This window comes from Phoenix dactylifera, chromosome 17, assembly GCF_009389715.1.
Source record: "Phoenix dactylifera cultivar Barhee BC4 chromosome 17, palm_55x_up_171113_PBpolish2nd_filt_p, whole genome shotgun sequence".
Taxonomy (NCBI): domain Eukaryota; kingdom Viridiplantae; phylum Streptophyta; class Magnoliopsida; order Arecales; family Arecaceae; genus Phoenix; species Phoenix dactylifera.
The window spans coordinates 14,641,038-14,905,041 of NC_052408.1; the positions used below are offsets into that span (position 1 = coordinate 14,641,038).

The 264,004-nt window shown below is 39.4% G+C and overlaps 21 protein-coding genes and 5 long non-coding RNA genes across 54 annotated transcripts; 12 read left to right on the forward strand and 14 right to left on the reverse strand.

The window, feature by feature from the left end:
* The first annotated feature begins 212 nt into the window (after positions 1 to 212).
* On the forward strand, positions 213 to 1,466 carry LOC120104265. The gene is made up of 2 exons (XR_005506722.1): positions 213 to 557; positions 1,254 to 1,466. It is a non-coding gene; the product is annotated as an uncharacterized LOC120104265 (long non-coding RNA).
* Positions 1,467 to 4,522: 3,056 nt separating this feature from the next.
* LOC103708650 lies at positions 4,523 to 23,852 on the reverse strand. The gene is made up of 8 exons (XM_008793681.3): positions 23,467 to 23,852; positions 21,015 to 21,143; positions 20,805 to 20,906; positions 15,821 to 15,952; positions 15,610 to 15,708; positions 8,238 to 8,384; positions 6,504 to 6,663; positions 4,523 to 6,238 (listed from the first exon to the last, which is right to left on the reverse strand). The coding sequence occupies exons 1-8, from the start codon at positions 23,692 to 23,694 to the stop codon at positions 5,016 to 5,018; spliced, it is 2,220 nt and encodes a 739-aa protein (XP_008791903.2). The 5' UTR covers positions 23,695 to 23,852; the 3' UTR covers positions 4,523 to 5,015.
* An 8,899-nt stretch (positions 23,853 to 32,751) lies between these two features.
* LOC103708651 (methionine adenosyltransferase 2 subunit beta) lies at positions 32,752 to 38,071 on the reverse strand. 3 transcript variants are annotated; one of them, XM_017843210.3, is made up of 6 exons: positions 37,781 to 38,071; positions 37,508 to 37,667; positions 36,575 to 36,762; positions 35,900 to 36,023; positions 34,925 to 35,055; positions 32,752 to 33,540 (listed from the first exon to the last, which is right to left on the reverse strand). In XM_017843210.3, exons 1-6 carry the CDS (start codon positions 38,012 to 38,014, stop codon positions 33,466 to 33,468), a joined length of 912 nt encoding a protein of 303 aa, XP_017698699.1. In that variant the 5' UTR covers positions 38,015 to 38,071; the 3' UTR covers positions 32,752 to 33,465. The 3 variants fall into 3 exon arrangements, with proteins under 3 accessions (XP_017698699.1, XP_038971104.1, XP_008791907.1); XM_039115176.1 differs by having other exon boundaries at positions 32,904 to 34,661; positions 37,781 to 38,065; XM_008793685.4 differs by lacking the exon at positions 32,752 to 33,540 and adding an exon at positions 34,541 to 34,682 and having other exon boundaries at positions 37,781 to 38,068.
* A 1,670-nt stretch (positions 38,072 to 39,741) lies between these two features.
* LOC103708652 (probable DEAD-box ATP-dependent RNA helicase 48) lies at positions 39,742 to 48,460 on the forward strand. Of its 2 annotated transcripts, none has more exons than XM_008793687.4 (11): positions 39,742 to 40,917; positions 41,976 to 42,082; positions 44,044 to 44,099; positions 44,186 to 44,410; positions 44,664 to 44,870; positions 45,004 to 45,090; positions 45,745 to 45,840; positions 45,911 to 46,126; positions 46,397 to 46,579; positions 47,388 to 47,737; positions 48,218 to 48,460. In XM_008793687.4, the coding sequence occupies exons 1-10, from the start codon at positions 39,953 to 39,955 to the stop codon at positions 47,616 to 47,618; spliced, it is 2,373 nt and encodes a 790-aa protein (XP_008791909.2). In that variant the 5' UTR covers positions 39,742 to 39,952; the 3' UTR covers positions 47,619 to 47,737; positions 48,218 to 48,460. The 2 variants fall into 2 exon arrangements, with proteins under 2 accessions (XP_008791909.2, XP_008791908.2); XM_008793686.4 differs by having other exon boundaries at positions 39,744 to 40,917; positions 48,221 to 48,460.
* Positions 48,461 to 49,330: 870 nt separating this feature from the next.
* LOC103719400 (phosphomannomutase) lies at positions 49,331 to 56,448 on the forward strand. The gene is made up of 12 exons (XM_008808618.4): positions 49,331 to 50,181; positions 50,339 to 50,424; positions 50,640 to 50,684; positions 50,766 to 50,832; positions 51,750 to 51,826; positions 53,934 to 53,969; positions 54,043 to 54,098; positions 54,169 to 54,268; positions 54,365 to 54,460; positions 54,539 to 54,628; positions 55,369 to 55,420; positions 56,174 to 56,448. Exons 2-12 carry the CDS (start codon positions 50,356 to 50,358, stop codon positions 56,242 to 56,244), a joined length of 759 nt encoding a protein of 252 aa, XP_008806840.1. The 5' UTR covers positions 49,331 to 50,181; positions 50,339 to 50,355; the 3' UTR covers positions 56,245 to 56,448.
* Positions 56,449 to 57,843: 1,395 nt separating this feature from the next.
* Positions 57,844 to 61,461, reverse strand: LOC103719402 (splicing factor-like protein 1). The gene is made up of 2 exons (XM_008808619.3): positions 61,264 to 61,461; positions 57,844 to 60,219 (listed from the first exon to the last, which is right to left on the reverse strand). The coding sequence occupies exon 2, from the start codon at positions 60,210 to 60,212 to the stop codon at positions 57,972 to 57,974; it is 2,241 nt and encodes a 746-aa protein (XP_008806841.1). The 5' UTR covers positions 60,213 to 60,219; positions 61,264 to 61,461; the 3' UTR covers positions 57,844 to 57,971.
* Positions 61,462 to 62,697: 1,236 nt separating this feature from the next.
* LOC113463551 lies at positions 62,698 to 68,325 on the forward strand. 2 transcript variants are annotated; one of them, XR_005506724.1, is made up of 4 exons: positions 62,698 to 62,908; positions 63,608 to 63,751; positions 65,537 to 65,676; positions 67,709 to 68,325. It is a non-coding gene; the product is annotated as an uncharacterized LOC113463551 (long non-coding RNA). The 2 variants fall into 2 exon arrangements; XR_003387950.2 differs by having other exon boundaries at positions 62,700 to 62,908; positions 63,619 to 63,751.
* Positions 63,753 to 70,554, reverse strand: LOC103719403 (MLO-like protein 6). Its single transcript, XM_008808620.4, has 15 exons — positions 70,241 to 70,554; positions 69,698 to 69,755; positions 69,368 to 69,621; positions 68,064 to 68,180; positions 67,924 to 67,984; positions 67,732 to 67,820; positions 67,165 to 67,239; positions 66,988 to 67,082; positions 66,278 to 66,327; positions 66,143 to 66,183; positions 65,558 to 65,731; positions 65,397 to 65,432; positions 65,181 to 65,248; positions 64,638 to 64,698; positions 63,753 to 64,563 (listed from the first exon to the last, which is right to left on the reverse strand). Exons 1-15 carry the CDS (start codon positions 70,361 to 70,363, stop codon positions 64,030 to 64,032), a joined length of 1,836 nt encoding a protein of 611 aa, XP_008806842.2. The 5' UTR covers positions 70,364 to 70,554; the 3' UTR covers positions 63,753 to 64,029.
* A 1,476-nt stretch (positions 70,555 to 72,030) lies between these two features.
* Positions 72,031 to 72,785, reverse strand: LOC120104266. Its single transcript, XR_005506725.1, has 2 exons — positions 72,672 to 72,785; positions 72,031 to 72,564 (listed from the first exon to the last, which is right to left on the reverse strand). It is a non-coding gene; the product is annotated as an uncharacterized LOC120104266 (long non-coding RNA).
* Positions 72,786 to 72,995: 210 nt separating this feature from the next.
* On the forward strand, positions 72,996 to 76,842 carry LOC120104267. The gene is made up of 2 exons (XR_005506726.1): positions 72,996 to 73,087; positions 75,715 to 76,842. It is a non-coding gene; the product is annotated as an uncharacterized LOC120104267 (long non-coding RNA).
* LOC103719423 lies at positions 75,350 to 86,729 on the reverse strand. 4 transcript variants are annotated; one of them, XR_005506723.1, is made up of 15 exons: positions 86,235 to 86,613; positions 84,724 to 85,450; positions 84,464 to 84,596; positions 83,768 to 83,879; positions 83,481 to 83,579; positions 83,092 to 83,373; positions 82,875 to 82,982; positions 81,954 to 82,025; positions 81,764 to 81,850; positions 80,869 to 80,940; positions 80,687 to 80,776; positions 77,887 to 77,961; positions 77,664 to 77,771; positions 77,251 to 77,319; positions 75,356 to 75,539 (listed from the first exon to the last, which is right to left on the reverse strand). XR_005506723.1 is itself a non-coding variant. In XM_039115179.1 (14 exons), the coding sequence occupies exons 1-14, from the start codon at positions 86,454 to 86,456 to the stop codon at positions 75,465 to 75,467; spliced, it is 1,599 nt and encodes a 532-aa protein (XP_038971107.1). In that variant the 5' UTR covers positions 86,457 to 86,729; the 3' UTR covers positions 75,350 to 75,464. The 4 variants fall into 4 exon arrangements, 3 of the variants coding, with proteins under 3 accessions (XP_038971107.1, XP_038971106.1, XP_038971105.1); XM_039115179.1 differs by lacking the exon at positions 77,887 to 77,961 and having other exon boundaries at positions 75,350 to 75,539; positions 85,375 to 85,444; positions 86,235 to 86,729; XM_039115178.1 differs by lacking the exon at positions 77,887 to 77,961 and having other exon boundaries at positions 75,350 to 75,539; positions 84,724 to 85,444; positions 86,235 to 86,729.
* Positions 86,730 to 89,982: 3,253 nt separating this feature from the next.
* On the reverse strand, positions 89,983 to 107,114 carry LOC103719405 (K(+) efflux antiporter 2, chloroplastic-like). Of its 6 annotated transcripts, XM_017845797.3 has the most exons (22): positions 106,841 to 107,106; positions 105,855 to 106,066; positions 104,387 to 105,824; positions 104,006 to 104,174; positions 103,699 to 103,789; positions 103,035 to 103,171; positions 102,864 to 102,923; positions 102,655 to 102,774; positions 102,047 to 102,115; positions 101,627 to 101,692; positions 101,337 to 101,426; positions 100,249 to 100,353; positions 100,046 to 100,174; positions 99,587 to 99,796; positions 99,216 to 99,365; positions 96,854 to 96,907; positions 96,689 to 96,747; positions 93,174 to 93,240; positions 92,913 to 93,089; positions 92,675 to 92,731; positions 92,492 to 92,566; positions 89,983 to 90,291 (listed from the first exon to the last, which is right to left on the reverse strand). In XM_017845797.3, exons 2-22 carry the CDS (start codon positions 106,012 to 106,014, stop codon positions 90,163 to 90,165), a joined length of 3,612 nt encoding a protein of 1,203 aa, XP_017701286.2. In that variant the 5' UTR covers positions 106,015 to 106,066; positions 106,841 to 107,106; the 3' UTR covers positions 89,983 to 90,162. The 6 variants fall into 6 exon arrangements, 4 of the variants coding, with proteins under 4 accessions (XP_017701286.2, XP_008806844.2, XP_026665165.2 ...); XM_008808622.3 differs by having other exon boundaries at positions 104,387 to 106,066; XR_605964.3 differs by lacking the exon at positions 89,983 to 90,291 and having other exon boundaries at positions 96,854 to 96,936; positions 104,387 to 106,066; positions 106,841 to 107,114.
* A 2,988-nt stretch (positions 107,115 to 110,102) lies between these two features.
* Positions 110,103 to 115,138, reverse strand: LOC103719406 (proliferating cell nuclear antigen-like). 2 transcript variants are annotated; one of them, XM_008808625.4, is made up of 4 exons: positions 114,536 to 115,138; positions 112,819 to 112,971; positions 111,441 to 111,538; positions 110,103 to 111,312 (listed from the first exon to the last, which is right to left on the reverse strand). In XM_008808625.4, the coding sequence occupies exons 1-4, from the start codon at positions 114,852 to 114,854 to the stop codon at positions 111,298 to 111,300; spliced, it is 585 nt and encodes a 194-aa protein (XP_008806847.1). In that variant the 5' UTR covers positions 114,855 to 115,138; the 3' UTR covers positions 110,103 to 111,297. The 2 variants fall into 2 exon arrangements, with proteins under 2 accessions (XP_008806847.1, XP_008806846.1); XM_008808624.4 differs by having other exon boundaries at positions 110,103 to 110,601; positions 114,536 to 115,135.
* A 902-nt stretch (positions 115,139 to 116,040) lies between these two features.
* LOC103719407 (V-type proton ATPase subunit F) lies at positions 116,041 to 121,310 on the reverse strand. 2 transcript variants are annotated; one of them, XM_008808627.4, is made up of 5 exons: positions 121,068 to 121,310; positions 120,353 to 120,431; positions 119,225 to 119,306; positions 117,269 to 117,351; positions 116,041 to 116,384 (listed from the first exon to the last, which is right to left on the reverse strand). In XM_008808627.4, the coding sequence occupies exons 2-5, from the start codon at positions 120,413 to 120,415 to the stop codon at positions 116,220 to 116,222; spliced, it is 393 nt and encodes a 130-aa protein (XP_008806849.2). In that variant the 5' UTR covers positions 120,416 to 120,431; positions 121,068 to 121,310; the 3' UTR covers positions 116,041 to 116,219. The 2 variants fall into 2 exon arrangements, with proteins under 2 accessions (XP_008806849.2, XP_008806848.2); XM_008808626.4 differs by lacking the exon at positions 120,353 to 120,431 and having other exon boundaries at positions 121,068 to 121,304.
* A 1,262-nt stretch (positions 121,311 to 122,572) lies between these two features.
* LOC103719424 (DNA mismatch repair protein MSH3) lies at positions 122,573 to 135,825 on the reverse strand. Its single transcript, XM_026809367.2, is given in 13 exon segments — positions 122,573 to 123,365; positions 124,603 to 125,097; positions 125,572 to 125,721; positions 127,474 to 127,545; positions 127,638 to 127,898; positions 128,486 to 128,617; positions 128,697 to 128,930; positions 131,550 to 131,801; positions 132,071 to 132,169; positions 133,398 to 133,562; positions 133,729 to 133,923; positions 134,749 to 135,500; positions 135,503 to 135,825. Coding segments are annotated over 13 exon segments (3,318 nt in total). The 5' UTR covers positions 135,708 to 135,825; the 3' UTR covers positions 122,573 to 123,059.
* A 6,370-nt stretch (positions 135,826 to 142,195) lies between these two features.
* On the forward strand, positions 142,196 to 144,004 carry LOC103719425 (WD repeat-containing protein RUP2). Its single transcript, XM_008808662.4, has one exon. It carries the CDS (start codon positions 142,611 to 142,613, stop codon positions 143,736 to 143,738), a length of 1,128 nt encoding a protein of 375 aa, XP_008806884.2. The 5' UTR covers positions 142,196 to 142,610; the 3' UTR covers positions 143,739 to 144,004.
* Positions 144,005 to 146,091: 2,087 nt separating this feature from the next.
* LOC103719408 (pre-mRNA cleavage factor Im 25 kDa subunit 2) lies at positions 146,092 to 155,365 on the reverse strand. 3 transcript variants are annotated; one of them, XM_008808630.3, is made up of 8 exons: positions 154,924 to 155,086; positions 154,749 to 154,836; positions 151,984 to 152,029; positions 148,925 to 149,018; positions 148,729 to 148,802; positions 147,298 to 147,384; positions 147,090 to 147,200; positions 146,092 to 146,613 (listed from the first exon to the last, which is right to left on the reverse strand). In XM_008808630.3, the coding sequence occupies exons 1-8, from the start codon at positions 154,994 to 154,996 to the stop codon at positions 146,542 to 146,544; spliced, it is 645 nt and encodes a 214-aa protein (XP_008806852.1). In that variant the 5' UTR covers positions 154,997 to 155,086; the 3' UTR covers positions 146,092 to 146,541. The 3 variants fall into 3 exon arrangements, with proteins under 3 accessions (XP_008806852.1, XP_008806851.1, XP_008806853.1); XM_008808629.3 differs by having other exon boundaries at positions 154,915 to 155,086; XM_008808631.3 differs by lacking the exons at positions 154,749 to 154,836; positions 154,924 to 155,086 and adding an exon at positions 155,102 to 155,365.
* LOC103719409 (pentatricopeptide repeat-containing protein At3g29230-like) lies at positions 155,182 to 158,566 on the reverse strand. Of its 2 annotated transcripts, none has more exons than XM_039115180.1 (2): positions 156,364 to 158,566; positions 155,182 to 155,499 (listed from the first exon to the last, which is right to left on the reverse strand). In XM_039115180.1, exon 1 carries the CDS (start codon positions 158,300 to 158,302, stop codon positions 156,626 to 156,628), a length of 1,677 nt encoding a protein of 558 aa, XP_038971108.1. In that variant the 5' UTR covers positions 158,303 to 158,566; the 3' UTR covers positions 155,182 to 155,499; positions 156,364 to 156,625. The 2 variants fall into 2 exon arrangements, with proteins under 2 accessions (XP_038971108.1, XP_008806854.2); XM_008808632.3 differs by having other exon boundaries at positions 155,182 to 155,522.
* Positions 158,567 to 163,398: 4,832 nt separating this feature from the next.
* Positions 163,399 to 166,675, forward strand: LOC103719426 (MYB-like transcription factor EOBI). The gene is made up of 3 exons (XM_008808664.4): positions 163,399 to 163,802; positions 164,390 to 164,519; positions 165,726 to 166,675. The coding sequence occupies exons 1-3, from the start codon at positions 163,667 to 163,669 to the stop codon at positions 166,330 to 166,332; spliced, it is 873 nt and encodes a 290-aa protein (XP_008806886.3). The 5' UTR covers positions 163,399 to 163,666; the 3' UTR covers positions 166,333 to 166,675.
* Positions 166,676 to 169,202: 2,527 nt separating this feature from the next.
* LOC113463550 lies at positions 169,203 to 171,031 on the forward strand. The gene is made up of 3 exons (XR_003387949.2): positions 169,203 to 169,653; positions 169,766 to 170,209; positions 170,308 to 171,031. It is a non-coding gene; the product is annotated as an uncharacterized LOC113463550 (long non-coding RNA).
* A 22,912-nt stretch (positions 171,032 to 193,943) lies between these two features.
* On the forward strand, positions 193,944 to 205,690 carry LOC103719410 (acetyl-coenzyme A carboxylase carboxyl transferase subunit alpha, chloroplastic-like). Of its 2 annotated transcripts, none has more exons than XM_008808633.4 (11): positions 193,944 to 194,200; positions 194,530 to 195,083; positions 197,179 to 197,253; positions 199,981 to 200,088; positions 200,183 to 200,343; positions 200,680 to 200,794; positions 200,921 to 201,075; positions 201,674 to 201,725; positions 201,813 to 201,881; positions 204,260 to 204,337; positions 204,437 to 205,690. In XM_008808633.4, the coding sequence occupies exons 2-11, from the start codon at positions 194,712 to 194,714 to the stop codon at positions 205,430 to 205,432; spliced, it is 2,181 nt and encodes a 726-aa protein (XP_008806855.1). In that variant the 5' UTR covers positions 193,944 to 194,200; positions 194,530 to 194,711; the 3' UTR covers positions 205,433 to 205,690. The 2 variants fall into 2 exon arrangements, with proteins under 2 accessions (XP_008806855.1, XP_008806856.1); XM_008808634.3 differs by having other exon boundaries at positions 194,007 to 194,200; positions 194,635 to 195,083.
* Positions 205,691 to 208,049: 2,359 nt separating this feature from the next.
* LOC120104268 (remorin-like) lies at positions 208,050 to 213,673 on the reverse strand. Its single transcript, XM_039115181.1, has 5 exons — positions 213,333 to 213,673; positions 211,885 to 211,938; positions 211,703 to 211,790; positions 209,860 to 209,941; positions 208,050 to 208,601 (listed from the first exon to the last, which is right to left on the reverse strand). Exons 1-5 carry the CDS (start codon positions 213,463 to 213,465, stop codon positions 208,401 to 208,403), a joined length of 558 nt encoding a protein of 185 aa, XP_038971109.1. The 5' UTR covers positions 213,466 to 213,673; the 3' UTR covers positions 208,050 to 208,400.
* Positions 213,674 to 225,183: 11,510 nt separating this feature from the next.
* On the reverse strand, positions 225,184 to 225,834 carry LOC120104325 (nuclear transcription factor Y subunit C-2-like). Its single transcript, XM_039115247.1, has one exon. The coding sequence runs from the start codon at positions 225,672 to 225,674 to the stop codon at positions 225,309 to 225,311; it is 366 nt and encodes a 121-aa protein (XP_038971175.1). The 5' UTR covers positions 225,675 to 225,834; the 3' UTR covers positions 225,184 to 225,308.
* Positions 225,835 to 229,905: 4,071 nt separating this feature from the next.
* LOC103719428 (polyamine-modulated factor 1-binding protein 1) lies at positions 229,906 to 236,896 on the forward strand. 3 transcript variants are annotated; one of them, XM_039115182.1, is made up of 11 exons: positions 229,906 to 230,191; positions 230,291 to 230,330; positions 230,420 to 230,557; positions 230,763 to 230,966; positions 231,060 to 231,182; positions 231,505 to 231,542; positions 231,641 to 231,773; positions 232,486 to 232,612; positions 232,747 to 234,722; positions 235,812 to 235,914; positions 236,512 to 236,896. In XM_039115182.1, the coding sequence occupies exons 3-11, from the start codon at positions 230,480 to 230,482 to the stop codon at positions 236,517 to 236,519; spliced, it is 2,790 nt and encodes a 929-aa protein (XP_038971110.1). In that variant the 5' UTR covers positions 229,906 to 230,191; positions 230,291 to 230,330; positions 230,420 to 230,479; the 3' UTR covers positions 236,520 to 236,896. The 3 variants fall into 3 exon arrangements, with proteins under 3 accessions (XP_038971110.1, XP_038971111.1, XP_026665163.2); XM_039115183.1 differs by having other exon boundaries at positions 232,489 to 232,612; XM_026809362.2 differs by lacking the exon at positions 235,812 to 235,914 and having other exon boundaries at positions 229,908 to 230,191.
* A 1,153-nt stretch (positions 236,897 to 238,049) lies between these two features.
* LOC103719412 (tRNA-specific adenosine deaminase TAD1) lies at positions 238,050 to 252,592 on the forward strand. 9 transcript variants are annotated; one of them, XR_005506727.1, is made up of 11 exons: positions 238,050 to 238,268; positions 238,363 to 238,483; positions 238,555 to 238,715; positions 238,859 to 238,957; positions 240,101 to 240,283; positions 243,113 to 243,285; positions 243,371 to 243,447; positions 243,576 to 243,695; positions 243,952 to 244,039; positions 246,850 to 246,994; positions 247,841 to 251,618. XR_005506727.1 is itself a non-coding variant. In XM_008808642.4 (10 exons), the coding sequence occupies exons 1-10, from the start codon at positions 238,100 to 238,102 to the stop codon at positions 252,468 to 252,470; spliced, it is 1,206 nt and encodes a 401-aa protein (XP_008806864.1). In that variant the 5' UTR covers positions 238,050 to 238,099; the 3' UTR covers positions 252,471 to 252,592. The 9 variants fall into 9 exon arrangements, 6 of the variants coding, with proteins under 6 accessions (XP_008806864.1, XP_008806862.1, XP_008806860.1 ...); XR_605967.4 differs by lacking the exons at positions 246,850 to 246,994; positions 247,841 to 251,618 and adding exons at positions 245,738 to 246,038; positions 246,116 to 246,680; XR_001880105.3 differs by lacking the exons at positions 246,850 to 246,994; positions 247,841 to 251,618 and adding exons at positions 245,738 to 246,026; positions 246,116 to 246,680.
* A 31-nt stretch (positions 252,593 to 252,623) lies between these two features.
* LOC103719411 (protein O-glucosyltransferase 1) lies at positions 252,624 to 258,707 on the forward strand. Its single transcript, XM_008808635.4, has 6 exons — positions 252,624 to 253,210; positions 255,091 to 255,689; positions 255,777 to 255,969; positions 256,091 to 256,155; positions 256,263 to 256,473; positions 258,097 to 258,707. Exons 1-6 carry the CDS (start codon positions 253,034 to 253,036, stop codon positions 258,466 to 258,468), a joined length of 1,617 nt encoding a protein of 538 aa, XP_008806857.2. The 5' UTR covers positions 252,624 to 253,033; the 3' UTR covers positions 258,469 to 258,707.
* Positions 258,708 to 264,004: the final 5,297 nt, after the last annotated feature.

Genomic DNA, 264,004 nt, shown 5'->3' on the forward strand with positions numbered 1-264,004 from the left:
GATTTAGAAATTTTATTTGCAATGCCACATCCGTACAAGTTATACACCATCATGCTCCAAACATTTGGCGAGCCACATTACACCCTGATCCATCTCTGTCCAGCGCGACTTGGCTTGACACAGGATGATACGAACACGACGCTTGAAGTCCTACGTGTCTAAATGAAGTTTCCGCCGGCGTCACCGCTTTTGTCGGGTTTAATGATTAGTGATGGCCTTCCCCATGAAACGACTCCTCCAGCCTCAGCGGAAACCAAGAACGAATGGGGGAGTCCATGGAAGGCGAACGCTGCCGTCATTTAATGCCCGACGACGACCGGAGCGGAGCTCCACCGGAACCGCCGGTGCCGCCGGTCGAAACCGCTCCATTTGTTCTCTCCCCGTTCATTTAGTACCATGTACTCCGCCCACCTCGCCCTCGTCGTCGCATATAAAGAGACGAGAGGATAGAAAATGGGGCAATGAAGATCGAGAAAGAAGGAGAGGAAGGATGGTCTAAGGGAAGCTGGAGGTGCTTCTTGTGGGGGCGAAGGGCCTCGAGAACACCGATTTCTTCGGTAAGTCACTCTTCCTTCTCAGATATTTTTCCCTCCTCTAATCTTGCTTCTTGTCAGAAGCTGTTCGACCGTTTAAGATCTCCATGATTTTTTTCCTTTTTTTTTTGATGATATTTAGGGTTGACGATGTTAATCTTTTTCCATGAATTATAGTTTTAAGGTTTTTGGTGGTGTTTTGATCGAAGTTTGACAGTCTTAAGGATTTCGATAACAAGAGATTCTTGACTTTTGGCGCGATTAGGGACGAGGATTTAATTTTGTTTGGAGATTCTTGTTTCGTGGATTCTTGGTAATTTTTAATGGAGGGTGAAAAGATTTTGGGGTCATGGAAATTCTTTAATCGGTTCTAGAGAATTTTTTTCCCCCTCTTTTGCTCTTAAGGCGGAGGATTTGAGTTTCTTCATGAGTTCTTGATGCTTGGGTTTTTGGTGTGTTCCACAAAAGTTTGGAAGTTTTTGAAAAGATATTGATTTTATTTCTTGTTTCGCTTCGATTTGTTATATGATCTTTTATTGTTGGGATCGGTTTCTGCAACGTGGTTTATTGGCCCTGCCCGCTGGAAAAAGGCACGGGTACTTGAAACTGACACAAACTAGGAGTTTTGTTCTTGTAACCCAGCAGCAACCTAAAAATCTTGGGCTAGAATGAGAATAGAGTGAGAACGTAGACATAAATGTAACAAAGATTATGTTGCAGACTATGCCTGGAGCAGTTTCACATAAGAAAATCGTGCATTTACCATCGAAACGTTTGTGGATGCAATCATGCAATATATACTTGTTTTGATTTTCTTTCTATTGACCATCGACCTTGCAACATGTTAAAGGTCAAGAATGTTAATGCCCGAATGTTGTGTTGTATGTGATTTGAACGTACATTTATGAAGTCAACATGGATTCGCTTGTTATACCCAGTGGTATTTATGAACTGATAGCTTGATAATTTGGAAACCTAATTACCTTTTCTTGTATTGATGATAATTCTTATCTAGCTAACCAAACCACCTTTTTTCTTGGGGAACTTATTTCCCTGTGATTCTTTGATGGTTGATGATATATAAATTATCACTTTGACTTATTGGAATCTCATGAATGTTCGGTCATTTTAGACATCATTAAGCATATTGTGTTATTGTGTAAAGTTAGAGATATGGGACTGAATTCAGCTGGAGGAGTGGGTGACAGTGGGTGACACCTGTATTTTGATAATGGTGGCAGCACTAGGATCTCTCTCTCTCAAAAAAAAAAGGAAAAAGAAGAAAAGAAAAACTTCAAACTTATGAAATCATATCTCAACACTATGTGCTGCAATTTTGTTCAAGATTTTGTTTAAATTGATTTTTAGAGCCTATATTTAGATGAACCACAGATGATAAAGAGCATTGACTTTAGTAGATCAAGATGATACAGGTGGAGTTGTGGTAGCTGTAACTAATAGTATGAGCTTTCATGGACAGAGGTCTGAATGTATCTCTGAAGAGGTAGTGGGATATATGAAACAGGAGTGACATCCTCTTAGTACAATCAGAGATGAACAGAAGTACAATGGATCATATCTTAGTAGGATGAATCTTAAATAGTTCCACTTAAGTGTCACATTCGTGCTAGAACCACAATTCTCATTGTCAAGAAACAATCACAGTCATTATGACGGTATAACTTTGCTTCATTCACCTCAAAGAAGCTTCAAGTGACCTCTCCCTTTTTTGAGTTGTATTATATATCTTAAAACTAGGCCATCTCATGGCCATTCATCTGTGTTGCAGCTTGCATAAATGTGCATTTTTTATAAGTTCTGATTCCGTGACGTTTGATTTGACCTCTACCTGTGGAATCTTAACTTTTGAATCTGCATTTCCAAATATTTGTTTCAGTCATTCATTTGATGTCTTTATATTCAACAATACTGCATCTTCAAACAATTTATATTGGTGCTCCTCCCTTATATCAGTGATCTAATGCAAGCATAAGATTGAGTTTCCATTGCTTTTGCAATTCCCATTTCACCATAACTTCTTGAATTTATCATTCTTTTCCATGCCTTTTCTTAACTCGCCTTAATAACCATTTATTTATACTTAATTATCCAAAGCAATAGCAACCATAATTCTGGGAATGAAACTTATAGGCAAGGAAGGCGGAATTATCCCGAACTGTCCGGTTCGGAGTGTACCGAGTGGTACTGATAGTAGATCAGGACAGTTCCAGCAATGAAATAAAGAAACCAACAAGGGAGGGTAAGAGTGAGAAGGAAAGAGAGAAAGAGAGGGAGAGAGGGAAAGGGTGGCAATGAGCGACGGCCGTTGGAATAGGGCCGAGGGAGGGGGAGAGAGGGCTTCGAAAGCCCTCTCCTCCGTGCGCCAGAATAGGGGCAGAGCCTTTATTTGAAAGAAAACATGGGCTTCGATTCCTTTTCTTATTTTTTTCTGATTTTTTAAAGTGAAGCCGATAACCCCTAATTTTCTTCTTTGAAATTTTTTAAATGAAGTTGGTAGTGTGAGAAAAGGACCAAAGCTCTTGTTTGCTTTCAAAATAGGGGCTCCGCTCATGTTCCGACGCACGGAGCAGAGAGGGCTTCGAAAGCTCTCTCTCAAGCCCTCTCTTCCCCCTCCCTTGGCCCTGTTCCGACGGTTGTCGCTCACCGCGGCCCTCTCCCTCCCTTCCTCTCTCTCTCCCCTCTCTCTTCCTCTCTTTTCTTCTTCCTCTTCCCCTCCCTCCGTTTTTCTCTCTACCATGCTCTCCTGCTCTCTCTCTCTCCCTCCCTCTCCCTCACTCCCTCTCTCTCCCTTTTCCTCTCTCTCCTTTTTCCACTCCCCCTCTTTTACCATTTTTTCTGTCGGTTCACACCAAAACGGCATGGCATGGGGGTATACAATACCATACTACCGGCCTATCAGCACAGATGCCGGTTCCAGTACTGCAGACCTTACTTATAGAATTTTGATTTTTCTGCAAATTAGTAGTTGAAGTCACTAAAGTGAGCCTTAGGCACGTCAACTGCAGAATAATAGATTCTGTAGTCATGCATCAAACACACCCGCATGTATATTTTGGGAGCGTTGCTAAAAGCCTGCAACAGCCTCTTGTATGCCTACTTGTCTTTTAGACTGAGGAATTGTATTAGAGAAACCTTGGCCACTTTGAGAGAAGACATAGTTCATACTATCCTTTTCCCCTTAGTTTGAAAAGCAGCAGATTATGTGTAAGAGAATAAGGTTTGGCCGTAGAATAACTTTATGTTTTTATGTTATGTATAATAGAAACATCAAATACAAAACCCCTAATATTTTGTGCAGGGGTGAGTCGGATATATTAGGTGCTCGTGTCCTTTGCTCACTGCCTTGTATGCCTTTTCAAACTGAACTGGCTCTGCTTACCTCTATAAATATGGATATTGTTGAAACCCTTTGCACAGTTACCTGAAAAATGTAATTATGATGTTTCTAAGACCAGGAAGCCATAAGCTTCAATATGAACCCTCTACGGATGAAGATAGCTGGTGACCTTTTGATTTACCCAGCCTCATTTAGAATTTTGATTGGACAATCCTTGTGCAGTTAGTGATCATGCCAAAGTTGTCCGAAACCAAAGCTAGGACTTTTCTATTGTGGATAAGAATTATTGGACATGGGATAATTTGCATAAAGAAGATTGCTCGTTTAGAGAAAATTGGGGCAAGTTGTGGTTAACGGCAGATCTCTATGATTTCATTGATTCTTTTCTTGAATCTCAATTGTCAGGTTTCGTTTTCCGTAGTGCGACCGCTCATATGGCTGCACCATGTTGCAGCTGCCTGCGCCAATGTCCTCTTGTGCTGGTTTTATATTTTAGATTCAATGGGATATTAGCCTCTTGAACTATAGCAACCTGTTCCTCCTCTTTCCTCATTTTTTTTCTTTTCCTCAGCCTCCCCCATAGCACATGCACACGGTTTCCTCTCTAGTTTAGCCTCATGCAATATCAAACTTTCTAGCATTGAGCCCTTTTGCATCCCCTTTTAAGTGTATAAAGTATACCTCAAAAACTAGAACAGAGTTATAAATAACTCAGATGCATGACACCATTCAGATTTTGAAGCGAAGAGCCGAACCCCACCTGGTTTTGTTGCATCAGCATCCGGCTGACTAAAGGAGCCCGTAATGAGATCAGATCGGGCGTTGTTGCCAAACCATGCCCTGCCCACGTCCAGCTGAAAGTGAAAGTTGGGCACCCCAAGAGAAAAGCCGAGCAGTAGCTTTAGCGCCAATACATGATGAGAAGACCTTCTTGCAAAAAGTAATCCTAGCGCATCATACTGATATCCCATCTCCAGAGTCCAGGGCAAGTTTACTAATTAGGTCATATCATCGCTAGTCTGCTAAAAGGATGTTATTGGCTCATTCTAAGTCTCCGAGGCAGTGTGTTCTACAAAGTAGCCTTGCATGGCACCAAATTTAGGGATCACAAATTTATACACCAATTACTGGTTTAATTTTGTGCCCCGACGATATTGTCGAATCACCTTCCCACTGGACTGCAGCCTGTTCTTGGTAGGGGATGGGCTCTCCTCTTCCCTGGAAGACGAGCAAATCTTGTCCGGCGACCCAGGTTTGACGGGTAGCTCAGCCTGGCTGGAGCTTTCCGGACTAGCAGCAAAAGCTGATGAAGCCAGGACACTCTTGTTCGAGTTCTGAACTGAACTGAGCTGCCGATCTAAGAAGTTTTGGATCTCGAGACTTTCCTCTAACACTGGGATATCACCTGCAAGAGTCTTGAATGCAAATTCGAGGCAAGGGTCAGGCCAAGAATCACCAAACGATAACGTCAGTGGGGATCCCACCACCTTATCATCGGTCGGTTCGCCCGCCTCCCCAGCCTGCTCTCCCAAGGCAGCTTCTCCATTCTGCTCCTCGGTTTCCTGGTCTTCCAGCACCACTATGTCTTTTGTCTGATCAGTTCTGAGCTTAGACATCGCCCACCGGAACCGGTAACAAATCCTCAAGTCATCTGCAGGAGGACCAGCTTCAAGCCCCGCCAACCGTTTTGATGCCCGGCGAGGCTGCTGCGCGGCTGCCTTCCTAGTTTTGGCTTTGCTGCTCCCACCATTTATAGCCCCTCCATCGGGCTTTGCTTGCTTTTTCTCTGAGGGCGATGACTTCTTCACATCTTCTGGTTCTAGCAGCAGCTTCTGCTCTGGTCCTTGGATCATATTTTTCCCCAGCAACTCACCTTCCGGAAGTACCCCATTTTCCTGCTCCAAGCTCTCGGCATCTTCCCATTGAGTTGGGTATTCTATCAGCAGCTGCTCTGGTGCCATATCTGCTGGCTCATTTGGCTCCTTGTCAGACATTTCCGATGGCTTCACTGGTTGTATCTCATCGCCCAGGTCAAGCTGCTCCCACTCCAGCGAATCCAAAGCCCTGTTTGCTGGCTCCGATGGTTTCTTAATAAATCTCTCCCGCTTCAACACTCTTGGTCTACCCTTCTTAGCCTTCTTTTTGAAGCGCTGGATAGAATCCGATTTTCCGAATGCTGGCATCAGAACCTCATTCCTTTCCTTGTTTTCCATGCCCCTTGAGTGCTCGGCAGGTTCTGACAAGTCACCAGTTACTGGTCCAGACATCCTTTCACTCTTCGTTGTATTTTCTTCTACTGCATGATTGATGTTTGGAACAGAGCCCACAGACGAAGAACCATGAAAGTCTGCAATACAAGAAGCTTGCATCAGGGGAGCGACTGAACTGCAAAAATTGAAACTTGATGGGCGACCATCTTTCTTCAGTTCAGATACCCACACACATACATATGTATGCATGCATACATGCATCTACATATACATATGTGCGTGCCTATATTATATGAACTCGATGGGCAACCATCATTCTCACAAAAAGAGAGAGTTTTTGGTAGCAAAATAAATCTCTACTGAGTACTGAATGTTCCATTCTGATGAAGTTCGGAAATTTACATGGCAAAGAAGCATGATCCAAAGATGACAGGTTTGGTTTTTCATCCAGTTCATCAGTGTCGATCACCGCCTCTCCATTTGAATTTTGCATCTGTCCTGAAAAAAGGCATCGCCTCACAGCTATTCCAGGTGACTCCAGTTTGTTGGCTGAACTTGGGAGCTGCGGTGGGAAATAGGCATCCATGAGAAAAACAGGAAAGAACATCTAAAAATATATCTAGACAATATTTAAGTTGGAGGTATAGGGAATTTTAAACATTGAATTATTTAATGAAAATGAAGTCCTTCTCTGGCATCTCTACCAGTAACTGGCACAAAATTGAATGAGTCTGTGTCATATAAATGGTTGTAAGATTTCATGTTAAAGGGAAAACAGTGGCATATTTGCAACAGAACTGAAGGCAATAAAGATGAATTACCTATAAATTGAATGTAAAAAATAAGTTTAAAAGTGCCATGGAAATAGAGTTCTTAGAATCAATTTAGTCACAATCTTAGCCAAAATCTGTGTGTTAAGACCCAAAAAAATTCAGATACAATTATAGACTAAAAGACACTAAACTTACATAGAACAGAGCTGGACAAACCAAAGAAGGATCTATTAATGCATCAAAAGGATGCTGAAAATTATTCCAGAAACATCGCAATTTATTTTAATATTCTTGTTATCCTCCAAACTAAGTCATGTTATGAAGAACAGCAAGTAAGAGATGAATTCTTTTTATCAATTCCACTAATACCTTTTAAGCTGAAACTTAATCCAATATTTCCATCAAAAAGTATTGCATTCAAGTAGTTAGGTTTCAGACAAGAAACTACAGGTGGAAGCGCAAGATGCCACTAATTACTTATCAACAAATACTCTTAGAAAAACTGCGACAGAAAAGACTAGCAAAACAGGGCAAACGTCCATCTTCATTTCAAAGGATCGCAGGCTCAAGATGTATTTCGCATCATCATGTAACTTCTATGTAATAAATTAGAATGTAAACATCTTGTTTTAGATGAATACATTTCAAATCCAAGATATACCTGTAATAGTTACAGGCAAGGTCCGCCGTACCGGTACCAGTCGGCGTACCGGTGGCCGGCCGGACCGGTACGGTACCGGTACCGGTCCGGTACGTACCGGCTGGTACCGGTCCCGTACCGGCCGGTACGCGGTGGTTTCAAAAATCTTTCTAAAAAAAAAAAAAATCGTACCGGTGCGAACCGGCCGGTTCGCACCGGTACGAGGCCGGTACCGGCCGGTACGGGCTCCGAACCGGCCGGTACGCACCCGTACCGGCCGGTTCGGATAAAAAACCGAAAAATACCGATTTTTTATCCGTTCCGGTACCGGTCCACGGCCGGACCGGTACGTACCGGTCCGTACCGGCCGGTACGGGCCGGTACGGCATTCCATGGTTACAGGCTCTCAGACCAAGTTATACCCAATTCAGGAAAAGTTATGCACCATGTTGGAACTTAAATGCAGAAGGCTGAAAATATTTCACTATTGTGATATCTTGTAAGATTCATGATCATTTTGAATCTAATATTATCCTTTGCAATTACCATCTGCTTATGTTTCTGATAGGCATGCTTCTCCCTTTCCACTCCATAGCTGATATTGATGAGATTAATAGGTAAACCAGCAATACATTGTGTAAGATGTAGATATGCTTTGATATAGCGAGCTGAACAAAAATAGGTAGAAAGAAACCACAAGAAACAACAGTTCTGTAGACTTACAGGATCTTCCTCTTCGAAGGAATATTTGTCATACAGGCTTCTTTTCCTCGGTCTAAATGCATGTTTACTAATTTCTCCAGTTTCAGTATAACGCTGAACATCCTTTAGTGTTCGAAATACATATCCAGATTCTGGATCGGCATAATACTGTAGCAATCAGGTCATTTATTATCAATATAAAGTCTTTGTTTAACATAAGCAACAAGTGTAAAACATAAAGAAGAAAAATGATGAAAATAAGATGTACTCCAGAAAAGCAAGCAGACAAATTAATTAATCGAATTCTGCATTGCACCCAGTCAGATATAAGAAGTGATAAAGAAAAAGCAAAGGAATCTTGAAAGAAAACACTTTTAACAGTGTCACTAGTAGCTAACAACAGCAGATGTGCAAGAAGAGTATGACAGCAAGAGTTGTCATGAAGAGTTTAGGAGACAATACTTTCGATATTAACCATAACAAAATTAATTCAAGCATGGAATACAACAATGGTACTAAAAAGTTGAACTGCTAAAACCTCAAAGGACATGAAATTGATGCGGTCAACACATATAGATGTTGGATAGTAAGAATCCAATGTCACTGCCAACCTAAAGTCAGCTTGCCACAATATCTTACTTTGCCTAAAAGCTATAGATTGATACGTATCCTACTTGCTACCTGTTCCAAGAGAATGGAATTATTGCACTTATTCACAGCCTACTTTGTTTACTACAGCAGGGAAGTCTAAATATGAATACTTAAATACTAAGGAGGCCAAGACTGTGGAACAGGGCCATCCTGGTTCTTCCATGGAACAGAATGCCCCACGTCCCAACACTTAGTATGGTGGATGTCCTATCTCGTCCCAATCCATTTCTTGACCCATCCTATCTCAAAATTTGGGTTGGTGCCCCATCCCAACAACTGATATTTAAAATCTTGAAGGAGACCATTTTATTATAGATAAGCTTGACCTAAAAGACATAAGTTCTTATACGCAGAAAATTGGCTTTCTATCTTCCCTTTTGTTGGTAATCTGGATTCTGGAGTAGCATGCTCCAGAATATGAAATGAATCCAGAGACAAATGAATAAAGTCGTAGTTGAACATTAGGCGGCATGTGAAAACCCTGCCTATACATGGGAGATGCAAGATCACTCATGCCATCAAATGCATGATATGTCCCAATGGTTCAAGTACAGTATGCCGAATTATTTGGTTTGGGGTGTATTGAACCGAACTGGGATGGAACCAGGATGGTTCGCCCCTATTTTTCAAAAATCAAGAGAAATGCTTGGTTCACACCGATACATGCTGGTATGGTCGCCTCCTCCCTTCTAATAATAGAGAGAGACCTGAGAAGGTCTTCGAAGCCTTCTTAAGCCTTCTCCTCTTTTTTTTTTTTCAAAGACCTTCCAATTTTGCAAAAAATGTGGATTTCAACAATTAAAGTCTAGATCCAACCTAAAACAAGGTATGGTAGCTCTCTCCCATCTAATGTCGGAAAATGGCAAAAAAAAGAAAAAGAAGTGGCTTGCCAAAATTTTTAATTTTGGTATAATTTTATGATATGTTGTAAATCTATAGATAATCTACACAATAAGACCAAAATCTTTAATTTAGCGTCTATTTATTCAAAGTTTCAACATGATCATAAATATAGTGATCTAAATCCAGATTTGAATAAAATTGAAAAATAAGTAATCTTTGATGTACCCTACGGGCTGAGAAAAATATATATAGCATCCATAGTAGGGTGCTATATAGATCTGAGCTCAAATTAATTTTTTAAAATTTTTATATTTAAATTTATTTTTAATTTAAAAATTATTAAAAATATATATGAAAAATTAATATTACATATTAGATGATTCAAGAGTATTTTCTAAGTAGAAGATATATTTTTCATCATAACAAAATTTTAATATTTTTAAATAATTAATAAACTGATATGTGCTTAATAGACCTACAGGAATAAAAAAAGACGGATCCAGAGCATGATATTGGTTGGAATCATGGGCAGATGCTCTCGGATCAGCATCTATAGAGGTGCAACTTATGCAATACAGATTTTAAGAAGGGAGCTAACCAGGTTGAAGCAACATCTAGCTGGTGATTCCGACGTATCTATATGCCGAAAATGTATACAGAAGGTCCCACAATTGATGAAAAAGCACTTCGTTGATTATAGAGCAGCGAAGGAGAGGGCTATCCAAAAAAAAATGGAGGTGGATCAATTAGCAGTAGAGTCACTTTTCTATCACTTTAGAGAGTCAAAGGAGGCTTCTATTCCAAATGACAAGGAGGCGCACATCCAGACTGTCATTCAAACCAGCTTGGATAATTAGTGGTGGCAAGATGAAGTGGCTATGCACAGGGCTCAACTGGACCCTCATACTACGAGTTGGGCTCTGGTTCTAAGGCCGACAGAAAAAATACAGAGTTCAGGAGGCCTTCCTCAGTCACGAAGGTCGTCAGTAGAGGCAGTGGCCATATTGCATTTATGTTAAAAACTTTTAGTAGTAGGAAGAAATCCTCCAAAAAGATTCCACTAGAGGCCGCCATATATAATCTAAATTCACATGCTTTTCCTAGCAGGGTTTGATATCATGCTAGGAAGAACAAGAAGAAGGATATGTGGCGAGCTATTGCATCCTAGTTTTACTTCAGCCATATCCCGGTGAATGCAGCAAGCAACATATATTATAGGTCTGTCATTTTCTCCATCCAAGCTGCCGGTTCGGGTGTGGATCCTCTAGGATCAAAGGATATCTATGGTGAGCTTCTTGCCAATAACAAAAAGCAGTTACAAAAGTGGATTACCTTATATCAGAGCAAGTGGCCCATATATAGATTAACGGTGATATATATTGGTCAGATTGGTCCTACCAAGAGGAGCATCAACGACTTTTTGATATACTATGATACGAAGATTTTCTTCCAGAAGTCTATTGATGCTTTCGATTAGGTACACGACGCCATGTACATCCTCAAATTGATGGAAGAGGTGATTGATCAGTTATTAGTGCAGATGATCACTAATAATAGACCGCAATATAAGGCCATCGGAAAGATCTTAATGAAGTGGCAACCACATAATTTCTAGATCTGCATATTTATGGACCTCATGTTGATGGAGATTGAAAAGATTCGTAAGGTATAATAGATAGTCGAGACGGCCTAGTCCATCATCAGATTTATTTATAACCACATATGGGTCTTATTGCTGATGAGGAGATACACAAGGAGGGAGATCTTGAGACCAGCTATGACACGGTTTGCTACTAACCATATTTCATTTGATAGCCTCCTTGAGAGAAAAGCAAACCTGTGTCAGATGTTTATCAGTGTCGAGTGGCAAAAAAGTAGATTGCCAAGGGTCGGCACTAAGGGGAGCCATGTGGAGAGATTAGTGACAAGACAGACGTTCCAGCAGCAAGTCGAGAAGATAGTGAAGACTATCAAACCATCATTGAAGTGCATCGGACCGTGAATAGTAAGAGGTAACCCCCGATGGCCTTTCTATATCATATGATGGAGAAGGCAAAAAATAAGATCAGGAAAGCAGATCCAAAGCATGCCTAGGAATACATCAATATCATTGAGCAGCGGTGGATTACCAGATAGGCAGAAACTTGCATCTAGCAGGTAAGCAAGAACATTGAAAATTTGATTGCTTCTGTACTCGTAAAATTTTACTAAAACAATTACAAACTCTATTAGCAGCTTACTATATGAATCCAAGGTTTTAGTACACTAGGGATCGATATAGACAAAGCACTTATAACTGCCCTGCTCAATGTGATTTACAAGATAGAGCCTGATCTAAAAGTCTCGGCCTTATGTCCACAAGAGATAAGTTAATTTAAGTGGCATGCATAAGTTAACTTGTATCTTCAATCATTAACATATTATAACACGTATCTTTTATGCAGAAAAAAAATATTTAGAGAGGGCACTGATAACTTTGGAGTCTTAGCAATTGTCATAAGTAAGAAATCTATGAATTCAGGTATATTAAGTATCAACAATAACCATTACTTGATGTTTTATAGTTACTAATATGATATTATCTTATATGTAATTTTTTTCAATAATTTTGTAATTGAATGGTGGATTCATTGGGTCTGTCGGCGAGATATCTTAAATGGCTAGTCATCTAGATCCTCTTTTAAATGGTCTCCTTAATTTACTGCGAGTGCAACTAGTCCACCTTAACCCTCATCTGCAGCAAGTAGAGGAACTATTTGATACAGAGGCACCTCAACAACCTCATATATAGCCACTACAATCTGAAATTGAGGCTGAAGTGTATTCAGAAGGCAGTGGAACTGAAGTACATAGATCCAATCCATAATGCTTTTGTTCAGGATGAGAATGATACTATGATCAGATGGCTTTGGACTAGCAGCAAGAGCCAGAGCTTGATGAGCCAAGATTGCCTCCACGATCAGCTAGTTTCATAGCCAGCAAGTTTAGGGTGGATGTAAAGCAATGGGCAGATCATAATATTTTATGTATGTGCCTAGCTGATCACCACAACCATAGGGGCCAGTGGAGAGCAGATCATCGTATGACTCCATGTCAGAGACATTCTTCCAGAGATATGACCGAGAGTTCTTTAGATGAGACCATCATGCTATCCGGTCGACTCAATCAGGCAAGCGACATCTATCCTTCTAGTATAGCCAGGCAGAGGGGGCACGAAGGAAAAGCAGGCAACTACCTAGCGTAGTTGGAAAGAAAAAAAAGACAATTGCAGCCCCAATGGAGAGAGTGGAGTCCATTCACTCAAAGACTACGGAAAACAATGATGATAGTTCTGATAATCATAGAATTGGTGGCCAGAGAGGGAGTGGAGGGTATGACATCACTGTTTATGAAACAGTCGTAGGATGGTCTTCGATTCATTGGTGTTCCAATTTACATATACTACACAGGATAGAAAACACGGTGCATGAGCTAGTAGAACTTGTGAGGATAATGACAGCATACAGGAGATGGGCGCTTCAAGATCGCACAAGACACAATATAATTGATGTAACTGCAAATGACCTCGCACATTGAGTAGAATCAATAGATGTATAAAATTCCAAGGCGCATGCTGGATTCTATTACCCGCAATCATAGGCAGCTTATGACCTATATAGATATATATGGTGCATCTAAGGCACCATTTTTTAGTGGCTACTATCATATGCAGTCTAGAGCATCTTACGGGTCAGATTTTGCTGCCGGCACATTCAGATGGGCTCCTCCATTACCATATTATCAACTAGAAGACACCTCCCAGAGCTAAAACTTCAGTGAGAGATCCAAGACTAGTTATAACTCAAAGTCCGCACCTTGTGGGATGTGTATAGGACTACAACGTCATTTGGCTAGAAGGATGGGCTAACGTGCCTTCTAATTATGCTAATGATCCCAATATCTATGAAAATAATTGACACTCCACCAGATTTTAAATGTCGGAATGTATGTTATACTTTAATATCTCTAATTGATTGTATCATTGCATGTTTTGTATTGTACTAATTAATTTTAGATATTCTACATTGCTTATTACATCCAAACTTCAACTAAGGGTCAAAAAGCATCATTTAAGGCAAGGTCCGCAATCTCAGTACCAGGTACTATATTGAAACCTTACCGGTTTGATTCGGTATGGTACGGTACACCTCTATGCCAAAATAGCTCTCTTACCCATTTTCTCAATTTTTATCTTGGTACGTCTCGGTACGGACCGGTACGCATCTCGGTACGGACCGGTACATGCCTCGTATGAGCCGGCACGCATCGGTACAAAAAGGTACAGAGCTTGTACCGACTCGAAGGAGTGTTTCATACCGGTTTTCTCCTAGTATAGTATGGTACGCCCCATATTAGACGGTATGGGATGGTATGACAAATCTTGATTTAAGGTATATCGGATGATAAAAATATCAAATCAGAATTTTAACCCTAATAAAAATATCAAAAGACATCAAGAAACATCAAATTAGAGTTAAAATCATTCAAAACACCAAGAAATTTGATTACTTTTCATTAAATGTTAAAAAAATTAAACAATAAAAAAAAATGGTGTGCTGGTTCGGAATTGGCATGCCGCATCATACCATGTGTTAGTATGGTACTGAACCAGTATCGTACTGAACCGGTATCTGACCGGTACGGGTACAATACCGGTTCAACTTACCTTGGGTTCAAGAGATAACAACCTAGGTTTTCTTCTTCTACCTCTCCTTCAAAAAGGTAGCAAGAAGATAATATAACATTGATTATGAAAGGCTCAGAAATAGGTTATGTAAGGCTCATAGATAACGATGAATAAAAGGATAGAACACATTTCTAATGTCCAATTCATCTACTTTGCAAGGTTAAACATGTCCGAGGTTGTTAGATTTTTTTTCTTTTCTATTTCCCCATTGTTTGTGTTCTCTTCCTTTTTATGTGAGGCAGAAAGTTTAGATATCAAGTTATCCCTAATATAAACTTTCCATAATACTACCATTTGATGAACTTTTGTAGTACCAGCAGCATCTGACAGGTAATAGTGTTGTTAATTGTAAACATAAGTATATCCTCCTTTTCATTCATATCAAGAACTCCTTTTAGCTTATTTGTGCTGGCAAGATGTGTGGCTTTTGCATAATGTAAATATATGACTAATCACTTGTAAATGTGCTGCGAACATATTAGAGCACGGTCAACATAGATATTCAGGATGCTTGATAATTAAAACATGTCCAAGCACTAGTATAAAGTTATTAAAAGTAGCTTATGCTTCAACAAATGATAAAGTAGCCTATCTTAACATGCTAGTTTCAAATCATTTTACAGACATGCTAATCCTTTCGTGCCAGTGTGTGCTACTTGATCGGCAGGAGGAAGGTAGGTGGCACTGAAATCCTTGATGCAGACAATTATGTGGGCACTGAACGATTGCACATAGCTGCTAAAATTTTCCCACTATGTCAGCAAAAAGAAGAGCCATATGTAGAAACATGCAATACTCATTGGACCTCATGCCAGAAGTATATGCATAAAAAGGATGTTGTTGCAAATCATGCAATACTCATTAGACCTCATGTCCAAAGTGTATGCATAAAAAGAATGTTGTTGCAAAAGGCGATTACCACAAAAAATAACTTGCACAGCCTTTATAAAATGTCACATTGCAAGTTGATACTTAGCAAAGAATAAATATATGAAAGTTGCCAGATAGCTGAATGGCTATAATATGCAACAAAGCACAGTACATGTCCTCAAGCACAGAATTGGTACTAATAGAACAAGTTAGTATTTATGGCATGCATACAATGAAGATGATTGATTTTACCGAACAGCTGGAATAATGTGTTAGAAAATAAAGCTAGAGTTGCACTGGTACCGGGTCTCTTCTGAATCCGCTTCTGTTTTTTTTTATCCTAATTTCTTTGTACCATCCGTGAGGCAACCCATCTGGATAAAACTCAATTTGAGCTATAACCTAGGCAGAATATGAAAATTCAGAAATTATACATGATGAGTGTAAAGTGGATAGTGGATAGAGAATAAATACAGGGTGCAACAAACAAGAAATCTTTTGGCAGAGTACAAACATTCTCAAGAGATTCTGCTTCACAATGTCTTGTTTGATCAGATGTGGGACCGTAAATCTTCCCAGACTTAACAAACTGAAGCACATCTCCCTTGGAATAGAATCTGGATCCAGTGGAAGGTTCAAAGTAGGACTACAAAAAATATAAATGCACATGAGTAATCGGAGCCTACTTCATCAAACATTTATTTGTGCCAAATTGGTTATTGCTTCAACCATGTATTTTCCATCTTTTCTCAATTTGTAATGCACTTCCGATGCAAATTACTAAAATTTCCAGGAATAATATAAAGTAGCTAATCTGATCTATGCTGATATGATATCAAGAAAGCATAGGGAAAATGCAATTTGTGTTATTGAAGCTTTCAGCCCGTAAGACTAATGTCCAGCTTGTTGGAGAGGAAAACAACAGCAATTCTGGAATAAGAAGTCCATCTTGATTATTATCTTATTTGTATCCAGAAATAGCACATAAGAACCAAATGTTTCAAAAGTTTGCAGCAGGTATGTTTATGTAGAAAGAAAAAAAATATGTACATGTAAATCAGAAGAGGTTAAAAATTTAGTTCTTTGTTTAATCAGCTAAAATACTATTCTTGAAAACAGAACATCAACCACAACTTCACTTGATTATAAATAAATTAAAAGGAAAACAGAGTTGGGATCGCTGATCCAATATTTGTTTATTCATACAATAAAGATTATTTTTATCTGCTAAAGCCAAATCCACAATGGGAAGAAGTTCAACTTCAAATGTTCATATTTTAAATCATAGGTGAAGTGTATTGACGTGAACAACCAACTTTTGTGACCCAAACGAGAGTGAAAGAACTTCCTCAAACCTATGATAACAAATACATGTTTGGATCTGCTACAATGGTATGTCTTTTTATCAAGGGTAGTTTTCTGTGATCTATTAAACAACCACATATATTGCAATATAACAGAACCATGGCCAACTAACTCGGAATGTCATTCAGCAGCTTCAGCCTCCTTGTCATCTTTCAGATTTCTGGTTGGGGCATGGGAGGCCTTTAATCTGTTGGAATATATGATTTATTTTCTAGAAACTATAAGAACAATATAGACCAACAAAATAATTATAAAAAGGAGAAAGAAGGTGGGCTATGTTGTTGTCATCCTTTCTAACATAAGCACCCTTTTTTCTTCCCTAAAATATTGCCTAGAAAGAGATGGAGGTGGTAAATGAGTTTATATAGAGGGGATTGCATGTGTCCGTATGCATGTGAATCATAAAACACCTATCACTACAGATGATCAAACCACCTGGTGGGTAACTGGTGCACGTACGCCATGCTTCCTCCTAAATTTATATGAGCAAAATTACTAACTTAGATGCTAATTGACATCGCTCACTAAGCAGTTCAAGGAAACCTGCTCCACTTCTTTCATCACTGCAAGGACCAGAAAGCTTTCCCCACCAGAAAAGATCAACTTTGATCTCCAACCCAGCATCACCATTAGATTAGCAGCCATGCACTAATAGTTATCAAGAAAAGCCAATACCTTAATGTCTTCTTCACATAGATATGGTGGAAAAACTGAACATCTGTTTGGCAACTGTACTTACATTGAAATAACCTTTCCTATGCACTAGAAAGTGACATCCTACTTAGTTTAAAGGTTCAGCTGTGGTACGTAGTACATGCATGACTACAAGCAAATGATAGAGAACCTTGAACTTTTCTTCCATCCAGTCTTATTGTCATGCTGCTTACTTACAATCACCTCAGTGTTGTAGTTGCCCATGGCACTTGATTACAGTTTGACGCCACTTCTAGAAACCATACTTAACAGTTAATACTTAACACACTTTTAGACACCAGCAATTGTAGAGGAAATAACTTCCTTATATAGTAGCGGTAAACCCTAGTCCATCCGACCAAAATCTCAGCCATCCAACCCAAACATTAGCCTATCCAACCCAAACCTTAGCTCATTTGACCTGTAATTTTTTCCATCTGACCCAGTCCTTTAGCCCATCTGACCTGAACCCTAGTGCATCTAACCCAAACCCTAGCCCATCCAGTCCAACCTGAAGAAAGCCTCAATTGACCAAATCAACACTACTGTATCCTAATCTAGCCAAATCAACCCATATGATTACATCCAATTACACCTGATCAAGCATGAGCACACCAAAACATGCTCAATCAAATTCTTTCGCAACTAATCCAACCCTTCCTTATGACTTTATCATCCTCCCTAACCTAATTTATCCCGATTTGAAGACCAAACATGCCACGAGCCTAATTAGCCCCTAAATCCTGCACATGGTTGAACCCTTAATGAACCAAATATAGGTTTGTATTAGCCAAGACGTCATTGAATCCCTTGATATCCTCATGAACCCATACCCTCTTATGGGGGTGTACTATGATAAAACCACTCCTATCTTAACCCTCCATTTCCCTCTCTCCTTGGGACCACTTGCCAAGTAGCATACCAAGAGGCCTCCAACTCATCATTTCTCCTAACTTGATACCTCCTTTGCTCTTCTCTTTCCATCTGTCTGCCCTCACACAATTCTCATATATTCCATCCCTTACATCTAACCCCAGCTCCACTTAATGGCAACCTAAGATTTTCTCCCATAATCAATCTCATCCATTTGGATGCTAAATTCTTAACATGCATTAGCCTAATCTTGGTGTCCTATGTTTGGCGTTCATGTCCTTCCTAAAAGACTTAAGTAACCCTAAACCATCCCCCTAGATCTAATAATATTCACATTAATGCCACCATTAGCATACATTGTTGGATCACTATCCCCCTCTATTACAACCTCCTAACCATTCGTATATCCTCCACATCATCTATCATTTTGCGAAGGGAAAGTTCCAATAAATTCCTCCATTTAACTCCCCTCGTCACCTTCAAATTCAACTCTCTCCCCTAATCCCAACCCTCCACTCTCTCCTTTAATCCTAGCTTTCCAAAGAAATGCAATCACACAAATACACCTTTCTTACATCTCCACCATCCACCTCTTCGTTCCTATCTTCATACCCTTTAGCCAATAAGATCTTGCCACATCAAATTCATCATAACTCTTATATCCTTTTAGATTGAACCATAGGCCTCAAACCAAACCCCATCCTCTCTACAAAATCCAAAGAGACATGTCTTCCATAATTCTCCAACAACCACCTTTATAATCTTAGTTTCATACCCTTAAGTCAGTAAAGCCTTGCTACCAGACATGCTCAATGAGCATGCTAGGCCGGGATCCATCTAAGGTACCACTTAATTTAGTCAAGCTTGGGCCTGGCCTTTGGGCCTACTTCCCAAATCCGAGCCCACTACTTATTCAGCTTCAAGCTTTCGGGCTAACACGGGCTTCTAGGACCACCTTTTGCTAAAGAATTTCACTCTCCTAAAAAAAGATGCACACAATCGCCCATGGAAGGGTTTTGAAGGAAACCCTAGAAGAATGCCACTCTTATTCACCCCGATCCGATCTCCCCAGTCCCTTCTTCGAGCTCCGTATCTTTTCCATTGCCATCAAACTCGCAATCGCTAGATTTCCAGCTCCAATTGATTCGATGGTGGAGTAAGAGCAACACTGACATGAGACATGAGTCTACCGGCAGGATTCGACACTTGGATCGAACCAAGACCATCAATGTAGCAGTGATTGAAAGCCAGCTGATTTGATAAGATGTGGGAGGGGGCCAATCGAATGGTGGGGAGTGGCTCATCGGACAAAAAAGGGTGATGGAGGAGGGTGGAGTAGCAAGGAGGATGGATCTCATGCCAGGGAGTTGGATGGGGCTAACTTTAGTCCGGCCTTTGGATGGCTATCAGCATCCCATTGTACGGCCTTGCTGCGCCAGCATTGCTACCCCTCCCCTTAATCAAAGACATGATGATGGAGCTCAACATGACCCTCTACCTAACTCCACTACAAACAAGGCTCAGGCATGGGTCACCAAAGCATGGGTTGGCCATATTATATATTATATAAATTCAGGGCTTGGGCTAGGCCGATGTAAATCTGGGGTTGGCACGTTTAGTAGCTGGGTTCAAATGCCAAGCTCAGCTTGGCTTGCTAGGCTTAATTTCCAGGCCTAAGCCTGTCCGAAATTCTTCAAACTTAAGCAAGTTGGCCAGGCCGGCCGGGATTTGAATAGGTCTGCTTGCCACCTCAAATCCATCATAACCCTTAGATCCCCTAGGATTGAATGACAACCCTCAAACCAATCCCTCCCCTCTCCACATAATCCTAACCCTCCAAAAAAAACAACCTAAGGAAACACACACTCCCATCATCTCAATTCTCCATCGGTATCACCTTACTAATCTCCCCTCAATAAGCTCCTTCAATGTAACTCATCTAGACCTTCTTATCAAATATGCAGACTTTGAGATTTCACAGAACAAGCTACATTAAAATGTGTTTCTTTATACCGGATCCACCAGTCAAACCTATTCTTAGTTCATGATGTGTCAAAGAAGCACATATTACGATCCGCCAACATTGTTACAATTTCAGAAAATCAGTGATGAGCAGGAGATATCAAGTGGAAATATGACTACAACATAATGAAATGAAAGGTGAAAATGAAAGTCATTCCTTGGTTAGAGGCCCAAATAAGAAGATTGAAATGGAACAGTAAGATAAACGAACAACAGAACAGAAGCTTCATAAGGATGGATGTATTGTCTGCCCTATTTTACATAAAGCACTATAAGCAATTAGAACTAACATAGGAGTTAGTCCAATATATAGATGTCTGTGTGTGTGCCTGCTGCATGTATTATAAGATCATTTTCTTTCTTGGCAAGCCATGCAGTAACATTCACCACATAGTAATGCTCACTGTATGGCTCCAATGAAATAAGCATGGAAGTGGCAATTTACTAGTGATAACTTAAGGCAAAATATCTGGTGATAAAATGGAAAGATAGTAGGGCTGTTATGAATAACCAAGTATGCATTCAGTTGACAGTTTTCACAATACCATGTATATTTGTTGTGCTTTTGAGCCACGTCTTTGAGTTCTGATCTCCAAAAGCCATCCAGGAGGCAACCATTTGAATGAATTTTTTACTTGTCGCACAGGCTAATTATCAAATAAATTTAGTAAAGTATAACGATGAAAAACCAACAATATCCAATGACATCAAAAAGTCTCTGAAGCTGTAATTAATATTATAAAAAAAAAACTTACTCGTGGACTTTCGTCTCCAGAACATGCTGATATTTCAGATTCATGACCATCAACCTTTACAACATTGAGATAACGCATAACTGCCTCTTTTGAGCAGAAAGTATAACTAGATACTGGCGATGTGTAATACTGTGCAATTCAAAAATGGATGAAATAGTCTTAGTGATGCCATGCCATAACCTCTAGCTTCACCATTTTCTTAATATTTTTAAGCATGAATAGGTTATCTAGATCTATCAGTGATATAGACTCAACCATAGTTCCAAAGGGAAAATTCAACTAATCAAAAAAACAAAAGAACTGCAGTTCCTTGCCCCAATACAACCTATGTAAAAGTCTCAGCTGATGTAAACTGATGAAATCCAACATATCGGCCATACAATATTGTACATATCAACCTATATTTTTCAATCACTTCTTTACTACATTAAATAGATTTTCTGAACTAACAAGTTTCAAAATTGACACTTAAGTATGGTTGACAGTCTTGGATTTACCATATCTGCCGAGATATCTCAGTCCTAAAATATCAGCTGAAATCTCAGAAGTCTTGATTTCCTCCAGATTTCCCACTTACAAGATAAACTGAGATCTTGCTTCATCTCAATCTCAGTCACTCGCTGAGATGATATGCTGGGATTTAAAAACCTTGCTTCATACTGCGTTTACCATTTTGCTTGTTAAAGGCCTTTTTTCCATTAAAGCTTACTGACACCAACATTCATAACTATCACATGATGTTGTGAAAGCTTCTTACAACATAAACCTATGTAACATACATAGATACATACATACATACATACATTTACTTTCATATATACATACATATATAGATAGATAGATAGATATAGATGCCATGTCTGCATGCCTAGGTTGGAGGCTGCCGTGTCCGATACTTAGGGTACTTGGACACTTGGGACCCATGCCAAGTCTGTAGGTAACACTATGATGAATTGCCAAAAATTCTATTTGAACATTTATTTACAAACACACATATAATTATAATCTTGGGGAGTATGCTCTGTAAATATGACTTTAAATAAATTTACAAGTAAAGAAATATTTCAAAATATCAAATTCACAAATAAATCTACCAGTTCTAGATGAGACACTGTTTGATAATCATTTCAATATCAAATTGTTTTCCATGTTTTGCAGGTGATATATGTTTGATTCATTTAATGATCATGAATACATCGATATATATACACACATAAACATATATCAATAATAAATAAACAAATAATAGTTGCAAGAGTGCTAACGAGTTCACTACAACAGGCAATGATTAGGATCATAGTTGCAAGCACAAGTTGCCAGAAAGCAAATGGTCCCAGTGAATGAATTTAGTGATTGTTGGCATCCATGTAATTGTCAACAATCATTATGATTATATCGTCATGCCCACTTCATTCAGTCTTTAGCTGTTCTAACCAGGTTACAATTTTTTGGGGCTAAATCAAATAACTGACTCGAGCAGCTAATACGTGGCTAGTTCGTTTTGTCTTTAGATGACCTAACCAGGTCACAATAGTTTTGGGCTAAATCAAACATAATTGATTTGAGCAGCTCATACATGCACAGCCATTGTTTTCCCAAGAACTGATTTTGGAAAGACATCAAATTGTACCAAAAAAAGACATCAAATTGGCAACTTGAAAGTTCCCAAGAACCCTAATTCTTATGGACTTTTCTAGAATGCTGCAGACCTGCAACTCACAACATATTCATTTCTAAAAAGTAGATATACAAAGAGATATGTGCATAATCAAATATATACAAGCATACTATAGTTAAGTAAACAAATTCCAGGATGATGTCCAAAAGTCCCCTTTTTCTTCTGAATTTTCTATGCTAATCATCATCTCAAATCCTTCAAGATATTTCAAATGCTTAGACATTTACATGAGTATGGGATAAAGGATAAACTGACTTTGTAAAGACATCAACTTAGCAACTTGAAAATTCCCGAGAACCCTAATTCTTAAGGACTTTCCTAGAATGCTGCAGACCTGCAACTCACAACATCTTCATTTCTAAAAAGTTAGCAAATTTTATCCAGCTATCTCATTCAAACGCATTAATGTTTCAAAATCTGCTGCTACCGAGGATTTTCACCAACATCAGCCGCCAAAATCTTCCAAAACTCGGACGCAAGGCCCTTGCTCCCGTTTTTACCAAATCGAGCTACCGATCAATGGCATGTGAATCCAATCAACCAGTCGAAATCGCTTACCGCCTCTACAGAACGGCGCATTTCCCTCAACAGGAACCAAAATCGCCGAACTCTTGATAGATTACGTTCAAAAAAAGAAAGAAACGATCAGGAAAAACAAAAAATCTCCAAGATCGTCCATTTTTACCATCTCAGAAACAAAGAAACCAAACTCTTTCAAGAAAAGATCAAAAAATCTCAAAGGAAAGATAAGGCGAAGGGGGAAAGGAAAGATACCCTGTAGATGTTACCGTTCTTCCCTCTCCTGACCTCCATGGTCCACCCATCCGGCAGCCATTCCGGCGGCTCCTCGACCGACATTCCGAAAACGGCAACCTCCTCCGCCTTCTCCGGCGTCGACAGCTCCTCTTCCCTTCCTCCCTTCGCCGGCCACCTCCCCACCCCCAACGCCGCCACTCTCTCTCTCTCTCTCTCTGGCGTTTTTCTTGCAGCAAGATACAGCATTATAGAAGTGAGAGATGTCCGCAATGCACGTGTTGGAGGGGATCGGGTTCTGTCGGAGGCCCACCGGAGATCGGATGGCTAGAAATTTTTGTTTCCTGCATTGTTTCTCTTTTTTTCTCGTTGGTCGGGTTTCTCGTGGGTCGGCGGTGGAGAGAATTTTGTCGTCGAGCGGCCGTACCCTTATTGTTGTTACAATGACGGTATTCGTTAGCGGCGGCCGGGCTCCGACTGCGACCGACATGGTTGAGGAAATCTAGGCACCCATTCTGTCATCGTGTACGGACAACCCGCATGCAGACGCCCATCCTTGGCCGTCCGTTTTCAAACTCTCGATCGTTCGCCCAAAACATTTGATTTGATTTTAAAATAATATTTTATTTTATTTTCAGAGAAAACTAATAAAATGTAGCACGAGTAGATTTAATGATCACGTGAATGGAATTTTATTGCTGTCGCAATTTCAATTTTCAACCCGTATTTGCTGCCTTAGGATTTTGGGGGCAAAGGTTGATATGTGGACCGGGCTATTGAGTTGACAGACTCCAGGCCCAAGCTTGGCCCAGTTTAAGTCAGGTTGGAAGGAGAGATGGACATCGGGCCGGGCCAGGCACCTGTTACTAAACGGGCCATGCCAGGCACGGCCCGCTTAATCTAAAGGCTAAGTCCGGCACGGCCCTAGGCCCGTGGGGTGGCGAGCCATGTCGGGCCCGGCACGGGCCGTGCTAGGCACGAGACGAGCTGTTCAAAAAAAAATCGCCGTTATGGGTGGCCCATAACGGCTATTTTTTTTGTCCATAACGGCTATTTGTGGCTTTTTAACCATTTTGCCCCTCCCAACAGCCATAAAACGGCTAATTTGAGGGATATTTTGGGGCAAAAATTGAAGTCATATAAATTTGTGCTTGGCTCACAAATCGTGCCAGCCCAGGCCCTTATGGGCCGTGCCGGGCTCGGCCCATAAGGGCCAGAAATCCTTAACCCAGCCCGGCTCCCTTTTATGAGCCGTGCTCAGCACGGCCCATTACTGTAGCAAGCGGGCCGTGCCGGGCCATGGGCGGCCCGGCCCAATGCCCACCTCTAGCTGGAAGTCCAAGCCGAAAACACCCGTTTCTTAATTGGCCCAACCTATGTAGCATGTAGGCTGAGATGTGGCCCATTTACCGGCCCAAATCAATCCCCGCATGACTGGTATAGTTATACTTCAAAACGTGCACCCCCTCTCGTTCTCTCTCACACATACAAAAAATATTAGATGGACCAGATTCACCGTGGATCTGAAATTTAATCACTCCATTTTTCCTCGATCTTTGTTTTTTGTTTTATGGATGATAGTAATACGACCTAGAATAATTTCATCCTCAGTCCATGGTAGAACTTAGTCCACCTAATAGTTTCTGCATGCACATACACATTGCTTGCATATATGGTTTTGATATGTATATGCTGCATGAGGTACAGCAGCATTATTCTAAGAAAGATGTCTGCATTTTGTGCATATATGACCACTCTTAAGCACACTTATGCTGGATTTCTGAATATATTTGATGATATAACTGATCTATCAACCTCTGCTTCCATGACTATTAGCTAATGCTATTTGCTAGAAAATTTCCTCAAAAATGTGTGTATATATATGTACACACTCACATGTACCCATATGCTGGGCTTCTGCATTCATGCAACAAATAATTGATTCATCTACCTCAGCTTTCACCTAATTAATTACGCACGATTGACGATTTATGTGGAAATCTTGGTACACAGCTATTGGACATTAGCCACTTAATAATCTCTTGGTATTTCATATTGCTGACGACTGCAGATCATGTACTTATGGTAAAAAAACATGAACAGAAAAGTCTGATTACGTTATTCTTATTTGCTAACTCAGCAATCCAAGAAAGCTTTCCGTCACCTCATCATCCTTCTAAAAGAAACTAATCAGGAAGCCGATAGATTTAATCTGATGTAAGAAGAAGGAAGCAGTCACGAGTCTGAGGTACTTGGATTCTGTGCCAATTATTTCAATCAATCTTATCATCATATGCATAATTAAACAAAAATGTTAAAATTCAATTCCTTCTATGGACTTTTTGGAAGGGGGGGGGGAGATGAAGTAGAAGCAACTCTTATCTCAGTTCCCACCTCGCAATCAAAGCTCATACAAGAAAAATTATAGTTAGTTCCATAGCTTAGGTATTATTAGACCTTTATCTTTTCTTCGTTTGTTAATTCTCTGAATCAAGCATGACTTCATTTTTTTTTTCAGTTCCACACAGAGGATGAAAAGAAAATATACATCTTCTATGGCCAAAAGTAGAAGAAACACTGCAATCAAGTACAGTTGCGGAAACTCTTAACAGAAGGCTTCTATGAATCTTAATCATCAGTTGTGAAGGCTTCTATGAATCTTAATCATCAGTTGTGAAGCGGGTTTGGACCTTGCGGTACCGCTCTATCAGACGCTCCATGGATGGGACTAAAGTCATCGCCATCGTAATTGATCGCCCGCGAAGGAGAAATCCTGGAGAAATAGCCAGTGGATGATGAGTGCTCACCTTGCCAACTCTTGTCCGCCTCCTTTTGCGTAATTCTGATGCCATGGCTGAAATTAGATACTTGGCCCGCCACAAGTAATATAAGGAGGAAGAGAGACATGGATGGCAGATGGAACTTCTTAAGCTTCATGGTGTTGGAGAAAGAGAAGTATAAGAAAGAGAATGAAGATTGAGAAGAGAGAGAAAGTAAGGTTGGATTGAGAGTTAATTAGTAGAAATGTAGGACGGTAGGGATTGTATTGACATGGGACCATCTCTAAATGGTGAGAAAGAGACATAAGTTTTCTATCAATCTACCCTTTCGGAGTTCTTAAATTGCCCTCTCTTTCTCTCTCTCATGCGTTACAACGGTTGGTTTTGTGACTTTTGTCATTAGGAAATCTTGCAGGGGCAGTTTGCAAGGGAAGATAAGCTGAAAGATCTCTTCATAACAAGATGATTGTTGACTTTCTTGCCTAGTTGGCAACACGCAAGTTACTGGTTATTATAAATTATAATTTTTACGAGTATGGATAATTAGGCAGCTCTGGAAAATGATCTCAACATGGAAGATTGATCGTCCATGCCCTTTTTTGTCGCTGAGAGGGATGCTTCATACACATCTAGTACGTATGTATCCAAAAAAGTTAAAATACAGCATATCTCAGAGCGCACTAGGCAGTTCACTTTTTCCAACCCAAAAAATATCTCCGGAGTGGTTAGCCACATACGAGGCCACCCAGTCCGCAACCCTGTTAGCCTCTCTGTAGACATACATAGTCCAAAAGACCACCTCGCCACATACCATAGCTCGGATGCTCTTTATCGAGTTCTTTTTTTTTTTTGCTAAAATGGAAGTATCATACAAAGTGTGTATGGATACAACCAAGAAAGTCAAAAGGCAGTACATCCCGGAGCACACGAGGAAGCTCCGCCTCACCCACCCAAAGGTGATCTCCTGAATGGCTGGCGACAAACGACGTCACCCAATTGGTTGCCCCATTGGCCTTTCGAAATACATGCTGCGCCTGAACACCCATCCTACCACAAATCATAACCCGGATATCCTTCAGCAGCGGGTGGTAGTCGCCGACCCTCCCGGCGGCCTGCTGGATCCAACCGATGATCGTATGATGTCTCTGGTGATTTGTTTTGAACTGCAGGTCAGGTCTTTAGCACCTTTGCAAACTTGGTTCATTGGGCAAATGATCTATCTACCTATGGTGTGCTCATTTACTTTATATCGCTGCATGTATAGTTGGACATGAACGTGGGGTTGATCCACACACCAAGAGTCAGTTTAGGAGGCAAACTGTAAACATTTTCAATAACAAGGCAGTCCAATTAATGTACTGAGCTTCACCAAGAAAAGGTGGTGGTTTGTAGAGAGGTCTTCTTCAAGAATTAGACCACTCGCAAGCTGCCTTGTGTGATTTGAATAGTTGTCATGTTGAAAGGGTAGCATTGAGTTGACCTCACAAATTTGGTTGATTGAGAGGTCATAACTCATAAGCAATCATGGATGGTGGATGGCTATCACAATCCCAAATCAAGAAATATCTAAGCTTAATTTTTGGTGTTTTGGTTTGGACTGGAAGGGCAATGTGGTTGGCTCAGGAACGTCAGTATAGGGAATCATTAAATTGGTCATCACTTTGTGGGACAAGGCTAATTACGGATTGCTTAATTGCTTGTGTGCTGTCATCCCATAGGCAATGAAAGCAACTATAGTAATAAATACAGGTAGATCGGATGGTAGAAAGCAAAGGTAGCAAATCTGGTACTCAAGTAAAAGCTTTGATCTAGGCTACTAGTATTTCTCTTTTATGGGCTTGGTGTACATATTAATCAATATGATATATATGCTCAGTGATGAACCTCTTCAAGTATTGTTTACATTTTATTTTTTTTTTTTGATAAAAATGACAAATTATATAGCTCTAAAGTGAGTATATTCTGTCAGATCATGAGAAAGTAAAGAGTACAAAGAGGAGGGAATATCTTCTATAAATGTCCAAAAAAACTCTTTGGAGTGCCAGGCGATGAAGGAGGATATTGTTTACATTGTTAGTACCAGGAAATGTACATAGTACCATGTGACTCGTATTCAAGTTTTGCCACATGTGAGACTAGCTAAAAAATAGCTATGGTTCTACATATTTGACATGGGAGAGAGATACATATTTTAATGGAAAAAAGAATGAAGATTTTGTGAGATATGTCAGTAAGAGAGACATATGAAATAACTTTTTTTTTTTTTTTGGAAAAAAATGAATGAGAAATAATCCAAAAGGATCTCCAGGCAAATGTGTACCAATTTGGCCATTACGAGTAGGACTAGATAAAGTTTGAAAAGAAGATCTACCACATCGAAATACTGGGTCGTAGGCTAAATTTTTGAAGCTCATAACTTGGCCACACAATGTCTGATTGGAATTAAAAAAATTTAAATCGGACAATTTTTTGAGATTTTTAGAGGTGGTGCTTCTAGCGATCGAGCCCAAATTCCATCGAAGCCCAAAACAGACCGGTCAAACCGAAAATTTTTCCGAAAATTTTCTTTTCGAATAAGAATTTGATTGAGCATAACTCTCTATTCAAAAAGAATTGGGTGGAGCAACAATAGAAAAAGTTGATATAAAAGTAAATATCTAGCTTTTCAAAATTTTTAGCTTTTTTTAGAAAATTTATAATAGTAATATCTATTTTAGGAAAGAGAGTCATACTAAATTTAGGAAGAAGAATCCGATCCAAATTATGTCAGGTCAAACCTCACATTATAAATAGAGGCTACGTATCTCGATTTTTTAATCATTAATGAAAGAAAATGGAGACTTAAAGCCCTACTTTCAAAATTTTTCTTTCTTTTAGTTATCTTTCGAGAAATTCGAGTTGAGATGGTTGAAGGAAATCTTCCTTCTCGCCGATCGGATTTAGAAATCATTATTTGAAATATTCAATTCAAAGTTAGACTCTTCCAATTCTCTACGCCTAAATTCATGCTCCCCATGCACTCCTAAATCATGTCAAAAGAGAGATTATGTGATATATTTTTGTGCATGAGAATTTTTTAAATATTTATAACAATCTCTCTTTCATGATTTCTCCTCGCATGATTTCACTCGACATCATGGAATATCCGACACTCGAGAGTCCCCTAAATATATAATACACAGAAAGTAACCTACATTTGTCTCCAAAACCATTGCCTTAAACCAACTTTGAATGGTGAAGGTAACAACAATGCACACTGAAACTTGCATTCAAAAACTAATGCATGTATTAAAGGCCACCAAATCAATTAATGGAGGCTGCAAGATATCTTAGGTTGGCCATCAGGCTAGGAAGCAAGCAGTAGATCAGAAACTATGAACTGCCGGCAGTGGAATTTGGGTACAGGAGCTAGCCAAACGTAAGCATTACGAAACAATAGCTTTGATAGGTTAATTGGAACCCATCATAAGAAGGTAATTTTTATAAGATTAAAGAAACAAAAAAAGAGCTATCAAAGTGACTTCAAGCCCTCTCGACCTATCAAGTCAAGGGTGTGGAAGGTAACTCCTTGACTTACGAATCCTTGGCGTGCATAGCCATTACATCTAACCTCAGCTTGTAAAACAATGTCTATTAATTAAATGGTATTAGGTGAACCCCGTTCACTTTGTCATACGCTATAAGCTATCCTATCGCTCATTTAATAGATGCATGCACCACGTACGCAATATTCTATTGAAGCAATTACAAATTGCAATTAAGGCATCGACTGTACTGCATAGTGTGAGTTGATTATTGAGTAGGTTTCATGTTATGTCCCCTATAGCCTTTAACATTTTTTCATGGAAGTCGGGACCTAATCGATGTGCACTTTTCAACGGAAAAATCTGCATCACATTCAATAATGTCACACTCGTTTACCAGTTCTCGTACGCACAACCTAGAGAGCTAGAAGGCGCTGTAATTTGGAATCATCAGTGGCTAAGCTACCTGATCTTAGATGGAATACAACATTTTAGATTGATATGTTAACTATGAACATAAATTATATATCAAATTAGATGAGGAAATATACTTCCAGCCAATGTCTAAGCTCGTACAAACATGGCTTCAAGAACCTATGCAGTGGATTAGTTAAAAAAATAAATAAATAAACCGATATTTTAATTTTTGAGAGATATAATTGGACTCCTATCGTCAAGCTTCAAATTCTAGATACTTTTCTCCTAGGGGAAGGAGCGGCAGCCAACTACCTAAGGCCTTTTGGCGTAAAATAAACAAATTTCTATACAACTGATGTGAAGCATGGTTAGCATGTTATCATGCAATGCTTAAAGGATTGATGTGAAGCATGGTTAGCATGTTATCATGTAATGCTTAAAGGTCCATAGCTTGGGTTCGATCTCGGCACAAGCAGTCGTTGCTCTATGATACTTTAAGACTAGCAAGAGAAGGTGGCTCTTTTTCGAGCTTTACCGAATGACGAACAGTGCAGTTGACTGGGTAGTCTTTTTTGTAGCTCATCATTCTGGATGTTTTTTTTGGAAGAACCAAGCGATTGTCCCTTCTTTTCTCCGCTGGCTTTTTTTTCTAATTTTGTTGGCTGCACTCATGCACGTTTTATATGAGACACCATTGTTAAATAATAATAATAATAATAATAATAATAATAAGCCATGGCTTGGTTAATGGGTCTCCTATTAGCAAAAATTTTGAGCTAGCTAAATCCTATTTTATAAGAATTTCTGTGTGGATTGTTTACTAGTTTAGCATTGCTAGCTCCAAGAAGAAGTTGACGGGTCATCTTTAATGTCGTCTATTGTCGGACATGACATGGTTGGCATGCAATCAAGAAGGATACAAAGAAATTATGGACAACGTTACCTGTTGAGCAATGTTCACGAGTCACATTTTTCTGAGCTACTTACCAAAGAATAAAATAACATAAAATAAAACAAACAAAAATTAAGCTGAGCAAATAAAATGACATCGTTTCGACAGATCTCTCGGGATGAAGATGAAGGTTGATTAAAATGCCCAAACCAGGAAAGGTCCAAAAGTTTGTGCGGTCCCCCGGAAAGCTACCAAATGTCGTGTACCGAGCCATCAATTAATGAAACATCTATCAAGCTGAGGCCCATCGGTGCCATTGGATCTCAATTGTTCCATAATAGGTCGTCTATCTTTTTTTCGGGAAGTCGAAGGATTTGACCTAATGCTTTATTTCTGTCCTGGTTGATCCTGATTCGGCATTAGAAATATATTAATTAGTCTCCAATAATCGAATACTTTTTTCTATAAATACTGCATATTTGATTTCATCAATACATCCATTTTTTTTCCTTACGAGTTCTAATATCGATACTCCACGCTTAAGATCGGGTTGGCCATTCATCAAAGCTTTGAGATTTATATGATTAAAAAAGTAGTATTAAGAAAAGAACAATATCTAACCTGTGGACAAAATGCTTTTCGCCGAGGGCTTTAGGATTCGGGCACAGAAGATGTAGCGACTTCCAAGCGTGTCTTGCGTGGATGGATCCGCCCCTGAGCAGAATACAGATGAGGAGGCTTTTGTTGAGAATAATGATGCACCAAGAGAAAGGAGAACAATATGTAAAAGAGAGCTACTATCTTTGATCTTCCCTTAGGATCTCCTTCCAAATCCTAGACATCAAGCACCATTCCAAAGGCATTTCATTTGCCCATAAATGGCGACATATACAAGGGCATTGTTTTTCCTTGGATGCAGCATCATGTAGGAATGGATAAGATGGCTGAGCAAGGACAATGTTGATGCCAGATTAAAGTGACACTGTAGAAATTTGGATCTGAAAATTTGATAGGCTCTACAAGAATCTAAAGTAAAAATGGGCTATATTAAAATAGTCATATTGTTTGCTAAGTAAAAAAGGCCAACAAAATAATTAAAAAAAAATACAGATAATAATAACTTTAGCATGTCAAATTCTAAACAAGAAATGGCTGTTAGATAGTATTTATATGGATAAGGTACCACCTCCCCCCTTTCTGTTGGTGTGAAGGTTGTTGGCAATGGAGAAAGACGACTCAAGGTCTGCAAATTGTGCTGATGGTGTGGAACAGTGGAAGGCAATCAAGTTCATGGAATGCACGGACTTTCGACCAAAAATTGGATCCGTTTATCAAATTAAATTGTGTTATTATGCTACTATAATGTTCAATTCTGTGTTTCGTCAGAAGTTTAATTCCTAATGTCCGAATCCATGATCAAGTTCTTTGTCACTCAAGTGTCAGTCTCAGATGGAAAACTGATTGCTATTATGAACTGTGAGCTGGTGGCGAGCTAGAAGACAATTTCCAGGCAAAGGAACAGTAATATTTACACACAACTTGCTACACCACGTAATGTCATTGCATGGTTTATTCATCGAAAACCTCCTATTAATGAAGGGATGTCTTTGGTTTTTATTACCAGCCTTCTCAAGAAGGAACACCTTATTCATATAATAACCTTCTGCTGGAGAAGGAAGTCAGGCCTAACTACATGAAAATTATACTTGAAATCTTTTGCTGGCGCAATGTCCATCAAACAAGTTTCCATAATACACCAAATCACAAACACTCACCTCATCTTGCCTCCAGAACCAATCATCGCACCGTTATCTCATGATGCCAACATGATCGATCATCCGTGTGTGATTCTAGTGTGGATGGCAGACATATATTTCTTGATTTTAATAGGACTCCTTACAAGAGTTGTTTCTATCTAGTATAGTTTAAAAATAATCAAGTTATTAATGACCGGACGAAAACAAGAAATGACCCCTTACGTGCGAAATTATAAAAGATCTCCTCTCATGCAGTGCATGTATCCTAGTCCGGGCAGTGAAAGAAAGCTTGCAACCGTGAAACCTTCTCAAGGATCGTCGGGTCTAGCTTTCTGATAATCTGTGCCAGTAGACATGCTGAAACTTGAGGTTCGGGTCCGTCCATGATTAGGCAGTGCGCTATGTTCAGCGCCTCAAGATGTGCCATGTCATCTAAGATTAACAGCAGAGCTTCCTTTGTCACCATACAGCACTGCAGACTTAAAAACTTCTTGAGTTTGGGCACACCTGCAATCTTTGAGGCAAATCTCATATCAATGGAACCCATGACTTTTAGTTGAGAGAAGTTATTGCACTTATTACTTATTTCCTCCAAGATATCAGGATCTTCAATGCTAGGCATAGTTAAGGATTCCTGCTTGCTCCATCTTTCAATAGCCTGGCACAGTGCATCTTTCGTAAGGCAGTTCCAAGCAGGCAGCACTAGTCATTTGAGGTTTGGACACCTGCTCCGGAGCAAAAGAGTGAAGCAAATGCAACTACAGTGCAATTAGTGGCAAAACAAAAACATGAGCATATGAACTAGCATCAGAAATTGGATATCAAGATACAGTTAATAAGTATTGCACAATCAGATGCCACTTTCAAGTATATAAAATGAATACTTTACATGCTTCTGTTACCATCAGCTTAGGCTGTTTGCTAACAAAATCACACCCCGTTTTCTTAGAAGCAATAAGCAGGGTACGGAATTCCATAAAGCAGAATAATTGGAATGAAAAGGCATTATTATTTTCTCAAAAATGATGTATACGTTCTCCCTGGAATTCGGATTATATGATTCTTTGAATTTAATATAAAGATGCAAATAGTTCATATAATGTATGGAGGCATTAAAAATGTTGGCTCATCTTATTGAATCAAAAAAAGAAAAAAGAAAAATGAGGGCTTTCTGTTACCACAAGTGGGCAGCATTTAGTAGAAACAATTCCACATATGCAGTCTAAATCCACTAAAAAATTTAGATAACTTCTAATTCTTTGATGAATTTTCTGATGACTCTGGTCTGTCGATCAAATAGAAGACAGCATATTAGCATCTTCCAGGAATAATTTGTCAGACTACCATCATTAATAAAAAACTTCACATTTGACCAACTAGTGTGTTTACTTTTCTGCTCTAAGAAGAAGGAAGTTAAAAAATAACCGTTGATGCAATATGTCATCCACTGTATTCTGATATTCATTAGATAACTCATCAGCTCCAAACAAAGATCCAAGAAATAAACAATTGATGCTCATTTTCAGTTCTGTTCATAATAAATGTACAGTTCGAAATACTCCATCAATCTGTTCTGAATTCCATATTATTTTCTCTAAATCTTGCTTCCAAGTTCCAAAAAAAAAAGAACGTCAATGAAGAGGAGAAAAAGGAATAAGCATACATGGCATCTAGTACAACATACAAAAATAAGAGAAAAGGAAACCATGTTAATTTATCAAAATTGTCAAGAACCAAGTGTTAATCTGACTCCATCATGGAATGAAATAGGTGTAATGCCAAGCACTTGAATCAATTTGCTGATGTCCATGGATATGTCTGCTGGGGAGACAACTCCACGGTTTGCCTACAGAGACAAAGATGCTGTCTGTAAAAGAAGAACATAATACATAAACACAAACATGGTACATATTGAATGATATAAAAGAACATTGATAAGCATTGGTGCAAAGAGAAAATATAAGATCAAAGAAACTCCTAATTGTCATCTGTACATTTATCTAGACAAGAACTTATAACTCCAAGAGAGAAAACTTTGCAATATCATGGTAGCCGTAATTGCCTGATAACCAAAACTTATCTAGCGCTTCAAGAGTTGAAAAGACATACCAATGATGCAGATACTGATTTGATAAGCAAGTGATCATATCCTCTGATGGTTGCAACTGTCTCAGCCATTTGAACCCTTGAAACCCTATCCCGCCCACCAACATTTAGAAGTAACTGCATTTGCTTACCCTCTGACATGAGGTATGTACAGACGCAATTATCAGTATTCACTCAGATGTTAAATTAACCTTTTGGAAAAGGTTTTTTTATTATCAAGAAACAACTAATTATTAGAATAAAACAATTGCACAGGAAAAACACAAAAAGAAAGAAAAGAAAAACTTAGATAAAATATAATGGTATTCTGAGACAGGACAAAGAAGCTTGATCAAAGATGTGGCAAGCAAGCAGGTCAGAGAGATTTGCAGACTCAGGAGATACAGTATGAAGTATAAGTGTGGTTTGATCTAGGCTGTGTTTTCTAAGCTTTAAAGGCTGGGTTATTATTTATTTGTTTCTTCTTTGGTTGTATTTTTTTCCTCTTATAAGTCAATTCTTTCTGTTGGGCATCATTTGTCCGGCCCTTATCTTGGTCACTGGCTTTTGGAGCAGCACGTCAGCTGAGGTTGGGAACAAAATGGTGGATGCCCACCCATGTCCATGCAATGAAGAACTTGGATTTTTGTAGAACAACAAAAAACATGCCATATTGTCCAAAAAAAAGATTATAGGCAATATTAATGTTTTAAGTGGAAAATCAATTGCCATATGTAATAACTATCACATCTATGATTATATATATTACATTATTCAGCTTGTTACATACATTTCTCAAAGAGCATGCTTGAAACTACTGCATTAATAGATTTGGCATCTGGAGATAACAAGGAGGTTTTCTTTTCTCAATTAATCCCTTGAGAGATCATTTCCCTAATTAGTAGAGAAAAGGAAAATTTTAGATAGGTGCAGAAGTAAACTATACAATAGTATAGATATACACATAGATGGATAAGATTTCTAGATCAAGGCATGTACCTGATATCCACTTTTTAATCAGAGTTAATATAACATTCACCATATCTTTAACATATACAGGGCAACGAAACTCATCGTGAAAAAATTCAACTTCCTGCCCAGGTGAAAGAACGCTATCAATCCACTGCATCCAAAGTCAGAGATGATTGCTTAGAAAATAACCATAGAGCAATTTAATATCATTTATTATTACATAACATTTCCAATGAACTTTGAAGATGTACAGGAATAACTGTCAAAAGGTTTCAAAAATAAATGATTGCATAAGTAATTCACCAGCAGGCAAGCTTAAGCTAGTAAATAGTAAAAGAGTGTGTTAAACAAATAAATTAATTAAATCCCATATAAGTGCTTGAAAGTATCAAGCAGATCGGAAGACAGATACAAGCTTAGATTTGAGAGATCAAACAGTAAGCCCACAATATGTCAACATTCCAAAGATGTTGGTCAAGTCAACTGCTTGTGCTCATGTTCAAACATTGTACTAGAATGATAATTTTGAATCTTATCCAGTTATCATTACACGAAAGTTGGAATTACAAATCGAAGAGTAGAATATGATTATTGAATCTCTAACAAGTAGACAGCAACGACCTTAATAAACAAGTTAATTTGACCATGTATAGGAGAAAGTTAACGGGTCACAAGGAAATTTGGGGCTCATCTCTGGCTTACCTGGATTGGAAGAGACTTTGCAACAGGTGAAATTGTCTGCGGCCCATAGATTATACTACTTCGCAGGATCGTATAGTTTGGATACTTTGCCATGATAAACTGCTCTGCAGCTACTTTGGATGACCCATACATATTTACAGGATTTGTTGCATCTTCTTCTTTGTAAAATGATTTCGTCCCATCATAAACTGTTAGTTTAGTAAAGTCATGTTAGATTCAAGTATGGTGACCCTTCATGACATAAAGAAAGACATCAAAAGGAACAGTGGAAAAGGAATAAAACAGAATAAAGAGAGAAAGGCAAGGTTTCATCTTCAAATTCTATTGTGAATTTTAAATGAAATAACAACCATACCAGAGATTCAGAGAACAGTGAGCCAATGATTAATGAATAATAGCAATCAAATGTGACCAAAGAGTTTCCCTTTAGCATGGAATTTCATGTCATTCTCAATTCGATCCATGCTAGTCACAAGTCCGCAATATATTTAACTAAAGAAAAAGGTGATACATTAAAAGTTCATAGGTAACCTGCAAAAGAAGCAAGCCTTGTAGATGAACTTATTCCATCGATGAAATTAAAAAAAAATGTAAAACATGTCAAAAATCATCTGTCTCCAACTATGTTGTTCGGTTGCTAATGTACCTTTACAGTTTTCATTTTATCGGCATATGAAAAAGTAACAAGAGAATAAACGATGATCGCAGATTCTCTGAAATTTGATCTATAGAATTGTAAAATTCATCCTTATAAATTGATATCCCTACTCGTTTAAGAGAATTCATAAAATTAGGACAAGGATGGGCGTCAACATGTCTTGAAGACCCATTCCTTAACCAAAAAGAAGAATCCACGCACGCAGTAGTATTTATAATACCAGTAAACGAGAATCTAGTGGATCTTCCATAAAAGTTGGCAGAGAATAGGCTTACCTTGATCAGTTGAAAGATGAATCAAAAGAGTTTTCTGGTTACTGAAGCTTGATAACCAGTTTACAAGGGAAGAAGGCAGGTTAGTAGCCATAGCAGCTACAGGATCCGTCTCACAAACACGGGGAACAGAGAGTGCAGCACAGTTAACAACAGTATGTGGCTGAAAACAAAATCGCTATCACTGTCCACTGGTTTCTATGAATGTAATCGTGGGGAAAAATATAAATAGAAGAAGAAGATCCCAAACATAAAGGATCTGAATGGTATTCGGACCTGGCCAAATTTGGCGGTGATGGCGTCGAAGCCGTCGCCGGTGATGAGATCGACGCGGAAGGGAAGCACCGGGGAGACGGCATCGATGAGCTCCTGGGGTGGGATCGGACGGTGGTGGGTGAAGGCCAGGTCGCAGCGGGATTCTCCGTTTGCCCCGGCGAGCCCTTCTAGGAGGTGCTGCCCTAGATAGCCTGTTCCTCCCACCACCAGCACTCGCTTCCTCTCCTCCCCCATTTCCCTCCTCCTCCTCCTCCTCCTCTCCTCTCTCCAGGACAAGAAGAAGATGAGATCTACTTCACAGAACTGAATCGGGATTTCCCCTCACGAGTTTCCGGCCCGAAGGGGTGGCTCGACCCTTCCCCGAGCCGTCCGGTCCGACCATTGGATCGTGGTAATTTTGATCACTCTTTTGAGGTTCTGCGTACTCTACTTCTTCTTCTTCCATTACTGAAAACAAAAGTATCATTACGTATGGATACAATTTAAAAAATCAAAAAATAGTACATCACGAATACTGGGTAACTCCGCCTCTCCTACTCAGAGGTGGTCCTTCGAGTGGTCGGCAACAAAAAAGGCCACCCAATATCCAGCACCATTGGTCTCTCTAAACACGTGCTTCGCCTGGAGCACCATCTTACCATAGACCATAGCTCGGATATCTCGCAGCAACGGATGGTAATCACTTACCCCCCCCAGACTCCTACAGGATCCATCCAATGACCATCGCAAAATCACCCTCCAGAAGAACCTCTCTTCCCTGCAGAGCATGCTGAACAAAGCACAATCCCGCTCAGGCCGCTCTCAGCTCCGCCCCTGGCACCGAGGTATCAAACAAATGGTAATCCCCAACAACAATCATCCTGGAGTCTGAGCTCCTGATAATAAAGCCTGCCCCACTCGCCCTACCTCCCTCTAGGATTTGTGTACTTGAATTGGATTTGGCTTCCGGTGTTTGTTGGATACAATGAGGACTGAACCTGAATCGAAGCAAACATGTCTGTCACGATTCAAATATTTTATATATTCTGTAATATAATTTTAATCCTGCCAGATAAAAGATTGTGCACAGGTATCGTATATTGATGAGGCCTTGTCCAACAAAGATTCGTTCAATGAAAATATTACAAACCTTCCACCTGCGTGAGAATTTTGTGTTCAACCTAATCAAATTCCGCTATATGGTCCAATTCAGTTGAGGACATGGCCCAAATTTAATTTGAGATGATATTGGCTTGGTTGGATTGGGTTTATGTTGGAAAAACTTCTACTATACGTTGGGTTAGGTTGGAATGGTTAGGAGATATGAAGATTGTGCTAGATTAGAAATAGCTCTCGGCATGCTTCAATCACCTGAAGTTGCAACTCTTCTTGTACCAATTGCTAGGCTGATGAAGTTGAGTGGAATCAAGGGTGTTAGGACCAATCACTAGGCTAATGAAATTGTGTGAAATTAAAGGTATGACAACAAGTTTGATCTAGGTATTTCTTAGCTAAGATACAAACTCACCGATGTAAAATACATTTGATTTAGTCTAAAATCGAAAAGTAAAAGTCGGACACTCAATTATTATATTTTAGTTTATAAAATTTTATGTTTATTATCAAATATTATGTTTGAGTTATAAAAAAATTAGAGAGGATAAAAAAATTGTTAGAGAGGAACTGCAAATCCGAATTTATCCGGCCTCGATCTAAACCTGAATATTTCAGGTTTAGCCAGGTCATACTTCACTCTGATGCAACCTAAATGATCCTCTGGATCTAAAATTTTTTTTGCTAACCCAATCTGATCAACTAATGGATAGAATCTGGATCCAAAATTATGATCTAAATATAAAATCTGATTGGATTAAAATTAAGTATGCTCCGATTCGACTCAACCCGTTGGCAGCTCTTCATCCAGGAACCGGCAGCAATATTATGCGATTTTATAATTGCGAGCTGGGGAATTTTATGCTAGCTCGGGAAATCACATGAAGTTTTCCGAATCGCGTCATTCATTTAGGCGGACGCTTGCACCATGCCAATTCGGGAGCAATTCAGTTCCTGCGTTCCCCACGGCCCGACTTGATGACCCAGCGTCGCTGAGGGATCCCGCGCTCTCACCTTTCCAAAACCCAAAACCCTAGACTCTAAACCCCCTCGTTTCCGCCCGCATCCACCGACGCGGTCATGGCGTCCTCCTCCCTGCTCCGAGAGCGCTCCAGAGCCCTCCCGAAGCTCCTCTCCCGCCTCTCCCTCCTCCGACCGATGGGCGGCGGCCCCCGGACATTCCCCGGGGGCCTCAACAAGTGGCAGTACAAGCGGATGCACGAGAAGATGGCGCGTCAGAAGGAGCGCCGCCTCCTCCAGCAGGAGAAGCAGCTTTACCAGGCTCGCCTCCGCTCGGAGATTCGCGCCAAGCTCGCCGGAAAAGCATCCAGCGAGGCCGCCGACGATTCCTCCTCCTCCATTGGTGGCTACGGTCCCATGTCCTCCAAGGACCACATCAAGGCCCTCGCCAACCGGTTCATGAAAGAAGGGGCCGAGGACCTCTGGAACGAGGACGACGGACCCATCCGATCTGCCCCCCGGAAACGTCCCACCGATCCGGCACCACCCCTCGATCTGAGGAAGCTTGTGACAGACCGCCGTAATCTGATGGAAGACCATGTCGGCGAGTCGAGATCGTCTCTGGCTTCCTTTGATCAGAGGAGGCGGTACTCCATTGCCGCTGGGAGGGGATTGAGGCCTGGATCGAAGCCCAGGTGGAGGCGGAATTCGTCGAGCGAAGAGGATTCTGACTCAGAATCCGGTTTTAATTTGGAAGGGGACACGACCAAGATGTATCGAGAAACCAAATTGGGGGTGAAAAAGGACTCAAGATTTCCAAGGTTTAGCATTGGAAGCGAGGAGAAATTGGAGGAAGAATTGGACGAGGGAGGTGGAAGGATTGCGAGGAAGAAGATGATGAGTGGGGCTGCCTTGGGGAATTATGATGTGAAGACAGAGAGGAGGGTGCCTAGGCCTGTTGAAGAAAGGAGTAATTTTGCCAATGAAATCAAAGAAATTCGCCGCGAGCTGAGGAAGAGGGATCTGTTTAGGAATGATGCGAGACAGCACAGGGCACAGGAAGAAACACTTCTCACTAAAAGGAGGTAATTTGATGAAGCGATTTGTTGAATGTATGGAAATGATTTTGGTTCTATAACGTCCCTTTCTTTTTTTTAGAAAAATAATTTTAAAGCTATGATTTGTACGACAATCATTTAAGCTTCATCTAGAACAGAACACCAAGGTAATGATTATACATTACTAAAACATCATAGTGGGGTTTCGTGGAGATATACCTATTTTGAGGTGGATCTTGCAAACAAAGTAGGCAGTTTAACAATAACCCACAGCTTGGGTCGATAAGCATGATCAACAGGCATTATCTCAACCAATTTTGATATGTTTTAGTATTTCTTTCTTTAAAATTCATTTCTCATGACAGCCGTGTCTATTGCTGACATAGGCTTCTTCAATCCTTAATCACAACTCTCATAAAGGCTGTTCCTTGCTTTGCATCTCCCTCAAGATTTTCTTATTTTTGCACAAGCCATCTTGTCATCTTGTAAACATTCATCATGTTGACATCTTAGTATCTTACTTGATAGAGTTATCATGATATCTTGCTGCGGACAGGGTGAGGCATCATTGTTTTTACCTGCATTGATCTTAATTCTTTGAAGAAGCGAATCTGAGGATCACCAATTTATCACCATGCCTTGTGGACAATAGTCCGGGATCTGTTGTCCTTGTTATGCTTCTCGCTGTAGGACTCCCTAATTACTGGACATTGTTCATTGCCACCAATATGCTTACCTTAACTGTTCATGTGAATCATTTAAAATTACTGGGTAACATCGGAATTAAGCACTTCTCCCTGGTGCAGTTGATTTATTTTCTCAGCTTCCTTGAAAAAAAAAATGAAAATGTCATCAATCATATTTATCTTTGGTGTGACAAAATATTCTGGAACTAATATCCTCTGTCTCCAACAGTATTTGACTAATGCCAGCTCCCTTTTTTTTCCCGATTCATTGTCTCTGTTCCTTGGAACAAATTTCAAAATATTGTAATCATATTATTATTAGTTTAAAAAAATATTCTGGAACTTGTAGACTCTATCTCTAACAGCATTTGTCTAATGTCCACTCTCTTACTCTTCCAGATTTGATGAGTGCAGCATATCTCCACTGACAATCAAGGCACTTGCAGATGCTAGATACGTACAGATGACTGTTGTACAAGAGGCTGCACTTCCAGTCTGCCTTGAGGGTGCGTGTTTCCTAAATTCTTCAATTATATAAGTTTTCATTCTCTAACCTGAATGAGCTGCTTCCATGTATTTACTGTTGCTTGGTATCTAAAGTTTCTATTTTTTCTGTAAAAAAATATTCCTGTAGGGACGCTTTTCTAGCATTATACTCATATTTTAGTTGTTGGACAATCTTGTTGATTTAATTCTGACATCTTACTTAGATGAACATGGTCTTGCTTGGTAGTAATCTCTAGAAGCTTGCTTTATTTCTCAAATGCGGATAGAAACTAATAATAACTATTTTTTCTTTTAGGAAGGACACAGGTGAGAGTTGATTACATCAACTATGTATGGTGGACCAAATAGTCAACCATGACTTCTCTGTCCTATATATCTTAGTTATCCGTGTATTTCACTAATGGGTCTTCTTTGTTGATCTAGAAAAGCCCATTTTAGGAAATGCCAAATTTAACAAATTGCTCCCAGACCTGTTTTTCAGTAAAAAAGAAAAATCAGGGTTTTCGGGAACATTTCTTGTTCGAGTATGTATAATGTTTGATATAGGCTCTGAGAGCTACCTAAATCATTAGTTTATGGGGCAAACCCAGTGACTTTCTATCTTCATTACCAGCTAGAACTGCAGCTGTGAATGGTACTGCACCTAAGTGAAAACCACCCTGCATTTGAGTCTCACTACCAAGTACCACTCCACCATGATCTTCAAAGGACTATAACATGTAACCATGGTGATCACTGATATCCACAATAACCAATGATGCTATGATCAGCATGAGGTTGCTAATGCTAATATGCGGATGCTGTGCTTTGAAGAACATATGGTGAAGTTCTAAAGCTCTACTTTAAAACTCAGTGAACATATTGTCGCTAGCTGAAAATCAGCCAGTATTGTATGAAAAAGAAGGAAACTGTCAATTGCCAGGCATTCAAGAAGATTGGTTTCAAAGAACCTATGCCTTGTAAACATCTGTGTAGTTAATCTGGCCTATCAAAAGTTCAAAGTATAACTACTTAACACAGAAGAGTATTACGCTCTAGGGTTTACAAATGGATTAAGGAGGCATAAGCAGACAAATTTTGCAGAAAAGGATATGAAAGATGAATATTGATTAATTATATTAACTTAGTCACCGGTAGGAAAAATAAAGGTACATATACACATATGTTGTGGAGAGAGATTAACATGGAAATAAATAAGGCTATATGGGAGAACGAACAAGACTTATGAGAAGGCGGAGGCTGTCCTTTCCCACTTAGATACATTGGAATCCAAGCTAGGGTACATAGCCTCGCTATCAAGTTCTTCATTGAATCCTTTGCCATCTTTCTGAATGTATTTTTCTGCTGAAATCAAGAGACAATTACTTTGGTCTTGGAATCTGCATTCCTGAGATTGCATGAAGACATTTATCGCATAAAATATCATCCAACACTTAAGAGTGTATTGTGGGCAGTTTGATACTATAGTCATACTAGTGTTCTTAATGTCTGCTACGAGGAAATAAAGCAAAGAAATTGAAGTTGCACCAGTCTGGAGCCATGGAGTTGCTGGGCGGCTAGAGGTGCCTTTGAGAATGTAGTTCGTGATTTTTTTGGGAAGAATGTGTGGATTTTTTTGGTTTTGTTTTTAAGCGTAATTGCTTGGTGTTGGAGTGTAGTACCCCCCGCATTTGCATTATAACTCTTGATGGATATATTAGTACTAAGAACAGCCTATTTGGTTGATGTGCGTTGATTTATCAATGAGTAGCGAGCACAATAAATTGCACATGTACTTGCATAGTTTTCTATTATTATAAACACAATAAATTACACATGGATTCTTATCTTCTTAAAATTATTAGCTGTTTCCTGATTTGCTGTGAAGATTTTTTTTAAAAGTTAACCATCCATTGTTTTGGTAACATTGGTAATATATGGAACTTTTAATAATGACCACTGCTTGTCATAATTGGAGCAGGCAAGGATGCTCTAGTGAAAGCCAAAACAGGCACCGGCAAGAGTGTAGCTTTTCTGGTACATCAGCTCTAGTTTACTATACAAATTTAATTATTTTTAAAGATCTATTGGCCCCCTTCAAATTCATTATTAAAGATAAACAGCTTCCTGCAATTGAAGCAGTCCTCAAGGCGACAAGTAACAATATGAATCAAAGAGTTCTGCCAATAAATGTTCTTATTCTTTGCCCAACAAGGGAGCTTGCCATTCAAATCGCTGCCGAGACAAATGTTTTATTAAAGTACCATGATGGTAGTGGTGTTCAAACATTAATTGGGGGCACAAGATTCAAGCTTGATCAGAAACGTCTAGATTCTGATCCTTGCCAGGTTTGCTTTTTTACTATCTTCTGGGCTCAGTTCTAGTTCCTTGGTTCTTTTTACCTAAGATGCACTTCAATGTATTTAGAATATTTCGGTGAAGACACATAAAATTTTTCTCTTCACTTAACTACAATAGCTTGACTTCTGTTTGGTGTGGCATTCTCTAACTTCCTAGTGTTTAAATCCCTAGTTGACTACTCTCAAATTGCATGATTCAAAGATATGAATATCCTCGGTTTATGTAATCTAAAATTTGCAGATTATAGTTGCAACCCCTGGTAGGCTATTGGATCACATTGAGAATAAATCTGGATTTTCAGCGAGGCTAATGGGTTTGAAATTGCTTATACTTGATGAAGCTGATCACTTACTGGACTTGGGTTTTCGAAAAGATATAGAGAAGATTGTTGATAGTGTGCCACGACAGAGGCAGTCATTGTTGTTTTCAGCTACAATTCCTAAAGAGGTAATGCTGTTCTTTGTGGCCATGTATATGTACTTAGGTTGCATTCTTCTTCATCCCCCTCCCCCACCCCCCCTCTCCTGCATTATTTACCAGTGCAATTTAAATATATATGTATAAAAAAATGACTATACAGGTGCGCCGGATTTCACAGCTTGTCTTGAAAAAGGATCATGTTTTTGTTGATACAGTGGGCTTGGCAGGTGTGGACACTCCTATTAAGGTATAAAGTTCTACATAACCCATGATTTCATCATTACAATTCCGGAATATTTTTCTGTGCATGATCTATGCCCATTATAATTCCAGTCAAGGAAAACTGAAAGTTATGCATGTCCAATATAATATCTGGAACTATGGCAAATATAGATGTCTGTGGAGCTTGTGTATTCGAACAGTCTATGATCATTTCTGTGTGGAAGTAGCATGGTTGTGGCTCCTTTTAGTCTTCGTAGGTCAGTGCAATACATGCACTCAAATTTAGGATGAAAGTTACTTCAGCATTTTTATAACACAGAAAGGTTGATTTATACCCGGTCCACTGCATACCATACTTCTAGTAATGCATGTATATAATGTGCAAATACGCATACCTCCACTTGAGTGCATACACACTCACAACCAGGCACACACCCATACATATGTACATATTTATGTTTGGGAGGATTAAACTGTTGCTTTATATCATTGTTCTGATCTGTTACTTGATGTGGTTGCATTAGCTTATATGCTTAAATAGTTAGCTCTTAAATACAAACATCTCTACTTGAAATTGCACAGGGAGGAAAAGCACAATGACTTGCATTATATTGCAATTTGCTTCTCTAGAAAGAATTTGAGCTTTCCACTGCTCTCACTTCTAGTCTATTAAATGCAGGTGCTGCAGTCATGCCTTGTTGCGCCACATGAACTGCATTTTCATCTGGTTTATCAGCTTCTGAAGGAACACATCATGCATGAACCAGATTATAAGGTGAATTCTGTTTTTCCCCAAACTTCAAACACTTTGTTGAGTTGCAGTCTCTAATATCTCCTGTCTTCAGGTTATTGTATTCTGCACAACTGCTATGGTAACAGCATTTATGTATGTACTTCTTCGAGACTTGAAGATGAATGTGAGGGAAATGCATTCGAGAAAGCCTCAACTTTATCGAAGTCGTATATCTGAAGAATTTCGGGAATCCAAGAATATAATTCTTGTAACCTCAGATGTTTCAGCTCGTGGAATGAATTATCCTGATGTTACTCTCGTGATTCAGGTAACACAACATTACTTGCTTTAATCCGATCATATCTCATAGGAGTCATTGAAATTTTTATATCTGTTTTGTTTTACGTATATTACCAACTGGTATCTTTTTGCAATAAAATCAGTAATCCTTCTAGTGGTAATATAGATAAGAGACCTACAGATTATCTGAACATAGATTTGCTTTGAAGATGTGTTTTCGGTGCAGTGTTACTGTTAATGTATTTGCTATTCTATACATATGTTTCATGGGCAATTGTGCATAATCAATGATACTCAGGTTGGCATTCCTTCTGACCGTGAACAATACATACATCGGCTCGGAAGGACAGGACGTGAAGGCAAAGATGGTAAAGGGATTTTGTTGCTTGCACCATGGGAAGAATATTTCATGGATGATGTAAATGATCTACCCATAGAGAAGTCCCAACTACCGGAGCCAGATTCAGATATGAAGCGGAAGGTTAAGATCAGGCTCTTCTTTTATTTGATGCGATACCATTTTGCATGGGAAATCCTTTTCCATTTCTAATTTGGTTAGCTTACATTGATTGATGTCAACATTGGTAATTGATAGCTGTATTAGTAGTTTTAGGTATAATGTGGTGCCAGATTCCTTTGTTGCAATTACCTGAAGAATAAATTCTTTAGATACATGAAACTTGGTAAATTTCTTCTCTTTCTCCTGGTAAGCTGAAACTCCCTATCAAGAACTTTCGGGGAGCTGGAGCCTATATAGCCTAAATCAGTGATCTATCACTTGTTCCCCATGTCTTTCTTGTTTAATTGGGTTGTACTATAAACAAAAGAAATAATTTATTTTGTTAATCGGCTAAAATACAAAACTAGGGTTGTCTAATATATTTTTAAAGGATGTACTAAGATGTCCTTTGCTCTGCATAAATGCCCAAGTGATTAGGATCTGGCCAATATTTTGAGCATCCAAGATGTGTAAACATTACTGTCAACAACCTCATGGCATCAGTTTCTTGTACCAAGTCTTGTATGATAACTGATAATCTTGTATAGCATCCAATGATCTCTTTCAGAATATAGATACATGTTTGAAACTCCAACTAAATGCCTACTTAATCAGCCTATTCTGAGTCTGATTGTTGGAACTTATTTAATTAAGCTTAAGTAATGTAGAAGCATGCATTAGTTGTTGCATTCTGAAGTTCCCAGTGCCACTTGTTTGGCACCATTGTCCATGCAATCATTAAATTGGAACTTTTTAATTTTGTTTTCTTTCTTCCTTTTTTTTTAAACAGGTTGAAGATTCCATTGAAAAAATTGACCCGAGCATTAAGGAAGCAGCTTATCATGCTTGGCTTGGTTATTACAATTCAATCCATGAAATAGGAAGAGATAAAACCATGCTCGCTGACCTGGCAAACCGGTTTTGTCATTCAATTGGCATAGACAAGCCCCCAGCACTTTTCAGGAAAACAGCTTTGAAGATGGGACTGAAGGGCATACCTGGCATTAGAATCAGGAAGTGAAACTCATAAACCCTCAGCCTGGCCGATTGCTAATATTTTCTTAAATTAATGCTGCTTCAAACTGGAGAACAAGGATGGCCTTGACAAACGTAGAGGGAATATGTAAATGACATGAACAGGTATTAACGAACACTATCGTGTACATGATGCGTTGTTTACCTGGTTTTCACAGGTCCACTGATGCATGCATGCATGCTCACGCTCCACACATCTGCATGCTCTTCATCTCTCTCTCTCTCTTATTTGAATGGGTCTTTGATATAATTTGAAGTGAATTGAGTCAAAATTTTATCTCTTGGATTTCTTTACCTTTTATGCATCTTTAATTTCTTCAACTTCACAATTGTTATATACTCCATCGTTTTCCTAATGCCTACGCATTTACCCTTGTTATTTTCATTTTTTTAATTCCTTTCCCTTTTTTGGGGGGGTTTCTCTCTGTTTCAATTGAATTATAATCTTGAACTGCCAATTTAGACTCTTTTTCACCCAAAATCTACTCTGCATAGGCATCAGGTTAACATGCGTATATGAGAAGTTGTTCTGTGTTTCCTTATTTGCATTTATGTTTTTTTAATGATTAACATGGTCTCTTTCAGCAGGCATCTGCAGGTGATTTCGTTGTTACCTTCCAAGTTTTGGCGTTCTGAACCAGGTCTCTTTATGTTTTGAGGCCCGCTTGTCCAATCCATTAATTCCGTACAGCTTGTAGATACCAAAACTGCTGGGATTGGGTTGATGTTTTATCTTGTTGAGGAACTGCTATTTATGTTTATTTCGACAATGTATACACATGATTTAGGATATAATTAATGATTCAGAAATCATCTTAAAAGTTATCATGTCGCTCCATGTATTATTCACGTTGATGTATTTATCTTCTGTTGAGTTGTATGGTAACAAGAACACCTCTAACCATAGAAGGGCTCTTAGCCAAGTTATTGTTATGTGCATCCACTGAAGGTGTAAGCATGGCATCAAGATGGCTAGCTTCCTTCTTAAAGAAATACAAAATTACGATGAATGGGGAAAGTTTTGTTTGGTGATGCAATCTGTCTTCAATCTACTGATTGGTGCTTGGTAGGCGTGAAGTGCCGAGTATAGAGACTTTGCATGCTTGCATGCCATGGTTTTTTTGGCTAGTGGTGCATTATTTAGACGATGAGCTTTTCCCCTAGATGCTTGTAGATGGTTTATCTCAAGGATTTACCACCGCCAGCAGCTGTTTAAAGCTTCTCGCGATGGGGTTTCATCCCTATGATCACAAAATTGTAGACTTTAATAAGCCTTTAAAAAAGAAAAGGAAAAAGAGAAATCACTTGTATCCCAAGCATCCATTTAGGACGGCGCAATGCAAGAGAGTTTTTTTTTCAAAAAATAATATTTTTTTAATAAATATTTTAAAATTTTATTTAAAAATAATTTTTCCAGCTTTTTAGATGTAGGATTACTAATCAAGTTTTTATACTTAAAATTTATTAAAATATTATTTTTAATCGATAATATAGTTAATCTATTTAATTTTTTTTACGTAGTTGTAATAAAATTTTATTAATTTTAATTTTTTTTAAAAAAAATTCAACAAAAACAACTGTTGCAAGGTATGCTTAACAATATTTCGTAGGCGATGCATTTTTTCTGTCTTTTTTTTTTGAAATAATTAAAAAATAAGTATAAAATTATAATAGTTAATAAATAATAGGTAGGAAAAGGCCAAAAAGAGCTCGGCGGCTGGAAGAGGACCTCTTCTCCGAAGGAAGAGAGAGGCGCCTCCCGTCTCCTCCGCGTGCCGTGCCTGCGGCCCGCCACCACCGGCGCGGGCGAGGATCGCCCGCCAGATTTCGAGGCGGGGCCTCTGGACGAGGCCCTCGGCCGCTCCTGCTGCTACGTCCGCTCCGCCAGCCCCGCCCACTCCGGCTCCTCCTCCGTCTCCTCCTCTGCCGCCGCCGAGACCGCCTTCAAGTCCATCTTCGGCGTCTCCGTCTCCGCCAACTCCTCCGCCCCGCTCCCCGTCTACGACGCCCCTACCGCGGCTGGAAGGCCCTGAGGCGGGGGGAGAGGGATTCAGGCCGGGGCCTTTAAAAAAGAAAAAGAAAAAGAGAAATCACTTGTATCCCAAGCATCCGAACAAGATCCAGAGGCCGTCGAGTGTGGAAGACGGGGGGCATCCTCCGTCGCCTCCTACACGCCAAAATCGTACAGCTCAGCGCTCTGACCTCTCCTCGTTCTCAAAGGACACGTCGCCTCAGCTTTCCATCGGATTCCTCCGCGACACCGCATCATCCGCTTGGGGCGGACGGTGTTACGTTGCGAACGGTGGGCGCGTTGGGCTTGCTTCCACTAGCCGTACCCCGGAAACTCCTTTCACGTGGACCCATCTCCGCCGTCCAATCCCATCTATAAGAGACCCGCGCTCGGCCTTGTAGTTCTATAAATCCAATCCCTTCTCACCGCAGGAAGTGGACCTCTAGATCCGCGCCGGCCCCCTCCTCGTCTCTATAGATCTGCAACTAGGAACCTTCCGCTGAGCCGAGACGTCCTTCTCCTCTGTGCGCCCTAAGAGGTATATTTCCTGACCAGTATTCTTTCCATCTTTCTTTGAGTTTAGGATCCTGAATGGTTGATCTCATTATCGTGGGATTCTCTAAATGAAAATTTAGTCTGATTGCTTGTCTGTATGACTGCATTAACTATGGCTCGCTTTTGTCGCGTCATGGCAGAGAGATCTTTAAGAAAGATGGCGGGGAGGAAGCCCGGCGTTATTGCTTTGTTTGATGTTGATGGCACGCTCACAGCTCCAAGGAAGGTATTGGAAAACCTCCATCAAGCATGTATCAAGGATTTTTTTTTTTTTTTTGGGGGGGGGGGGGGGGGGGGGGGGCGGTGGTTTTATTTACGGAGATCGCAATCATTCCTCTGGTGATTGAAATTTTATTTGTGGAACTATTCACTGGATCACTTGTTTCCGAAATGGATCCGGTACTTCTAACTCTTGACTTTTGCTTGAATTTTTAAATTTAGGTGATAACGCCAAAGATGCTTGAGTTCATGGGAGAGCTCCGGGAGGTAATCAACTCTTGCATTTTAATGTCAACTTGAAAAGGTCTTGCCTCGACCTCAAATTTTAATGTCTTTGGTGGATGGCAGGCTGTCACGGTAGGCGTTGTTGGAGGATCTGATCTTGTCAAGATATCGGAACAGCTTGGGAAATCAGGTTTGCACTCCCATCTGATTTCACATCCGTATTAAAGATATTGAGAAGATTTAAGAATCTAGGAGGCGTCAGTTGGTTACATTTCCATTTGTCAATGCATCATCAGCATAGAGTATTAATCTGAAAAAAACGTAACATGTTGATATGTTTTTCTTCTTGTGATAGGTTATTTAGGTCTAAATCTTGATATCGATTTCCCTTCCCAGCGTCAAGGCTTACAATTTTTGGACTATGCGGAGAGACATGAAAAGACGACAATCTGAATATAGAAATACTCTTCTGCTCTATAAACTTGTTTTCTTGAGAAAAGATTGGAGTACATTAGTGAGATTGGAAAAAGAAAAAAAAGTTTGGTTTCATGGAAATCAATAACATTAACATACTAATGCTCTTTGGCCTGCAAAATTTGGCCCTTTTTCTTGGTTTTGTAAAGATGTGACCTGTGACCTTTTCAAATGCTAGACCTTTTAAAATGACAAGTGGATCACAGAAGGATTCCCTCTAGACTTTCATAGATAAACATATCCTTACTTTTCGTTCCCAAAGGATTTCTATGCATGGTTTACCTTTCCTCATCATCTGAAGGACTAAAAAGTTGGGGCACAGTAAAGTGATGGAAGAATAAGTGTTTCACTAACCTTGTTTTGCCTTCCAATCATTTCCTTCTTCTTCTTCTTAGCTTTCTTTTTCCACTTCATCCATCGGTCTAGCTTACTTTTCACCTTTGTGTTCTATGTAAATCAAGGAATTTGCAAATAATGATAATTTTACCTATAAAGAGAAAGACTTGTAGTGCGCACCTAGTTCCTAGCAGATAGGATTGTTATAATTGCCATTATCAGTCTCTGAATTTTGCTGTGCATCTTCTAGGTTTCGTCTTTTAGTTATGTAACATGGTAATATTGTTTGCCGTGCAGTTATAAATGACTATGATTATGTATTTGCGGAAAATGGTCTTGTTGCGTACAAAAATGGAGAACTCATTGCTAGCCAGGTATGTGTCATGTGTTGTAATGTAATAAGCTTTTATTGGATAAGTTTCTCATATAGTGCTTATGTTATTAAGTTGTGTTGAATTATTAATTAATAATTCAAGTACAAAAAATGATTGCTGGGAATAGTGATTATTTTTAAATTTCCTTTTCGATTTGGTCAGATACACCTAAACTTTAATTGGGTGATTTGTCTTTCATACTGGCCTACATGGTTTGCTACTTAGTATTTAATCCCTTCACTTGAGTCAACTTAATATTAGAAAAAAATTATGCAAGAGATGTACCTGAGTTATCTGGCTATATGGAAAATGGAGTTAATGTGTTCAAGCATGAAGGCTTCTCTCATTGTCATTCCAATTAGCAATCTTATTCATATATGTAGTTATGGATGCTGGCCGACCAAAGAGAATCCTGTTCTACATTTTCTCACAACAAATAATATATTATTTTTCAAAAAAAGTCATGATTTTTAATATTCAAATTTATTATGCTTCATAACTTAGTTCTCTCATGCCAAATAGGTCGAACCTGAAGTCCATTTTTATCTTTAAGGCAACAAAGTATCATATTCCACTTTTGAGTTGAGTTGGAAATGTATCTGATGCAAACAACTAGTTAAGGACATGAAAATGCATAGCCTTCACGAGGTTTGGTGCTTGCCAGATTAAATATTTGGTGATATAGATTTTGGAGCCAATTTTCAGCATGACAGTTTTGGGAAAATGGCTGTTAAGCCATCCCTTCAATCATGTTTGGGAAACAAATTAATTTGTACATCTTTAGATGGAGATATAAGCCTCAAATTTCTTGTGGATTGGTATACATTAAAATATATACTGGATTCACTCTGAAGCTTACATCTTAGTACCCATGGAGAAATTTTTTCAAGCATTGTTTAGGTAATAGTTGGACTGATATATTACTTCGGAAAATCTTATGTGGAATTATTAAAGCTGCCCAGCATTTCATAGGGCACGCATATTTGGTTGAACCTTAGCTTAGATGATATTTGCAATTCTTTTGAGCCTTCCCAGGCATGAGTTTGAGACTTAAAAAAAGTGACGCTATAAAGTTATCTGGCCAACAAGCTTCTGATTGCTCTTTTTTTTTTCTTTACCTTTTCTTTTTCTCCTAGTTAGCATTTTTTCCCCATGCAAGCACACGTTTAATTATACTTAAAAGAGAACCTTTGTGCAGAATCTTTGGTTTCTTCTGCTCCTTTCACATGCTGTCATGGAATTGCTGATTAGTATGTTCTGATCTTTTGATCTGTAGGCAATTTGAGATACCAATACATTACAAATCTGTGAGGACACCATTTTTTCACATAAATTGGCATTATCTAATGAAATCATGCAAATGAATGACCATTTTATGAGGCGAACTTATAACTACTTTGCTCAATGCTGATGGCCATGATTAGCTGCAAGACAGGGAAAGGCGAACTATTCTTCTTGATTGGAAAGGTCATTCAAAAATGACCAATTTCGTAGGAGCTCTAAGCCTATCCGCTGTTGAATAACCGGTGTGCAGATGAATAACCGCCGGTGCACAATCAAGCTGTTCCAACAAAGTAGATACCCTAGTATTGATTTTGGGGTCTGTATATTTTGTGGTAATTGTGTCGAGTATTGATTCGCCTTTGTGATAGCTAGGAAGGGAAAGCCTAGCAAGGAGATAATGTCTTTCCTGCATTCTGGCACATAAAATAGGGATCGAAGAGATTGCCACGGGGGATTCTTACTCCACTGCAGATACTGGTTCGATTCCCGTAAGGGATAGGTACTTATTCCCGGCCGGCGGTATCATTGCTGAGTGATCGCTTGCTTTGTTTAGCTGCAGTGGTTGCTGTTGAAACTGGGGTAGTGACTGTTTATTAAAAACACAGGACTCTGCTACTAATAATAATTTGCTTCCATCACCCATTTTTGTGGAAAGGTGATAGAACTGCTGCTATGACCAATGTTGTTGGTGCTGCTATGTTGGCTTTATCAATCAGAAACAAATATTAATAGTTCATTACTAATTATTTCTGCTAGTTTTTTATGTTCATCTCTCTCTTTCTGTGATCCTAATAAATACAAGTTACTATTTCTCATTCTTCAGAGTTTGAAATCATTCCTTGGTGAAGAAAAACTCAGGGTAAGATAATTTTTATATCTCCAGTTTATAAAGCATTCTTGAAAGATTTTCTCAAACTAGAACATTTTTGCAGGAATTTATTAATTTCACACTCCATTATCTTGCTGACTTGGATATCCCTATAAAAAGGTAAAGTTAAAACTTTTTTCCAGAAAATTCAAACTCTGTTGGGCTTAAATCTCTTGTATTGTTCTCCCAGGGGAACATTCATAGAATTCCGCAATGGAATGCTTAATGTCTCACCAATAGGGAGAAACTGTAGCCAGGAAGAGCGAGATGAGTTTGAAAAGTATGATAAGGTATAAAACATTCCCCGAAAAACCAACGCCACTTTTTTGTACTCAGCTAATTAATATACTTTCAGATGCTTGAAAATTGAAAACATTATATTTTAGGTTCACAACATACGACCAAAGATGGTCTCTGTGCTTCGTGAAAAATTTGCACATTTCAACCTGACATTTTCCATTGGAGGGCAGATAAGTTTTGATGTAAGTCCAGGACATTGTATTTTACCTTTAGAATAAAATTTGTAGTTGATTCTCATCTCTACTTGGTTCCTATAACAGGTTTTTCCACAAGGTTGGGACAAGACCTTCTGTTTAAGATACCTTGATGAATTCCCAGAAGTCCACTTTTTTGGGGACAAAACATACAAGGTAAATTCTCAAATATTCTCACTTTTTCTTTGTGCATTTTCTGCACTAAAAGCTTAAAGGAAAGATTGTACATAATGAATAATGAAATTCTAGGTGATAAAATATCATCATTGCTACACATGCAAGCTTGTTTTCTTATCAAACCTCCACTTAACCGAATCTTCTTAGTGGAAGATACACCATCATAACCATACAACCAACTTATAATCTTTCATGATTTTGATCCAACACTTCAGTTGACTGGCCCAGAAACCCTGATTTTCAATCAGGAGGGATGGATTTGAAACCATTGTAGGGAGTGGAGTTGTCTTTGTTTTAACTTGGATAAAACAAGCAGGAGTGGAGCTGTCTTTGTTTTAACTTGGATAAAACAGGCAGTAGCTGTACCACCAGTCCATGCAAAAAGCATGTTCTTGTCATTTGCCTCACTGGCTGTCTATTCTATATGCATGCATCCATGCTGGTGAATGCAAGGTGATTTTGAGGTTTGGGTCTATTGATTTTATTATACAAAAAATGCCCAAAGAATTACATTTTTGTTTGCTTATTAAATTTTGTTATAGCTTTTCACCTTGCATTTCAATGAAGACCTTGTCAAAAGAATGATTTGAAATCTGATTACTGTTTTTTGTGCTTAATTTTGGGCTTACTGTTTTGACTTGAATGGTTTCCAAGTTTGTAATATACTTGTGAGATCGTTTGGCTTTCACTGGTCTAATGAGCTTCATTTCTTTGTACAGGGAGGAAATGACTATGAGATTTATGTATCTGAACATACAGTGGGTCATTCAGGTAGGCTCTATCACTAGCTTGTAGGAGCATGTGTATGCGTTAGGATTACGTCTCTATCTAAGGTGCGGTATCTGGTTAGAGGTGATTCGTTCTTTGTATAATGCAAAACAGAACCACTCATGAAACTTTTCTTAGTTTTTTTTTTTTCCCTTTTTTTTAAACTTGGATAATTTCTTCTCTGTGGTATTAAGAATATGGGGCAGACTGATCTAGAAAAATAACTCATATTTTGTTAATTTTGACGCTTATCAGTTCAATCAATTAAGTCTTTCAGACAAACTTCAGCATATTGTTTGAGCATTGCTTGTGTCTTTGATGGGACAACTCTTCTCAGCTATCTTAAAACTATTGCAGTTCAGTTTTTTTTTTTTTTTGAAGATTCAATTGAAAATCAGTCAAAAAAAATGCTTCACTTACCAAGTATATACAGTACAATAGTTGGAGGTTTTGTGTAAACAAAAAGGGGAGCATCTTATTTCTTTGACTGGAAAGCACTTAAGTGCTTACTTGATAATTCCTTCCAATTTGATCCATACTTGAAGATTTATAGAATAAGTAATATCTAAATATTAGAGTGTATAATCTAAGTATCCTCTTTCCTTGCTTAAGTTGTTGTCCTTACGTTGGTTTGGTAGTTTCATCTTGTCGCTTCACCTTCACACATCTTAATTCAGCTCTCTCTGCTTTTTTCTTTGTTACATACAGTCCATGTATTTCTTTTGCTGATTCGATTTCACATAATTCCTTGTACAGTGACCAGCCCAGAGGATACAGCAGAGAAATGCAGATCACTTTTCCTGACAAAACAAAACGGGGATGCTTGAGCTTCTGTTGGCATACTGGATCATTTTAATTTATTTCTTTCTTCTGTCAATTTAGCAGAAAATAGAATGTGTTACAGTTCCTGGTTCATAAATTTGGTTTCTCTCTGGCTTTTACAATGTCTTATCTTTGCAATCAACAGCTTAGATGCCTATGTTATTTAATAAAGACAATAAAATAATGTTGGCGAATGCCTTTTCATTAACTCCTCCTCCTCCTCTTTCTTCTGTGGGATGTGGATGGATTTTTGGTCCAGTGTGTAGATGTGCTAGATTGTTGTATTGCTAAACACTACCATTCATCGAGCTTCTTTTGTTTTTTTTTTAAACTTTTAGTGAAATTGATATCTAATGAATTGCATAGAAATATTAAAACCTGTATTAATAGGGTTGGAATGTCATTCCAAAAGGCATGATATTCTCAGCTAATTCAATTTCAAGTATGTTAGCATGACTCTTTTTTTTCTTTTTGTCTGGTCGAGGCACTGATACCTGATTCCCTTGAGGAAATGGTCTGTCTTCAGGGCTCTATGGAGTTAGCCCAGCTGAAGTTATTCTATATTTTGTAAGTTGTTCCTGTTAAGTTCTGAGAACAATTACAAGGAGTAATTTTTTAGGTCTTTATAAGATTCTGCAGATAATTCGTTTTTTACCAGAATTAGTAGTAACAAAACGTTATTAGGAAGTCCATCACATCATGGCATTTTCTCTACAGCTACCATGAACCTTAACAAGAATTCTCCTGAAATTATCTCTACCATCATATACCCTCATTGGCCAGTCATTCATATGCATATAATAACAGCATTCTTCGGAGCTGGGTGGAGCTACCGGATGCCATGTTTTCTCAGAGGGATAGCTTTGCTGAAAAGAATTAACAGACTCCAAAGAAAACGAAATGAAGTGAAATAAAGTTCAACAACTTTTTCTCGCCCCAGCAAATTGTGCTGGATTCCTCCTTTCTGTTATTCTATTTCATTAGCCCACAATTCACGGTCCGTTCTCCATTGGCAAAAATCTGTCAAAAATATAATTGTCTATTCAACCAGTTGAAAGAGCTGCTTTAGGTTCAGCAGCACATTTGCATGATCTCGAGCTATTTGCCAATTCCAATAACATGACACCCATGGGTAGGTGAGACAGCATACAAACTACAAGAGCCTACGAATTTCAGTAAATAATTAAGAAAAGCTTGCATGGAAGATAAACATGGTAGTAAGAAAGGGGACAGCAAATCACTATAAAGCTCTGGAAGGTTTAGTGAAAATTCAATTAAGAAAGAGAAAATTACATTCTGTGTACACTTGGGTGGCACCAGCCACCTCTCAGCCCTTGCAGCATTCAGGAAATAGAATCTTAGAAGAAAACGCAAATGATGGCATTGTTCCTGAAGGATTCTTGCTAACAAACATCTTAATTGTCCTTTCATGTCAAAGCGAGTGAGACCTGTCCTTGCAGAGAAATCTAGATTGCTAGGGGCAAGTTCCGCAGGTCTTACTATCCAACTTATGAATCAATGTTCTTACAAACTATGACAACATAGTACTGGTAATGCAGGATATTAAATTCCTTTAATGTCAGAGCTTCTTCAGATATCTCCTGCACCATAAAGCTCACAAGCTGATTTTTGTATTGATTATCTTACAACTCAGATGGGTCACAAGCTTTCTATAACACCTGGACTCAAGCTTCTAGAGCTTTGAGACTTCACATGGAAGTGCAAAGAGACCTTAATGTGGTATTACAGGAAGGAAAGGCCTGTGGTGGCTGCCAAAAGACCTAGTAAAATGAACCTGTGGGGAAGGCAGAACTTCAAAAGGAAATGACTGATACAGATAATCCTGAGAATTAAAACCTCTCACGTAACTGAGAAATTGCTCAAATTCCCTGGATGCTGTCATAGGAGCAGAAATGACAGAAGTCAGGACTGGAATTTGGCCAGAAGCACCATAGGATACAGGGGACTTTTCACTCACAGGACCAATATGTGAAACAAAGCTGCTGTTCTTAGGAAAAGAATCAAAAGCTTCAGGTTGCATAGCTCCTCGAGGACCTGGCCAATCCAGCACATGAGGGTTCCTTTGAGCAATGGCTGCAGAACTTGGATAAGTCGGCAAACGGATAATGCTTGGAGGCTGCCCTGGCTCTAAGTTGGTATTGACAGTAGGTGGAGGGCATCCTGCTACTCGAACAGCAAGCATCTTCCCCTCAATCCTGTATCCATGCATATTTCTCACTGCCTCAGCAGCAAAGGTAGGATCAGTATACCTAACAAAACCATATCCTTTACTTAAACCTGCTTTTTTGTCCTTGATTACCACTGCTTCACTGATGCGTCCGAAAGGTGAAAAAAGCTCTATTAGCTTATTAGTATTCACAGACCGGGGAAGATAACCCACGAATAGTTTAGATTCATCAATCTCTTTGAAGGGCTTGCCGCTAGATGCTGGTACAGAATGCGAAGCTGGGTTTGGCGTCCAGGGTACCGTGGAACTACTAACTGGTAGGCCATTAGAGAAGGAGATTCCATCACCTCCGAGCTCTGCAAGAAAGCTAACCTGATGCTCATTTGTCCGTGCCCCTGGGGCTGATCCTGTCAAAGGGCAAGCAGCAGTAAGATGTGCCACATCGCTACAGATATTGCACGACACATTGGTTTGGAATGCTGCCTTTTCATTTCTACTCGAACTGTCCTCTCTGACTTTTCCTTTCAACTCAGCAAGCTCTCTTAGCTGAGCATGCTTGTGCTCATTCATTTCTTCTTCCACAGGAACCAGTAGCTTCTCCACCAACTGCACTGCAGCATCCAAAGACTGCTGGGTGTCGGCCTCAATGTAGACATGCAGGTCTTCATTCTCAGATGGGTCATATTTTGCATCCGTATGCTGCTGGACCTTTCTTCCCTTGGCTGAACCTTTACCTCGTACAAGAATCCTAGCTCCAGTCTCCTTCTCCATTCTCTTTTGTGTATGCCCGCGGGGACCGATTATAAGGCCAAGAAAGTTGTAGCCAGGGTATTCTTCTACTGGTATATACAGCTTCCTGTAGAGCTTCGCAGGCTTGTAATCCATAGGAGGTTTAAAAGTAGGATTCCTCTGAATTAACTCTGAAATGATCTTCTGCCTCTTCTCTATGAGCTTTGTAATCAACTTTTGATCATCAACAAGTTCTCGTGCCTTCAACTTCTGGTTTATTTCAAGAAGCTGAGCATTCAACTTCTGGATTTCCGGATCAATTAGAGTTTCAGTTAGAGGCCAATTGACAAAATCAGGAAGCTTTAGAGGACCCAGCATCTTTAACTGGCTGTCATCGATGACCCATCTTTTTTTCCTCTTCTTAGTAGCCATAACACCACCATCAAATGCTGCCCCATCAGCTTCTGACTTTGTATCCCATCTACGTGGTCTTTTCTTACCAGAGCTCCCTGAATTTTCCTGTTCTTTTGAACTGATTACCTCATCAATCAAGTTACTGGGCTTGTCCTGGGGATCAGTGCCACTAGGACTGGCATAAAACTCTGGCTTTGAGTCATGGTCCTGTTTCTGCCTCTTTTCTACTTGCTTTTCCAATCTATCTGCTGATCTTCTTTTCTTCTCAGAACTGGAGTGAGAAGAATTTAGCTGGTGTTTTTCATTATTGCTGCAATCATTAGGTGATGAATGTTCCTCACCAGGTTCATTGTATAATGCCTCACTTGGTTCTGATTCAGTGGGCTTGCCATCACAGGTTTCCCTCTCAGTATATTCTTCTTCACCAGGTTCCTCCTCCTGGTTAAGTTCTTCTTCACAAGGTTTCTCTTCTTCATTTGGTTCTTCCTTATGTGGCTCTTCATCTGGTTCTTCTTCACAAAATTCTTCTTCAGACAGGTTGTCTTCCTCGCCAGGCTCCTGATTCTCAACATCAGCATGTTCATCATCACAGCCAATTTCGATGGGAGAGTTCTGATCAACTGAAACTCTCTGCTTCCCCATATTTTTGCTGTTTGCAAAATTAGCAGCAGTCATTAGCACGCGAGTAGATTACAACATGCACAACTATTTTGTTATCAAATGCAAAATAAATCATCAACCATGACAAGTTGTTAAACACACACACACAAAGAGAGAGCGAGAGAGAGATGATGGACTTAAAACACAGGCACAAAAGATATAAACAAATAATAGATTATATTAATTATGTTATCATAGGGCTTTTCATGAATGCTTTGATCCACCGATTTTTCCAGAGATAAACGTTGTCAATTCTAAAGCCTTCAGCCAGCCATTATATGCTATTCTTCCAAATGCTACATTGCCAATTTTTCTTTCTATATTAGCTATTTTTGGACCAATCTCATCTTCAAAAGGGAATTCGAGGTTACAAGTGACACCACTTTGTCACAGTTATTGGGAAAAAGAAAACTCAGAAGATTAATGGCTCTCTTTTAAGAGGAGGGGGAAAATATATATAACCATCAAAAACTCAATCCCGAGGCATCAATGTAATCTAAGATACCAATAGATAAAGACGGCTTTCAAGAATAGTTGATGAAACTTTAGCATTTCTTGATTCATCGGTATTTGCAAAATTTCTCTATCTATCGATGTCAAACCTTGAGGTGGACGAGAATAATGAGGACCAAACCCCCATAACTAAGCTAAACCGGGAGTTGCTCGAATAAAAAATTTAGCCGATAAAGAAAAGATAAATCTGTAGCACACACACACAAAAAAAAGAAAAGATAAATCGAAAAAAACCCCGCTACATTGTGGTATTCTTAGAACAATTGAAATCTTTCCGAGAAATTTCGAGGCTTTATCTCCCAAACTCCGTTTATTTAAGGAGAAGTAAGATCCACATATGACTACAATCCAAGAACCCTAAGTTGAGAAATTTATATTCGGGGAAAGATGGATTCAAGAAGATAGACTCAAAACCCTAAAAGGAGAGCTGTACCTGGAATCTTTCCCATTAACCCTAGAGGCCAAGAAATAAACAGAGGAAAAACGAAAGAAAGAACTCAGGGTTCCGAAGGAATCCAACCTGTTCGAGTTCCAGGAGAGAATGGAGAACGAAGCCCTGATGGCGTGTCAATGGAGGTGTCTCTCCGGAGAAATGGAGCGGGTCGTCGTCGTCGTCGTCGTCGCCGTCGCCGTCGTCGTCGTCGTCGTCGTCGTCGAAGCTCTCAGGAGAATAAAGCCAAGATGAACAGAATTACGACAAAGTCCTCAGATCTCGAAATCATTTGCAAGAAGTACCGCGCGAGCAACGGAAGAAAAAGCACAAGTAACTGCCACACAACGGCAGAGAAACGGCACGGGAAATTTGGGGCGTTAATACAAGACTTAGCTATAGCATTTTGGGTTTTACAAAATACATAAATCAAGTTAAAATTGATTAATCTAATTCTTAAGTCAAGAATTATCGTATCAAGTCCATCAAGTTTATAAAAATTCTTTATTATAAAAGTAATTATATTATTATAATAAAGGCTTTTAGTTATTATAATTCTTAAATCAAGTTTGAACTTTTCCACAAAGATGTGCTTGGCCTTAGTTCAAATTAATGCAATAAATATATTTATAAATTCAACTTTTTGCAAGGATTATACATAATAAATAAGTTTCTACTATGCAATAATCTTAAATGGAACAATTTTGACAAATCATTTGTGTGTGATAGGTTAGTACAAGAAATATTTTAGTAATATTAACTTTAGTCTAGAGTGTTATAAAAAAATATCAACAAAATCTTTACATTCAATGGTTCACCAATTTTATTTTGGATGTAAAAAATTATTCACACAATGATCACAAATCTCATCTACGGTCACTAATATGGATCTTTCGATATAAAATTTTTTCAATAATTGAAATTATATTTAATAATTTATAAATATTTTTTCATTATAAAAATTCTATATAGTAACTACAATATTTTTTTTTGGCTAAAGTAGGTATTTTATATATTACATGTACGAATACACCTAATAAAGTCAGAAAACAAAATATCGCGAAGTGCTCAAGGCAACTCAAAATAAAACCTGGTGTCATCATGAAAACTTTGCAATTAAAAAAAAAGATATTTCAACTTTTTCTAAAGATATTTATCTAATTCTCCATTTTAACTCTAGGTGCATAGGACCTCAAAATCATTTTACGATGACCATATAAATCTTATAAATTAGAAAACTTAGAAAATTTTAATATTAATTTAGGGAAGTTCATCTAATTTTCCATTTAACTTCCGTTATGGGGCCCATGACCGCATAACCATTTCATGGTCGCCGAATGGATTAACATAAAAACATTTATGAAATAAAATTTTCACTAAGGGACGTGTTAATAAGTATCCATTCAGTTTCATCCTCTCACCTGTGGAGAGGCAGATGCAAGCAATATTAACTTCTGCAGTTAAAAGAAATAATTTGTACATCAAGTTTGCATTAAAGTCGACGAAATGTTTGCCGAATTCCAGTTCGGAATTAATACAGATATTATGGCTTCTTGGCTCTCCCTCCCCTCGTTCCGGTCCCGAGTCCAACGCGGGTTCTTAAACCCTAATCGCCCCTACCGAGTCTTCGCTCGCCGGAGTACCTTCCGTTTTCCGCCCGCCCTATAGCTTCTCTTCTCAATAGAAGGACGAGAGGGGGTTGAGAAAGAAAACAAGGGCCTTCTCAGATTCAAAGGTTCCAAAGTCTTTGTTTTTTTTTTCGAGTAATGTATGTTTTCTTTCTTTTTTCGAAGAAAATTGAGAAATATGTTAGTTATTGAGGGATTAGGTCTTCTGGGTTAAAAATGCAGCGCCAGCATTAGTTTTGTGCTTGTGGAAGTTTTCATGATTAGTGAAAGATCTCAAAAGTTGACCACTATGTTCGTTATAGTTTACTTATTGACTGTAGGATAATATTTGTATTTATAATTTTTCTTCTTAAACTACAGTTCATAAATTTCTGGCTGAAACTTGCAGAAGAATTCACTCAAACAAGTAAATAACTGAAATATGTTATTCAGATGTTTTATTCAATCATTTTATGCTTCATTAAATTGTTATAGAGCAGATTCCTTTTCCTATAGTTGTGGTTGCTGGCAAGTTTTTCAAACATATTAAACGCAGATTCTAAAGACCTCCCAATCAAGCTTGCATAAAAAAATTTAGACTTCCGAGGACCTTTGATAAGTCAATTTCCTACACATGTATTTGAAGTCATATGCCATGATTCATTGGCATTATTATGTCTAAGTTATTCTTCGTTTTTGATCATCGATTTTGCTATATATTTTAAATTAATTGCAGAATATCTCAAAGTAGAATGTTTGTTAGTTGATGATTTATAGCAAACCAAAATTCCATTCACTAGACATATCTGAATCTTTACTCCATTTAGAAAAATTACAGCATCAGGCTATCAAGGAGACTTCCTTGGTTCACGAATAAGTGGTTTGCAAAATTTCTCGAGGGGCATCCACCTTGTAACAAGCCACAAGCCAGAGAATTCCTCATAACAACACCAGTTATCAGATCCCATCAGGTGTTTTTCTTCTCTTCATAATTTCTTTCTTATATGACAATGTAACATTTGTGCTTCAAATTGATAGCTAACATAGTATGCGACAATCATGATAAATTTGGTTATCTAGAAAGCTTTATAAAGAAACGAAACTGCAAACTGGCAGAACTGTTTAATGTCATCAGCTGGGCTTTGGCCGAACTTGTAGGATTGGCACTGCTAACTTGGTTTCTCAAGGCTTCAAGAACCTGCTAATGGAGGAAGTGACACTATAGTGAAAACAGTTTGGAGCCTCCAACTCATTGTTCCTCTCTTCTATCAAAGATGAAATTAGTGGAAATTGCAACTATATGTTGATGATTCCTGTCCTCTAGGGGTGGCAATGGTACAGAACCACCCGACTCTTGCATTTCTCTTTCCCCTCGAGCGACTTCATGTTGTTGCACGATCTCTTGTTGTTGAGAAGATAAACCATTGATTGTGTGGTTGGATGGCAAGGGTACTTCTCGTTGTGGCCTGATCTTTTGTCGTTGAGGAGATAAACCATGGACTTTGCGGTTGGATGGCGACGGGGACCTTTCAATGTTAAAATGTTCTTTATTAAAACTGCAGCGATTTGAAGAATCTTGGAAACTATCTAGATTCTGAAGGTGCCGCAGCAGGTTTGTCTGAGATGATCCACTGGTTGGGGTAGCAGGCATACTTGTGGACAATGGGGTTAGGCTTCCAGACTGCCTATTCTCTTTCAAGTGCTTCCTGGCTGTATGATGCCATTTTCTTAGGGCAGTTGCAACTCTCTCACTGAATATCGTAGGCCTCATGTTGGAACCCATCTGTTAATGACCATCATGTCTGATCAATAATTTGTATTTATTGATGGAATCTGCATTTTGCTATTCGAGTTTACCTGTGTTACCAATGCATAGAGAGGAAGTGTAACATAGCTGCATAGAACCTGTATAAGGACACTGATCAAAGTAAAAAACATATTAGATATACTGCAAGAAGAAAAATCACAGAACATTCTTTTACATGCCTGTGTAAGATCAACTAGTTAATATAACTCCCATGTTGGCTTCATCTTCTTATTTTCATTTTTATTTACTTAAATGTCTGTTATGATCTTAGCTTACTTTCTTGTAATTCTGATTGATTTTAATAATCTCAAATTGTTTCATGAGTTGTTTGAAGAGAAAGACAAAGCAAAAAAAATGTAATCTGGTATAGAAGTTTCAAAGAACAACTAACGTATCTTTGAGGATTCCATAAACTTTTGTCCATGATGGATATTAATAGGATATTATAGTTCCCCTTCACTGAGTAATTGAAATGCACACTCAAATATAACTGAAATTGGCCATTACATTACAGGGTTATTGTGTTGATTATGTCAAATATTGTTTAATGCATAAACCAATAAAGTGCAATAAACAAAGAGTAGGAAGCTAACCCCGTGGAAAATCTGACGACGATGTCTTCTACACGCTGGTGGAAGCATGAAGGAAACCCGAATTCATACTGTGAAAATAACATATAAAAAGTCATATTAAAACATGATCAGTTTCTTTCTTCTTCCATCTATGATTTCCTGGCCAGTCAACCCCCCACCCCCTTGGTTGTGCAATCTGTTGCAATTACAAAAGATCAGTAGATTTCAGAGCCTTACCCAGCTCCACGCAAAAAAGGCAAGCTGAAAGGCGTTCTGCAAGACAATTAAGTATATAAAGGGTTAATCTAATGATGGCGTGTCTATATCTGGAAGAGATTATTGTTCTTGCAACCTCTTACAGGTTTTGTGTACCCTAGGAATCATGAATGGGACAGTACCTGGAAGAGGACAAAGTGGATGAGGTACAGCATAAGCCGAGGACATTTGAACCAGAAGAGATCATCTGTGGGATGAACGACCGGCACTCCCTTAACAACATCTCCTCGCTCCATGATTTGTAAGGCCATCCTTATTATTATCGCCTGAAGCTTTGTCCCTACAAGTAGTATAGTCTGCAAAAAATCTTCCTTGCATTAAATAACTCTCATGAAGTAATCACAATGATGATCATTACATTTGACAATGATGTGCTTCTTCTTTTTTAGAAAAAAGAAAATGAGGGTCCAAGGTGGAAAAATTGAGTAAATTGCTGTATTTAATCTGTGAGGTATCATTGCAATAGGATTAGATAATCAGGTCAGGGAAAGATAAATATGCTAAACTTCTCTAAAGAAAGAAAAATATGCTACTTAACAAGGTGAAAACATTGATCGATTTTGTATTAGTCTATCATTGCAGTGTGATGTAAAAGCAATTACTTTAAATCAATATCTGATAAATACAAAGTTTCTTGAACTGTATTCACGTTAAAATAAAAAAAAGACGCTGAAAACTTTGAAACTAAGCTGGCATTCTCAACTTACAATTAAAGGGATAAATGGATGCCATTGATAGGAGTGCCAGCCTGCCAATAAGGATCGTATAAGTACTTAACTGATATACATACAAGTTCTGCTATTATGTGATGGTATAATAAAGATAGAGTTGCATAGCATTACCACGAGTGTTAAATAGCAGGAAGAGTACTGCAAAGGCCCATAGTGGGGGGCTGCAAGTATTCAAAACACAAACAAGAAAGGAACCATTAGCCTAGTTAACATATTAGATGGCTCATACATATTATTATACAATCTTGTAAAAATGAACAAACACAAGCTGAGCTCTAAATACTGCTCATGGAATGGGTAGGTTATGTAATGAAATTTATATGGAAAGATATTCTAACAAGCATGAATGTTTCAGACTGTCCAATCTTTCAACCAGGTGCATTATTAATTCATTCTCTTATAGGCAATCGATCAATATGAGAAAAAATCTATTAAAATAACTTTCAGTAGTGTTTCTCAAAACTTTTTATTCAGAAACCGGCAACAATGATAATGTTAGAATCTTATGATAAAGTTGTCTTTTGGTAGTGGCAGAAGGAACCATGCAGTGTAAAATTCTCAATTCCCACAAGAATTACGCCAGAACCTTTCTTTCTGTTGGTAAGCATAGCCATCTTAGTTATGAAAGCCATTTTTTTGTTATATTTGGTAGTGATGTATTATACAGATATCTGCTGATTAATTTGGCAATCTAGAGCATCTTTCAGCTTAATTAGGTTATGGTTCATCTCCATCTGTGGTTGGAGGTACCTTCATCTTACTAGCTACACTTGCCAACAGTCTTAAGAAATTAGATGGACGTCAAAAACATCTCAGCATACCTGATCCCTACCACGACCTTCAAATCCTCCTCCAGTGATCTCTTTATGTAATTTCGAAAGTCAAACTTGCTTGAGCTTTGCGGGGCTAAATGTGCCTGAAGTTATCAAGTTAGAATGCCTCTCTTTGCAGTTTGCCAAATGCTCTTACATAACTCTGTTTTGCTATTAATGGCGTACCATGATAAACCCATGTCGTAGTGTCAGATAATCAACTTTTGGAACTGATCTCACAAACTGTCTAAAGAAACACACCTGTCAAAAAGGATTAGACTTTTAAGTATAAGGCAGAAGTTTAAGAAATAATCGTCTGCAATTTGGCTGTTCTATAGCAAATTGTTTTCAGAAATGCATTGTTGCATTTCTTGTTGTATTATAGAGTATATCTACCAATCTGTATGCACAACCCTTCCTATGGTATTGAATCAGAGTTTCGGTATTTTACTGTATATATTGGGTTTTATGATGTGCTATTGAGATATTTCATTCTCTCGGCACTTATCCTTGAAATTTCTTTAAGAAATCAAATAACAGAAAGCAGATTATTGGCTAGCTTGGAAGTAAGTAATTCCTTTTCTCTGTTAGTGTTCGAATGGCCTATTGTTTAATAGATTAAAATAATTTGAGCCTGTGTTTAGCTGATTAAGCATAATGGCTCTTTTCCTCTTTGTAGTGGTGATTAACGAATTGTCATTATCCCCCCCCTCCCCAAAAAAAAAAACAGGAACTTAGGGTGATGGCCCTTACAATCCAGGTGAGAATCGGCGACTTGCTCCAGAAGTTCAGGTGACGATGACCGAATGAAGTTTCTCTCGCCAATCGAAATCTGTCAGGATCTAAGGGTACCATTTCCGCAACACTGCAGCTATAAGTATATTGAGAAACAAATGAATGAATTCCTTTTGTGAGTACTTCTGACCATTTCCTTTATTAACATACCATGCGAGAACTGGTATTCTGCTGTCCTCGTCTCAAGCTCCCATGATTTCCAGTGTCTCATCTGCATCAGATGTTTTCCTTCAACATAGATCAATGAAGGGACCTATTTCTGTGATGGGTATTCAATGAGTTCGCCATACCTTTAAACTGCCCAAGGCCATAGTGGATATGCAGTAGAGCACGTGGAAGACGGCTAGAACGAAGATAAATATGTGGAGCTGGTGGAGACCATCGGCAGAAATGAATGAAACCTTGTTCTGCAAGTTCATAGACCAGTCACTGCTAAGCTAATATAGATAAGAATTCAAAAGGACGCATTGCAGTAAAATGTTAAGCTAAGATGAAAAACAGGTGGCACTCTGTTGTGGTTTTATTTATACCAAATAAATAGAGTATTTGGGTCAGAGCTTTGCATTCCCAAATCTATTTGGAAATCTAAAGACACCTCAAAGAACAACAAAGGAAAATGCCTATATCATGATATGACAATGATGAGGAACACAGCGTAGAGTGTTAGCGTAATTTTAGGGATCATGTAACAACTTGTATCGTCTATAATATTTTTTTTTATTTTTTTAGAATAATTTTAGGAATTACATAACAACTTGTATTAGCCAGTAATATTTTTTATTATTAGCCTGATCTTATATCAGGTTATATTATCTTTTTTTGTATGGAGTTTATATACGAGTATATAACTCTTGAGATATACCGAATATGATGGAACAGAAAAATAAAATCACTTATTCTGCAAATATTTTAACACAGAGGAGTTGAGCGTCAATGGGCTTGGCTTTGGTCCAGATTTTTGAAAATCTTGAGAGGGCCTGTGCTGCAGCAGTTAAGTTTGGCCTGCAAGATCCTGGATCATACCTGGCCACCCAGATTGAGACTTGAGAGGTCAATCAAGATGAAATCATCTGGTTGATTTTTGTTTTTATGTGCTATCATCTTCCACCAAAAGTCGGTCAAACAATTTGTGGAACCAACGGATTCCAAACATTCAAAGATTCCAGTTTGACAAAGGTGGGCGAATGACATAAACGGTTAGGGAGGAAACAAAGAGGGACGGCAAATGACAAGCCTGACGTTATGCCATGCTGTCATTTAACATGACAAAAAGCCTGCAGTAGCTTCAGCCTATGACTATTTGTCATTTGAACTAGTCAGATCAATAAAGTTCACATTGGATGAATTACTGCAGGTCTTCTAGGTTGGGCCCTTCGGCTAGAATTTCCATCATGTAGCTGGACTACTAAAAGGCAGCTTAGAAGCACGAGCAGGGAAGGTACTGAGAAGCCAGCCAGTGAGAGGGTGGATGTGGGCCTCTCCATGACATTTCCATCATTAATAGCAGATGGGAAGGTTAAGTTTAACCTACTATATCAATGGTAAGGACATTCATGCCACGAGTTGTTGACCAGGGAATAAAGAGCTAACTTGCCTTGGCCGCGCATTTGTCCGGCTCCGCTCCACCGCTCAAGACTCGTCGGAAACTGGCCATGGATTCTGAGTGGTGGAGAAGCCTCCGGCCGGGATTGCTTTCGCTGGATTCATGGCTCCCGGAGCCAGCAGCATCAGGGGCTTCCATCTTGCAAGGGTGCCATGAATGGGCAACACTCTTCGGCACGCATAAATCAGTGATGGTGCCTTGCCCAACCGTCAGGAGCAGCGATACGAAGCCGAGCAGCATCAGCTCTGTCGCAGAAGCGGCAGCATCAGCCGTATGTCTGTGTGAGAAAATTATGTTGATGGAAATCTTGGAGAAGCATACCAGATTTGACCTTTTCCAAGGCTTCATGGAGCGCCTTTTTGTGATGCTTTTTTAACCACTGCAGACAACCACGAGACTTACTGTTAAAATCATTGGAGAATTGAATAAGAGGATGAAATTAGCCGGATAGCTTTTTTTTTTTTTTTTTTCGCTAAAATGAATGATTCATATAATACATTAAAAAAAGATCGGAAAACAATAAATAATTAAGCGCTCTAGGCAACTCCATCTCTTCAATCTATAGGATACTTCTGGAGTGACTAGCGGCCTCGTTAGCCTCTGAATATGTGTTTGGCCATAATAGCTCGGATATTCCAAAACAAAAGGTGGCACTCTTCCATACCGCCGGTACCATTCTGAATTTAGCTAATTATCGTCACCGAATCACCCTCAAGTATAACTTCTCTAGCCTACAATATGCACGGAGCATGACCTAAGCCGGCCCATGCCACCCTCAGCTCGGCCCTATAAAGTAAAACTTCTCGTGCGATGTTCGTAGGACAGTTGATAATTAGCTACTTTTAGCTCGAGTGCTCAACCTACCTTAGATGCGAGGTGGATGCCATGTTCAATGGCAATGGAGATGACGACGAGAACAGCGCATATCATCGCAACTGCCCATGTTGATGTTTCCTCTAGATTTCGTCCGCTTTCTCCTGTGCCCATCCTCGTAGTACACCTCCTTCAGGGGATACGAGGAAGAAGGCGAGCAAGAGGCTTCTGAAATGGAACCAAAGGAAGCCCAGCTATAAGTAGGACACTCTCACCATGAGAGTGAGAGTGGGAACGGTATTATTTGATGATTGACCGTGGAATTTTCTTTACTTGGACTCTCGTTCATCTTACACACGTCGCGTCTCCAATCATCAAGTCTACCGAAACAAGTCGGAAGGAGATCAATTCGTGACCGAAATCGCACTCTCGTCGCAACTTATATCTGCAAGTCGTGGGGGTCGTGCTTCCACAATGCATTCCGCTTGTGGTTGCATTCGCCGTCACCAAATTTGTAAGGGCTCTTGTGGGGTCCATTGAGGCCAATATCTCTCCACAAGAATGGAACGGCCCCACCAGCTTCCAAGAAGCCTTCTACACCATTGGATGGTCATGGTAAGAGGAAAAAAAGTTTTTGCGACCCCCTGTGGTACGCTAGTTCTGCTGCACTTCTCTGACCGCGAAAAAGATATCACGAGCACTAGCAAAAAATCAAAAAAAAAAAATCAAAAAAAATCACGAATAAGTTTGAACGAGGATCAGCTGACCAACACACTCACTACATAGAGACAAGCTCGGATCCTCTATTTCAGGAGCGGCCCGATATATTTGGAGATCTAAGATAAACTCAAGTAGGCCTTTTTTTTTTTTCTCTTTTTGTCTGATGCTTTTTTGCGGTGGGACTTCTTTGAGTCGCCTAAGAATTGGACCGGCTTTGCTCTATTTTCTTCTCTATAATGTTGCCAACATGGCTGGGACGTCTCCCCCAAGATGGCGCCATATTGCAGAAAAGTATGTTTGACGGAGGGATCATCTTTGTTCTAGGAGCTAAATTGATCCTTAGGACCATCTGCAACATAATCAAGTTTTTTTTTTTTTTTTTTTGACCAGTAGGATTCTGAAATTGCATGTGTACTGATAAAATTTATTCAAAAATATGCATCGCGCAACGATTCCAAATAGCATCCTCGAGAGAGAATTTCTCATTTCATAGCCTGAAGGTTCGCCCAGCTGAGCTGACCCAACCCAAAGGCCAGGGCCAGATGGGATAAAGTTCAGTACTTACACCCAGTCCTTACTACTGTTCCAAGAGATATAAATTTCAAATTAAAAAACAACAAAAAAAAATAGATTAACATTCTTAACAGCATATGCTACTTTGTATCCAGACTCACAAGAAGGTTTGAATCATGGTTGGGCAGCTCTTATTCATAGAGTAAAAAATAATGATCGTGGTGGTGTCTTACTGTTACCGTTCCATCTTTTCATAAAAAGGAAGACGTAACCCATAGATCAAATAAAATAGAGGTATCTGATGGATGGTTAACTAACATGTACTTAAGTTAATTTTCATTTCATACATATGCAGCACCAGGTGATTAGATCTTATAAAGAAGAGCAATTTTGGCCACAATTAAACGATCCAATTATTTAAACACAAGAAAAGGTTTAGTCCGTCATAACGTGGAACCACAGGAACAATCTCAGTCTGTGAAGTGCGTATAAAATGTACCATATTGTCATAGCCTACCTAGAAGACCATAAGTATCCACAGAAAACAATGTTGACTGAAATTTTCCAATCCAGTCCAAAAATATCACGGTTTCACTTCAGATGACACGTTCAGGATGAAACATTTTGCATTTATGGAATCTGACCTTAAGCATGGGGGACCAGAATAGGTGATAAACAAGTTTCACCATCTTTCCCGCTGCAACGAAAAATAAACCAACACCATCACCTCCATTACATGAACCAGAAAACAAAGAATCTCCAAATTAAGTTCTGAGTTCTGAGTTTCCCAAATTAAGAAAGAACTTGCCCAATAAAATTTGTTAGTTGAATGTAAATTTTTATTTTCTGTGCTTCAAATCTATCCATTATGTGATCCCGTAATAAAGAAACGACCATTTAAATTGGTATTCGGTAGGTTGACACGAAAAAAAAATCATAGATTTGAAGGGAGAAAACACTCAATACTCCATTCATGAGACATCTCCCAAGAAGACATGCCTTAATTGCTCCAAGAAACCTACGACTTAAAGCTTTAGCACACGTCTAAGACCGACTCTAAGTACAACGGCAAATGTGATAAATGGTCAAACTCCAACCTGAATACCTTTTCCAAAACAGAGGAAGGGCGAACTTCCACAAATCTATAAAAAAAAAAAAAATGACAACGAGCGATCAGAACAATAAAAAAGCAGTTATGATTAGACGAAAAGAAGGAAGCTAATCTAAATTTGCAACTTTGAAATCTTACCTCATTGTGCATGTGGTGTGAACGCCTGATCTATAGTCAAGGCCCGGTCCACTTACCACTGTGAACCGGGCTTGGCCCGTCGCTGGCCCCGGAAGTCTTCTTCTCCCTCTCCGGAAAGTCCGAAACTAGAGCTGCCGGAACATAGGCTCCTCTAAAGATAATGTTGAAATTACCACTTATCCTAAACGGTGAGCCTGATATTTGAAATTTCTAGTATTAGAGTTAAAAGTGCGGGGCGGGGTTCAAAAAAAACTTAAACTTAGACAGATTTATTTATATATTTTATATTTTCTCACAGATAACCACCCGCTCTCCACCGGCAACAACCCTCGTTCTTCCTCTTTTCTTCCTTCGAGTCCACGGCTTCTCATCACCGTGCTGACTGAAAATCGGGGCCGCGACGCTCGTCGGAGCCGGTAAGAGCCTGATCCCCCTTCTGTCGGTGGCGTGTCTTGATACCTGAAGGAAAAATATCCAGATTGGCTTGCTAACATACTCCTCACCTTCCCTTGTGATTAGGCTTGTCGCCAGCCAAAAATCAACCAAGAAAAGGATCTATTCTACACCCCTAGTTTCCGGCCTTTCTTCTCCATTTTTCCGGCCATCGGCGCCGTCCCCGCTGGACACCGAACCATTGGCCGAATTCCTTGTCCTCCTCATGACCCTCCATGGCAGAAATCATGGCCGCCGGTATATGGCTAATGCCCAGAATGAAGCCACAAGAAAATCCCCTAATATTTGGCCCCTTCCTTTGTTTTTCTCGCTAGCTAGTCGCCGCCGCCGACCGCTCTCCGCTATCCACCACCGCCGTCTACTGTCACCTTGCCGGACCACCACCAGCCCCCTTCCTTTCTCCTCTTCCTCTTCTTCTTCCTTGGGATCGGCAATACGAGGTCCTCCTCCATGTTATGAAAGAAAGAAAGAAAAGAAAGAAAAAATTCCAACCCTATTTCTCCCTCCACCTGGTCCACGGACCCAATGAAGGATCTTGGCCTCCTCTATGGACCGTTAGTCGATTCTTGGAAGGGGGATCCTGAATTGGCCTAGTCGGCCCCCACCATCATTAATCATTATTTTATTCTATATTTCCTAGCCCAACTCTTGTTTCGTGGTTGTGATGAGATGGATTATCTAGATCGGTCTGACTTAAGATGTTGGAATCCGCTGCCTGGTTAGCCATGTCTTTCACTCTTTCCTCCACCGCAACCTTCATTAAACAACCTTAAAACCCACTATTAATATCTCTATTGAACAATTTTGGTCTCAATCAAGTCTCTGCTTCATGATTTATTGATTGAATTGCTTGAACTGGACCCACACGGAGCTGCTGCGTACCATCACCGACCCAACCATCCCCCCCCCCCCCCCCCCCCCCCCCCCCCCCCCCCCCCCCCCCCCCCCCCCCCCCCCCCCTCCTTTTTTTTTTGTTATTTTACTACTATTAAAGTTATCAAATATGAATTAATTTAGCTTCTAGTGTTTTTAAATAGATTTAGCAATTTCATCTATTAATTTTTGAGGATTCAAAGCGAAAAGAAATAAATAACCTTAATACTTCTTATTAATTTTCAAATGTTCACAAATCTTTCGTGATTATGATTTATATAAAATATAAAAATAATATTAAATATTGATGTTATTATATTATTTTAAAATTAAAAATCAAGCATATAATATTATGAAACTTGTGATTTATCGCAAAACAATGGTTTCATGAATATTTCAATATTAATGACTTGTTTATAAAATATGAACTTCATATTTATAAAATTTATATTTTTATTATAAAAAATAATTTAATGATTGTTCTACTATTAAAAGCTTATTTATGGACTATAAACTCTATAAATCATTTAGTGTTCTATTTATGTATGACTTAAAAAACTATAATTAAAAAAAACATGACTTAAGAAATTTATTTTTAAAAAAATATGGCTAAAGACTCTCAAATAGCTATGTATAGCTCCTAAAAGCGAGATAGATCGTTATTAGTTTTATATGACCCTGCCAGATAATAGTTGGTGCACGACGTTGCCGACAAATAATAGTAGTTGATATTTTATTAATTACAACTCTATCACGAATATAATAAAAACTTTAACATTTAGTCGTAGAGATTTATGAATTATGATATTGTAAGATGACAAATAATCTTTAATTTTATCTATAAAGCTAACATGATCTATGATTTTGTTTATGTTATGTACTTGAATCCATATTTATGAAATATACATAATTTATACATACACGAGCATGGTTTATGACTTGTTTTATTATATTATTATTATTATTATTAAATATTTCTATTTTGTAATGATAGTTATTTTTTTTAAATGATATATTACTTGGGTGAAAACTTATACTTGAACCCACCCATAAAATAATGTAAAATTTATTTACCGAGCTATGTAGCTCATATTTTTTTTTATTTTTTATTTTTTCCCAAATAAATAGGATAAGAAATAGCCAAGGCTTGAAGTTCATGCTAATAAAAATGATAATTTTGTAGCTAAATTTTAGTTCTTTAATTGGTTATGAATTTATAACTGGTCAAGTTCTGAATTTTGAGATTATGAATTTTGACAGAATTTAATCGCTCTGAACTAACACTTGTTCAATTATTTAATGGAGGACTGATTTGGACCTTTTATTTTATTTGAGATTATGCTTGTTGGCCTATTGTATCCCTCGTGGCATGATCATGTTATATTCCAAATTTTGGGGTAACATATGGTAAAAGATTCCCTTGAAATTTACAACCACCAAATTCAGTAGTCAACAAGAATATACAGATCAACCCACCCTATTTGTACATGTTAATATTGCAGCCTTCATCTGTTCTTTGTCCAAAGATGATTGAACAACCACCTGCAAAAACATCATGAGTCATATTTATTTATTTAATGTCACAAATAAATAAAGCACCTGCAAGAACATGATTCATATTTATTTCTTCAACGTCACAAATAAATAAAAGCTAAACCTACACTTTAAACCAAAAGTCCAGATTTTGCATTTCATTTCCCTTCTGCATTTCTTTCAGATTACGTTCAGAAATCAGATGTAAGAACAGATTTTACATGCAGCATCTCAATGAATGATGATAAGGTTGGCTTCCACGAAATTAATGCCACATGCCAAAAGTTGCAAGACATTGTTCATGAAGGAAATATGAACACGAGGGGAAAAATCAAACTTTTCTACCATGAACTAAGTTGTACTATTTTGGATCTGATTTACGTCCAACAGAGGGCAAGAATGCTGTGTGCTTTCTCGGAAGAATGAGAGTTTGCAAGAAATTTCATCATTCATGTGGCAGTCTCGTTGTCTCGTGGTTAAGAATGTCTTATATGTACATGACCTAATCAGAAGATGCAATTCTGAGGGAACAAAAAAACCAAGAAGGCATAAAGCAATACAAGCTGAGAAACAATGTGAAATACATTTACAAAGCACCAGCCAAAGTGGCTCTCGGCAATCGTAGTTGAAGCTTTAGGCTTCAATATTAAATGGAAGTTGAAATTTTAACATTGAATATTACTATATTTTAAAAGGTTATTGATCTAACTGTTGGAAAAAATTTCAGGGTAGCTATGTTCTCACATCACTTACTGATCAAGACAGTTGAAACTTTTCTGACGTTCTTGAAAGTAAGAAAACCTTTTACTTGATGTAACAGGAGGGCTAATAGAATAACTCACTGTTAATCTGTTTCATTATTAATGAAATAGGTAATATTTAGAATGCACAGTGGTAGAAGGCTGTTTGACTTGGAGAAGTTGACAAGCACATTTGCATTGGAACAACAAAATATGTGGAATAAGTATTTCTACTAGCTTAGGCAGATACCGCACATAGGGGTGATTCAAGGTAGTGCAATGCTTCTGGGCCAAATGCAAATCCAGAGGATTTAACATTCTTTTTCATATATTCAATTCTCTTTCTTTCAGTTTTGCTGTGACTGACAAGAGTTGGAGTTGGAGAGCGATTATTGGAAGATAAAGAGACTAAGGGCACATCATAATGAAAGTAATGAAGTAATTTTAGGATTAACGCATAAATAACAAAAAAATTCTTACAGTTGAGCAGAACTAAATTGAAATAAGCGTGAGAAAGAACTTGCATAAGGTTACAAATTCCAAATTTATCTAACAACAGATTACAAAGTAAAGACACCAAAAAAAGTTACCTCTGGCTTTCAAAGTAAAGCAGATCAGCATATGGTTGTAATGCTTTTCCATAATAAGTTCTAGATTAAAATTTGTGATTGAATTGGTTGAACAGATTAGGTTTTTATTTCAGTTTATTTTATTTTTTTAAATGTTGAAAAGGTTCAGTATCATTGCTTTTCAGTTGTCAAAAAATTGATATTGCAGTAAGATATTGGACTTAAATTCATTATAAAAAGTGAATTACCTATTTTTGATAGTACCAGAGAATTACCTAGTATAAAAATTGATATTGCACATCTAATTTAAATTAATTACATTTCTAAAATGCAATTCATTATAACAGTTTTATATTATTTGTGAAATTTCTATAGTAATGTACATCCAAGCATTTAGAACTAACTTCATACCTCTTGGACTTTGTTTTCATAACGAGCAAGTAATTTATACTCATCATCAAATGTAGAAGCCATATAAACCTGAAAAACATAAAATTTCATACACAAAAATCAGAATATACATTATAGAAAAATGAAGAATTAAAGTAAATTGAGGACGATAGTAATTAGAAAACCTGACGGCCACAGGATGGAACGACAAGCAGACTTTCTAGTAATTATATTTACAGAAATTCAAACTATTCAATAAAATCAATACTACATGACACGGCTTTGTCAGGCTTTAATAAAATGCAGGCAGAATAAACTATATATATGCATAAATATGGATGCATGCATTTTTTTAGGCATGCACACACATACGCTTGCATGCGCATGCGCACACACATAGAGAGAGAGATTCTGTTCTTTTTTCCCCATCGCACCTGAAAGGTTGGAGTCAAACCAGGGCTTAAAAAGAAACGTCCTTTGGAAACACTACTGACTCCGTCAATCTTCTGCAATTCTTTAATAAGTGACTCCACATCAGCCCACTGCTTGCATAAGTTCAAAAAATATGATTAGAGAACGTATCATGACTGTCCAAAGCATAAACAGTGAAAAATTATGGATGCATGACATGCAAGCAATGGTACAAGGAACTAGCACCAGGAACCCTTCTTTTCCTAAGTTCAACTAGCTCACTTTCTTTTGGATACTCTCCAATTTTAATTGATAAGCATGCTGCATTCGAAAAATATAATACATCATTAGAAAATAATACACATATCAAAAGAACAAAACATTTAGACACAAGCAGACCTTTCTCCAGAATTTTGGAGGCAGTTATAGACTCTGAGTGCTTGATGCAACACATCAGTGTCACATAACTTATAAGATAAACACATGTTGAATATCTATTAGGATCATTATTGTGGACAATCCAATCATAAATAATCAAATTATTTTAAATAATATTGTCAAGGATAACCCTGCACACAATAACAATACATGTACGCTGACAACATTGAAGATCTACTTAGACAAAACTGATTAAGCAACATATGGCTTACCATACCTAGTAATGAATCTATTTGCCATGGTCCAACGAAAGGTCATCAATTTTGTGGAATTATTTGAGAATTTTTGCTTCATAGCGATAACTAAGATGATTATCACATTATGTCAGATTAGATTTGGAGAGTTTTAGTTCTTATACTATTCATTCTTGTAATGTATAGGGGCATTCGGTATGGGGTGATCATCCCAAGATTACGGGTGATATAGGTGAAGGTGATAAGGTTACCGCATTTAGTTGCACCACAGTGATTCTACGTGGCAGTGATCTCAAATCACCCCCACTCCTTAAATCACCACCCAACCCAGTGATAGGGTACCCATCCTTGAGGTCAGAAATCCAAGATCACCCTAGGACAGTGATCTTAGGCTAAAATTTGAGAACAAAAATATTCCTCGATCTAACAAAAAAAAAAAGTAAATTAATATAATTTCAATATATTATATCAAACACATGAAAATCTTTAATCACTAAAATATAGTATACCAAACACGGTGATCTTAGATCATCGGGATCAAATTACCCCGGGATAAGGATCACCGGAGAGATCTAAAATCACCTTGGTGATCCCATTTGGGCCACCAAACGCCAACTATATGTGATTCTAAGTTCTCTCTCAACACTCTAAATCTAGGACTGCCTTGATCGCACTCTTTCTTCCCTCCGGACCCTTTTCAATTTGCCATATAGCTTTACTGCAACTGGTGAGGTTATTTATACAGATTTTGGACCATGAGAAAGATTGCTCTCTCTCTCTCTCTCTCTCTCTCTCTCTCTCTCTCTCTCTCTCTCTTTGTGACTCTTTGTTGTTTCATGAGATCCGCATCTTCCTACTAGATTCTATACTTTCATGCTCTAGCCTTATTTGACATGCTCATTTGTAGCTTCTCTGGATAAATCATATGCGACTCTAGTTAATTGCATCTTGATCGCAAGCCAAAGAACGACATGGTTTCCATGCACCAGCTAGGGGCTCCTTGTTCAGTTCTAACAAATTTGTAGATACTCAAAGATGATTGTCCATGAATCAACAAGACTATGGTATTGGATCAGAATCCTAGAAAGACACATATTTGTCCAGAGTCCAGGATGTGGAAACAGATGCATGCATCTCATAAAACATATTAATGACCTAATGTATAACACACAATTTAATAATATTGGAAATCTATCAGCACTAAATTAAATTTATTTCATAGTGCAAAATTCACATACAAAGGATTGCCTAATATACAAAGGTCATACAGAGATACCATTCACCATTAAGAATCTTTACGATAACCAACAAGACTTATCCCAATTATCTGGGGTCATAAGTATGAATTTTTTGCCATTCATGATAGCCAATGGCTACTATATTGTCACTATCAACTTATCAAAATCCTGCGTCACAACTTTCATACGTGCTGTCTTATGTTTTTCCCCTCTTCGCTAGCCTTTCAAACAAGAATTCAAGTTGCTTGGCCATTGAACTGAACCTAATCGATCAGGATGGAGAGAGATTCACAAATTAGTGGAATTGCATATGAAACTAAAATTTTAACAGTTAGGCATAATGCTGTAGAGGTATCAAAGCATCATAGATGCTTATAGAGGAATCTTCAAGAAGCATCATAGACTAATTAATAACTGTGATCTGTTAAATAAGATGAAGTTGAAGGCCACATTCAAATAATCATCAGTAAATAACTTACTGACCAAGAACCAGACGATACTTCTATTCTCTTAGAAAATTATTGGAAATGCAAGTTATCAAGTAAATTTTCATGGAGTGAGTTATATATGTTTTGTACAAAAATCCTCAAAAACTGATTAAATGATTTACATAGCAAAAGTTTTCATTGCAGTCCATTCAGATCTATTTATTCTCATAGGATGTATATATGCTCGCAAAAGTACACAGCTAACAGTTAAACGACTTACATAGCAAAAGCACTAATAACCTTGAAAAAATGACTAACTCACTTCTTCAGAAAATTCAGACAGGTTATCAGGATAAGCTTAAACTCACCAAGATAACTTCAAAAACTGAAAAGATTCACATGAAGCATTCATTGCAGTAGTACGTTAACAATCATTTACTTAATGATTTTGCAACTTAATCATCAGCAACAGCAGTACACGCAGAAAACAGTATCACAACAAAGAAAATTAGTTTTACATAGTTTTAAATAATGAAAACCCTCAATTCTTGGTGCGAGACTTATATTGTTTTAACTCTGAAGGATTCATAATGCAAGCTCAAACATTTCAGATAGGAAACTGGCACTGCCTTACTCACCCATGATGGAAGAAACTTAAAATCATAAATAATTCCGCAGCTACTAAAATCCAGAACCAATGCAAACCATTAAGGTAATGACACAAAAAAATTGTTAACAAGAGCAAGACCTCGATATCTGGTTGCCCTGCTTCGAGACTCTCACCCACAGATCTACGCTCACCAACAACAGATTCTAAGGCCTCCATTAATGGGTTTGGCTGCAAGAAAGCAAATAGCCAAAAGTTTAAGCACCGTATCTGACTGCTTTTATGCTACACAGAACAAAACAGAGATGATATGCTGTGAATACCATTATTTCTTTAAGAGATAAGGTGATGCGTTCCAGAGCATAATCCAATTGATGAACTTTTGCCTCCACAATCTGAAAGTAGAAGGACTGGTTTTAGAATTTCTAAAAGATATATTATGCAATAAGATCGATAAAACCATACAAAAACGTAATCAACGTGCTCAACTGCCAAGCGTAACAACAGCATGATTTCCATTAATTATAGGTAAAAGAAATTTGCATTTATAGCATACTCCTATAGAGCACCATATATCAATTACCAGTAAGTATAAATCCTTATATGAGTCAGCACTGGACTCTGACGAAGACATTAACTTAAGCATAAAAAAATGAAGAATAACATCCTACTTTGTACATTTTAAATTATACAAAAAACCTTCCTATGCTTATTGCTTAAGAAAAAAATGGCAGAAAACAGAAGCATAAACAGTTCATAGGCATGTTTAAAAGTATTGATTCATTATGCAATATTTTTGAGATATAACAATCGAGAGGTACAGCAAAGATATGGTGGCTTGCTTCAGGTGATTTTGCATGTATTAATTATCCTCCGCCTTCATTTTCTACCACAATCATTTAGGTTGTACATTTCTTCGCTTTCCTGGAGTTAGAAAAATCTCACTATCCATAAAACAAAAATTTTGACCAAAGATCTGATCATATGAATTCTATGTCAATTTTTCTGGGTTAATGTGAAAACTTCCACTTAAATAAGTATGTACCTCACTTTTCAATAAGCCTGTCCAATCATGTAGTTTTTTTCTGACTTCCAAGTCAATTAAGTGCTTAAAAAACATAGCAGAGTAGCATCCTAGTGTGGTCAGGGGCCAAGGACGAACAGATTGTTCCCGCATATTACAAGGAAAGAAAGTAATGAAATAATTACTACCCCTACCTGACCAATTTTATAAAATGATGATGAGTCCAGAGTTGCATCCCATGACACCTCTGACTGGTGGATTAATGCAGGTACCCCTTCTACCTTTCAAACAATGATCAGTTTTATAAATATCCTAGCAGAAACATTTAAAATATGATCAAAAATAACTCAATATATATATATATATATATATATATATATATACCTCAACAAATATGCCAAAGAAAGTTATTTTCTTGATGCGGCATTTTATGACATCGCCAATACTAAGTCTAGCCTGCATGAAACCCAACATAAAATAAGTTGCTGTACTGAAAGCTTAAAGCACCTTATAGAATATGAGCATAAGTATTCCACAAAAAAATGATCTCAACATAACTAAGTTCATGATTCCAAACAAAGGCATAAACACTTCATGGAAATCCATCTGAGATGAAATACACACTTCATGTAATTACACCTAGAAATTAAAAGCCTCCCTAGAGTATTCACAAGAATAAGGAAATCAGTCGAACATCTAAATCACATGCATGACAGTCATAAGCAAATATAGGAATTCAAAATTAAATCATGAGGGGAATAAATAACAATTTTGACCATAAAGTTAAGAATTATCTCGTCCAAAGTTAGATTAATACATCCTTCTAAGACTTGTTAGCGGAGCCCATGGATTAGGCTCCACTAAAAATTGGTAAGTTTATCATTATTCATAATAAATGAGTAAAAAATCCCGGTAAACTCATTGCTTCAACAAGTTATGACTTGTTTAAGCATTATTCAAACTTAGAACAGTCACTTTTCAGGCTTTGGAATTGCAAGTAAAACAATGTTTGCAGCAAACATTGTTTACATCATAGGAGCTGAGCTGTCAAGGTATAAGCTGTGGAAAAATACAAGAGCCAACTGGAGACCGAGTCTAAGAAAAACGAAATGTATCTTCAAGTCAGTGAGGCAAAGTTTCACTGAACTTGGCTCATTGATACTCTATAATTCAATAAAACTCTACCAATGCTGGACACGTCCAGTGTATGTAACATGATGCCAACTAAGCCAGCCAAACCTACTGAAACCTCAACACAATGATTAAAAAGTGATTTATATTCCATTTTATTATATTGCAGCATACCATGAGACTTCTCTTTTTCTGAACCAACTCTTCCTTTTCTTTTGGCCTTCCAGAAAACATTAACTTTCTAGAATTTCTATCAACCAGTATAACAGATACTCTAATTCTCTGGAAAGAAGAAGAAGAATAAGAAGATATAAGGTCAGTACAACAGAAAGATCAAGAGAGCAGTAGAACAAGAATGTAAAAATTTGAATAATAAGCAAGTTCTTCAAACCTGACCAATAAAGGATGACAAGAACTTCGTCTTCTCTTGGTCATACGCCTCAAGAAGATATTCAAATTTCATATCTGGTGGAAACACTTCATCTTTCTGACTTGTCTCTTGACTTTTACGATTCTTAACATTCACACCATGAGTCCCCAGAATGCTCAAATGCTGCCTGTATAAAGAGGGGTCCAAACCCTTTTTCCTTAACCATGATTCAAAGGCTAAAAACTTCCATTTGGCACCAAGATTTCTGTATGGTAAGAAACCTATGAACGATCCAAATGATACCTGGGAGTAATGAAAAGTTTTTTTATAATAAGAATACCATTGTGAGAAAAGACTATTAACTTCCGAAAGCAAAATAAAGACATACAATTCCAAGACAAGTAACTCACAACAAAACCTCTGCTACTACAACTAATCAGTTCTACTTCAACTTTTTCTCCAGTTTGGAGCAAGTCTTGTGCCTTCTTCCACTCACCATCTTCAATTCCCTGCAATTGCATAACTTCCTCAAAATTAATTTGCAGGTTCAACAAAAGGTTAATTGGAAGGAACGAATCTTAAATCACCTTAGAAGATCCACATTCTCATTAGGAAAAGTAGTCTTTCTTGTTCTATCATAGTTAAATCTATACAATGATTTGTGTAAGTTCAAGAAAATCGAGTGATGCATCTTTACCTCTTGCTCTGCTGTTATCACATGCCTAGTTTCATAATCATGATCCCCATAATTGAAAACAACTTTCTCCGCTGTAGCTGGATGTGATGCTTCTTTAACAGATGAATCCAGCCTACAATTTTACAACTTCATTAATGAGGAAGAATTTGAAACGAGCTCACATGGCCATATAGCAGGCAATTGTTCTTATGAAAAAGATTTTTAAAGTGGTGGAGCACATGAAGTAACTGCTGAAATACAATTGTATATCATGACTCATGCATAGTGAAGTCTTGACACGTATATATATATATTTAGAACCAATGATATAAAGAACAGTTCATTTTCTCAGTTAAGTTCGACTTTGTTTGCAATCTTGTACAGAATGTTGGCATAGACAAAGATGCTGTGGTAATACATTCCGGCTTTCTTAAATAGGATGAGTTATTGTCCAGAACAGATCACTACCAAGAAGCACATATTTTGTCCAAACAAGGCCACAAACATTTCTAGGCACATTAAAGATGTCAAACACACCAACCTGCCATGCAATCAAGTAAAAATACGAGCTGCTAAAAATTTCCAGATAGTGTATCATCAGTTAAGAAATATGTGACATTTACATATACTCGTAATTACAATAAAAAAAGAGAATATAGAAGTCTGGCATGCGCGAAATACTAAAGCTGTAAAGCACAAAAGAAATAGTGGAAATACCTCTGAGGTTTTCCTAGTAGGGAAGCTTGCTTGGAGGTATCATCACTTGACTTCACTGAGTTATGATTCAAAGCTGTTGTGGAAGCTTCAACATCATGAGTCTCAACACCATTTTGCTTAGGTGGCTGTAACCCTTAAAAAAGAAGAGCAATATTAGCATTTAAACTCCGCATAATAATATGTTACCAGGCAAGTTAGTGCATTATCTACATCAAAACCACCACCTAGCGAACATGACCTGGGAAAGCAATCGGTATTACCATCTAAAGGTTTAGTGACATCATTCTCCACGGCCATCATGCCAATAGTTGAAGACATGTCCAAATTATTCTGTTGACAACCTTCTGAGGTTTCTACATCTTTAGTCACTGTCATCTTATCATTAGGTATCATAATTGGTTTCAAGAGCTTCACATCATTATCTGGAGCCCCTATCTCACTCGAATTTGACTGAATGGAAGCATCAAAAGAAACATTCTCTTGATCACTGTTCAAAGGCATTTTCATCACCTCAGGCTTATTTAGAAGGGTTATATTACTAGAATACTCACTAGAACCTTTCTTCATTTTCAAGAACAGATTCGGTTTAATTTTCATCTTTGAATTGATTTCAATGTCATCATCTTGAAAAACAGTGGGTTTCCGCAAGGCAATATCTGAAATGCCACTCTTCTGGACACTGTTTCCTGGAATATGATTTGGCTGCTTCTCAGTTACTGCAGGCTTTTCATCTGGCCTTGTGGCTTTGATTACCCTGTTCATGAGTGGGCGTGACAACTTCAAAGTTCCCTCCTGCGGCATGCTTTCGGCCCCCTTCTGGCTCGAGAGATATGTTCTATTTGGTGAGCCAGAATGCTGTCCTTCCACAGTCATATCCAATGGAACATTAATCATGCAATCATCTAGTTTACCTTTATTCTTTTTAAATGATTTCTCGACGTCAAGATACGAGACATCTGGGTTCGCCTTTCTTGCCATTATCTGCAGCTGGGAGCTCAAACATTAGATATATCGGCAAAAATGACAAAACAAAAGAATTAAGTAATATACCTCAGAAAGTAACACTTAATTAGTACAATAGTCAACTCACTTGATGTAAACTCAACAACGCGCATAATGTTCAGCTGGATTATCTAGATTAGGAATGATTTTACACAGTGCTCTATTGATTATATCAGGCTTTTTTTTTTTCATCTGAACTAAAGGATGTTTGAAGGTTTAAATCCGTGATTTACTAATTGGTTTGCTATATCCACTCATCAAATTTATGTTTAAGCTCCAAGCGACCTACAAGGCAATATTTTTCTTTGCATGTCAATCAGTAAACTAATAAATTTAAGAGAAAATAAATGCAAAAAAAAATAATTTAAGAGGTGACCCCTAAAAAAATAAAATAAACAAATGCAAAATGACTCAAAATTCTTGAAAAAGAAATTCTTCATTCCAGCATATGTTGGAATACAACATAGAACACTGCCCTAAAACATCTTGATATTTATAAGCACATAATTCTTGTTTTATTTTGCATAGCACCCGGTCCAAATTTACAGCTTCGTATAACAAAACAGAATGCACACAAAATTTACAAAGCACAGAGGAAGATAGAAATAAAGGACCGCCGAACCGCCATATGTATATATGCAACACCCGGAATTCTTTCAAGCATATTATCGCCTCTGAGAGGAATAAATATAACAAACCGAGACTGCTAGTCTCCCAATTCGTGTACCGATCCAATGTATATGGTCAGAAGTCAAGAGTTGGGTCGCACCTTGGCTAGGGTTAGCTTGGGGTCCTCGCCAAGGAGCCGTCCGAACTTGAGCTCCATCTGGTCCCACTTGTCGAGCTCCGGGCCGTCGCCTCCTCGAGACGCACGAACCGCCGGGTAGAAGCCGGGCCGGCCATGATGAGGGAGGGAGCGACGCCTGCTCCCAGCAGAAGGGAAGCGGAGGAGGGAGCGGCCGCCGACGCTGCAGCCGGCGAGGCCTTCCATCCCGAGAGCGGGTTTCTTGAAACGCCGGTGGCCGGGGACGGACTAAAGCTCATGCGACTGAGAGCAGCGGGCAATGAAAAAAGGGCAGTTTGCACGAAGGGAGAAGAAAGAACGAAGGGTGTTCGGCGACGCGATGGGATAGATTGGGTTTTGTCGCCAACGGCCAACGGGCCGATTGGCCGGTCCTTCGGATAGAACTCACCATCCCGGTGAGGTTATTCGCCGTCCCTAGAATGAAAGCTGTTCGCCACCCGCCAAGGCACGGAGGGCGGCTATTACCCTGCCGTGGTGTATGCAATCACATGTCGAGGAATGGAGAAAGAGGAACTCGGCAATCGAGTTACCGGCAACATGAGAAGCTACCCAATCAAATATGCTGCTAATTTCTTTATAGATATGGCTTCAAAGCAAAGGATGAGATGAGTCTTCAGAAATGCAAGAGCAATGATGAGAGGCGTCACTCTTGGTATTCCGTATTTAATATTCAGGAGATTCATAGTTTCAGAGTCATGTTCCAAGATTATACTATTTGCTCTAAGCACAAAGATGGCGTGGGTTAGTCCGTCCCATGCTGTGCTCAGCTCAACCTCAGTATCAAATAGATGTCATCCACCAGCAACCACAAAGGATGAGCAGAAGTTTTGGATTAAAACCCCGACACCACCATATAAACCATCCTTCCTAAAAGTACCATTAAAATTAATCTTGAGGAAACTGAGGATGGGTGCTCCATGCGAATAATGTTACTTGAGGAGACATAGTGACTGATGAGTGAGAGTCCCGGACTTCCCGAGCTGCCAAAATACTTTGGGAGTGTTGGAGAGAATAAATTTTGATGGCTGGAGCGATGCCTTCGCGAAAGAGGACTTTGATCTATGTATCATTAAACAATCTACCGTTTCTGGCCAATGATAGGCAGTGAGAACTACCATGTTCTCACATTTACCTCTTCATGTTCCTTTCTTATGCAATGATGGCTTTTGCATGTGAAGAAGCTAGCCTCCAAACATGACACCCTTGGGCGCTCAATTAAGATATGATCGATAAAAGCCTCCTCAATCTCTGGGCAAAGATCACAATTATCATGCAACAAGCTACGACAAGGGAGACAGTTATATACTACTTTCGATAAAAAGAGAGCCATTCTTGGATGAGCACCAACCTACCCAAACTGTGTCGTTCCCATCTGAAGAATTTATGTAACTCACAGGCTCTGATGCATGATGATGTGGTGCCTTCCCATCTGAGTTTATCAGGTGAGTCACAACCGCCAAAAGAACCTTAATGTCCAAGGCCTTCCCAAAGAATTGGCTTACAACAAAGCATCGTTCCACTTCCTCTCACATTGAGGTTGCATGCGGATGCGGCCAACAAAATTCGAAAATAACAAAACAAATAAAGAACCCAGCACTATATCACGCTCCCTTCAAAGTTCAAACAAAGCCTTCAAAATGCCATCAAATTCTTTAAGGCTGCACCATCCACGGTGGAGGAGGAATTGGTAAAATCCAGGGATCATTGAGTATATTGATAGACCTATCATCACCAATTGTCCATTGAGTTTTAGTGGGAAAAAATAGGAGCATGTGAACACATTGATTTCCAAATGAATGGGCTAAACTAGGATCAATCGATATGTTAGGCTCTCTGTCCATGAATTATATGACCATGCCAACGCCGGACAGCACCGGATCCTCTAGGATTCAAATGGGAGGAAGATACTGAGTGAATGGGTTCTCTTCTCAATCTCAACCAATGGTGGTGGTGAATTGGATGCTAGCTGGACTTTGCACCGCTATTAAAAATTTTGTCTCATACCGTGAATTGAGATTGCCATTCATCCCTACCCAGGAAGAAATACATCAAGAACTTGGTTCAGTTTGCAGGTCTACTTGTTCAGGTGGCTAACCATAAAAAATTTTAACAATTTATAACTCAGTTAAAGCTTCGGCCAGACATGAGAACCCTTCCATATAATTCAGACATGCCGAAGTACAAAAAAATGAACCTAAACTGCCTAACACGCAGCTTAGCTCGTTCGCTTAAATCCATAGTCAAGAAGAGAAGGACAAGGTGCTGGATGAAGTTTCATTGATGCACTTGGGATATAGAACATTCAACTAGCGAGTTGTCTAAGTTCCCTCATTGATGATAGCATCACTAAAGCCCCCTTACTTTGTATACTTTCATGTATTTATCGAGAACTTTACAAGGATTATTGACAGTCAACTCTAGATTGTTTATCCATAATACAAAAAAGTTGGGAATGGATCTTCATATCAATCAACATTTTAAGGACTGAATCAGGTTCCGCTTCTCCAGCTACTTCATAAAACCATTTTTTATCATACTTCAGTTCTCTCGGTTTCAAAATCTATCTTCAAGGCTATTGTTGTTTAAAAGTTTTTACATACAAAACATAAGAGTAAACATTAAACAACCCATTAACCTTCGAAGTTATCATCCGCAAAAGCTTCCCAGTAGAAAGCGCAGATGAACAGAAGCATGAACAGCCCAAGTTGCAACCTGGTTCAGAACATTAGCATGTTCTACCAACTCGGCAAGTACCTTTATCCAACACACTAATCTAATAACAATATTTACAAAACGTATCATTTTAATTTAATAAAAGACCAAGTCCTTAATTTCAATTCAAAGTCCCTGAAGGTTCAGGTGAAATCAGCAGTATTGTTTAGTGCTAATGTAACTGCCATCATTAATTTTTAACTTGTTCCATCATTCTGAAAGGAAAATCAAGAATGGGAATCCCCTGATATAATTAATAGCATTGCATGGATAGCAAGCACATGTAATTGGTTATCAGGGTGAATTCAAGCCTAGCTGCAATTTAACATCTCACTTGCTGGTGATGGATATTCTTTACAACATCCACTACTGCAACCTGGAAAATATAAACTTGTTTAATTAAAATTAGTTTAAGCATAATATTAAATCTGTTAAATAAAATAAGTGTTATTATATAATATATTAAACTAGCACGTCACTTCTATTAAATTAGTAACTTTTTAGCAACAGCTCATACAAAGTAATTCATCTTCCTTGTATAGCTCATCAACTTCTGACTATCCTCTCACTTCCAAATACTACAAAATACAATAATCTACATAAGCAAGTATTTAGCTAATGCTCAGTATTCAGAATATACGATAAACCTTCTACAAATTATGCTTTGCACAAAAACCTTCTATGACCTAAAAATTTTGTTTGCCAAATATACCCTAGCATATTTTTCAAAAAAAAAAATCAAAAAAAGAGAGCATGCAATGCAATTCCTCCCAATCCTTAATGAAGATCAGGTAAATGCCAGGGCCGCTTAGCACGCATTGTTAGCACTATCAGCTGCAACTGGGACAACAATAGAAACTAATACCAACAGACGCCAATGAACAGCCAGTTATTGATTAACTGTCTATAAACTTCTGCCATTTTTCTGTAGTATTTGGTGATATTAAGTAAAAGTTTTGGATTTTTCTGCACTAAAGGCAGAAGATACTGAAACAATACCTGAAGTACAAGCTCAATGTTACACTAAATTATAGCAATCATTAGAAAACTAGCACAATTTTTTTTTTCATTAATGGAAGGCACTTACAACTTTCCCCATTTTTTCTATACAATTTTAGCTTTTGAAATGAATTATCAGCTGTACAGATTTCAAAAATTTTGTTATCACCCAGTTCCAGTGTTAGATCGCCAATGTTCCTTCAACAACTTCATTCTCATCAGGATCAGAAGTCTGAGGCTTTGGTTTGGAGTCTTTGGACATAACCTGTGAAAATCCATAACCAAGCGAGCTTCCACTTGTCTCACATAACTGCAGAAAAAAAAGTCATTACTGAATGGTAGGAACTCATTGCAACACTTCACTAATAAAATCTGAAGTTGCAGATCGCTATTTAATTATCACTTTAATGTGATTGCCAGCCTATTGATCAAGTGTTATACTTAGAAAGGTTGCCACGTTTACCTGTGACTCTGCCAAGTCACAAAGTCTCGTGTCACTATTAAATTGACCAAGTAATGTTTTTCTATTGTCTTTTCAAACAAGATTTAGCTGAATTTTAACTAAATTCAATGATATTCATGGTTCAGCTAACCTAAAACTCAAATCTTACAGGCTTTTTGATTGTCAAATATTGGATTTCCATCAAATGATTTTATGATATGTGGCACTCTAAACATGATTTTCTTTAAAACAATTTTTTGATTGTTTCAGTGTGAACGTTGAGAAACGATAAATCAAAGGCCTCCAACAATATATAGTGTATGTTAAGATGATGAGTACTTGGTCTCATGACTCGGTTAGGGTGTTGGTCTTATAAGCCAAAGTTGCAAGTTCGAGCCCTGCAGAGGGACCATTTTATTTTAAATTTTCTATATTAATTTTGATAGTGAGCCTTAGCATGATGGTAAAGTTGCTCTATTGTGACCTAAAAGTCATAGGTTCGAAAGCATGCAGAGGGAAGGCTATGTACATCTAACCCTCCCTAGACCCCGCAATGATGGGAGCCTCGTGTACTAGGCCGCCCTTCTTATATTAAGATGATGTCTAGTTTGTTTTGTTGACTTTTTTTTTTGGTTATTTTCTATTTTCACTTTTAGTTTATACACTTTATTGTTTATAATTTAATCAAAATTGTTGAAACTGACAGTCACTTCATTCATGCAAAACTAAAAATCAAACCAAAGTTTTTGAATGGTGGTGACTTGAGATTTTGATGACTCATCAGTAGGTTGCTCAAAAGGGAGAGCTTAATAATATACACTTTTTTGTATAATACACTGCCTCGTGTTTCTTTCTCTAAACTGTTGCAAGAAAGATGGGAATAGATAGAGAATACCATCCAAAAGGTACGACAACATCACTATCATTCAAGATACAGGTGTTTAAAATATCAAGTCAAAAAAGGACTCATTGGTCCCTGCGCTTCTACCATCCTAGATATTCAGAATTCCCAATTCAATACTTAGATGAAAAATTCAATGGAGAGTTATAGTTGTTTGATAATGGTTTGTTTACCAACTCAAACTGCATGCAAATAAGATAGTTTATCTACTTGTCTATTGGATTTTCAGATTTCATGGCAAGTCCGTCTCTTTATATAAGTTGCTCAGGCCAAGCTTACATCAGTTCATATAGAGTTAACACCAAGGAGCCAATTAAAGAACATTCTCAAACCTCTTGATTCATCATAGTTTAAACCATAAACACACAGACAAAGATGAAGCTTATAAAATATTATGTTCCTAATTACATCTAACATAATTATAAGAAGACCATTATTTGCAGTTAACAACCTTGCATCCCAAAAGTTTTGAATTGATATAACAGTTATACAGGGTGAATATTAAGCAAAATGTCTTAAACATAACCTTTTTTTATCGACAATGGATTTTATTAGCCATTATGACATATGACAATTCATAGCATTGATAATATCATTATTTTTATTACTATTTTTAGCATAACAATCTTTTCTGTCTAAACAATATAAATACATTCTTTTAAAGGACCAATATGTGGAATATTATTAAAATCCTGAAACGCTAACAGTCTAAAATAATAGCTATCATCATCATTTTGACTCTGTATTTGCATATTGTAATAAGGGTGGATTTAATTACAGGAATTGGAAGCGAAGCTTTGGATGCCGGTGCAGGAAAAAGGTACCTAAACATTTTTATAATAAAAAAACACTACTGAAGTGGTTGCTGGAGGGAAATTCTAAAGAGCTTCCAAAGTGGATGCAGCACCCTGAATTGGCATATCCTGATAGTTAGAGGCCGAAACAGTTTAAATGGCTATTATAGATATAATGCTACCATAGTGAACTACTCTGTCCATCCATGCCTATTCTGTCACAAGAAAAAAATGCAATAGCCAAATATCTTAATTTTGAAAAGGACCAGAAGAAAAGAGCAATTCAGAAATTGAAGCCGTAAAAATTAAGGAAAAATAGAAGGCTCGTGACTGATAAATTATATGGGGACACAAATGGTAATGCTTGTGTTACCTCTGTAAGCTCAGAGAGATGGCGGGTTCGGAACTCATTGATTGTTGCTGCAATATCTGCCATGGGCAACTTGGTCTGCACAAGTAGCAATCGGAAGATAAAGACAAATGAAAGCAATATTCTGTCACTTAGAAACTGGGGAGCCATGTCAAACCAATAACAGCAATATTTGTTCTTCTTTACCTGTGCAAGGACAGCAGCTGCTAACTGGAGACTTGGTTCCAAGGTCTCTGGGACAACCTTGAGAGTTTTGAATATTCAATTTGGTTAGAATAATATACAAATTCTTGTTGATAGTTAAATATTAGATGGATTCTTGGAGTATATTCTATTTCTGATTCAGGTTAAGATTTAGTTAAGCTGGTCTTGGTTTTTTTTAATTTAGCCTTGGCATGGAATTGTTACTGTATGTATCACTTACCGCAGTCGCACCTGCCTTCTCCAAATTAATGCCATGATCAACGTCATGGGCCCACACGAATGTCTTTACATTTGGAAAATACTTGCTCAGTGCCCAAACAGTTCTATAATTTGCACCAGGAGTATCTAAAGTTATAGCAGCAGCACAAGCTCTCTCAGCCCCAACTTTATGAAGAATCTGTCAATAATTATTTTCATAAAGATGTCATGCAAAGTAATCAACATAGTCATTATGTTCTAAAATTTGAGAAATTTTTCTTGCCTCCCGGCTCCCTGCATCCCCAAAATAAACGGGAAGATCAAGTGCGCGTCCAACAGCCACCCGGTCACTGGTAACAACAATGTAACATGGGAAAAGTTTTAGAATTTTTCCAAATGTAAAAAAAATAACTCAACAACTAAAATTTAAGCCAAAAGGAAGAAAGATCTTTTTGTTTGTGGAACAGATGAACCATTTTATTTTAGGAACCAGTAAAAAAAAAAATCCTTGTCAAATATATCAATTAATTGAGCAAGCGATAAAAAGTTTTGCTCCTCTTTTACCCAGTTACCCTGTTAGGATGTAGTGTGGTTGCATTATCAACATCTTAATTCTCCTAGCTGCAAAAGTGAGACCTATTGCAGACATTTTACCTATAAAATAATTGTCACAGATTGTTAAAAACACTATGCAGTGCTATAGTGAAAACAGTTGAAGTGATATTATGGGGAGCATAAGGATGCATTATATTGGAATACCCTTTTATTCGATTTGGGATTAATATATTTATTTTAACTTATTTTTGCAATTTATAGTTTTTTGGGCCTTTTTAATTCCCTGGTATTGCTACTCTTATACTTGATAGGCAGAATAATTTTATCCTGTGGGTGACCGATCTTAAAAGATTTGTTGTTAAAGACTTGTTGCCTGGCCTTGCATGGGGAAAGACAAGAAAAAACAACCATAATGCAATGTGATATTTTATAACAAGAAATGTGTACACAACAGTCTACTTAGATATGAACTCCTTTTTGATCTTGTTAACAATACCAGAACATTGAAAAGATTTATTAATGAAGTTATAAATGATGAATTACCAAGTGCTGCCCTCGAGAGAGTTGCACCAAACACAACAGTTTGATACATCTAGAGAAAGTGAAAACACATTTTCAGCAGGACTCCTAAGATGGTAGATGGCTTATGTTACTACCATATATCTAACCATTGCTAGAGAATGACCAAGGGTTGATGACAGCTGCAGTTTTCAATGAAGAGGCATTGTGCCTGATAAGATCTTTGAGAGGTCCAAGACCATATAATGTTCAAGGCACCGACTTTTGAGCAGGCCAAATGATAAAAGGTCTCAAAGTGATAGAGCAAGCAAAATTCTGATGTTTGCTAAGTAGAAGAGGATGGAAAATAACAGTAGTTTGTGAAGGTTCAAAATGGGAAGGCGATACAAGCCTATTATTGCTGGAGGAGCACTTAATCCATCTAAAAATTGAAAATGAAACTTCTAGGAGCATAGGTTCAATATCAAGGTTTGTTGCGCCAGGCCAAACTGGAGGTACGAGGCATATTGTACCGTACCAGTTCAGTATTGATATACAGTACAGGAGGCGCATGCCGCGCATCGATACTCCGTACGCTGGAAAAATTTTTGTACCGTAGCGTACCGACACAGTAATAATGTGGCACCGATACGGGGTCCGATACCGAGACGGCGAACCTTGATCCAATTAGCTGTAACTATGCTAAAGAAAACCATGGGCAGATAGTGGGTGGAGTCAATGGCTCATGGAAAGGGGTTCTTGGTGACCTATGATGTTTTCACACAGATATTTGATGGCTTACAGAAGAAAGAAGAGTGACACATAACTCATGCTATACACAAGATGCCAAGTTGCCAGCCTCATAGCTAAACTTCTCAAGAGGGATGGGAAAATAACCTTTTTTCTCTACACCACCTTTCCTTTGATTTAGAACTTATTTTTGGAAACTAAGATAAGTGCTTGAACTCTGAACTTGGAATATACTGATTGATTTGTTCTTTGTTATACCAGCAACAATTTCTGAGCAACATCCTTTCCGTAAATCTCCTCTTAAAAACCCAGGAAAGCCGTTCGAAAGCTTAAGCCAGTATTATTTTGTTCGTACACAATCAACGGAGGCCTCCCCGACATATGTTGCAACGTCTTCAATAGCATGCTCTTACTTCGTCTTTCCCTTAATAAGTTATCAAATTTAGTGCACTCTTATGTCTGGGGTCCTGCCTGATAGCGGAACCGTTATGTGACATGGTCGAATATAAGGAAGTCTTGGATGCTCCCCGTTTGTACTGGGATGCCAATTGGGATTGGTGGATCAGGATTTCCTCCATCAGATCAGGCATAATCAACAGACCTGAAACCGATCGATCTAGCCATGAGCAGGTTGAAGAGAGCTCTAACACTCACAGGTATCTGAGCAATTCTTCCTGTTGCTTTTACAGAACTTCCTTCTTGTATCATCAAACCATCACCCATTAATACAACGCCAACATTATTTGATTCCAAATTCATTCACGGCTTTCCGCTTTTTTCTAGCGACAACAAAGATGTTCATCCCTTGGACTTACGTAGATCAGCTGCTTGTGTAGGGTGTATCATATATTCTGAATATAAAGAAACTGGGGAGGTCCATGTCAAATCCAGCTTGTCAGACAGAGAGATACAGACAAGACAAAGACACACACACACACACACACACACACACACACACAAAGGGAGCTCTATTATCTAGCTATATATCTATGTATGATAAACTATCTCATGCATGTTTTGTTAGTAAAAGAAAAATCTATAAGAAGGCTACTCTGAACAAGAAGATATCATTACAGGTACTAGATCCTATTTGAGAGTGCATTGAGATGACAAGAGATGGACAGTGGCTTTTAAAGACAAACAGGAGCATGAGATTTCTGGATATTTGAGGATGAATATCATATGAATGATATATTTTGTTGGTGCACTTATGATCACAGCCGGCACCCAAGAACAATATTCATCACCTTTTATGACTGGTTAAAAATTATCTTAGATGATGTGTCCTAAATTTCAACATAAGAACAATTGAAGTATCATGTGCCAGTTGTGTGCTGGCCTGGCACCAGTACAATATGTATGTTGCTGCATCCTGCCAGCGCTTGGCATGCACTAGCACAGCAGCATGCCCAGTACTGACATATGGCTGGTACTGTGCTAGTGCAGCATGCTGGTCAGCCACTCATCAGGTACGAATCTGCCCTATCATGCCATGCTGACCGAAATATAAATCCAAGAACATAATACACATTTAATATATACATATACATATACATAAAATGGATAAAAAAAATAATTAATTAACAACCAATAATACAGAGAATTGTATTCATTGGTGACAATCAACAAAAATACTGGGCTCTAATCAATACAACGCATAGATACTTAATTTTCTTTCAAAGCATGTATATTGTGTACAAGCTTAAAATGGGATTTTAAAATGTACCACCCATTCAGTGACCATTTCAGGTTCTAAAGGCCAAAGAAGGAAAAAGGAACGTTTCAGAACAGAAGTTCATTTCAGAAAAAAATATCAAATCACGAGGCATTCTCTTTTAAACATTTTCATTGAACATTACTGGTGTATACAAACCAATCTCCTTATCTGTGCATGTGAATGCATGTGGATCGTATACATTCATGTCATGAATAGCATGATTGACAGACATCACATTCCAATTTTACCCGCATATTCTACGGGAAGGTGAATGATACCTTCTAACATCGAGAGCAACAAATGGAATTAATCTCTCTGAAAGAAGTTGTGCTATGATCTGACAAAAATCAGTAAAAACAAATTACACATAAAAGTAAATAGATTGGGACTGATTTACTTAAAAAATGATAGCAAAATGTCAAAAAGGAGAATAGCGAAAACACCTGCCCAGCACGTCCAAATCCACATATGATAATATGGTCTTGCAGGTCGTCAGTCTATACATACAACCACATCCACAATATATCTTAAAGATGTAGGATGAGAAAGCAACCACATTATAATAAGAAAAATGATATCAAATGTTAAATATATCCAAGAAATTTAGACATAAGTAACAAATATCTAAACTTATTCAGATATCAAACAAACTTCTGGGAGTAATATAAATGCAAAACATACAATCCTGAGCATTAGCCAACAATCAGAACTGGATTATTGGCTAGAATCATACATGCTAATAAATGTCATCTTTCCATATTGGAGCTCAACGATAATTTAACAAAATCCCCATTAAAGAATCCACATCTCTACAAAGAAAACAATGTGATGAAAAATTTACTCACATTTAGCCCACAATACTCATATCTCATAGCAAACAAGTTAAGAATTTAAATAACATAAACCCAACATTATGCACCTACTAATATTCTAAGTATACACAAAAAAAAGGGGAAAGACTACCTGAATGAGACCTTCTACCTTTGATAACAATTTAGCAAACCAAGCTCAATCAATGTAATTACAGTACCTATCGGGTAAGATGCAACAAATTTTTATCCAGCATATGATTAGAAAAGCCATACAATCAACTTATTAAATAAGTTAGAACACCACATCGATCGATAGTAAGTTCAATGTGCAAACCAAGATCTATACTATTTTTACGATAAATATTTCCTTCTCATCCCTCCTTTTAGCATACAAATCCCAAAGTTCTAAAATATTTGTCCCTTTAGACATGCACATGCATATGAAGTATGGTCAACTGTGCTGATACCGGGCACCGGACCGGTTGTCCGGCGGCACGGGTTGGTACGACCCCATGTCGTGCCGTGCCGGGCCTGTACCGACATAGTAGAAGAGGCGAGGGAGAGGGCAAATGGAAGAGACTGAGAGAGGAAAAGAGAGAGAGGAAGAGAGAGGGAGGGAGGTCGGCGGAGGCTGGAACCCAGGCAGTAAGCAGAGGCCACGGCCGTTCCCCTGTTTCGTTCGAAACAGCGGCTAACCGCTAAAAAATTTGCAATTTTTAAGTGAAATCGGCAAACGATTTACCGACTTTAATTAAAAATCGCGAAATTTTTTAGCGGTCGGGCTCGGGTGCCGGCCTCCCTCCCTCTCCCGCTCGCTCTCTTTTCCTCTCTTTCCTTCTCCTTCTCCCCCTCCGGCAATAGATTTCATTTCCGTTGCCGGAACCCTATGACCGGAACCACCTAGTTCGGGACGGTTCCGCCGACCCTGATATGAAGCATGTATGCATCTGTATGCTTGGCTATATCTTTGCCAAATTATTAATGCATCAGAAGTTATGTTTATCTCTTCTTTGACTGAGAAGAGGCCTTCAATATAACACTTATTTTTCTGTTTGACACTACAAGAACACAAGATTTGGCATTTTAAAACCTGGTATGTGAATATCTGAATGTTCATATGGAAATTATATTGTAGCAAATACCTTGCATTTAAATACACTTAATCTTTTGGACTGTTTTGATCAAAATATTGTACTTAATGCTTAATAAGGACTGCACTGAATACTGAGAATTTCCTCCTCAACGAAGTAAAATATTTAAATTCTTCTAACCTCTAAGCCCTTCAACTGGATAGTTAAGGTAGGAAAAAGATTGCTTATCTTTTTAATTTTGTTCCAACATCTGTTTTGAGCTTAAAGGAAAATGACTCGTTTAACATCATGACCATCATGATGCAGATGTATTAATTATTAAAGCTATAGTCCACATAAACAGTCCACAGCAAATCATTGTAAATATTTTCAGCTTGATTTTGCATTTCCATAGAAATTTAGTTATGTAATATAGCACAATCTGTCCTTTTTTCTAATATAACTACAAAAATTGATTCTTTGTACTTATGTACTCTGCCTTACCAAGTCCTATCTTCTTCTTCAAGCTTAATGGTACATAATCTCCAAGAACTCCATATTTATCACTGAGTATCCATACCTTGATCAACATTGCTCTTAAGCTTAAATCAATTCACAGAAACTTGATTCACAAACATCATCTGTCTTTGTTTCTTATAAATAAAGTCCATGTCCATAAAACCTAACATCAGCAATTTTCCTTCCCAGATATATTGAGGTCAATGAAGCATTTATACAAGCATATTAAGCTAGACCAGTGTTTTTTCGCAACATATATTTCTCATTTCCAAATAGATTAACAAGTAATTAACCATAAGAAAAGCAGTGACCAGCCTGAATCTTGTGAAATATAACAAAATGATGGAACTTAAAATACCAATCTGCCAACTTAAGAATATAACAAATCAAAACAGGTGTTATACCTCACTTTCTACTGGCAACAAACTTCTGACATCATTCTGCTCGAATCTAGATGCAAGAAACTGACCTCCAGCTGCTAACCATGGCGTAAGAGCCATTGAGATACCAACAACCAGGAACAACAAAGATGAAAGTTGAGAAGATAGTATACCCTACACAAATGGGAAAAACAAGAAGTTAAGCTTTCACTATGTCCCCCCACCCCCCTCAAAAAAAAAAAAAGTTCTCTAACTGGGCATCTTTCCTTTTCTTGCCTCAATATCGTATTTTTAGTTCTTGCAAGTGCAACATGTTGACTCTTAATGGAGATGCTGACACATGCAAGAATACCTAAAAATACAAGAAACATTGTGTTCAGTTTAAAAACACCAACCTGATTTACAGCTTCCCCAAAAGCAACAAAGGCAAATTCTCCACCAGGTGCAAGCAGAAGACCAACTCTTATTGCAGCTATACTTGAAATGCCAAATACTCTGCCAACTAAGACAACCAGTATAGCCTTTCCAGCAATCAAGAGACTTAATGTCCCAAAAATGACCAAGAAATTTGAAATTAGTAGTTTTGCATCGATAGACATTCCAACCTGAAAAGATAAATGGCCGAGCAGGAGGGTGATGTGTTAAATCTTAAGTGAATGGATGCCAATATTGTCAATGGTATCATTAGAAAATTATAGAAGGTGATCTGATTAGGTCAGTGTAAATAAAGATTACAACATATAAAAGGCAGTAAAATTAGCAAACAAAGAAAGTACAGTGCAAAACTGCAATTACTGTAAATACATATATGACAAACTATAACATCTTATCAGGTGTCAACAAAGAGAACTTACTGTCATGAAAAAGAGACCTAGCAAGAGGCCACGATAGGGGGCGATATCTGACTCAACCTGTAAGGAAAATTCTGTCTCTGCTAACAGGAGACCAGCCAAGAATGCTCCCAGAGCCATAGAGAGTCCAGCCTGTCAGGAGAAGAGAAATGCAAATTATTAGTTGGAGGAATTGCTGGAAGAACAAATGCTATGGCTGCACTTACTCGTGCTGTAAGAAGACTAGTTCCCAGAATAACGAGGAGGGTATTTGCAGAAAAAATCTCCGCATTCTGGTTTTCTGCAATTTGCTTATATATTGGCCTAAGGAACTGTTAGAATGCAATATTAGATAATTGTCAGGTTAATGCATCTTGTAATTGAACAGATAAATGAATGGAAATTCTGAATTTCTACAAAGCTGAATCATTGTCATGTGCAATTTTGAGCAAAATCGACAAGCATGTTCAATAGCTTGTTCTGACAGTTCAGTAGCTAAATCACTGTCAAGTCAAGGTTACATTTATCATGTTCTTTTTCATGGAAATAGCTTGTTCAATACATTCAGATGTAGTAAATATTTAACTCAATCAGCTAATTATAGCCTTTGCAAGGTCCAATCCTTGTGTGATAGCATTTAAATTGTCAGAGAACTATGGAGATGAAGAAGTCCAGCAATTTAAACTGGTGATGGTGCAATCCTTACGAGCACATATCATGTTGTGCCATGCCAACGAACATGCCATTCCACGACAAAAAGGGAAAAAAGAATTTGAAAAGCCCTTTTAAATTTAAAATATTAAAAAAATTGATAAGTATCATTCTGATCTACACCAGCTTCCAGTATTGGTCTTGCATGGGCCAGCACTTGATGTCTATGTGACTACCACAGAAGAAAGACTGGCAAAATTCAGCTTATCACCAAAAAATACTATGCATAGAAGCACAGGTAATTATATTAGCACAGGCAAGTCTAAACTTCCAAGAATCAACAACGGCAGTATAATACAGAGGACACATAGTGTTGTGCTGAAAATTGGAAACCCATTAATCTGAGGTACCAAAAATCAAGATTTCAAGCAAAACAAAGTTCCTAGACACACATACATACATACATATGCATGGATGCATGTGTCCATATGTGCATGTATGTATCATGTATACACACATTTTTCACCAACCAATAGACACCCCTTTGACACAGACAAATATGCCGATCAAGAGATTGGAATCGATGAATCATGGACAATATTAACTTTCATATTCAAGTCTGCCATTTCAAATGCAATTTTAGATTTCAAGGGACTAGCCTTACCAAGCGCCCTCCAGCAATTATAGCAATGATAGCAACTATTGCCTTTACAGCAGCTACTCCAAGCGCTTCTGCTAGTGCTTGGAAACCAACCTGAGAGAAGTAAAAAAGGTTTGCTCACGTATAAATAACAAAAAAGAAGTACAAGGAGCAATGCATGACTGCTATTTTTAAGATATCAATCTAACCAACCAGCATAATTAGAACAGCAAAAACATGTGTGCATATAGAAACATAGTAGGATACTGACAAGCGGAAAATCTCCAAGTAGAAGAATGAGATGAGAAGGTTACCCCTCCTTTGGAAGAATTTGGTGAAATAAGAGGTATGAGTATCAACAAAACCACGACTGCCAAGTCCTGGGGGAGAACAATGAAAAAGACTGTCATCAAAACCACTGAGCCATTTTAACTATACTCCAAAGATGCAACCAACTTAGAATTTTTTCAAACAGATGCGATAGTCAAGGCCAGGAAGCATAATATCTTAACATAGCATTTTTCGTTCATCATAATCTCATAAGAAAAACTGGAGGCAAACAAGCAGCAGTAGGATGGAATGTGAATTAGCATCCTATCTAGGAACAGACAGTCAAATATAGCTAGGAAAAAAGATGTGTCACAATTTAAGAACAGTTTCACTGTCACATTAGCATTCAATGGCAGATAACCAACTCAGTGAAGGAAAGTTTGGTCTTGCCAAGAAGCGGATACCTGAAAGAGTAATACAGAAAAGGTAGCACGACCATGGCGTGATGTGCTCTCCCCTCGTTCTTGCAGTACCTGAAGAGGTACAAATGGATACAAAGATAGTTACTAGAACTTCTACATAATAGGAACATTTTATTATGCAATTGAGCGGTGTATATACATATATAAATATACACACATATACATATACGTATGCATACATACATGTACATACATACACAAATGGAATATCAAGTATGCACTAGATTAACAGAGGATTCACAAATGAAACAAAATCAGTAGCACAAACAAAAATGGAATATCAAGTATGCACAGTACCAGATGAATAACAAAAATAAGCAATACTATTTGGTTGAAATGATAAACTCTAGGTCAAGAAATAATAACAACACAAATTTACTCCTTTACTATAAATAGCGAAGCCAACTTTCAGGATGCAATATTGCAACAATAAACAGGATAAAAGAAACAGTAAGGCCAACTAACGAACTGGCAAAAAACCAACCAAAACATAGAACACAATGACTCATTAAATTGTTCAAAGCAAAGAAGAAGACTTGCAAGCATAAGCTAATACACAAAGAAAGTGAAGACAAATCATACATTGATACCTGCAAGACAACTGCTGTAGATGACAAAGCTAGACCATTACCAACGATAATAGATGCTGGGCCTGGTAGCCCAAAAACAAAGCGAGCAATTAAGCCAACTGCTACTGCAGTCACCAGCACCTGCAATTTGTCAATAACAACTAAGTGTAGAGAAAGAAATGCTTGCGCAGAATGACAGCTATATGAAGGTCACCAAACAATGATATTACCTGAGCCGAGCCCAGTCCAAAAACATATTTCTTCATCGAGCTGAGTCTTTCCACAGAAAGCTACAAATTGTGAATCAAGTATTTCAGAACTCAATTGACAAGTGGACCGTCAAGAAATGAACATCTAACAAGCAGCCTATATTAATTTGGTGAGAAATTTCAAGATAATACCTCGAGCCCAATATTGAATAGCAAAAATACAACTCCAAACTCAGCAATTGCCTTGGTTCCATGAACATGACGGATGATAGACAGCCCATAAGGACCAATTAGGATGCCAGCAGCAAGATATCCAAGTACAGGACTACCTAGAACAAGCCATAAGATACAACAGACATAACAAATGAAAAAAACACGCTTCAAATATGCATTTGAAATTATCATAATTTAAGTTCCCAGTGAGAGTTTCCAGTGTACATATATTCATTGAAAAATGGCACTATAATCGAAGGTTTTTATAGCATCATTCTATCAAAGGTCTGCCGTACCGTACTGATCGGCGTACCGGTGGCGGCCGGGATCGGCATGTACCGGTCCCATACCGGTCTCGTACCGGTCCGTACCAGTTTCATACCGATTCTCCAACGATCAACTATCAGTACCGGATTCCACGCTGATCCGGTACCGGTCCCAGGCCGGACCAGTACGTACCGGCCCATACCGGCCGGTACGGGCCGGTACGGCAGGCCAACCAAACTTGGGTTGCAAGAGTTAGAATACATTATCACAAAGATGTAGATGTCAAAATGAAATATTCACACAGATAACAACATCAATAAACACAAAATAGCAGCAGTATCTTATAACAGAATTTAACAAGGACAATGTTAGCTACCTCCAGGTATCTTCTGGAATATTGGTACAAATACAACACTGGCTAGTAGTAACCATAGTACGTCAAAAAGGGAAGCTTCTTCTTCTTTTATCTGGAAAGAAATTACAACAATCATTCAACATATTTATTAACATAAATGCAACATTTGTGTTACAGTTTCAGTATAGAAGTATCGAATGGCTATCCTGAAATTTGTAACAATAACTATAGATTAAAAATTGCAAGATATAGTTCACCAAGGAAATAATAGTTAAGCTGCTATAATCTGAGGGCTGATGCAAAATTAAGTACAAAAAAAGATATATACCTCTTCCTGAGGTAAGAGCTCCATAAGTTTTCTTATTCTTTTTGGAATCCATTTTATTGCTCTAACAACAGGCTTTGCAGTTGAAGTTACTTCTTCGATACCAGTAATTATATCCGGCTGATAAAGGATCTGAGATTTCCTCTCTGCTCGTTTATTGAGAAAAAAAACCCTGAGACACCAATCAAAAAGAAAGATTGCAATGTGAGAAGTTAATGACATACTGATTTTACACATGGTTCTTTGTGGTAGTACAGCCACTAGCATGTACAGCATATTGAAGTTTTGCAGAATAGCATGCCATATAGTCATAATAACAAAAGAGAAAAGAAACAACTTATAATGCAAAAATGATAAAAGTTAATGCTTTACCATAAAACTCACCCCATCCCAAGAAACAGTATGCCAACAACCAGCTTTGGTGCATGATTCCTTGCAGAGGTAATTAGCCTATGGAACACTAAGGCAGGTGTGACCTCTTTTCCTTCTCCCTTAAAAGAAAAAAATGATGCAGAAAAGAAACGAGATGATTTATTTAATAATGCTTTGGGAGCATTTAGAGGTGAAGAACTGCCCTTGGTCAGGTCCTTCTGTTGCATGTCCTGCTTCTTTGCCTGTGAGACATTCTTTGACTTTTCCATCTCAACCTCTGCTTCCTTCTGAGAATCCAAACTCAACTTCCCATTCCGTTGACCATCGATGTCATCAGATGATTTGAGTTCTTCAATGCTTTTAACAGCTATATCACCAGCCAACGAGTTATCATCAATCAACTTTTCATCTCCCTCTGTAGTACTATCACCTGCAGCATCCTTGCTCACCTCCTCCACAAAAGGAGGTTCTTCATGGTTTAGCTGCTCTTCGAAAGATGACGTTTGCTGCTCTGCAGCATCAGCAGAAACAATGGCCTTCTCGGCTCTCTGTAGTGCAAGCTCCGCATCATTCACGCGCTGAGTGGCCTCCAGTTCATAAGCCACCGCCTGTTCAGCCAGATGCATTATGATAGCCACATCCTCCTCAGCCTTCCAAACATCTAACTGAGCCTTCTCAGCAACCTCACTCAATCTGTCCACCTCCTTCTGCAATGCTGCTTTCTTGGCTTGAATTCTTCTCAATTCTGCCTCACAGTTTGCCAAGCATGCCCGACAATCCTCAGCCTCTTCCTGAGCAGATAAAAATGCTTCTTCCTCATTGCTCATAGAAGTTTCAGGTGATTCTGCTTGTTCTGTTTTGAAACTCAAAGCTCCGATTGCTAGCTGCAGCCTCGCTTCAGCCATGGAAAGAGCCATGGTGGCTTTCTGCACAGCTTCTTTAGCAATATACTCTTCATCGACAATCTCCTGAATGGTAGAAACAGCAGACATAACATCCCTCCGAGCACTTTCTGCTTCATCTTTTAAGGCAATTGCCATTTCGGATATCCTTTGTGCCTTTTCCTCAGACATTGTACTGTTAAGTTGAGCAGCTTCCAATTCCTTGAGAGCTTCTTGTAGCAATTCACTCAAATCCTCCGGTTGGTAGGTCTCCTTTTCCTCCTCTCCCAAACCATTTGGCTCTTCAACAGATGTGGATCCTGCACTCAGATGGTCATGTAGATGCTTTTGCTCATCTCCAGAAGAGCTTTCTGTTTTATCAACATCTTGAGTGTTACCATCAACACATGCCAAAGAATCATTTGTCTGGCACTTGAATAAAGCAGATGTGTTTGATAGTTTTTGAGGGTTGAAGAAATTAAAATCTAAAGATCTCTTCTGCTGAGAGAGATGAAAGAAATCACCAAAGTATCCTGCACGAGCTGAATTCCATGTCACACAACCACCAACAGATCCACACTTTCCCATCCTCCTCAAAGAACATGACTTATGGTAAACCCCAGTTTCTCCAAGAAAATTATAACAGCTTCGTCTACATCTAAACCAAGAACTCGCTGTCCTAGAGCTCGAACCAACACCACTAGTAAAGGCATCCAATTGCAGAAGACCACAGGCCAAATCCATCTTTCCACTCTCCATGAAGGTAAACAAAAACTCCACTTCCGATCCCAAGAAACCCGAATCAAGAGCCCTGGATTCCATCAGATGCAAGCAAATGGCACTCAAGAATTCCAACGTAACAGAAAATATACATCAGAAGAAAACAATAGGACAACAAAATCTAAATCAAAGGTGTTACATTATTTTGAATAATTTCACGAAGACATCAGATTTCTAATTCAACTTTCACCAGCCATCTAAAGAAACCCAAACCATATTCTTGATTGATCAGAAGCATTTAGAGTCAATAGTTTAAAAATCGTACAAAAATTCCATCAAAAAGTAAGTACGCAGAAGCCAAATTGAAGCATTAGCATCATTTGAAACAATTTATTGAACACATCAAATTTTAATTAAAATTCCGCCACCTATCCAAATAAAAGCCCAAATCGGAAACCTTAGATATCATCGGGCATAAGGAAACTCAAAATGGCAAACGATATATTATTCAAAGAAACAAGAACATGGAACCCAACTCAAAGCCGTTTTGACAATTTTCTCACCAATATCAAATTTTCAATTCAACACTCGACACCTATCCAAAAGAAACCCACGAATCAAGAACCCTCGATTCCATCAGACACAAAGAAATGAAAGCACATGCAAAGTCTCCATCGGAGAAAAACAAGAACACAAGAACCAAACCAAAATCCTCCACATCGTTTCGACTATTTTTCTTGAAACCATCGAACTTCAAATTCCAGGAAATAGCCGGAGGATCGATTCAGGAACCGTGAAATTGAACTCTAGAGAAAAGATTTAAGAGCAAGAGAAAGGAGAGAGGACGGGGGAGAGCGGGACTCACCGATAGAACGAAGCTGGAGGTGGCGAGATCGACGCCCCGGAGTCGGGGATTTATAGCGAGGAGGAGAGCGACCTTGAAAACATCGCGCAGGCTTCCCGTTGCTTCGCGTCGCGGTCGGCGATTTAGAGGACGGAGGGGAGTGGTCGCTGGTCAGCGAAAAACCCACGGGGAAAAACTGAGCGGGGCTCCAGAAGAAAGGTTTCCCTCATTGGTACTGAGCCTCGTCACCAAGCACCCGGGCAGCGATGCAGCTCTTCTTTCACCTATTTACCTTCATGTCCTCCTTTCCGGGCGGACGCCCCGTTTGAGCGGCTGCAAGTTGGTTTCTATCCATCCATCCGCATACATACATGCATGCATGCATACATATTTATGCCTATACATACATACATACATACATACATATATAATATATGTATATATATATATATGTATACACATATATACATACATACATATGTATGTATATATATAGAGATATATATTGCATTGGCTGCTCATATTAATCTTGCATGAGTATAATCAGCTAAATTAATAAAAAAATAATAAAATGATGGAGGAACCGAAGCATGCCAAATCCAGGCAAAAAAAATGAAGTCCATTCATTTTCTACATGTAACACGTGCCTACTACAAACGTGCAAACCTCTAAACTTCTGGTATGCACAAAAGTTGGTTAGCTGGCCGTTCTTTGATTCTCATAAATTTGAGATTCTAAGATGTATGTTGGGCATGGATCATCCTGTACAACTAGGTATTCTTTGAGATTTGTGAATTATCATGTTGATCGGTATTTGATGGGACCTGACTTGGGAGGGCAAGTTGGGTTGTAATCATATATTAATTGCAATTTGCGAGTGCTTGCTCGTTGTAGTTATTCTAATTTGATGCTAAGTGAGAATGGACTAAATTATCTTGCACTCACCTCAAATAATTAACTGATACCGAAGATGACCGATAGTTTGCCAACTCTACATCATTGCAATCTTCCTTTTTTGATGAAATTATAGAAGTGTTTTATCTTACATGGATTGCACATCTTATGACACTATCCTGGTTTAATTAATTAGTGTATGACGTACGAATGGGTCATGAAAACAGAATCTAACTAGAAGGAATAAACTAGCAAAAGAGGGAAAGACAGTAGCTACTTGATTTGTGCAGCTTTTGGTGTTTGTCCGCAGCTTAATTGAACAGCACCCTTAGGTGTTTTCAATCTACCATCCGAGTTCTAATTACGGGTGCAAATGGGTTTGATCTGACTAGCTCATAAGTGACTCTGACCGGTTTTTTGTTAGCATCTTAATGTTGGATCCAAACCCAACCCAATAGAAGATCGGATTAGTTTGGATCGGATCCACGGCTAAAATTCTAACCCAACGGGCCATTCTGGTCGAATCGGGTTGATGTATAACCTGGTTCGAACCCAAAAAATTCAGATCCGGATAGAATTCGAATTAAGAATTGATGTCATTACAAACTAATTTAAAATATGATGTAAAATTGGTTAATATATGAATGTCATCTAATTGGACCTGATGCAATTGAATCCAAATAAACCAAATCCTATTTAAAGAAAGAAAACCAAACGAAGCTTCTCTAAAAGTCATCTGTTGCCAAAGTATCAATTTCCAAGGTTTTTTTTTCTTGTTTTGCAACTTACTACAAATCTATCTTCATTGTAATCATATAAAAGCAGCATGTAATATCATGCAATATCCAATTACATACATCATGAGAAATTGAAATCAAGCTCATGTTGAACTAAAATGAACGGGAAGCTAACCAATCTCCTTCGTAAAGCCATCTCCAGCTTGGTAAAAGCAGACCCTATGCATCAAGTCTCCGTAGCTAATCACACACTTTGTATTGCACAAGTCCTTTTTTACAAACAATATTAACTTGAAGGGAAACATAATTATTGCAATCAAGCATCAGATGCATCCATAGAGATAAGTTATGATGCGACACGAGAACTAAGCATGCCCCTATCATGACTTGTTAGGTGAGCGAGATGGCCTTTTCCCCATGCACAGTTGGACGAGAGTGAGTACTGATGAAGATTAGATGACAGTAGAGGAAAGCTATAGTTGTCTGATGTTGTGAGGAGATCGATTGTCCGTTTCAGACTGATTAAGTGCAAGATCAATACGAATATGGGTAAGACATGGGATGCAAAGGGATGAGTCTGCTGGTCTGATTTGCTCCATTAATTCCAGCAAATCTTAAGCACTCCTATGGGACCTAATAGTTTACCGGGTTTGATTCAGGTCAGATTAGATCAGGTCAAAATCTAGTAAACCAGACGATTCGAAAAATAGAATGGGTCCAATTTTAGAACCTGACCCAGCCTCATTTGTTCTTTAATATATATTAGATCGGATCTAAACGAGTCAGGTTGAATCCGAAAAATAGAATGTGTCCAATTTTAGAAACCGACCCAACTCCATAGTCTTTCAAAACAGATTGGATAAGATCTAAGCGGGTCGGGCCACAAATCAACCCGACCCCTTTGCAGCCTTAGTTCCCATTTATTGGAATCACCAAGCAGTTATAAGGCTTTTAAAAGCTAGCAGTTTTATGTACCAAAAAAAAAATGTACCAAAAAAGAAAAAGCTAGCAGTTTGTGGTCAAAAACTTTCCAAGAAAGCCATGGTGTTAGGGCAAAGGAGCAAGGAATGCAAAGCTAGCCTAATTTGCGAACCCTCCAACTTTGTTTGGAGCACAAACCTGGATCCCAACCCACATTCCGGAGGATCGGACATGACACTCTGCCCAATTTGACAATATGTTGATTTGCATGCAAAATATTATGACTAATTTTTCTTAAGACTTTTTTTAAAAAAAATTTGCCACCGTTAAAAATATAGTACACCATACCGGCTTAAATCAAATAGTACAAAATGTACCATACTGATTTGATACTCCAATAGGGGTAGCATATCAATATTCATTATTTTTTTTAAAAAAAAAACTGTACCATATTGATACTTATTTTAGTGTCAGCGATATGAAGTTCAATATCAAAACCAGCAAAAGCTACGTTGGCCGGTTTCTTTATTTGCGTACTGCATCCCGGCATAGAGGTTAAAGCTGTTATCCGATTTGGATTTTGGTCCATTGGTGCAAGAGGTCGCGAGATCGATTCTCGCAGCGCCCCGCTGCCGCATCGTGCATAAAATGGTTTTCGCATGAGCAACAGCGTAAGAATATCTGATTGCCGTTCAACGAATCAATAACACCAGGAAAACAAAATTTATCCGTACTGGAAAAATTGATTTTTTTTACACAATATCTAAACTTTTTGTGTTCTCATTGGGTAAACCGATCTTTCCCACATAGCAACAGTTACAATATATCTAATCAAACAACCAATTATCACTTGATGAATGTTTCCTCCTATGACAGTTACTTACAACAGCTCCAATGTCATTTACAAATCATGCGATTCCATACAAACTTTGAAGATGAAAAAAAGAACAACATTGACACAAAAAAAAAGAAGGACAAGAAAAGAAAAGCCAAGAGGGCATGGGGATGCTACGACCGATCTTAATCATCATCTTCAACTTTGGGGGCCAAATAAAATCTGATGTAACCCATTTCTGCAATCTTGTACTCCACAACAACAGGCATATCTGAGGACATGCTAATGGTTACCGTGTTTGACAGAGGTGTTGCCTTTGTAAATGAGTTCATATACCGCAAAGCAAATGTCAGAGAAACTGGTTCCTTCATTTCTATGGTGGTAGAATTCTCAGGCTGCAAAGTGGAAGGATACTTGCAGTCAGTTTTGGCAGTATGTCCAACAAAACCAAGACTCCCTGCAATAAATATTCTTTTCTTGCAACAAGCTAAAAAGAAGGAACCTTTCAAGGGGGTGTGTCCTATGATGATCTCAGCAATTTGAAATTTTATGATGTTATTCTATAAAGAGAGCAAAAAAAATAAAAATCCTGAATACTTCTAATCCTGATCCTACCAAGCAAATGACAAACTCTGAAAATCCTGAATACTTCTAATCCTGATCCTACCAAGCAAATGACAAACTCTGATTACTATTGAGAGCGCTAGAAAACTACAAACCTTGAATAGTTCTAGTCTTAACCCTATCGAGCAAAAATATAAATTGGTACCTGAATCAGAGGTTCAACAACTTATGCGAGCGCAAGTACTTCTCGTACATATGCAGCTCAGTTCAATATCTAGTGAGGAGTTCACAAAAACCGGAAAGGTAAATATTTCTCAGATTTGCTTCAGCAGACATACGAGTGTTCTAGTTCATTGGCAACATGATAGACAGAAGTTGGCTTTGAACAACAAAGATTGAGTGCATGCAATTTAATTCTAACAGGCTGTCCATTATAGATAACAATATGGCAAATAATAAATAATATATAAAACAGCTAGCTAGCTAGCTAGCTTCCTTCTGACAAACAAATGTTATCATCAGGTGGATCAGCCACTCAGCCCCTGAAAATAAGCAATGCAAGAAAAAATATACCTTCACACAATGGGGAAAGATTTTTTTTTTTTAAAAAAAATATCCAAGTGCATAAACAGCAAAAATTGTCTTTCCTGATCCAAAAATGGTAATGTACCTTATCCACAGTAGTGTTCTGCCGGCAAACAATATTTGCACTGCCAATGCCACCTCTGGTCGAGAACTTAATTCCTTCCTTTGTCACAGATATTACAACTAACAGAAAAGATATTTCCTTAGTCCTACCATAGAGTCAGAATGGAGATAGGAGATAGCATCATAAGAATAGGATTGCCAACATTTTATGGAAGCAACCATTTACAATATAATAGTCTACAATCCATACAAGCAACAGGATGCTTCAACAACTTTCAAAGAATGATAGAGGAACCACACCAAATTATGCTGTTTCAACAATTGAAGAGAAGTTCATCACTGGAGCATGGAACAGCACCAACCATTAGGAACATTTTAAAGATGTGCGTTACAATCTACCCAAAAAAAAAGTTGTTTGTTACAGGGGTGCATCATGGTAGCATGATATTCACTTGATGGCTAAAGAAAAGAAAAATATTAATCCAACTATGGCAGCTGCAAATACATTCGTCCAGCAACAGAATATCTGGTCATACATTGTTTAAACGGAACTAGGATTTCTCTCGTGTAGAGGCACATATATCCTAGGCCTGGGGTCCAAGCTATCAACTCACAGCTCGATATCTTCAGAGAACTAAGGCAATGACGCAGCCCTTGCTCACATGAGACAACCATGCGAATTGAAAAGCATAGCATACAGGCCAAAATATACAAATAGCTTTTTCTCGTGGCTTGGTGTAACAAAATTTTCTTTGAAAGAAAAAGTTCAAGAAACACAAGAAGGAATAAAAACTCATTTTACAAGGAAGAGGAACTGGCTTAATAAGAAGGCTAAACAGATAAAGGATGCTAGCAAAAGAATTAAGTAGAAAAGCATGCTAGATGAGACATAAACAACTAAAGCACTGAAGACACATATCAGGATCACCTACCATACTCAAGGAGTCACAAAGAAATATCCACGATAAAAAAGAAAACAAATTCTGTCAAACCCCTTATTAGAGTCATATCTAAGATGCAAACACAAATTCGTACTGATGATGATGTCCAGACAGAAAACAAATGAAAAAAAAATAATTAAATACAATTGATTTATCCCAAACGTGGTAGAATCCTTTTACGAGGCATAAGCATGATTTGGCCGACATTTTGGTTTGGCATGCATCCAGGAAGGACAACATACAAGCAAACCTATTATTCGTGACATATTTACAGATGATGCTATTTACTAGATGAAATGTTAAGCTTTAGATAATCAAGAATGATGACATGATGATCTACATTTCTAGATACGTGGAAGGTATGTTTCAGTGACCAAACATATGATAGGATTAGACATTTATGTTTCACACTTCCTTCAAAGCATGTGAGACACAAAATCAGCAATAGCCAGAACCTACCAGTGTCCCCAATACTGCTTAGATCCTTGCAGATTCGTGCAAACTCTAGAGAACGCATCTTGACAATGGCCTGATACTCTGCTTCAGGAATACCTAAATGATCATTCTGGATATCCATCAATTTCATTGCAAAGTCTGCCAACTTATCTTGTTCTGAAATAGAGAGCATTTAAAATAGAGTTTAGCATAAACCAAAAGCATATATAATAAATAATGATTTTAAAACAAAACTCAACATGATGAGTTAATGATAAAGATTATGCAGCAACATTCAACTTTCTAAAAGACAGTAAAGCAGAATGCCTGAGCTAAGTCATCCAGATGAGCAACTTACAGATACTACATATTCCACTACTGATAAAGCCGAAAGATATTGAATGACTTTTCAAGGACCACTCAGTTATTTTGACAGTGGAATGCCACTCTTAACTAGTGATGATCTAAAACACCCTCCATGACAGATATCAAGTCCTCTCCACAGTGAGGATCAATCAAAATGTTTGGTAACAGGAGGAATGTAAAGTAAAAGGTAGTAAAAAGTTACAAAAATTGATGCATAATAAGGAATAAACTAATCTAACAATAATCTGACAGCAAAGTTTAGCAACCTAACAACTTCATCCCAAATATAGCAGGTGAAGGCCAAAGATAAAGCTAAAATAAGCAACAAGAAAAAATTACAGTCAAACTGCCAAAAGACATGTGCGGAATGTTATTGGGTCTGTCCTGCATTCATGAATATTTCCCCAAAGCTTCATAAACTATTGAAGTTTATATACTATTATAATTACTTTTGATTAAAAGAAAGACCTCATCTCAAAAATTTAACAGGCATGCCTTCAGCAATTAAGCTCTACTGCATGATTTATTATAAACCACAGTTGTCATCTTTTTTAGAAGACTGAAAGCCCGACGTGTTTATGAATATTCTATCAAATTTAATCAGACACCCATAAGACTATTATTCTACGTTTTATTTGAACAATGTCCCAGAAGTACCCAAGAATCATAGCCGTTATGCAAATCCTGCAACCCATCAATCACAAAAATCCAAAAAAAAATGTGCGTATCACAAGCTAACTAAACCGGGTTATCTGAAATCATCTAAATATAATTTCTTCAATTCGAGGGCAATTTAAAAAGAAGAAAACACTTAATGTGCAATTTAACCCATCACTGCTCCGAGGACCCCAAACACACAGAGAGAGGCCCTAGAAAAAAAAGAAAGAACTATAGAAACAAGTTCACAACGAATCAATAAATTAGTATAAATATCACCGCTCCAAGATCCCCAATCCACGAAGGCCTACTTAAGATAAAATTTCTTTTAATAAAAAATCCCTAGGATCTCAAACCCTAAATCCAAGTCCTACACAGCTAACCAATCACCCAGTTATCAAAGACAAGAAACGATAAACAAGCAACTTGATTAACTTTTATTTTCTCGACAACCACAGTCAAACCCTAGTAACTTCCGCAGTCCAACAGATATTAAAAAAAAACAACGACGACAAAAGAGGACCACATAGAAACAATTCCATTCCGAATCAAGAAGCTATCAAAGATCCATCCAACGTTCTTGCCATGAAGAACCCTTATAATCGAAGAGAAGCATTTTAAACCCTCAAAACCGTCACCGATTGACCCCTGCAAAATGAAGGAGAAGGAAGAAGACATGCGACATGCCAATTCAAGAAGCGAGAAGGAGACTACTCACTGGGGCTCTCGAAGATGAAGGTGATGGTGTCGGAGTCGTCGTCGGCATTGAGGATGATGATGTCGTCGTTGGCGGCGCAGCGGAGGAGCTTGGAGACGTTGTTGATGTTCATGCCCATGGAGTGGTTGCGGTCACAGCGGAAGTGGTCGAAGCCTTCGGAGCGGAGAAGGAGGGCGACCAGGGCGACGTGGCTCGAGTCCATGGCCTGGAGGGACACCCCCGACGACGAGAAGTCGAAGTTGGCGTCCGTCACCAGCTCCTTCATCGCCTCCACCACCATCTTCAGAAGTCTCCCCTGAACCAGACGCAGCTCCAGCATCCTTGAAGAAGAAGACGCAGAGTTCGAGAAAGAGAGAGAAAAAATTGCGGGAATTGGATTACGGGTTCGCTTTGTATAGAGATTGGAGAGAGGAGAAGGAAAGATGGACGGAAGAAGGGGTTAGCTTGCGGAGGAAGATGCAAGCCATTGGTATCAGAAATCACGTCAACAATGACGGACAGCAACGTCCGTCGGCATGATAGGTTTTTAACGGAAGTGGGTTTTTTTTTTCAATTTTTTTATAAATATTTTTCTAAATATTAAAGTTTACATAAATATTTTTTTTAAAATTAATATTTATATGTGCCTATATATATACAACGGTATTTAAAAATTAACAATTTTAAATTAAAATAATTAAATTATTTATAATGGATAGATATAAAAAAGTATTTATAAAATAATCGTGATGAAAAATAAAAAATTATTTCAATTTTTTATTTTATTTTTAATTAAAATAAATATAAATTTTAAGAAAATATTTATGTAAATTTAAATTTTTTAAAAAATATTCATAAAAAAAATTTAGTACAACGTGCATAGGTGCGATCAACCAAATTAGAAAAAAAAAAAAAAAAAAAAAAAAAGCTAACACGACTTTGCATGACTTGTGGTTGCACCAATTTGATTGATGATGTTCCAATCCAGAATACCCTAGTGTTAGAATCTGACGCCATTGGACGGGTTGCTATTGTTCCCTAAAGCTATTTTTTCTAATAAAATATAGTAAATAAATATTGTTTGGATATTATACATATATACACACATATAAACAGTTGTCTGGTGTTTAAAATCGAAATCATATGTCTCAATAACGATAGCAATCTGATCATCGCATTGTTGTTTATACAGGTTAAAAAACCAATAGTAGGATGATACCACCTCTTGCTATTTGGGTTTGATCTGTCAAGGATCGGATGGAAATTAAGGTAAAAGAGACGGATTAGCCCATCCTAATTTATCAAACAAAGGCGTAGTCTGAAGGCACATTATGCTTGGAAGCAATGGACTTATATATCAGCTCAAGCAGCAAGAAATTGATGAGATCTCAACGTAGTCTGAAAGCGTTAGCCTGCAGATGTAAGATCTCAGTCTCGGCAAATATATAGACTGCATCAAATTCTGGATTTATCAGCTCAACCAGTAAGGAATCGATGAATCATGGCAGCCACAAAAACAACCATGATTTAGGAAAATCAAACATCACCTTCGTTTTTGCGTCTCCATTAACATTTTCTTCATAGCTAAAGTTCGAGAGAAATCAGTCATTCTTCATCAATACATATGGAAGCTAAAATACACATAAATACAATGCAACTGGTGGAGCACACTACCATCAGTTGCACTCAGCGAAGAACCAATTTTTCAGTACCTTGATGATGCTATTGATTCTGCAGAGAACAAGTATCTCACTCGAGAAAGAACTGAATCCTGAGTAGGGTCATATGGATGGTCCTTGGATGGAATCTCCAGAATAGCAGGCACGGGTTGGTTGTAGCTATCAACTCGATACCTTATCATATTCGCAATCTGAATAAGAGAGCAAAAAATGTCAAACTCCGGCAATCAACCTCGGCAAGAGAGAAAAATTGGATAAGAGGCAATAAAAGTTGCAATGCATCAAAAATTGGATAAGAGGTAATCTCGGGTAAACATTGATAACTCAGCATCCAACAAGCAACTCATTCCTTCTAACAGATAAACAGATTAACACAATAATGTTGATTATGAATACTCACACTTGTGTTTCAAGCTTTCGAAAAGACCTTGAATGAAATACGAATTTAACCATTAAATGACATGATATTTTGCATAACACAAGGGATGTGTCGAAATAGCCTAGCTAGGTAATGCCATGGATTCTATCGAATGATTACGCATATATTGACCAAGACAATAAAGGTAATGCTCTTTATTGTACAAACATCGAACAGAATCACAGATTAATGTCAAGCATGTTCTTCAGGAACATAGTAGATCATATTCTCGACGAACACAACTCCAGTGAATCTCATTCAGTCACTCCATCAAGATGAGAGAAGAGGCAGCTATTCTCCCGGTTGATGAGTCAAAAATTGTTTTGATAATGAAACTATCCACTGTATGTTTCACTTAATGTCTAAATTTTCTTATAGACTAAGCATGGCAGTTCCACTATCATCCATGAAAAGTTGCCAGTTTGGGATATGACACTCTAAAGTGTGTATTCTGATACAACTAACATATTCATATAACATACTGGTATGTTTACTTAAGTATGATACCGTATACAATGTAAATATATAAAACAAATGTAAATATATACAACGTAAATATATAACGTAGAAGTCAGAGATAGGCTAATAAAACAAATGAATAATTATATGCAAAAACTGGTGCAAGAGATAACAATCAGCACAGTCCAGCTTACTTACATATTGGTTAATCAGCACAATCGCAATATCCTCTCTTGTGGTGAAGTCTTTAAATGCATCTTCAATTGCTTTCACCGTAGTTTCTAAGATGGAAGCATTTATTTATAGTTGAAGAAATGTAAGATCAACTATTCAAAATTCTCATGAGAAGGTAAGGGACATGCACCAAGATATTCAACGTAAACCAAATATACATACATGCAACCCCCCCCCCCAAAAAAAAAACCAAAAAAAAAAAAAAGGAAAAAAGAAGGCCCACAAATTTCATTATTATTTTTTTTTTAGAATGCAAGAACAAATAAGCATGTAGACGAAACTATAAACTAACAAAATCGACATAAGTAAATCAGGCAAAGAGTTTTAAGAATAACTGACATATGTAGTACTTTGCAAATATTGGCTTATTTAAGAGTTCAAACAAATTATATTGGAAACCAAAACAAAGACAAAATTTCACCAAACGATACTTAAGAACCTATGATGAGCTCAGCAACTATATGCGTCACCCATCTGACGCTCAAGTTTGACACATTTCTCAATGATCATGCATGACACCCTTCTCCATGTTCATAGCAACCTATTGCATATAAGGAATCCACAACTAAAAATCACAAACTTTAAGAGTTAGAAAGCAATCACTAAAACAAGTTTTGAGTTTTGCTATTGACCTGAAGAAAGGAATAGGCTCAACTAAGAAGCTTCATCCTGCTTCATTGAATTGGTTTTGTGGATTCACCCAACTAACCATCAATTTCAAAACAGGATTCACCTGAGCTCATGCTATTGTGGTCAAATATCCACCAGTCCTTAAATGGTAGAACCCTATGCCCTTTCCAGTACATTCAAAGTTCAAATCCTAACCATCTTTACCATTAACTCAATCAAACGCTTCGTAATTGCTTATTGACAGATGTCCTTAAAATTTTTATATGTTCTTTAAACAAAAATCTCTCCTTAATGCCTCAACAAATCACTCTATCACACCCCCTCTCCAGCTCAATCAAGGCAATGTGTAGGTCAAATCCTGACTCTAAACCTTTCAATAATTCGCCTAAACTAGAATAGAATTTCCACTGGTTAAGTCTTTTGACATGAGCTTATGTTGTTTCTAAGAGATTAATGTTGTTCATGAACGTTTGTCTAATCACCCTCATATAACTTTAGCGTCGATCATACATAATTCTATAACAGTTGGTACAATATTGTACACAAAAGATACTCACTCCTACCATTAAGCTTTTTCCTCAATTCATTGACTTAGTTAACTGGCCAAGTTAATTGAAGTTATTTACTGTTTTCCTGTACATGTGATATTCCATCTTACTCAAATCCATTGGCCTTTTACATTGTATTCTACAAAAGTTTCTTTCTTTTCTAATTAGGTATTAATGCATAGGCATTCACAGCTCATTTATGGTTCCTCCAAATATGCTTTCCCATTAAAAACAATTACACTTTTAAAAAGAATGACATGGAGCAGGGGTGTTGCCAGAAATTCCAAAAGTTTTTAATAAAGGTGACATTGTTCAACATTCCAGAAGGCTTGTTCTCATGTGTGTGTGTGTGTGTGTGTGTATCTCATATTGGTGGCCTATGTTTACAGTTGTATCTTTTCTGAGGTGCAAACTTTTGATTTTAATCTCTAATTAGATTTTTGATATACTCTCTCTTGTATAACATCTTCATATCCAAACTTCTCAACACTGATCAAATTTCTTTTTTTCCTGTTTTCCAAGGATCAGAAATTATGCATAAAATAGTGGTTCAGATTTTGTCTTATGATATATAAGAGCAAGTAATATGCCATTAACAAAATGTTATTGCCAGATAAATTAAAGTATAAGAATAATACTTCATAATGGACTTACTAAAACTACATAAATTCAAATATTATATTGGAGAATGTTATATGTCAATGACATATAAGTTCCTTATTTGAAGAGTTTAAGAATGTACTTGAGTCCACAATAAGGTAATTTCTCTTCCTCCGCAAATCAACATTACCAACCCCAGCTAACAAAAATCCAACCACAGTGTCCTGAAACAATAATGCACGACCAATAGTCCATCAGATTATCTTTGAAGTCTGCAGATAAAAACAAGAATAAGATAGCACATAAACAGTTCAATATGATGTTTCTTGATGCATCAATACTTTAAACACTGTCTCAACATTGTGATAAGTGTTTAGGATGCACATAGGCTACATTGTTTGAGTTCTTCTAGTAGCTTGATTTGCTCATGATGGACACATGCAGCACCTAAATTTTCTTAAGACTGGATAAATCCTCATGTCTAAGACCATCCAAACCAAAAATTGAAAACTCCAAACAAAAAGGCTTCCTGCTTTTATTTATAATGTTAAAACATATAGAACATAAGAGTAGTAATTGTGCACACACTAAATAACTTTGCTGCACATCAGCTATGTTGTGGGATTCGAGATTCCAATACCTAGATAACCTAATAGAATTTATTAAACTGAGTAATGCTAATCTTCTAAAATTGTAAGCATAATGAGCTATGAAATCTAAGAGATACTATAACTATGCAAAAGTTTAAGGACATGAAAATAACAGGAAAAGCATATTCCGACATACCATCAGAAAACTACTATATAACAACGGGGTTGCATCAGACGTTATAATTTCCCAATGCATCTATTAGCAGTTATGAAAAGACCATCCTTTAGTCATCCACTTTTTTTATGATTACGTGCTAATGTTCTAAACATCCTGATTTTCAACAATTTATGGCTAGAAACCCCTAAATCACAAAATCATAATTAGTGGAGAAGTTTTATAAGCCCATGACCCAACAATATTTTTAAAAAAATGATCTTGCACTTATTTTCCATGTCAACCAAAAACTAAAAATGCTCAGAAATGATGTACAACTAAAACTTCTTTAAGCAATTTGTGATATTAGTGAATTCTAAATTTACTCAATCAAAAAGTTTAGTCATCAACTTTTCTGAGCTTCCAACTCTATCCTTTTACTTTTTCATTCGGGACCTACAAGGCAATTCAGCTAATAGCAGACACCAGCAAAGTTTACATTTCCCAAGCAACAAGCATATTGTACCTCATCAGCAATCATAGCAATAAGAGCTGAATTACTTGTTGGGATCTGAGCTCTTCCAGCCATTGTAAGCCGTTCTCACCTGCCCAACAGAGAAAAACAGAAAACAAAAAAGGAGGCACACAGCATCTTAACATACAATCCACAAGCATTAAACATAATTGGCAAATAAAGCAGTACAGTCATAGCCTCAGCAATCTTCAAAAATTTGACTGCTGAACAAAATAGAGTCTTTGCTGTTATATAATATAAAAATCAAAACTAATCACTAATACTCGATCTTGGAAGCTAAATAAAACTCCCTGATATTAAATCAACGCAAACAGAAGTCTCAAGCCCCAAATTTTGAAGACCTGAACTTATCCATTCGTACTAATCCAATAAGAACAACTTCCGATTCGATATGATCCATTCGATAAACTAATGGATCTTGGAAGTCGTTCTTAACATCGAACACCTGAACAACAATAATTAGACCCACTATACAGTGTTGGCGAGTAATCCTAAAGACAATTCCGTCAAGACTTTATCTATAGGAATTCAATTACAAGGCCTTTGCAATCGCTAGTAATTCTCTATATCTCAAGAAATCTCGCTTGGACCAAAACCCTGAACTAATAGGGCTGGAAATTTGTGATATTTTTTTCTCTACTGCATATATTAGAAAGAGAGGGGAAAAAACGAAAAAGAAGTTCAGAGAGGAGCCGAGATGGATCACCTCCTTATTATCCGGAGTGTACCCGAAAGCAAGGGGAGCAGCCACAACTCGAGATCCGGGGTAGGGAAAAGGGCAGGGTCCTCCGAGAAGCCGCCTGAGCCAGGCCCCGCTTCGACCATTGGCCATTGTCCGATTACATTATACGATCTCTGAAACTCAGGCGATCTGACGCTATCGATTTTTGGATTTCAGAAGCATCTAGAAAACGCTTACGTGGCTACCCATTGATCCCGACCTTGGCTTGTCGGCGTCAAAAAATTATATATATATATATGTGGGTTGGATCGGTTTAAGCAGACTTGGATCCGTAACCAATAAAGTTCGAGTCCGCTAATTAAATACTGGGATGGGCAGTCGGCATTGTTTTTTTAAAAAAAACAAAATCATGTGACCGTTTCACGTGCCACGCAGCTGGCGGGATTTTGCGTGCGACCAAGTTAAAAAAAAAAGAGTCGCGGTTGTATGCTTCGCGCGACAGAAGGATGCGCCTCCCTTCTAGCCCCTCGAGCGTTGGATCATCCACTGCACGTCTGAAAACACTCCTAACTCCGTGGTTTATCCCCTGTACAGATCGCAAAAAGAAATGGCGATGATCCGACGGTTGACCTTCTCTCGTGCGGAGGATGCAACCAGGCTCATTTAAAAAGGTTAGGACAGATATTTCTGAGGGTGATGCAGAGGAGTAGGTGGAGATCATGACTTCAGACTCGTCGCAGCCGGAGAACGTCGTATATTCGACATGACCATCATAGGAACAGAACTAAGAGCTGCATAAAAGAACATCACCTATATAAAGCTAATTCTAGATGCAGATAGTATTTATCTTAAATAGAACCCGATTACGGTGATCGAGTAGATTCAAGACCAAAACAAGTATGACGATGGGCAACCGCTGCTTCGGGATATACATACACTTTCAAAAAGGTATAGATTCTTGCCATTCATGTCTATCAAAAGGTAAACAATATAAACGATTTGATTGCCTCCCATGCTGCCCAATACTCGAAAGAGATTCTTTGAAAGAACAAGTTTGTTTCATTTTGTCTCCATCAACTTTTTTCTGAACTTTGGGGATCATCTAGGGTAGTCACCACAAGTCCATTCAGATCGGAACGATTTTTAAGTTTGTAAAACAAATTGATTGGAGCCACCAAAGCCCTCATCCAAGTCATTCGAAAACAAAAATCTTTCGGGAATTCAGGTCTCGAAGTTATGGATCCAAGTTTCAGGTTGGGTCCAAATCAGATCATGGCTTGCCGCCGCCTGTGAACAACCAATCATGCTATTGGTTTTGGTGGATAATTCCACAAGACCACAACATTGGGTCAGGCCAGGAAAAAAGAGAAAAAGGCTGCTCTACCCAGTAGCAGCCATGCTATCCCCAAGCCAGGCGAGGCCCCCTTGAGTGCGAACTGGGAATAGGACAGTAAACCATGACGAGCCAGTAGCTCTCGGCAAGTTCAAACCACATAATATTAACCAGTAAATGCATCGACATACATGCATATATGCAATGCGGTACATTCCACATAAATGCATTCTTCTATTGTGTGATCAAGGGCCTTCTCAAAATGATGACAAAGCCAAAACATTTCATTAGATACAGCCACAGGTCTCCTCACAGTTACAGCTACACCAGCCTCTATTTTTCCTGCGTTGTCAAGTCCGCAAGACCAGCAGCTCTTCCATTCCGGAACATGAAATTATCTTCGCTGTCCAGGAGGATTTGGGAGTCTGAAAAATAAATACCCTTCCCTTCCCTCTCTCTTCAATTAACAGCAGGAACAAGAGCAAGCATAAATCTTGCTAGACCCTCTCAGATCAAAATATACGAAACTGGTAACAGCTGAAGGATTACACAAAGGATGAACTATCAAAACTTAATTATTTTTTCCGAAAAAAAAAGGCTCTCCATTTTTGTAGCACCAGTATAGCAGCCAGAGCATATTTAAGTTCTATAACTCCTTTAGCTTCCATAGCGTCCCTGGACGCTTACCCGCTTATCATCTTCAATGCAAGCTCTCTTGCATCTTTTAAAGTGTGTAAGATGTTCGTTGGCTCAGCATCATCCAATGCAGATTTTATACAGGACAACAGATTGTGGCATACTTCTCCTAATTTTTCATAGCGATCATGTTCTCTAAATGAAAAACCAGTTGAATTAGAATAGTTTCTCCCTACTTCATTTTGGGTTGGCGTTTCTTTAGGGTTCCGTGCTCCATTTCCCACCCATTCGCTTACCTCTGCTTCTAATTTTGCAGCCATGATAGCAGCTCGTGCAATACATGAAGATGGTAGCTGGCAAAGTGACAGCAATATATCACACACATGATCGCAAAGGAAACAGAAAATGCAAGAGCAAAGGTGCAAAATCAATCATACATTTAAAAAAGTCATGCAATCACAATCTTATACCAATGCAGTGCAGACTCAGGCTCAGGCTCATGAAGGGGCACAGTCACACCATCTACAAAAATTTATTCTGCTGCATATGTAAAAGAATATAATCCTAATTGGAATTATTTCTCAGGCCTTTTCCTCGGAAAGAAAAACACAAGAACCAACGTAGACCCTTAAAAAATCCCTTGTAAATTTGTACCTTGCAGGGTAGATAGCTAAAACCATCCCAGCGTTAAAATGCTAACACAACGAAGATGGAAGGAACGAATTAAATGCAAACCAAGCTAGAAGAAGAAAGATACATGTCAATGTAGAAAACTACGAAAAGTCTGAGGTGCCTATCTGCTTGAGAAAAAAGGAAGAAAGAAAGACATGCTTAGAAGCATTTCTATGTTTTAAAGAAACTAAACTAGGAAGATAAATTTGAGAAAGTTTAAATCAAGAAACAATAAACACGTCATTGTAATACAATTTATGAAGCATTTGACTACATGATACCTCATTGGAGTAGCTAACATGAAGAACTAACATTCTGAAGTGAAATTTAGTAAATTTTTCTGGTTTAGTAAATTCCAAGTTTTAGGGTCAAGTCTTTGAGTCCGATTATATGTAGAGGAAAGTAACAATACATGGTTAGTCTAAATCTGTTAGATGATTTATTCAAACACTACATTGATTACAGCTCGGAATAGAGTTGAAGCAGACAAAAGTGTATCAAATGGTATAAAGATAAATTTTGGTCAGTCCTATCTCCTTTTCAGTAACGTTGGCCTCAACTCGAACTACTGTGGTGGATAGAGTTTTGGAACATGGCTTTTAGAACAACAATGATGCACATGAATAATGCGGAAGAACTAGATTTATATGAACTTGCACCAAGAAAAGTATCGAACATAAAGCACTATCACAAACATCCAAAGAGTCAAAAGAAGGGGCAACGAATATCAAGTGCCATCACCACTGTCCCTGCATAAAGATTATTCATGGTGGAGAACATCTTTGATAATTAGGGATCTAATGCTACATTCGCCACAATGTTGCATGAAGCAACAAAGCAAACGATGCTTTAGTAGATAGGTTGGCATTTGCATATAATAAACCAGAGATAACTGAAATTAGGTGTACAAGAACTTACCTGTGCAAGTCTGGCAACATTAAGACCAAAGCTCTTATCTGATGCACCAAGAACAACTTTATAAAGGAAAGTAACCTCTCCTTGGTCTGATTCCCCGACACTAAATTTGGATTTTGAATCAGTAAGTTTGAAAGGTTTCTGTGAAGTCAGATAGGAAACATGGTATGCCCCAACAGACCCTTCAAATTCTTTCTGGATATCCAAAATCTTGGGATAGTGGGTGACAAAAAGAACCATGCATTTCTTCTGCTTAAGAAGGTAATGTAGTGTTGCATAAGCAATTGCAACACCATCATGTGTGCTTGTGCCCCGGCCAAGCTCATCAATGATGACCAGTGAACGTGATGAGCAGTTATGTACTATATGAGAAGCTTCACTCAATTCTTCCAAGAAGGTGCTTGTTCCTTGCTGGATGCTATCTGACGCACCCATACGGGTATATATGCCATCCAATACATGCAACTTTGCTGATGATGCTGGTACAAAGGAACCGACCTAAAGGGATCAGAGGTACATTTTAATGAAACAATTGTCATTCTAAAAGTGCCTTTAGCCACTGATTAAACCATTATAAAGGTCAGGCAACCAGCATCCTATTTGTTTCCTTCTATTGTTCATACTGAACTAAAACTACAAGATATATCAAAAGTACAGTATTGACACCACAATGAGTGGTCAACCATTTTTTTGCAGACGAATGTTACCCTTAATCTAATCAGCAAACAAGGATAATGCCAGCAATAAACTAGTCTGCAATTGTACTTCAGAATAAAAAAATTAAAATATATATATATATAGACCTGGAATTGCTGGGTCTTACGATTTTGTGTAAGTGGCACCCGAATAACAAAAAGTCAAAATTTTGGTAACTCTTCATGGTAGTAAAACTAAACTGGTCCAAGGTACAACTAATGTACATGATAGCCAATAGGTGTATATAGGTGATACCAATCAAAGACCTAATTATACCTGAGCCATAATAGCTATGAGGGCAACTTGGCGAATGTAGCAACTCTTTCCGCCCATGTTTGGTCCTGTAACAATCTGACAGTACTCACCATCCTCATGTAAGTTGGTGTCATTTGGAACAAAGTTATCTCCCAATATTGACTCTAGAACCTGCAGAGGAAATATCAACGCTTGAAGAAAATGTGTTATTTATTTGATGAACATGCCCAAATGAAAATTAACTGCTTAGATATAGAGTCGCAAAAATTCAGGCATGGGAAAAGGAATTTGATATGGCAGAGAGTCTGATTCAGCAACAACAAGAAATCAAAATCAAGAGATTTGTCAAGGTAATAATATTGTATATGCTATATAGAATATATAAAAAATTAGTACAAGGTACTTTTTTTGGTTATTTTCAAAGTTAGCAGCTGACCAAACTGGTAAAGTCTCGCTTTCACCAGGGTCTGGGGCGTTAGGGTATATAGGGAGGGCTACTCCCCATTACGCAACCCGTTGCCTACGGGCCTGTTCTTGAGGAGGAGGAAGAGCACAGAAGCAGCAGCAGCAGAACAAGAAGAAGTTATATGGGGAGGGCTACTCCCCTTATGCAACCCATTTCCTATGGGCCTGTTCTGAAGGAGGAGGTGGTGGAGGAGAGGAGCAGCAGCAGCATGAACAAGGAGGAGGAGGAGGAGGAGGAGGAGGAGAGCAGCAGCAACAGCAGCAAGAAGAAGAAGAAGAAGGCACCCACGGTGAGGGTTTCTTGTTTTTGGTAAGGCAGATACATTATACAACTTTGAAGCTGAAGAGGAGAGAGAGTCCCAGATGAAACTCCTGACAAAATTCCTGGTGTGATTAGCAACATGAGTAGATGCTATCCTCACTGTAAATGTGGCACCTCAAAGGAGCTTAGAGCAGATGCTATCCTCCAGAGCAGTGAGGATTTCCAAGAGTCAAACACGCAAAACACAAAGCAACCAGGGGTCTGTCTTATTTTGAATAGATGTAGTTGTCAAAAAGTTTGGAATAGTGTTTGACGGGAGAATTCTTGCCATCTCTGAACTGCTACTTTTCCGCTCTACTCTTACCCTTCAGAAATCAAAAACAAGAAAAAGTCATAACCCTCCATTTGTCAATATTGCATGGACACGGACATGAGAATCAAATTCAGACAAGTATCCAAGTGTCTGACTCAGCAAGAGGGAAAAAAAGAGATACAAGAATATGTAGGATAACATCTAAATTTAACTTGATTACATATTTATACCTTGAAGCATTATATATTTAAACATTAAAAAAAATGTTAATAAGATATTACTTGTTAAGATCAAGGTTCCCCATACAGATTCCTATTGTACCATAGCAAGCATACCGTACGATACCGAGACCGAACTGGTATGCAGTCTTGTACCATACCGACACTCGGTATGTCTTGTCGTCTCAGACCATACCGCATACTGACACAATAATAGGATGGCACCGATACAGGTCTGATACCGAGATGGCAAACCTTAGTTAAAATCTTTCAAAATATTCTCTCTCAAACTTTCAAATTAACATACAAATATTAGCAAAATATTATTTTGCAAAATTGTGTCAATGCCTACATCCTTAACAAATGTCAACAAAGAACAACTACTCATAATATCAAATTAGAGGATCAAACTCATTGCTAGAGCCTAGAAGAGTACAACTCTCTTTTGATTTTTAAAAATGGCTACAAAAGAACTTCATAGGTATCCAAGTATCCAATCAGATACATATCAGACATAAATTTTTGGAGCTGGACGCAAGTGTCCAGGTAACACTACCACTTGTACTCGTATAACATAAGTCTGTATTTGCAACCATAGAAAATCCAGCATAGTTTTGATAGACCCAAAGAGCCTTCAATATCATATGATATTAAGTTTCACTCACCGGGTGACGACCTGAAGTGATACGAATTTGACTTGGTTCATCACTGTTAAAAAAAATTGGCTGCACATAATTCTGCAAATGCGCAAAGTATATAATGAAGTGACCGAATAAATGTGGATACTATGAGATGCAGATGGTAATAAAACAACCTCACTTGCAGTTACCTGATTTCTTGAAAGAATGGCAAGTGAATGCAGACAGTCCAATGCAGCTAATGCTTGAACAGCTGCTCGAAATTGGGTATAGTATTTAGAAAAGCCCATTAAAAAATTATCCCAGGTAGTCCTGCAGGCAACAGCAAGTTCTTCCTTGGCAAGCAACAATTTGTCTAAGGCTGTCAAGACTTCTGGGGGGTGATATCGGATAGTTTTCTTGGTACTACTAACTCTGACCCAGTTTGATGGAACCCTTGCCTCTGAGGACAGCTGCAGCACGAGCATAAACGTCATTACATCCCTAGTGAAAAAGGAAAACTTACAATTGGAAAGAGAAAGAATTCAACAGCCTAGCCTTGAATTTACATGTGGTCAAAGACTTCAACAGCTTGCATTTGCATGTGGCCATGTCATGATGTTCCCATTATTATATACAAAGTGAAAAAGAAAAAATATTCTGATCATGTCCAAAACAAAAAACTTCAAGGAAAATTCTTGATCATATCTTGTCTGAGGCTATATCTATGCAACATAAGATTTATTGCTCATTGGCATGACCAACTACTAGAAACAACTTAAGATTTGTATAAATTGTTGGGGTGGTACAACAACTTTCATGTGAATTGCTGGTAAACCCAGTGCAAAGCAGGTAAAACAAATACATGACAAACCATAAGATAAACAAAATACAGAATAATCGATTTGTAGTGTAAAATAAAAAATAAAAAATCTATTGCTTGTGGAAAAATGGATGTAAATGAATGCCAGCTAAAGGCATAGATTATGACTGGAGAACCCTGCTTTTGCATTTTAACATATGAAGAAAAGGTTCAATCAGAATTAATTAACAAAATTACTTCTATCAAGTGTGTCGTTCCAGATACACTCATGAATTCCAAGTTGCGCATTCCAAGTTGCTTTCGGTACTGAGAAATTAATGAATCCAGCTTCTCTTCTGCCATCTGAACAGCTAGACGGCCTCTAGCAACCTGTGGATGAGAAAAAAAACAAATATTATAAAATATAAATCTGTACAGGGCAATCATTTGACCTAGCTGTATTTTTTACCTCTGGAAACTGATCACCATAAGCAATAAATAAATTTAACACATCACGCTGTTCAGCTGCTTCCTTGTTTAGGCAAGATAAAAGTTTTGCAGCATGAGTGATGATAGTAGATGATGAAGCAGTACAAATTAGCCTTCTGAGTAAAGCAGATTTAACAATTTCCTCGTTATCCTCAACACGAAGGTTTTGTAATTGCTTCGCAGAGGTTAGGACAGCCTCAATGACTCCAATGACCTGTAACATCAAATATAAAATAGTGAGCAAACTGGGGGCAGTAACCACCATATCTACCAATTGCTAAGTTGAAAAAGATTAATTATCAGGACTATCATTAAACAGAACAATAAATCCATCTACCAACGTTTGAATCAAGATTACCACCCAACATCAACAAATCCCAACTTGAACCACTGTCAACCACCAAAACATATTAAGTGATTCTCAGGTCATTCTGGTACAATGTCACGTTGATTTAGAAAACTTGGAATCTAGAATGATTCAAACCAACTAGCACAGTAGAATGGTTCCCACATAACTGTGGTTAACACGTAGACGAGATTATCTTTTGTCATTGGAAATTTATTAAGACAATTAGTTAAATTATTCTGACCTTGGAATTTATAACCTTAGTTTGGGTTGCCCGACAGCCCAGCTTTGCATAAGATATATAAAATAGGGGAAGTAACTGCAGAACACATGTAATGAATTTTTTGGTAGTCGTCATTTTTATGCCTCGAGAAAATATTTTTTTCTTTACTGGTGAAAATTCTAGGTGAGAAGATCGAAAAAATAACATTGTAGTGTAGTTGATCAATTTGTCCAAAGAAGCCTATGCATAACAAACATTTGGAAATATGATTGCTATAGTGCATTTGGAAGTATATCTGGACCTATCAGGATAACTTCAAAGAAGCAAAGGTTCCTGCCATAAGGAAGGACACGGTCATGCCAGAGATTCCAATCCAACCTCATAGCAGAAGGTGGTTCTAAGAACACTGAATGAGCTATTTGAAGGGAAGTGTCTTGGTTCCTTAGATTTAGTTCTATGCCTTTGATATGGCACATTCATTGACCAAGGAGGGATCGTCAAAATTGGATTGTCTATAGCTTCATCACTTTCCCTCCTCTATTTAGATCACGGCAGCATTTCTGTTGATCTGTTTACTTGCTAGTGTTAATGAAAGTGACATTTTAGAGTTATAGCACTTGCATTCAGTTCCTCTACATCTTTTGATTAGAGTAAATGCTGGGTACATTTTCGAGTACACACTGCATCATATCGATTATAGCATCACTCTGAAGGGAAGCATTGTCCTTTTTCTTTTCTTGTTGTGGTTGTTTTCTTTTTTCCTTTTTTTTTGTGTGTGTGTGGAGGGGGAGGGGGGAGAGCAGATTATGAAAGATTATGAAAACAGAGATATGAAGTTGATTTTTAGGATCAAAGAGCACATTGGATAAGAAGCCCATTAGACCTAGTTTTTACCCAATAAACTTCTGCCAGCGACAATAAAAGGAAGAGCTTTGCAAAACAGCTTAAAGAGGGGCTTTTGTTCCATGCAGGACCAAGCCACGACTTTTTTTTCTAGAGGTAGCAAGAGCGTGTTCCTTATTCTTCTCACATGTTATGTTACATTGCATCAAGAAAAGGAGGCACACTAGCATTCGTGAAGAAACGGTTTCTGGGAATCTCCTACTCAGTAACCAGTTAATTTCAGTCATCTTCATCTATTTACTTGAGATGCATTTATTTAGGGCCTGTTTGCTATGGTTTCTGTTTTTGTGTTTTTGTTTCATACAAACAAGTGAAATATTGCCTGGAAACTGATGTTGGAGTTTGCATTTGCCCAGAACTTCTAACAACTACCGTTCTTTGCTTTTATTTTCATTTTTTCCGAAATCAATACATCTGTTTGTGAAAAGCTCTAAAGGTTATGCAAACAATTAAAAAAACAAAAGGGTTTCATTATAGATATATGTTCATTCAAGTTGAATTTTCTCCTTGGACTTCTGAAAACTTGTTAAACTTGTTGTCTACTGTGATTGAAGAAAGAGCCCCACTTTAAGTTTCCTAGCAAAATTAGAGCTTGCCCTGATTCCCGCCATGTGGACGATTCATATATAAGAATTCGATTTTTGTAAACAGGCCCTTAGTGACAGTTTATTTTTGTAAAACTTGTTGTCTACTTTGATTGAAGAAAGAGCCCCACTTTAAGGCTCCTAGCAATATTAGAGCTTGCCCTGATTCCCGCCATGTGGACAATTCATATATAAGAATTCAATTTTTAATACTATTAAAAAAGTCATCTTCATTGCTTTCACAACATTCATTAGTGAGATGCAATCAGATTGTAGAGATCCAGATTTTTGTTCTAAAATGGTGAGTACGGAGGTGAGAAATATCAAATTATCTCGATAGAAAGAGAAAAATGTAATTTTCAAATGCAATCACAAGATTCAGCAATGATACTTTTACCTTCAGAAAGTTCTCCAAGACTCATGGAAAGCAAAGGAGAAGCTTTACTACCTTGTTGCAACATAAACAAGTGTTGGGAAGAAGCTTAATATTGATTGATCCATAAATGCGGACAAGTGATCAAAATAAGAACATGTATGATAGTGAATAAGCAAGTAAAAGATACACCACAACCACAACACAAGAAAAGAATGACAATTAGTAGTGTTTGTAGTAAAACTACTATATGGTTGTCACAGCACCAAGGCATTTTATAGGATGCACTTACAACTAGCGTAAAGACAAGTTTAGGTCTTTCAAATGTCTTTACAACAGATCATGAGGGTTGTCTGACTTCTTATTGTGATCATGGATCTTTGGCACAAAGATAAATATAATACCTCAGATGCTGTGGCTGTGCGGTGAAAAATTCTTGTTATTCCTCGTTGAATATCAGGTGACTTCCCCAACATCATCAAAACTGAAGAAAGAATATTATCAAGTTCAGGTTGCACAAGTGCATTGCGGAGATTCTCCCGTTCAAGCTCAATTTCATTTTGTGAACCTCTACATGACCCCATTGATTCAGCAATCTCAGAAACTGCATCGAGACGAGCAACTATCGAGTTTCTATCACATAAAGGATGAGTCACCTGCAAAAAGATCAAAAGTCTAACAGAGAATAAATAATCAGACAGGAAGACAAACATATCCTTCAGTATGATTGGGCTAGATGAGCATTTGTATGTGAGACTACTGCAAGAAACATCTGATACTGGATTCCACCCCCTCCACCCCCCACCCCTCCCCCTTTTTTCCATTTGTAGGCATTTTAATGAATGTACAATTTCACTTGATACCTATACACATATATATAGACACGAATCTGATGTGCACATTTATGTGTCTAGCCAAGCCTTACCCAATGTTTGAAAAGCCTTGAACCAAATGCAGTACAGGTATGGTTCATAGCTTGGAGTAATGATCCTTCCATAGAACCATCTGAGTTGTTCTTCAAGACCTGAAAAAGCTCACATCAATTTAAGGAATTCTGCTAAATTAAAAGGTTACAAGTATGGCTAAAGTTGCAACACTTATAGAGTTACACAATAAAATTCAATTGTGCTACAGTGGTTCTTACTTTCGTTCTAAGATGACAAAATGTGGAAATTTACAAGCTAATGGAGCAATATAAAATAAACATCATTCTAATCACATAGGATATTTTCACGTTTTTATCCCCCACCAACCTTCTCCACTTTATTCCCTCTAGAAAAGTAGACATCTTCACTTTCTTTCATAGCTCCTTTTTCTTTTTTTTTCTGTTTTTCTTTTTCTTTTAGAACATGGTGGTTATTGGCCACCACTCAAGTTTGAACTTGAGACCTCTCATTTACAGAAAAAGGGTGCCAATGGCCTATAGCTGTTGGTGTTTTTAGCTGTTTCTTACATGACCATTTTGATAGTTCCCATTGATGTCAATTCCCCCTTCATCGCCATCAATAATGTATGCTTTTAGTTGCCAGACTTAAAATAAATTTAACCCCAAACTGAGAAAAGAAATTTCTAGCCTGTTATGTACAGCCAATGAAAAGAACAGATATTTGATCATCGAGTCATGCAACAACTACAGCAATCCATCCAACAGCTGATTGTATCACTAGCAGGCAGCAGCAGACAAGACTTACAGATTGTATCACCATCAACTATCCAAAGCATGAAAAATATTAGGAGAGAAACCTTGATATCTTGTTAACATTAGATAAACCCCTAACACGTTCATTTTCATCTTTCTAGAGAAAAAAATGAAGCATCGCTTTATCAAGCACCCATCATATGGATTACTAAATTAGAAGCATATGAAGTCAATACCTTAATCGATAGGATGTGTTCTTTAACTTCTTTAATCACATTGATGCACCTGTTTCTCGCAGAAGCATATGATCTTATACATGCAAGACATGTAATAAGGATTATGGCAAGTATTTAAAGAAGCTAAATAGCCAAGTTGAGAAACAACATGGTTATATGGACCACTCCAGGCAATCACATGAATATTAACATAACACTAAAGGAGGAGCAGAGCAAATCTTAAAATGAAGAAAGACAGTACTCTTGTACAACTTATCTTTCAGGATAAGAATGGTTTTCTCGCTCAGACCAAAATACCAAATCTTAGCCAATAATTTTACAAACCAAACAAGTAAATAATATTTCAACATAATTTATAGTTCAGTGCTAAAAATTACCTCGAGTTGATGAAGTGTATTTGCTGATAAAGTCATTTCAAAGGTGCTAGAAAAAGGTCGCAATGAAGCACCCAAAGACAATATCCTTTCCAAACCAAACTGCTTAAGGTAACGGATGGTCAACGCCAATGCTTGCACGGCTAATTCAGGCATAGACATGATTCCCTGCAGCAAGCAAGAGCGGAAAAGGACAATATTTTGAACTAACGCCAACCACTGGTGTCTAATCTGAAGACCGACAATAGAATCCTTGGCAACAAAGAGCTCAATTGCTAGTACAAGTAATTTAATATCAACCATGATGTTGGATATATTAAATGAAAAAGCATACCTCAATTCCAAGGTGATGGTTTTCCTCCTTGCTCATGTCCAAAACTTGGGTTTCATGTTCAGCAATCAGAGTATCATCACCTACGCTCTCATATAAAGACATCACTTCAGCAAGTGCACCCCCATCATTAAAACAATCACACGATGTATGCTCGACTCGGACATTAGATGAGGGTCCAGCATATGCCAATAGTAGCTAAAAATAATTAGCAAAAACGTTTCAACTAGCCAACAATAAAGAGTTCTGAAAAGAAAATCAGAAAGAACCCAATGTATAAATTGTATGAGTGATGATGGAAATTGAATGCTGCGACAAAATGAGGGTGAGACTTGAAGAGATTAATGGCAGGAGGGAGTAGCACTTATTTAACCAAAAAATATCACCATTCTGCCAAAACATTACACTTATATAATCTAAAAAATGTACAATTTCTATTATAATATACTTGCAAAATAAAATAAATTGATGGTCACTCATGGTTAAAGCGATATTCTACCATTTATGACATGTGTCAAGAAGTAGACCCATTTGGCATAGTACAATATGGCATTATAGTTAATCATCAGTTAAGTCATATAAAGTATGCGGAATAGTGGGCAAAAAGATTTAATGTATATGAAGAGATAAACTATAAGAACATACCACGAGATGCTGTGCAGAGTAATTGCAATAAGCAACATGCAACATGATCTATATGTTTGCTTCAAGTTCATAAAAATATACCAAATACAGGAAACCAATAAGGCAACGATGAACTTCATTAAATTATTGGTTAAAAAACCCAGTCTTGAAAGTAATGAATAGTAGTCTGATAGCCCTCTTGAAATCTCTCACTTAAATTTCTTTCCGAACGGGGGAAGTCATGAGGGCTACTATAGCATTGCTCTTTTCAAAAAAATTATATCATTACTATTCAAAAGACGCAAGTGCAACCTTTTTCCAGATCAAATACAAACAATTATACAGTCAGTTCAAATAACTAAGGAAAACATTAATGGAAACATTTTAAAAAGCTATTACCTTCTCTGTCGCCATCGACAGGGGTTCGCCAAGAAGAATCTCAGCAGGAGATAAGCTCAGAATCGCCGCCTCAAGCCCCGACCTCATCCCATTATCATTAAACTCCCCATGAATAACCTCTCCAGTTGAAATCTCCACCGCCAGCACCCCAATCTTCACCTCGAAACTCCCCTCGATCCCACAACTCTTATTCCCCACCGAGGCCTCCTTCTCCACAACACAAACAAGATAATTACTACTCTCCGCCCCCGGTCCCTCCTCGCCACCACCCCCCATATCCTCCGCCGCCTCGATCGTGGACCTCGTGTACAAGGCCGACAACCCCCGACTGAACGGCCCGAGCCGGTTCGAACCGTGGGCCTTGATCGCTGCCGTCTCCGTCTGCTTGACGACGCCAACCTTGTAGCCGGCCCCGACGAGCCGGCGAACATGGAAATTCAGCCGGAAGGTCGGGATGCTGGCGGTAAGAAAATTATGGTCCACATGGGCGAAAATTCCAAGAACCCGGGAAGCGATCTCGGCGTCGTCGCCGAAGAAGCGGTACTTGTAGCCGACCTCGATCATGAGGAGGACGTCGGGGTGATTGGATTTGAGCTCGAGGACTTGCTGCTCGAGAGGGGTGTACTTAGGGTTCGGAGGGAGGGATTGGGGGGTGGAAGAGGGGGAGGGGGAGGAGGAAGGGGGGTCGAGGAGCTTGGAGAGGAATTTTTGGTGGAGGGAGGGGTTGTAGGGGGAGAGGGGATGGCGAGGGTTTTGGTTTTCTTGGAGGAAGGGGAGGAGGAGGGGGGGGTTAGGGTTGCGGGGCGCTTGGACGGGGAGAAGGAGACGGTGGCGGAGATCTTGTGGGGAAGTTTGGGGAGGAGGGGAGGAGAGGAGGAGGAGGAGGAGGGAGGTGGATTTTGAGAGGAGGATTTGGGGGCGAAGAAGCGGGAAATCACCTGCTGCTTTGGCTTCCCCATGAGAGCGGGGTCGAGAGCGCGGGAATGCACGACTGAGCGAATGAATGATGACGGCCAAAGTTTTCTTTTTGCTGCACCCTCACTGCTACTTGGTAGTTTCTGCGTTCTACCTCCGCAGACTGCCGCTCGACTAAAATGAGAACGAGGACGGAGGTGCTATCGGATCGGGTCGGGTTTAAGCCCAAGCCTGCGTCCATTAAGGCTTGGGTTTAACTTCCAATCCATACCGGGTCCACTTAAGGATCGGATCAGGACTAGGTTTGGTTAAGAAAAATAGAGTTTTCTTTTTTCATACATTCCCTCCTCAATATCAAAATTTATGTAAATATCATTCTAAATTAATATTTACATATACATTCTAATCAAATATTTATTATATATATATATATATATATATATATATATATATATATATATATATATATATATATATATATATATATTATGCATATATGCCCATAAGAAACTAGCAGTTTGAAATTAAAATAACGAAAATATTCTTAATGAGTAAATATACAAAAAGAAATATTTACAAGGATATATATATATATATATATATATATATATATATATATATATATATATATATATATATATTATGCATATATACCCATAAGAAACTAGCAGTTTGAAATTAAAATAACGAAAATATTCTTAATGAGTAAATATACAAAAAGAAATATTTATAAGGATATATATATATATATGTATGTATGTATGTATGTATGTATGTATGTATGTATGTATGTAAATAGCAATTTTAGAGACTATTTATACAATTTTATTTATTTATAAAAGTATACATGCAAACAAATCTTTGGATTTTTGCATAAATACTCTTCTAAAAATTGGTATTTGCATGAATGCCCTCCATATTGATATTTTGGTGCATGCTCTCACAAACACTATTTTTGTGTAAATACATTTGACATAGCGATTCAATATATATAATTAGCCAAAATCATAATTATTTAAATTAAAAATTAATTAAAATTATGAAAGTATCTTTTTATTTCTGAAGTAAGTAATAAATTAGCAAGTCTTATTAAAAACTCATATCTCTATCTTTTTTAAGAAATTTTTTGCTCTCTCTCGACCTTCTCTTTCATGTCTCTGTCCAGAATTAAAACTAATATTTCCTCGACCCTCTTCTTTACCATAGGCAAACTTTCATTGTATCTTTTTTATATGAAGATGATCAAGTCTTGCCTTTAACTTTATGAATTATTTAAAAAAAGTATTGTGATAGATTTGTAATATTTATCTTTTAATGTATGAGATTTGCAATGTTTATCTTTTAGAATTGAAAAATTTCTTATGTAACAAAATGAGCCCCATACACTAGATCTTTTCTTTTTCTAAAAAATTGATGGTCCAAAGAAAAGTAGCTTAAAGTACACAATATAAGGGATGACCGTCTACCACATGGCCGTAGAGATTGTTAATAAGTTTGAAGAGTTCGAAGTTCTTCAATTATTGTGCTTTTGGATGATTGTTATTGTTCTTCCACCCATAAGTATAGCAGTAGCAAGAAAACTTAATCACTATAATTTATCGTGTAACTTTAAGATATTCTAATCCTTTTCAATATTCTAATGCATGCCTTCATATATGCATTTATAACAATAAATATTATAAGCTATATTTTGATGAAATAAGATATAGTGGTTGTTATAAATGAAGAGAATAAAGTATAATACTTTCATGATTAGTGAAAGAACTTCTATAACTCTTTTTGTTATCTAATTATTGAATCAATATATCTCTTAAACAATATTTTTATGAAAAACATTAAGGAGCAGGTACTAGACAAATCCGAGCATTAAACCAGGTTCAAATAAAAAAAAGAAAATTAGAAGTTTTTGCACGCAAGCTCTCTTAAATATGTAAACTTGTATGAATACTCATGGAAAGTGTTAATTGCATATATATCTTTATAAATGTTTCTTTTTGTATGTCTACCCATTAAGAATACTTTGGTTATTTTTAATTTAAACTGCTAATTTCTTGACAACGTTAAATGGTATAGGCACATATCCAAAAAAGAAAAAGAAAATGAAGGGTATACATGCAAAATAAGTATTTTATAAGAGTATATGTGCAAATATCAATTTTGGGATGATATTCATACAAATTTCAATATTTAAGATGATATTGATGCAAAAAATCCATAAAAATATGTTTTAGGTTTGAGTCCAATAACAATAGGATCAGGATATCAAATATTATATCTTGAAATGTTAATTAAGCTAAACAAGCAATTCCTATTTGAAAAAATTATCAATGGAACATCTAACACATGTTACAAAAATTAAGTGATAAACGGTAATAATGGATCAACAATTGAAAAGATAAGCTCAACTTTCAAGTGTAAATAACTAAATGAGATGGGCCTGAGAGACATATTAATCGGCCTGGCATCCACGTATGATATAATGGGCTTGTAATGTGCGGCCTCTGCATATTCTAGGAGGTGGCAGAGTAGACTCAAATGTTTATATATATATATATATATATATATATATTTTAAGAAGAATGGATGTTGATTAACGGATGTTGATTAACAGATGTGTCTTTTGTCCCACATTAGCTATTCGTCGAAAAAATTTTAGATACTTATATATGACTGAAAAATTTAAAGAATACATTCCGACTAGCTTTTTGAATGAGGTCATGAGTTGTAACAAATGGTATCAGAGCGAACTCGACTCATAATCTATGTAGACTAAGAAATATTGCAGTATAAATTCATAAAAACTGACCACGGGCCGATCTTGTTGCTTGTGATTAGATTTGAATAGATTTTAAACTCTTGGGTTGACGAGGATGTCATGACTTGAATAAAGAAAGTATGTGAAGATTCTTGTAGACTTATACAAAAATAAGAAATCCAAAAAAATACCTTCCGGCTAGTCTTTTTTAGGTGGACTTTTGAGTTGTGACAATATCTAACCAAAATCTTATCCATTCAAACTTAATTCTTTAGCTGGGCCCAACACATAGAAAACACAAAGTATTCAAATGCAATGTTTGGTTTACGAAGTGTAAACTTGATTTGTAGTAATCAGTGTGATATTATTATGATTGAGTAAATAATTTGATGTCTCTTAGCAAAGCAATATAGAACAACCACTATTTACAAATTATACATGTTTGTTGCGTAATGGAGGTGCCTACAGCCTACTACATATTGAGATGCCCAATATATTTTGGGCCTAAGACCGTTTTGTCTTTGAGACCTTTTCTACAATGAGCTAGCCTAAGGCAAACTCATAAGAGGGTCTTTTTCCTTTTCATTTTATCTTTAAGGCCTTTTCTACAGTGGGCCTTCTTTGAGTCGAGGCCTTAGACGACCGTCTCAGTTACCTAAGGATTGGGCCGGCCCTCCTGATAATATATACTACTATTCTCTAAGCGTATGACCACCAATAGTTATTATTTCATGGATGGCCACGATCCAAGCGTATCGATAAGTTTCTAAAAGAGATGTCGACATGGTTCCACCAGGACCAGACAATCCAAGCACACAACCTATATATATATATATATATATATATATATATATATATATATGAATAGCCGGCAGGCGCAACTCGGGAATAAAGCGAACAATTTGTACTTATAAATACTTCCAACCAACCAAAGTTTCGCTATCTGATAAGCATGGTAGATTGATTGGGGTCCATTAATTTCTTATCGCATTAATTATAAAATTGCGTCTTGGCACAACTCGCCATGTGAGCCACAAACTGAATGCAGACTCTGCTTTTCCTGCCGAAATTAGCATATATCTTCTGGTGGGGAACAAGAGGCTGCCCTCTGCAAGCAAGGCTTTTAAGAAAGCAACTTTGTAACAACCCGGATTTGGATTGCAGGCTTTGCTTACCCTCCTAGATGGAGACTGATATTCTATATATATATATATATTGAATTGGTTATTTGACGAAGGATATCTGTATCTTCTCGAAAAAAAAGGGCAACCATGATAACACGACAAGTTGCATATAATGACTAAGTTTTGTTACGGTAATCTTGATCTTTGATAGCAAATCTACTTGCATGCTGCAGTATTAGGATCATGATACAGACATGCAACCAAAGATATCGTCAAAATTTCGGATGGTAAAATCCGACCTACCTTTCTTAGTCTAGATTGATCTCACTAGTATATTTGCTTTTATTTAAGAAGTATGATAATTTTTGCTTCTTTTTTTTAATAATTAAATAGCAATTATAGTTGAGTGGTATGAACCATTAGGGGCAAGATTTATAATTCCTTTCTTCGGATTATCCCATTAACGATGCCCATTTCTCTCTTTCTTTCAAGATCATGGTCGCTAAACTCTATCTGAATTGTCAAATATGAAGGTGAAGCGAACAAACCCTAGATTCTTTAGTATTTTTTGACATCATTCATCTAAGTATGATTAGGAGCAAAATAATTTGAGTGGATCGAACTGGTTCAAGGTACTTGTCAAGGAGGCCATGATTGGATCATGTGGACCAACATAAGGATAAAATCTGTTAAGCAAGCCGAATCGGATCCAATCAAAATTTCCACTCAACTCATTTCTCCGATGCTTGCTGCAGCCACATCATCTTGGTGAAATCTGGGCCATATGTTTCCTAATTTGGAATCCTGGACTAGTAGGTCAAAGTCTCACCAAATTAATAAATTAGTCCCCTAACTCTAAGTTGACAATATTTGCATGTAACAAGTGCAAGAAACGCTCAACCGTGAGCATTATACGTTGAGGCTGTGAATGCCGTCATCTCAGCTTTAATTTTATTCAAACTGTTATGTGTGCTCGAGGTTTTATTCAAAGAGATACCAAAATTATTTACAATAGAAAAGGAAGCCAAAAAGGGAAGTATATATCCTGTGATGGCGTCCATAAGAACGGGACATGTGATAGGCGTGCGTTGTCCCACGTTACGGCTGATCTGCCACCAGAATTCTTTTGGTCTCTGGACGTCTCAAACAAGGCTCAAATGTGGCCACCCTCTCCAACAAATTAAATAGAATGGTCTCCATTGGATTTATGAGCACTACAGTTGAAAATATGCCATTTTATATTTTTCCCTGAGGGTAATAATCCATTTTATTTCAAACAAAAACATGTTCGATCTACCTTGTTAGGTTTCATTTTTTTCTCCGTATAAATACAGTAAACAATCGGCCTTTTTGGTACTAAATTATCGGTAATTGTTAATGTTAGCGGCGAAAATAGCCTTGTTGATGACCTAGTTACTACTTAGGATGAACCTGAATGTGAAGCACTAGTAGTTGAATGTCTACATTAATTAAGATGTGAAGCATTCCTTTTAGGCTTTAGTGGACCGATAGGGTATGAATTAATTAAAGAGTAGGTATCCTCTGCGCTGCACAATTTGTACCACAGAATACTTTACAGCACTTGATGGTTGCCATCAAAAAATGAATGGTTGTCAAATAAGGCAGTTTTATGTGTCATACAGTGATCGTCCATCTTTTGATGGCAAAGCACCGAGTGTCGCACTCTACGGTGTAAATGGGTCTTCATTAAGTACTGGAATACTTGTACTAGTTGTATGTGGAGTTGGTGCCGAGGTGTTCCAACCACAGAATCCACGTGAACATTCAAAGATCCATAAATTCATGCATGCCTCGGCCAATCTATTGCTGCCACGTCAACAGAAATGAATGTGTGGCTTTAGGTCGAACAGCCTTACATATGAGTTTATAGAACATGTACCAAACTTCCAAATCAGGAAACTGGTCGGTTGCAAAATATAGAAGAAGAGGAGGAAGAAGAAATAAAAAAGTGGATCTCCAAATAAACCGCCAGAAAAGAAGCCATGCATGACTAGTGTCATCAGGAAACCTACATCAACCTTTGTGTCCTCGCGTCCTTGCATGTGCACATATATATGCTCGTGTTATTTTGTAATAAATATAAGCAGTGATTTACATGTAAATCGACACCAAGTTGACAAGTACCTACCAAAGATCATAGTGAGCTATAATAAAGTTTAGAGGTCGAATAGTTAGGCAGTTGAAAACAACAACACTTGCAACGAAGATGAAGATGAAGATTGTTGGAGTATTTCAAAATTCTAAGCCTATCTTTTTTTTCTCTTGTGTACTTTATTTTGTTCCATATTGGAAAAAGATGAAACTCAAATGATCTTTATATATTCTTCAACCTTTTTAACTTGGTGAAGCAAAAAAAGTAAGTATCCCATGCGTGCACGAGTCCCTTGGAGGCCTAAGGCAATATTGGCAGATTCGATTCGGAAATGGGTTCACACTTGATCATTATGTGCAAGGGGGGACCCCTCCTCTGCACGAGAGTTGGGCTTGAGTCTGGCTTGTTTTGGTTTTGACTCTTGGTAAACATCATGTAATCCTTTGAAAAAACACCTTTTTCTTCTCTTTTTAAACCCTATCAGATTAGAGGATTAGCATCACATCCATATCTTTCTCTTCCTTCGGCCGCTGTATCCTGAAGGATCGATCGCAATGATCTGCTACACCGAAATTCATTCTTTGAAAGGCGCATTCTACTTTTAAAAACAGTGACAACACGCCTCAGCTGATAAGTTTTCTTACCATCTATTATTTTCGATAACAAAGGTGAGTTATTCCATTCTTTCGCGCAAAATGAGCGATTCTCGTTCGAGCGATCCATGAAGCGGTGGACCGGAAGTTTGTTTTTGGATCAACCGGGACCTCTTGTTCCAGCGGGGTCTTTTGAGGGACGGGAAAGTAATTTCCCGTAATAAATATTCAATTAGGACATGTAGCTGCCGTTTGCATAATTTTCAACCAAACCTCCCAAACGGCGTCCCTCGACCACTTCCCATTGGCCCTCAGCTCCATAAAATCTTGTTCAAAGGCCCCATCCTTCTTATGAACGGGCAATGAACATCAACTCCAGAATCTCCAACTCCAACAATGATTCAAACCAAGAAGATGAAGAAGAGACGGCCGAAGACAGAGCTCGCTGTGAATGGGACTTCCACCTCGCCACCATCATCTCCCCTTCAACCACAAGAGAAGTCTCCGACGTCATCGGCGCCATCGAGTTTGACCCCACCGGCCACCTTTTAGCCACCGGTGGCATCTCTAGAAAGATAAGAATCTATGCTCTCAGCTCTTTACCATCACCACACGGATGCAATCTGACGACGAGCTTTTCCGACCACTCCACCGCCTGCAAATTCTATATCTGCACGCCGGCCAAGCTAAGCAGCCTCCGGTGGCAGCCCGATTCCGGCGGTCGCATCATCGGTTCGGGCGACTACGACGGCGTTGTGACCGAGTACGACGTCGAGCGCCGCGTCGCGATTTTCGAACGCGACGAGCATGACGGCCGGCGAGTGTGGAGCATAGACTATTCGATCAATGGGGAGCTCTGCGCGTCGGGTTCAGACGATGGCACTGCGCATATATGGGATCGGAGGTGCAATGGCGGCAGCGTGTGGGCAGCGAAAGCCGGCGGAGCAGTCTGCGGCGTGGAGTTCGACCCGGGGGGCGGGCCGTGGATCGGCGTCGGGAGCGCCGACCGACATGCGTATGTGTACGATATTCGGGCGACGGCTGCGGCTGCGGGGCCGGTGGCGGTTTTAGGGGGGCACGGCCGGGCGGTGACGTATGTTAGGTTCGCCACCGCCGGCGGCGGAGGGAGGGTGGTGACGTCGGGGACGGATGGGACCCATAGGCTGTGGAGTTGGGAGGAGGGGAGGGAGGTGAGGGTCTTCAGAGGGCACGTAAACAAACGGAGCTTTGTGGGGTTGTCGGTATGGAGGGAAGGGGGATTGGTGGGGAGCGGGTCGGAGAGCGGCGAGGTGTTCGTATACGACCTCCGGTGGGGGGAGCCGGTCTGGGTGAGCCGGTGGGCGGGGGACCGGGCCGATGCGGACCGGGGTTTCGTTAGCGCCGTCAGCTGGAGGCAGACGCCGGGGGAACGGGAGGGGATGCTGGTGGCCGGGGGTTCGGATGGGGTGCTGAAGGCGTTCGTCAGCAAGAGGAAGGAAGCCCGGCTATGACTGAATATCTTTTTCTTTTTTCCTTTCCCCTTTCCTCCAAAGATAACTGTTTGAGAAAAAGCAATAAAAAATGGTGAATTTAGGAGAAGATAGATGTTTAGATGATTTGTTAATGGCATCATGGAACTAACTTTAGGAGCTTGTCATTAGAACTTTCTGCAAAAGATGAGAGGTTTTGTAGCCAAACTGACCTGAACAATTATGGAAAATCTGATTTAATCTAACAATTATGAAAAATCCTGTGAGCCAAACTTCTGGTTACTAACCATGAAATTTCGCAGTAGTTGATTTGGATCCATGTTATTCTGGCATTGCTTTGGAGGCCAAAAAAACCCTAGGTGCAGGAGAGGACCTGCATGGCTGCCATCTGAAAAATTTTGTCCCACTCTCTTCCTTGTAGTTACGGACTGTGTTTCGCTGTGAATCAATGAAGCAGGAAAGAAAGTTTCCAGCTGAGGGGATTGTCGTGCGGCTCCAGGTTGAGTTACGTGCCCAAATATGGATGTTATAATGCACTGGGATATGAACCATTGTACGGCAGTATCTTTACGTTTTACTGAGTTTCCTACTTCCTGCTTCATTTTTGCAATAATTGTTTCCAGGTCCATGGAATATATGCTATCCTTTTATGATGAGTGCTTAAATATTAAAATAGATGGGTACATAAGCTACATTGCATGTTTCCAGAACTACATATCATCTCATCCAATGTACAAATTAATTGTTTCAGCCACCATATCAGCTCCCTTGTTTTTTTTTTTTTTTAGATCAAATCTCCTTTGGCTCTTGGATGAAGTACGAAAACTGGAGTTACAAGCGACTTTGCACTGCATGTGCTTTAGCCCCATGCGATCAAACACATCCGAATACCAAATTAAATCTCAATCTACGGCTCTTACTGACTTAGTGTGAAGGCAAATCGATTTGTTTTTGTTTTCTTTTCCTAATGGAATTTCCAATTTGGATCTATGTGGATGGAGCAATCTCTTTTCTTTTTCACGTCTATGCTTACAGATGGTAATTATCAAGTTTCCTTCCAATCAGTGCCTCATCATGTACGTGTCGAAGGTCCCACATCCCAATAAAGCCCACCAGGACAGTCCCATTGATCTATTCCAATAAATTGACGGAATACTACTTGAGCAACTTGACCACCGGCAAAGGCCAGTGGACCACCAATCCGGAGTCTCTAAGATATATCGAAACCACCTAGAAGATAATGTTCAGGATCTCAAATTTTGGACTATGTGCCCAATATTATCCAATACTGCTCATTTGGAGAAGTATGAGCTTCCCTTTTAGGTTACACTAAATTTAGCCTCAACATTTCCCTTTCGACATTTACATGTAAAAACATTCTTAGTAGTATTTTTTTTTTTAAAAAAAAAGAGCTCAGCATAGGGTCCTGAAGGGCTAGTTAAAATTGTCTAAATATAATATACAGATGAACCTAAAACATACACCACATTTGTAATCCTATTGAACCTTATCTAACGAAATCAGTATGAAGGTCTGGTAGCACAACGCTTCGATTCGATCACTGCGGCCCATTAGGAAATTGAAGCGATAACAACACAAAGGGGGATTGCGTAAGCTCAGCAGATACAGTCCGCACCCTTTCAGGAGCGATGGTTTCTCTTTCTATTTTCAAATATAAAGTTCTCAAAAATTCGATTTTCAATATTCCTATTTACGGCGACGAAGAATAAAACTATCACTATATTTTTTCCTTTTCCTACTTCTTCTTCCAAGCACAGGATAACCCCAAGGAGTTGTGGATTTTTTTCTACCAATTGGAACTCTCCCTTCACCGCCCCCATAGGGATGGTCTACAGGGTTCATAACTACTCCTCTTACTAGGACGCTTTTTGGTTCACCCCAACATTACCCACTTGTCTGCTAAGCAGTTTTTGGATATCAAACGGACCTCCCCAGATGGTAATCTTAATGTGGCCGATTTACCCTCTTTTGCAATCAGTTTCGCTACAGCACCTGCTGCTCTAGCTAATTGTCCACCCTTTCCAAGTGTCCATCGCCAAAAAGCTTTGAATATGATCTCTTTTACCTCCAAAATGGACCTAACATGGTGCCCTGAAATGATGTAACTACAGGCATCGGAAAAAAAAAAAAACAGTTGAAGAGAACATAAATATAGCTCACACATCTTAGACAAATCAAATTAACTGCATAAAATAATTACAATTTTTTTAAAAAAATATATAGAAATATCTATCCTACTGGATTTGTAGTGCATTTGCTCTCACTCAAAATTTACCCCATCATGATTAAACATTTAGCAAGTCTCCTGTATCAAAAACCATGCAAATCAGCATGAGATGAAAACATGGGCAGATGTGACAAACTTTTTCATTATATTGCACCATGCGGGATGGTGGTGTAAGCAAAGATACCAGTACCGACGCGTAAGCTTCGACATACAATAGCCATCTCTGTCTCTCACCTGTTTCGGTTCTCTTCCGTATTCTCTAACCTAACATCAGCTCAATAAATGAACTGTTTACTAAGGGTTTTGGGAACTAGAGATGAGCCAATCTTTTTTCTAGGCTACAAGATGATGACTCGCAAGTCCAGCTGCCAATGTCAAGCTTACAGATAAAAGAAAAAAATCCCATGCATGGATGAACCAGTTCTATTTGTTTACACAGGAAAATAGACAATAAATTAAGCAAAGGGGTTCAAGTTACGTTGGACTAGCTTCATTCATCTTGTTGCAGCATGCACATTTTGAAGGTCCTGAGGATCAGTCAATCCAGAACTCTACCATGAAACTAGCCTACCATCTTCACGAACTAACCATGTTGAACTGGAACCTTGATAACTGTTGTGGAATGGTTGAGATAACAGGTCCGTATCTCTGCATACATTTGAAATGGCAAGTTTTAAGCATAGTACCAGATTCTCGGATCATGACTAGCATTACAGAACATTAAAAAAGCAGACTACCAGTGAAAAATGTAGCTACCAATCTGTTCTAGACTTATAAAAAGGCTTTGTATTAGTGTTTACAATAATAAATAAGCCTACAAGGCAGAATACAATAACAAAGACTTGTCTGTTTTGATAGAATAAGCCAAAATTTTCCTGATTAAGTGATATTTGAAATGTACCTAACAAATTAAATGAATAGCAGACAATTAGAAATATAGCTTTCAGGTGGGAAAAGAAAGAGGGGATGAACAAATAAAATTGTATTGATGTTTCAAGTAGTAGTTAATTCCTAACACAGCAGGGCAGTCTAAAGAAATGGCCGCAGGAGATGTCACATGCTAGCTACTGAGGCAATCAGAAAACAAGCATCTAAAAGTTTAGTTTATATTGGAAAGTTCATACCGTAACATTGTCATACAGTTCAAACAATGGAACAGCAAGCAACTTCAAGTTTTTGGGAACAGCAAAGAATTCTCTTTCTGGCAGGTGAACAAGAAAAAGCTTCTTACACTCCTGCAAATAGAAATATATAATCAGTTAAAAGCACCAAAAATTGTAACAACAGACATAAAAATTCTCAGTAGAACTTTGAAGCTGTGATGCAATTCACCTTGGGCTTGGTGATATGAGGAGGACAATACGGGTACATTGCTGTTTCAAAGTTTGGCCTCCACCACACAGCAACACACTCTCCAATCTACAAGTGACAAAAAATGACCATTGAATTCACCATCATACAAGGTTCTTTGGATGAGTTTACATCTCATATCTAAATATATTGGCCATCCAAAATCCATAGGTCCTAGCAATTCAAAGAAATATTACTGTATTCTATGTAGCAGTTTGCTACAGATTACAAACTTAAATTGACACCTGCAGAAAAAGTACAATTTGAACTTTCAAAGGTGTTGGAAGAAACTTACACTTGCGATTCCGAAAGACTTCAGCCTAATAATATATATTAGGCAACTATGCAACGCTTAGAGGGTCATGATATCAGTTGTTAAAACTCACATGGAAGGAGTTTCAAAGACATGAGGTCCCCCCGCCCCACCCCGACAAAAAAAAAAAAAAAACCCTCCAAAACTAGGCATGCACATGCACACACACAGGTGTGCATGCATGCAAAACAAAGAAAGAGACATGACTTAACTGGAAGAAACAACAAGGCACTTCATTGAACTTGCATTCCTTCGACTGAAAATCATTTAATGCCTTTCTAAGATGCATCAGAACAAAGGGTTTTGAAACCTTTTTAATTTTTACATTACCCTAATGTGACAAATTTCCATATCTTGAAAAAAAGGATGTTGCCGGAATATTAAGAAAAATCACCCTATTTATATTTGGAAATCCAAAACAGGAATAATTACTTTGTTGCGTTAAACACCATCATCAACAAAGTTTAAAGGGAGAATCTGTAGTTGGCACATTAAATCTTAGATTTCCTTGAAAGTTGCAAATTTAGCTAGCAATCATCACAGAATAAACAAACTTAACAGCCAGGAGAGGAGAAGGTTTCGAAGCTGGATTTGGCAAGAAAAGGTAAAGAGGAGGTTTGTACCTGTAACTGTACCTTATGGTATTGTAATGATACATGGTAAGCCTATTTTTGCCAGCGCAGCAAACAAGAGGTGAGAATACATGTGTTAATATAGTTAGGTTTCAAAGGACGTACAGTATAGCTGGTATGAATCAGTATGCACAGGTATTCAGATCACTAAGGGGATGTCCTCATTGTAGCCTACAGGAAACCAAAATCCTCACTATTTGTCCTTGCAAAAATAAGCATGAGAGGGATTGGACAGCTATCACTTCACTGGCACCTACTATTTTATGGAATATATTAATATCGCAGCAAGCCCATGGAGAGAAAAATGGCATAAAAGATCACATTATAATGCCCATGGAGAATACGAACATATCTGAGCACATAACCTAGCTAAAATAAGGTCAAACCTCTTTTTACCATTCTATTTGCACCAAATTCCAATAAAGTGCCATCTGCTGATGGAAAAAGAATGCACATTCACATAAGTACCTGCCAATTTTGCTGGAAGGAAGGTGAGTTGGCACCAAGTTTGCTAGACAGCTTCCGTTTCAAACCCTCAATTTCTATGAAGAAAGTCACATGCGATCAGGATTAGAAATTTTCAGACTTTGTGTAAAAACGTTGTTTAAGTAGCTCTGCAGAAGTTCAAGAATTAGAAATATGATATCACAAGACAACATCCTACCATTCTCTCCAGGCTTCAAACGTCCACCAGGAAGTTTACAAAATGTATTTCCTATTTGCAGTAACAGTATATGAGGATGGTTGTGCTCCTGTACCTGCAGGTCATAAGCCAGGTGAAGGAATAAAGTTCCTAGAATTTTTTATACTGCAATCCTGAGGATGGCCAAGGAAAAGCATCCACAGAATAAGAATTTCAGCGATTATAGGTGTGAATTCCATTTCAAGGAAATGACAATATAAACCAGGTCACATCTCTAACTTGCATGCACCTCAAGTATGTCATGCCACTGTAAGGATTACATGGACTTTAGAAAGGAAACAATCGAAAGCAGATAAACATTAACTTAGCCCCTTTAAATGTTTCTCATTTTCATATTAAAAAGAAAGAAATTATTTTAAAAAAAAAAAACTTAAAGGCAGCTATACATGGTAGAGTGTTCTCAGCCAAGGCTTGTCTAAACAATTAACTTCTTGAAGTAAACTGTCGGAAATAATATCATTATGACAAGAAATACAGAAAAGATATTGAAAGCTGTAAGAAGAAAAGACAGAAATTGCATTTAGAGGCAGGCAGACAATGAAAAGCCAACAAGGATAAGCCTACTTGGAGTGCTCTTTCAGATAAGTCAATCTGCCAGAGAGCACTACAATCAATATAAAAGATGTGGAACTAATGAATATCATTTGTAAATGCTAATGGAACCCTATACAAAAATTGCTGACAGATATGAGAATTTTCCAAGGCAACAAGTTACACCTCCTTGAATGTTCATATGATAAAGATCTTGATTTGCATTGAAACCAACTAATCTAAACTGCATAAACCAGAGATTTTGACAGATGGCTAACCAAAGCAAACTTCTCAAGCAAGACGAGAAAACTATTCTAGAAATGTTTGGCAAAAAAAGAGTCAAACTTGAGGCTGAAAAAAGGATATTGTTCTAAATGTAACAAGAAGAAAAGATAAGCCTCCAACAAGGCCAAGGCCAAAATCCTCCACCAACATAAAGAAACAACATCTTTTCATCCATCATAAACTCTCTTGCGCATCATTGGTTAAATCAAATTTTCCCTCTTGTAAATGTATTTCTTAACAACCACTATGCAATAACACAAGCCAGCACTAGGTAGGTCAATCAAACAGCATATATTTGAGCTTCAGAACCTTTGCAACCTCAAAGGAGCAAAACCAAACCCCAAATTATCTTTTTATTTCCATGTTTCAGACATTCCATTATAAAAATTTTAGAAATTATAATAAATAAAAAAATATGCAAAAACTTCATAATTTCGTAAACATTCAAAACACTTATTATGCTTATTTTAGATCTAAAAAATAAAGAGAAATTTAAAATAGGGCATGAGTCTAACATGATAAAGTATTTCAACAAGGCTTTGTTCTTCAGATTGGTGTCTTATCCTTTACATTAGTGTTGTCGGCAAATCCTATAGTGAGATGATGAGAATGACGAAACACGACAAGGAAACTACAAGAGAAATGGGAGACATACGATGTCAGAAAGTGCATGGTTATGTGCTACCAGCTAATTCCTAATCAGAGGTATCACTAAAGTTAGGTACTCAGTGACTATATTTGTAGGCTGCTAGCAGCTTTATCACTTTGCAACCTTGTTAAAGTTTATAAAGCTACTGATGCAAAGGATGAAATTGATTTTTGAATGATTCAACTGACCATACAAGTTGTTTTTGTTGTTTTTCTTCCTTGTTTCTCTTATTGACAATTCTTACCAGTTCATTATTTAATTCTTATGTCTGGTTCACTATGCCTTCCTCCATCAAACTTGGCTTTGGTAAGATCAAAAATTAAGATGCAATCTTTTTTTCCATGGGAAAGATATAAGTTTGTTATTTGTTGAATTACCAGGTTTGCTTCATGAACATGACGTGTTGACAGAACACAATATACAAGTCTGGTTTATATCTACAAGCATCTGATACATGTAAAACATGGCAGTCAGATGCAAAGTTTCTATGAATTAAACATGCATGGCTTGTATAACTTGCCCATTCCAGTGATGCAGGCAGGCAAGCTATACATGCCATACATCCCTGAATCCAAACCAATCTTAAAATCATTAAGGCCCTTTTTTGGATTGAGAGAATTGAAGAGGAGAAAAGAGGATAGAAGACATTTCCTCCGTTTGTTTAGGAGAGAATAGAAGAGAAACCATTTTTTTCTCGTTTGGTTAGAAATATAAGAAAGAGAGTAAAGAAGAAAAATTTAATATGCCTCATTTGGATGGTAGGTCAAGAGAGAAGAGAAGAGATGGTGAGATATGATTTCTCTCCAACTCCCCCTATTAATCTCTCCAAAAGTAGAATTCTGAAAGGAAAAACTCGCTTCTCTTCTTATCCCTTCCATTCCAATTTTTTTCATTTCTATTGTCTTTTCTTGAGTTCAAGATCCCCTTGTTTTCTTTTCTTTTCTCTTCTCTCATTTCCTTTTTTTCTTTTCTCCTCCCCTATGCATCCAAACAGGGCCTAAGTTCAACCACAAAATTCAGCCTGTATTAACATCATCAGAAAAAACATATATAAGCTGACAATATGGATCACTGATATTTCACTCCATATCTACATTGATGTTGCTTCATCTTTTTTAAAAGTCGCTCTTAAAACTCACATTTTTTAAGTTTTTAAATAAGAATTACTTTTTGATCAATTTCGCATTTAGAAATCAGATATTGTAAAAACTACTTTTTACAGATGAGCCTTCCATGATTGAAAGTCAAGGAACAATCTTGCAAAGAACAAAATAGAAGTTAGTGTTTCTAGCTTCTCCTAAAAAGTCTTCTTTTTTTTAAAAAAACTCCTGCTTCTTGTAGACACTTTGAGATATTGCCAAACACAATTTTTTAAGAAAAAGTCACAAAAGGATTTCTTCAAAGGAACAGCGAATGCGCCCTAAGTTGTTAACATTTTGGCTAATTAGCATGATCATTGATAAATAAAATAGAAGGTTACATGATGAAAATAAGTACTGAAAACTGGGGGGAAAGTAATATCAGATCAAATAACGACACATGTGCAGCGTATTACCAGTAATATCGCCTCAACACTCGTCCGCATGCCTTCTTTCATATAGCTGACATCCACCAAAAAGAAAAAAAAAAGGAGCCAATCAAATCTTGTATGATGGTGCTAAATTTTTATAAAAAAAAAACTCTGTGTAATTTTGTCCCCTTTAGCCATTCAATTAAACATCCACTCATCAAATTCTTTGACGTCCCCAAATTTTCAAAACAAAGAAACATAAACATTACAACTACCAATAGATGCATCAAAGAGTTTTTTTATCTCAAAGTTTTAAAGGACAAGACACTGGTCATCTTGGTTGGTGACCGATATCCAGATGAACCAAAATATCATATCCATGATTCAAAATCCCAGCCAAAGTGAAATCAAGTTCAAGTACAGTAACTGATTTTGACATTTAATAACTAAAGAATCATTTAAAATAATAAATAAACACTCTGGAAAAGTCTCACATGAGATATAGATATTGTATCAGTTTAAGTCGTCCAAGCTTGATATATCTTTAGCTCCGAATTTGCATAACAACCAAGTACAAAAGATGCTAGGGAGCAAAGTGGAAGCAAAATATAGACCATAATAGATAGTTATAGATGTGTGCAAGGTAGAAAGATTATGGTTAGATAATTGGAGAAAGTGGGTGAAATATGGAAATGTATAATGAAGGCGGCCATACATATTCCCTATTAGAAGAAGGAAGATTTACAGGATTGCAGCATCTGAATGCAAGAAGGGCGACCTTGACTCACTATGAGAAGTTACAGTTGTTCCACACATTGGGATACCTACACTATACGACTACCTATTAACTGCCGGCTCGCAAAATTGAAAAAATCATATAATATTTTCACCAGGCTCTTACCATTTCTTATGGAAAATACCTTTACTATTCCAAGAAATGTTATTAGAGTTTAGAGCAATGCCACAGCAGCTCGGAAAAAACTCTCTAATTGCTTCATTTAATGGCATATTTCATCACACAGACACACATACACATACACATACAAAAAAATAAATATTGTAAAGAGAGCAATGAGAATGCACCATACCAGCTGTGAGTTAGGCATTTTGTTAGAGTTTATTAAAGGCTCATATATAATTCTAGAGCACCATAGAATCCTTTCTCATAATTATTTTTATTTCTGATGCAGTACATGCTAAAAGTATCCTTTATAATATGTAAGATGGGCAAGTTTGACATACACTTGCTTTTATCACCAAGCAAGTTCCAGCTATCTGGACATTGAAGCCTGTATCACCTACACGATACACAAGCATACTATAGAATGGAAACTCTCAGTTTCATCTACAAATCCAAATCAGATTCAGCCTCTCTTATAACTAAGGCTTATCCAGTCACTGGAGTGAGATGCAACAGCTATAAATATTTAAAGCTCCAAATGATGATGATGAGGCATCTCTAAACCAGTGGAGAAAAGAGCAAATAAGGAAGGACACTATGTCATTTTTCTTCCCGAGCAAGCTCCATTCTCCGAGACACCTTCTTCTAGAAATGGCCAAACAAAATAAGATATGGTTTCAAAAGCAGCCAATAAAAGGAAAAGCATTCCAACAATTTGTCATATTCAGCATTCTGTAATGACAGAGATGGATTTCCTTTATTTATCCTCAATCATCCTCCAAGGTTTACATGAAATTGGGGGGGGAAAAAGTGGGACATTTGAGTGGATCATTTACGAGCCCAACCTTTCTGCCCATCCAAGAGTGTAATAATAAACTGACTCCGATCTTCAACAAATTGTACTCTTTCCTCTCCTTCCATAAACAAAGAAAAGATAGTATATTACCAAGCTATATGGGTGCATGTATCAGCTCCTGCTTTACCTTCCTTTGAATTGGCAGGTGCATCACATGTTAAGATCTTGAAAATAGGTATCTACACTACCAAGACAAACAATATATGGTATAAATATTACACTTGAGAGTCTGTGATATACTGAAAAGGTTTATGCTGTTTGCAATGAAGGCACCCATCTCCATGCTATATATGTTGAACTCAATAATGAGAGGCATACTACCCATCTGATGGGCATCCCAAGAGATATTCGGGCACTGGTCATCCGCAATTGATGAGCAAACCTCAGATAATCCTCAACCTTTTTCTTAATTTCACGATCAAATATGTGTATAGAAATGCACAGACATGCGCACATGTAACAGATTCAGCAAATGGCGATTTAATGTGAATTCCTTTACAAGCCTTCTAAAGCAGTTTGGTAACACCATCAGAAATACTTTGTACCAAATAAATTATGATTACCATTATTTCATTCACTTCTTGTTATTTGACCAAATCAAGCCTCAACAAGAGTGCTGTAAACAAGTAAAACCATAAGACCTAATGTCAAAGTAAGCATTCAATCTCGCCATTTTACAACCTCAACTCTTCATAGTCACAAGCATTCAACAAGGCAACCACATATCTTGTTCTGGAAAAGTGGTACAGAATTCACTTGTAATACCCGTGAAGCTCCTCTTCCTGTTCCTTCCTCCGATTTCTTCACCTGGGTAACTGTCCTAACGTGGGAATTTTCTTCTTCACACAGTTTGATGCACTTTTTCCACCTTGACATGATACACTCAGATAACAAAACATCAATGCGATCCCTCATTTCCACCACAAAAATCCAAAGAAATTATTTTGGACTAGCTAGGTCACTTCCATTTCTCCCTTTACCCTATTTTTTAAACAAAATCCATCGATATCAAAAAAAAAAGGAAAAGAAAAATGATGGTTTTAGGGTTTTAACCTCGTCAAACCATTCGGAACAAAAGAAGCACTTTTCACGCCAGCTAGCCAAATCGCTTCCATGTCTCCTTTCCTCTTTTTTTGATGAACTAAAACCAATCGCTATCAATTTAAAGAATCAAAATGAAAAAGAGAAAGAAGAAACATTCATGGTTTTAGGGTTTTACCCTCATTACCCAAAGCTTTATTCCGGACATCCAAACCCTCATAGAATCGTACAACAACCGAAACCAAGCAGCCGGATCGCATCGCCGGATTCGACTAGGGTTTCCGTGAATCCTCAGGGAAAAAAAAAGGGAAGAAGGAAAAGCAACATAGGGTTTGAGGAGATCTTGGGGTTTTGAGTGGGCTTACTTGACCTTCATGCGAGCAAGGCGATCGGCGACGGAGGTGTCCTTCTCCATCTTGGGCTCCTTCGTCCCGAACGTGTAGTTCGCGAGCGGGTACATGTTCACAGCCATAGAGGTTGGCATCTTGGGCTCCTCCTGGTCGGACGGCCGCCGAAGAAACTAGAAGAAGAGGAAGCTGTGTCGCCTCGTAGAAGCCTCTCTCTGCGTGAAAGCAAATAAATAGTGCGACGACGATGTCGGTTATCAGGGGATGGGGCCTGAGCCGGCGCCCGAGCCTGCCCTTCGAAACAAAAATAGCGCCGCTGCCCGCTACGCCTGCGCTCGACCCTACTGAATCGGGCGTAAACCAGGTTCACTTTCGGGCCGGCGAATTGGTCGGATTTCAAATTTTAGAGTCCTTGGCTGCACCATCAACATGTTTGCTGCTGCTTAACAACAAAATATTTTTTTTCTTTAAAATAAAAACTAATTCTAAAAAATAAGTATTTGATAATATTTATGTTATCCAAAATGTATTTCTGAAAAATTAAAAAATGATTTTAGAATAAAATATAAAATCCAATTTTTTGATTATTTTTTACAGTAGAAGCAGCAAAATCATGTCCTAAAGAATGACCATGAATTTTAAGAATTTTTGTTGATATTTTAATTCAAGAGGTGCCTAGTAAAAGATTGGGGAAGAAAAAAAATGTACTTTCCTTTCGTTTTCATATATTCCACGCCTTGTGTGAGCATACCGTTGCATTTCTGATCCATGACTATTGACTAGTCATAGGAATCCCATGATGTTTTAGCTTCCCTCAACTTACTTCCTTGAATACAAGCAATCATGTGAATCAAATGTATGAAAACATATAGAGAAACTTGCATATAATCACAGGCTAAGCCTCAAGCCTAAACTCTATTCATTTTTTATTGGGCTTGGAGCTGCGCTTATGTAAAATTTGATATTTTCTATGCCCAAGCTTGGCCCATAATCAGCTTTACTTGCAACATCCATGTGTTGGGTATTTACATATGCATTCTTTAAAAAAATAAAAAGTGAGATGAGATGTCTCTATTTACATAACTGTGAACAAGAAACAATAGGATGTCCGCTTGGATACATAGATTCCTCATTAGTTTTGTGGCAAATGTTCTTGGAGTTCTTTATGTCAAACTTTTAATTGAAAAAAATGTTGCATCTTGCATGTTTCTTTTTTAGAGCTTCAAAAAATCAACTAAATGCAACAAAAAAAAGGATAAATCAAAATCTCTTGCCCAAACCTTTGCACCAAACTCGTGCAATAGGACTCTCCACAGCTTCACCTGCAATACTTTCTGATAAATTATAATAGCCCTTTCTGCTAACAAATCTTTCAGCTGATTTTGCTCATTCCTCAACTCCCAAACACATTCCTCAATTTGTCACCATAATTCCAGCAGCTTTACATAACTTGAACTAGTACTTCATTGCCACTGCACTGACCATGCTTATGTGGTTCAGCTTGTTCAGTTGTTCTATTGTGCTATGCAACATCCATGGCCACTATCTCACATCAGCAGCCTCAAGAATGCTGCTACATCCTCTGCTCTTCTGAATTCCTCTCTGCTCCATCTTCTGTCTTGCCTTCAGTGCCTCATTCCATTCACTGGAAGCAGCATACATATTTGATACAAGGGCGTAAACTCCGCCCTCGTCGACTTCCAATTCTGCAATTCTTTCCATCGCCTTCTCCGCCAATCTAAGATCATTCCTTGTTCTACAACCACCAAGCAGAGCTCCCCACACAGCAACATCAGGCTCATAAGGCATCTCTTTTATCACTTGTTGTGCTTCTTCCAACTGAGCATTACGGCAGAGCAGATCAACTAAACACCCGTAGTGTTCGATTCTTGGCTCAATCTTGAAGTCTCGCTCCATAGAATCAAAGATTTGGCGACCCTCTTCGACAAACCCTCCATGACTACAAGCGAACAACACACTCATAAATGTGAAGTCATTGAGCAAAAGTCCTTCTCTTTTCATTAGTGCAAAGAGTTTCATAGCATCTGCCACCCTTCCATGAACTGCGAGCGCTTTAATCATTACATTCCAACAGAACACATCCTTCTTGACCATCTTGATGAAGATTATAAATGCTCTATCAATGTCACCGCACTTGGCATACATTTCTACCAGTGCAGTCCCCACTATAGCTCCAGATTGAAGCCTGTCTCTTATAAGGTTGAAATGAATCCATTTTCCGATCTCCAAAGCTCCGAGATGAGCACAAGCTGATAAAGCTGAAACAAATGTGAAGCCATCTGGAACAACTCCATCTGCCTGCATCTTATGGAAGAGATCCAATGCCTGCTGAAATCTTCCATGACGGGTGTAGCTCGAAAGCATGCAATTCCAAGATACCACATTCCTCACTGGCATCTCGTCAAACAATCTCCTTGCTGCTCTAAAATCGCCCGAATCAGCTAAAGCTCTGATCATGGACGTCCAAGACACGACGTTCTTCGCTGGGATCATTTGGAATAAGTCTTTCGCGCTCTCTACGTCCATGGCTCTCACGTAGCCCGAAAGCATCGCATTCCATGATACCACGTCCCTCTCCGGCATTTCGTCAAAGAGCCTCCTTGCAGACCCGAAGTCACCGAAACCGACATATTCCGATATCATCCGATTCCACAGTCCAATCGTTTTGTCCGCCAAACCGTCAAAAACCTTCCGCCCGTCGGCCAATGATCCAACCAAAAGGCGAGATCGTTCCATCTCTATATAAAAATTTAACAGCGAACTACCAATCGAAGGGACAAGATCGAAGCCAGCCTTGATAACTCGGCAATGCACCTTCTTCCCAAACTTAGAGTCTCCAAGGCGGGCGCATGCAACTAAGACATGCGGGTAAGTGAATTCATTAGGCTTCAGGCCTCGCTGAGGCATTTCCTCGAGCAAATGGAGGCAGTTCTCGTGGGGGCCATTGTAGGCGTAGCCTCGGATCATGGCGTTCCAGAGAAGGACGTGGGGAAGGGCGCCGGCGGAGGAGAAGACGAGCTCGGCGTAAGCCATACGGCCGAGCTCGGTGGCGCGGCGGAGAAAGAGGGAGGAGAGGGTGGGGCCTCGGGAGAGAGAGGAGGTGACGAGGAGGCCATGGATTTGCTTCAGCTGCTGGAAGTTGCAGTGCTCTAGGAGGTCTGGGAGACGCCGTTCGATGGGCAAGGAAGCGCGACGCATCAAAAATTGGGATCCTCGGCGTGGTTTGTTTCTGGTATCCGACGCTGCGAACTCGGTAAGCGGCCAGACCAGCTGACTGCCGGTTTCGGATTGTATCTTTTGCACGAAAGAAAGATTAATCTTCTTTCGCGATATCGACCGTTGGATCGAGCCCCGCAGGACTGGCGTTCACCTACCTACACAGATCTTGAAGCGGCCATTGCGCTTCGCCATCCTTCGGCGAAAGACACGCCCGTCCCTCACTGCCGGCTTTCCACGGGCCTAAAGGTGGCAAAAATTTGAAACGAATCTGCCGAGCTGTCTCGTGTGTCTTCTGGGATAAAAAATTTGTATCATTAGATAAGCATCAGATTATCTATTGCCCCTAGATTCTGAATCGAACGATGATCGGCTCGCATTGAGGTCGGGAAGATTTGATCACCTTCGAGGCTAAGATGCAACAAGTCTACTTGTCGAAAAATTTCCAACAAAAATCCTTCGATGGTTAAGTCAGAATGGCAGAGCAGTTATGTAGAAGAAAGAAAATTTGTAGGGAGTAGTCTTCCAAAATGAGCTTATCTGAGGATCCTCGATCACTCCTTTATATAGAGTAGAGTATTGATCTGTTATCTAATTTGGCGCGACATACTTTAATTGCAAGATAACGGCCAGTTGCATGATAATTATGTCGACCATACATTGACGGTGGTAAATAGTAGTCTCCCAAAATGAGCTTATCTGAGAATCTTCGGATTACCCCTTTATATAGAGTAGAGTACTAATCCGTTATCTAATTTAGCGCGGCATTCTAGATAACGGTTGTTTGCACATTAATTATATCGATCATACATTGACTGTAGTGTTACCATAACTGATGGCTTTATGAGCACGAGTAAAGTGACATCTCAGTTTTCTCTAAAGTTGTTCACCTTTGTTAAAATTGAGATCAAGAAGATCGGTCTAATCCAAGATTAAGATATCCAATATTTCTTCTATCATTATCCATGGCTACTTTGATTATAATTGTGACTCTCCAACTCTTTGCAGACAAGTTATCGTTGGACAAGCCCTTGCTTTATTTATTGATTTGTCTATCTACTTTTAGTAGAGAAGCCCTTAAAATTTTGAGCCTGCCCACTATTATAAAGCCTAGTTTACTTATAACCAATTAGCCGCCCATTTAGGTGGCTAATAAAGAATTTTTTCTAGACACTTGTTCAGTTGTTCTTGCAAAGTAGGGCACCAAAGTGATGCTAACTTTACAACAAGCACAGGAAATTATAAGTAATTTAAATCCCAGCAAAGATCTTTAGGTAACATGTTCCATGATAAATAAACACAATAGATAAAGTCGCAAATCATTTGGCTTGTGTCCCAAGCTTGTAAACCAGGGTCATCTGAAAAGTTTCTCAACGTTAACTTTTATTTCACTGCTTCCTCTAGAAATCAATTCATTGTGCACTTATGGTCAAGTATGTTTTGATGAGTCAATTTAGCTTTGGGTCTTAGATTAATCATGACATACAATGTGTCGCATCTGACTCTATATGTCAATTGGTCGTGTAATTGGGGTTAAATAAGCCGAGACAGGTCAATCTAGCATTACAACTTATCAAATAATTTTTGGGTTTAGGCCATGGGCTTGACTGTATGAGTGAATACAACTAATGAGACAGATTTGCTGATTTTTGTTGTCCTAACTTATCAAAAGATCTTCTGCCATCCACTGGACCAGAGTTTGGTGATGCTCCAGATGAAACCATGCTCCGTTACACGATGACTTAGGATCGCTGCCACATCAACTATCTGCCACAAGGAAGAGGAAATAGCAGTGCTAGGTTAAATATATATGATTTTTCTCTCTAGTAAACTCAATGCAATAAACTTGCTTAGGTATATAACTATACTGACTGAAAGAAGGATTGGTATTAGGCTTGTCGAAGGCCTACATTCTGATCCCAAGCTGATCCAATTAGCCTGGATCAAGTAATATGTTCGACCTGATTACTCAATCAAAACTTGACCCAATTACTTGGCTCAGCAATCAAATTAGGCTCGAGCTAAGATAAATTTTAGCCGGACCTAGTTTTATGTACAATTTAATAAAAATGGTATTGGTGCATATTTTAAAATAATGCTCTATCTGGTTTTCAGCAAATTTTTGTATTATACGATTGTTGTATTATATGATCCTGATCCACTTTAAAAATTAAGTCATCATCATTCAGAGGCTTTGGCAAGCAACTATTCCAGGAGTTGCCTGTAGATGTAAGCCTTCCTTTTTTGTGAAGGTAAACATCATCAGATTACCGAATGACCAAGATCTAATTGTGACGGTGCCTTTGTAGCGTCAGCTTTACCTCAGTTCATTTCAGGTGCGTTAATCATTGGAACCAAGTGTTCTAGTTCGCCGAAAGAATTTTTTTTTTTACTAAAATATTTTTTTCTTCTCGGTAAGTGATACTTGAAAGAATAGTTTTTTCACAATTGGTTGGCCATAAAAAGTGACACATTCCAAACCAACCTATATTTTGTTGAACATCTATTTTACCAAAAAAAATATATAAAATATATGTTATGCTCTTAATAAAGAAAACATCTTATCCTATTTTGTCTAAAAGCTTAAAGGTACTTTTGGAAAAAAAAATTATCGTAATTTTTAACTAGGAGGAATTGGATATTTCCATGTCTTACATAATTTTTTTCAATAAAATGTGGAAATTTTATTTTTATGAAAAACTTACATTTTTATCTCTCTCATTTAAAAACTCAAACCAAATATGAGGTATTTTTTTATTTTTCTACTGACCTTACTTTTTATCTCCTCCTCCCACAAACCAAACTGAGCCCAAGCCATTTGGTGCCCTCAAGCATTGACTTGTACATAAATCACTCTTACTTGGTTTTTAAACAGGCATATATGTGGCCTCTAAAGAGGACGGCTTCTATGCATTTCACGACAAAACTTTCTTGTTCATTTCTAGCAATAATGATCAATTGCGCCTTTCATATTAAAAAAGACCTTGTGGTTTCTTAATCATAAGGTGCTTTAAACGGACAAGTTTTTAATGCCTAGTGAAAGGAAGAATCTTTTTATGGACCCAAATCTCCTAATTAATATATCTTTGGATATAAAGTAATACGATGAGTCATTCATCCATCTACTATTACTGCAAAGGGATTAGTTGACACCGGAAGATGCATATCTTTTCAAGGAGTTGGTATTTCCTTATTTGTCCACAGGCATATGTCATTTCTTCTGAAAACAGGTGGCAAGCACTGGACGTTTAATTAGAAACAAATTCTATAAAAGAAATAAAAGCAGCATGATGTTGATGGCTGTGTTTGCTACTGATTGACATTACTCCTGTATTCTCCTGCCAAGCAGTCTAATTTAATTAAACTTCTTGGATAAGGTTGTTTTCTTCATTATATTGAAATGATAAAGCTTTGCAGTTGTCCAGCGAAGAACACTATTTTTCTGACCCTGTTGGAATTCCAATCCTATTAAGGCCCATTTGATGATTAAGGAAGAGAGCAAAAGGAAAAAAGAAAAGAAAAGATGGATAAGATATACATTTGAACAAATAAATATTCAAGTATATTCAAGTTCAAGTTGGGCTGCTTATTATAAGCAGCAATGGAAGCACAAAAGTGTTGACCAAAATCATCCTCTCTCTCTCTCTCTCTCTCTCTCTTTTCTTTTGTATAAGCTCATGACTCACAAGTTTTTATGCGAAATGGAAGAAAGATATGTTGTCTATAATGGAGATCATACTTTGCTCAGTAAATAATGCCCTCCCTCTATCAGCTGCAAGAAAAACCTAGTCAGCTACTAGAAATGACGCATGATTCCACAGTTTCAGTCATTCCTGAGCTCCAGGCGCATGGATGTAACAAGGAGAATGTTTTTGATGCATATTCCTGGAATAGGAGGTGGAATTGATGCTATCAGGCAATAAATATGATGAACAAACAGCTACTGCACTCGAAACAAACTCTGTGGAAACAATTTAATTGTATCAATTTCACTCTCAGCTGGGTGTTTTTCTTTATTTCTCTAGTTTGAAAGGAAAAAAGGATTGTACCAATGAAGACATGGAAAGTGAAGAAGAAGGAAAGGTCTTATCGGCGTGTACTAGATTCACCTGTTTATATGGATAAGCTTGATAGAAAATAGAGAAATTGGCTATTGTTCTCTGAACCAAATTCCGCTGTTACGTGAAAATATCTCAACTTGCACCAAAAAGGTTCGTACTGATAATTTATTCGAGTTGGGGTACTACAAAGTGGACCAGTCTTTTTACATTATTCAAGTTGGAGCACGAGGAAGTGGACCGATCTTAACACAAGCACAAGAATTGTCCCTGTCCAAGGATGGAATCATCAGTTTTCATCATGTCCAACCTAGTCATATTTCATGCATTCAATCCCTGTTTCACTGGTCATCAGTCTCCTAATTGGCAATTTTTCACCATCAATATTATCTCATTAAGAAATTCCATCTCCTTGTGAGGCAATGCACCCTGAACTCATAAGCTCAGCTTTTCAGCTTTTAGTAAGTTGAACTTTGAATGACCATGGAGCATTCTCAAAATAAGAACCTTTTGCCCCTTCTATCATTTCAAGTAACTGCGAATGGCCATATGTTCCTCCTCTAAATGTAATTAATATAGATTGAAGTGGACCATGTGATTAGATCAGGAGGTGAAAGAAAAATGAGAAGCACATGGAGATTAGTTGGAATCTGGTATTTTTATATAGAGAACAGCAAATAAGGAACGAGGTTGACAAAAAAAAAAAAAAAACTCTAATACATGTTTATCGGTCTTGTTAAGTTATACCACCTTGTAGAGAAGCATGCAGTGCTCATTCCTTTGGTTCCCTCTTTTTTTTTTAAAAAAAAAAGAAAGAAAAAGAGGGTTAGTACTAACGGTAGATAAGTACAGCAGAAATGTTTAGAAAAGTGCCAGGAAAACCAATGGCTTCTACTCCATCTCTATACTTAGAATTTTAAAGCCTGAATGTGCCAGGTACCCCCCAATGATTGATGCAGAATTGTCAAGACATTGGATTCCAGAGGAAAAAACATTATATATTGATAAAGGTAACTTAAATTTAACATACACAGAGCAAAAGCAATCTCTTGAGGGAAGTGAGCTGCAGAAACCAATGCCGACGTTGTCAGACGTTTACAAATGTTTATGTTTCTGTTTGAGATCCAGGTGTATATTATATTAGTTTCTATGTAAGAAAAACAAATCAAACTAGTTTAAATCCCAAGCTGCTTCACCATCCGAGAATCTCACAGGTCAGAACTGAGTTTTCAGTTGTCGCTGAATCCCTGAAAACTCCAGCCAGTATCCAGTGATTTGCCGGCCAAAAATGGGTTGCGGGACATGCGAGAAGCCCAAAGTGAATTATAGGAAAGGGTTGTGGTCTCCTGAAGAAGATCAGAAACTGAGGGATTACATCCTTAAGCATGGGCACAGCTGCTGGAGTGCAGTTCCTGTAAAAGCTGGTGAGTTCCTGCATCATAGCAGAATTCTTCAATTGGTTTAACTAATGATCCACATTTGTCTGTGCTGTTCCTGCCAGAATTATATTGTGCCTTGATCTAGTCTTCCTCAAGAGTGTACATCACAATCAACTTTTGTCTTTCATGGTTCAACCTTGAGAACTCATTGGGCTAAGAGGCCTGCAGGAATATGAACAGAAGAGATCAGTTGTTTGTTTGCATGCAATATAAACTTAATTAGTCATCATGCATCAACCATAGCCATTTAATTTATACAGGTGATAAGTCACTGATAACAATTTAAGGATCATGAAAATTTCTTACTCATCTGGATTAGCTCACTTAGTGTCTCTAAATTTAGCCTACAATACTTAGTCTGCCAGGCACTCTAGCCTGCCAACAAACCTTCTACTGTTGTTCAGATTCTTCTTTAAAGAATTAGGAGTTATAATTAAATGACAGAGCAAAGACATAACCCACATTTATTTTGACATATAAATCATAGTTGTTCTGTATAAAATAGTTTTTGTCTTTTTACTATTTTTTCTTTTAATTCATTTATCTTTATCACCGCCAATCCTTGTCGACAGGTTTACAACGAAATGGAAAGAGTTGCAGATTGAGGTGGATCAATTACTTGAAGCCTGGATTAAAGCGGGGAATTTTTTCTCAAGAGGAGGAAGAAATAATCATGAACCTTCAGGCCAAGTGGGGCAACAAGTAAGCATTGCATGATATCTTAGATGATACTTGGGTGATTCCTGCAACCCAAGTAATGCAAAATTCAGTGCTTAATAAATCAGAATTAGTGTCATGCTGGATGTTCATTTATATGCTATTATAATGAATGAATATGAAACACCTTAGCTTCTTCACAGAGGCCCAGTTGATATCATAACTTCTAAAGTCGGGCCATCTAACACCAATCCTTTACCTGTTATCTGATGATTGAAACAATTCGCTGATGTTTGGTCATTTGGTGATTCATAGATGATAAATACATCAGAAAAAAATGGAAAATAATTGGATAACAAAATTGCTGCCCAACATATGAAACAAATAGATCTAAAATTGTCAACTCTTGGCATTGCATGTCTGAAGAGGTAGGGTTTTATATGAATAATTAATGCACAAGTTTTCAATGAATATTCGTTCGCAAAGTTAACAAAGTCTTTCTATCAAATGAAAAAATTGTACTGATGAAGTTGAGAAATGAATTCAGATTCAAGGTATGCCATCTCAATACCGGGCTCCGTACAAGTGCCACCCTGTTACTATATCGGTACCTCCAGCACGGAGATCGGTTTGGCATACCGAGTATCAGTACACCCCCCATACTGCATACCGGTAAAGAACCGGTACGGTATGGTATAGTACGCTCCATACCACTCGGTTTGGTACGGTATGGCACATCTTTCTTAGATCTGCATATCTACCTATATTTAGTATGTAATCAAGGTAAAGCATCACATATAGAGTTCTAATTGCTTGACATTCGATAGCGAATGTTAGACTCAGGCAAGTCTGTAATAGATTACCATATGCAGGTCTCATATGTGGCAATGTGTTGACAAGCTGAAGACTGTCTATTTCCTGGCACAAACCAGAATAACATTCGTTTCTGCATCATTTTATTCTCTTAATGAAATGGTGCATAGGTGATCCTTGTTTTCTGAAAAGAAAAGAAGAATCAGATTTATTTTTCCACACACAAGCCGTGCCCATGCTAAGACCTTAAAACCCACTGGTGTGATAATAATTATTACAAATGGATTTACGCATTGTTTATATGAACTTTTAGTTCGATTGCTATATGGTTTTGTTTAAGAAAAGGAAAAGAAAAGGAGAAAAAATAAAATAATATGCATGGTGATTTTTGTCCTGTTTGCAAAATGGCCTGAGGTATTTATCAATTTTGTTCTTCAGGTGGTCACGGATAGCGATGCATCTCCCTGGAAGAACAGATAATGAAGTGAAGAATTATTGGAATTCCTACTTAAAGAAGAAAGTGATTAAAGCTCAAGGATCAGATCCTCATGGCTCTGCAACACAATCACTGGATTCGACCAATCAAAGCCTAGTAACTCATGAAAAGACCATTAACAAGTTTTTAAGTTCTGAATTCCTGGAGCCTCCTGAATCATCTACAAGAGATTCAGGCCCATCCATGGTGCATAGAATGGAATTTGGCTCCTTCAAAGGGGCAATCCAGCAGCACTTCCCTAAGGTTTTTGCAGATTGGCTCTCTGTCGACCATGTCATTGATCAGAGACCAGGGAGCTTTGTTGGTGCAAGCACTCCATGGAACTCCAATAACTCAAATATTGATGAGGTCCTTAGGCCAGGGTCTTCCCAAGTTGTTCCACAGTCTAAGAGTGATCTTCACAGCGGATATGGAGATACTGGTACTTATGGTGAGCTTCAAGCACAATCTGAACCTGTTAGTCAGACTATAGGAGATGAGTTCTTTGATCTTTTATCCCTGGGGGAGATTTCAGACAGTCTTGACATGAACCATGATGTACTATTTTGATTCCTTAGTGCAAAGGATATGTACCTATTACTTTCAGAATCCTTATTGTTGGATTTTTGTGTGAATAAGTATGCTATTCTTCTGCTTCACAAGGTGTTCTTGGAGTGACAATTGGAAGAAGTTCATCACTGAAAGACAGAAATGAGAGCATCATGGACCTAATGGTGGAGTTTTTTCCATGGTTGGCCAGAACATTGTCATGTCTCCATCGCAGCCAACAAGTCATATCCCCTATTCCATGTATCTGTTGTTTACACATTTTTATTTTTTCAGTAATTAAGCCTTAGAAGGCTAGATTTGAAGAACCTTTGACCTGCTTATAATTCTTGTTCTTCTTCTTTTTCTTCTTCCTCTTTGAAATGGATTCCTGGACCTACTTACTATACCTAATCATCTACTTCATTATAATAAGAACACCGTAAACTCCCTGTACTGATCAAAATATAATCTAGTTGGTGAGAACAAATTTAACCTTCCCCCGAAAGGTGTGTATCATCACCAGAGGATGAGACAGTGGTTATGTTTTATCCCATGTCATACTGGGAATAACATTGTCTTTTTGGCAGATGCCGAAGGATAGGTTGGGTGATCTCCATTATATGGGTACCAAAAACAGCCTTAGATTTATATATTGTGATGTCCTTTTATTAAATCCATGAGACGTACTTTAGACAAATACAGTCGCCTGGTTCGCTTTAAAGAAAAAAGAAATTGTATATAAGTGAATATCCTCAGGGCCTCAAGTGCAAGGATTGTTATGCTGGAATAGTCTTGGTTCTGATTTGTGCAAATGACCCCTTTTTCACTACCATCCATCCTGCTTTCTCTGAAAACAACAACTACTACTACAAAAAAAAGAAAAGAATTAAACTTTTGAAAATGCAACATAATCAGCGCATGATTTCCAACAACTCAAGCTGTAGGGAGAAAACAAAGATTGATAATAATAAAAAATGATTAGAACACTCTAATTAGGCATTAAAACAAAAGATAGTTTGGACTAAGATACTTACATAAACACTGCCACTTGATTTCAGGATTCTAAGATTACAATGCAACTAACTCGGATACCTGGGAAAATTTAAATACCTGCAATATATAAACATTCACAAATTGTATTTGTATTGAGCGGAAGGGAAGAAAAATGAAGAAACATACAAATGCATGAGCCATAATTGAAGGGTGAGACACACACACAAAAAAAAAAAATCCGAGCATGTACCAGCTGAGGCTAATTGCAATTTAAAGTGAGATAAAAACAATATAACGAACAGAAAAATAGATGGAGCTATAAAACATAGAAATACAGGAAAGAAGAATGTCTCAGCGTTATCAACATTCATGAGGCCAGGAAATGAATAAACAAAAGCGAATAGAGAGAGAAAAAAACCTAAACAATATTTTGAAAATCTGGGGAGAAAGGTATAATTGGAAACTAATTAAGAGAAGGATGGGAGTCCAAAACTCTGATTTTTTTGGAAGAAAACAAAAAAGATTCGAATTCAAAGATGGGGAGAGAATGGAGCTGGGGTTATTTGTAGAAAGCTTACAAGGCTCCATGGGAGGTTTTGATCGTCGGAGGGGGAGCACGTGAGGTCGATGGAGTGGTGGAAACCTAGCCATGGCGAGGAGGAGAAGACCAGGACTAAAGAATTTTTTTTTATTATTATTGAATGAAAAAGGCAAGGTTACAAAGAATTTACAGAACAGAGCTGGAGAGTAAGAGAGCAAAGAGACTTACAGCACTTCAGGCTACAACAGTAGGGGAACAGAAACAAAAAAAATTATTGGCAAAAACAGAGGAAGGATCTAATAAGAACAGCAGGCAAAGTACTCCAGATCAGAGTCAAATAGTTGAGCCAAAAGGCTCTGCCTTGGCCTCATCATGTTTAGAGCCAGAATTTGTTGAAGGACAAATGTCCATTCTATAAAATGATGCACGAATTTCTTGAAGCACTATACTGCTGGATGATTCATTGAAGTTAAAAGTTCCCTTGTTACGTTCAATCAATGAGCACCAGCATGCGACTAACAGAGAAGAAGACCAGGACTAAAGATAGAAATTGTTCAGAAGCCCCTTCGACAAACCATTACTTACCTACAAGTGACCAACTTTCAAGTTCTCGTAAAGACCACAAACGGAGAACTCTGGAAATTTTTATAATTTCTAGGTACATTCTTATAATTAGTTGAGGATTTTTTATTATTATTATGACATAGTTGCTTGCAAGAATCAAGATAGTCCGACTGACATCCCACTCAATAGATCTGCGGACACTTCAGGAAGTATCAGGTAGATTGAAGGTTATGTCAGAGATTACAAGGTCTGAAAATCGCATGATAGTCGTTGCAATTTTAAAGGGCACTGATTGTTCCAAACTTCCTTTTCCTTTAAATTTCTATCAAGATTCAATATACATATACTGACCTTTTCACAGATTTTTTCGTACTTTCCAAGCCTATGGTGCTCCGGCTGTAATAGTCTGTGACTTTGAGATGGCAGTTTAGAAGTCAACCTAATTAAGCATGCGCGCGAGAGAGAGTTGATGTTAAGATGTTTCATTCATTGTTCTCTATTTAAGCAATAACAAGTGCAACAAAATTTTCTCCATAATTTTGTATCAAATCTTCAATCAAGAACTACTATCTTCTGCCAAATTAACAGGTCTTATCGTTACATGATGTCAAATATGATAAAAATTTATCTAAAACTATTTGACACACATACTTATATACTATATAGCGTGTACTATATTAGTTGTGCACACCGTCAATCACAGCTACCTATTTCTGTAGTGATGTGCGAAAATAAATATTTGGTGAATGAGATTAACAAAAGATATGTACGGTTATATAGTACCATATAATTTCTCTTTTCTACAGCTGAGTTAAGTATCATGCCGTTAGCCAGCCCAAAGTTGGCACAACGGCCGGGCGATGGGCACCGAGTCGGAAGGCTTGAGCCCCCTCGATTTGTTCCCCAAGCTCTCCGTTTCTTTTTCCAGAGTTTTGCTCTTTCCCGCCCAGCCATGAAGGCCTCCGTCCTCCAAACCACACGACCGGCGAACCGCGCCCGATCAAAGGAAACCTCTCTCTCGAAGCGATCCGATCCCAATTCTGGCGAAGGAAAATCCCAAACAGTTCTCAGCAAGCCCTATTTTCTGTTCTATTCCTTCATCTCCCCTGTTCTCTTCCCTCAAGATCGTTCCCAAGCGCCTGAGCTGGGAGTTCTCCACCGCACCGGAGGGTATCCACCACGATCCATCGGACCCGGAAGATTCTTCGCCGGAGGCGACCAGCATCGTGGAAGATCCGGCGGAAGTGAGCTCTCCAAACCCTATATATTTTTTTGAGGGAAACCAAACCCTAAATCTTTCAAGAATCGCATGTTCTCCTTTTCTTGACTCGCTATCTCTCTGTTTTCGAGACTCAGAAGCCTCCAATCTTGGCTTTTTCGGTTTCTTCCAAGATTGACGAGATCGTAGTGGTGGAATCCGGCGAACCCACCGGCGGATGCACCGAAATGGTGCGGAGAAGGAGGAGAAGGAGATGGACAAAGAGAAGGTGAGGGCTGTGTTGGTGATAGATCGCGTGCGAGAAGCTCTGCTCGAGATCGGTGCATCGGACTCGAGCGACGGATCCAAAAAGGCGGTGGAAGCTCTGGTCAAGATCGTGATCGGAGATGAGGGCACGGATTCGAGGGCGAGAGATGGGTTGTCGAATCTTGACCTCTGGGCAGATGTGCGCACCGTGATCCTTGTTTGCCTGGTTTAGCTGCTGGTGGTGATGTACGCCTTCGTGGCTACGGCTCTCTCGTTTGGCCGCGGACGGGAAGAAGCTTTTGTCGACTCGCCCCCTACCTGAATTCTTCTTCTGAGTTCGTTTCTAAACCCTAATTTTTTGATGTTTTCTTGGGATCGATTTGATTTCGTGGTGGAATTTTAGTACTTCACTGTTTATTTTTTCTGGTTTTAGTAGTTGTTTCCAAGAAAAAAAGGGTTGGCGGTCTCGGCGTTGCGATCGGCGATGGACGGGCTCTCTCTTTTCATGGCGTCCCTCTACCTGAGTTTTTGTTGCGAGATGATGGAAATGGATCAAAGCACAAATAACTCCTGTACCAGGATGATATTAATGCCCCGGCCCAACAGCACTATTTGGTGGGTTTTTGGCAATGGTGTAGAGCGCCATTTAAAAATGGAGCTATGATCCATACAATTATAAAGCAACTTCAATTAAGAAGAGCGATGTTATGATAAAACCGTTGTGAAGAATTGTGAAGAAAAGATAGAGGGCTCTCTTATATTGGAGATAAACTTCAGGTAGATTTTGGATAAGGAATTTTGAACTTTATCGTGAGCGGGGCATGATATTTTTTCTCCGAGAATGGTTGTTGAGGGAAACCTTACAACAATTATTATATCAAAATGATGAAAGAATCGTGAGAATTGCAGAAGGGAGGTGTCTACAGGGAGAAGCTCTGGAGACGCCAAAACATCATTGTTGCTGGAAATTGGACCCGGGGGCCGCCGCGAAGCCGGAGAAGGAGGAGCTTCGGCGCCTGAGAGGGCAGACGGCGGGGCGCCGGCCGGCCGCGTCCTCCGCTGGGGAGTGGAAGAGAGCAAAGAGGGGTGGTGCGTCCAGTCCTGTCCTGTCCTGCAAAAAAGCCGGTGGCCGGGCTCCCCGGCGCCGGCCCTCCGATGCTTAAGTCAGAGGGGGAGTATGTCGAGAGAGCAAGCAGGAGAGCATTTGGATAAGATAAAGAAGATGAAGAGGATGATGTCCTCAATCGTGTCTGTGCTGTTTTCTTGTGTTTCAATTCTCCTCCCCCTTCTTCTCCCAGGTTCCCTTTTATAGAGGGATATTGTGTTACCCGGGAAGTGACAGGGGAATTTGTCCTCTTTTGTGATAATTGGGCACGATTTGGCCCATTAATGGCGTAGTAGAAAATAAGGCCGACTCAGACCGGAACCAGGGAGTTGTCACGGTCGATCGGACCTGTTGGAGTGGTTGAACCGCCGGTCGTGATGGGCCTGGAGTCCGTGGATGGTAAGTGCATTTATTACCGAATGAACCGACGGTCAGGGAGAGCCATACGCTTTGATGGTTCAGTGATCCGGAGATCGTCTTGAGCCGTGTTCATTAAATGACTGAGTGCATTGGAGACTTGAGGGAGTCTCATGCATTAATGGCAGGTCGTGCCGAATACTTGCGGAGGTCTTATGCCTTGATGGCTTGGAGATAGTGGCAGGTTGTAGTAGAGTCGCGTGTATAGCCGCCAGGCCTTTCGAGAAAGTTAGGCAGGGAGGAGTATTAGTGAAGGCATCGGCTCGGCAAGGGTGCCGAGCCGAGCCGGTCGCCCATAGGGGCGCCCTGTGGCGGGGTTGCTTCGAGTACTCCCGGTCGGCGCCCTTTGGGCGAACACCTTCTAGCCGAGCGCCTCTACTTGGCGCTGTCTCTAGTCAGCGCTTTCTAGTTGAGCGCTTCTCTGGTCGGCGTCCGCTGGTCGGCTCTTCCTATCCGAGCATCTCTACTTGGTTATTTTGATTGGGCGCCTCTTGGCGCTCTCTCCGGTCGGCGCCCTTTAGTCGAGCGCCTTCCTGGTCGGCATTCTTTGGCCGAGCATCCTCCCGGTCGGCGCTCTTTGGCCGAGCGCCTCCGTGGCGGTATGACTTGGGGTTTTTTCCCCAACACTACCCTCCGACTTCCGAGTTCCAGTTGGCTACCAGCTGGAGCGCGGGAAGTAGCTTTAGTTGGGGCATTACGAATTCCGAAAATTTTAATTTGTTGCGCGTTTTGAATTATCGAGCGCTTTGAGGTGCCTTTAATAGGCGGCGTCTCTCTTTTTCCGAAGAGTCTCATTATTGGGACACTTTTTGCGAAGCATCCTCTCGTCGTGGGCTCATGATGGGGCCGCACGATCCGATGGGGCGCTTCGGCGTCCGAAGCGCTAGCCCTAATTAAATGCATCGTTCTGTCTTTTGGACCGACACGCGTCGCCATCTAAACAGGATACAGCGTTTTTCTCGCTGATCTGGGCCGTTGGGGAGGTCTATTTAAACTCTCCCCTGACCCCTCGTCCTCTTTCTATTGCCTTCTGCTTCCAGCTTTCCTTCCAGTCTTCCTCAGACCGAAGTTCCTTCTCTCCGGCATTTCCCTCAGGTCCCTCTTCTTTTTGATTTCTTTTTCTCGCTTGCAATGGGTTCTCTCCCTAGCGAAGTTGAGTCCACCATGGGCGTCCTGGAGGTCGAGATGACCGAAGAGTGGTTCTTCCCTCTTCACGGGTTCCGTTTGGAGCCCGCCAGGCGGAGGGACCGGATAACCGATCCTCCGGTAGGCCGGATCGGAGTGCATCTGGAATCGCTCTGGGCCGGCCTCCGATTTCCTCTTCACGGCTTCGTGAATGAGTTGCTAACGGTGTGCCAGTTGGTTCCGGCGCAACTTACTCCGAACGCCTGGAGGACGGTGGTCGGTTTTCTATCCCTGTGTTTACTGCAGGGGATTCCGACTTCTGTCAACGTCTTCCGGCGACTTTTTATTTTTAAGTCGAATCCGGGAGACGGAGAGTGGCTGTATATCGCCCTTCGGGTGGGTCGGCCACTTTTTCATGGTGCCCCCTCATCCATTCATGGCTGGAAGGGGAAATTCTTCTTCCTTGGTTCTGCACTGTCCTGGGGGTTTGACCCCAGGTAGGGACCGGCTCAGCTCAAGTCCATCAACAAACCCCCCAGACTTTCTCCACGTGAGCAGGGGATCCTCGACGCCATCCGCAGCCTCGGGGACGGCATCTTACTGAACGGCCTCATATGTGAGGACGCTTTGGTGAACGTGGGCTTGAGCTCGGCACGTCCCCACGGTAAGGGTAGTTACAGTGTCTCTTTTTATTTCCTTACTGTTCTAATGTTCTAATCCTGTTCGCCTTTGCAGATATCGCAAAGATGGTGACGAAAAGCGAAGTCCTCTACGCCCGCTTCCAAAAGAGGGCAGCCGAGCTCTCGGGCGAGCCCACCGAGCCGAGGAAGAAGCAGAAGGTCTCGGCGACCCCAGCGCCCCCGGCGCCCCCGGCGGCAGCGGTGGCCGAGGCGGGTCCTTCTCGCCCCGCTCACTCCGAGGCGGGCCCTTCTCAGCCCGCGCGCCCCGAAGCTGGTCGGAGGGAGGGCGCGGATTCCGGGGGCTCGGTCTCCAGAGGAGCCTCGATGGCGCCCCCATGCCCGGCGCCCTTGACGCAGATTCCTGGTCGGCAGGACGCTTCAGTTGCCGACCAGGGGAGGATTCTGCGGGTCCCGTGCTTGTACGCCCCGCCATAGTTGTGCGGCGGTCAGATCGGCCGCTCGTCCGACCCCAGCCCCCTAGCTCCGAGCCGGGGAGCAGTCAGGGAGCCTCGGGGTCGGTTCCGCCTAGGCCAGCCGATGCTGGCCTTCCGGGCCCATCGGGCTCGGGGGAACGGGTGCCCCTTGCACCCACCTGGTCGGTGTTCGAGGGTGATTCAGCCCTCGAAAACCCTCGAGTAGCGCTTGAGATATTCCGGGTCGCGCTGCTCCCAGCCGACCGGGCCATGATGCAGTCCATGAGCTATAATGCTTTCATGGACTTTACCCGCTGCAACGCCGTCCGGGTAAGTAAAATTCTCCACCTGTGTAATCTGTATAGATTTTCTACTAGTGGCGCCTTATGTTTTTCTTTTCGTCTCTTTTACAGCATTTGCACGAGACGGAGATGCTGATGCACCTAGTACAAGAATACCGGGAGAAGGCCCGGAGGTGCCAGCGCGGGTATGACGAGGCCCGGACGAGGTACACGGCCGCCGAGGTGAAGTACCAGGCCTCCGAAGCGAAGTACCAGGCCTCTGAGGCCGAACGACAGGTGCTCCAAGAAAAGGTCGGAGCATCCGAGGGAAGAATTCGAGCTCTTACCGCCGAGCTCGATGAGGAAAAGGGCGCGCATGCGTTGGCGAGGTCCGAGCTGCGCGCTGCTGAGGCTCGATTGGCCGAAGTCGAGCAGGCGCTGGCCTCCCGCGAGCAGGAGGTGGGGAATGCCCGCCTCCGACATTCGGAGCTCGAGCGGGAAATAAAAACCCTCGAGAAGAAGGCCACCTACCACGAGGCTCGAGAGCTCGAGGCTCGGGAGCAAGCTCAGAGCGCGGTGGCGCTCTTTCGCGAGTCGGAGGAGTTCCGCGACCTCCTGAAAGAGGAGGGCGTGAATGGGCTGATCCAGGGCTTCCGGGATTTCCGCAATTAATTGCGGCGGCTCCTCCCGGATTTTGACGTGAACTTGCTCCAACCGGGAGCAGGGGTCGAAAGGCCGGATGCGGAGGCGGATGCTCCGGAGGCCGAGGCGACCGAAGCCGCCCCCGAGGCTACTCCCATTGCTGCCGAGGCCGAGGAGGTCCCGACTGCTGAGCCCGCCGCTCTCGACACTGCCGAAGCCGAAGTGGTCGGGCTCGAGCCTTAGAGTGTAATTTTGTTTCGTTTTGTAAAGTCGGGATGGCCTCCCGTACTTGTAAGGGCTGAACCCGAATTTTGTACTTAGCCTACGGGCCTTTTTGGAATGAATATACATTTTTTTTTCTCTGGAAACTCGTCTATCGTAGTCCAAGTTTCTCTGCTCGGATCCGTTTTAGGTTCCGAGGATATGGGCTCTAGGGCCTGAGCTTTACCCGCCACAGGGTTTGAGTTTAAGTTTGGCTTGCCGAGCTCCATTGCTCGGTCCTTCAACCAGTGGTATAGCAACGCTTGTGCTTATACCAAGGATTTGGGCTCGGAGAGTCTTCCCGAGCTTAGTCCAGAATTCGACCGAGCCCTAAGGCGGTCTCTAGGACTTAAAATTTTTGCGAAGTTAGTGAACTTCGATCCTCGTGTTGCCGGGGCGGACCAGATTCGTTTCCAACGAATGGGTCGAATGCTCGTCAGCTCGTGACGGAAATTCACCGAACTTAGTATAATAATGTGCTGGTGTCATGAGCACTCCTTCGCCGAGGCGATTGAAGACGCTCCTCTGCTTGGTGTCCGTTTTTTGAGGACATCGGCAGAGAAAAATCCAAGAACAGAATAGATAATGTAGAAACATTAAATAAATGGGTACCTTGTACCGTGTGCGTCCTTGCGCCGAGGCGACTGAAGACGCTTCTCTGCTCGGACTCCGTTCTTTGGGGACGTCGGCAGAGAAATCCAAAAGCAGAATAGATAATGTAAAAACATTAAATAAATGGGTACCTTGTACCGTGTGCGTCCTTGCGCCGAGGCGACTGAAGACGCTTCTCTGCTCGGACTCCGTTCTTTGGGGACGTCGGCAGAGAAATCCAAAAGTAGAATAGATAATGTAAAAACATTAAATAAATGGGTACCTTGTACCGTGTGCGTCCTTGCGCCGAGGCGACTGAAGACGCTTCTCTGCTCGGACTCCGTTCTTTGGGGACGTCGGCAGAGAAATCCAAAAGCAGAATAGATAATGTAAAAATATTAAATAAATGGGTACCTTGTACCGTGTGCGTCCTTGCGCCGAGGCGACTGAAGACGCTTCTCTGCTCGGACTCCGTTCTTTGGGGACGTCGGCAGAGAAATCCAAAAGCAGAATAGATAATGTAAAAACATTAAATAAATGGGTACCTTGTACCGTGTGCGTCCTTGCGCCGAGGCGACTGAAGACGCTTCTCTGCTCGGACTCCGTTCTTTGGGGACGTCGGCAGAGAAATCCAAAAGCAGAATAGATAATGTAAGAACATTAAATAAATGGGTACCTTGTACCGTGTGCGTCCTTGCGCCGAGGCGACTGAAGACGCTTCTCTGCTCGGACTCCGTTCTTTGGGGACGTCGGCAGAGAAATCCGGCGATGGAGAACGAGCCGAGCTACTCGGCTGAAGCCGGTGGACAGCGAGCCGAGCTCGTCTTGGTCAATGAAGACCGCATCCCAACGTATCGGGGCATCCCGATGAACCGGGGCATCTCGACGTCTCGAGGCATCCCGGCCAAGGTCGGGGTAGGAGCACGAGCCGAGCTCGTCCGGTCAGAGAGGACCGCTACTCAATAGTCGATAGAGCACGAGCCGAGCTCGTCCGGTCAGAGAGGACCGCTACTCAATAGTCGATGGAGCACGAGCCGAGCTCGTCCGGTCAGAGAGGACCGCTACTCATTAGTCGATGGGGCGCGAGCCGAGCTCGTCCGGTCAGAGAGGACCGCTACTCATAGTCGATGGAGCACGAGCCGAGCTCGTCCGGTCAGAGAGGACCGCTACTCATTAGTCGATGGAGCACGAGCCGAGCTCGTCCGGTCAGAGAGGACCGCTACTCATAGTCGATGGAGCACGAGCCGAGCTCGTCCGGTCAGAGAGGACCGCTACTCATTAGTCGATGGAGCACGAGCCGAGCTCGTCCGGTCAGAGAGGACCGCTACTCAATAGTCGATGGAGCACGAGCCGAGCTCGTCCGGTCAGAGAGGACCGCTACTCATAGTCGATGGAGCACGAGCCGAGCTCGTCCGGTCAGAGAGGACCGCTACTCATTAGTCGATGGAGCACGAGCCGAGCTCGTCCGGTCAGAGAGGACCGCTACTCAATAGTCGATGGAGCACGAGCCGAGCTCGTCCGGTTAGAGAGGACCGCTACTCATTAGTCGATGGAGCACGAGCCGAGCTCGTCCGGTCAGAGAGGACCGCTACTCATATCTCGACGTCTCGAGCTTCCCTATAGCCGGGGTATCCCGACGTCTCAGGGCATCCCGATAAACCGGGGCATCTCGACGTCTCGAGGCATCCCGGCCGAGGTCGGGGTAGGAGCACGAGCCGAGCTCGTTGGTTGATGGAGAGCGCACCACGAACTCACGGACATCTTCAGGGAGTCCACGCAGGTACTCCATCATCTCGAGGCATCGGGGCATCCCAACCGTGGTCAGGGGAGGAGAAATAAACCTGACACCATAAGATAATCAGGAGTGTAGGTGAGCTCAAAAATAAGTACGCAGACCATCATAAAATGAAATTCACAGAGTGAAATTCATAGTTGAGCAATGGGGGATCCCTTGGGGTTTTATTGATGGTACACGCGGAGATTTTCAGAGTTCCAGCTCCGCGGAATGGGAGTCCCATCTAGAGACTCCAATTGATAAGTTCCGGGTCGGCGGATGCGCGTGACTCGGTATGGTACTTCCCAGTTCGGGGCCAGCTTCCCTTGCTCAGTTGGTCGGGAGGCTTCAGCTCTTCTTAGGACAAGGTCCCCTGGTCTGAAAGATTTGACTTTGACCCTGGCGTTGTAGTACTGAGCTGTCTTTTGCTGGTACCTCGCCATACGCACTCGGGCGACCTCCCTTGTTTCCTCGATCAGGTCGAGGTTGCCTCTGAGCTGCGAAGAGTTGGAGCTGGCATCGTGGTGCTCGACTCTTGGAGAGGGGAGCCCAATCTCTAGTGGAATGACGGCCTCCGTCCCATATGTTAGGTTGAAGGGAGTCTCGCCGGTGGGGACGCGGAACGTAGTCCGGTAAGCCCACAGGACATTGTATAGGTCTTCGACCCATTGTCCTTTGGATTTGTCGAGCCTGGTTTTGAGACCCTGCAAAATAGTACGGTTTGTTACCTCGGTTTCTCCGTTCGTCTGAGGATGCGCGACCGAGGTGAAGCGGTGGTCAATGCCAAGCTCGGAGCAAAACTCTCTGCAATGGATGTTGTCAAACTGGCGACCGTTGTCAGAGATAAGGATGCGGGGAAGCCCGAATCTGCAAATGATGGACTTCCAGACGAAATCCCGCATCTTCTGCTCGGTGATCCGGGCGAGGGGCTCAGCTTCCACCCACTTTGTGAAATAGTCGATGGAGACGACCAGGAACTTCCTTTGCCCGGTGGCCAGTGGAAATGGCCCGAGGATGTCAATTCCTCACTGGGCAAAAGGCCAAGGGGAGCTGATAGAAGTCAAAGGAGCCGAGGGCCGGCGCTGAACATTGGCGTTCCTTTGGCACCGGTCGCATCTTTGGACGAAATCCATAGCATCCTTCTGGAGTGTCGGCCAATAATATCCTTGGCGCAGAATTTTATGGGCCAATGCTCGCCCTCCCAGATGGTTTCCGCAAATCCCTTCGTGGACTTCGCGCAGAGCATAATTAGCTTCCGTTGGGCGAAGGCATCTGAGGAGGGGAGAGGTGAAGGATCTCCGATAGAGCCTTCCCTCGTATAATATGTACCGGGTGGCGAGGCGCTTAATTCGGCGAGCCTCTCGTTCATCAGCGGGGAGGGTTTCGTCTTGCAGATAGCTGATGAGTTCATCCATCCAGCTTGGCTCGAGCTCGGTGCAGAGGGTCTGCTCGGGCTCGTCTGTGCTGGGCTTTTGGAGATATTCCAGCATTGCCTCTTTGGGAAGCTCGCTAATGCGAGAGGATGCCAGCTTTGATAGCTGGTCGGCCCTGAGATTCTCCGACCTGGCAACATGTTGAATATGAAAGGATTCCAAGGTCGAGACGAGATCCCGTACCTTCTGAAGATACTTCTGCATGGTCGGGTCTCTGGCTTCGAAGTCGCCCACAATTTGGTTGACGACGAGCTGAGAATCGCTGAAGGCCTTCAAGTCCACTCCTAGCTCTTTGGCTAGCTTAAGCCCGGCGACGAGCGCTTCATACTCCGCCATGTTATTGGAAGCTGGAAACTCGAGGCGCAGGGCCTGCTCGGCGACCACCCCCTCCGGGCTGGTGAGAATAAATCCTGCTCCGCTACCCCCCGAGTTTGAAGAGCCATCGACATGTAGAGTCCATGTCAAACTCGGGGTCTGCTCCAGCGGTGGCTCAGGTTCAGGTTCGACCTCATCCGGTATGGTGCACTCGACTATAAAGTCTGCGAGTGCTTGTGCTTTGATCGCCGGTCTGGGCCGGTACTCGATGTCGAATTCCCCGAGCTCAATGGCCCATTTAGTGATCCGACCCGCACGATCTGATCTCTGCAGGATCTGCTTGACCGGCTGGTCAGTCAGCACAGCCACTGTATGAGCTTGGAAGTAGGGTCGGAGCCTCCGAGCCGAGATGACCAAAGCATAGGCGGTCTTCTCAAGCTTGGAGTATCGGGTCTCAGCGTCCCTATGACCCGGCTGGTGTAATACACTGGTTTCTGAAGTTTCTCCTCCTCTCGAACCAGGACCGAGCTTACTGCTACAGGGGAGACAGCTAGATACAAGTAGAGGAGCTCACCCTGTTGAGGCTTTGTGAGCAGGGGAGGGGAAGCCAGCAGGTGCTTAAGTTCTTCAAAAGATTGCTGGCACTCGTCCGACCACAAAAAGTTCTTCGGCTTCTTGAGGGCTGCAAAGAATGGAAGGCAGCGCTCGGCCGAGCGGGAGATAAATCTCCCGAGTGCTGTCACTCGGCCCGTGAGCCGCTGTACCTCCTTGACCGTCCTGGGAGGCGTCATCCCTTGGAGGGCTCGGATCTTCTCTGGATTGGCCTCAATTCCTCGTTGTGTAATGATGAAGCCGAGGAATTTGCCGGAGGTGACCCCGAATGCACATTTAGCTGGGTTGAGCTTCATCTGGTACTTTCGAAGTGTGGAGAATGCTTCATTGAGGTCGGCTATGTGGTCTTGCGCCGCCTTGCTTTTCACCAGCATGTCATCCACGTAGACCTCCATGTTTCGGCCTATTTGGTCTTTGAAGATCCGGCTGACCAGCCTTTGATAAGTTGCCCCGGCATTTTTTAGACCGAACGGCATCACTTTGTAGCAGTAGGTTCCCCCGTCGGTGATGAAGGCTGTCTTTTCCTCATCTTCTGGCGCCATGCGGATCTGGTTGTATCCGGAAAAGGCGTCCATGAATGCCAGCAGCTCGTGACCCGAGGTGGAGTCCACGAGCTGGTCGATGCTGGAAAGTGGAAAGCTGTCCTTCGGGCAAGCTTTATTCAGGTCGGTGTAGTCCACGCACATACGCCACTTTCCGCTGGCTTTTTTGACGAGGACCACATTGGCGAGTGATAAGTGCTAAATAATGCATAAATTAACCTTTTATTCATAGCACTTATCATTATTTTAATTTGCATATTTCGTAAATTTAACCATAAAATATGTGTTACTATCATCATTGCATTTTAATAATTATCAAAGGTAATTCGAGTTAATTATTTAATGGTTGAGTCTAATGGATGCAGGTCAAGTCGAATTGATTTAGGATGATCTCTGAACCCAAATCGCACACACCCTGCAAATCAAGACCCTTTCAGATTCATCCCAATTTCCCTTGTTTCTTTCCCATATTTGGCTCAACAAAAATTCCCTGCGTTACATCTTAGTCACCTAATGTTCTTCCCACACATGTTTCCGGCCAAATAGGATTAATTCCATCTTCCCAGCCAAACCAAATTAAAGTCTTCAAACAAGCCATATCACCATGCAAATTCCCCTTTATTCCATATCAACCCGTGTCCATAGCCTTCGGAACAAAGCCGTGTGCCCCTTCCTAATTCGAAGCCTTCATTTGGACCCAAAACAGAACGAGGAACAGAGCTGCAAGTCAAACATTCCAGATTAACTTCATTCCGCGTTGTTCACGATTCGACTTCATCTTCCCGAGCTTCACGGCATCCAAGCTCATCCCCCAGCTCAACCGTATTCATCCTCATCCTCCCGTATCCTCACCTCTGAATCCCAACAGCTTCCGGATCACCTTCTCTCAGCCGAATGAGCATCCCAGCTCTCTCCGCTTCCAAGCAACCAACCATCATCCCGTTCGGATTGGTTTCCAACTTCCCCCCCCTGCTTTAGCGGAACAACATCATCTCCTTCCCTTCCGGATGAGTCCCCAGCACCTAGTTCCAGCAAACAAGGCTCTGTTAAGAAACAGAACCAAATCCTCAGCTTATCCACGGGATGAACCAGCTAGCTCCCAGCTTCTCCCGCTAGATCTCCTCAACGTCTTCATCTCCTCTGCTTTCGGATTACCTTTCCACCAAACCAACCGAGATCCTCTCGTCATCTACCTAATCTCCCACGAAATGCTCCACTTCCCAACTTCTTCCCAGCAGAAGGATTCTTCAGCAGATTTCTTCCCAACTGCCAGCCAAACTTCATCTCTTTGCCGATGGATTATCACCTACTTCATACGATCCAGATCCCCTGTTTCACCCAGCCGTGTCCACATCCCTTGCATCCCAACCCGGATAAGCTCGGATTAGCTTCATCAATCCAACCATCCACGGATCAACCAGCAACCAACTGCCAGCTGCTCCCCTTGCGGACTCAAATCATCTTCCGGGTCCTAGATTTCCTCTCACGAATCTGAACCATCCCTTATCCACGGATAAGTCTCCGCCTTCCAACCATTCCGTGAATCCCTCTCAAATTCCTCCAAGCTTATCCCCTGCTTTCTCGGTTCAACCTCTTCGGCAGCTCCTGTCCGAGTTCCCCTCTGATTCCAGCGGAACAAATCTTATCCCGTGATCTTATTCTTCCAACTTCTTCTTAGCTCACGAATCGAGTTCTTCCCATTCTCCAGCGTCCGGATGATTCAAACTTGGCGTATCAAGCCGTTCACAGCTTTAAATCCTCTGTTACAGCCACATCCAGCCAACGGCAGCACAACCAAACCCCCAGCGTCCAGATCAGAGCCAACAACGAATTCATCGCGTCCAAGGATTAAGGAACAGAGCCGGGATCTTCTCAACCGCATCTCGCTTCATTTCATCCTTATCCCCTGCGTGATAACAGAGGCTGTGAAGGCTATAAAAGGGAATCAATGCATGCAGGCTAGAGGCATTCCTCCTCTTCCCCACGAGGGGAGGGGGCTGATCCCATTCCTTCTTCCCCCACCGGGGGGGGGGGGGGGGAGGCTATTCCTAGCTCTTGGAGGCAAGTCCCACGGGAGAAGAATAAATAAAAAATAGAGGGAGAGAGAAACATTTTGGGCATTTTGGAAATGAATTTCCATAGAAGTTCAAGAGGGAGAGTAAGCCGGCGAAAGGAAGAGATGGAAGCCCGCTGCTGTGCTGCTGCTGCCGTCTCCAACTCTATGCAGGGCTGATCTCCTCTCTAGGGCTGGATGCAGCCCTAACACAGGGACATGGTTTTTATATTTTATTTTATGTTCTTGGAGTTGTATGAACTTATTGTTTTTAATGGAATCTTCTTTTGAATCATATTTAATTTCTGTGATTTTAAGTATGATGTTCGTACAACTGTTCTTCATGATCACTAGGTAAATATAAGATAGTCCATGCTTAGGGAAGATGCGATGTGCTACCACCTTAGATTAGGGTAGACATTTCATGCCAACCGAAGATGGATTATGCCCAAATTACTTTTGTGAATTTTTATTTAAATGCTTATTAGGCTTGTAGCCAATTTGCATGTTTATCCAAGAATAAATTAAAATATAATTAATCCTTATTCCGATGTTAGTGGTGAATTCCTTGCCCTAGGTTCTCCCAAATTGATATCCCTTTAATTGCATTTTTTTATTCAATTGTTTAGTTTAATAGTCTTCACAAATTCTCTTTTTCAAATATTTTTATTTTTAAAGAAAAACAACTATACCCCAATCCCTGTGGATCGATACCCGTAATCACTATCCTACTAGATACGTGCTATTGCGTGGTCTTTAAAGTTGACTATCAATTTTTGGCGCCGTTGCCGGGGATTGGTAGCATAGTTGTTTTTCTTTTTATTAAAAAAAAAAAACAAAATTCAAAAAAATAAAAAAATAATAAAATAAAAATAGTTTCTATTTTTACTTTCCTTATCTCCTTCTCCTCTCTTACTAATTTTTTATTTCTTGGTATCATATGATCAGGAACCAAAGAGGAAGTTTGGGACATTCAGAAAGGAAACTATTGGCAAAGGAATGCTGTAAAGGTTTGCTTTAAAAATTGCTGGGAAATTCCCTTTGGTAACCTCTAAACCTTTCTTATTTAAATTCCCTTTTGTGGTGATTGTTTGATTTTAAATTCAGCAAAAGTGTGAATGCATGCCTGATACACATACACAATTAATCCGCACATAGTAAGGGCAATCACCCCAACAAGATAAGAACTGGATTTCATCACCAGATTCTTGCCCAAATTAGGTGAATCAATTCTCACATAGCTATCACGTTAAATAAAATCAATTAGACGTTGGCCCCTAGGGACATTCGAGCTCAATAGGATGAAGATCACCGAAAGTTGCACCAATTTCGCTCTGTGGCTCAGTTGATGTCTAGGCAAGCTTTGTCCCTTTAAGGGAGACAGTTCATCTGTTCGAGGCAAGTGGGTTTTAAGTGGGACCTTTGCAAACGCATCGTGACCCCTCCACTTACCTGGGAGCTTACCTGGTCAACTCAGTTCATTAGACCGGATTGGAGGCTTAGGTGCCCTCTTCAAACCAGTTAGGAGCTGTCTAGTGATTTTAGGGCAAATATGAGGAATTGATGTGTTAATGCATGCTTAACTACACCTGATGCGTCGGGCTGAAGACGTTAAACTTAGCGCTTGTTGGGAGGCAACCCAATTTCCATAGATTATTTTTACACATTTTCTTGTTATTTTTTTTTTCAGAAGTCCTCATATTACTGATGCAACTAAGGTACAATGCTTCTATCCTCCATATGCATCATATTTTCGTAAAATAATAATAATAATAATAATAATAAAATATTTTTTTAAAAAAAATTCAATAAAAATAATAATATAATATTCAAAAAAAAAAACATTGAGGACAATGTCTGATCTAGGTTGGGGGTAATAGGATTTGAATTTTTCGCATTTCCACATTTTTTAAGTGAATTTCAAAAAAAAATGAATTTCAAAAAAAAGAAAAAAAAAAAACACAACTAATTTCTATGCTTTAGTGCTAAAATGATAAACACACAAAGTATATAAAATCTAAAAAGCCCAATAACTAGTCAGGAGTAAGTCAATTTGAGTTCTTTTTATTAAATATTCTTTTAGCGAGTTGTAAGATAATTTTTACTTTGGAATTTCACAACACACATAGCCTGCACTTCTAAGGGTTAGGTTCAACATTATGTTGTTAAGTCTGGTAGCAACCTTGAGTCCTGATGAATCATACCTATCTAATTCACTATTTAAAAAAAAAAAAAAGTGAATTTAGTCAGGTACATCGAAAAGGGCTACCTATTGTCAAAGGTCAGCGGGCTTGCAATGATGAATCCGAGAATAGGTCCGTAGGGGAGTCTTGATGCCCAACACCTTACGCCATCTGGTGTGGGAGTGTTGACTGAGTGCTCGCTACATGGAGGAATCATTACAAGAGTAAAAGTGCGTAATTTATAAATCTAAAAAAAAAACAAAACAAAAAAAACAAAAAAAAAACAAAAAAAAAAGAGAAAAAGAAAAAGAGAAAAAAATATAATATTAACCTTGAAAAAGACGATAGTGTGAAAGCCGTCGTTGTAAAAATTCGAGTAAACTGGAATATTACAGATAAAGCCCATGAGGTATTAAAGTAAACATCCACAACTCTCGAAATCCTGCAAGATAGGATGATTTTGAATCAGTGATTAGGTCTTATCTGACCAATTCTTGGAAACTACTAGCTTTAGCAGTATTTTGGGGATCTAAAGCCTTAGCTTGTGTATGGTCCAGACATCACCGAGCACCCAAGTATAAATTAGCCTTACAACTCTCTAACGGAAACTTAATGACTTCAACTTAAGTTGCATCTTGATCTAGGATTTGGGCTGACTTAGTAATTAAAACTTTGTGTGCTTTTGAAATTCTTGGCATTAATGCATTTGAAATTAGATTTTATAAAACAATAAAATAAATATTTTTTTTCGATACAGTTTGTGGGTATCTGAGCCGGAAACCCTCACGAGACAAAACTCGTCCACTAGGGCCACCTAGGGGTTTAAAGCCTTATTGCATACGGTAAATGCAATCGCGATTCCTGCGAAAGTGAGTTAGTTTTTCTATTTTGCTTGAGGACTAGCAAAATATAGGTTGGGGGGTGTGATAAGTGCTAAATAATGCATAAATTAACCTTTTATTCATAGCACTTATCATTATTTTAATTTGCATATTTCGTAAATTTAACCATAAAATATGTGTTACTATCATCATTGCATTTTAATAATTATCAAAGGTAATTCGAGTTAATTATTTAATGGTTGAGTCTAATGGATGCAGGTCAAGTCGAATTGATTTAGGATGATCTCTGAACCCAAATCGCACACACCCTGCAAATCAAGACCCTTTCAGATTCATCCCAATTTCCCTTGTTTCTTTCCCATATTTGGCTCAACAAAAATTCCCTGCGTTACATCTTAGTCACCTAATGTTCTTCCCACACATGTTTCCGGCCAAATAGGATTAATTCCATCTTCCCAGCCAAACCAAATTAAAGTCTTCAAACAAGCCATATCACCATGCAAATTCCCCTTTATTCCATATCAACCCGTGTCCATAGCCTTCGGAACAAAGCCGTGTGCCCCTTCCTAATTCGAAGCCTTCATTTGGACCCAAAACAGAACGAGGAACAGAGCTGCAAGTCAAACATTCCAGATTAACTTCATTCCGCGTTGTTCACGATTCGACTTCATCTTCCCGAGCTTCACGGCATCCAAGCTCATCCCCCAGCTCAACCGTATTCATCCTCATCCTCCCGTATCCTCACCTCTGAATCCCAACAGCTTCCGGATCACCTTCTCTCAGCCGAATGAGCATCCCAGCTCTCTCCGCTTCCAAGCAACCAACCATCATCCCGTTCGGATTGGTTTCCAACTTCCCCCCCCTGCTTTAGCGGAACAACATCATCTCCTTCCCTTCCGGATGAGTCCCCAGCACCTAGTTCCAGCAAACAAGGCTCTGTTAAGAAACAGAACCAAATCCTCAGCTTATCCACGGGATGAACCAGCTAGCTCCCAGCTTCTCCCGCTAGATCTCCTCAACGTCTTCATCTCCTCTGCTTTCGGATTACCTTTCCACCAAACCAACCGAGATCCTCTCGTCATCTACCTAATCTCCCACGAAATGCTCCACTTCCCAACTTCTTCCCAGCAGAAGGATTCTTCAGCAGATTTCTTCCCAACTGCCAGCCAAACTTCATCTCTTTGCCGATGGATTATCACCTACTTCATACGATCCAGATCCCCTGTTTCACCCAGCCGTGTCCACATCCCTTGCATCCCAACCCGGATAAGCTCGGATTAGCTTCATCAATCCAACCATCCACGGATCAACCAGCAACCAACTGCCAGCTGCTCCCCTTGCGGACTCAAATCATCTTCCGGGTCCTAGATTTCCTCTCACGAATCTGAACCATCCCTTATCCACGGATAAGTCTCCGCCTTCCAACCATTCCGTGAATCCCTCTCAAATTCCTCCAAGCTTATCCCCTGCTTTCTCGGTTCAACCTCTTCGGCAGCTCCTGTCCGAGTTCCCCTCTGATTCCAGCGGAACAAATCTTATCCCGTGATCTTATTCTTCCAACTTCTTCTTAGCTCACGAATCGAGTTCTTCCCATTCTCCAGCGTCCGGATGATTCAAACTTGGCGTATCAAGCCGTTCACAGCTTTAAATCCTCTGTTACAGCCACATCCAGCCAACGGCAGCACAACCAAACCCCCAGCGTCCAGATCAGAGCCAACAACGAATTCATCGCGTCCAAGGATTAAGGAACAGAGCCGGGATCTTCTCAACCGCATCTCGCTTCATTTCATCCTTATCCCCTGCGTGATAACAGAGGCTGTGAAGGCTATAAAAGGGAATCAATGCATGCAGGCTAGAGGCATTCCTCCTCTTCCCCACGAGGGGAGGGGGCTGATCCCATTCCTTCTTCCCCCACCGGGGGGGGGGGGGGGGAGGCTATTCCTAGCTCTTGGAGGCAAGTCCCACGGGAGAAGAATAAATAAAAAATAGAGGGAGAGAGAAACATTTTGGGCATTTTGGAAATGAATTTCCATAGAAGTTCAAGAGGGAGAGTAAGCCGGCGAAAGGAAGAGATGGAAGCCCGCTGCTGTGCTGCTGCTGCCGTCTCCAACTCTATGCAGGGCTGATCTCCTCTCTAGGGCTGGATGCAGCCCTAACACAGGGACATGGTTTTTATATTTTATTTTATGTTCTTGGAGTTGTATGAACTTATTGTTTTTAATGGAATCTTCTTTTGAATCATATTTAATTTCTGTGATTTTAAGTATGATGTTCGTACAACTGTTCTTCATGATCACTAGGTAAATATAAGATAGTCCATGCTTAGGGAAGATGCGATGTGCTACCACCTTAGATTAGGGTAGACATTTCATGCCAACCGAAGATGGATTATGCCCAAATTACTTTTGTGAATTTTTATTTAAATGCTTATTAGGCTTGTAGCCAATTTGCATGTTTATCCAAGAATAAATTAAAATATAATTAATCCTTATTCCGATGTTAGTGGTGAATTCCTTGCCCTAGGTTCTCCCAAATTGATATCCCTTTAATTGCATTTTTTTATTCAATTGTTTAGTTTAATAGTCTTCACAAATTCTCTTTTTCAAATATTTTTATTTTTAAAGAAAAACAACTATACCCCAATCCCTGTGGATCGATACCCGTAATCACTATCCTACTAGATACGTGCTATTGCGTGGTCTTTAAAGTTGACTATCAGCGAGCCATTCCGGGTAGGATATCTCCCGGATGAAGCCGGCTTCAAGGAGCTTGCCGACCTCCTCGGCTGCTGCTCGTTGTCGTTCAGGGGCGGCGCCTCGCTTCTTTTGTCGCACGGGCTTGCAGGTCGGCTTCACCTGAAGCCGGTGGACCATGACCTCCGGATCTATCCCCGGCATGTCTGCAGGCGACCATGCGAAGACATCCATATTGTCCCGTAGGAAGTTGACGAGGCGACTCCTCTTGTGTTCGCCAAGGCCAGAGCCGACCTGCACGGTTAGCTCGGAAAAGTTCTCTCGTAAGGGAACTTGAATTAACAACTCACCAGGCTCTACCCGCTCTTTCTGGGGGTTGACCCGTGCCTCCATAACTTCAGTTGAGGGCTGGTCAGTTGTTGGGGCAGGCACCTCGGCTGGTCGTCTTGCCTCGTGGGTCGCTAGGTAGCATCGCCTTGCCACCATTTAGTCCCCTCGAACTTCACCGACTCCCTGGCTGGTAGGAAATCGCATCAGCAGGTGGTGAGTTGAGACTACTGCTCGGAGGGCGTTGAGTCCTGGCCTTCCGAGGATGGCGTTGTAAACCGAGGGCAGGCGTATTACCAGGAAGCTCATGCCCACGGTACTTTCACGAGGGGCGAGCCCGGCTGTGACCAGAAGGTCGATCTCGCCCTCTACTGGGACTGAATCCCCAGTGAATCCAACTAGCGGAGCATTCATCCTCCGTAGCTGTTCTTTTGTCATCCCCATTTTACAATAAGCACCAAAATACAAAACATTCGCCGAGCTTCCATTATCAACCAGGATGCGTTTTACATCAAATTTATTTATGATCATGGAGATGACCACGGCGTCATCATGGGGGGTTTCGACTCCCTCTAGATCATCATCTGAGAAGGAGATGGCTTCAGAGGTGCGCGGGCGCTTCGAGGAGGCTTCTTCCCCTGAGGCTTCCCCAGCCGAGGTCCCGCCTCGGATAGTGTTGATGACGCCGGCGATGGGCCTGTTGGTATTTGAACCTTCAGGTTGTGCTGCTCCTTCGGCTGGCTTCTTCCCTTCACGCCGGCCTTGCACAAACCGATCGAGCACCCCTCGGCGAATGAGTGCTTCGATCTCATTTCGGAGCTGATAACACTCCTCGGTATCATGGCCGTGATCCCGGTGGAAACGGCAATACTTCCGGACATCACGCCGGATTCTGGTATCTGGCTTCGGAGGTGGGAGCCGGATGCAATCCCGACTCTCAATTTCCATGAGGATTTCAGCCCGAGGAGCATCGAGGGGAGTATACTTTTCATACCTCCCTTCGGGTGCACGGGCCTGCAGTGGGAACCTCGGGCGGAGTGGTGACCTCTGCTGTGGCGGTCCTCTCAACCGGGGTGGACTCTTCGGGCGGGGCGGATTCTTAGCTCGTCGCGGAGACGGGCTTCTGGGCTGGCCGCGCTCCTCGCGACGTCTCTTCTTGGGGTTTTGCTCGGTCCCGCCCCGCCTAACCGCCACGGCCTCTTCTGCCTTGGCATACTTCCGCGCCCGAGCGAACATCTCAGTGAGGTCCGCAGGAAAATTCTTCTCGATCGAGAAGAGGAATCTGTAGGACCGGGCTCCAGTCTTTAGTGCTGACATTGCGATGGACTGGTCAAGCTCCCGGACCTCCCATGTTGCGGCGGTGAATCGGTCCAAGTACTCTTTGAAGGATTCTTCCTCCTTTTGTTTAATGTCAAGGAGGGAGTCGGATGTCCGCCGCTGGGGCTGGCTGGCGGCAAAGTTGCCAGCAAATTGTCTGCCGAGCTGCTCAAAGGAGGAGACAGTACTCGGCTTCAGCCCGGTGAACCAAAGCCGGGCTGGCCCTCGGAGTGTCGCCGGAAAAGCTTTGCACATCATGGCCTCCGAGGCTCCTTGTAGGGCCATTAAGACCCGGTAACTCTCCAGGTGGTCAAGGGGATCAGCCTTGCCGTTGTAGGGCTCCACCTGGGGCATCTTGAACCGTAGTGGGACCGGTTCATCTTCGATCTCTGGGGAGAAGGGTGACTTCGTAGTGAACTCGAAGTCGTAATCACGTCCTGATTTTCTCCCGTGGAGTGCCTGGATTTGGCGCTCCAGCTTCTCGACCTTCTTGTCGAGTTCATCATTCTGGAGGATCGCTGCAGCGGTTCGCTCGAGCGCAGGTTGCCCTGGAACCGACTCAGCTTCTGAAGGCTGTGGCCAGCCTCCGTAGTCTCTGGCTGGGTGCTCTCTCCAGAGGGAGGCCTGGACTTGGGAGTCCTGACCTCGAAGGGGAAGTCCGCTTGTAGGAGGCTCCGGTTGAGCTGGAGCCGGAGGAGGCGGTGCCGTTGGGATGCCCCTGGGTTGCAAGCTTTGGACAGCGGTAGCCAAGGCTTGCACTTGTTGCACCAGGGCATCAAACTGCTCCGGCCGAACCTGAGGGGTTGACTCGGCCGGAGGTGGTGAGTTCCGGACGGAATGCTCAGGACTGGGTGGAAGACGTCGAGAGGCGTTGGAAGCCCCTTTGCTTCTTAGCTTCATGGCAGCGAACTCAGGCCCTTCCTCTAGCGCCAACTGTTGCTGGAAATTGGACCCGGGGGCCGCCGCGAAGCCGGGGAAGGAGGAGCTTCGGCGCCTGAGAGGGCAGACGGCGGGGCGCCGGCCGGCCGCGTCCTCCGCTGGGGAGTGGAAGAGAGCAAAGAGGGGTGGTGCGTCCAGTCCTGTCCTGTCCTGCAAAAAAGCCGGTGGCCGGGCTCCCCGGCGCCGGCCCTCCGATGCTTAAGTCAGAGGGGGAGTATGTGGAGAGAGCAAGCAGGAGAGCATTTGGATAAGATAAAGAAGATAAAGAGGATGATGTCCTCAATCGTGTCTGTGCTGTTTTCTTGTGTTTCAATCCTCCTCCCCCTTCTTCCCCCAGGTTCCCTTTTATAGAGGGATATTGTGTTACCCGGGAAGTGACAGGGGAATTTGTCCTCTTTTGTGATAATTGGGCACGATTTGGCTCATTAATGGCGTAGTAGAAAATAAGGCCGACTCAGACCGGAACCAGGGAGTTGTCACGGTCGATCGGACCTGTTGGAGTGGTTGAACCGCCGGCCGTGATGGGCCTGGGGTCCGTGGATGGTAAGTGCATTTATTACCGAATGAACCGACGGTCAGGGAGAGCCATACGCTTTGATGGTTCCGTGATCCGAAGATCGTCTTGAGCCGTGTTCATTAAATGACTGAGTGCATTGGAGACTTGAGGGAGTCTCATGCATTAATGGCAGGTCGTGCCGAATACCTGCGGAGGTCTTATGCCTTGATGGCTTGGAGATAGTGGCAGGTTGTAGTAGAGTCGCGTGTATAGCCGCCAGGCCTTTCGAGAAAGTTAGGCGGGGAGGAGTATTAGTGAAGGCATCGGCTCGGCAAGGGTGCCGAGCCGAGCCGGTCGCCCATAGGGGCGCCCTGTGGCGGGGTTGCTTCGAGTACTCCTGGTCGGCGCCCTTTGGGCGAACACCTTCTAGCCGAGCGCCTCTACTTGGCGCTGTCTCTAGTCAGCGCTTTCTAGTTGAGCGCTTCTCTGGTCGGCGTCTGCTGGTCGGCTCTTCCTATCCGAGCATCTCTACTTGGTTATTTTGATTGGGCGCCTCTTGGCGCTCTCTCCGGTCGGCGCCCTTTAGTCGAGCGCCTTCCTGGTCGGCATTCTTTGGCCGAGCATCCTCCTGGTCGGCGCTCTTTGGCCGAGCGCCTCCGTGGCGGTATGACTTGGGGTTTTTCCCCCAACAATCATCATCAGATCTCTTTCCTGATCCTGCCTATAGATGGACAAAATCCTTTGGAGGTTAGCTGAGTATATCATCTGGGAAGGGCCTCTTGATATGGTAAGTGCCCAATCTCCCAACTCTTAAAGCACTATCATTTTTCTCCCTAAGAAATCCACTTATAAGATAAATATAGAGAGGTGAGTCTATTAGTTACTCCCTTTTTCTCTCTCTCTCTCATTTCCATGTTTCTCTTCTCTGATTTACCAGTGTAGCTTCGACAATGTCAAGGGCTCTATCAATTGGTCATAACCAGTTTTTTTTTTTCCAACCCCTCATCATCGTCCCCTTTTCTCCATCATCTTTCATCTTTTTCTGTCAAATTTCAACTTCAAATCTACTCTAAATCAAGGCCTTTGTCACGCCGTCGCCGACCTCTCCCTCCCAGCATCACCTCCTCATCTTGTTGAGGATGATACCGTGAGCAGTAGGTCGAGCTCATCGTTGAAAATCTTGAGGAGGTATCCAAAGTCAAACTACCACGTATGAAATATTAATAAAGTTAATGTGTGTATCATCCAGACATATACTATGTATTAACAAAATTATATTGTTGACTATGTGTTACCTTGATTTGAGGTATATGTTAATAAAGTGTAGGTATGTATCAAGAAAATAATAGGTGGGTATCTGAAAGCTGTTAAGTATGTTTCATCATACCGAGAAAGCTCATATATGTATGGGAAAGTATAAGAAAAATAATTATTTGAACTTTTACTACCTCAATTTGAGATAAAAGCATAAGATATGTATCTATAATAAAGTGGGTAAGTATCAATCTTTTGTTAAATCGTAGCACAGTCGGTTACCAACCTGGACGCCTATGCCAAGAGTCGGTTACCTACCATGACTCTTATGCCACGGTCTCCCCCTCTCAACGAAGCCTAAGCATCGAGGTCTCCCTCCAGACCACCACCCCGCATGCCAATGCAAAGGAAAGGAGGGAGATCCCTTCAAATTTCTTAAGGTAGGCGTGACCCGAGATTAATCTAATCAGATCGATCTATTTAAGTAGGATCTTGTCACTCCTCTCGCAAGAGGAGGAGCTAATAGATCAAAACGAAAAGGATATTAGATTTTGTAGCGATATAACAGCAATGGTGTTGTCTAAAGAGGAAGAGAAGATGGGATAATTAAGCTCTATTTGGGAGAGTTGTTGGCAGTAGAGCTTTTGGAAGTAGAGCCGTTGGAAATAGAGCTTTCTGAAGTAGGAATTTTATAAAAAGTTGTTTAATATTTGTTAACTACATTTCTAAAGTGTTGTGCTACTTTAACATGTGTTTGGTAAAAAAATTGAGAAAGCACTTTTGGTATGACAAAATGATCATAAAGAAGATTGCTTAGTATGGAGAAGTACATACTTGTCCAAATAATTATTCGATTAGAAATATTGCACTTGAACGAAAGATACACAAAATTCTGATCAGACTTGTACGCTACCGAGGGAGCAAAAATCTTTTTATATCAACAAGAATTATGGAGCACAGGGGTCCAAACAACGTAGATGACATTTCTCGAGAAACCCTCAATATATTGAATGCCTTAAAAACCCAGAACCAGAAGTACGCAAGAAAAACCCAAAAGCGATATTGTCAAACAAACAGCCCACTATATGTATCCACCGTCAAACTAGGTTTTCACTTTTTGGGCAATCATTGTTGCTATCTTACCTGATTGGGCCCGAAAGCGGACCATGTCAGGTCTTCGGGGTGAAAGACCATCACGGTCATTTGTGCAGCAACCGCCCGATCATATTTGGGAGATACACAATCACGTGCAATTAAAGTGGCTCGGGGGTATGACTAGGACCTATTTGTATGAAAGATCATGATGGTTTTTCATGCAAAAGACCTAACTTAGCTCCACCTTAGGATGATTAGCAAGACAACTTAGGATGATTTCATTCTAGATCCCTAATGAATATGACCCACCTAATAATTTCTCCTCGAATTCAAGTAGTGGAGATCTGATCTTTTGTTTTACATTGATTCCACCTTGGGCAATTAAGTAGCCATTTTTTTATCAAAAAAAGAAAGAAAAAGCCATTCATGTGGCAAGCATCTATGATGCATAATCGACAGGTCAAATGATGCAAGTATGATGGTTGGATCTGCCGCACGGATTACTGCGCAAACAAGAGACAACAGGCAGTCCAAATCTGGGTGGCCGCGGGACCCAATCTACCCGGACAAGTGGTCGCGCACGGCATCCATTCCCGTGCGCAAACCATCCATTTCTCCATCGCCTGCTGCACGGCGATTCACGCGAACAAAAGTCTACGCGGCATCGGATCCCTGCGCGAATCTCGAAGCCACACGGCTCCGCACGGACAATCTGGTGCGCGGAGGCGCACACAAAGCGGGAGGACCCTGGCTCTCCCCGCTTCGGAGTTATCGCCCAACCCCTTTCCTGCCCTGGGATCATCGTAGGGCCGTTTCCTATTTCCTTTGTTTCCTTTAAATGATCAGAACCCTAATCTCGAGATCTCCGGAGCTTAATGTTTCTTCGGACTGCTCTTAGTCGATAGATAGTAGGGAAGCTGGATCGTGGAATTTGAGGTAACCACTTGTGATTTTAGGAATTCTCCCAGTTCTCTTGCGTTCGATTTCGATTTTTAAGTTATTTGGAGATTTCGAGAGATTTCAGGTGCATGGATTTATCATGTCGAAATCAATGGCCGTGAAATCGGTCGTCATGTCAATAAAGTTGATTATTTTATGAATTATGTGGTTGTTGGAAGTAAGAATATTCATAAATTTTTTGAAGTTTTCACAGAAAATTTATGTCCGCATGTCCGTGATCTTTTTTGCTGACATGCTGTTTTGATTCTTATTTCCTTATTCTTTTGTTCATGATTTGCTGATTATAAAAGTTTGGCTACATGTAGAATGACGCATTCAACGGGAACTGTACTTGGATTCGGAATCTTTCTCTGTTGTAAGATGCGAGGGATTTTTCCTTAGCTTCTTATGTGCTACTTCTCCTGATACAGGGATGCAGCATTCGGGGTTCAGATCATATTTGGCATAAAAGAGTTTACAGATCCTAGAGAAAATTGGGATTTTGGATATGAATTCGCTGTCCCTTTCACCTGTTGTCAATGGTGGAGAGAGCTGTAGTTTTGTTTCTGGATCACATATTAATCTACGGAAGACTTCCCTAGCTGCTGATCTTCAGAGGAGTCCATTTAATGGAATTAGGGGAGCTTGGTTGAAGCATTTAGGACTGTCTACAGCTACAAATGGGCGCAGGTTCTCTGTTTGTTCAAAGGTCAGAAAGGTACAGAAGCATGAGTATCCCTGGCCAGATGATATCGATCCAAATCTGAAAAGCGGACACTTAAGTTATTTGTCTCACTTCAAGCCTGCAATGGAGAAACCAAAGCCGGTTACCCTTCCTTTCGAGAAGCCATTAATTGATTTGGAAAAGAAGATCATCGATGTGAGCTATTTTTTCATCAGGCTATATATTTAATACTTTAAGCACCTTTTACTTTTATTGTATATTGTATTCAAGTTTTGGTGCTAATATGCTAACCTAACTATTATTAACAGGCCTGATTCTATCTATTGATACCAATATCCTGTATCTTAAAAGAGTTATAGATGTATTTAAGTTCAATATCTTGGCATCTTTCCATGGGCATGAATAAAAAATTGCTTTGTCGTTGATTTTAATCTTAGTGAGGTAAATAATAGTGATCCTACCAAAAGATGTTGTATGTTAATTCTGTCGAGTAGTATTTACACAAGCAACTCAAATAAGTAAAATACCATAAATCATATGTATTGAGCACCGTGTGATCATAATATCAAGCATTTATAAGTATTAGAATTTTGTTTTATCTCAAACTATCTATATAACAGTAAATTATGCTTTCTCATTTCATTCTCGTGAGAAAAAGGGCATATTGATCATAAAAAAATGTTTCTATAAATTGCTTTGTTATCGTCATGAAAGATAAAAATGTTGATTTGTAAAATGAAGGAAAAACTAGTGTCTCAGCATAAAACTCTCAAAACAAACCTAGTGATTCCCACAACAGACCTGTGAACCCTCCTAATGTAGTTGATATATTGTGGGGTTAGAGTGGTTCCCCTTGTTGGCAATGTTTTAAGATGCGAAAGGCATCCTTTAGGCGACATTTTAAGATGTGAAAGGCATCCTTTAGGACCAACTAATGAGATTAGTAAATCTAGGGACCTAAATAGCTAATGCATTGTCAATTCATGGGCACCATTAGGTCCAAACAACAAAACATAAAATGGACTAACCATGTTTTTCTATTGAAGACTTTCTCCATGTCCAATTTTTAAAAAGATACTGCTAGTCTTACTTCCTACTGCAGTAATCAGTTTTTCTTTATTCCAGTCAATACTGTATCAAGCATCTGTTTCTTTTTTTACACATTTTCATGAATCAGGCAAAATGGATATCTTGGAAACGTGTTGCTTATTCTATGTGAGAGGGCTCTGGATACCAACTCTCCGTTGGCTTGGGTTAAGACTACTACATTTGTAATTTTTATTTCCTCTAAGGCACTTCATTTTGGCAGGATTGATTTCTAAATCATGCATCCATTGCTATGAAACTTATGAATAACTCTCAGTAGAATATAAAGCTCAGCCCACTGAGCCTCAAGCTAAATCTACATCAGTTGCATAAATTACATTAATCTTTTCTCATCCAATTCATAATGTAAATATCCTTTGTTAAGTATTACAACTGATGTTGTGCCAATTAAAAAAAAAGTAGTAGAACTGAGGGGATTTCGAGACTATCATCATTAGGCATGCAAATACGGCTACCAGTGTGCAACCTCCTATTTGAAGAATTTATCCTTTGATTTCTTTTCTTTTCTTCTGTATTTCATAGACAACTTCATTTCTTTAGGGAATTAATATTGTTTTTAGTATTTCTACAGCAGAGAAGGTAGTTTTCTTATGATATAAGAAGTTAGAATTTCGCATTCTTGAGAGACATGGTAGGCTGTGATGCTTCATTTGGTAATGGCTCACATAGATTCCAGGTGCACTTCAAAGGTCTTTATCATAGTTGGGCCCAAAAACTCACGAGGGTTCTGACTTTCATGTGTTAGTTTTTTCCTAGATGTGCACAAGATGGGAAACAGTGGCAAGGAAACCTAGCGCTGTTGCGTTGCCTAACTAGAATTTGAAAATCTTAATTTTCCTCCTTAGTACACATTTACGCAAAATATGCCAATTTAGAGCCACCCTTTGGTATTCATAGTCTCTTTTGGTAATGTAAATGATCATGGTCAATTCTTCTTTTAATGAGTAAACATTATATCTTTTGGTGGCAGTACTGCAGATTATGGATTTATCAGAAGTAATAATTAAGATTTATCCAATGCTTCTTAAGCAACGATGTAATATAGGACTTGAATTGGTTAATCTTGAATATTTAATAATTGCAAATGTTGCAGAAAAATAATTGCTAGCCACCCTTCTCTTCATGTTTTTCTTTATGATTAACAAGCCATTCATTTCTTGCTCTTGTCTCTTCCTTTATACAGGTGCGGAAGATGGCAGAGGAAACTGGTTTGGACTTCAGTGATCAAATTAACTTATTGGAAAGCAAGTATCAGCAGGTTCGTTACATACTTATGCCATAACTGTTGATATTAAATAAATAAAAGGAAATCAACATCGAGATGGCAATTAGCAATATTATCATTGCATGAAATCTTGATATTCTTCTCAGTATATTCATTGCTATTTTCAGACATTTCATGCATTTGTGATTTATGAATTTTGTTGATACATAATGGGTGACCATGACAAGCGAGAAATTTGAAAGACAAGAAGCATTAGAAAATAACATTGCATGTTATGTTTACTAATCTCAATCACTAATTAATGCTTGGTACCACATGGTTATTGCATTTTTTGTGCGATGAGCAGAAATAAGAAAGAAAGGGGAAATTGACATTAATCAAGAAAAAGGGAGAACATCAAATAGCTTTGGAAGTTTATATGAATTTCTGACAAATCAGATCTTAATGACCTAAACTTGATGGTAGATCTTCTTAGTGGTTTCCTATCATAGGTTACAGCTTTATTACCTATCATGCACCATAAAATAATGTAGATAACATGAGTTAGTCTGTGTTTTCTGGTCATCCTATGACTGATATTCGTATTTGACTAACACACCTAAAATAGAACTTGTAGATTTTGACAAAATATTATGTTCAAAGTATTAGATCATCAAAATCCTATTTTAGGATGATAAGAAATGATTTTTGATGTGCTATCGACCGAGCATGATTATGGTTGCTTGATCTTATGTACTATTGGATTTGTCCTGCATTGCCATTTTAGTGTGATCTACAGGATGAAGACCCCAAAATTGTCAGATGCGTGTCTAGATTGCGACAATAAGAAAAAGAAGTTATATGATTTGTTGGTTATAAAATATTCATTTATGAAGGCCTCTCTGTGCTATCTGAGCATACATAGTGATTTGTCCCTTTGATCAGTAGGAAAAAAGTATTATTTAGTTCATTATGTCTTGTTTCTACATGGGAGGATTGGGGATAAGGTTTCTTCATTATAAATGAGAATGGTGGTACAACGAAGAGGTCTAGAAGCTGGACATATGAGAAGGCAGAGGTGAGAGAAAGAGAAAGGAAATCGTTCCTTTCACCCTGCACCAAAAAAATAAAAATAAAAAACATTTCAGTTAATATGCTTATTCTCTAATTTTGTGTGATGCAGCTGCGACTCTTCTCAAGTCAGTAACAACAGTAACTATATAGAGTTTGCAAATTAGTAAATATTTAATAACCAGTGCTTTTTGACACTATTCATATCATTCATCATATCCAAATATCAAATATCAAATATTCATATCATTCATCATATTCAAGTATTAGATCGTCAAAATCCTATTTTAGGATGATAAGAAATGATTCTTGATGTGCTATCGACCGAACATGATTATGGTTGCTTGATCTTATGTACTATTGGATTTGTCCTGCATTGCCATTTTAGTGTGATCTACAGGATGAAGATCCCAAAATTGTCAGATGCGTGTCTAGGTTGCGACAATAAGAAAAAGAAGTTATGTGATTTGTTGGTTATAAAATATTCATTTATGAAGGCCTCTCTGTGCTATCTGAGCATACATAGTGATTTATCCCTTTGATCAGTAGGAAAAAAGTATTATTTAGTTCATTATGCCTTGTTTCTACATGGGAGGATTGGGGATAAGGTTTCTTCATTATAAATGAGAATGGTGGTACAACGAAGAGGTCTAGAAGCTGGACATCTGAGAAGGCAGAGGTGAAAGAAAGAGAAAGGAAATTGTTCCTTTCACCCTGCACCAAAAAAAATAAAAAAGAAAAAACCGTTTCAGTTAATATGCTTATTATCTAATTTTGTATGATGCAGCTGTGACTCTTCTCAAGTCAGTAACGACAGTAACTATATAGAGTTTGCAAGTTAGTAAATATTTAATAACCAGTGCTTTTTGACTATATTCATATCATTCATCATATCCAAATATCAAATACTTGATAGATTGTGATTTTTGTTCCCTACCTGGAATTTCTTGAAGATTATCCTTGAAAGTGTTGATGTTTCTGCTTTTCCCATATAGACATGAGCTTGCAATTCAACATTACAAGTATGACTACCGATTAGCTTCTCATTAGTCAGCTTACATGGAAAGGAGCTGGATAGAGAGAATTGTTTCTGACTGTAGCACGATAAGTAGCTTTAGGACGATCATGTGAAGTCACTTGATAGATTTTGCAAATTAAGTCAATTGCCACAATCACAATTACAAACTGTTTTAATTAGCACTGTCAACAAAAACAAAGTTACTAGGACCAGAAATATGCCTTGTCAGTGCTTGGTGCTGTATGGTTCAGATTTAAGTGGAAGAAATCAATCTGAGATATAGTCAGTCCCAAATATCAAGGACCGAAATATTTTTAGGATTTGAACTTAATGGTAATCCCCAAATTATATGCAGTCCTGCACTCGTTCAGTTCATTTATAGTTTTTCCTGCACTATTGATGCTAAGCTTATTCTCACATCATAAGACAATGCTGTGTGGTTGACTTCGTTATTTGGTTCTAAAGGCAAGTATCAATGGGTAGTTTCTGCAATTTCACATAAGCAAATGCTCAATTTCTAACCATCTAGCATGTTGGTCAAATTTTAAAAGTTATATTGCACATATTCTTGTAATCTGCTTTCTTGTCAGATTCCATGATTTTAAAGTTGTCAACTCTTCTGTGTTTGAGTTCTCAACTTTATATGGTACTTAATCTGAGTGAAATCTATTTCTCATGCACAATTTGTACAGGCCCTGAAAGATCTATACACACATTTAACTCCAATCCAACGCTTAAGTATTGCTCGCCATCCCAACAGGCCAACATTTCTTGATCACGTTTTAAACATTACTGATAAGGTATTTTCTCTCACCTCATGCTTTTATTGGTCTGCGCTGTGCTTTTTTGCATATTTGCTTGGCATTGATGGATTTTTTTGTATAAATTGTGAAGTGGGTTGAGCTCCATGGAGACCGTGCCGGTTATGATGATCCTGCCATTGTCACAGGTCTTGGAAGCATAGATGGCAAGAGTTATATGTTTATTGGCCATCAGAAAGGCAGAAACACAAAGGAAAATATTCAGCGCAATTTTGGAATGCCAACTCCACATGGGTAATGAATAGATTTTCCTATGCTAATAATGCCTTTTTGATAAATAGAGGCTTCTTTACTGCAGCAACATATATTTTTAACACTTACAGTGATTATCAAAATGGCCTGGGGCTTTCCTATATTAGTTTAAGAATTTGTTGAAACATTGTGGGTAAGCGTAATTGTTAGGCCATTTAGCTTCACAATAATTTTTCAGTATTTTACTGGGACAGTGACAAAATAAAATATGCAGAATCCTTTAAGGCATTCTCCAAGATAGTTCTCACATTAGGTTTTAAATGATTTATTGTACTGAAGTACACAAGGGGCTCATTAAACATATGCGTTCCTATGTAGCTATCGGAAGGCTTTGCGCATGATGAAGTATGCTGATCATCATGGGTTTCCCATCATCACATTTATTGACACACCTGGGGCGTATGCTGATCTTAAATCTGAAGAACTTGGTCAGGTATCATAGTTTCTTCTACCACTTCCCCACTGATGAGGGTGTTTCTTTCTTTGCGAATCACAGAATATTCTATGTTTCTTAAAGGTGGGTTACTGTTGCTTATTTCACTTGATTCAATACATGTAGGGAGAAGCAATAGCTCAAAATTTGAGGACTATGTTTGGCCTAAAGGTTCCAATTGTCACTGTTGTTATTGGAGAGGGTGGCTCTGGTGGTGCTCTTGCTATTGGCTGTGCAAATAAAATATTCATGTTGGAGAACTCTGTCTTTTATGTTGCCAGGTAATCTAACATTGTCCTATGCATTGTGCAACAGAGATGCTTGTCTAAGTTGAACATGACTTGAGTTTTCGATCAGAAGTACTCTAAAATACTCTTCTGCAAGCTATGAGATGTGGACAGTCAAGTTAGGCTCATTGTCCACAAGGTTTTTATGATCGAACTGAATGTAAGGATTCCACATGATCCACAGTGGAGCGAAAAGGACCAGACTTTGGGAAATTTGCCATGCTTCAGACCTGTATCCATGTCTTCATGATTCATGAGACTCCTGTCTCTGTTTTGACCATATATGGGCCAAAACAAGCTTTATAATTTTACAAAAATCATATTAATATGGTCATAGGGCTTCTAACTGTTTATCTTTGATCTCATTCTACTTAATTGTCCATCCATGTTCTCTAAAAGAAATATTCCTTGCAACTGCCCTGTTGTGGGAAAATGGCACATCATGACTGCCTGTCATATATTAATTTTATTCTTCTGGTATCATGTGAAACTATCTTGGCACATCAAAAAATATATATTTTTGATGTATGCATGCAATATTTATGTTAACTTCTCATGTGATATCTGTATTTGTGTGCTCTGTTGTATGCAGCCCGGAAGCATGTGCTGCAATACTGTGGAAGACCTCATCAGCAGCTCCTATGGTACGGTACAAGATCTGTGTGATCTCTGTAATTCCTGTAACCTCAGTCACTTGCTCTGACATTAATATTTTGCAATCACTTGTCCAGGCAGCTGAAAAACTAAGGATCACGGCTGCTGAATTGTGTAAACTCAAAATTGCTGATGGAATTATTCCGGTAAGTCTTCATAAGTTTCTTGACACCGACTTTATGCTACCATCTGAAGCTCTTGAATGCCAAAAATACCATTGAAGATTGATGGTCGGACCATAAAGTATCACTTTTTGTGGAAAAGTATTGTAGAAATAATTAAAATGAACTGGTACATTGCATAAAGGGTTTGAACTTTGAAGACCCTCGTTAGTTGGGGTTTTCAAAATCTTTTTGGAGGATTGGAAAAGAAGGGAGCCTGTGAAGACCTGGATACAGGTATTGAGATGGATCTTTGGCTCAGTACATGGAAGAAGCATATGTACATACCCATGAAAATAGTGAATATCCATAAGCCAAGTAGGAGTAGATGGGAAAATTTGATGTCCTGGTTATGATTGTAGGTCATGTTTTTTTTTTTCCATATTCTGTTTGGCCGATTAGGTTAACATAAAAAAATGACCAACTTGATGCAATTGTGGATTAATAGATCAGATTGAAGGTGCTTGATATATGATTAAATGTCCAAATGTTTCATATTTCAATAAAGTTTTAAGAGGTTTTCTCTTCTCTTGTCAAGAGATAGTTGATAACTTTGACTGCTGGTGTTTTTTGTGACATTTTAAGGAACCTCAGGTAGTGTTTTGCAATGGCTCAACTATGTGATGGCTTCAATTTCTCCTGACCTTTGTTTACTGGCTAATTTCTTCTTATATAGATTTTAGCTATTTTTTCCCCAGACACTTCGTGCATCAGAGCCATTTCCCTATCTTTCTTACTAATCTTTTCTATTTATATTCAACTTTTCTTGTTCAAACACAACCAAATTATAGGCCAGTTAAATTTCCAGCTACTTGTACATACGACCCAGGAAACTCTCCACTGAAAAATTATCTTGCAAATCTCCTTGGAAACCATTTATTCCAACCTAAATGCCCAGAATTAACAAATAAAGCTCGTATCTTCTATAAATTTTAGAAGTAGAGTTGCCTGATGTCCATTTCTTGCATCAAATATTGCTCCAGATTATATATTCATTTGCCCCACTTGTTGAATTCATCTCTGAGGCATGTCGTTCATAAAACCTTGAATTTATTTTATTCTAATCACTTTTTGCACCCAAATCCCCCTCCCTCACCCCTCCGCATGACAAACCACCAAGAGAGGTAGGGATAGGGGGATTTAGTTTTGTTTCCATGGTGCCAATTACTGGATTTCCTCAGAATTCTTCCATGTTGAGTGGTGCTTGCGTCATTTGACTCATTTTGCTTGTGGGATTGAGCTGACATGGTTTTGGACTGCAATTTTTGGTTGCATTCTGATACCGTGCAGAAAAAAAAAGGATAAAAAGTTGCAAAAAAAGGAAGAAAAAGGGAAAACTTCTTTGCAACTTTATTGCAAGACTGGCGTGTATTACCTTGTAAAGCTCCTTAAAATAGTCAAAGGTGTTGTCAATCATGTTGGAGTTTAGAATGAATTTAATAAGTTTTAACCTATATAGGAAAATTAAATTTTATGTAATGTATTAATTTTGTCGTGCATGGATGAACCGTGTGTTAGGATAGCAAAGAAGGTACGAATGTCGGGCAGGTATGTTGCTTCTGCTTGAAATGAAATAAATCATCTTCCAGCCATGAACTATATTTTTTTTGGACTGAAAGCATCCTTCAAACCATTAAACCATGATAACACTAACAGCACAGGATTTTCCATGAAACCTGCTTGGGGGAGGGGGAATTAACTCCATAATATGCATTGTTTCCATAAGTAAAAAAGGACTACATGACGCATTTTTGAAGCATCTTTATACCAGATCACCACAAGCCTTAGAGATGATCCTTATTATCATATTAGATGTAGAAGTACGAGCATCGGCATTCAAATATTGTCTGGCCTTGAGTTTGCAATTCCTTTATGTCAAATACCTAAGCTGTGCGCTAAAACTTGTTGAGCAACTGTTACATGACTTTCAGTTACTTGACAATTATAGTCAATATTATTCATGTTTCTTTAGAGTTCTAACTGAATTGCTGTTGCTTAAACATTTGAAAGCCATTGCCATACATATGATGTGTACCATGTGATCATTCATTATTCATTGATGAGAAGAGCTTAATTTTTTACTATTTTCATAATTATCTATTAAGTTAACTTGTTGGATATTTTATCAATCATGGTTGGTGTTTGCTTCGTATAAATTTGATAGCTTTACAATCGCTCTTTCTTTAGCTGTCTTGAGTTATTTCATCTTTTTTTTTTTTTTGAAGAGCTATAATAGTCCACTATACGGTCATTTCTAATTTAGCAATATTAAAAAGCATTTGTAGAAATTTTTGCTAATATTTTGAGTTTTAATTTTATGTGTACATCTCTGTTTACATGTACAAGTTTTTTATGTCTTTCAGGAACCTCTAGGTGGTGCGCACACTGATCCATCTTGGACTTCCCAACAGATAAAGCTTATGGTCACAAAAGCCATGGAGGTATATGTTGTTTTATCATTTTGTGCCCATAAACTAAACTATTCATCAAGACTTGAGATATTCTGCAAAAGCATTGAGATACCATTTTATGTTATTCAGGAGCTTGGAGTTATGGATATAGATGGGTTGCTAAGCCAACGACATCTGAAATTCCGGGCACTTGGGGGATTTGTGGAAGGTGAGCCGGTGGATCCAGAGAAGAAACACGGCATGAAGAAGAAGGAAGCTGGCCTCGCTCAAATCACAGCTGATATAGAGACAGAAATTGAAAATCTCAAGAAGACAACAAAAGAAGCCAAGGGCAAGTCTCTAGCTCCCATCATCTCGGACGAGGCTATAGAGAAACTGATGCAAGAAGTAGATAAGGAAATGACAAATGCCTTTATTGCAATGGGCCTGCAAGAGAAGCTGGAAGCTCTGAAGATGGAGCTGTCCGAATCTCCTGACACCCCTGATCAGACACTTAGTCCTTCATTGAAGGAAAAGGTAGACAGGCTGATGCAAGAATTTAAGCATAATTTATCCTACCCTGGATCCTATATGGCATTAAAGCAGAAGCTTGAGATGTTATCAGAGGCTAGCAGGATGAAGGAGCAGAGGATGAAGGGAGAGAAGCTGAAGAAAGAGATCAATGAGAAACTCCAAGAGCAGGCAAAGGGAAAGATGGAGATTCTTAGAAAGGCATGGGAGAAGGCAGCAAAGGGAGAGAAATTGGATGAAAATCAGATCGAGGAGGTAGAAAAGGCCAAGGAAGAGCTGAAGGAGATGCTAAAGTCAGTGAACCTGGAGGTGGTGGGACCAGGGAAGAAGATAGTGCCCACCGCCCCACCGGGCCTAGAGGAGATATTAACAAAGGCAGATGATGTGATAAAGAAAGAAATAGAGGCAGTGATCAGTAAAGCAGGGTTAAGAGGGAAGGTAGATGAATTAAAGGCAGAGATAGCGAGTGGTGCAAGTAAAGAAAAGGTGGAAAATTTGCTGAAGGAGATAAGAGAAGGAATCGCTGCTGTAATGGATACAATGGATCTGAAGAAGAAGGTTGAAAGTACTGTGGAATCACCAGTACAGGAAACAGTTGGTGCTAGTAGCTCTTAAGGGATGAGGTATTAAATTCATGCTAGACTTGATGTTGTTTATGGATATCTGTGGAAGTCATTCCCGCAATAGTTTGAGGATTTTTTTTCCGTCCTTGATTTTTCTCTATGATGGTGAACTTATTTGAGATTGATTTACGAATTATGTTGGGCATCTGTCTCTCAGGTTCTTTAACGCTGGAAAATGTACTGAAATGTTTGATGCAGAGGAACAAATAAGTTTGATAAATAAAAATTTCGATATGTGTTAGTAGATTTAGTCTAGCAGTCTTAGTTTCTTGCAGAGGAACAATTAGTTTCCTTGAGCCCAAGTTGCTTGCTGTTAATCGATGAGCTTGTTAAGCACACATATCGATCAATCTGTTAATACTAGTTGGAAGAAGCATAAACTTGTTGGTAAAAAAACAAGAAACTATCATCTGGTGTTATCAGGAGTCAGATTGATCTTCTCATTTGGAATACATATTTTCCCCATTTGATTTTTTTTCCCCCTCATCCTTCTCTTCAGCATTGCCGTTGATGCTCTGAGAGTTTCTTCAATCCTGGAGGAAAGATGTCACCAAGCTATTAACAAGTATTCCGCGAGGATAATGCTTGTCCAGCAGAGTGCAGCAGCCATCTCAAACATTGTAATGGGAGTCCATCTAAGAGCAATCTCCTGCTTGTACCATTGGAAAATGTTAGGTCGTTCGAAAACAACATACTTGGCTAGTTTCTATTTTCTAAATACCTGCGCATGCGGTATTTTCATCTCCTTCATATGTTTAAAGATTTATTTTGTCAGGTCTCGACGCAACGACGAGAAGATCATCAATTATTTACACATTTCGATCATTGTAGAGCAGTGAAGATCAAGATTCCACACCCTCTTGATGGATTTTTTGAAGGCATGATATAGTCAAATGGCTAAGTGTTCTCTCATTAACAAGGAAAAATGTTTGACGGATGTTCTAGCTCATAACCCCTTCATTAAACCTCTATCGGATTATAAATCTCCTTTTTTTTATTCACATCTTTAGCATGCCCTGGTTCGCCTTTCTTAAGCCTTGTATACGTATGTCCAACCAAGACACATCACATCCCATTTTTGATCCTATTATTTTTCTGTGTAACCACCTAATTAGCCCAGCATTTTTTTTTTGAAGGAGAAAAATATAGTGCTAATTACATGGGTTCGACCTAATTAGCACTATTTACTGCATGATTATCATGATAAGCCAAGAAAAACTCAGCCTAAGACTCGTCTGAAGAAAATGATGAACGATTCAACTATTCATTTATGTCACATGCATTATAGATGAGAATGATATGGTCAATTGTTATTAGCCTGTTTTATAATTTTTCTAAGCTTGCCCTACCAAAGGTGGATCTATTAGACTATTACAGAGTTCGCATGCTCCTCATAGAAGTTTCTTCGCATACGTAAATGATAGACATGTCCTTTGCATTCTATCACCTATATAATGACATCGCATCTATCCATAAATAATGCACCAAAATATTCATATAAAATTAATGAATAATGTAAATCTTGTTCATTTACTGTAGACTTTTTTCCGAGATAATTACATCTGCTATATGTAATGCACATGTATCTACGTTTCTTTTTGAAGCTTGCTAAAAAAAAAAATCTGGTATCATAATCTAATAGCTCTTGTGAAAAAGCCCCGAACCCTTTTAGCTGCATGACACGCGCCTCCTTAAGAAATCATAATTTTTGACAGCGATAAAAAAAAGTCAGAAATTGTCATATCCCAAGTTCATTACATTCTTTAATTGATTCGAAAAATTAACATAATTTTGTTCTATATCCATCTAGGTCAGATTGAATTAGATTTACTATTTATTTTATTAAGCTATTGAATATTTTAAGTCCGACTAAGTCAAGACTAATCACACATGACTACCTGAGCTACAAACATATATATATTGACCATTCAATTATTTCTCAATTGAGTTGATGAGTCTCCTCTCTTGCTCTTAAAAAATATATATATATAATATATTTTTTATAAAATTTTAATTAGAAAAATAATTATATCAATTTACGATGTGTTAATTTACTAGTGGGACAGGTCGACCATGAGAAGAACAATAATACTTTTTTAGATTTTTTGCATGAATACTTTTTTAAGAATTTAAATTTGCACAAATTTTTTTAAAAAATTTATATTTATCTCTATATCCTCATAATATACTGTTTTTGTACAAATGTTCATAATATAACGTTCTTCTAACACCGTTAATAAAAAATATATTTATTTTAATTAAAAATAAAATAAATTTTTGAAATTGTTTTTTTGTTCTCTATCACGATCGTCTTATACATGTTTCTTTTTGCACATTTACTCATTAAAGATATTTTAGTTATTTTAATTTGAAACTATTAATTTTTTAACGGTGTTAGATGCCATGCGTACATATGCAAAAATAAGAAAAAAAATAAAATAGTAAAATAAGTGTTTGACAATATATATATATATATATATATATATATATATATTATTTTTTTAAAAAAAGTATTCAGACAATATTTGATTTTTTTTTTTTTTTGTGAAGCAGGCTGATGACTACTAATTAAAATTGAGATAAAAAAACGAAGTGACCATTTTAAGACATCGTGCTGTAACTTCTTGGATTACATTTCAGCAAGCAGATTGTCTTATATCATGATAATACTAAGATGGTTGTAAACCAGCAGCATGCCTTTTACATCCAGCCACTGAAGGAGGATTATTCATAGCTGAATAATCTTTACATTGTGAGCTAAAAGAATATAGATACATCACCAGGACATTTAAAGTTGTTGGACGGATCATCTATTTACAAGCACATCACACGCACACTGAAATCTGGACCGAAACTTCATCTAGAACTCCACATAACACCAACAGCAAGCACGGATGAGGAAACAAACAGCACCTAGACGATGCTTCCGCTGATCCCCTAACCTTCTATTGTGATCAAATTTAGGCACTGAAGCACCCAAGTACCTTCTTTGGATAAAGTCCTTTGGCGTGATATTTTGCAGCTGTCTCCTCTGCCTTTAAGATCTCCTCTCCCCGCTTGGCCTCAACAATTGCTCTCTTCTCTGCTGCTGCCTTGTGGATCATGGCGATTTTGTTCTTCATTTTTTCGGCATATTCCGCCTTCTTCATCTCAAGTGCTTCCTGTTCATACAGTTGTAACTCACAGCTTGCTTTCGAGTGGCAAACACAAGCATGATGAAAGGTGAACTGATTGATGATGATTACGGGAATTGACTGAATCAGCAGTTTAACTACATGCAAGTTTCTGTTTATTCCACAAGCACTTCATGACATTTTGTGTTCAGTTTTTCGGGCCCCACTTTGTTGTAAAATTATAGATGGAGAGAAGGAAGAACTTATCAGTTGAGGCGTGATTTCACTGTCCTTAAGAATAGATCGCGCCCCTCGGAGAATGGATCTCGGTGTAGCAGGTAATGGCGGCCTATCCTCCAGGATACAACAACTGGATCACTCCAAGCGTACACCCGCAGATGCAGTGATACTATCGAACAGCCCAGAACCGCTCAGGAAGATAGAACAGAGAAGTCCTCTTCGGGAACACAGAAAACAGAAGACTCTCGGGAACGCAGAAAAAAAAACAGAGAGAGAGGAAGATAAGTTTTTTTTATCTTAATCCTCGGATCTGATAGGGTTTAAAAAGAGAGGCGTTTTGAAAAGATACGGGCGTTTTTAAAAGACGCGACGTTTTATCAAGAGATAAAACAAAACAAAAGACGCGACGTTATCAAACAAAATAATTCAAAAAATAAAACGGCAAAAAGAAACCTGGCTCAAGCCCACACCCGCGGGGGGGGGGGGGGGGTCCCCCCTGCGCGTGATAATCGCAACGCGCCCGGTTAAACGTTTCCGGATCGGATTCGCCAATTTTGGCTTGGACCTCCATTGGGCTCGCGCGTGGGCTACTTTCTTTCTTTGCTTCACCAAGTTAAAAGGTTGAATACTATATAAAGATCTTTTGAGTTTTGTTCCTTTCCAATGTGGGACTAAAGAAAGTACACTAGACAAAAAGACAAAAGACAAAGAAGGGCAGACTCGGAATTTTGAAATATTCCAACACACTTCCCTTCCGGGGCCCATGAAGTATTTGGGTTCGAAGATGATCTTATCAAACTTAAACCGAAAACTTTCAGAAATTTTGGAGCCAATGAAGTTATTGCATTCGAAGTATTATTTTTATCAACCTTAAACTGTGTTGAGCCATTAATTTCAGAAATTTTTACTGGTATCTTGTTTGACTATCATTCTTGTTGACTTTAAGTTTCTAAGGAGCCTGACTTTGCTGTTTCAGTAATTTCTAAGACCAGTAATGGATATAATGGTGGTAGAAACAATGAGCTATTCAAACAGCCTTGCATGTATGAAGGAAGACTACGCTTACCTCAATTTTTCTCAACTCAGCTTCCACTGCTGCCTTCTTTGTGTTCTCCCATGAAGCAATAGATGACATCTTCTTCTGAGATCTGTTTGGGATTATCAAGTCCTTAGATGGAAAAGCATATAAAACTCCTATTATATAGAAAAATCATTAAGGTTTTGTATCTTTAATTATTTACTATCAAATTCTTTGTATGGTACAGTGTTTCAGTCTCAATCTTCATGGACGAAATATCGAACACTTAATGAAACCTTTGGTAGAGTACAGAGTCTGCCGACATAAGTTTTGGTGTTTGGTTACTTACATAAGGCCAGTCTATATATTCGAACTAAAATTGCCGAAGAAATTTCACTTGGATCATATTTGGTAAAGGCTCAGGACAAAGCCAACATACAAGCGCCCCCAAATTTTGGAAACACAAAAAACACCATAGTCATTATGGGCATTATTTAGTGTAAAGTAAAATCTTGGTTTATTATAGACATAAAACAAAAGGGCATAAGAAATGCACATCCGGCGATAACATGGAATCGAGATTTAGGCTGGGATAGGAATTATTTATATCAAGATGCAACATGTGACAATAAAATCTTAGGAAGTTGTTGGAAATGGTGGAAGAAATAGACTATAAGAAATGTGGAAGAGGAATGAAGAGAATAAATGAAATATGGGCAAGGCATGCTAATTCAAGTACTGCCTTAAAGATGGTAATTTCCCCTGCACTTTAGATGCAGGTGGGCTACTAGAAGTCCGTTCCAGGATGCAATGCCCAATTAATAAGCCTACTTGGTCTCTGCGCTACCCAACCGGCTTATGGAACTAAATAACCCAACCCAGAAAATTATGAAAGAAAAAGAACTGCTCAGTAAGAGTGTTCAAGAGTTTCATAAGTACAAAGAGAGGGTGTATATAAAAGATATCTGCATGTATCCACTCGCATACAATACAACTCTGTATAAAAATTAAAGAGCTGTATACAGGTGACTGTTAATTGCCGAACAGTCACCAAATAAAGACAAACAACTATTCAGCCGATAGTCATCTTAATAATAGAAAGCTGATTTTCTATTAAAAAAGAATAAAAATTTAATAGCCATTGGAACAGCCAAGGATAAGAAGACATCTGTTGGCACCAATGCCTTGTTCCAACATTTAAAAAACATTTGAACTTTTGTCCACCAACAGTCCAACAGTCAAAAGTCAAAAACACCAACAGTTAAAAATTGAAAGGCTATTTTTAATTAAAAAAAATACTCTGATAGAATTGGCAGGCAATTACAAAGAAATATAGGAGTCACATGATACAATTTATTATGGGTTTTGGTTTGAGGGGGAAGCTTAAAAATTGCACTTGGGAAGCAGAAGTTTGAATAGAAAGATATAAGTGACAAAAGCAAATACATCCATGTGTGCATACACATAGATATACATATACATACATATATATAGACATACATATACTATTCTTGAGCACTCGCATGTGTTCTTAATCTTAGCATGGATATTGAAGCAGGTGATCCATGGATGATGCACCAGGGCTTCTTGAGCCACTGATTGAATAATTATACAAGAGTCCAGTTAATTGGAATAATTCTGTATCTATGTACATATGTATGTTCATGTGTATATGTACTCATATGTGTGTATATATGTGTGTGTGTGTGTGTGTGTACATATGTATGTATATATACATACATACACATACATGTGTCTGTATTAGTCTAGTGTAGAACAAAAGTATATGTGAAGAAATGAAATCATCTTAGACTTCGGGATTCTTCTTCTCCAGACAAAATTATGAATATGTGCTCGAACAAATTGAGAATTTGAAGGAATTATATCTTACTTATTCTCAGCTTTGGTCTTTTCGCTTTCCTCCCATGCCTTGATCAAGGATATTCTCTTCTCAGTTGCTACCCGTGCAAGAACAGCATCTGCAATTTCAAAAGCATCAAAAAAATTTCTGTCTCCTTCCAAAAAATATCACAGGACAGTTTCGATTCTGTTGAAATTTCCTTAAACCCTTACCTCTATCAGCTGAACCTGCTGCGCTTTTCTCAGGTGGAGGAGAATCTGCAACCTCTGCAAAACAGAGAAGTAGAAAGGTTATATATGAAGCATATATTATAATTAGTTTGAGCTATTATACAACCTTCCCAGAATACACATGGTGCATGCTGAAAAGCCCAAGAAAAAGTAAATCATGCATAAACATATAGATCTTTTTTTTTGTTGTTGTGTTTTTTTTTTTTTTTTTTTTTTTGGGGGGGGGGGGGGGGGGGGGGGGGGGGGGGGATATTGGGAGGGGGGAGGTTGTAGGAGGAAAAATAAAACGATAACATAGACATAGGTACATTGATTTATAGTAGTTCAAAATATCTAATGGTTTACAATGATGCATCTTCTGTTTTTGATATAGATATGGCACTTCACACTATTTTTTATCACTATCTTCCTTTTGGAGTCACTCTTTCAATTGATGGCTTCATGTTCACACATGCCGACACACACAAACACACACAGAAGGAGGCATTGCTGAAGGCTCGAGTATATTCATGTTAGTAAAAGCAAGAAAGAAGAAACTTTTCTTGACGTTGGACTATTGGAGATATAATCCAAGTAAGCTCCAAATACAGTGCAGGTTCTCATCTATATCTAACTTAGGAAAAAGAAATAAATAAATAATCATATATCGCTCTGTAACAAATAAGATTTTCTTCAGATCATACAGCCCATCAATCATAACAAATACCGTGAAATTGACTACGTGGAAAACCAGAATTGAAGAAAAAGATACTAATTTTTTTTAGATCATATATCGACTCAAGAAAATTTAATAAAATACATGAGGGAAAACGCTTTGGATACCCTTATCTACATAACTTCCCTCCAGACAGAATTCAGAGCCACGAGAACAGAGAAAAGAAAAAAAAAAGGAAATAGGAAAAGAAGATCAGGAACGAATACAACCAAATCACCTTCTTTGATATCTGATGGGGATTCTTTTAAAAGGAGGGGGAAAGCACCTAAATCAGGTAATGGAGTGGTATAAGAATACACCACTCAAATCTCCACCAGGTCCATCCAAACTGAAAAATAGGTTATTGAAACTTGAAAGGTTTCCAAAAATCGGAATTCTGTTCCAAAAAAGAAAAGAAAAGAAAAAAGAACGCAAAACCTTGAATCCATGGAATCAAAAGGAATCTTAAATTTTATTAAAGAAAATAACTTTATCACCAAACGTAACAATTCCGAGACAAAAAAAAAAAAAACTAATTTTATATATTTTCTCCCCAGAAATCGCTTCAATTAACAGCGGAAACTTCGTAGCTAAATCCGAACCAAACTCTACTAAATCCAAAATTCCACATAAAACTCTCACAAACTCTGCAATTCTTCATCCATGAACGAGAAAAAAACAAAGGGAAAAGCACTAGAGAACAATAAAAGAAGAGGACAAGAGGAAGAGGCCTTACTCTCCACGACAGCAAGAGCCTTGGATTCGTCGGGCTTCTCCTCCGGAGGCGGCTGAGCCACCACCTTCTCCTCCGGGAGACCCTTTTCGGCCTCCGCCGAGGCCTCCATCTTCTTCGCCTCTTCCTCCCCCATCGCCTTCTCTCCTCTTCCTCCTCCTAATTCCACCGACGAAGCGCTAACTCCGACCCCAGCCCTCACGGCGAGATCCCTTACCCTAAATTATGCGGCCCCAAAGCTCGAAAGGAGAAGTGCAGGAGGAGCGGAAGGCTCGCTTTCTTGCAGTAGAAAAGAAGGGAGTGGGAGCTTTCCCGGCCACAGACAAATTTATGACCTCCCATCCCCCCTCTATTCGTAGGTGCATACGCGTGGTGGTAAAAATTTATATATCCGCCGTCGATGTTTCCAAAAACAGCACATCAAACCGCTAGCTTATACCGTCAGGCCTTGGGGTAGTTCTAAATACACCCCCCCTATTGCTCAGGACACCCCCCAAAAATTAAAAAAAAAATACCCAAACTAACCTTTAGTGTAATTACCATATTGCCCTTGAAATTTTCTCAGTACACCCCCCTTCCTCCTCCTCCGTTTCGTGCTCCGTTCGGCACTGGATCGCCGAACAAAATGCTTCTGTTCGGCTGAACGGTGCCGAACAGAAGGCTTCTGTTCGGCGATCCAGTGCCGAACAGAAGGCTTCTGTTCGGCGATCCAGTGCCGAACAGAAGGCTTCTGTTCGGCAACCCTCAACCGAACAGAATCCTTCTGTTCGGCGGAGGGGAGGGGAGGAGGGGTAGGAGGGTGGGGAGGAGGCGGCGGAGGGGGGAGGGGTAGTTGGAGGAGGGGGAGGTGGAGGAGGAGGAGGAGGAGGGGGAGGTGGAGGAGAAGGGGGTGGAGAGGAGGCAAAGAAGGGGGAGAAGGCGGAGGGGGATGCAGAGTAAGAGGGGATGAGGATGGGGGCGGAGGTAGAGGGGTGGAGGAGTAGGAGGAGGGAGGAGGGAGGAGGAGGAGGAGGCAGAGGCGGGGCGGAGGAGGAGGGGAGAGGGATGAGGGGGAGGCAGAGGTGGGCGGGAAGAGGGGGAGGGGGAGGAGGAGGATGAGGAGGGGGGAGGAGGAGGAGGCAGAGGCGGGGCGGAGGAGGAGGGGAGAGGGATGAGGGGGAGGCAGAGGTGGGCGGGAAGAGGGGGAGGGGGAGGAGGAGGATGAGGAGGGGGGAGGAGGAGGAGGCAGAGGCGGGGGTGGGGAGGTGGGGGGTGGGGAGGGTGGGGGTAATTTAGGAATTTTTAATTTTTTAGGGGTGTCCTTAGCAAATGGGGGGGTGTAGAGAGTATTTAATTTTTTTTTAATTTTTGGGGGGTGTCCTGAGCAATAGGGGGGTGTATTTAGAACTATGGCGTCATAATGTCTCGGAGGCGGATTAAAGGACATGTTGTTGCAGAAAATTACAGTTTCACCTTGTCTTCGAGATCCAACGGGTCAGGACCGCCTGATTTTAGCCTTATCCGCTTCAACGATGATGGATTTAGAGATGGTTGCAAGAGTATTTTCGAAAGCAAAAGCTCTGCCTCGGCTCCGTGATGACATGTGTGAAATGGTCTACTTTAGATCAAATATATTTTTTGTAGAGCTAATGAGGTTATAAATTAGGTGGCATCCATATGGCCAGCTATATGGATAGTATTGTATGGGCTGAAGATAGAAAGTTATCTCGAACACCCCAAAAAATTCTATTTTTTGCCTCTATTAGTTGTATTAAGAAAAGAAAAAAAACCCTTATGAGTCCGCTAATTGGGATGTTCGGTTGACCATGACAAGGGTAAAATAGTCATTTTAATCCCTAGAAAACGAGGCGATTCCGCGTTGATGTCGGTAAGAACGCGGTCTGCTTGCATTTGGGGTACCGCAGCGGCAGCGACCGGAAAGGCGAGGAAAGGAAATTTAAATTTGGACGGCTAGGAGTGGAAGCTTCCGATTAAGGACTTTTCCCTGGAGAATTAGTGGCCGTATGATGTCCACGTGGGGGTTGTCGTCTTATCCGTTCGTTTGCCGATTATTTTGGAGAAGGTGGGGTAGATTCGCTCACGCGGCAAGCGCGTGCGCTCTTACTCACTCTCTCTAAGCCAGACCGCCAATCTTATGTTTATTGATGGGTATGGCACAAGAATTTGTCTTCGTGGCATGAAGTCATTGCTGTATTGCTTTAGACTTTGCTCAGAAAATATATCTCATGTTTCCAATTATTGGATTATGTAATTCTTTATTAAAAAATAATAGTGCCGACGTTAGTATTGAAAAAAATAATATTTGTGTTGAGATCCTGAGGAGACACATGTTCGAATGTGCAACCTTCGACTAGTACAATTTGTAATTTTGTTCCACAATAAAAGACATAATTTATGAATACTTTATTGAAATCGGTTTCACGACAACGATATATGTTTCTCATCCTTTGACGAGATTATATTTTCGATTTTCTCATATATGCATTGCTTATGCACTTAAAATGGATTTTTATAAATTAGGGTAGGTGAAGAATTCGCGGCGCTAATGAGCTTATCGACCTTATTTAGTACCTCCTTAAAAATTAGTGTGCTAAAGATTAATGTTCAAACCAACTTAGATAATTCCTCTCTTTGTTTTTTTTCTTAAAGTTGATGTTCTCGAATAAAATTCTAATAGCTGCAATGACGGCAAAATCATAGTTCAATAGTTCTCCCAAACAGGATCCCTATTTGCTAGCTAAGAATGGTCTAAAAGGCCAGTGGATGGTCAATAGTTGCTGATGGGGGGCAAAATGGATCGTCCAGCCCACAACAAAAGAGGCACCCAATTTCGGCCCAATAGACACCAACGCGGACCAGACATGTCTTCGGTCCGGCTCAAAATCAGCTCGATTTCGGACTCCACTGAAAGCTCCTTCGATATTGGATATTCGCCGAGTTCGCTCTCCTACGTGGTCGTACATCGCGACGCCACCACGATGTACTACTCCGGCTATGCTTTGACATAGCTGTCAACGCCTTACTGTTCTCAAGGACGGACTCCACCGTATGTCACAATTAAGCTCTAGCTGCGCGCCACTCCCTCTCATGATGGAAATGGGCCATACTCTGCCACGGCTGTCAACGCCTTACCGTTCCAAAAAACGGACTCCACCACGTGCCACAATCAAGCTCTGGCTGAGCGCCACTCCCACTCATGATGGAAATGGGTCATACCTCCGCCACCTAAACGCTCCCTATCGGGACTTATAAAGAACCCCAACAAGTAATGCCTAAGGGATTTTTTGACTGGACCTACTAAGCTCCACTCTAACTTGATCGTTGGAGGGTCCTCACCGAAAACATCAGTGAGGCTTTGTGTAGGAACACCGTCGGTCGCAGGAGGTGGCTCTCCTCATCTTCCTCCGCACTCCGGCAGCTCCTCCGACTCCTCCGGCGTAGTTACCCTCGGACCGATTTGAACCACAACAGTTACATAAAAGCACATCAAAGAAGATCATTAGTTTAAGCATTGTACCAACTTCACGAACCACTTTGATAGGCCTCAGTGCAACCATTTTATTACATGCCTTATTTGTATCTCCTTTCATTCCATATTTATCTCTTTCACATCCACAAACAATAAGAGTTCGGGTTGATGCTTAAATTTCTCAGAGAAGTTGTCTACTGATGATGTTAGATTTGTATATATTTTTTAGCAATACAATGACATTGATAGCTCCACACACGACAAGTTCACTCTTGGGTCAATTGGGTTGGATTCTCAGTCACTTTCAATGCCAGTCACGCAACGGTCAATTGGATTTTCCCCTTACAGAACAAATAAGAGCAAATTGAACCAATTCGGCGAAAAAGGTATTAAGAACTCAACATAGTTTGTGACGGATGAGATGAAGATACAGCACAACGAATGGATAATAGAGGTGGGACCATAAGCTAAAATCCAGGAGATTCCATACATAAATCATACGTCTTCCCTTGTCTTCACTACTGTCAATCACATCGCATGAATTGTATTCCTTGTATGCTGCATCTCATTGTATCTTTTAATCTTAACTTCTTATTTATTTGGTTAAAGAGGAGAGCATAAATTGTAACATCTTATTTTTTTTCACAGAAAGCAAATGGTCACGTTAGTGCCTGTTTTCTGATCCAATTTGAAGAAAAATTAAGACTTGATAGAAAGAATAAGGTCTACTTGAAGAGCCGTGTTGCTATAAACTTCACACTAGGCCACTTTAAAGGGACATGGATCAAATTTAATATATAAAGACGCTTTCTTGAAATCAGTGCCCTGTGACTTTTCCTCAGCTTGTTAATTGCTTTAGGACTATACAAGGTCACAGCATCAGCATTGTTGCTTTCCTAAGGGTCCAGTCTTTTCAGGTTCCTTTCTTCTGGGCCCCTTTCAGACTTCCAAATTTAAAGCCTGCCCCCGGCTCTCGGTAACAAAAAGGAAGTGCCCCAAACACGCCCTCGCGACTTCTTGCGGGTAAAATCGGTGATTCCGCCGCGGTTCGGCCCCAGTGTCGGCAACGCCTTGCTTTCGAATTAGATGAGGACACGTAGCGCGGCCGCGGAAAATTGTGGGGCCCCCTGCCCATCAAATGAGTTATCATATTGTATATTGTTGCATTATATATTGCGCATTGTGATTTATATTATTACGAATGTCGTAAAGTGAGGTTGATTTCTTAAGGTCATGGTCATGATTTATTCTTTTATTGGTTGAAATAGATAGGACATTGATGACGTTTATTTTTTTTGATAGAACAACTATACTATTAGATTACCTAACACGGCATCAGCAGTACAGTCAAAGTTAAGAGAAGAAACCAGACGTATGTTTAGTTTCATATCAATTATTCGTAGGATAAATTTTAAGTACTTATAATAGAATCAAGAAATTTAAATAATATATTCTAACTATTTTTTGAGGATGAGGTCATCGATTATCATAAATGATATCAGAGTATATCCGACTCATAATCTATGTGGCCTAGAAAACACGGCAATATGGATCTATTGAGGCTGACTATAGACCGATCATGGTGCTTGTTATTAGATTTGAATGGATTTGAATTCTTAGCCTGACGAGGATGTTAGAACTTAAATAGAAAGAGTATGTGAGGATCGTGCAGGCGTGTATTTAATTCTACATCGGTTATTCATTAGATAGGTCTTAGATATTTATACAGGATCAAAAAAAGATAAAACTCGAGAAGCTAGGCAAAAGAACAAAGCTATGTTGAGCTACAGATAAGCCAGGCAGGTAGCAGGCCAAAAGATGACCCAGAACTGTAACCAGAATTCCATTGAAAGCCAGTGAAACCAATTACAAAGTAGAAGAAACCCCAGAATTGGAGCAATTGAGATCCCAGCAGCAAACTTCCTGAAGAGAAACACTTGCATACAGTTGCAGAGACAGCTGCTAGTAAGAATAGCAACAGCTGATGAGTAGAACCGGCCTGACGAGAATCTAGAGAAGCTGGTGTCAATATGAGCAGCTGTTTCCACTCATGTTCAATGTATTCACAACCTACCTTACCATGTCCAGGATAGGTAACTATAACAAATCCTGCACATAAAACCCAGATAGATAAGAGCAAAAGGAGAGAAAAACTGCACTGTCCTAGAAATATGAGAAAACCAGAAAACTAACACAGCAGCCCACCAGCTTGAAAAATAAGAGTTTAACATAAGTAACTCCAATGGCATGAGGAACATATAATTCTGACGGCGTACCAGAGAACACTCCACTCCGAAGAAATACAGATTTCCTGATGCCCCCTGCTCAATATGACTTAAAAGAAGTTGAAATCTAAAGATTAATGAAACATTGCTATAAAGTCATAGATGGTTTCCGTAGACTGATTTAAGCAGCCAAGATCAAAAGCATGAGCAAACCCAAAACAAGAGTTCGAAGTGACAACTTGAGATCTAAGGCCTATAAGTTGACAAAGTTGGGCCATGTCCATTAGCTACCTCGAACGTGGAATTTGGAGTCATGTTACGAGAAAGCTCTTGCTGGTCTGGGGAATGGGAGGGCTAGGAATTGCCGGGCTATCAAATAATGAGTGCATTTGTCCTCTGAAGTAAGTCGATCTATCGTCGAATACCTAGTAGAGGTTAAATTTGAATTCAAAATTTCAAATTTGCTTCTGTCACCAGGAAGATTTAAATTTTCATCCGGCGAAAGGACACAAGGCTGCTGCTTCCAGATTAGTTTATATTGACCGGCCCTCTAAATGATGGTGGTGAGTACTGCAAAAATTAAGTTGGATCACTTTATCCTATGCGAAACATGATGGATAGGCTTGTCAAATGGGGCGAATCAACTCTTCAGACTAATGCCGTAACAATTAGATGGTCATCGCTAATTAATAAATAGTTAGTGTCAACTAAATCACTTTAGTGCTAAAGGCAACGTTTAGCCCTTAGCAAGCTTGCTCGGCCCATTGAGATGCTGGATGTTAAAATCATATGATTGGTTAGGTCCATTGATTGATTGATTACGTCAAACTTAGTCGGTCTTACTAAATTTCACCTTGATTGATTATGCCAAACTCAGTCGGCCTTACCAAATTTTGTCAGCCTCCTAGCTTATATAAAGGTTGCGCATGTATATTGTAAAGACAGACAGGAATACAATTCTTTTCTCTTATTCTCCTCTTTCAACACTAGATAACAGAGGCGATGTTCTAGCTAAAATATAATCCAATGTCTTGGATATGCTTGGCCCTGCGAACCAATCTGAAAGCATACAAAACTCCTAATTTTCCTCCTAATTTGCAATTAGTCTATTAAATAATTGTGCGGTTGTGTATATATATCCTTACTTGACTCGCTAGCATCCCTCCATCCACAATAAGAATGATAGAATTATTCCACTAGAATTATTTGTTCAAGTGAATCTTCCAATATTTGCTGATGCCACCATGCATCACGCGATCGAATATTGTTTGATGTTTGGACTTTCAAATACTATTTTAGAGGTAAAGGACTTTAACAATTTTAATTTTCATAGAGCGCCATTTCATCATCAGTTTTAGTCTTTTAATTGCTTCAATTGATTTTAAGGGATATGTTAATGCAAAGATGAGCAATGCTATGGCGACCGTTATTTTAAAGATAGATTGTATTAGGTTGGATCCAATTTTATGGAACATAGCTAGTGACGAATGAAGGAGTTTTTTGCAAGCTAGCTTGTGTTTGGTTTGGAATTCAGCCCGAGCTCGGTCATCCCCCATCATAATCCTGGCAGTCGGATGACAGCATTACTTACCTATTGAGCCATTAAATTAGAATCTAAACCCTACCCACCGCCTATCTTTTCCCTACCTAATTTCCCTCACACCTGCCCCTCTCCTTACATTTGCCACCGCAATGCTTCAAGATCCGTACCAATACGCCGATCTCCTCCTACCATTGGATCACTTTAAGATCCATACTGATACAGCTTCTTCCCTCACCCACCCCTTCCTCCTCTGGATCGCTTCGAGATCCATGCCAATAATTTCCTTAACCTCAGTTTTTTCTCATTTTCCTGCTGCAATCCTACTCGCTTATTCTTCCACTCCTACCGAATCACTTTGAGATCTGCACCTTCTCCTTATATTTGGTACAGCAACGCTCTAAAGTTCGTACTGAATACTGATACGTTAATCTTCCCTACCATTGGATCACTTTGATATCCATGCCAGTATAAGCTAACATTGTGAACTCTCTGGAATTTCCTGTCTTGCCCTCTTCTCATCTCCCTTTTCCAAACCCTTTCCGCTCCTATAGGACCCCTCTCTTATGTTTTCTGACACTACCCTCCTCCCTCCTCTTTCTTTATCGCATGCATGCGTAACGTGGGAAGAGGATGTTCGTCATTTCTTTGTGGCAACCTCCCAATGTTCAAGTCCAAAAAAAAAGGTAGAAAAAGAGAAAAGAAACCTTATGTTTTAGGTCAGCAACGTCCTTCCTTTATCAGATGATGAAATGGAAAGAGGACAGTTGCAGGATATAACAAAGGGCTATGGCACAACATTTTCTGGTGGCAAGATATAACAGATCAGTGATCTCCACATTTCAGCATGGTATGGTCATGGGTGCCTGCGAGCGGGATGGTATGGTCATGGGTGCCTGCAGAGTGATCTTCTCTATTTTTTTCTCTGTTTCTTTTCTTGTTTTAGTCAGCTACATCCTTCCAAGGAAAGGCAGAAATCGATATACATTTCATGGTTCAGTAAGGCATGCAGGGCACGGTGGAGATGAGCACCGATTACCGAACCTTTTCAAAACGGCTGGATGGTGCCACGCGGAAGTCTGTCATGCGGATATCTCGGCGAACCTCGGCGTGACACTTATGGTTCTGGGACACTAATCAGGCTCTTCTTTGTACGGCTTGTACAGGCTTCTGTATCAAAAGCTTCCCTCTGTTACGAGGCACCACCTGCACTCTCTTTTGTGCTGGACTAAAGCCACGCTGGCCAGCAGGCCTTTTTGAATGGCCAATGCCTTTTTTTTTTCCGAGTCTGCGACGTGGCCTCTCTCTATTAGTCCAGGAGTACGTACTTCGCCCCCCGGTAAAAGGGAAACTGGGGCTCAAACCCACTGGATTCCCATTAAAAAAATCTCTATAAATACCAGGGAGGAAGAGCGTTGCCAAATATTAGACTCGGGGCTAGCGTTAGCCATACCTTCGTCCTTGGGGGCGTATAATTTTGATTTTTTGTTCAGATGGATGTGTACATCTCGGAGGAGTACGTGATCAGACGGCGGAGGGAGAGGGAGAGGGAGAGGGAGATGGGGATGTCTGCTTCTGGGGCAGGGAAGCGCAGGGAATCCGGCGGTGAGGAGGAGAAGGCCCGCCGGAGATGGACGGCTTGGATGGTTGGGTTGGTGAAGGAGAGGAGGGGGGTCCGGGATAATGGAGGAGAAGATGGAAGCGAGGAGGTGGATTTCGGATGCTTCTCTCCATAAGTGGGTTCGCAGGAACTCCTCCGGGCTCCGGCCTCATTTTTATCACATAAAAAACGCTCCTCCTTCGTAAAAAATGCAGGCCAATAGTTAACTTGCTTCGTGTTATGTCTCGAACAGTATTTATTTTGTTTGGTTATTTAGATAGTCTCCACTTTTGTTATAGTTGCTGCTATTTTTTTTTTTTTTGTGTCAAATATGTCTGTGGATGAGGGGTGGTGCTGCGTTAATGCGTGATTTTATTAAGACGAGAGCATATCAATTTTATGAGGCCCGGGTATCAGGGTATGGAGATAGGTTAAGCTAAGTTGTCTTATAAATGGACTTTTCTATGTATTTATCAAATACATATATATTAAAATTATATATTACTTTAAAAATGTAGCTATTGAACAATAAATAGTTTTTTATAAAATACTACTTAAAAAAGCACTATTTTTGAAAGTACTACTGCTAACGGCTTTGTCAAATAAAATTTTAAAACCTTAGTGACTCGAAACAATATAAAATTAGGCCTATAAATACAACAATGCCTAGGTGGAAAACAAAAACATTTACCTGTTAATAATTCAATACTTTCTCGTTCAATAATCCACTTAAGTGGACAAGTTCTTACATTTCTCTAGCAAATTCAAGTTTTATTCCTCACAAGGTTATAAAATACATTATTCACACTCACCGGCCGGTTCCACTTTTGATGATTTTTTTTTATCAATTTATATTGATGTATCATGAAATATTCCTGTTATCATGATGACCCCACCATGCCAGATATAATTTGACTTTGTGTCAGACTTAGGTCCAGCCCAAAAGAGATTTTTGTTTTGGTTGGACTCAATTCAACAGGATGGCTGATCTGGTCCCGCTGAAGGAATTGTTCAAGAGATATGAAACTCAAATGTAAGATTGCCCATGAAAGGGGGTTCTAGGTAAAGTATAGATGACCGAGACCTGAACTAGTAACTCGACATAAACCCTTTTAGATATAACTCCTTATGTAGATAAAATTTACGGATAAGTCTCGAGCGCGAAGTTTAAACTGGTCTCCCCTCGGCAATCCAAGTAACGGGACTAAACATTTACGAAAGTATCTCCGACAAAATGTGTCGGCTCAAATTTTGACCAGCCTCCACTCAAGCCTCGGGATAGGACCAGTTGAAACATCACCTCAAAATTTTTTTTCCGCATAACCCCCCTGATTAATACCAAATTTACGGATAAGTCTCAAGCATATGGTTTTAGTTACGCGATTTCAAATCACCGCGGTAGCTCGATTTATGGAGGTGTCGAATTCCTGCAGGTCACTTGCCGGGACTAGATTAAAGTCTCCAGCATGAAGTATGAGCTAGTCCCGGTAGACCAGTTGACGAGACTACCTCGCAGCATCATGCGTGAACTAGTCCCGGCAGTCAAGGTGACGGGATAAGTTAAATTTCGCATAAAAACTTCTACGGTAAATGCCCTAACATAACTTAAAGATTTAATTTTGGAATCCCATGAAGCTTGAATTGTCTCTGCTAACAATTGTAAAGGCTAGTATAAGCTAACAATTGTAAGGCAAGTTTTTGATTGGCACGATATGCACAGAGCGTATTGTACCATATTGATTCGGTACTAATATCTAGTATGGGTGGCGTACCGACACTCGATATGTTAAAAAAATTTCGTACCATATCGTACCAACACTGTGCTAGTGTAACATCGATACGGAGTCCGGTACCGAGACGATGAACCTTCATATATACTATCACTATTTTGTTGAGACAAGGTTTTTTGCCTTTTTAGGAGAAGCTTTTACATGTTGCTTTTCCAGTATTGACCTTATATTTCTTGCTAGCTCTTGTAAGTTGTAGCAGCTTAGGTCCCCACAACTACCCAATCTATTGACTGAAGTCGCAAACAGCTGCCACATAGCCTCCTATCTAATTGTATTGAAACCATCTAATATTCATCATGTGTGATGCTTGTGACTTATGTAACATTGTTTGTACCTAATGGTATTGAGGAGGATAAGTTAAGAACTATAGTGGCATTTATATACTCATAGGCCCTTCCACCGACTATCGAAGCTCACGGTCTTTCTTACCTAACAATATCTCCACATTGGACAAGTTAAAGGAGTCTAGTGGTGCTTATATGATCATATACTCATTCACCTACTAGCTTAAATTTATGGGTTGGATTTTAACAAATGGAAAGCTATAATTTGTGATGTTTTATACTATATCATGTCCATGACTAGAATGCAAATAGTGACATATTTTTTCAATTGAATTGGCAAACAAGCTTTAATTTTAATTTATCTTATTCTTGCTTGCTTAGTCTCTATATTATATTTTTCCCAAAATATATCTTTCTCTTAGTTTACGAGAAAAATTAAAAGTCTTTTAGAAAGTTTAAAATGATCTATATTAACTTTTCTAATTTGCATCATTATGATAGCCTAGGGACTACATTGACTCCACAAGTTCTTGATGGGGACAAATATAATACTCGGAGGTGTGTAGTAATTGTTGTTCTTGGAGGCTTGGGGCGAGAAATAAATTTTATTTTGTGGATGAGTCTTTACTCAAACCAAAAACTTTAGGTGTATTATGGGCTAGGCACCATTCAAGCTGACTTGATTACACCTGAATGAGAATATTACAAGGCTAACATGGCTAACTGCGCAATTACACATGGAATCAAAGGAGTTTCTATCGTATGAGGGAGAAATTTTGTCAGAAAATTCTTCATTTCCATTTTCTCTCCAACAAAGTTTCTCTTAGATGAACGCCACATTCATAAAACGTATATCTTATCCAAGGTTTCAATAAATACAAAGAGCATGCTTGGGAACTTCTCGTAGGATTTGGAGGGATAGCCTGGGAAGCAAGATGACCGAAAGATTTAAAAGTATATATTTAGCCCATTTATTGTCTTCTCTCGTGCACTTACTGTCAAAATATAATGTCCAGGAGTTGCAAATAAACCTGATAACTGATCCAAAGAGCATCTTCTCATTTCTTTCATCTATCTTTCCACCACCATGTTGTCAGACTTCGCCGCTGGACCCATCCGACTACCATTGGAATCAGACACCATCTCGATGAGGAAGTCGAAGATATCGGTGGTCATAACAGCGGCTGCAACATCCTCCTTGTGGAGAGTCCTCCTCTTGCCTTGAAGGTTCACCATCCATGCCCTCTGCGTCAGCTCCTCGATGAAGAGCTCGCATGCCTTTGAGAACACAATGGGCGCCTCCCCGGATATCATCTTCACTTCATCACCTGACCTCTTCATGATCTTCTTTATCCTTGCCAGTGGGAGCGAGTGGGGTCCAGTCCTCCCTGAGACTCCACCCAAGAGGATAGCTGAGTAGCTTCCGGCCTGTCTCATGTCTATAAATGTGTTGTGTGCGCGTGAGAGAGAGAGAGATCTCTTTCTGGTACTGTGTGAAGGGGAAGAGGAGATTCGGTTTGAAGAGATGGTGAGAAGTCTTTATATACAATTAATAGAGAGGGGGATGGGAAGAAGAGTGGGGTTTAGTGGTTGCCGGCCGGCGGTAGAGGGGCCGGCATACACCTAAAAGAATACAAAGAGATCATATGAGAACGTTTAGCCGTTTCCATGTAGAACTTCAGAGAAAGACTTATATGACTGGGCCCAGGGCCCCACCTGAGCCGATTTGGACAAACGTTGCGTGCTATTCTTGCTGCCCGGTCGAGCAAGGAAGCAGTTTAGGCTTCAAGCAAACTACTTGCAGACATGCACCAAGAGGTTGGAGAGATGGCATTTGTTACCACGCTCAAATCTCATGCAAGGTGGCAAGGGGGATTGTGCATATATAGATTTGTTGCCGAGCACTGCAGATCAGTTGATAGTGGAGTTACCAAGTTAGCACTTTTGAGCCCAATGATGTGCAATTTACAGGCATGCAGAAATATTTTTCTATGATACCGAATGCATCCTTGGAAAACTTTCGAATTCAGAATAAGCCACGTTGCAGTAATCACATTTTTTGTAAACAAAGCACTAAAAGAAACCCAAGCCGAAATTAAACTATGTTCTGTACTTTTCTGTTGAACTTGATTTCAACATGGTATCAGAGTAAAGGTTCTGAGTTCGAATTCTGTCTCTATACTCTTTAATTTCATTATTAAAAAATTTTCACATGTTGGGCTCATCCATTAAAGCAAAGTCCGGCCCACATGTGTGGAAGAATGTAAGAAAATATAAAATATATAAATAAATTTTTCTCATCTTATTAGCTTAAGCTTTTGGGACAAGTGTGATGATTTTAACATTCTCACATTGTTATTTCATATCATATACTCAAATAGCATGAATTGTTTTATTTTATTAGGATTTACCACCAAAGCAAACTACAATTTTTTGTGCTTATGTGATTAATAATTGGATCATGCATGATTACCATATTGAGATCTTAACACGTGGCAAAAGCATGAGCATTCCTTCTACACTCATCTCATAAACTTTATATAGAACTGGAGTTGGTAGGGATTTGGTCTAGACTCCTTTGCATAAAGTATTATGGCCAACAAATTTGATTGGAAGGAATAAAGAAAAAATACTGAAGTTTATCGTATACTAGTATACTACAGATATACAGGTCATAACAGTTGACAATCCCTTGCTTAACCTTCTGGGATGGATGGTGCTGTGCCGAAATTAATGTTAAAATAGTGATGATGACTGTTCGAAACTACCTTATCTTTTTCTCCATCTAAAACATACGCTGTAAATAGATTCAAAGAGAGTATATTTATAAAAGCAGCACATTGATGAACCCCATAATAATATTAGGAAGACAACTACTGTTAAAAACTATTTTTAAAATTCATAAATATTGCTTGCCGGATATCATGTACAGAAACACTGAATAGACAACTAAAGCGTTGGATGGAGACAATCATGAAAGATTGACAACGAAAAAACAGCGAACGCATGCACATGCCTAAGATTTGCTTTAATTTGTAACCAGACAGAGTTCCTTTTCATGAGATTGTTCATGCCCAGGTTTCATGCTACTAATTTTGTTAGCATAGAGGTGAAATTCCACCCTGGTCTTTTCTCAAAAAGAGTAAAACTTGCATAATTGATAAGAACAGAGCCTTTTATTCCTTTAATCCTCTAACTTTTTGTGTTTTTCAAATACTAACATCTCATCTTCACGCAAGAACTTTAAAAAGATCTAAGTAGGTTGTATGTTAGTATCATTCTTGAAAGAGAAAAATGTAAATGGATGCTGCCCTTAAGAGTTATTCCATTATACTACCCAATGTTAGTCGCATTGTGAAATTGTTTGACATGACATCCCATCATCTTCTACCATGGAGATAGAAGCTCCCTCCCAGGAAATTTAATTTTCTGGAAAAATCTAGTTTATGTTCGTTTGTTTCAAAAAAAAAGTTTTTCATTTTCTATGAAAATATCTCCCCCCCCTCCTCCCCCACCCGATTAAGTATTGTGAGAACCCGTACGGACGTGTGTTTATTCCCATATTAGTTATTCACTGAGTAAATCTTGGGTACTTATATAGGATCAGGTAACCTAAATAATACCTTTCGGCTAGCTATTTTGGGTGAGGTCCTGAGTTATTACAAATGGTATCAAAACGAACTTGACCCATAATATATGTGGACTAAGGGACACTGCAGTACGGATTTAGTGGAGCTAACCATGGGCCGATCATAGTACTTGTGATTAGATTTGAATGGATTTGAACTCTTAGCCTAATGATGATATCAGTGCTTAAACGGAGGAAGTATATGAGGACCTATGCGGGCGTGCATTTAGTTCCACATTGATTATTCTCTAGGTATATAGAATTAAGGATCTCAAATAATACTTTCTGACTAACCTTTTTAAGTAAGATTCTAAAGTCGCTGCAGATACAAACTAGGTCAGAATCCTATACCACTCGACTATGCTCTACGCTAAAATCGGTCACCTGCATTGGTTGGTCCAAATATGGTTAACTCTAACATCTTGCAGCAAATCCTGTACAGGAGCGCATAGGTTGGCTGCATCACACCTAATAGCCATCTTCCCTGCCTGAACAAGAACGACAAACGCCAACCATGATCAATGGATCTCTTGATTTGAAATGCATAAAAGTGTCATGGTGTCACCTTGTATTGGATTGGGCTGTGGTGGGCCAACGAAGTTTAGTACCCAACTCGTGGGCGATGGTCCCCATGTCTCGACATCATGATGCACCCGCGTGCATGCCTTTACTCAATTCTCAGAGTGGATTCACCGCTCTCCGAGTCCCCCACGCGGCACTCCCACCTCCCAACCTTTTCAAGCACCCAGCCGTTCTTTTTCTCGCCTTTAAAAGATAGAGAAGAGCCAAGCTCTACAAGCACTGCTCGAGGAATAACTTTTGAAGGTCAAGATGAGATCTTCAACACTAGGTTGGGTTTTCGTAGAGGGGATAACTTTTGAAGCATTGCCCCCGCAGGATAGTTTATTCAGCAGAAAAAGTTGCTTTTTTATGTTTGGTTAGAGGGATACAAGAGAAATAAACGAGTACATCATTTTTTGCAATTATTTAGATTTTATCTGAAGGTTAAGATTACCTTCCAAATTTTAGTGTGTTCAAAGAGTGGACGAACGAAATTCTTATATTTCGTGGAACAACTCTATTCCACCAATTCCTACTTGGATAAGGCTATTCCGTGGCTTTGTACGATACTCGGCAGGTTAATCCCCGATATATCCCTCTGCCAAACATAGCCTAAAAGCCGACACAAATCCCTAAAATTTAGCCATTTTTGTCAGGGGGAAAGACTAATCAATCAAGGACAGGTCAGACATGTATCATTCAGGGGGTCCACGATACATAGTGGCACCGGGGGGTACGTACATACAAGGATCCTGCCTTGATTGAGGATTTTTTTTTCTGCTGTAGCAGAGGGAACTGGTGCTTGTGGAAGCATCAAATTAGGGGGACCAAGAACAACTTGGTTTGAGATCTAGATTCTGGTGAAATTTTGTCAGTTTACATGCAAGGAAGGCACATATCAGAAATGAGGAAAATGAGAGCGACAAAGTTGACATCAACGAAGTCATGACACGGCACTGCTAAAGCCAAAAGAAACCAAGCCGTCCAAAGAAATCATCTTAGCAGAAAAAAAAAAGTAGATTGAAGCATCAGAGGATTAGTGCATAAATATTGCGAAGGCACAAAGGAATCTCTAATGTGGGTAACTAGGGAGTAATAAGCTCGGACATCACCCTTTTTCATGCCACCTAACAGTAAAATGCAAAGAGATTCATAGCCAACGGACACTTCCAGCTTAAAGAACTTAAAACAAGTGCTAGTATATAACAGCAATACTAATAGCAAAGGAGGAAGTACATAGTATGTCTTGGGAACCGAAATTTGGTGCAAAGGCACACCAACTCCAAAAGTTGGATGGCAGGGCCGCTCGGAGGTCCCACACCGGAATGATGATGTCAGTCTCTAGAATTGAGGATTGGAGTAAAATAAACTCACAAGCAAACTCGGATTCGATCTGAACCTTTTGCTTGAGAAAACTTGAAGAATGTCCATGGCCTTAGTTCTATTGAGCCTTTACTCAGGTTCTTAGTGGAAAGGACACATTAGTCCAAGCCAAGAAACACTAACTATTATCATCACTCTAAATCTGGATGCATGTTTTTTCCATTGGATACCCCTCAAAACTACAAGCGCTACAGTCAGGCAACCTACGGCCTTTACTTTTGTTCTTCTGTTCATCTTCTATCTTATTGACACAGAAGCTTTTAAATGCTCCAAGTTAAATGGTCTATATTCCCACAATCCCAAAGGAGAAAAAAGAGCAGTAGTTCTAGGATCAAAATGCTTGTTCTCTTCCTGGTGCTCTCAGCAACAATGTTCCCATCGGGTAGGTACTTGTTGTGCCAACATCTGAACTGCATCTACCAAATTACGATTTCTTCTGCCTCTTTTAATCTCTATCACATTTCTTTTCATCGGTCTGCAGTCAGAACACTCGTTTTAGTCTAGAACAGGGAGACAGAAAGGTCAGTCCTGGAAATCCTGTGCTTTCTGAGCATTAATGCTGGGTTTTCTGTAGAGAAGTTATGGTGATTTCTCTGCATTGCTGCACCAGAGATTGCAGGAAAACACTGAAATGAGAAACTAATACAGATATTAGAAGGAACTATTGAAGATGTTCAAGGCAGCGAGATGGAGGACTGAGAAGAACAAGATAAAAGTTGTGTTTAAACTGCAGTTCCAAGCAACTCAGGTATTTCAATTATCATATCTGACTTCCACCCTGGTTGTCTTCAACATAATTTGGACTACTGTAGATTTTCATACTGCTAGAGACTCGAGGAGAGATATGGGGAGGAGAAGGCAGCAGTTCATCTTGGCAAAGAAGTTGAGAATTAAGGAATATATGGTCATGATTTCATCTTTGTTTAACTCTGCTTCTATTGAAATCCTTTCAGGTGCCGGAATTAGGATGGGAGACTATGATGGTCGATCTAGTTCCTAAGGATGCTAGAAAACCAACTGCAAGATCAGAAAAGGCAGCAGTAATCAAGGGAACTTGTCACTGGGTAAACCCCATCTACGAAACAGTGAAACTTACAAAGGATCCAAGAACTGAAAAGATTAATGAGAAAGCCTATAGATTTCTTGTCATAGCAGATGTATGAAAGATGCATCATTCCTTAATCTGTTATCTTATTATGCTTTTCCACGTTTTATCATTCTTAATAATAAATAGTTGAGCTTCCTTGCAGGGATCGGCAAAAGCCGACTTTGTGGGAGAAATTTTCATCGATTTGGCAATTTATGCTGAAGTGCTTAAGCCCTCTGTGGTTTCTCTCCCATTCAAGGCTTCAGATTCTGAAGCCATCCTGCATGTGAGTTTCCCCACTTTTTAAATGATAGTTTGTGTTTTCATGATGTTGCTAATAATGCAATTTTTAAGAGCAAATCCACTTAGAAATTAGAAGAAAACCCCACACAAATCTACATTTGTCGGTGCGATAAATCAAAAATATAGCACCATCTGGGCAATATATATATATATTATATCCTAATAAGGTGTCTCGAGTTTTGTCACGATTCACAGCCATGTGTTCCTCCATATTGCTGATCCAAAAAATAGATACTGTATGACTCGTAATTTTATATATGTCAACATTGAATTCCTATATCATTGGGCTGTTTTCTGAATTACAGGTTACTATACAGAGAATGCAGGCTGATGCTGAGGGAACGTAACTATTAGACTGCTCAGAATGTTATCTTTATAAAGTTTTTATTTTTCATCTATGTGCTCGTCATTAATTTTAATGAAAATATGTCTAACTTTCAGATTCTTCGGAGCTTTTGATCAAAATGGGGAAACGAACATTGCAGAGCAACAGAGCAAGATGACAAGCCAGTTGGACATTTCTAATGCAGAGCAAGGTAGCGACTTTCGGAGAACAAATGTTAACTCAATAGAAGTAAGGACAAGTCTTCTTTAAGAATAGATTTCTTGGATTCTTCACTTTGTGATGTATCTAACAGACAATCATGAAAAAAATTCCATGTGATCAGTATGCTTTATATTGCATCACAGAAACCACCCATCACAAGGAAGAAATATAGGGAAATTTATCAGTCAATGAATTCAATGCACTAATTACATTCTTAAGCCTATTACATTAATGCACGGGAGGAAATCAATCTTCATTCATAAATTAGTTCCACATAAATTATGGTACTTATTCATCGGATTGGGAGTTTTAGTTTCATAATTCAAAGATGTGTTTTCTGAAAGATGAGCTAACTGTCAGGTAGGTCAAGATAGATGGTTCTGATTTCACTAATTCACAGATATCTGATGGCCAACTGAAATAGAGGTTAGAGTTTTCTACCTGAAGATTTTTTTTAGGCTCTATTTTATGTAATATTTTTTTTTAATCCTTTAATTTCCTTGTACCATTGACTTCAAGGAGTTCCTAGAAGTTGAAAAGTCCAATTAGACATGCTAATGACAATGCCTATTTCCCAAGCACAAGCAAATCCTTTATAAATAGTTTCTGTAAACTCTCCTTTTCTAATAAAGGCCGGGTGGCTTTGCCTCCCTCTTCAACAAAAAAATGGCGATGCCTATTTTCCTGTTATTTGTAAAGCCTACAGCGCTACCACTAAAGTTTACATCTGAATGTTTAGCAGGACCGTTCATTATTTAACAACCAGGCGGAGCTGAGATCCCCCTCCAGAAAAACAATGCCTCAGCAGGCTGAACCTAATGAGAACCTCACAAAGTCTATCACCTGTAATTCCATATCACAATCAGGTTCAGACAGAAGCTCAAGGCAGCATAATATAAAAGCAATTGCAGTCAATAGTAACAACTCTAGTTTCAATCATCTCTAAGCAATAGCCATACTCCTCAAAAGCCAACAACTGATTCTGATTGTTTGGTTACAGGTCATGGAGACCATCAGAGTTCAAACACCCACTGGTCTGTCAGTTCGCAACTTGATGGAAGTATGGATTGCCCGGCGACCAGCTTCGGAGAGACTGGATTGAGAGATGGATCGCGTACTTCAGATATCTCCATCAAGAAACTCAGGAGTGATATTGTTGCTTTGGCAAGACAGGTTGATATGTCGGAGATAGAACTGAAAACTCTTCGAAAGCAAGTGAAGGAGAACAGGCATGAAAAAGATCTTCTCAGCGAATTAGATAGCCTAAAAGAGGAGAGAGATGCAGTTCGAAGAGAATGTGAAGAATTTAAGGCTTCTTTGTTGAAAAGAATTGGCACTGAAGCTATTTCAGTTAAGTCGTGGTTTGACGGTGAAGATCTATGGTCTGTACTGGAAGAAACCAAGAAAGAGCTAAATCATGAAAAGAATCTAAATGCAAATCTTCGCTTACAACTACAAAAGACACAGGATTCAAACTCAAGGCTGATTCTTGCAGTGCAATATCTAGAAGAACTGTTGGAGCAGAAAAATGGGGGCATGATGACTGGTATTAACAGCGGCATAGTGCCTACAAAAGAAGAAATAAATGATGGTTTGTCAGGAACAAAAAATGGAACTGAGTCCTCCCAGGAACAAATTTATGAAGACAAAAATAACTGGTTTCCAATGGTTACAGAAAAAGACAATGAACAATACAAATTGGAGGTACTAATTAGAGAGCATGATGATGTCAAAGCAGCAAATACACTAGAGCAGAAAATCATAGATCTGAAGAGCGAACTAGAGTTCTACAAAAAGGATCATGAAGACCTTGAAATGCATATGGAACAGCTTGCTCTAGACTATGAGATTCTGAAACAAGAACACCACCATGTCTCTTCAAAGCTAAAGCAAAGCCAACTGAAAGAACAGCTAGGGGCACAATATGAGTGCTCAGCACAGCAATCCATTATCAAGGACCTTGAAGACCAAGTTAAAAAATTGGAAAAAGAATTTGAAGAACAGGCTGAAGCATTTGAAGCTGATTTGGCAACTGTTATGCATGCCAAAGTTGAACAAGAACAGAGGGCCATACAAGCAGAGGAGGCACTAAGAAGGACAAGATGGAGGAATGCTAATACTGCCGAACGACTTTATGAGGAATTCAAAAGGCTCTCTGCACAAATGTCATTTTCATTTTCCATGAACGAGAAGTTATTCATGCAAGCACTAACAAAAACTAGTGAATTGCATTTGCAGAAATGTTATCCAGAAGAACCACAGAAAAGAACTAGAGAAGAAGAAGCAACAGAGCATGATCAATGCAATGTTCAAAAGTCAACCGTAATAGATCCTAAAACAAAAGAAAAAGAGCTAAACTTGGAGCTCAAAAAGGAGGTCGAGGAGCTCAAAGGTCAAGCAAGGCAAGAGGCCTTCTCAGAAGAAATGCTAGAACTCAAAGCAGAGATGCAAAGGCTCTTACAGGAGAATGCTTATCTTTCTGAAAAGATGGAAGAAAAAGAAACTTTGGCAGCTGAGTCAAAGATATTGGCTAAAGAAGTTGACATGTTGTCACAAGGCAGCTACTTGGAAAAAGATATGCTTGATGGAAAACTTGTTTCTGTGGGGGAAGAAGCAAAGAAATCTATAGAAGAACTAAATGAACTGAGGGATTTAAAAGATGAAAATGATTCAATGGTCAGAATTCTGACTTCTGAGGTCGTGACTTTTCAGTATGATGATTTGAAGCATTCCTTACTTGAGGATGAACCAGAAAAAGAAAAGCTGAGAAATCAGGTTTTCCAATTAAGTGGCGACCTTCTGAGGGCAGAAGAACAGATCACCTGTATTCAGAAAAAGCTAAAGGAAAATACGAGATTTACAGCCATAGATGGAACTACAGAGACAATCACAATAAACAAGCATAACATATCTGACCTGGCAACTCATGGCTCCCAGGAAGTTAATAATTTGCATGAGAAAGTCAAACATCTTGAGGTAAACCTGCTGCTTTTACAATATAATACAGTTGCATTCTTAGAGAGAGATGCTCGCATAAAGATAAACATATAAAAACTAGCAAACAAAAGCACACACCCACGCCAACATCCATAAACTTACAGCACACAAATCTAGCTGATTTGGTATACAATATCTAGCTTCCAATAATTAAGTTAACCTATATTGGGGCCGGGAAATCAAAGGATAGAATAATGGATATCACAAAACATTCACGGTTAAATGAAAAATTCTAAGCAATAAAATTGAAGAAATGGAGGAGATACAAGAAAATTCAGCAGAATAAGCATGGTCCTTTATGGTTCATTTGATTGTCTATGAACTTTCTCAAAACAAATGATTATAAAACTTGATTTTCAGTAAAGCATATTTTATAGAAACAAGGGGAGACCTGTTTCCATAATTGATAAAACTAATTTTTCAGGTATTACAACCTGTCAAGTTTTACTTCTTATAAAACAAGTTCTCTGGAAAGTAACCAAACAAGCATTTTTTTCCATCAAATTCATTTTTGGTTCTATACAAATCTGTTACTAGTTAAACCTAATAAGCAGACAGCCCCTAAGATAGTAGTCAATAAGCTAAGACACTTTCTTATGCATAACTAGCAGTACAGAATGTTCTATCCAAGTGTGTTCCCAAAATCTACTGATGGATCTCTTTTCTATCAATGCTAATCTGATGATTGTGAAGGTCAAAACGATATAGCAAAGGTGAAGCGAAAAATATCCCTTCTGGAATGAAAACCAGGGGGAAAAAATATCAAAATTTAAAAAATTTGGAAAGGATGAAGTATAAGCTATTTGCAAGTATGCAAGTAATGTATAATATTCTCAGCTGTTAACCGGATGAATTCTGATGTACAATATGTATCATTTTGTATATTTTTTTCTTCAGAGTTGCTACTTAATGCATGCTTTCAGACATAGTCGATATATTGCCAAATTTGAATAGAACTCAGAATGAATCACTGTTTGCTTTTAACATCCAACTACATGGGAAAATAAATAGAAATTAACTGATCATTGGTTTGCATTTCCTCACTGACGCATTTTTTGTTGGCGTCAGCTTCTTCCAATGCCCTCGTTTACTTCCGGGAGAGTGGATGGAATCCTCTCGTCGTCAAAAGACAAGGGTCTTTTATCACTTCTCTACTCACGTTACCGAACTGGTAAATTGAAAGGAATATCCCCATTCCGCATATTCTGTCTGCATGGTTTTAATTTAAAAGGAAAGATGAGCCACCTATCCATCATATAGTTGCTGTTTTCTTGATCAAAAGAGTGACTAAGCTGAGTAACAATTACTAGTTTTCAGCTCCTCATGCATGATTAGTGGATGCAGTTAATTCTCTTCAATATATATAATAAAGATTCAGTACAACCACATTGCCAAATTAATTATGGAATATGAAGATGTATGGCTTACACGAGTGAATTTGATATTATCATATAAATGCCAATTGAAGATTCAGTTTTTTGGGTGTAATTACTAGCTATATTAGCATTCATATGATACAGGAAGACACAGAACTTGTTACAACTAGAGATAGGTGATAAAGCATGACTACTATGGCATTGATAGAGAACCAGACATAAGCTAAAAATCTTTGAAATACTGGTTTTTTTAATTTATCCATGTTCCTTTCTGGTTGTCTAAGAAAATTTTCAATCAATACTTATCAGTATTATGTATGACTTTTTTATGGACATTGTATAATGAGATGACATTGCTTTGTTTGATCCTTATGAATATTCAACATCTACAGCACCATAGGGATGGTCTGGAGAATGAAAAGGAACACCTGACTTCTAATTAATCCAGTCAAGGCAATGTTGCCAAGTCGCGAGTAAAATAGCAATTCTGAAGTTCGGCTGAAAGAGATGAAAGAAAGATATTTGGAGATAAGCCTTAAGTTTGCAGAAATTGAAGAAGAAAAGCAACAGCTTATGCTGGCAAATGGCACTCTTGCATAACGGTGTAAATATTTAGTTATGCTCATATTAATGAAATAGAGACTGGATTTTTTGTATAGATGGATGCTATGTTCTTGACAAGTATGTAGAACTTCCAGACAAACATACTAGAGTAAGATATTAGGTGTTATACCGTAATTTGGATTGAGATAAAATGTATAATATAAAGTGAGATATTAAGTGCTATAATTTAATTTGGATTTTGTCAAAAAAATGTATAATGTTCTATTCCTCTCAAGCAGATATCAGTTGTTTCTAATTAAGTATAATGCCAAAAAATTAAAATTTACAGCAGATGTTTTAGTAAACAAGAATCATTATCTAATGAAGAATGAACATATTAAAGCTATGATACTCCGGTTCTAGGAGTGTGAATCTATATCAGCTGCAGAGTAAGTGTTCTTATCTATCGGTTATTTGTATAATGGAGAACTTCAAATTCCAAAAATTACAAGCGAGTAAACATCACTGATGTACAACTTTATACTCATTCAAGGGGTAAATTGATGTCAAGTAGCAGATTGTTCCAAATTATAATAGCAATTGCATGGTAAACAGCATGCACTTGATCCATTCCTTGGAGGATGACCAGTTTCAGAGTTTCCACTATATATATAAAAAAAAGATTAAAAGAAGAAAAACAATGGCAAAACTTCTTAATGTGGTACAACGAACTAAATCAACTAATCTTTCGTTGAGTCCTATCTCTCACTGTTGGTGTGTGAGGATTCGTGCGGGCGTGTGTTTAGTTCCACATTGGTTATTGAGTGGGTAGATCTTGGATACTTATATAGGATCAAGAAACTTAAATAATATCTTCCGGGTAGCTATTTTGGATAAGGTCATGGGGTTGTTACAAATGATATTAGAGCGGATTCAGCCCATAACCTATGTGAACTAGGGGACACTGCATCCAGGATCTAATGGGTACCGATATAGAACCATGGAGTATGTGAGAATCTATGCGGGCATGTGTTTAGTTTTACATTAGAGTTCATAGATAGATCTTGGATACTTATATAGAATCAAGGAACCTAAATAATACTGATTTACAAAATTCATGGTTTGCTCCGAAGACCAAGTAACTAGCAGCTTGGGTCTAGAAAGTAGGCTCGAAGGCCAGGCCAAGCTGGGTCCGACTAGTTTCAGTTATATTTGGTTAAACTTGGCCCGAACCGAATCTGGCCCATCTATTAAATAGGTCTAGTACTTGGAATCACGGCCCATAGAACAAACCCGACTCTTAAAGTGATCACAATTTTTTTCTACACGTGCCGGGCACGTGCAGAATTCTATCGAACGTCAAGACTGATGCGCTTTTGCCCGCCCTGCTTCGTAAAATAGACCAAGCCCAAGATCTCTCGCACCCAAGAAGAGGCCATGGCCTCGCTCTCCTCCCCTTCGCCATGGGAGGAGGAGGGGCGCAAATGGGGGGAGAGGGTATCCGATGCCGTCCTCTCCCTCTACCGCTCGCTTCCGAAGAAAGGGAAGCCGCAGGGCCGGGAAACCACCGTCGTGGCCGCCTTCCTCCTCTCTTCCCCAGCCAATGGTACTCTCATCCATCCTTTGTTCGTCACATTTTTCGATCTTCGTGATATCTAAAACCCTAATTCCAGTCCTAAAAACCCTAATTTTGATTTCAGATTTGGAGGTCGTTGCCCTAGGGACCGGGACCAAATGCATTGGGGGTTCTCTCCTTAGCCCTAGAGGTGATGTCGTCAATGATTCCCATGCTGAGATAATTGCACGGAGGTCGCTCTTGAGGTTTGTTGAAACCAGATTTTGTTGGCAAGAAACTAGGATCGGGCTCAGACTTAACTTTGAAGGGAATACAGGTTTTTTTATTCAGAAATTGGACGTCTCTCTTCTGAAGGTGATTTAGGTTTAGATAATGCACCAAGAACGGTTTTTGGGTTGGATACTAACCGTCCTGGCGAAGAAAGATACAGGATAAATGCGGGCTGGCGATTACATCTATATATCAGCCAGCTTCCTTGTATGGCTTCAATTCTTTTTGCTATATTGTACTGCAGTGCTGTTTGTATTTAAACATTTGAATGATTTTTTTTTCCTGTGTTGGTTTTGCTATGAATGCTTATATTTCCTTGTTGTCTGTTATACCTAATTTCTTTATTGCAGGTGGAGTCCACTCAAACTCTACACCCCTGCCACTATTCATACAAAATCTTCCAGTGGAAGGAGATTCATCACCGTCAACCAATGTCACCAGTTCCATGGGTTAGTTTTCTAGCACGATCTTTATAATCTATCATATGCTATTTGCTATGGTTTGGGCCGTTTGGCTTTCCTTTGTGAAATTTGGTTTTGTCTAATGAAAATAGCAATCGGGCACACTAGTGAGTAGCAACATTTGATTGGTATATTAACATGAATAAGTTGAAATTTAAAGAAAATGAATAAGTTTTATAACTTAAAAGTATATTTATCATAGTGCACATCAGTAGAATCAGGAATAATGGTAAATAAATAGATACTGAAAAAAGTTGAAAAAGAGAGAGGGGAAGAGGGAGGGAGATCTATCCAACTCTCGTTCTTGGAGGCAGTGAGCTTGATGCTGCAGCATGAGCAGCGGTCCTTGCTCTTAGTGAGGCTGTGGTTCTCTGAATTGACGGCAATGGAGTATATGGCGGGTGAGGGGACGATGTAGGACGAGAAGGGGGCGGAGATTCGGGCGAGGGGGCAATGGAGGTGGACAAGGGAGGGAGATCTAAGGGGATTTTTGGGTTGATGGAGATGAAGTTCATGGCAGTGGTGAGAGTGCGGTGGTAGAGGAGAATGGGAGGTAGATTTAGGGGATCCATGGGTCAGTTGCAAAGATTCATGGTGGTGGTGAGGGGTGACACTAGAGGAGAAGAAGGGGAGGGGTTCTTTGGCATTCCTGGAGGGGGTGATGAGGTGGGAAAGGATTGGAGGTGGCGGTGGAGGTAGTGGTTGGAGAAAGAAGAGGGGCTGGGACAGTGAGGCAGGACAGTGAGGCATTGTGATTGGGAGCCTTTAGGGTTCTCAACATATATATTGTATTATACTTCCAAAGGTCAACTGCTGGATGCTAGTCCAACAGCTGAACAATAACTAAGTCATTCATCTGTTTGATTAAGATTTAATGGCTAGTTACATGAATATAAATGTATATTATATTTATAATATTGTTCAAGGGTGTTAAAATTATTGGTTTTTGCAGTAAAGATGATAATCATTCTAATCATTCTCACAATTGCTATGTTCCTCATATTCCTTCATATATTTTGCACATTCAATATCTTGATTTTCAAGTTGATCATTAAATGATCTTTTCAAGTTTAGCAGCTCATCAAGTTGTTTCATCATCTTGTAAATAATTTACCTTATTAACCAATGTAGGAAGTGAAGTATTAGTTGAACACAAGAATGGATATTCTCATATGGAGGAATCAAGAGATCATTCTTCAAATGGTTGTCCTAGAGTTGCTGGGATGGTTCAAAAGAAGCCTGGGCGTGGCGATATAACTTTATCAATGAGCTGTTTTGATAAGTTAACCCGTTGGAATGTTGTTGGAGTTCAAGGTTTGTTTCTTGAGACTTGGATAAAATCATATTTGAATTATGATTTCCAATCCAGATAATGCTTTGTACATTGTAGTTATGCAATCATTTAAATCCATTTCTAGGCTACAACATGCTTGAGTTTTTGAATTGCAAACAGTCTTTCATTGTAGTGAGTGGGCATATATGAACTAATTTATTAATTTTCTTGTCAATGGGTCTTCAGGTTATGAAGCAAAATACTTTGTTGATACAAAATTGAACACCCAAAACCCTAGCTTATTAAGTTTCATATATGCATGATAATGATTTCTCAACTTTGGTTATATTGGTATGCAGTAGTGTAGGGGTGAAATTACCTTATCACATCACTTTTCACATACGATCACAAAATTGAACTTGGGTTGCCCACTATGTAAAAATCAGTTATAATTTGGTGCAAATATGAAAGCTGTTTGAGATATTTGTGATGCTTGTCTTGTTTGGGTATCTATTTAGTGGGACAAGATTTACTTTGGAAGAAGAGAGGGTGGCAACAATCTTCTTGTACCAAAAGATGTATGTCAAATTCAGATCATAACAAGGAGTTCACATGCTTTATCAAAGGATCACAATTCATTGTTATGAGGATTGATTTTCTTTTATTCATTGCCGAAATGGTAGATTTGCTTCCTTTCAATGTGCTGAAACTTCAAAAGTGGGTATGTGGTACGAGCGGAGGATTGGGTCTTATCATTTTTAGATCTCTAAAAGTATGGCTGGAAGAATAAGACTAAAAGAAGTATCAAGTTATGGTGGCAAAGATTGAATAATTGAGCCATCTGCAAAGAGGTTAAGATGTTTAGCAAATGGTGGTGGAGAGATTAAGAAGTTCAGTTTGTAGAAAATAGGGAGACATTGATTTTGCAGAAATCTAGAAATTGCATATGAGGGAGGCTAGTATGCATGAGCTGATGAGGGTTAGAAGAAAAGAAGAAAGAAGGTACCATATAGAAAGACAATGAAAACGGGATTATGTGTGTGGAATTTTTATGGCGGTTTAAGTTGAGGGATTTTGTTAAATAAAGGTGATGGAAACACATTTTCGTTCTTCTAGCTTGGTAGTAATCAGTGAATCAACTGGAATGCTCCAAGTTTTTAAAATTTACTTTTTCTCCTTGTAGCTTGGCCTGGCTGGACCTAGCCCACCCTACTTGACCTGATCAGCTGCAATCTTACTCAACGTAGCACCGAATTATCATGAAGAGGAAACCAAGAACACTTTAACAAACTCAAGTGACGACATACTCAACAGAGAACAATTTAGGTGACAAACAAAAAAGGTAGACTTACCTCTTTCAGCTAATCTGATCCAAACTACTGAACAATATGACCCATAAGTACTCTACCATCATGATTTGAGCTGTCTTAAACTCATAAGATATCCGTATAAACGTCTAAGTGAAATAGCCTGATATACCTGGCCTGAATTGAAAATTCCTTGGCCCAACCCCGACTCAAACAGTTTTAATTCATGTTGGGTCAAGCTGGGTCTGTTTTCTTCCCCCCTAGTCCTAGTATGTTTAGATGATGTGAACATGGAGTAAATTTAAGGAAGATATTTTAAGGGCAAAGTGCTTGTCAGGGAGGTTTTGAATGGGGAGAGAGAATACTCTTGGTGGAAAAGGTTTTGCCATTCATATTTTAAGAGCGAAGCTCATTTTACTCAAAAAGATGTAGATATGGGAACCTTGGTAATATGGGAAGAAGCATATTTTTGATAGCACAAGTTTTATGAGTATAAAGTCTCAGTTTTATTATATTTTCCATCTCCTTTGGCATACTGGTGAAGGTTTCAGATAACACTTGCAACCAAAGGTAGCATGATGTTTTATTAAGGTGGTTCTGAAGTTTGGCTAGCCTAATGGACCCTATATATGCATGCATTTCTTTTCCTTTTCTGTTTCCATCACAAAATTTTTGTTAATGCTTGCTTGTTTGGTACTTGATTTCTCTATGGGCGTATCTCAAGGTCAAAGATTCAATATCACTTACGTCATACAAGATCCGGGGAATCACTTATTACGAATTCAAATTGGTCTGAAACTTCTAATATTTGCTTGTATTATTAGCGTAGCATTGGCCTGGAGATCTTTTTATATCACCACTTTTCCGAATTATTTTGTATTCCAAAGTTGAGATGAAACAATTATATTTATATGTAGAGTTGGTTTAGATTGTGCATAAATACTATTTTGTTTGAAAATAAACTAGAGTAAATTGGATAAATTAACTTTATTGGATAGACACATTTTTGTAAGAATGTTTCTCTTCCTATTCGTGTTGTGAATGCAGTTTCTTTGTTGATTGGGAATTTTGACCACTGTTCAGTTATCCAATACTGATTCTATATTCGTTGCGTCCTAGAAATGCTCAATTTAATTCTCATGGTCGATACTGATTCTCTATGTTTTCTTGATATACCATGGTCGATATTATTCTTGTACTGTAGTATGTCACATTTGCTAACTTTATATGCATAAATCTCTCTTGTTGTAGTTGTGCTTGTTAGCTCTCCATGTGTTCCTTTTTACTGTATTGCGGAGAGAGTTCTATAGTTCTGTTGATCTAATTCATTGATCTACTCCTGCTATCTTGAGATATTGGGTTTATATTCTTTTCTCCAAATATGTTTTTTTCATTGCTGAGGAAGTTCCTAATGATGATATGATGCACTGTAATATGCTGTAAGTATTGTTGTTTGTCCTCTCTTAAAATATCTTGGTGATAGTTCTTAGCACTATAAGAGGATTATGATTACTCTTTCAAATGTTTTCTATCGTACATGTCTTCTGCTCTTGTATGTCGCAGGAGCTTTACTTTCTCATATTCTGCAACCAGTATACCTTGCTACCATTACTTTGGGAAAATCACCTGCTGATGCTCCTAAAGAATTTCCTGTTGAAAATCATCTTCAGAGAGCTCTTTGTGATCGGATAGCTTCTTTGCATGATAAGCTGTCAAGTCCTTTTCAAGTGAACAAGGTTGATAACATTTGCTATGTGCAATGTAATGTAATAATGTCAAAATTGTTAGCTAATGTAGAAAAAAATACTGTTCTTCTGACAGCTGCAAATTTATGAGGCTCCTATTCCACTGAAAGAGTTCCAGCAGTCCGCTAGTGAGATACCCACTTTAACATGCGGGTAGTTTATGGTTTGTTAACACTTTGCATACCAAACAATCTTTTTTCCAATTGGTTATATGTGTTTCTTTTGAATAGTATAAAATATGAAGGAAAAACAGTATCTTTATATGATTGTTCTTTTTCTAGGTATTCAATCTGCTGGAATAAATCTGGATTACATGAAGTGATCTTGGGAACAACTGGGAGGAAACAAGGCACTTCTGCAAAAGGGGCTCGCTTTCCATCTACAGAGTCTTCTCTCTGCAAGTAGGAATAAACATGTGCCCCATCTGCGCTTCATATTCTTAAACATGGTTTCTGTTAGATGTTTTATTGGAAATTTTTATGATTTTTTTATGAAATATTATTCAGACACCTTTGTAGACATATCGTGCATTTCAATGCTTTTGCACATTAATTATTTAGTTCTTGAGGGTCAATAACATGATGCATTGTCTACCTAAAGATGGCTTTTGTCATTTATCACAAAATCCTGATTTGCAAGTATGGTTACTTATGCTAGGAGGAGGCTACTGGAAGGTTTTATGTCACTGCAACATAGGTTCTCTGTTCAAGTTCAAGCTGAGGTAGTTTCTTATCATGAGCTGAAGGTAATATTTAGTTTCATTTTCCTCTCAGCTGCAGAAACTCAAGCATTTTCTCTTTTGTATTTACTATAGAATTCACATTCACGTAGAGTTTGAAGTCTTTAACATGCTTCCTTCAGTTCTGTATTAGTATCATTGTTTCAGCTGTTTTTTTGGCTATCGTTCATTTACCTGTTCATAATGATTATCTGCTGAAAGATCTAAATCAAATGAAATGTACTCGTTTAAATAAATGCTCGTGATATGTAATGTTAGTTTATCGCATATATATTGGAGTTGTTAGGTCCAATGCATCATGCATTTCTCTTGTTGCTGTTGACAGCCTGCAGAGAATTGCAATTTCTTTGTGGATTGGATGTAAATGTATTTGAAAGTTGTTAATGTAGCTCGTGTCTTTCATCACCCTAAGAATGAGCTCCGCATGTATTCCTTTTGATTCCGTCCTACAACTCTATTTTATTTATTTATGTGTGTGTGTATAATGGAGATGATATATCATCTATACAACCTAGTCATGATCATGACAGTTCTTACATATGTATTGTTATCATCTCTATCAAGATGAGACTGTGGATTTGCAATTTTCGTAATATCTTACCCTTTAATGCATATCGGGAACGATTGATTGATAAGCTTGACTATGATGAGTTAACTCTGCAAGACATGATGTTCACAATTTAAGTATCGTGTAGAATGAATGAGTTACAAATTGACTCTTTTGACATTCGTGGATGTAGTTATTGCCAATTTTATATGCTTTATTTGGCCATAATTTATGAAATAAAAGAGGTTATATGTTGGATATTTTACCCAACTCTCATGCAGGTTAAGATTCTAGGGGTCATTATTTATATGCTGTTTGCTTGTTTTGATGTATATTGCAACCAGTGAAGTTTAATGGTATCTTGATTCAACAATATGGCTATGTTTTGATAGAATGAAAAAATTATATTTCCTCAGATTGGCTTGAGGACACTTCACAGGACATCTTGGTTTTGGTTTGCGTAAAACAATGTGCTGGTATTGCCATGTTAAGCAGCAAGAATGATCATAGATCTATGGATCCCATCTCTCATATGTGCTGCTATAGGATAACAGTGTTAATTAGGTATGGTGCAAGGGCCATTAAGTTTGTACTTTAGGGAAATGATGACAGAAACTTGGCAATAGTTCTGGATTTCGGAGTGAAGAGTGTATTTTGAAATAAATCAAGGATAAATCCAAGACTCTTCATTGATAAGCTTTATAGTAATGCAATAATTTCAATCTAGTGTGCCAGCATTTTAATATAACTCTGACCATTCTAATAAAATAAAGTGGGGACAAACTTTCTTACTGCTAAGCCTTTGCTGTTGTAAATGTTCTAACAATGGTTCATCAGGCTTAACCCTTTTGGACCCACATTCGGCCCAGTACACTCCAAAATCCAGCCCTGGACTGAATTCAACATGCTGTTGTTACGTTTAATCTTCATTAACCAAGTCAGCTATTTATGGGTGTACTCCATGGAGAAAAATCATAGACTTAGCATAATATTTTTTTGACAGTATTAATCGAACATGATATCTAGTTTGGGTCTGAAGTATCCTGGCAAGGATCAATACACTGAATGACATTGCTATTAATTGCCTTGTATTAAAATGCTTTATGTTAATGGCTTTTTTAGATACTGATTTTGAAGGGATCGAACATTATTTGCAGACCATAGCTCATGATTACCAGTCTGCTCTCAAGGTTTTTAAAGTCAGTCCACTCTTCAGCTGTTGGTATCCAAAACATTCAGACCTTGAAAGGTTTTCTTTTTCAAGATAGTTAACCTCTGCCTGCTAAAATGAGGACTTCTACTTGGTCATGCGAAGTGGTGTTTTTCTTCCCCACATTGAAGTGTGTCACTGTAACTGATTTTTCTGGACATTGGAGATCTACTTACTCAACATGTGAAGGGCAAGGTGGACTATTCTTTAGAATTTTGGAACATCCACGCTTAGCAGTAAGATTTAGAGTGAGTAAATACCAAATATTGAAATCAACATGAATTCTTGGAGACAAAAAATATGATGTTCCCAACACTAACTGCAGGGAGGATCTTTCTCTTGGATAACTGGCTACTCTGATCTTGCTATGTAGGATTGGCTTCAATTAACATCGCCAGGGTAGGTAGACACTCCAAAGTTCCGAAACTTTCTTAATGAAATGGTTATTCTTACACACCTTGTGTTTGAGCAACACAGAGCGGAGGTGAAATGTGTGGGTGGAGTTTAATGTGGAGCTGTACTGATGACCCTCCTGTAGGATGTCTGTAGTGCTGAGATTTGTTTTACTGTCTCTGTGTTAAGGAAAAGTTGAAAGCAATTTTCCTGCAAGCTAAAGAGATACTGCTTGTGATAAATTTACTGAGCAGTATTTAATGCTGGTCACTTTGTTAATTTGTAGTGTGGTTTAAGAGAAATCTTGAAAAAATGTACACTGTAACCGTATCTGTCTTGATACTTTGCTTATCTGCATGGTCAAAATACTATGTTGTATTCTCTGATCCTGCACTTTAGAAGGGTTTTTCCATGTTAGGCTGCAACAATAATTTATCATGCATGTTGACATGCTATGCTTGTGCACATTGAGATGTTCCATCAATGTCACTTTAAAATGCTGTTCGATTTGAAACTTTGTTTAGTATGGAAATGTATGTCCCACATGATCATTTTTTATTAATAAAGAAATCCAAGATAGTGCAATGTCCACTAGCAGTTCTATCTCCAACTGATTAAGTCCAATTCTTTCTAATGCTTCTCATATTGTGTTTGACATTATTGCAGCCCCTGTTTTTGTCCGCCAACACACCTAATCTATTGAAAAATAAAGTAATGCAAGCTTTCGTACTATAATGATACTTGGGAGAACAGATGCTTCAAAGTACGTCATGTCTATATGCGATATGCATCGAATAACAATATTTGTTAGGTATGGCTAGAAAAATGTCGGTTACTTATTTTAAGTTTCCTATTCTTTATAATTGAGAAAAGGGTCTAAACACTTATTATACATTTAGAATCATAGTCTGCTGTGCCAGTATCAGGCCCCATACCGGTTGTCCGGCGGCACAAGTCGGTACGACCCCGCGTCGTGTTGTGCCGACCCTATATCAACACAATAGAGGCTTGGAAGAGGGAGAACAGGAGAGAGAAAAAAAGAGAGCGAGAGAGGGTGGGAGTGGGAGAGGGAGAGGAAGGAAGAGAGAGGCCGGCCAGGGTCTGCCAGCGGAGGCTAGGGAGCCTTCTAACGGAGGAGGCGGAGGCCGAAGAGCCGCATAAGCGGGATCCGCCTCCAGGCTCCTGTTTCTTTAGAAACGGGCCTGGAGTGGGCCCCTTTTATTTTAAAGAATTTTAAGTAAAAGTTGGCAAACTCATTGCCGACTTTACTTTAAAAAAAAAAGTGAAGTCGGCGATGGGTTTGTCGACTTTTACTTAAAATTTTGAAAAATAAAAGAGGCCCCCTCCGAGCCCCGCCTCTGAGGCTCTCCGGCCGGCTTCGGCCGGCCTCTCTTCCTTCCTCTCACTCTCCCTCCCTCTCTCTCTCTCTTTTTTTCTTTTTTCTTCTCCTCTTCCTCCGTCGCCGGTTCTGGTTTCGTTGGCAGAACTGTTCCGGTCCACCGCCAGTATAGCTTGGGACGTTTTGAACCGGGCGGTTCGGGACGGTTCCGCCAACCATGCTTCAAATACTTTCTGGAAAGTAGGGGTATTCCTTCTTCTTCTGTTTATGGCATATGGTTGATTTTGGAGTTTGTGATATTTTTATCATTTTATGTAGCATGGATATTTTCTTTGGATTTAAATGATGATTGATTGATGGAGCCAGTGAACATTGATATTATTGTATGCAGTTTGACTTTATTATTGGGAAGTTGACATTGTTGTATGTAGTGAGTCCATTTTATCTTACGAATATATTTACTTAATATTGTATGTCTTATATCTAGTTTTTCAAGAGTTGTCATGTCAACATTATCTGTATCGTGTTTATCCATGCCCATGCTGCATAATGATCAATATCTGTTTTTTATTGCGGCATGCAGCTTTCTTAGTCTATTAAACGTAATTTATGAACACAGGATATGCTTGATTGCAGCATGTTAATTTTCACAGTCCATTGAAATAATAGATGTATGGGTGGACTTGAACTCTATATGACAATATATATAGCATCTATTGGTTTACCCTTTTTTTCGGTAAGAATTGCTTTAGCTTTTGAAAATTAGATTGTGGAATATGAGGTGTGGAGCACTAGCTCGTTGCTTTTGCTAGAAAACTTGGGTATCTGCTGTGCTGTTATTGTGATCGCTACAAATTCAAATAAGCTGATATTATGATGAGCACAGGAGTTTCAATCGAAATAATTGTTCTTGTTGACTAGCCTTTAAGAGCGCATTTGTCTGTGCCCGTCTTCTGGCCAAAAAATGTGCGGTTTACACTTAAAAAGTTTATGGGCATGCTCTGAAAAGAAGGCTGGTGAGATGATGATGAGAACTCCTGTTCTACACAGTAGGGGAATGTTATCACTACGCATGCCAGGTTTATAGCTCTATCTTGGGTTTCCTATGACTGCCTGTTTAAGAATACTATGGCAATTGCAATAACCTGCTTTGTTTGACAAACAACTCTCTTCTCTCCTTCACTTTCGCCTAGAATATGGCCCCACATTGAAATGCATAATATAGCTGCTCTTATGTCCCAAAGTTCATAAGCAGCACTACAAAAGGAGGTCTCGGAGTTTCCGAGGAATCTACAAGTATATCTAAGTGTTGCATGCTGTCCTTTATCTTGATTTCTTTTGTTTTTTTTTTTTTTATTTCTTCTTTAGATTGTCCAACTCCATGAATTTCTCCAATTTTCTTTTTCTTCACCACGGCAAAGGTGCTTCCAATAGAATGGGAGAAATTGAAAAAAAAGAGAGAGAGAAATATGATATTGTGAATAAATTTGTGATAATTCCCTTTTTCGATCTTGTTTAAGAGCCATGCTGGTGCTGAAGCCTCCTGAAATACATAGTATGTCTGTATGCGTATGTTTGTATGCATCTGTATGCATATGTATGTATATATATACATAGATATGTATGTATGTATATGTATTTATGTATGCATATGTATGTATGTATGAATTGATTTGGGTACTGTAGGTACCTGCTGATGTCCTGTTCCAACTAGTTTATGTGTTGGCTGTCAACAAATTTTCAGGACTTGGTTTCATATTATCTTGTTATCTAAAGTTCATAGATATAATATGCGTTCACTATAGGAAAAGAGAGATTTTTCGACGTTAGTGGGAAGCGTCGGGAAATTTTGATTTACCGACGCTTCTAAAAAGTATCGGTAGATTTTCAAAATCGCTGACGCTTAAAAAGCGTCGTCGTAAGCTGGACCTAAGACGATGCTTATAAGCGACGTTGGAGGTCAAATTGCTTCCCAACCTCTCTCCCCCCTCTTGATTGATGCTGTAGCTGTTTTAAAAATCTCTCCTCTCCTCTCCTTCATCAATCTCTCATTCAAAAGCGTCCAACGCCGATATCAATCCATCGGCTCCCCATCTTGCTTTCTAAGCCCCGATCGGCGTACACTGTTCTGCTTCCCCGCCGCCGTTGACCTTGCCCTCTTCCGGTGCCCTTTTTCTCTCGTTTCTTGAGTTTTCTGCGAGGGTTAGTATTTTCTATTGATTTTTTGGGGGTTTTTGCCGATTCCTTTCTGTGGTGATTGCAAGCGCTTTCGGGCCTTAAAAATTATAGGCACTTCCTTTCTCGTTGCTGAAGCGGCTTAGAGATTTAAAGAGGAGAGAGAAGATCTCTTCTTCTATAATTCCTCCTCCATTATTGATCGTTCGCGATCGTTGCTATTTCTCCTCCGAATCGAATTTATGGCGCGAAAGCGGAAATTGGACACGACGCCCCTTGACGAGGTGGATCGGACTCTCTACTCCACCTTCTGCAACACGGCCAATTCGCTCTCTCAGTTCTACACTCAGGCCATGAACCATCAGAAGCTCTCCTTCTAGGCTTGCAAGCGCCATGCCCTGGTTCCTCTCTCTCTCATCCTCATCAATCGACCGTTCCTAGGTTATCTTTGATGGATATATATATTTCTCCTAAGCAGTCATTCTGATTGATGATTGAAAGGTTGTTGCTTTATGGTTCCTTTAGATCGTTACTGGTTCCTACTTGATGGATTCAATTTGTATTGGCTCTTCTTTTATGAAATCCTTGTAAATTTCTTCTTTCTTTTTCGAATTTTTTTTTTTGTTTTCTTCTGTCGCTGTTCACATTTCTGGTCCTTGATGGAGTGCAGTTTCTTTTCTTTTCCTCTTGATATGCATGTTTGGAGTTTGTTTTGTGCTTTTGTGATTCCATGATCTTGCCAAGTTAAGATTTTTCCTGTTCTTTTCTTCTGATCGAGCGATCTTCTTCTATTACGTTCTGTTCTTAAGCGATCGAGCGAGTAGCTTTTGGTGTATTTTGTCTCTTTCTTCCTCTTGTTGTAAGGCATCATTTTCCATGTAGTGCTTGTGATTGGCTAAATTATAGGTTATTGTTGTGCGCTTGCTGCATTTTTTGTGGTCATAATTGCATCCATATGCGTTGGCTTTTTTACTTTTAACTTTTTTAAAAAAAATTGAAAGCTAAAGCTGATGCTTATAAGCGTCAGCTTTGAGGCTTTTAGCGACGCTTTTAAGCATCGCTAAAAATCGACCTTTTACGCTGCTTTTCAAAAACATCGGAAATTTTTTTTTTCACTCAGGTATTGCCGATGCTTCGGCGATGCTTTGGGTAGCGTCGGTAGAGGATGTAAAAAATGCTGGGAAAGTTTATTTTTTTCTGTAGTGGTTGTATTTACTGTGCAAGGAGAATAGATCTAGAGATAACAAGTAGGCAGAGAGAAGAGTACAGAAATTTACGAGGTTTGATCTACGTCCGCAAGCAGAGATAATTAAAAAGCAAAAAAAAAAAAAAGGCTTTCATTAATGGCTAGGAAAGTCCAAATGGGAGAAAAAGCTGAGCGGGGATGTGCTTTTAAGTGGTCTATCTTGTAAATGCAGTACACTATGACAGCATTTATCTGGTAACGATATATTATTATATATCTATAATTACTTACGAGCCTTTCTATTATAATGTAGTCACATTTTAAACTTCACATTTATGAATAATACAAGTATTTTATTAAAGATGAAAATTGCTTCCCATAATCATCGAACATGGCAACTTTGCATCACCTGTTCGGCTGTGAATTGCACCAATCCTTCCATACTACCTGGCAAGAGGATTGTTTGTTTGTTCATATGCACCTTAATAGAGCGCTCCGTTCTGAAATTTCAAGGAGAAAGGAATGCTTTGAAGTGTGGAAGAGGAAAATGGTAGACCTCCGGGGTGTGACATCTTCTCACCTTGCAAGGGAAAACAGGCTTCTAGTTGGTTTGAGCAACCGAAAGGATCGAGTAAAATAGCATAATCTCGTTGGTGATTGACATAGAAAGTCAGGTGCTCCGTATCCAAGTGGACGGTTGTCATCTCTCTTACTGGAAAAAAAAGGGATTATCACTTTTAAGCCAAAATTAAGATGGCATATTCTTTTAACTTTTAGTTCCTACGCGATCATAGTTTTTAAGGCTCATAGTCTCGGACCGTTGCTATCTTATAATGTTTTAATGGCTCAATAATTTTAGGCCTGATATGGGACTTTAAACAAAGAAAAATTCCGAAGATAAGAATGATCACATACTTCAAAAGCAATTCGCAAAGGTAGCAAACTAGTTATAACAGTTTATAATATTTTATTCCTTTATCATCAATGAAGAATCATTATTACTACTAGAAAATGTGAAGGGCTTGGGATGAATAGATTCTTTTTTTTCTCCATAAAGTCAAATTGCCAGGATTTCCTAATGAACTTACTGGACATGATTTAAAGAGGGAAGAGGAAAGTATCACCCAATTAATATATACCACCAAATCTACTTTACTAAATGCTGATCTCACTGAAATTACTCCTATTCTAATGGAAGCAAATCATGTCATATATTTCATTATAATAAAGAAAATAAATTATGGCATATATCTTCTTATAACGAGAGAAAAATAAATAATGGCATATAAGAAAACAAATTATGCATATATCTTGTTATGATAAAAAAAAACTAAATAATGACATATAAGAAAGCAGATCATAGCATATATGAATGAAGGAAACAAACGATTCTACAGAAGAAAAAGAAATCATGGCATATATTTCAAGGAAACAAATGATAACATATAATAACCAAATCATGACATAGAAAACATTGTGGTCCTCTTAAACATATCATATCGTCACTCTTTCTTGCTAAGTTCTTAATTTTCTCAACCTATTGTTATTGATTTTCAGATACTATACTTTCAGGAGCAGCACAAATAGGTATAAATTTAGAAATCGGATCGGTCACCAAATTGCGTGCGAAGTCAGGACTGGAAGATGGAATAATATGTTGGCTTATGTGTTGACATCGACTGATTCGTTATATGCGGCCAGAGACCGGCGAGGCATCATGACCCAAAGGGGCAGAAAAAGCGTGCGCCCGCCCAAGACGGAAGGGAGAAGGGCCGTGGAAGACGGGAGCGAGGGTGGAAACTTTCATGACACCTTTCATACCATGGCATTCAACAGGCACATAAATCTCTCTCGCCAACGAATTAACACACCTAGAAATAGGATTGAAGCTCAGATGCACCCTCCATCTCACCATTTTCTTCTCCGTTAAAGCTCTCCTTTGTGCCATCTGGTCTATTTCATCTGAATTAAATGATTACAGAGAGAGAGGATCAGTATTAAGGTGCGGTGTTATATTGTTTAGAAGTCAAGGAGTCCTCCTTCTATATTACAGTATGGTACGTGAGAGAAGGAACGCTTCTTTTGGGCTGGAATGAACGGAAGAAGCCTGATTTTGGGAAGAGGGAGGTGTTGATCTGGTCGAGGACAGGATGAAGAGGTTCTTGCATGCGTTCTCGGGCAAAATGAATGAGATGTTTGGGCTGTTACATGACAAGACTAGGAGCGCCGTGGCGTTGATTCAATCCTCGACGAGAGGAGTCATCGTCGTCTTCCTTGCACTTGCTCTTCTCGTGGTCTTGATTTCTCTTCGCTTCATCAGCAACGAAGTACGTCCCTTTAATCTTCTCATAGACGTTATGTTCTGTTGTTATTATTATTATTATTATTATTTAGGTTCATGCGATTGCTTTGTTGTTTTGTCCTTATATTTGAAACAAGAAATTCAAAGTTTTCTTCATAATCCTTTGCTCGAGTCATCATCATCGTTTTAGTTGCACTTGTTCTTCTCCTGGTCTTGGTTCTCTTCGCTTTCTCATAGACGTTATGTTTTGTTTTTAATCCTTTTTTTTAGGTTCGTATGCTTGTTATGTTGTCTGGTCCTTAAATCTGAAACAAAGAAATTATCCTTTGGTTTTGCCCGCAACCTTCTGATTTTAGCCTTTAGGCTGGTCGTGAGTTCCTTGTGCATGTACTGGGAAGCAACTTGGTAGTTCTGTTCTCTTTAAAAACTTGGTACTTCTATCCTCCACCGCCTTAGATATAGCCTGTCAGGAAATTTCTGCAGCTTGTGTACATGGTTAATTTCAATACACCTAGTAGAGTAGTTTTTCTTGGAAGGAACAAGAAAATAGAACTCAGCTCCATCCCCTAAAAGCTGCTATGCCTCTATATCGATCATCTTGTATCCCCTCATGCTATGGAGATTTTCTAAAGCCAGGATTGCTAGGTGTTCACCGCCAAGAGCCGTGAGGGTCTCTGTTTTTGTGGGACCCCGGCAGAAGTTGAAATTTTTGTCCAATTAGAATTCCTGAAAGTGCAACGAGTGGGCGGTGTGACCTGAACCCTGCTGACGAATAGTGTCAGGTCTCAATTGGAGACTCTTCCACGCATTTTTGTCCAGAATAATGTCAAGAGAGTCACACCATTGGGGATCAGCCATGGAAAACTTAGTGCAAGTGTTGCACAGGGAGGTGACTGATCTTGGAGTACTGTTTGCATCAAAAAAGATCTTAAGAGTTCTTCGGATCAACCGCAGCCCGGGCTCTTGGGTGGATCGAGCTTTTCTTTGCGGTGTGCTGCGCATCCCTGGATGGCCGCCATCAGAGGATGGGCAGTCATCAAACAAAGTGCCGTGTATGGCTCCAGCACATATTAGTGGACTACCCTGTTTGATGGCAAAATTCTATGGGTTCGAATGTGATGTGCATAATATGATTACTTTTTATCACCCTCCATCCTAGTCCAGGCACATGTCCTCACTAGAAGATTTATAATGACATATTGATATTGGACTTCCACAACCATCATTTTCAGTAAAAATAAGCAGACTTATCTTTTTATTAAAAAAAAAGATGATCGATGCGATGTTTATCTTAAAAAACCCTAAGTTTCTTGTTCTATTTAACCAAGTCAATCGGCTTGCTTCTTTGACTTGAAAAGGGTGTTATTGGTCATTAGAGTGGCCTGCTTAAACAAAAAACAGTCATGGCCCTACAACCATCCAATCAATGCGAGGTAGTAGGGATTGTACCGGTCATCATAGCCAAATGAAATGAATACTTTGCTTCTAAGTCTGGTGTCATGATTTACCATGGGCTGTTGGATCCCATTCCACAGCCCATGAAGCATGGGCCGAAATTCTCTCTCTCCCAGCCCAAATAATTTAGGGACATAAAAAATATCAAATTTTAAATAAATTTTTTTGGAAGCCTAACTAAAAATAAATATAGTTTAGATTCGAGGCTCGGCGGCCCATGGTAGGAGCGCATCTAAACAAGTATGGGAACTGTGGATACTCTCAGTTTTAATTGGGCTGGAGACAAAGCAGCCCATTCCTAAACCATGCCGGCCTCGAGTAGCCATGCAAACATTACACCTCTGTAATTAACCTCGGAGTTTGTAGATTTCATAAGTAATCGCTTCAGAAGGCATCGACCATTTCTTGTGTTTGCATGGCATCTCACTAAGGTGCTTTTCTTTCAACCAGTCCTTCACAGCCGGCGTGGCCGCCACCCTCTCCACGGTAGCCTCCAAGACTCATCAAGCTTTCTTTGCACGCTCGGAGCCCCACCGAGCAGCACCAGAAGCCAACCGTTTTGCTTGCCCGCCCGGAAACCAAGCCGCCACCGCCCACGTTTGCCAAAGAAGAACACCACCCTCGCCCCCACCCTCGCTACCACCATCTCCATCCTCTCCTTTGCCTTCCCATTCCTGCCCCGACTACTTCCGGTGGATCCACGAGGACCTCCGTCCCTGGAACCGTACCGGCATCACTCGTGACATGGTGGCCGCTGCCCAGAAATCCGCCGACTTCCGGCTGGTGGTCCTCGACGGCCGGGCTTACATGGAGAGGTATCACAAAGCATTCGAGACCCGAGATGTCTTCACCCTCTGGGGAATCCTTCAGCTGCTGAACCGATACCCCGGCCGCATTCCCGACCTCGAACTCATGTTCAACTGCGGCGACATGCCGGTCATTCCGTACGCCGACCACCGAGACTCTGCTCCGCCGCCGCCGCTCTTCCGCTACTGCAAGGATGATTCCACCGCCGACATCCTGTTCCCCGACTGGTCCTTCTGGGGTTGGTAAATTATCCATGCTCCTCCCAGCTAGCTACTTAAGTTGGAATTTTTACATGCCTCTTTGTTTACTGGAGTTCTTGAAATCTGAAGGCCTGAGGTCAACGTAAAGCCATGGAAGACACTGAGCGAGGAGCTGAGAGAAGCGAACGAGAGGATGAGTTGGATGGAAAGAGAGCCATATGCTTACTGGAAGGGCAACACCGGCGTGTGCGCGACTCGGCGGGAGGTGATGCAGTGCAACGTCTCCAATGGCAAGGAGTGGAATGCTCGGATATACCAGCAGGTATATATAATATATATATATATATATATATATATATATGTCTGGCTTTTGGCCTTCTGATAGCATTAATGGTTTTGGGATGCTTCTACCTGCTTAACCGATATGAGTTTCTGCTGCATAGGACTGGGGTATAACAAGAAGGCAAGGGTTTAAGGGATCAGATTTAGCCAGCCAATGCAAGCATAGGTATATAATTCTGTGCAGGTTTCTCTGAGTTAGAAGCTGCCGATATTGGATTGGTTGTGAATTGTGATTGTAATTAACAATGCATGGGAATGTTTTGATGATGGTAGGTATAAGATTTATATCGAAGGGAGGGCTTGGTCAGTGAGTGAGAAGTACATTTTGGCGTGTGACTCGCCGACGCTGTACGTGAAGACTCAGTTCCATGATTTCTTCTCGAGGGGGCTGCTTCCTGGACGCCATTACTGGCCCCTTCCGGACAGGGATAAGTGCAGGTCGATCAAGTTTGCCGTGGATTGGGGCAACTCCCATAAGAAAGAGGTAATTATGTTAATCTTTGCCTTCTATACTCATTCTGTCATCCAAACAAGGGATTCCAACTCTCTCCAAATCTTTTGGGGTGCTAGGAGGGGAAGAATGCTATATATAGGTTTGGAAGGGCTTGGATTTGTTCTATACTTCCATCTAGGGCCATCAGTTAATGCATTGATGCTCCCAATCCATTTACCTTTGGGCTGAGCTAGAGTTGGCCCCAATGCCAACACTCGGCCTGACGCCGCCTGAGCTCAAGCTTAACCCATTCTCATGAATTGCCAATTTGGCATCGGTTTGGCTCGCATAATTTGGGATGATTAAATTAGATTGACTTCTGTTAATTTCTTCTTCTTCTTCTTCTTCTTCTTCTTCTTCTTCTTCTTGAGGGGAAGAGGAAGGCAGAAGCTTACTTTACTCTATTAATAACAAAAATAAAAGATTTTTTTGTTAATTTCATTGTGGGAAAAAAGTTATTGCATGATATTACTTCCAAATTTATGTTTGGGAGTTCCAATTGCCATTAGATATTGTACACATTATTCGTACCACGTACTCAGTCTGCGTTACCTAGCTAGATTGTGAACTACCAGCCAACTTTAGAGCAGGTCAATTTTCAGAAACCCAAGCTTAGCCCAACCCAAGAATCCCTTGACTCAGGTTGGGTTGGGCCATGGGCTAGCCCAGCCCAAGGTCAACCTCTGTTTGCAGACTGCAACATAGTTACATAGAGCCCGGAGTGCGCCTTGAGAGACCTCATAATGTGATGCCTGGTTGTACACGATAGAAGCCATAGCTATTGAAAGGAGAAGCTTTTCAGGGTTAAAGCTCATCTCATCTGCATCATTACTTTTTGGGATGCCAATTGCTTAAGATCTAGGATCATATACAGTGCAGCATCTTTTACACGACAGAGTGTTGTACCATTCTAGATAATCGCAGCATCATCTATCTCAGAGACGGATGGATGTCGCTTGTTTGGAGCATATGTGTATGGTATCAAGTATGGCCATTCGGATTTCTGCAACGAATAGCAGCCATCTCTGAGATGGATGATACGGTGGTTATTCAGGATATTATAGCACTACGAGAACCCTAAAGAATCCAAACTTATTGCTTAAGCCACATCCATCCCCATTGTCACAAAGGTACCATCCCTATAGACATGGAGCCCACACAAAAATGGGTACGGAACCAAGCGCAGGTTCCGGGCCTTTGCGCGTCCTAGCTAGATAATGAGACTTCTAGGTTGTAATTGGCCTTTGGAGTTGACATAAGTTTAGCCTTGTGGGGACGCCGATCCCCCTTGTTGTTGATATAATACGAAGAGCATGGGTTGACACCGAGCTGGCCAGTGGAAATTGTGAAATTGTTTTGAGATACCTACATTGAAGGGAATATCTTGACATTGAAGCCAAAAGGAGTTCAATTTATGGAACAAAAAAGAAAAAATAATAGTAATAGGAAATGTCTCATCTTTATGCTATAATGCGAGTGTTCAACTATGTATGCAAGTGTCGCTTGCTATTGTTATTCTCAACTTGTACCCATACTAGCATTTGATTTATCTTTATTGCATGTAATGCTGAGATACCATTCCAATGTCTTACTGATGCTGTAAATCTGCAACAGGCACAAGCTATAGGAAAGGAGGGGAGTCGCTTCATTGAAGAACAGTTAAAGATGGATCATGTGTATGACTACATGTTCCATCTACTAAGTGAATACGCCAAGCTTCTGACGTACAAACCTTCTAGGCCGAAGAATGCCATCGAGTTGTGTTTGGAATCCATGGCTTGCTCTGCAGAAGGGCTCATAAAGACATTCATGATAGAATCAATGCCGGATCTCACTTCCGGCTCGAATCCATGCACGATGCCGCCTCCTTTCAATCCACAGGAGATCAAAGAGCTTCTTCGGACAAAGGCCAATTGCATGAAAGAAGTGGAAATGGGGGTGCAAAAAGGTCATCTTAACTTGGTGAATAATAGTAGATTATGTTAGCTCTTCTGAGGAAAAAGAAGAAAAACAAAAGAAAAGAAAAAGATTATGTCGGCTAAGGGAACAAGTTCGAGCTATGGCTTCCTATATATCACACTACAGTCATGTCCCAATTATATGTATCATGGTTATTATTTAGTATTCACAGTGCAACTAGTTAGTTGTGCAGTTGCAAACATTTAGACAAAAAATAGAACTACAATAAAACTAAACATTTTCTCAGGGAAATGTGGGTTCTTCCATGAAGTCTGGCTGCTCTGCCTGTATAGAAATGGGAAAAATTTTGTATTACGAGAAACACAAGGCCATTGGCAATTTTGGCCTAGTAGCTATGTTCGACTTTGAGCATTGTAATAGAATAAAGTTATCCATCTCCTCAGCTGAGGCCAGATGGTAAAGGCTGGAGGGGAAAGAAGGGAAGGGTTTGTCGTTCTTACGTGGCTGAGAGAATGGAGAGGTTAAGAATCTGGAAGTCCGACAGCGTCGTACAAGGAAGTAATGCAGTGGGTCACACCATGACACGGTTGGTTTGGGACCAGTGTTGCACCAATGGACCCAGTTTTTTACGAGCACAGGCATCAGAGCCCCACCGGCACCAGACAAGGGAGGACTTGGAGTAAATTTTTCACTTGTCTATATTCCATGGTCTGCAGAAAACTTTAGTTGGTAACGGTCAATTTCATGGTTTTTATTTTTTTTAAAAAAAATATCCTAAGAACTAAAATATTATTTTGCAATAGTCTTATGGAATTAATAGCCAGCAGTTGGCACTTTGCTCTCAAGTCCTTGCTGGCTATAGGTTCTTGATTTGTGATATTGATTAGATATAATTGATAGTATTTTTCGAAATAATATAGCCAATAATATTTGGGTCCAGTGTTTGGCAATTTGCTCCCTCAACCCTAGTTGGTGCATGGTTCTGATGCTAGCGTATATGTGTGTATATGTTGGTATGTATAACAACTCAGGGCCTCATCCAAAAGAGCTAGCCGAAAAATATCTACTCAACGAATAATCGATATGAGACTAAACACACACCCGCACGGATCCTCATATACTTTCCCTGTTTAAGCTCTGACGTTCTCATCAGGCTAAAGATTTAAATCCATTCAAATCTAATCACAAGCACCACGATTGGCCCGTGGTCAACCTCAATGAATCCATGCTGCAGAGTCTTCCTAGTTCACAAAAGTTATGGACCAGATCCGCTTTGATATCATTTATTACAATTTAAGATCTCATCCAAAAGACTAGTCGGAAAATATTATTTTGGTTTCTTGATCCTGTATAACTATCCAAAATCTATCCAGCAAATAACGAATGTGGGACTAAACACACGCCTGCACGAGCTTTCATAGTATGCATACATGCTTGAAAGCTATAAAGGGGTTTGACACATGATGCTGAATGCCTTCAGTTTTGACAAGTCGGCTAACATCATGTGTCACAGATGTTATTGCGGCCAATGTGTCTCTATTGGCCAACAGGCGCCGATTGAGAAAATAATGTTCAATAAAATAGTGTCAGGAGCCATGCGTATTGGTACCTGAACTCTCTCCAAATGCCATTCTCTTTGGCCATTATCATTTGTCAAACTCCATTGCAGCTCAACCTACCAAGTACATATGGTTCGCAAACTCGGACATCGTATCTTCGAATGCAGCCTCTTAATCTTGTTTCCCTTCATTCACCATATTGATTGCGAGACCGGCGGCTTCACCAAGCTTTGCCAATTCTGTGGTCTTAGTACCTGTAGTTAGATAGCTGGTAGCTTTCCATCTGATACGAGAATCATGCATCACAACCAACATCAAAGATGAGGACAAATTTTAGCCTTGGCTTGTAAGTGAAGGAGGATGGATAACTTACCAACTTCCCAGGGTGGAAAGTATATACTTGCTGGCCACATAAATTGGATGACATACAATCCAAAAGCTGGAAGGTGGAACTGAACACTTGGAAGTTAGTTTGAAGTTCAAACTTGGAATTTAAGTTGTTGAAATGCTCAGATTTTTTTTAAAAAATCAAGTTCTATATATTGTGTTTTGCAGAAAATTTTATCAACCTTCTTTAGCCGGAAGCATTTGTGTTCAAAGAAGCTACTTGACCCTCATCTCAAACTTGAAAATAACCATGGAGCAATTGCGCCGCACGTTGAGAGACGATGATCTATCTTTTAAGAAAAAGGCTGACTCACATCGGGATGCAGAGCTTATATAGTTGCACATTGAAGTTACAAAGATTCTTCAAATCACTTATGAGATTGTTCAGCTTGTTGAACAGTTTAACAAGTCTACTTACAGACCACTATCTTTTATAAAAATTTGTATTACTTTCTTATATTTTTCTTTCTTACACATTTTTTATAAATAGTTTCTGTAAACTTTATTTTTCTAATAAAGGTCGGGTGGCTTTGCCTCCGTTTTCATCAAAAAAACAAAAAAAAAAGAAGACAGGTGATCACAAACTTGGCAGCGAAGCTAGGTTTAGGAAGAATATTAACACGAGATCGGAAAAGGCTGATGCTCGAAAGAAGCAAACTATTGGTTCTTTGAATACTTCATAAAAAACATGGGAGGTGATGTTAGACTGAGAGCAAAGATTGCATGGAGTTAATTCTCTTCTCTCTTTCCTTTTCTTTAATCTTGGTGGAATTAATAATCTAGCATTCTGTTAGTGTTAAATAACATTTAAATGTACGAGTGAAAGGTACAAGATATCTAATCCTCTTCTTTTCATTTTCTTATAGTGCAGAAGAATGGAAGATGATGATATGTAGGGACCCTTTTGAGTCTAAAGAATCAGCATGGGAACAAAAGGATCACTTGATGTGCTGTATTGCTGTCAAGGCAGCACATGGAAGTTTTAATTGCTGGGCCCCCAACCTCTTTGCATGCCTTGCATCATAAGAGCTGGAAGCCAAGGTCCAATTTGTCTACTTACAGATGTGAGAGAGCCTCCCACCAAACCTGACCATGCTTTTCTTTGAACATTATCCAATCTTTTTCGTTGCTCCAAAGCCCCTGATAGTCCCACTTGCTCTCGCTTCTCGCTTGTTGTCTAAGTTGTTTTGCTTGGAAGCATTGATATGGAGGATACTTTGTAGCCAAACAATATCTGTGCAAGGCTTGTGATACCCAACTACAGTGGGAGAAAGAAGGATGGATGGTTCTTAGCCTTTCCCAAAAGTACTTGACTCTACCCCTACATTTTAAGATTTTGCATCATTGGAGGAGGAATTTTTTTGATGCTTTAAAAATGCCCATGATGATTTTCAGATAAATTTTAAAAAAGCAGTGCTTTAGGGTTGGATTGATTGAGCAATATCCATGGCAAGCGAAGCCTTTGCGCTTGGCATAGTCAATTACAATTTTGTATTTTACTAAGCAAGACCATATTTTTTTTTCATGTACTTCATGTAAATACAAAACTAAATCCCCTTCTAAACTGGAGGTAATAAGAATTGGCTAAGATTCTGAGAGAACCAAACATCACATTAGGTCATCAAATCAAACTGTCCATTTGTTGCCCACGAAGGATGCAATTCTGCAGCTCTAGCTCCTGAATCATTGCAAACATATACAATTCTCCTAATTTCTCCATAATCTATATAAAATTATTTTAATTGCCATCACGATACAATCCTGATTGCTCGATGATTAATATTCGGGTTTATCTTGCATCCTAGTTGTTTTTACATTTTATTATTCTTATCATGATCGCCCTGAATTTGGATAGAGGAAGAATTGCAATAATTTTTTTTTTCTGCTCAAGTGAGAGGACTTAGCATTGCTAAGTAATTTATATAAAGAAAAAAAATAAAGAAAATTAAATGGATTTGATTAATATGCCTACAATGCAAATATATATGTTGGTCAGTAAAAAATTAATTATGACAGGAGCACAAGGAGCAACTCAACTTGGCTGTTGCAATCTCACCAAATTTATTACTAAACTCCATGTAAAAGGAGTAACTCAACTACTTTGCTTGTAGACAAGACTCCAGGCTACTTCTTTAATGATGAGAGACCTGTTTATTGCCAAGGAAAACTTTTAACATTAAGATCCCAAAAACAAAGCACATAATAATACGATGGAGGATCAAGGTAGAAAAATGCTTGGTATTGATAGAAGTCATTTTGTAGCATGATGAATTTGGGAGAAATAGCCCAAATGAAGCCTCCTTCTCTTCTCCTCTTCTTGTTGGTCGGCAATAGTTACTTGCACGAATAACTCCCTCTCATCCTAATGGCATTTTTAAAAAAAATTAATTCTAGCAAAAACCTACCTATACGCCGCGGTCTTTTATATAATGACGGATGATCAAACAAAGCCTATCATATATAGATTAACTAATCAAATCTATAGTTGGTCGATGACTGATTAATTTTTAGATGCAAACTCACATGGTGCTACAATGACATGGAGCAAAATCTAATGGCCTCATGAATAGCATTGCTCCTGGATGTTGCACCTTGGCGTGTCCATCGAAGCTAATCCATTTGCAACGTGTGGGCCCTTCGTCGCAATGCTCTTTGGACATTACGAATGTACGTGTGCAAGTCAACGTCAGAACCTCGTGTGATGAAAGCATAGGGACATATGGGCCTTCTGCATTTAACCTGACAACGGGAACCGAGAGAGATTGCTCACTTCACATTCACTCACCCCTCCATTAAAGGCTGTCATGGAAGGATGGTGGGATGTGAGGTCATTTAGGTCCCAAATGACCATGATTTCCACTAAACCTCGTTTGGAGTACAACTTGAAAGAAGACTTCATGGCTTTTAACGCCTTAAGTTATTGATTTAGCCCCATGCAAGGTCCTGCATCTTTTATTTCTTTCGGTGGGTGAGGTTGGTAGAGGCAGACAAAGAAGCTTCATTGCAATCTCGAACACTTTATTCTGTGGCTATAGTTCACATGATTGGCTTTATTTAAGGGTTGCAAAGCCCAGTCACCGGCTTTTAAAGATCTAGTGCAGCATAAAAGGTTAAAAATGAGAAGAAGTACATTAGACTACTCGGATCATGAGCATCTTGACCTGTTCCTTGTAATCTAGATTTCTTAATTTTTGGGGAACCAAATTAGTTAATTTATTGCATGCCGTTAATGTAATAAATTGGCGCAGCAAGTAGTTTTAGCATGCTTGGTGATCTTATTGCTGATTTTTGTGAGTTGATATTTCTTCGATGGCAAAGTAATTTGGCTCAAGTGATAAAACAAAACATTCATGCATTTATATATCTATTCTAGATGGAATGAGGTCGTAGTGGACCACAGAGAATGAATTATTATTATTTTTTTTTATAGAGTTAAAAGAAACCTGGACAATTGATCAACTATAGAACTAAACATGATGTGTTTGCTAGAGATCAAACTCCTCTTCATAATCAGCATGATACTCGATAATAATTTTTCAGTAAATTTATCAATTTGCTTTTCTTTGGATCTTACAGTTTCATTTCTCCTTCGGAATGAATGGAAGCTAAGGAGGGCGATGATGAGTAGGGAGAAAGCTATCTACTTACGGATACGT

Bases quoted from the DNA above. Each gene is read 5' to 3' on its own strand.
- LOC103719426 (XM_008808664.4), top strand. From the start codon at position 163,667: ATGGGTTGCGGGACATGCGAGAAGCCCAAAGTGAATTATAGGAAAGGG. The intron at 163,803-164,389 runs GTGAGTTCCTGC...CCTTGTCGACAG, and splicing joins TGCAGTTCCTGTAAAAGCTG to GTTTACAACGAAATGGAAAG. The intron at 164,520-165,725 runs GTAAGCATTGCA...TTTGTTCTTCAG, and splicing joins CAGGCCAAGTGGGGCAACAA to GTGGTCACGGATAGCGATGC.
- LOC120104325 (XM_039115247.1), bottom strand. From the start codon at position 225,674: ATGAGACAGGCCGGAAGCTACTCAGCTATCCTCTTGGGTGGAGTCTCA.
- LOC103719402 (XM_008808619.3), bottom strand. From the start codon at position 60,212: ATGGGGAAGCAGAGAGTTTCAGTTGATCAGAACTCTCCCATCGAAATT.
- LOC103719411 (XM_008808635.4), top strand. From the start codon at position 253,034: ATGAAGAGGTTCTTGCATGCGTTCTCGGGCAAAATGAATGAGATGTTT. The intron at 253,211-255,090 runs GTACGTCCCTTT...TCTTTCAACCAG, and splicing joins TTCGCTTCATCAGCAACGAA to TCCTTCACAGCCGGCGTGGC. The intron at 256,474-258,096 runs GTAATTATGTTA...AATCTGCAACAG, and splicing joins GCAACTCCCATAAGAAAGAG to GCACAAGCTATAGGAAAGGA.
- LOC103719412 (XM_008808636.4), top strand. From the start codon at position 238,100: ATGGCCTCGCTCTCCTCCCCTTCGCCATGGGAGGAGGAGGGGCGCAAA. The intron at 238,269-238,362 runs GTACTCTCATCC...TTTTGATTTCAG, and splicing joins CCTCTCTTCCCCAGCCAATG to ATTTGGAGGTCGTTGCCCTA. The intron at 238,958-240,100 runs GTTAGTTTTCTA...TAACCAATGTAG, and splicing joins CAATGTCACCAGTTCCATGG to GAAGTGAAGTATTAGTTGAA.
- LOC103719410 (XM_008808633.4), top strand. From the start codon at position 194,712: ATGAATTCGCTGTCCCTTTCACCTGTTGTCAATGGTGGAGAGAGCTGT. The intron at 200,089-200,182 runs GTATTTTCTCTC...TAAATTGTGAAG, and splicing joins TTTTAAACATTACTGATAAG to TGGGTTGAGCTCCATGGAGA. The intron at 201,076-201,673 runs GTAATCTAACAT...TGTTGTATGCAG, and splicing joins TCTGTCTTTTATGTTGCCAG to CCCGGAAGCATGTGCTGCAA.
- LOC103708650 (XM_008793681.3), bottom strand. From the start codon at position 23,694: ATGCTGTATCTTGCTGCAAGAAAAACGCCAGAGAGAGAGAGAGAGAGA. The intron at 15,709-15,820 runs GTTTGTACTCTG...TATTCTGCCTAG, and splicing joins AAGCAGAATCTCTTGAGAAT to GTTATAGCTCAAATTGAGTT. The intron at 8,385-15,609 runs GTACCAGTGCAA...TGATTGCTACAG, and splicing joins GCGGATTCAGAAGAGACCCG to TATTATGCCGATCCAGAATC.
- LOC103719428 (XM_039115182.1), top strand. From the start codon at position 230,480: ATGTTCAAGGCAGCGAGATGGAGGACTGAGAAGAACAAGATAAAAGTT. The intron at 231,543-231,640 runs GTAACTATTAGA...TCTAACTTTCAG, and splicing joins CAGGCTGATGCTGAGGGAAC to ATTCTTCGGAGCTTTTGATC. The intron at 234,723-235,811 runs GTAAACCTGCTG...TGTTGGCGTCAG, and splicing joins AGAAAGTCAAACATCTTGAG to CTTCTTCCAATGCCCTCGTT.
- LOC103719400 (XM_008808618.4), top strand. From the start codon at position 50,356: ATGGCGGGGAGGAAGCCCGGCGTTATTGCTTTGTTTGATGTTGATGGC. The intron at 50,425-50,639 runs GTATTGGAAAAC...TTTTAAATTTAG, and splicing joins CGCTCACAGCTCCAAGGAAG to GTGATAACGCCAAAGATGCT. The intron at 54,461-54,538 runs GTAAGTCCAGGA...TTCCTATAACAG, and splicing joins GAGGGCAGATAAGTTTTGAT to GTTTTTCCACAAGGTTGGGA.
- LOC103708651 (XM_039115176.1), bottom strand. From the start codon at position 38,014: ATGGGGGAGGAGAGGAAGCGAGTGCTGGTGGTGGGAGGAACAGGCTAT. The intron at 37,668-37,780 runs GTCCGAATACCA...TTTTGTTTTCAG, and splicing joins TCACCGCCAAATTTGGCCAG to CCACATACTGTTGTTAACTG. The intron at 36,024-36,574 runs GTAAGCCAGAGA...CTTTGGATGCAG, and splicing joins CAAAGTCTCTTCCAATCCAG to TGGATTGATAGCGTTCTTTC.
- LOC103719425 (XM_008808662.4), top strand. From the start codon at position 142,611: ATGAACATCAACTCCAGAATCTCCAACTCCAACAATGATTCAAACCAA.
- LOC103719423 (XM_039115177.1), bottom strand. From the start codon at position 86,456: ATGGAAGGCCTCGCCGGCTGCAGCGTCGGCGGCCGCTCCCTCCTCCGC. The intron at 83,880-84,463 runs GTATTTCCACTA...GTAAAATTGTAG, and splicing joins CTACTAGGAAAACCTCAGAG to GCTGGATTCATCTGTTAAAG. The intron at 80,941-81,763 runs GTAGGGGTAGTA...TTCTACTTTCAG, and splicing joins CATTTTATAAAATTGGTCAG to ATTGTGGAGGCAAAAGTTCA.
- LOC103708652 (XM_008793687.4), top strand. From the start codon at position 39,953: ATGGCGTCCTCCTCCCTGCTCCGAGAGCGCTCCAGAGCCCTCCCGAAG. The intron at 44,411-44,663 runs GTTTGCTTTTTT...TAAAATTTGCAG, and splicing joins TAGATTCTGATCCTTGCCAG to ATTATAGTTGCAACCCCTGG. The intron at 46,127-46,396 runs GTAACACAACAT...AATGATACTCAG, and splicing joins ATGTTACTCTCGTGATTCAG to GTTGGCATTCCTTCTGACCG.
- LOC103719406 (XM_008808624.4), bottom strand. From the start codon at position 114,854: ATGCTGGAGCTGCGTCTGGTTCAGGGGAGACTTCTGAAGATGGTGGTG. The intron at 112,972-114,535 runs GTGAGTAGTCTC...TCTCTATTTCAG, and splicing joins CTTCATCTTCGAGAGCCCCA to AACAAGATAAGTTGGCAGAC. The intron at 111,539-112,818 runs GTAGGTTCTGGC...CTTTTCTGTTAG, and splicing joins AAGCAGTATTGGGGACACTG to TTGTAATATCTGTGACAAAG.
- LOC103719408 (XM_008808629.3), bottom strand. From the start codon at position 154,996: ATGCGATCCGGCTGCTTGGTTTCGGTTGTTGTACGATTCTATGAGGGT. The intron at 154,837-154,914 runs GTAAAACCCTAA...GATTGGTTTTAG, and splicing joins TAAAGCTTTGGGTAATGAGG to TTCATCAAAAAAAGAGGAAA. The intron at 147,385-148,728 runs GTACTTATGTGA...TGTCACTTGTAG, and splicing joins CCTTCCAGCAAAATTGGCAG to ATTGGAGAGTGTGTTGCTGT.
- LOC120104268 (XM_039115181.1), bottom strand. From the start codon at position 213,465: ATGGGGGAGGAAGAGGCGAAGAAGATGGAGGCCTCGGCGGAGGCCGAA. The intron at 209,942-211,702 runs GTAAGATATAAT...AATCCCAAACAG, and splicing joins AAGACCAAAGCTGAGAATAA to ATCTCAGAAGAAGATGTCAT. The intron at 208,602-209,859 runs GTAAGCGTAGTC...CTGTATGAACAG, and splicing joins CTGAGTTGAGAAAAATTGAG to GAAGCACTTGAGATGAAGAA.
- LOC103719403 (XM_008808620.4), bottom strand. From the start codon at position 70,363: ATGGGCACAGGAGAAAGCGGACGAAATCTAGAGGAAACATCAACATGG. The intron at 67,821-67,923 runs GTATGTTAATAA...TGGTACCCTTAG, and splicing joins AGAATACCAGTTCTCGCATG to ATCCTGACAGATTTCGATTG. The intron at 66,328-66,987 runs GTATGCTGAGAT...GAATACTTGCAG, and splicing joins AAGGTCGTGGTAGGGATCAG to CCCCCCACTATGGGCCTTTG.
- LOC103719407 (XM_008808626.4), bottom strand. From the start codon at position 121,193: ATGGCCAATGGTCGAAGCGGGGCCTGGCTCAGGCGGCTTCTCGGAGGA. The intron at 119,307-121,067 runs GTGATCCATCTC...TTATTGTTTCAG, and splicing joins ACACTCCGGATAATAAGGAG to GACACTGTGGTTGGATTTTT. The intron at 116,385-117,268 runs GTAAGTAAGCTG...TCTCTTATTCAG, and splicing joins TTGTGCTGATTAACCAATAT to ATTGCGAATATGATAAGGTA.
- LOC103719405 (XM_008808622.3), bottom strand. From the start codon at position 106,014: ATGGAGAGTGGAAAGATGGATTTGGCCTGTGGTCTTCTGCAATTGGAT. The intron at 104,175-104,386 runs GTGAGTTTTATG...TTGGTGTCTCAG, and splicing joins ATACTGTTTCTTGGGATGGG to GGTTTTTTTTCTCAATAAAC. The intron at 100,175-100,248 runs GTAAGTGCAGCC...TTCTCCTGACAG, and splicing joins CTAGTCTTCTTACAGCACGA to GCTGGACTCTCTATGGCTCT.
- LOC103719409 (XM_039115180.1), bottom strand. From the start codon at position 158,302: ATGCGTCGCGCTTCCTTGCCCATCGAACGGCGTCTCCCAGACCTCCTA.